The sequence below is a fragment of the Emys orbicularis genome, chromosome 9 (genome assembly GCF_028017835.1).
Source record: "Emys orbicularis isolate rEmyOrb1 chromosome 9, rEmyOrb1.hap1, whole genome shotgun sequence".
Taxonomy (NCBI): Eukaryota; Metazoa; Chordata; order Testudines; family Emydidae; genus Emys; species Emys orbicularis.
Window position 1 is genome coordinate 62,677,054 of NC_088691.1, and position 288,358 is coordinate 62,965,411.

Genomic DNA, 288,358 nt, shown 5'->3' on the forward strand with positions numbered 1-288,358 from the left:
TTCTGAAGTCTGTGGGATCACTCATGAAGCAAAGTTCTAGTCAAGCCGAGTCAAGGTATTGGAATATGTCCCGAGTAATGAAGTCATAGGGCCCTGATCCTGCGAGGTATCACGCATCTTGACTCCCAGTAGGAGCTGGGCCACTAATTGAAAGGCTGAAACATTGACAGAAACCTCACAAAAGGAGAACAAGAGGAAGAGGCCAATCATGAAAACCAAATATGTCTGAACACATTTTGCAAGTGACATGGATAGGCTGCAGCCAGAACTCCAGCACACGGTTGGGACTAGTGGCTTCTGTTTGCACTGCAACCCCATGACCTGACCACAGATGCCATGGGCTCAAGGGGCACAAATGGTGGCCTTACTCCCTCTGATTTCCCTGTGCAGGCATGTAACCTGAATCATGACACAGGGCTTATATATCAGGGTTGGGGCTCACCTTTGATTGATGTCAACATGTTGCATAAAGATAAGGGCCTTTAAATTTACCCAAATGGCAAGGTTCCTCTCCGTGATGCTGCTCGGGCTTTCAAAATCACAGCATTGCCTTCCAAAAGGTTCTGGCCTTCTCCTTCCTATATTCCCATCATGAGCCTTCAGCAGATGGTCTCCAGTGGTATAATATGTAAGAGTCTCTCTTAACTACTACTTTGATTAGCTGTTCATTCAGAAGCACACCAGTAGTCACTGAAAGCCTAATCCAGTAAGTGGCCTGCTGCATAATTAACACCAGGAAGGACAATATTTAGTCCATTCATTAATTTCTTTTTAAAACACAGTAAAAGGGGCTATTGCTAATGGGCTAAATTGAGAAAGTCACGCAAGGTGAAACTAAGCAGAAATGACATCAAGACGCAGATGGTCCCTCTATTACTGGAAAGCTATTTCAGTAATACCATGAGTTGCTGATTGTGTTTTAATTCTGGAGATGCAAGATGAGGTTTTTTTTTTACATGAATGACTTGCTCTTGCATAATGTGAATAACTTACAAAAATCAAGTAATTTTCACAGCTGCAGACAACGAACTGTTTGCCACTCCAGTGAGCTTTGCTGAGCCATCTGGTGAAAGCTTTACTTAAGGGTGGGATCCATGAAGGGAGTAAAGAGTAATAGTAAATTACGTAATGGTACATTTTCAGAATGGAGAGCGGTAACTAGTGGTGTTTCCCAAGGGTCAGTCCTAGGACCAATCCTATTCAACTTATTCATAAATGAGCTGGAGAAAGGGGTAAACAGTGAGGTGGAAAAGTTTGCAGATGATACTAAACTGCTCAAGATAGTTAAGACCAAAGCAGACTGTGAAGAACTTCAAAAAGATCTCACAAAACTAAGTGATTGGGCAACAAAATGGCAAATTAAATTTAATGTGGATAAATGTAAAGTAATGCACATTGGAAAAAATAACCCCAACTATACATACAATATGATGGTGGCTAATTTAGCTACAACTAATCAGGAAAGAGATCTTGGAGTCATCGTGGATAGTTCTCTGAAGATGTCCACGCAGTGTGCAGCGGCAGTCAAAAAAGCAAACAGGATGTTAGGAATCATTTAAAAAGGGATAGAGAATAAGACGGAGAATATCTTATTGTCCTTATATAAATCTATGGTACGCCCACATCTTGAATACTGCATACAGATGTGGTCTCTTCATCTCAAAATAGATATACTGGCATTAGAAAAGGTTCAGAGAAGGGCAACTAAAATGATTAGGGGTTTGGAACGGGTCCCATATGAGGAGAGATTAAAGAGGCTAGGACTGTTCAGCTTGGAAAAGAGGAGAACAAAGGAGGATATGATAGAGGTATATAAAATCATGAGTGGTGTGGAGAAAGTGAATAAGGAAAAGTTATTTACTTGTTCCCATAATATAAGAACTAGGGGCCACCAAATGAAATTAATGGGCAGCAGGTTTAAAACAAATAAAAGGAAGTTCTTCTTCACACAGCGCACAGTCAACTTGTGGAACTCCTTGCCTGAGGAGGTTGTGAAGGCTAGCACTATAACAGGGTTTAAAAGAGAACTAGATACCTTCATGGAGGTTAAGCCCATTAATGGCTATTAGCCAGGATGGGTAAGGAATGGTGTCCCTAGCCTCTATTTGTCAGAGGGTGGAGATGGATGGCAGGAGAGAGATCACTTGATCATTACCTGTTAGGTTCACTCCCTCTGGGACACCTGGCATTGGTCACTGTCGGTAGACAGGATACTGGGCTGGATGGACCTTTGATCTGACTCAGTATGGCCATTCTTATGTTCCTATGTTCTTATGTTGCAACACTGAGCATCATGGCTCCATACTATTATGCACCTGGAAAATCACAGGAACACACTGTGATCCACCAAACCAAGTTAGGTGCCTAAGGCAGAGAGAGGAACCTAGGATTGTGATCCATAAAATCCAGCATGCTAGGCAGGGAGCTGCCTAAACTAGCCAATGAGAGATGCTGATTAGAGGGGCATGTGCCAATCTCCGCTCTGCTCTTGGAGATAGGCACCTAAATCCAGGCTGCAGGGAGGTACCAATGCCAGCTTAGAGATTCATGAAGAGAGAGAGAATAGAATGACTCTGTAGTCCAGGGTTAGGACACCCTCTGGGAGGTGGGAGACCTTGGGTGCAGGGATGGTAAAATGGATGGTGTTTAGGAACTAGAGCTAGAGTAACAGAAAACATATGACACTTCAACTATTTTTCTAGATAGGTAAACTGGAGAAATGTGAGGTTGGTGGAACTACCATTAATTGGATGGTATATAATCCATGATACGTAATTGGTTAAAGAACTTCAAACAAAGAGTAACTATTAACGGAATGATGTCAGATGGCAGGGAGGTCTCAAGTGGGGTTCCACAGGGATCCGTTCGGGGCCCAGCGCTGTTTAACATCTTTATTAATGACGTGGATGTAGGTATAGAGACAAGATTGATAAAATTTGCAGATGACACAAAGCTGGGGGGATTGCCAGCCCTTTGGAAGATAAAGCTAAAATTCAGAGGGATCTTGATAAATTGGAGAACTGGGCTATAATCAACAAAATGAAATGTAACGAAGACAAATGTAAGGTGCTACACTTAAGGAGGAGAAACCAAATGCACAAATACAGAATGGGGGATAACTGGCTTGGCAGCGACATTGCTAAGAAGGATCTGGGAGTTGTGGATCACAATCTCAACATGAGCAGCTATGTGGTGCTGTTGCAAAAAAACAAACAAACAAATGCTGTTTTAGTTTGCAGTAACAAAGGGATAGCATACAAGTCATGGGAGGTGATAGTACCACTCTACTTGGCGTTGGTTAGGCCTCAGCTGGAGTACTGTGTCCAATTTTGGTCACTAATGTATAGAAAGGATGTGGAGAAACTGGAAAGGATCCAGAAGCGAGCGACAAAGATGACCAAAGGGATGGAATGGAAGCCATATAAAGGCACTGGATATGTTTAGTTTAGAAAAGAGGAGATTAAGAGGGGACATGATAGCAGTCTTCAAATACTTGAAAGGCTGCAATAAAAAAGATGGAGAAATGTTTTCTCTTGCCACAGAGGGCAGGACACGAGGCAATGGGTTCAAACTACAGCACAGCAGATTTAGATTAAATCTCAGGAAAAACTTCCTAACAGTAAGAACAGTAGGACAATGGAACAAACTTCCGAGGGAGGTTATGGAAGCTCCTTTGCTGGAGGTTTTCAAAAGGAGGCTGGATAGCCATTTGTCTTGGATGATTTAGCCACAACAAATCCTGCATCTTGGCAGGGGGTTAGATTGACCCTTGCAGTCCCTTCTAACCCTATGGTTCGAGATTAATAGATATTATATGCCCAATTCTCATCCACACTAAAGCCCCCTGACACCACTCTGGCAATATAAAGGGCTTTAAATGGCCACAGTTAGTTTAGTTACATCCACTATAAGTGTCCTTTAAATTGTCAGAGTGGTGTAGAGAGGTCTTAGGGCTAGATTCACAAGGGGGACTTAGGCGTTTCAGTGTCTAACCTGTAGGTGCTCTGTTGCCTATTGGAATTCATAACCCCAAATTAGGCCAGGGCCACCCAGAGGATTCAGGGGGCCTGGGGCAAAGCAATTTTGGGGGCCCCTTCCATTAAAAAAAAGTTGCAATACTATAGAATATTATATTCTCGGGGGGCCCCTGCTGGGCCCGGGGCCTGGGGCAAATTGCCCCACTTGCCCCCCCCCTCTGGGCGGCCCTGAGTTAGGCACCCGGACTCCCCATTTAATGCATTGGGAGAATTCAGTGCCCCCCCCCAAAAAAAAGGATTCACAGAAACCAGCGCACTGAGAGAAAGTTATCTAAAATAGCCAGTAGGAAATGCTGAGAAGGGTGTGATGTTAAGTCCCACCTCTCAACAGTGGGCTGCAGGGAGTCTCCTCCCTCCCCTTGGGGTTCTGGAGTTAGGCACCCAGGACCGGTCAGTCCTTTACCATGAAAAATAGCGGTGGTGGTGCTCTCCCAGTAGCCAGACTATTAATATGGCATGTGGAAGGGCCAGGTTCAAATCCCCACTGTGCCTGGTTTGGAGCAGGGACTTGAACCCAGGGCCCCCATGTGAGTGTCTCACCCCCTGGGCTACAGAGTCATTCTCCCTTTTTCTCCAGCCCAGTGACTAAGTGTAACAGCTTCACCAGGAGCGAGCAGGACCCACCTCAGATGCCAGTAGCCCAGCGCTTAGGGCATTCACCTGGGAGAGGAGACACAAGTTGAAATCCCTGCCCCAAGTCAGACAGAGTGGGGATTTAAACCTGGCTCTCCCACACTCCAGATGAGTGCTCTAATCACTGGGCTCCTGGATGTAAAGGGGGAGGGCATCACCACCACCTCTTGCTCAGCAGCTGTCTTTTGTGCGGGTGAGGCATGCTCAGAGCACAGCTACCGGATCAGGCCCCGCAGCTGGGATAGGCAGGGGAACACCTCGCTTGTCAATCCTGCTGGGGCTTAGGCAGGAGTTAGGCACTCAGTAGCTCAGCAGTGTCAGGATTTAGGTGGCTTTGCTCACCGTCAGAAATGTGGGCCCCAGTGGACGTTAGGCGCCCTCAGAGCTAGGCAGCAGCTGAGCAGTGGTTTTGTGAGTGCCCAGTGGTGTTTAAATGTTGGACTTGTCCCTGTAGGCACTTTAGTCCCCTTTGTGAATCTAGCCTTTGGTGTAAATGAGAATTGGGCACATAATATCCAGTCATTTGAAAAACAGTCAAGGTGTCATAACCCTCAAGTCCTACCTTTATATAAATATTTGCTTGCTAATCATTTTAGCAATACACAGAACCAATTTCCCTTACCCGTATGAATCTTTTGTATTTTCATAAAACAGGGCTATATGCAGTCTATTCTAATCCTATTTTACCTCCCTGGTTACAGCTAGTAAATATTTTTCTTCATTGTCCATTTCACCTTACAGAGCTGTAGCTGGAAAACTTCACATGATTGTCTGAAGTCAGATCCTGCTATATTCATTTTACACCCTCCCTTACACACATTTCTTTTGAGATTATTATTTGCCCATTAGCATCAGGGTAAATATTGCAAGATCTTCCTGTGTTTGTATTTCATTCTCTCACACATCAGTTAGATAGTAAATAAGATGTGTGAATACATACTAATTTGCAGATCTTTTATCAATTTCTTTGGCAGCTTTCTTACATCTTCCAAAGCATTATGGGCCTTTTATTCTGCATTTGGGAGTCCTTTCGGAAGGATTTGTTTGTGATTAGCTAACTTTGGTTTATTTAGTGAAAATACAGCAAGAATGTGTCTAACGCCAGCAGCTATTTGACAGAAAGCACTTGTGACGTTGTCTTCTCAGCAGCACCAAGTGTGGGATGTCACATGGTCTGCCATTATGACCCATCAACAGACAGCTTCCAAGATTCTTTAGTTTTTGCCTGTGCTTTTATTTTGTCTAGTTATTACTGTAGTTTAAGGTATATTGGAATACCGTCTGAGTCAAGCTATCTGTTGTAGAGACTGTCAGCAAATTTGCAGTGGGAGTTCATTAGGAAGGAAGTTATCCAGAATTAGAGAGCGGCATTGCAGCATGGATGAGGCACACTCTCATATAGAAAATTCCTTCTTCACACCTTGTTTAGACTACGGGGTGCAAATAGTAGTGCGCCTGCCAAGAGCTGTGCTGTAACTCCCTCTAGTGGATGCTGCAGGCACAAACTAAAAGGTTCCTAGTTCACATTAATGTAGTCCTGTTTGAAGAAGACTATGTTAATGTGAACTAGGAAGCTTTCAGTTCATGCCCGCAGCACACTGCTATTCGCTCATCCGTGGTGCTAACCGTGGGGCAGTTAATATTGCCCTAAGTGTTAATATTGTCACATTAGAAAGAGAAGTAGCAGTACTGTAGGCTGTCAATAAAAATTAGCAGAACTGGGTGAACTTATTCACTGTGAATAAATTACCCAGTGAACATAGCGCTTTCCTGTTCTCTAAGTCACCCTGATTTCTAGGAATGTATTGTTGTTAACTTCAATGTGGGGGTTCATGGAAAACCATGAGTTGTTTTCTTCATGAACTGCTCAATCTGGCTGTGCTTTATTTGTGATGTGTGATTGGTTGCCTAACTTGCATGATCTTGTTGCCGCTCCATGATTGGATGATGCCAATTTTATAAATATTTCTTTATTGAAATGACCATGGGCTTGATCTAAAACCAGCCCTTGGCCCCTGATTCAGTGAAGTACTTGAGTGTTGAGTTATGCATGTGCTTAAGTACCTTGCTGAATTGGGGCCTATTCAGGGGTGGTGCATAGCAGAAAATAAGCTAAACTCACTGAGTAAGATACTGTCTGAAAATTATTCACTCAGCTCTAATTAAAGTGGAGCATCTGTTCTAGCTATTTGCTCTTAATAACCTCTGCTCCAAGTATGAGTTCAAAACAAGAAATGAAGTAGCCAAGGGATGTCTAAGTAAGGTTATGTGGTAGAGTGTCTCTCCTTGAGGAGAACAGAGAATGTGATTCAGAATTTTAAAACAAGCCTGCAGATGGTGCTACTGTCCTAGACGTTTAACTCCTCTATCCTATCAAACAAGTTCTACAAGTTGCCTTACAACTTGCACTAACCATGAGAGTCAGGCTCTTTGTATTATTCTTAGACCTCTTTTTCCATAGCAAACTATATTCCACCTGCCGTTTCCCACTGTGGGAATAATGTAGACAATGACCAAAGTTTGTAATAAGCTACACATGCCATCTTGATAAATGCTCATCTAGTAATCATGGCAATTAAATGTTACACGAACAGGAATGCAATATTGAGAAGCCAGCACATATTTTTTCTTTCATTAATGAGAAAATAAAAAGCCACATAAGAATAATAGCAAAACGTTCCAGCATATGCATTAGAATGGAAATGTTATACTGCAGAGGTATCCTTCTTCCCTTCTGTTTCACTAAGGTAAATAATAAGGCATCTATAACAAAGGCATTTTTGTTACTTCAACAGAATCAGGAAGTGATGCATTTTGATTTCTGAGTTGAGTTTGCTTCTTAGTGTCACAATTGTATTAGGGCTCTATTCCAACTGACAGATCTCAAACTTCATCTGTCGCTTATTATGTAATGTGGGGGGGAAAAAGAAGTGATGCAAAAATAGTGTTTCTAAAGTCCAAAAGGAAAAGTTATAGATCTGACAAGGCTATCTGGATCTTTACAAATGTGTATTTCAACTTGCTTTGTTATATTGATACATACGTTTTACAATAATACATTGACAAGTTGAAGCTAGTATTAATAAAGGGAAAATTTCTACTACTAAGTGAACTTAGTATTGAAACAGAATAGAATTGCCATATGTTTCCCTTTGTTTGTGTCTTCAGAGCATCTGTTTCTTTCACTGAATCTGTGCCATCTAAAGTTTGATAGCTGGATGAATAACATTCTCCCCATGCTGACTCCTGTCCCTGTTTTAACAATGTTGCCCACTGCCTGTATCTTCAGAGATTCATGCAGATTATCAAGGAGCTTTCACTTAAAATGAGTGATCTCCTAAAATAAATGATTAAGGCACTGGAGATCAGAGTTCAGTTTCCTGCTCTACCATAGACTTCCTCCGGGATCTTGGGCAAGCCACTCTAGGGCTTAATTTAAAGCATAATGAAATCAGTGTAAAGGCAACTGTTGACTTCAGTGGACTCTCAATCAAATTTCTAGCCTTGGTCCACACTACAGAATTAGGTCGATGCCAGGCAGCTTACGTAGACCTAACTCTGTAAGTGTCTGCACTAATATGCAGCTCCCACTGATGTAACTCGCCCGCTACACCGACTTAACTCCACCTCAGCGAGAGGCGTAGCACTTAAGTGGATGTAGTTAGGTCGATGCAGTGTCAGTGTAGACACTGTATTGCTCACATTGACTGTTAGGGTTGGTCTACACTACCGGCCAGATCGACGGGCAGCGATCGATCCAGCGGGGGTCGATTTATCGTGTCTAGTATAGATGTGATAAATCAACCTCCGATCGCTCTAGCATTGACTTCAGTACTCCACCTCAATGAGAAGTGCAAGGGGAATCAATGGGAGAGCGTCTCTCGTTGACACACAGCAGTGAAGACCCCGTGATAAGTAGATCTAAGTACATTGACTTCAGCAACGTTATTCACGTAGCTGAAGTTGCGTAACTTAGATCGATCCCCCCCCAGTGTAGACCAGCCCTTACTGCCTCTCAGAACAGAAGCTGTCCCACAATGCCCCACACTGACAGTTAAATCGGTGCAAGTGCTCCTGGTGAGGACCCACACTGCCGACACAAGGAGCATAGTATGGACATGCCAAAGCAGTTTAATTACTGCGGTGGTTGTAAGTTGATGTAACTTAGGTCAACTTAATTTTGTAGTGTAGACTTGCCCCTTGTCTCTGTCTTAGTTCCCCACATCATGTGAAAATGGGATAATAGTACTTGGGACTTTTCTTAAAATAGTATGTATCAGTATAGTGACTAGCACAATGGGGGAACCTGATCTCAGTTGGAGCCTCTGGGCACTACTACTAAGTTAACAGATAAGTTATTTTTAGCTCCGAATAACATACTGTATTAGATATATCTGTGTTTACTGATGTACACTTATAGAGGCAAACACACTGTACATATCAGTGTCTCTCAATACATAAAATAGAGATAGGGAGCTCACAATAGTGTGACATAAAGGTTTATTCCAATTTACACCAGCTGAGGGTTTGGCCCACATTTGGCTCACAAACTCAAGGCCAATCAGACCCCACAGGAGGCAGAAAAGGTTGTATGGGGAAAAAAGAGAAATGCCCTTGTTATAGAGGACTCTTCGCCCAGTCACTATGGGCTGAGGTGATTACCCAATCTGGGGCTTTTCTGTAAATCCCCCTGAGCAATGGAAACCTTCAAGGGGAGAACTTTGGCAGCCTGAAAGTGTCTGCTTTTGGCTGTTACCCAGTCTGACTCATTTTGCCTGTTTACAGTAGTCGTTGCCTTGCATAGAGAATAGAGTGAAAGGCTGTGCTTTGATTCCTCTTTGAGCAGAGAAAGTGAAATATCAGACAATTAGACTCATAGACTCATAGACTCATAGACTTTAAGGTCAGAAGGGACCAATATGGTCATCTAGTCTGACCTCCCGCATGATGCAGGCCACAAAAGCTGACTCACCCACAACAGAATCTTCCAGCCTGCGACCCCTGCCCTATGCTGCGGAGGAAGGCGAAAAACCTCCAGGGCCTCTGCCAATCTACCCTGGAGGAAAATTCCTTCCCGACCCCAAATATGGCGATCAGCAGAACCCCGAGCATACAGGCAAGATTCTACAGCCGGACCCTCATTTTACCCGCGATGGCCCGTTAATGCCTAATTGACTAAAATCACATTATCCCATCAAACCATTCCCTCCATAAACTTATCAAGCCTAATCTTGAAGCCAGAGAGGTCCTTCGCCCCCACCGTTTCCCTCGGAAGGCTGTTCCAAAATTTTACCCCTCTGACGGTTAGAAACCTTCGTCTAATTTCAAGCCTAAACTTCCCCACGGCCAGTTTATATCCATTTGTTCTCGTATCCACATTACTACTAAGCTGAAATAATTCCTCTCCCTCCTTGGTATTAATCCCTCTGATATATTTAAAGAGAGCAATCATATCCCCCCTCAGCCTTCTTTTGGTTAGGCTAAACAAACCGAGCTCCTCGAGTCTCCTTTCATAGGAAAGGTTTTCCATTCCTCGGATCATCCTAGTGGCCCTTCTCTGTACCCGTTCCAGTTTGAGTTCATCCTTTTTAAACATAGGAGACCAGAACTGCACACAGTACTCCAAATGAGGTCTCACCAGCGCCTTGTATAACGGAAGCAGCACCTCCCTGTCCCTACTAGAAATACCTCGCCTAACGCATCCCAAGATCGCATTAGCTTTTTTCACAGCCACGTCACATTGCCGACTCATAGTCATCCTGCGATCAACCAGGACTCCGAGGTCCTTCTCCTCCTCCGTCACTTCCAACCTATGCGTCCCTAACTTATAACTAAAATTCTTGTTAGTCATCCCTAAATGCATCACCTTACACTTCCCACTATTAAATCTCATCCTATTATTGTTACTCCAATTTACAAGGTCATCCAAGTCTCCCTGCAAAATATCCCGATCCTTCTCCGAATTGGCAATACCTCCCAACTTTGTGTCATCCGCAAACTTTATCAGCCCACTCCTACATTCGGTTCCGAGGTCAGTAACGAATAGATTAAATAAAATCGGACCCAAAACCGAACCTTGAGGAACCCCACTGGTGACCTCCCTCCAACCCGACAGTTCCCCTTTCAGTACTACCCGCTGCAGTCTCCCCTTTAACCAGTTCTTTATCCACCTCTGGATTTTCATATCGATCCCCATCTTTTCTAATTTAACCAGTAATTCCTCGTGCGGCACAGTATCAAACGCTTTACTAAAATCTAGGTAAATTAGATCCACCGCATTTCCTTTATCTAGAAGGTCTGTTACTTTCTCAAAAAAGGAGATCAAGTTGGTTTGGCACGATCTTCCTTTCGTAAACCCATGTTGTAATTTGTCCCAATTGCCATTCACCTCAAGGTCCTTAACTACTTTTTCCTTCAAAATTTTTTCCAAGACCTTGCATACTACAGAAGTTAAACTAACAGGCCTGTAGTTACCCGGGTCACTTTTTATCCCCTTCTTGAAAATAGGAACCACATTAGCTATTTTCCAGTCCATCGGTACCTCCCCCGAGTTTACAGATTTATTAAAAATTATCGCCAAGGGGCTTGCAATTTCTCGCGCCAGCTCCTTCAATATTCTAGGATGAAGATCATCCGGTCCACCCGATTTAGTCCCATTTAGCTGGTCAAGTTTGGCTTCCACCTCTGATACTTTAATGTCAATTGCCCCTCCTTTATTCCCCTCTGTCCCGCTCCCTCTATTCCTAAGCCCTTCATTAGCCTTATTAAACACCGATGCAAAATATTCATTTAGATATTGTGCCATGCTTAGATTGTCCTTAATCTCCACTCCATCTGCAAGCTTCAGTGGCCCCACTTCCTCTTTCTTTGTTTTCTTCCTATTTATATGGCTATAAAACCTCTTACTATTGGATTTAATTCCCCTCGTGAGGTCCAACTCTACACGGCTTTTGGCCTTTCTCACCGCATCCCTACATGCTCTGACCTCAATAAGGTAGGTTTCTTTGCCGATCTCTCCTCTCTTCCATTCTTTGTACGCTTTCTGTTTTTTCTTAATCGCCCCTTTGAGACGCCCGCTCATCCAGCTGGGTCTAATTCCCCTGCCTACTGACCGTTTCCCCTTTCTCGGGATACAGGCCTCGGACAGCTCGTGCAACTTCAGCTTGAAATAATCCCAGGCCTCATCTGCCTTTAGCTCTCTAAGTATGTTAGCCCAATCCACTTCCCTAAGTAGTTGCCTTAATTTATTAAAGTTGGCCTTTTTGAAATCGTAAACCTTAGTCACAGTCATAGTTTTATTTCTGTTAACCCTTCCATTTAGTTTAAACCAAATTAGCTCATGGTCACTCGAGCCAAGGTTGTCCCCTACAACCATTTCCTCAACGAGGTCCTCACTACTCACCAGCACCAAATCTAAAATGGCATCCCCCCTCGTCGGTTCAGCTACTACTTGATGAAGGAATTCATCTGCTAGCACGTCTAGAAACATCTGAGCCCTATTATTGTTACTAGCATTTGTTCCCCAATCTATGTCTGGGAAGTTAAAGTCCCCCATGATCACACAGCTCTTATTAGTTTTTACTTCCTTAAAAACATTAAATAGTTCTCTGTCCGCATCCAGGCTAGATCCCGGCGGTCTATAGCACACCCCAAGCAGTATCTCAGGGGAGGCTCTAGTAGTTCTTTTACCCAGTGTAATTGTTGCCCAGACAGACTCCGTCTTATCCATTCCATCACTTATTATTTCTTTACATTTTAGCTCATTATTGACATACAATGCCACACCCCCACCTTTACCTTTTTTCCGGTCATTCCTAAACAGCACATACCCTTCCATACCTGTACTCCAGTCATGACTACCATTCCACCACGTTTCGGTTATTCCTACGATATCAGGTTTCATTTCTTGGACCAGGAGCTCCAATTCCTCCATTTTGTTACCTAGGCTTCTCGCATTGGTGTATAAACATCTTACCGTATGCTGTCTATCCTTTCTCCCATTAGTTAGCTAGAGCTGTGCTGCAAAACTGTCACCTATATTTACACTGCCTTAAAGTATTAAACTGGAATTATGCTAAACATCTGCTGTTCACTGGTAACATGGCTTCTGGCTGGAAGCACAACCAAGTAATGGCGAAGGATGACTGTCCTAAAGGGCTGGGGAAAGGGGGGAATTAGGACTGAATTCTCCTCTCATCAGAGTAACTCAGTCCTTAGAGCTGTACTGGGAAAAGGCTGTGAGAGGAGAACTAGGCTCCTACAAGGAGTATAATTACAGTTGCCTGGAGATTAGTGTCTCCCCTAGTTGTTGAATTCCATGAAAAAGAAACAGAATATTAAGGCTCATAGTAAGGCACTGAGGTCAAGAATTGGTAAAGTTGTCTTTTTTACACACAAAGACTCCCCTCACTGGGGCTTCAGTATGCCCACGGGTTCTCCTAGGCTCCTTGGGCTTGCCTCCTTCTTGATTTGGGCTGGGGGACGGGGAGGAGTGAGCAGTGAGATCTCCCAAATGCCACCCACTTGTGGCACCAAAACGGGACACCTCTCACAGTACATTGGGGAGGTCTGTGACCCTCACTCTCCTTGGTTAGATGAGGAAGGAAATAGCTGATTTAAATGTCAATGCTGATATCACTGGGGCACCTGAGTCAACACTTCTTACTGAAATGGATGGGGCCGGTCACACCTCTCACAGCTATTGGTCTAGGCTGCCGACAGACTCCTGTAGACACTGCAATATTGGTTAACTTCAGAGGTGAGCTGAGTATTTCACATAACAGCTAGAGACTTTTTGTAATGAAACCTGAGATTCTGGAGAACAAGAGAATTACTTGAGAGAGGTGCCAGTATGGCAGTTGGGTGTGTACTGGTTGTTTCCAAGCTATGGTAATTTCTCAAACAATATAATCTCACAAAACTCTTCCCTCCACAACCTTAAGTATTATGGCACTTCATAGTACTTCCTAGTCTGTGTATGCTAGACAGTGTCCATTACAAACTTCTGTGGGTTGTACACAAAGCACTCCCCATTAGCCAGTATATTTGTGTTGGGTGCAGTATACACCACATCAATAGGTATTATGCACATGATATTAATATATATGTCGAGAAAGGTGTTGGAAAAATATGTTAACTGGATATATTATGCTCTTCCCACAATTCTATTTACCCATATCACAACACTTTGCAAATCTGAAGTCAACTTTGGCATTAGAAAATAGGAAGCCTATCTAAAACAAGATACATGAATGGTGGAGCCTAGCACAGGTTTGGATGTGCCTCTATGCCCAAATGGTTTGGTATCCAAACACAGATAAGAAAAGGTATACCATGGTACCAGAAAAACAAGGTAGAAAGCCGACTGGTGAATTTTAACTGTGTGTGACATATACAGTGCTTTCTAGCTTATAAACGACCCTCCTCTAGATAGAGGAAATTTTGAGGCTGTATTTTTGAAGGACACCTACTGTATATGGTGAATGTGCTGTGAGATAAGAATTGCTTCTCAAAAGGAGGGGCATGTCTTCTTTTCATATCGCGCTGTTTTGACCTGGGCAATAAATTGGCTAAGCTTGGTTATTTGGTCTCTTGACCATTTTAAATATTGAATTGCAAGTGTAGTCAGTTAATCAGCTATACATTGTAATCAATAACCCGAAAGCAAAGTAGACATCTAGTGCAAAAACACAGAAAACCCTCGGCTCAGTGTGATAGAGCATGCCCAATGCTTAACCTTCCTTGTGCCAATGCAGAGCCTCCTTGTTGTGCTACAGTGCAGTCTTGCTCTTCCTGCTATGCACTTTGCAAGGACTTGGATTATGAAAGCCATGCTTGAGATCTCTGTTGGAGAAGCAGTTCCCCCATGCAATCACAGACTGCTCTGAAAAAAGTCAGAATATAAATTGTTTGTGAGCAGATCAATTGGCTTCTACAGAGCCTTGCAAAAAGGACTCAACCCAACATCTTTTGGGCCTCTAGAATGGCACAGGATTTAAGAATTGGCAATGTTGATATTCTTTTAGAAATGACACTTGGATTTTTGGGCTAAACTTCTGTTTGTGTAAGAAGTGCAGGTTTCATCACCCGTTCAGCAGAATTACTTTCAGCCCATTACCTATTTTATTTTTAGTCCTTTAGGGAACTGGGTTTGTGACAGGAATCGCAAAGTGGATTGGGAAGAAGGAACTAGATCTAAGTTGAGAAACATACTTCAGGAATAAGCAGAAGTGACAACTTCTCACTTCGTTTGAGTTGGAATTTATATTCGAGCTCCTATTGTAAGCAAAGCAGAAGAATATAGGTCTCAAAGCCTCAATGCAAATCAGATATAACAGGCAGCCTGAGCTGGTAGAACTTGAGAATCAAAGGCCAAATCCGCCCTCTTATATACATGTGCAGCTTCCACTGAAATAAGGGTTAAAATAGGTCAAAAGAGGAGTGTAAGTTCATAAAGGGCTGGCCTGGTCAACTCTTAATCATAATCGTGAGCACTTGCTTTCATGAGTTCCACTGGTGTCATCATTGCTCACCAATGTGAGCAAGGGTTGCCCAAACTTGAAAGCCAGTGTTAACTCGCATTGAGATGTTACATGGTGATGCAATGTGCCATGTCTCATGCCAAGGATGGGGCATGGAGAACAGGCAAGGGACAGTTAATATAACTATCAAAGCCTGTAACCAGACCTGGCTGAATTATTAGTTATAAATTTGTCCAACAAATTTTGGCTTTTTTCTCAAACTGAGTAAACATCTTCTTTATCGCCCCAATTGTGCCTGTAACTATTCAAGCAAAATCTTCCCTCAGTGTCCCTTTTCCTTATGGCTATCTATACAAATGCCAACATAAACTTGAACACTGGGATGACTTAGAAAAACATGTAAGGAGGTGTGGAGGTCAAGGTTCCTGCCATGGAGGTATTTGAAATACCAAGTGTAGCGTCATGCACTTGAGAAGACTAAGATATGCCTTCATGTTATAATACTAAATAATCCTCTATTTTAGGCTGGCCCCTATCATAGTATGTGAGCACCTCACAATCTGTAACATATTTATCCTCACAACTCCCCTGAGAGGTAGGGAAGTGCTGTTATCCCCATTTTACAGATGGGGACACTGAGTATGTATACACAGCAAAGAAAAACCTACTGGGACCCTTCCACTTCACAGGGTGCTAGAGCTTGGGTTTCAGCCCGAGCCCAGGAATCTCCACAGCAATGAAACAGCCACACAGCCCAAGCCCCGCGAGCCCAGGTCAGCTGTCATAGGTGTCTAGTTGCTGTGTAGACATACGCTAAGTGACTTGCCCAAGGACACATGTGGAGTCATGTCTCCAGATATATAAAATCAAACATTCATCTGCACTACATCATAACATTTTATCATCAGTTTTTCTTAAACCATTTTTGTCTTGCCACATCTTGGTTTTTGGTTTTCTTTTACCTCACTCCTAATTTTTTGTGACTGCTTGTTTCTCTTCCTTATTTTTAGCTTTCTCTTCTAATTGTTCTCTTACCTTCAACATTTCTCTCTTCTTCCATTCAATCACCATTTGGTTAGTGATAGTCAAAGTGGTAGCTACGTTTCATAACAATATTTCTTTTTGGACTGGAAAAGATCTATTTGTTTGTTTCCTTGATGCCAATAGACTTTTCAGAATTGTGTGCATGCAAATGGCCATTTAGATTTGTAACTGGTCACTTGTGCATAAAAACATACAAGAGAACACACTTCAAGGTGTTGTAAAGCTGTTTTCCCCTCTATCCAGCTTAAAGTTCATTGGAACTGTTCAGATGAACTGGTGATAGGATCTAAATAATTTTTACCAAATGTGCCAACAAATCTAATTTTCCTTCCCAGCAAGGAGTAATAAATGCATAGTTCACTTCCCCATGATACACAACTCATTTCTTGAAAATAGGTTTGTATTTACATCTGCACACAGTTAGGCTTCAATAACAGTGCCAATAGATTTTAATGTCTCAGTAACTTCTTTTTTTCATATATATACAATATAATCTTTGGTTTAATCACTTTCCCCCCCATAGCCAATGTAATGTGTGTGTTGGGTCCTCATGATCATGTTAAGGTCTCTTGCCATATATTGATTTTGCATATCTCTGAGCTGTGTAGAACTATGGTCTTGTGAGGGCATGTAACATCTGGGTGACAAGATCTGCATTAGTGCATATGCTTTAGGGGCAGCATAAACCTATCCCAGCAACTTTTGTTTAACTGAATTGCTGGGTAAGAACATAACATGATTCCTCTTCACTGTCCTTTTCAAATACTATTTTTTCACTTAGGCTTAGTTAGATTTACCAGTTTCTATATTTGACTTCTCTTCACAAGCAGATGAGGCACGTTAGAATTCCCACTTTGCTCTACAAATTTGCCTTAAGGAAAGAGAACCCAAAAATGTGGGAAATCATTAGAACATGGCCTCCTTGACGGAACAGCAAAGGGACCACAAAGATCCCAAGGTTTCCTTCTTCAGCTCTGTTGGACCCCATTCCACACTCAAAGCCCACCAAAGTCAGTGCAAAGAGTTCCATTGAGCTCAATAGGCTTTGGGTCAGGCCAATATTCAGGAAGCTTTCATCTTCCATCGACAAGGACTTGTGAAATCAGCCAGCCTGAATAGGCTTTGACCCACCTCCCCACTGTTTCATTCTATCTAGACTGTATTTCCTTTCCCTCCATTATATAATCTTCTCTTCCTCCCTGCAAATCATTATCAGGGAACACTCAGCACACAGCTGGAATTGAGGAGAACAGGCAGCTTCCTATATGATTGCAGCTCTGCTCTCTGACCAGCTGTGTGACTTCTGCCTTTGAAATGAAATAGGTTCCTTGATGTGTTCTTATATGCTTCCCCAGTCTTTCGAAACTGGAGACAGCTTTATCCATCTGGGTCTTGGCTCCTGCTGTATTTCCCTGGGGTAGAATGGAACTTACTCTACAGAAGCACATCCCTGAACAATATTATATTGCAGGTGGAACATTTCAATAAACTGTGTGGGGTTGCTTGGTGGACCCCTGAAACAATAGAAATAACATTTTTATATGTTTCTCTTCTACAACAGACCAGTTACAGGAAATTGCATGACTCTCCTTTTTGTCGCTTATAAATCTAATACTGAAAACTTCAGACCCTCATTTGGGGAGTGGATTTTTGATGTCATGATTCCCTCACTTTTTCTGACTCTTATAGTCCCTTCTTCCAGGCCTGGGGCAGGACTGAGTGCAAGGTCTGCTTGAATCAAGTGGCACTGCTGGTGCTGAGGGAGGTCTGGCTGATAAAAACCATGGGGAGGCAACCTTTGAAGCTGCCTGCTGATGTCTCTCTAAGGACAATATCATGGCTTCTCTTAAAGGAGCCATCATCACACTCAAAAGGCCATCACTTCTTATGTAGAACCCCTCTTCAAATCCCCATTTTGGATAAGATTAATAAAGTTAATACAATAATTATGTTAACAAAACAACTCTAGCAATTAGCTGAACTCTTCAGATCTCTCTTGCTCCTCAGTTTGCACTATTGGTTTTTGTGCTTATCATCTCATCCCAGCAATGGAAAATACAGGGGTGAACTTCTGGCCCTACTGATGTTTAATATGATTCTTCTAGCTTTAACCATTGATTTCACCAACAACAACACATCTGTTGACTTTAGCAGTGGTTAATAGGTCTATTCTTGACCGGGTCTGTTTCTTTTGCTGTGAACTGCTGGCTCACTACATCTCAGTTCCTACACTAAGTTGGAAGTGTGTGCACCAACTATCTTCCTTTTTAATCAGAGGTACATAGGGGCCATGCAATGCCTAGTCTAATGCACGTTTTCAAAGCAAGGAGCGGATACAATGAATATCCTTTCTTTTCACTGCATACCTTATGCTGGGGCAGGGCCCAGATGCAGTCCTTTCGATCTTATTTTCCCTCTGTCACCAATACCACCTTAGATTAAACTGGTCTACAATTTTTGAGAAGTCGTTTGCTTCAGAGATAAAATGTGCTATTTATTATGTATTTTGATGTGCTGAATTCAAATATGACAATTAAAACAACTGATTGGCTACTGTTTCTAAGATATTTAAGTTTTTACATTTTATGTCTATGTATATTGTGTAGATAATAGAGTTTTAATCATAAATTGTAAACCTAGGTCTTTTCATGTGTTTATGTTGCTTTACATGATAATATTTCACCTGTCCTGTTTATGTAACACTTTAAAAATCAGCAAAAGGGTTATATAAATAAAATTTATTATGAAACAAAAGGCAAAAAACTATTATGTACATAGTTTAGTCCTATTCAGTGTCTACTCGGCGCTTCTTGGCTTGTCTCTTGTATTCATTAAATGGAGCATCTCTTGTCACTGTCCAGCAATAGTCTGCAAGCATTGATGGGCTCCATTTGCCCTGATAGCGTTTCTCCATTGTTGCAATGTCCTGGTGAAATCGCTTGCCGTGCTCGTCGCTCACTGCTCCGCAGTTCGGTGGAAAAAAATCTAGATGAGAGTGCAAAAAATGTATCTTTAGTGACACGTTGCAACCAAGGCTTTTGTATGCCTTGAGGAGGTTTTCTACCAACAACCTGTAGTTGTCTGCCTTGTTGTTTCCGAGAAAATTTATTGCCACTAACTGGAAGGCTTTCCATGCCGTCTTTTCCTTGCCACGCAGTGCATGGTCAAATGCATCATCTTGAAGAAGTTCACGAATCTGAGGACCAACAAAGACACCTTCCTTTATTTTAGCTTCACTTAACCTTGGACATTTTCCACGGAGGTACTTGAAAGCTGCTTGTGTTTTGTCAATGGCCTTGACAAAGTTCTTCATCAGACCCAGCTTGATGTGTAAGGGTGGTAACAAAATCTTCCTTGATTAAACAAGTGGTGGATGCTGAACACTTTTCCTCCCAGGCTCCAATGACTGTCGGAGTGGCCAATCTTTCTTGATGTAGTGGGAATCTCTTGCACGACTATCCCATTCGCAGAGAAAACAGCAGTACTTTGTGTATCCAGTCTGCAGACCAAGCAAGAGAGCAACAACCTTCAAATCGCCACAAAGCTGCCACTGATGTTGGTCATAGTTTATGCACCTCAAAAGTTGTTTCATGTTGTCATAGGTTTCCTTCATATGGACTGCATGACCAACTGGAATTGATGGCAAAACATTGCCATTATGCAGTAAAACAGCTTTAAGACTTGTCTTCGATGAATCAATGAACAGTCTCCACTCATCTGGATCGTGAATGATGTTGAGGGCTGCCATCACACCATCGATGTTGTTGCAGGCTACAAGATCACCTGTCATGAAGAAGAATGGGACAAGATCCTTTTGACGGTCACGGAACATGGAAACCCTAATATCACCTGCCAGGAGATTCCACTGCTGTAGTCTGGAGCCCAACAGCTCTGCCTTACTCTTGGGTAGTTCCAAATCCCTGACAAGTTCATTCAGTTCACCTTGTGTTATGAGGTGTGGTTCAGAGGAGGAGGATGGGAGAAAATGTGGGTCCTGTGACATTGATGGTTCAGGACCAGAAGTTTCATCCTCTTCCTGTTCCTCGTCTGACTCAAGTGAGAATGATTCTGGTGCATCAGGAACCAGCAGTCCTTCTCCGTGGGATACTGGGCGTATAGCTGATGGAATGTTTGGATAATGCACAGTCCACTTTTTCTTCTTTGACACACCTTTCCCAACTGGAGGCACCATGCAGAAGTAACAATTGCTGGTATGATCTGTTGGCTCTCTCCAAATCATTGGCACTGCAAAAGGCATAGATTTCCTTTTCCTGTTCAACCACTGGCGAAGATTTGTTGCACAAGTGTTGCAGCATATGTGTGGGGCCCACTTCTTGTCCTGATCTCCAATTTTGCAGCCAAAATAAAGGTGATAGGCTTTCTTAACCATAGTGGTTATACTGCGCTTTTGTGATGCAAAAGTCACTTCACCACAAACATAGCAGAAGTTATCTGCACTGTTCACACAAGTACGAGGCATCTCTGCTCACTTTGGCTAAACAGAAATGTGTCCCTTTGCAAAATCAAACACTGACAAATAAGAGAGCACGACACTGTATGATTTCTAGAGCTGATATAGGGCAATTTGTTCAGCAGAGTGATGTAAGCTTCGTTATGATTGCATCATCCATGACTTCTAGGAATAACATGATGCAATTCAGATCATGTATGACGCAATACCAGCTTCAGATTGCATCATTCATTGTTTTGTCTAAAAAGCAAGTACTGTCCAAACCCAGTCATAGATTTATTCATAGATCCAGTCAAAGATGTATTTTAGTCATTTCTGGTTTAAATTGAGATCCCTTCCCTTTATAACTCACTTATCCTCCGCCATTCCCAAGTCAAGGGTCGTATATACTGACCCAATAGCATATTTTGAAAACTAGAGCCAATCAACAATTTTAAGCATCATTTTCGTTCTCAGTGACCCAGAATTAGTAAAGTTTGACTACATTTATTTCAGAAGCATTTTGGCTGTAGAGCAGTGTTATTAGAATAACAAATATTGCATAGTGCACTTCATCCACAGATCTCAGTGCTTCACTGGGCTGGGTAGATGATTATTATTCCCATGTTATAGATGGAGTGGGGGAACTGAGGCATAACAGATAAATGACTTGTCCATGCCGTTTCACGACCGGGCTGGGAAAAGAAGTCTGGTCTTCTGAGTCCCTGTCCTGTTCACTTGGCCACGCTCAAGCAAAGTAACTTAAAATCCAGCTCGTCACTATTTCTGATCTCTCCTTGCCTTTTTCCCTTCCCTGTTACAGTTAAGGTTGTTCAAATACACGTATTAATTAGGGCTGGGATACATATGTAGATTTACAGCAAGCTAAACAAACACAGTCTCTAAATATAAACTTTGTTTAAAAAGAACTTTAAGAAAAATATACTATAACACTAATAAACAGTTACTTTTAAACAAAGTAATTTTCTTGCTTCTTCAAACCCCAAAGTGAATCTCACTTTCAGCAAAAATTAAACTGACATCACTGGATTTTTACCATTTCTTTCCATCAGCTTGCCAAATAATCCCAGACTCTATTCCGAACTGTTCCATGAACTGGTTGTGTGACCTTGGGGAATTCACTTGCCTTCTGTGCCACTATTTCCCCATCAGTAAAGTGGTAACAATACTCTACCTGTCTCTGTAAAGTAAGTGCTTTGAGATCTATGCTTATCCAGTGGGATTTTCAAAAGCATTTTACTTTGAAACTTGCTCCTAAGTCAATAGGTGTCTTTGAAAATTCCACTCAGTAAGCCCTCTTCATGTAAAGTACTTTGAGATTTAGTCAAAGACAGGTTGAAAATACCACCCATTATTATTACTATTTTATTTTAATAACTAATGTATCATTAACAACCTAGGTTAAAAAATGTTGAGACTACACTTTGCTTTAAAAGTTCTCCTACACTAGTTACACTTTAGTGTAAGCGAATGTGATCCATATTCTGATCTCGATGACACTGGTATAAATCCACAGACTTCACTGAAGTTACTCTAGATTTACCCTGGCATAAATGAAATCTGAATCTAGCCCCATTTCTCTTCTTGCTCTGATGACTCATCTAAGCTGCTGCCCTCCAGTCAATTGTGCTGAATTTATACCAACTTGAAGACTTATGCATTTTATATGTATCTCTTTCCTCAGGGAATTGTGGATTGTATGATGTGTTATGACTTTTGAAATGCTACAGGGATGGGTTTCCTTTAGAAGTAGCTTTATAACACATGAAACTGTACTCATACTCTTAAAGTGAATTCAAGGTAGGATGTGCTGTTCCTAAAGAATTGTAGTTTAAAAACATGCATATAGCCACTTGAGCAGCTTTGTAAACTGAGGAGTGTGCTTCTCAGTGACCTATTCAATGTATTGGTAGAATGAGCTATGGAGCTCACTATCCAAAAGAATTCAAACACTCTGGCATGTGTTCTAGTTCTTGTAAAACGTATTTGGATTAAAAGCCTCAAGGGAAGTTCCTGACCTAGACTCAGAACAGTCCATACAGGGAAAATCAGTAAACGTAAGCTTCCCCCACTGCCCTGTCCTACAGAGGTCCTCCAAGCTAATTTAGGGGTAGATACCCATCTGGGAGTAAAAGAATCTTCCCTTATGCCCTTATCTGGCCTCTATGGAGCACTGGGCTGGAAACATAGAATAAATGGGTGTGGTGTACCCAGTTGGTCCCTCCCTCGAGCAGGTGGGTGGGGAATGGGCAGGGAATTGGCAGAAGCTTGGTTCTACCTCTCCTGCTTGTCAAACAGCACAGCTAAGCTAACATGGGAATTGTAAATTGCAACAGGTACACGGGATATGAGCGGCGAACAGCGGAGGCTAACAGAGGGAGTTTGCCTGGGATCTGTCCGAGAGGAGGTACACTAAGTGCTGCATTGGGGGGCTGTGTTGGTGAGTATCTGAGTGTCTGTTGCGGGGACAGTTTGTCAGTTTGACCGTGTGCTTGATTGTTTGTTTGAAAAGTGTGAATTGGGAGTGCTTTGTTCCAGGTGGGCCTTGAGTGGGCCTGACTGTTATAAAAAGGCAGTGAGCAGCGAACCAGCTGAGCGGCGAACAGCAGAGGCTAACAGAGGGAGTTCGCCTAGGGAGAGCCCACTGAGGCTTTTATCTTGTGGGCTTCTGTGAGTTGCTGCAACAGCTGAAGAAGCTCTTAGAAGGAAGAAATTATGGAAGATGAGCATACAGTTGTTGTAACCTGCACAGGTTGTGCCATGTTTGTCTTTCTTCCACAGGACAGAAGTGACTTTGTCTATACAAAGTGCAAGCTGGTCTCCATATTGGAAGAGAAGGTTCGAGGTCTGGAGAAACAAGTATCGACCCTGCGTTGCATATGAGAAAATGAAGAGTTCCTGGACAGACGTCAGGATATGCTTCTACGGGCACAACGTTCTGAAGAATCGGAGCAGGCTGTGCAGAGGGGACAGAGGGATGGTGAAGAAATTTTTCAGCATGTGACCTCCAGAAGAAGAAAGAGGAGCGTCCATGTACCAGCAATGGAGATACAGGTGAGCAACCGTTTTCATGTTCTCTCCACAGGTACTAATGCAGAGAGTGGAGTAGATGATACATCTGAGGGAAGGGAGCAGAAGGAGACTCCTCCGATGCACTGTCCTCGGGATGGGGGTTCCACGGCCACCGCTCCCAAGAGAAGGAGGCGGGTGGTGGTGGTCGCGGACTCCCTCCTCAGGGGGACTGAGTCATCTATCTGCCGCCCCGACCGAGAAAACCGAGAGGTCTGCTGCTTGCCAGGAGCTAGGATTCATGATGTGATGGAGAGACTGCCGAGACTCATCAAGCCCTCGGATCACTACCCCTTCCTGCTTCTCCACGTGGGCACCAATGATACTGCCAAGAATGACCTTGAGCGGATCACTGCAGACTATGTGGCTCTGGGAAGAAGGATAAAGGACTTTGAGGTGCAAGTGGTGTTTTCGTCCATCCTCCCTGTGCAGGGAAAAGGCCTGGGTAGAGACCGTCGAATTGTGGAAGTTAACGAATGGCTACGCAGGTGGTGTCGGAGAGAAGGCTTTGGATTCTTCGACCATGGGATGGTGTTCCAAGAAGGAGGAGTGCTAGGCAGAGACGGGCTCCACCTAACGAAGAGAGGGAAGAGCATCTTCGCAAGCAGGCTGGCTAACCTAGTGAGAAGGGCTTTAAACCAGGTTCACCGGGGGAAGGAGACCAAAGCCCTGAGGTAAGTGGGGAAATGGGATACTGGGAAGAAGCACGAGCAGGAGAGTGCAAGAGGGGAGGACTCCTGTCTCAGACTGAGAAAGCGGGACAATCAGCGAGTTATCTTAAGTGCCTATACACAAATGCAAGAAGCCTGGGAAACAAGCAGGGAGAACTGTAAATCCTGGCACAGTCAAGGAACTATGATGTGATTGGAATAACAGAGACTTGGTGGGATAACTCACATGACTGGAGTACTGTCATGGATGGATATAAACTGTTCAGGAAGGACAGACAGGGCAGAAAAGGTGGGGGAGTTGCATTGTAGGTAAGAGAGGAGTATGACTGCTCAGAGCTCCGGTATGAAACTGCAGAAAAACCTGAGAGTCTCTGGATTAAGTTTAGAAGTGTGAGCAACAAGGGTGATGTCGTGGTGGGAGTCTGCTATAGACCACCAGACCAGGGGGATGAGGTGGACGAGGCTTTTATCCGGCAACTAGCAGAAGTTACTATATCGCAGGCCCTGGTTCTCATGGGAGACTTTAATCACCCTGATATCTGCTGGGAGAGTAATACAGCGGTGCATAGACAATCCAGGAAGTTTTTGGAAAGTGCAGGGGACAATTTCCTGGTGCAAGTGCTGGAGGAACCAACTAGGGGCAGAGCTCTTCTAGACCTGCTGCTCACAAACCAGGAAGAATTAGTAGGGGAAGCAAAAGTGGATGGGAACCTGGGAGGCAGTGACCATGAGATGGTTGAGTTCAGGATCCTGACACAAGGAAGAAAGGAGAGCAGCAGATACGGACCCTGGACTTCAGAAAAGCAGACTTTGACTCCCTCAGGGAACTGATGGGCAGGATCCCCTGGGAGAATAACATGAGGGGGAAAGGAGTCCAAGAGAGCTGGCTGTATTTTAAAGAATCCTTATTGAGGTTGCATGAACAAACCATCCCGATGTGTAGAAAGAACAGTAAATATGGCAGGCGACCAGCTTGGCTAAACAGTGAAATCCTTGCTGATCTTAAACGCGAAAAAGAAGCTTACAAGAAGTGGAAGATTGGACAAATGACCAGGGAGGAGTATAAAAATATTGCTCAGGCATGCAGGAGTGAAATCAGGAAGGCCAAAACACACTTGGAGTTGCAGCTAGCAAGAGATGTTAAGAGTAACAAGAAGGGTTTCTTGAGGTATGTTAACAACAAGAAGAAAGTCAAGGAAAGTGTGGGCCTTACTGAATTAGGGAGGCAACCTAGTTACAGAGGATGTGGAAAAAGCTAATGTACTCAATGCTTTTTTTGCCTCTGTCTTCACAAACAAGGTCAGCTCCCAGACTGCTGCACTGAGCAGTACAGTATGGGGAGGAGGTGACCAGACCTCTGTGGAGAAAGAAGTGGTTCGGGACTATTTAGAAAAGCTGGACGAGCACAAGTCCAGGGGCTGGATGCGCTGCATCCGAGGGTGCTAAAGGAGTTGGCGGATGTGATTGCAGAGCCATTGGCCATTATCTTTGAAAACTCATGGCGATGGGGTCCTGGATGACTGGAAAAAGGCTAATGTAGTGCCCATCTTTAAAAAGGGAAGAAGAAGGATCCGGGGAACTACAGGCCAGTCAGCTTCACCTCAATTCCTGGAAAAATCATGGAGCAGGTCCTCAAGGAAGCAATTCTGAAGCACTTCGAGGAGAGGCCAGTGATCAGGAACAGTCAGCATGGATTCACCAAGGGCAAATCATGCCTGACTAACCTAATTGCCTTCTATGAGGAGATAACTGGCTCTGTGGATGAGGGGAAAGCAGTGGATGTGTTATTCCTTGACTTTAGCAAAGCTTTTGATACGGTCTCCCACAGTATTCTTACCAGCAAGTTAAAGAAGTATGGGCTGGATGAATGGACTATAAGGTGGATAGAAAGCTGGCTAGATCGTTGGGCTCAATGGGTAGTGATCGATGGCTCCATGTCTAGTTGGCAGCCGGTTTCAAGCGGCGGGCCCCAAGGGTCGGTCCTGGGGCCGGTTTTGTTCAATATCTTCATTAATGATCTGGAGGATGGCGTGGACTGCACGCTCAGCAAGTTTGCAGATGACACTAAACTGGGAGGAGTGATAGATACGCTGGAGGGTAGGGATAGGATACAGAGGGACCTAAACAAATTAGAGGATTGGGCCAAAAGAAACCTGATGAGGTTCAACAAGGGCAAGTGCAGAGTCCTGCACTTAGGATGGAACAATCCCATGCACTGTTACAGACTAGGGACCGAATGGCTAGGCAGCAGTTCTGCAGAAAAGGACCTGGGGGTTACAGTGGATGAGAAGCTGGATATGAGTCAACAGTGTGCCCTTGTTGCCAAGAAGGCTAATGGCATTTTGGGCTATATAAGTAGGGGCATTGCCAGCAGATCGAGGGACATGATCATTCCCCTCTATTCGACATTGGTGAGGCCTCATCAGGAGTACTGTGTCCAGTTTTGGGCCCCACACTACAAGAAGGATGTGGAAAAATTGCTAAGAGTCCAGCAAAAGGAGGGCAATGAAAATGATTAGGGGGCTGGAGCACATGACTTATGAGGAGAGGCTGAGGGAACTGGGATTGTTTAGTCTGCAGAAGAGAAGAATGAGGGGGGATTTGATAGCTGCTTTCAACTACCTGAAAGGGGGCTCCAAAGAGGATGGATCTAGACTGTCCTCAGTGGTACCAGATGGCAGAACAAGGATTAATGGTCTCAAGTTGCAGTGGGGGAGGTTTAGGTTGGATATTAGGAAAAACTTTTTCAGTAGGAGGGTGGTGAAGCACTGGAATGGGATACCTAGGGAGGTGGTGGAATCTCCTTCCTTAGAGGTTTTTAAGGTCAGGCTTGACAAAGCCCTGGCTGGGATGATTTTGTTGGGGATTGGTCCTGCTTTGAGCAGGGGGTTGGACTAGATGACCTCCTGAGGTCCCTTCCAACCCTGAGAGTCTATGATTCTATGATATTGCCAACCCCAAACACTGAAAAGTCACAAATCTGGTCTCATTAACATCATGTGACTGGCTTAAATGTAATACAAGACATCCACCTCCCAAGCATCCCCTCCTGGGCAGAGGTGATTCTACAGTACTTGCCTCTGTTTACCCCCCTCTTCAGGGCCCTTTAAGAACTCACTCAGTTTAAACAATCCCCTCCTGGGGACCAATTTGAGTCCTCAGGTGCATTCTGACTCTCTAGGCCCCAACCCCAGTTCAGTCTCTCTCTCTCTCTCTTGTCCAAAATAATAGTCTTTGAAACTAGAACGCAAACTGTCACAGTCTTTATCCCTTTCGGATGGATGGTGGGTGCCTCTGACTGTCTGCATCCCAGCCCCTCCTGCCTGGAGATGTTTCTTCTCTACAGGTTTTCTTAGTTGGTGCCTTCCCCCTTCTTACTACTATCTACACATATAGCTTCCTAAGGGCTTTCTCCCTTCATTGCAAGGTCCTGATCCTTTTATATTGAAATCACCTGATTCCTTTCAGGTGGGGCTCCTCCTGTAATCAGTTTGGCTTAGGCCCAGGGTCTCCAGCCCATGAGGTAAGCCTTCCTGTTACAATAAGTTTTTTAAAAATCCAGTAATATTGGGTTCTTTTTCTCTGCCCTCCAGTTTGAGCATTTATTGTGCACTTGGGTCAGATTTTCAAGTGTTTCTCCAACCACAGAGGCTAAAACATTCTTCTTTTGTTTTTGTTTTTAGTTGAGATTCTTATACAATAACTTGATTCCAGAATCTGGGGCTTTAAGGAAAAACCCAAATATCACAGGAGCTGACAACATTATATAGGCCAGCAGCTAATTACTACCAACAAGGAGGAAACAGTGGAGTAACTCTGATTTGTAAGGGATTACAATTCCTCCCAGAACTACTTCTGGAGTGGTGTCATTCATACATCACCCTGTTCTCAGGGCTGTGCCTAAAATCTCTCTGATGGACACCGCGCTCAGATGCTATAGAGGGGTGGTGTGGCTGTGGCTCCTTGAGTCAGGGTCATCAGGTCCCAGCACAAGTTTAAGACATTCACAATTTATAGGACCTTATTGCTAGTGGATGATGAGGTGTAGCAGAGCTCCGCCTTCCTGTGCTGTACCCCCCGCCTCTCCCTATGCTGCTCATGCCGTCCACTAGAATGCCTCCTTTCTCTTACATGCCACGGATGGTACCTGGTATAGATGATGGCAGAGCCACCTTCACCAGCAAAAAATTCTCTGGTGCAGGGGGAACTCTGTACTGGCCTTTTCTGGCTGCTTTCAGGCCATGGATAATCCTGCCCTCTTCTGGCAAAAAATCAGTGCCTGGGATGGAACTAAGGAATGTGAGACTGGGTATCTCCAGTTGCAAATGGCATGAAGTTGTATTGTAGTGGAAACATCCTGATGCCTTGTCTCTCCCATGTGATAAAAGGCTCATGTCAAATAGCCCAGTAATCCATTGCTTTTTTGGGGACTGCTTCTGCTCCCACCGAAGTAGAGCTGCTCAAAATCTATTGAATGGGAAGCTTGTGGCCAAAAAAAAATCACTCTTCTAAAATTGGTTATTTTTTTCCTCAATAGTGTCTCTCTTCTACTTAAAAAAAAAATCTTGATATCTCTTTCCAATGTTTGTAACAGAATATTATCCGAAATGGGTATCAACACTTGCTTACTGAAAACCTGATGATGTGTTTAGATTTGGGGGGGGGGACTTCTAAAATTTCAACCCAAAAGAGAAATGAATTCTGAAGCTTCCATTTCAAATTTCTTGAAATGTTTGGTGACAATAAGCTTTCATCTGTTTGACCAGCTGTGCTTTGACATCAGTGGCAAAATTATCTTGGACTCAAATGGAAGTGGGATTGGGATCTTCTTAGTGCTTGTCTGCCCTGTCCCTTTGGCCGTGATTTGAGATGGCTGGGTGAGTGCCTCTCTCAGTTAAGCTGCTCTGTAATCAGTTTCATTCTATCACACAATAGACCCATGCACACACATTTTCATTCAACTATAAAAGCATTGTGGCTGAAGTGAAAGTGTGTATTATAAACATTGCATGCTTAATAAGAATATTCCACGTAACCTCATTTCTTTTTCAGAGTATTATGTTGAGAAAAGCTTGGGATCTTCTGTCCAAAAGGATTTTGCAAGGGGCATGTGTATTATTCACTTTTCCCTTGTTTTTTATTAGCAAGTTTCTTCACCAGTGAGTTACTGTTCTTACTTTTGGATTAAGAATACTAGCCTTAACTCTGAATTTCTTTCTCACTTTAAGAGAGATCCTTCAAGAGTGACTGCTCTGCATTGCAAGCTGGCAAAATAGGTTTGATTCCAGCTTCTGTTTTTCCTCTGCAGTTTTCCTCGACTATTCTGCTAAATATCAGAGTGGTATGTGCAAGGAAAAATGCAGTGTCCCTTCCAGCAAGTTGTCTTCCCTCATGTTTACCGACAGTGAAATCACACTGAACGTGTGACATCTCAGTCATTCCCATGGTAACAGACAGCCATGCCACCAGCACAAGATTAGGACTTCCCACTTCACTGCAAGAACTAGCTGCAGATGAAGCTGGATAGTCAATTGGGACTGAATACTTCAGACACCTTTCCTACTTTTCTGCTCTTTTGCTGTCTTTGAACTGGAAGAGGTTGTTGATGCATCAACAAAGCTAGAATGTTTTCCTTCTGTGGGAGATACCCTCTGGGATCATCTTGCCATTCTCTGCCCCCTCCAATATCAGGCCTCATAGCACAGTGACACTCTTAGGAAGAGAAGAGCTGGACAACCACAGTTCATCAAAGCCACTCTGAAAGGCTGGCAAAGGAGGCTGCTTGTAAAGAAAAGTAAAGGGCTTCTCTTTTGGGGGGGACTAAGTGTTACTTGCAGAATGATTCCAGGTTGGGGAGTGAGGGACAAAGTTGGGTCCCAAACTCTGACCATCTCAGCAGGCACCAGTTTGAGCTTAAATGGTTGGATATCCTAATAGCTGCAATTACATCTGTTCACTATGGATGAGTGCTGTGCATGAGGCTAATAGGATTCGGCACCTCCGAGTGTATAGAGCTTGTAAAGTCCTTTGTGATTTTTCTGGATGAAAAGCACTATGCATAGAAGAGGATCTTAATAAAAAGAATACAAAAGGTACCATAAATTTATTCTAAAAGTAACGCACAGTGGAGAGTATAAGGAATAATTTTAGCAGCCTTGCTCGCAAGATATAATGATACAGCTGCATTCAGAGTTCGCCCTGTTCTAATGCTTCCTTGCCACCCTTATTTTTTTCCTTTTCCTGTAAAATATGCCATTGAACTTCCATCGGAGCTTTGTACTCATCAAGCAATTCCTGCATTCAACTGCTGGTAGAGCCCATGAATCTCAACGTACACTGTAACTTTCCATGCAACGTCAGAGGCTTTCCTTTAAATCTGTGACAGCGCCAGACATATCCTTTGCCAAGCTATTGCTAACGCAACCAAAATAATTTGGTGAGGGTCCAAGTCCTAGACTTTGCAAACACTAAAATCATTACAAAAGGAGCACATTTATCTAAGAGCTGTCTGTTCCCCTCTCTCTTTGCCACTTCCTTCTATCTACATACCTCTCTTTTTTCCTTTTCTTTTTAACTTCCCTACCCTCATCAAAGCTCCTGTTGAATTTTAGATCTCTCTAAAAAAGAGTATAGATCTGAAGGTTGCCTGGTTAATAGTTAGAATGTGAACCATATTTCTGGGGCTAATAATTATGAACTAGAATACAAGGATCTTACGATGGACTCTTCCTATCTACTGCTAGCCTAAAAGAATATGGCTGGGGAAGGAGTCAATGGCCTGACTTCACTATATGCTGTTCAACTGTTGATACTATGCAATAAAATATAAAGCAACACAGTAGTAGTATGGCACTTGCATGTTGATTTGCTCCCTCCATTTTAACGGTTTTGGAAACCCAGTCTGGAGCAAGAAGCTTTTTGCATCACTTGACCTTAGCTTGAAGAAGCAGGTGGTAAGACCAGTGGCAAAGCATGCTGATAAGCAGTTGTGGAAGGATGATAAAATGAATGCAACCTTTCAGCAAGATCACTTCATTATTCCAGGTTTCATAGCATTTCCATCTTTAGAGTTTCAGAGTAGCAGCCGCGTTAGTCTGTATCCGCAAAAAGAACAGGAGTACTTGTGGCACCTTAGAGACTACAACCCGAAGAAGTGGGTTGTAGCCCACGAAAGCTTATGCTCTAATAAATTTGTTAGTCTCTAAGGTGCCACAAGTACTCCTGCATCTTTAGAGTGTGTGTGTGTGTGTGTGTGTGTGTGAGTGAGAGAGAGAGAGAGAGAGAGAGAGAGAGAGAAAGAGAAACATACACACACACACACACACAAATCTGTATTAGGGATATTTTGAGAATTCAATTCTGTTCTCTGTACCAAGGAATACTCTTTTCATACACCAACTACAGACTGTATTTCAATTTCATATTGGAGCTGAGTGGATACTGGAGGAAATTATTCATCAATATGTTCAGATTTACTCTCTAGTTTCATTAACCTTTCATAAAAGCCATTGTTTCATTGACAAGAACGTATACAGAATACAATAATCTCACAAGTAGTCCCATGATATGTATCTGAAGATTAAAATTAGAAGTCACCTCCCTGTCTTATAAAAGTTCCGCTTATCTACTATTGGGACAGACAACACTGCGCTAAGGCAAACAATCCCAAAAGGCGACTAACAAATAGAGCTGATTTTAGAAAAATAAACACTTTTTTGAAAATTTGGGGCGAGGGGTTGCTTTTTTTTTTTTTTTTTGGTTAAAATTTGAAACTGCAACAAACTTTTTTCAAGAAGTATGATTTCACAAAAGTCTGACCAGCTCTACTAAACAATGCATGCTTGAGTACTAGTAGCATATGCAAAAAGCTAAAATACATTCACGTGAAATATTTGACAAATAATTTTGAATTACCAACAAATGTAAAAATGATGGTCTACTCAAAACTAATAAAAAATGGTTGCATTTATCAAATCAGTTACTAGCTAAAAATTGCCTTGTTCCCTCTCTGAGATAAAGAGAAGGTGAAAAACCTGTTCTATGTCACAATCACACTGGCCAAAATAAATTTATGTTTAAGCACTTGACAAAGTGGCCTGACTGTCAAGAGTATGTTTTACAATAAGGTATTTTTTCCAAAAGAGACTAGCTCCAGTGATCTAAATAGTCTATGGAGATTCCACCTGGGCAAAATTTATGCCCATCAGCTGAAAATCCTATGGAAGTTCCCTAGGGATATTTCTCTGTATCCCTGTCATATCTGTGTCATCACACTTCACTGTCAATCTTACCGTCTACTTATGTATTCACTTATGCTGTTCAATCAGGGGCGGCTCTATGTATTTTGCCGCCCCAAGCATGGCAGTCAGGAGGCTTTCAGTGGTGCGCCTGCGGGAGGTCCGCCGGTCCCGCGGCTTCGGCGTACCCGCCGCCAAATTGCCGCCGAAGGCTGCCTGACTGCTGCCCTCACAGCGACCGGCAGCCCGCCCTCTGTGGCTTGCTGCCCCAGGCATGCGCTTGGTGCGCTGGTGCCTGGAGCCGCCCCTGTGTTCAATTAACATTTGTATCCATATGGGAAGTTTAGGTAGATTCTTAATGAGAGAGTTTCTATCTTACTGGAACTGATACAATTAGCATCTGTTAATTGATGCAAGGGAAAGACTCTTAATAGTCAACAGTAATACAAAGAAAGCAATGCTTCCTTGCTACATGTGAAGGGTACCCTACACTCATGTCTTCTACTTCAATGCTGGCTTGTTTCTCCTAGGTGAACTCAATCCTTCTGTAGAGGGCTTGCCAAAGGCCAAAGTATTATAACTATGTTTGTTGTTGTTGTTTAATGGAGATATCCCATCTCCTAGAACTGGAAGGGACCTTGAAAGGTCATCAAGTCCAGCCCCCTGCCTTCACTAGGCAGGACCAAGTACTGATTTTGCCCCAGATCCCTAAGTGGCCCCCTCAAGGATTGAACTCACAACCCTGGGTTTAGCAGGCCAAATGCTCAAACCACTGAGCTATCCCTCCCCCCTAAACTATTGGGAATGTGTAACTCAGCCAGGATTATTCATTTCCTTCCTACCAGCTCATTACTATCTAGGTGTGACGAGTTCAGTCACAGAGACCCCCTTGGAACTGTCACCTGATGTGCTGAAACTACCTCTGAGCCCATTTTCTTTACCAGCTTGGGATTTCAGAACCCTGCCTTGTTGAGCCAGACATGCTAGCCTGCTGCAACACAGACCCAGGTCTGAACCATGACCCCCAAAGCTGCAGACTTAACTGAAAACAGCTCAGCAAGTATTCCTGTCTCCAGCACCCAGACACCCAGCTCCCATTGGGATCCAAACCCCAAATAAATTCATTTTACTCTGTATAAAGCTTATACAGGGTAAACTCATAAATTGTCCGCCTTCTATAACACTGATAGAGAGATATGCACAGCTGTTTGCTCCCCCAGGTATTAATCACTTACTCTGGGTTAATTAATAAACAAAAGTGATTTTATTAAGTGTAAAAAGTAGGATTTAAGTGGTTTCAAGTAATAACAGACAGAACAAAGTAAGTTACCAAGCAAAACTGAATACAGGTAAATCTCACCCTTAGAGATGTTCCAATAAGTTTCTTTCACAGACTAGACTTCTTCCTAGTCTGGGCCCAATCCTTTCCCCTGGTACAGTCCTTGTTAGTTCCAGATCAGGTGGTAACTAGGGGATTTCTCATGACTGGCAGCCTCCTTTGTTCTGTTCCACCCCCTTTTATATCTTTGGCACAAGGCAGGAATCCTTTGTCTCTCTCTGGGTTCACACTCCTCCTTCTAAATGGAAAAGTACCAGGTTTAAGATGGATTCTTGGTGTTGGTCCTGCTTTGAGCAGGGGATTGGACTAGATGACTTCCTGAGGTCTCTTCCAACCCTAATATTCTATGATTCCAGTATCATGTGACATGTGCACATGTCCTGGGAGACTTCATTACCTAATGGCTGGCACACACATATACAGGAAGGCTTACAAGTAAACAGAATCATTTACAACTAAGTGTCCTAGGCAATGGGATTCATCAAGATTCTAAACCACCATAAATGGCCCACACTATGCATAATTACAATAGGACTTCAGAGTTATACTTCATATTTCTAGTTTTAGATACAAGAATGATACATACAAACAAATAGGATGAACACACTCAGTAGATTATAAGCTTTGTAATGATACCTTACAAGAGTCCTTTTGCATGAAGCATATTCCAGTTACATTATATTCACACTTATTAGCATATTTCCATAAAACATATGGAGTGCAATGTCACACTAGGATTACCCAAAGTTTTGACACACTTTGCTCAAGAATAAAAAATTAGTGCCTAAAACTAGGCACTGGCTATACCTAAGCACCTTGGGTAGGACTCTCGCAAGTAAGGCCACCACTGAGAACAACTCCTGCCAGTGGTGGTAAAACTCCCTTCACCTTCATTAGGAGTGGATGGAATTGGAATATGATGTGATTGGAATAACAGAGACTTGGTGGGATAACTCACATGACTGGAGTACTGTCATGGATGGATATAAACTGTTCAGGAAGGACAGGCAGGGCAGAAAAGGTGGGGGAGTTGTATTGTAGGTAAGAGAGGAGTATGACTGCTCAGAGCTTTGGTATGAAACTGCAGAAAAACCGGAGAGTCTCTGGATTAAGTTTAGAAGTGTGAGCAACAAGGGTGATGTTGTGGTGGGAGTCTGCTATAGACCACCAGACCAGGGGGATGAGGTGGACAAGGCTTTCTTCCAGCAACTAATAGAAGTTACTAGATCACAGACCCTGGTTCTCATGGGAGACTTTAATCACCCTGATATCTGCTGGGAGAGCAATACAGCGGTGCACAGACAATCCAGGAAGTTTTTGGAAAGTGTTGGGGACAATTTCCTGGTGCAAGTGCTGGAGGAACCAACTAGGGGCAGAGCTCTTCTTGACCTGCTGCTTATAAACTGGGAAGAATTAGTAAGGCAAGCAAAAGTGGATGGGAACCTGGGAGGCAGTGACCATGAGATGGTTGAGTTCAGGATCCTGACACAAAGAAGAAAAGAGCAGCAGAATACGGACCCCGGACTTCAGAAAAGCAGACTTTGGCTCCCTCAGGGAACTGATGGGCAGGATCCCCTGGGAGAATAACATGAGGGGGAAAGGAGTCCAAGAGAGCTGGCTGTATTTTAAAGAATCCTTATTGAGGTTGCATGAACAAACCATCCCGATGTGTAGAAAGAATAGTAAATATGGCAGGTGACCAGCTTGGCTTAACAGTGAAATCCTTGCTGATCTTAAACACAAAAAGGAAGCTTACAAGAAGTGGAAGATTGGACAAATGACCAGGGAGGAGAATAAAAATATTGCTCAGGCATGCAGGAGTGAAATCAGGAAGGCCAAATCACACTTGTAGTTGCAGCTAGCAAGGGATGTTAAGAGTAACAAGAAGGGTTTCTTGAGGTATGTTAACAACAAGAAGAAAGTCAAGGAAAGTGTGGGCCCCTTACTGAATTAGGGAGGCAACCTAGTGACAGAGGATGTGGAAAAAGCTAATGTACTCAATGCTTTTTTGCCTCTGTCTTCACGAACAAGGTCAGCTCCCAGACTACTGCACTGGACAGCAAAGCATGGGGAGGAGCTGACCAGCCCTCTGTGGAGAAAGAAGTGGTTCGGAACCATTTAGAAAAGCTGGACGAGCACAAGTCATGGGGCCAGATGCACTGCATCCGAGGGTGCTAAAGGAGTTGGCGGATGTGATTGCAGAGCCATTGGCCATTTATCTTTGAAAACTCATGGTGATCGGGGGAGGTCCCAGATGACTGGAAAAGGGCAAATGTAGTGTCCATCTTTTTAAAAAGGGAAGAAGGAGGAACTGCGGAACTACAGGTCTATCAGCCTCACCTCAGTCCCTGGAAAAATCATGGAGCAGGTCCTCAAGGAAGCAATTCTGAAGCACTTATAGGAGAGGAAAGTGATCAGGAACAGTCAGCATGGATTCACCAAGGGCAAGTCATGCCTGACTAACCTAATTGCCTTCTATGATGAGATAACTGGCTCTGTGGATGAGGGGAAAGCAGTGGACATGTTATTCCTTGACTTTAGCAAAGCTTTTGATACGGTCTTCCACAGTATTCTTGCCAGCAAGTTAAAGAAGTATGGGCTGGATGAATGGACTATAAGGTGGATAGAAAGCTGGCTAGATCGTTAGGCTCAACGGGTAGTGATCAATGGCTCCATGTCTAGTTGGCAGCTGGTATCAAGCGGAGTGCCCCAAGGCTCAGTCCTGGGGCCGGTTTTCTTCAATATCTTCATTAATGATCTGGAGGATGGCGTGGATTGCACCCTCAGCAAGTTTGCAGATGAAACTAAACTGGGAGGAGTGGTAGATATGCTGGAGGGTAGGGATAGGATACAGAGGGACCTAGACAAATTAGAGGATTGGGCCAAAAGAAACCTGATGAGGTTCAACAAGGACAAGTGCAGAGTCCTGCACTTAGGATGGAAGAATCCCATGCACTGCTACAGACTAGGGACCAAATGGCTAGGCAGCAGTTCTGCAGAAAAGGACCTGGGGGTTACAGTGGATGAGAAGCTGGATATGAGTCAACAGTGTGCCCTTGTTGCCAAGAAGGCTAATGGCATTTTGGGCTATATAAGTAGGGGCATTGCCAGCAGATCGAGGGACATGATCATTCCCCTCTATTCGACATTGGTGAGGCCTCATCAGGAGTACTGTGTCCAGTTTTGGGCCCCACACTACAAGAAGGATGTGGAAAAATTGCTAAGAGTCCAGCAAAAGGAGGGCAATGAAAATGATTAGGGGGCTGGAGCACATGACTTATGAGGAGAGGCTGAGGGAACTGGGATTGTTTAGTCTGCAGAAGAGAAGAATGAGGGGGGATTTGATAGCTGCTTTCAACTACCTGAAAGGGGGCTCCAAAGAGGATGGATCTAGACTGTCCTCAGTGGTACCAGATGGCAGAACAAGGATTAATGGTCTCAAGTTGCAGTGGGGGAGGTTTAGGTTGGATATTAGGAAAAACTTTTTCAGTAGGAGGGTGGTGAAGCACTGGAATGGGTTCAGGGCCGGCTCCAGGCACCAGCTTAACCAGCAGGTGCTTGGGGCGGCCAAGGGAGAGGGGCGGCACCTGCGGCAATTCGGGGGCGGCAGGTCCCTCACTCCCTCTAGGAGCGAAGGACCTGCCGCTGAACTGCCGCCGCCGATCAGTTCATAGAGCAGAGCGGCTTTTTTTTTTTTTTTTTTGCGCTTGGGGCGGCAGAAATGCTGGATGCGGCCCTGAATGGGTTACCTAGGGATGTGGTGGAATCTCCTTCCTTAGAGGTTTTTAAGGGCAGGCTTGACAAAGCCCTGGCTGGGATGATTTAGTTGGGGATTGGTCCTGCTTTGAGCAGGGGGTTGGACTAGATGACTTCCTGAGGTTCCTTCCAACCCTGAGAGTCTATGATTCTATGACCTCAGCCACCACTGAGCACTCCTGAAAAAATTAGCAGTGGGGTTTTTCAAAAGTGCAGGACACCCAGCAACAGCCGCTGACTTCAGGGCAGAGTGGATCACACTGAAGTCAATGAATGCTGCATGCTCAGCACGCTTAACACTCAGACAGCTTGTTTAGGTGTGTAGACATAGATTTAGGGTCCTAACTGTGGGCACTGTTTTTATATATCTTGGCCTTTTATTTTGCTAAACTGTACAGCTTTCAAAACATAGGTAGGCTGGTTAGCTCTACTGGATGGAGGAGAGGGGAGAGATTTGTGGAACTCTTTTCTTAACAAACAGACTAAAACGCTCGGATTACTGACTCTGCCAAAGCAACATGGAATACATTAACCAGTTGATTGCTGCTGACATTTCAAATGCACCCAGGTAGAGTCTCCTGCTGTGCTGCACAATATGCTAGCTCCATCCTCACATGCCACTGATTTTGATGGGATGTTGGTGGATTATAGCAATGCAGCCCATGGCTAGCTGAGGAGGAATGAGCAGGGTAGCAAATAGATTTCATCACAGGTATTTCAAATTGCAGAGCAGGGATGGAGCCAGTCGAGCAGAAGATCATGCACAGCCTGCAAGTTAAAGGGTAAAAGATGGGAGGATGTTTCCCACAAATCAACCTTCTATGGGATGCTGTCATCTTATATTTGGCAGATCCCACCAAATCAGTGTTAGCAGAAATAAGGAGGAAGTAATCCACTTTAAATCCAGGATTCCTGATTATGATAAGTCAGTGATGCTAGCAGTGACATTGCCCACAGCAAATTATATTTATATTCTCTCTCTCTCTCTCTCTCTCTCTCTCTCTATTTTTATAAAAGTATGTAAAGGAAACCTGCTAGAAATGAACAAAGGGTTCCCAGTATTTGGCATGTAGCTCACTGCCAATATGGAAAGACTGTGCAGTATTAATTGTGCCTAACTGCTTCAAAAAGCTAATGGTACTATTATATTTGTGGTTGCAATTCTCTCTGCTCATCTCTCTTTATTCCAGACAAGGCCTATAAAATTCTGGGGGGGAAAAAAACATTAGCTGGCATACAAAACTTTATGTCCCATCTTATGTTGGAAGAGAGGTCAATGCCCCAGAGTGATTCACAAACCAGGGGATGATAGGCCTTCGCTTAAGTCACAGGTGGGGCCCGATCCTGTAGATGTGCTCAAAGGTCCCCTGCTGGAGCAGGCCTCTCAGGTGAGTTCACACAAAACAGCCAGAAGAAGTCTTCCCTCAGAACTTTAATCTAGAGCACTCACCTGGGATGGGGAGACCCCTAGTTCAAAGTCCCCTCCACCCATAGGGAATGAGGGCTTTGAACTAGGATCTTCTAGCTTTCAGGTGCATGCACTAACCATTGGGCTAGAGGCTATCCTGATGTGGGGCTCCCTCAGTCTCTCCAGTTGAAGCTGTCCCATTGTGGCCAAATAATTGACCACCATTGGAGCAGGGGGATTGGCTCCTGGGTCATCCACATGCTGTGTGTGTGTGCAAACGAGGGGCATAGCCTGGGTGGGCTGCGGCCTAGGTGGGTCTGGGTGAGCTGTGGCCCACCCACTTAGCATCCAGGACACCCCCAGCCCTGGCTCTACTCTGGCCCCAGTGCTAGCCCTGCCCAGACCTGGAGGACACCGCAGGCCGGGTGCAACCCTCCCCCCCAGCCCAACTGTAGGGGGAGGGACAGCAGTGGCACAGCAGCAGAGTGCATGACGAGTGCACCTCGCATGCACGCATGCCATAGCAGGAGGAGGATGGGCAGGCAGGCAAGCAGGCGGCAGAGAAGATTCTCAAAAAGATAGGCCTGCCACCTTGGGGAGCTGGGTGCAGCCAGGGGCGGTGGGATGGGGATGGGTGCCAGAAGCCGTGTGTGCTGGAGAGCAGCATCTCCTCCCAGAGTAAGGTGTGCACGCAGGGCTCCCAGGGGACCCCTGGCCAGTGTCCATCGCCCCCTGCAAGGCCAGCTGGAGGAGATGGAGGGAAGCAGGCCCCTGAACCTTCCTGCCCCTGCCCTCATCATTGCCCGCCCACCTGAAGTCAGGGCCCACCCAAATGTCCCATGCTGCCTACACCACTGGTGCAAACCACCAGTTTATAAAGCAATTCTCATGTATGTGCACTCACGCTCTGTCATTCTCTCTCTCTGGTCCAAGTGATTCTGTAATTAGTGAACCAGAGTGGAACCACTTCAACAGGGGAGATCGAGGGAGCCCTACATCAGAATATCCTATAGCCCAATAGTTGGAGCATTCCCCTGAGTGGTGGGTGGATCCCTATTCAAATCCTGTCTTCCCTCAGGTGGTGGTGGGGGGCCCTAATCACTGACCTGTGTGAATCGCAGTCTGAGGCATTATCTTTCCCCAGTCACTGTACAGAGAGTCTAGGCACCTAACTCAGGCTTTGTGACTTGCAGTGTGTTCCGGTGATTAGGGAGGTGCCTGAAAGGTAAGTGACAGCACCTAACTCCTTTGTGCATCCAGGCCTAAAACTAGAAATCTTAAGAAAGTGTCAGTGACACTAAAAATACAGTTCTGCTCTGGAAAGAGATTATGTAATAAAAGCTTCTTGTGCCTCGGTCCTACTAGCTCTGTGTGTACACAATTTTGTCTGCTTACTGTAGAGACATTGGAGCAGGGTAGTCTGCCCCTTAAAGGGCCGGTAGAGCCAGGGAGCAGCAAGCCCAGGCCTAAGGAGAAGCCCAACAGACAGTTGTTGGGCACCAGCTGATACAGCTGAGCAGCAGCTAATGATTAGTTCTGATTCCCAGCTGGAAGCTATAAGTAAGGACCTAGCTGATAGAGGTAGTGCTGTGTTGGGCAGAGTAGGGATAACTCAACCACTTGCAGTGAGATCGGTAGGTCCTTGATCTTCTAACAGCTAGGGGAGGGCTATGAACCTTGAGCTAATGGCCTTGGGGGGTAGAGGGCCTATAGTGCCCCTCAGCTCAGGGCTATGGTTTGTTACTTTTCAATATTTCTTGTGGTTTTGTGTGGTGGAGAACTAAAAGAGCCTGTGCTGAAAGCTAAAACAGTTGGGTGTGGCTGACTGTTTGTCCCTAAGCCTGTGAAGAGGCTCACCAGACTACAGGCATAAATTGTAGTGCTTTCTTCTCTTATTAGCCCTGACGAGCCAACACAACTATGGAAAAGTGAGCTGGATTCTGGTCCTTCTTGAGCATCTGCAACAAAATTAATAATTTTCCAATCAGTTATACTTGTGTAAGCACACTGAGAACACTGGCTTGCACAGGTATAAATAAGGTCATAATTTGGCCTGCATCACCAGCCGTAATGGTTCTGCATAAGAAGGAAAGAATTCAGCTAGACTTTAAAAATAGCCATATTGGGTCACACCAAGGTTCCATGTAGCCCAGTATTCTGTCTCTGACAGTGGCCAGTGCCAGATAATTCAGAGGGAATGAACAGAGCAGGCTTTGAGGCTCTTCTTGCGGGCAGCTTGTTCCTGTTTCTTCTTCTTGTGCTCTAGAGATGGGTTCTGCATGCCTTGGAAGACTTGCTCTCAAGACCTATATAGCTTCATACTGGCCACATGCCCTGCAGATATGGTGTTGGACGGTCCCGGCATGGTGTTTGAAAGCACTCTGCTACTGAAGGTGCCATTTTTCAGATGAGAGATAAAGCTGAGGTCCTGATTGCTTGTGGTTGTTACAAATCCTGAGGTGATAGGATCGATAGCCTTTATGTCCTTGCCAGATTATTTGGGTAATTAAATCTGCCTACATGTTACCCCTCCTGCATGTTCAGATAAGGTATTAATTACATTCTATTCTGTAATGTTGCCATGTGCTGTTAAACTTGTCCAAGTTTCACCCAGGCGGTGGTAATGTGATAATCATGTATAATTTGTAAAGCATTCTTTGACATTCTTCCAGATCACTATAAATATAGACCCTTTCTTTAAACAGCAACTGGCAAAACACATACTGTGTACAATATATTTTACTCAACATACAGTCTGTATGAGAAGTATGTTATTCCATTACAATCAGAGTCCAATATTTTAAATAGCTCATATATACAGGAGGACATATTTTCTACTTTCTGGTCCAGTAACTCCCCTTTAGGCTATATACTACCTTCGTTTCGGTGAGCAGAACGTCAGCTGTTTATCACTAGCATGTGTCTACATGAATCTAACGGTGATGTGGCCCTTTTTTTCTGCACTAATGGTAGCTATTAAATGAGAAGAGGGAGTTAAAACCAGATAAGTAGTGACAAAGAAAACATATTTTGGACATCTTGCATATTGGGCAAAATTCTGTTCCCACTGACAAAAAATGGGAGCTGTTCTATTGCTTGTGCTTTCAAAGGGAGTAGGATCTAGTCCAGGGGTGGGCAAACTTTTTGGCCCAAGGGCCACATCTAGGTGGGAAAATTGCATGCAGGGCCATGAATGTAGGGCTGGGGCAGGGGGTTGGTGTGGGAGGGAGTGTGGGGTTTGGGAGGGGGCTCAGGGCAGGGGTTTGAGGCGCAGGAGGGGTGCGGAGTGTGGAGGGGGCTCAGGGCAGGGGTGCAGGAGAGGTGCAGGAGGGTGAGGGCTGCGGCAGGGGGCTCAGGGCAGGCAGTTGAGGTGCAGGAGGGGTGGGGCAGGGGTTTGGGATGTGGCAGGGGGCTCAGGGCAGTGGGTTGGGGTGCAGGAGGGGTGCGGCAGGCAGTTGCGGTGCGGGGTGCAGGAGGAGCTTGGGCTTTGGCTTGGCGCTGCTTACCTGGAGCGGCTCTGGGGTGGAAGCAGTGCCTGCCCTGGCCCCGCACCACTCCCGGAAGTGGCCGGCACCACGTCCCTATGGCCCCTGGGGGAGGGGAAGCAGAGGGCTCCACGCATTGCCCTTGCCTGTGGGTACCATGCCTGAAGCTCCCATTGCCTGCGGTTCCCCGTTCCCGGCCAATGGGAGCTGCAGGGGGTGGTGCCTGCAGGTGAGGGCAGCACGCAGAGCCCTCTTCCTCCCCTCCCCCCATGGGCTGCAGTGACGTGGTGCCAGCCCCTTCTGGGAGCGGCATGGGGCCAGGGCAGGCAGGGAGCCTGCCTTAGCCCCGCTGCACCACAGGCCTGGCAATCTCGCGGGCTGGATCCAAAGCCCTCATGGGCCAGATCTGGCCCGCGAGCCATAGTTTGCCCACCCCTGATCTAGACCACCACTTTAGTTGAATACATGACATTCAATGCATTGCTTATCTTGTAAGAAACACAAGTTATAAAACTTTATGAAAGGCTACTGGGCTATCTTTCTAACATCCATAAGCAGGAACAGAGCAACACAGATGAGCAAATTCAGCATTCCAGCCCCTGTGGTGCCAGGAGTCTGACATCCACATAGATGAAGCAGGCAGAATGCAGAAGTATTTAGGGATAACACAGTTGTAGGCTGGGGAAGAGAACAGGGTAGACTGGTGGGTTTTCCACTGGACACATTGACATAGGAACAGGGATACAGAAGCCCAGGGTCCACTGTGGCTATCAGCAGCTGCCTTGGAGTCCACGTGTGTGGCAGAAGGGCTATCTGAAAAGATCCCCAGGCCATATACCTTGAGTAATTGGGCTATCCTGGGGTGGGATTTGGCCCTAACTGTGTAATTCATGTTTATCAACCACAAAAATGTGCAGACCAGGCATTTCTCTAACTGTCTAGCCACTGGCCAGTTTGCCAAGTAGACCCACACTCTGCTAATCCAATGTATTTTGATTTTTATAGATCAGATGTGGTCAGTTTACACTTTAAAAATTGACTTAAATGGGACTTGAGCATATGCTTAAAATCAAACTCGTGCTTTGCTGAATTGAGAACTTATGTATGGGCACCCGGTGTGGCCTTCCATAGCTACATGCTTAATGAGTGTAATGCAAAAATTCTGTACAAGAGTATTGTTCATATTAAACTGAACTGGTCATGTGCAGTGTGACTTTCAAGGGGTCATATCCCATCAGATCAAAACCAGTCTTTGCTAGAAAACTTGGAGGCATATCTCCTCCATAAAGATGATAGTGGGGACAAATGTCAGCTTCCTATCCTAAACCTACTTGCTGCTAGAGCTGTTCAAAAAAGGTTTTGTTTTGTTTTTGTTTAGAATGGAGAGTGTATTTTTTGGTCATCCTATACTCAATAGTTGCAATTTCCCCTTCCGCCGAAATTCTCACCTATGAGCTGTGTGTAACCTATGGACAAGTTATACTAGAGAGGGAGGTCCATACATAAATGAGGCTAACAGTGCTGATCATAAAAAAATAGGTTTACTTGTAGTTGCAGTGTACTGGATCTCCAAAACACATCACTTCCATCAACCACTTGCTGTAGAATCTTTAGAGATGCAACGGCATTCCCGGTGTACATACAGTAAAGTTTGTATAAATAGAAACATCAGCTGAAATGTTCCAAGGCTTTGGAACATCTTAACTTTAATGGGAACTGAGGGTGTCATTTTTAGAAGTGACTAAGAGAGCTAGCCCAACTTTCAATGGGAGTTGAATCCTTTTAGTTGTTTTATTAAAATCCTATCCTGTATGTCCAAACGCATTACATGGTTCTGACAATCTCAGCTGTCACTTTGAGTCTTAACAATTGCGTGGATTTGACATAGGACGAACAAATTTCCTGCTTAATTAGCAATTTTTGTTAAAAAATAAAAACCAAAACACAAGTTAACATTTTTAACAGCTCGAGAACATACACTGAAGCTGAACTGTCAGAATGCAAGAAGAAATGATGGAGTCACAGGAAGTACAGAGCTCATAGTCATAGGTATGCAAAAGCCATCACAAGTATGGAATAACAAAGTCAATAGCTAAGCAGAAACACACTTGACATTCAATAAAAACCACTTATAGACAAAAGTTCAAACAAAGGAAAGAGGTGCATGGAAAACTTAATGGAGAGTTTTGCAATCTGAAAAAGACAAAATACCCTTTAAAACATGAGCAGAATTGGCAATTAAAGTACAGTATTCATTATCAGCGTGCACATGTATTAACTAACAGTTTGCTTTTGACTTTTTCCCACTTAGACTTCTTCCACTTTAAGCATTCTTATTTTTTTGGCTCCAGTTCTGTTTAAAAATACCAGGCATCATTCAAATACTTACTGATATTCTGATCCAAGAACAATGAATTATAAAAGAAATCTAATTGCAGTTTGTGTAGTTATACAAATAACAAGAAGGCTCTCAATAACAAGGTAACAAGAATACACTTAAATAGTTACAATGGAACTTTAGTTTATGTTCTACCCTCAAGATCAGGAAAAATGTCATCTAACCTGAAAGGGTGACTTTTGTACAGGCCTATATATTTAAACTGGTGAATAAAAAATGGAGAAATACAGATTAAACCATCTGAACTATAAAGTAACATTGTACTGTATTTTGTCCATGTTTAAAGCTCCCCAGATAATCAGCTGTTTGCTAATATTCTCAGAACTGTACTGACATCCTACTCCACACCTCCATGCTGTATCTCCTGTGACAGCATGAGCACTGGAACAAACCTGCTTGTGTGCGATATTCATTTTCTGTTGGAAGCTTGCTTACCTTGCCATCAACATTACATCACCAAGGTTTCGCAATCTTATGCAGTTCAACATGTTTGCCATATTTCTGACTTCCATCAGGAACCTAAAACCTCATTACAAGTGATAGTCTGTTGAATTGTGTATAGCGGGAGACTGAGCAATCAAGTGTGATGCTTCTCCGATAGCTTGAAGAATTAAAAATAAACTGAGAATTATGTCAGCCTAAAGGTTAGCAGGAGAAGGAGAAATTTGAAGCTGATTCTTTAACTCTCATGCATATTAATAATGCACCAAGCATAAGAAGAATGCAGACTTCTATGATTAATTCTGGGCAAAAAACAACTGAACTGAAAAAATGTTATTCCCGCCTGGGAGAATGGCGGGCTCATAGCAAAGATAACAAGGGATGAAGCCACTCCCTGCAGCTGATGCTGATAGGGGCTGTAAGTCGTTACTATCTGATGGCTGTTTGTTGACCTGCTGTATTTGAATTGAGTTGACAGTTTCACTCAATTTCCTAGGAGGCAAGTGAGCACATCACAAAGTTACACTCGCAGTTGGCACTGGTTGACTCACTTGTTGGCAGGCTCAGCAAAGAGGCCAAAGATTAAATGGACTTGGAGAACAAACAACTTTCTCATCCCTGGGGTTGTTCCCTCTGTTTCAAGGCTGGAGGTGGTTTTGGGAAGCTGGCACTGATCTCCATGCTGTGTATTTTAAATGAAATTCATTTTTCAGTGTTGTCAGTCTGTACTTTTTCCAAGTAGTAAGTTTAATTTTTAAAATTATCTGAAAATAATTCTGGTACTCAATGCCTATACAAGGCAGACATGAAGTGCATGTTGGCTTCTTTCTTCTAAGCAATAATTGAAATTTGATGGTAAAGGACCTCTTGAGTTTCTAGCCCCGGATAAAGAAAAATCTAAAATGGCCAACTTGAAATGAACCCATCTTAACCACTTTTAAAGATCAAAAATGTGTGTAATTCTTTCCTAATGTTACTTATTTCTGTGTTTCTTGGTACTTCCTGATTCTGTCTGGGACAATACATGAAATTTCTGAAGTACCGTGAAAGATATTTCTCTTGAAAGTTTCTGCCAAGTTTTGCAGGATCAAGAAGCTTGGGATTGTCTGGATAAAGTTCAGATGAGTATCTAAAGGCCAGTGATGCATCTCCCATTGACTTCAAAGCATGCAACTAATGGGATGATCAGGCCCAAGTCTTTAGTCACCTTTCCAAAATGAGTAGAGCTGGACAGGAATTTTCCACTCATGTTTTTTCAATGGAGAATAGCTTCCACAATCTCAACTTTCCACAAGAAAACTTGATTGGCTGTGAATTTTTCAAATTTTTTATAGGAAAATAGAAACAAAATGTTTGTTTGGGGCTGACCCAAATCTGGACACTTCAGCATTGAACTGCTTGAGCTGTCATGGAGTCTTATGGGAATTGTGGTTTAGGTGTATCATTTCCCTCCATTCTCTATGGGCTGGGCTCCCTGGTCAGACTATTACTTCCATGATGCATTGTCTCCCCTCTGGCTGAATTGTCATTGTGCATCCTGGGAAATGTAGTCTGGGCCACGCACATAGAAACTGGCATTGATGCACTGAAATCGGTCTGGCCACACTGACTTACACCAGCTTCTGAATGGACTACTCTGTAGGCAGATGAAAGTGGCAGAAGTCAATTATGTTACAGAGAATGGATTAGGAGGAAGGTCCACAACATGGTATTTCCTGCTTTCCTATAGGGTATGTTTACACTGCATACTAAGCCCAAACTCTGACACAGGTTTAAGCCCAAACCCTTCTTCTGTCCACACACCAATTAATCTGACTTGGGTCAGCAAGCACTTGGGATCTGGGTCCTAGGACCCTGCTAAGGTGGGTGGGTGGGTGAGAGCCTGAGTCCTGCTGTGACTCTGATCCAAGCCCTGTCACTTTGCAGTGTGGATGCAGCTCCCGAGTCAGAATATTTGCATAGTGCAGCATAGATGTGTTAGTGCAGCTGTAAGACCTGGCTCCAGCAATTGTAAACTCAGGTTTATAATGCAGTGTGGATGCTCAAGCATGGATTTGGAAATACCGAGTCTACAAGCATCATTTTACACCAGCTGATGCTCTAGTCCAGGGATCGGGAAGCGGCACGGGCCGAGGGGTGTGTTGGCCACCGCTTCCCGCAGCCCCCATTGGCCTGGAACGGCGAACCGCAGCCAGTGGGAGCTGCAATCGGCTGAACCTGTGGACACTGCAGGTAAACAAACTGTCCTGGCCCGCCAGCAGATTTCCCTGATGGGCCACGTGCCAAAGGTTGCTGATCCCTGCTCTAGCCTCTTGTGGGTCCTGAAATATTCATACAAATACAGTAACTCCTCGCTTAACATTGTAGTTATGTTCCTGAAAAATGCTACTTTAAGCGAAACGATGTTAAGCAAATCCAATTTCCCCATAAGAATTAATGTAAATGGGGGGGAGGGGTTAGGTTCCAGGGAATTTTTTTTCGCAAGACAAAAGGCTATATATATATACACACACACACAGTATAAGTTTTAAACAAACAATTTAATACTGTACACAGCAATGATGATTGTGAAGCTTGGTTGAGGTGGTAGAGTCAGAGGGTGGAAGAGGGTGAGATATTTCCCAGGGAATGCCTTACTGATAAATGATGAACTATCACTCGGCTGAGCCCTCAAGGGTTAACACATTGTTGTTAATGTAGCCTCAGACTCTACAAGGCAGCACAAATGGAGGGAGGAGACACAGCATGGCAGAGAGAGACAGACACACACACCATGTATGTGAGAGAAGTGCATTGCCCCTTTAAGCATGCTGACCGCACTCTAAGTACATTGCCTTTTTAAGTAGATCAGCAAGTTGAGACTGCAGCTGCTGCCAGCAAGCTCCCTCCATCCTGAGCCCTGTAGTGTCCCCTGCCCCACTCTGTGGAAAAGGAGTACAGGAGTGGGGGGCAGGAGCAGGGGGAGGGGGACACCCTGACATTAGCACCCCTCTTCCCCCTCACCTCCTGCACAGCAAGCAGGAAGCTCCCAGGAGTAGCACACGGCAGTGGGGGGGAGGGACATCTGAACTGCCCGGCAATTGATAGCCAGAGGGGCTGCCAGTTCCAAGCCCCCACCAGCTAGCTCAAATGGGCTTGTCTTTCTGCAAGCAGTGGACAAAGCAGGCGGCTGCCAAACAATTATAAGGGAGCATTGCACAACTTTAAACAAGCATATTCTCTAATTGATCAGCAACGAAACAACATTAACTGGGATGACATTAAGTGAGGAGTTACTGTATATATCTTTTTTAAAGTGTACTGATGACACTACTCCCATTTTCTGACTTAACAGTGACATGTGCACATTCCTCAAAGTTGAGGATTTTTTTCCAGTAGCATAAGTTTCATGAAACTCATTCAAAATGTTAAGTACCATTAATTTTCTCTTTGAGAAAAGAGCAGTTTTTAGTGTCTGCACTCTCAACTTTTCACATTACAGTGAACACTAGACTGTTTGTTCCTGATAAATAATGAGCAAACTCTTCTTTGTATAGCAATATGTTTTGAACACTTTCAAGTTATAAACATCCAAGCGTTTTGAAACCCCCCAAATGGGACACTTAAGTATTCTGAAAGAAGTTCATTGGACACCTTATGAAAAACCAGAAACCTCCAGGTAAAATAGAGACATATGCCCACTTATATATTGATGACTACCAAGGAAACTCTTCAACATATTTGTGACTGTGGACTGGGATGACTAACTTCTTCCACTGCAATATGTCAACACTGTGCCTCTTTGTAGATCAAATTACACTGAATGGTTGAAGACATGGTTGGCGTGCATCCTTCTCCAATCCTCAAAAGGCTAGAATATGCTCTCCAAAAAAGAGCTTAATCTTCACAAGTCCAGGCATCAGTGCAATGATCTGCAGGATCAATTGTCTTCATGCTCTGAATAATGATGCTTCTCTGAACTCATGCTCAGTTACATTATTTTGAATTTATTTATAGATCCATGGCTCTGGAGAGAGGCAAGATAGATCTCTTTGCTGCCTCGTTTACTTAAGCAAATGAATAGATCTCTACCATATATCCCCACAAAAACTATAGCTTCACTTCCCCTCTTCTCCCAAAATCAGAATCCTTCAAGAATCCTAAAAATAAGTATTGTTTTTGAATAGTTTATCTAGCAAGAATTAACCTTTGGCAAACGTCCAATATGTATAGCTTAATTTCTGAGTGGCTCAAGATATTAAAATTTTATTATAACGTATGCAGGCTTGTACTGAAGAGTTAAGTGAGTTTAAGATACGTATAATCCAAAGCACGTACTTACATAATTTGAGCAAAGGACATGCTCTGGGATACTGCTGATGTTGCATGCCAGTGGAGTATAAGTTACTCATTTGCTGGGCTTCTATTCAGTGATGAAATATCCTGACAAATTCCAGGATGGAACACCTGACATTTGCAATGGGTATAATAAGAGGCGTCAGACCTCTTTCTAGCATAAGGAAAATCTTTAGAATGTGTTTGTGTTGTGGGTTTTTTAACTTACCCACACACTTTTTAAGAGGAGACCCTTCTTTTAATTAATTTTAAAAAACCCAAAGGGTCTGAAATTCCATTTACCAGGATCTTCAGGAATGACAGCAACAGCTTGTTGGTGGATTGAACATACATCACTTTAAGTGGTAGGCAAACTCACAAAACCAGTTGACAGTTGTTTCTCCTGTCCACCAACACCCCCCAAATCACATAGTATAAGTCAGTGTTTGCATTGATTAAGCGCTATAGTGAGCTACAAGCAGCACTTCTCGTTTTGCGCTTGGGCCATTGTCCATGGTTGGCTCTGGATTCTGCAAGCTAATGGTGGCCTCCTGCCGTTCCAAGGATGGCGGTCCTGCAGATGCAGCAACAAATGTGAAGTTGTTGTCCTGTACCCTTGGTGTAGTGCGGCACACTCGGGTGGACTTTGAAGAAAACTTGTTGCTGGTGGTAGCAGATGTTTTATCACATTTCAGAAGTGCACAAAAGCACCTGTAAAACTAAGACACAAAACATAAACAATGAGTGAGAATCTTATTTACTCACACCATCCTATTCTGTGTGAAACATTTCACCCAATGGTACTCCCAGGTCCTCCTTTGGGTACAGCACTTAATTTCCTAGAACAATAATGCAAAACACCATGGGTGGTTAATTGTATCATGTTGCCATTCAACTTGTTGTTGTTGTTGTTGTTGTTGTTTTTACAGTAGCCATCAGAGGCCCCAGCTGAGATCAGGACTCTATTATGCTAGGGATTGTATAAAACCATTTATTGCCTTGAACAGTTTACAAGCTAGGGCACCAATCCCAGCATGTAGGTGGACTGCTGTGCCCATACAGAACCCCCAGACGTGATGGGTTCTGCACAAGTGAACCATTGGTTGTGTGCAAGATGTTGTTGGGTCAACTAAGCCATGATGCAGTAGTGAGTATAACAAGCAATATGAAGGATCAGAAGAGGGTGGATAAGGGAAGCAAGTAAAGAACACGCTTAACATAGGCCATCTATGTGCACAGCTAGATTGTTCAGATTATCCTCTCTTCCAGAGCTCTGTAGTGTTCTAGGCTCTTAGTTATTTATAGAAAGATAGAGTCCCTACTCAAAGAGCTTCCAATTTAGTTTCAGAAGTAATGCAACAAGAGGGTGAGAAACATGGTAGGAGGCAAGGGAGGAACAAAGATAAGACCAAGATCATGCCATGACTTTGATATGGAGTTTGCACACAATGGGTTTTTATTAAATATAACTGATATTTTGCATAGTTCACTATTTTCTTTGTTGACAAACAGCAGAAGTGATTTACAAGGAGGAGTTTAAATAAGAAGAGGGAAGTGGCTTGGCCAGCACAGAATCATAGAAACGAAGGCTGAAAGGGACCTCAAGAGGTCATCATGTCATACATGCTTCACACACATGCATGGGAAAAGGTGCAGGGAGTACGTGGAAAGGGGTGTCAAGGCTGGAGTTGCTGCAGTTGAGGGGTTGAAGTACCGAAAGAGATTACTACAACTCAGTACTATGCTGACTATACAGAAGATTTTATTGTTTTACGTCACAAAGACCTTTAAATTACAATGTCCTATTGTCCCATTAAGGTTTTGTTAGCTGTAAAAGCCTTCATTTTTTTCAGAAATGTTCCCCATCTATTTAATTACAAGTCTGAGGAAGCGTGATCATGTTGAGTGAGATAGTTAACTCCAGTAGGCTTGTGCAGTGTAATAATCTAAAGGCATGTAGGAATTTCTGTACTGCATATCTGCCTATTACAACCTAATTCATTTCATCCACTCCTGACTAAAGAGCTGTATTTCTCAGATGGGAGAACTCATGGCTAATAGCTTAGTAGGCTTTATTATAATGACTATGTAATCATAGGCAAAATGCATTAATTCAACCATGATCTAAAAGGCTGCCAGAACCTGCTAATGATATTGGCAAATCAATCGTACTAGCCTGTGGCTGGTTTATTGAAAATATGGTGGAGCTTCAATTAACTGAACATCAGAGCAAGATTGTCTACCTAATTGAATCTTATTGGGGGAATAAAAAGGAAATTTGGTAGTTTACTGGAGTTAAGCCTTCCAGACAGACTTTTTGTGAGTCAAGCATCTGTTATGCAGTGTTTTTTTTAGATGTTCAGCAATAAATGGAATGCACTGGAGATTAGAATTTGTCTATGAAGTGAGAGTTAAGGCCATTAGTACCTATTAATTAAACAAATGATTACTCAAAACATATCACCAGATTGTTGAAAAACGATCATTTGAATGGGATTTTTTAAAGTCAGTTTCAACCAACAGAAAAATTTTGTTGGAGAATTTTCAGTTGGTCAAAAGAGCCATTTTTCATCAAAATGGTTTTGTGCTGCATTACAGAGGTCAGCTCCCAATGCTGGACTTCTCCATAGTTTTTAAAGCAATCTCTACTAATAGTGCTTTAAAGTCTGCTCCCTATAAACTAGAGATGGTGAGTTCTGAAATATTAAATTACTCTTACCTGCACTGAAAAACTCTCAATTGCTTCACTGCATACAAGGAATATTTCCTATTGTTGTCTTCTTCTCCTTCCCCCATTCCCACCCCACCCCTACAGTGGGGAACAGGATTGAATGGTGCATTACAACTGTCACAGGGTGGTTGGCCCATTTGAGAGTTGGTCCAGTTCACCTGTGACTAATTAGCTGCCTGATAGAAGGCACCTGGTGTCTGAAAACCTAGGCTGTGTTAGGTAAGGGTTTTCTGGAGCAAGCTGTATGAGCTTTTCTTGATTTCCCCTGAGAGAGCACAAGTTCGGAGCCTCTTGGCAGGGAAGAAGATCTGGCCCAGAGGAAGAACTGGATAGAGTTGGTGGGTCAGGACTGACTGGAGCTGGGGAACTCCACCAACTGGAAGTCTTATGAGTCAGCTCTTCGGTAAAGGGGAACATCTGTTTCAGCTAGGGGCAGAGGATGATTCTGGAGGAGCTCAGTAGGGGTAAGGAGGCCTGGGGAATGGAACACTGCAGGAGCCCTGAGGTGACAGTTGCAGTGGAAGAGTTGTAAAAAATTTGGAGACTGGTCAATGGGGTGGAGGCCCTGAAGAACGGTTGCAGGAGTCATGTAGTAGGGATTGTTGCCTTAGGTAACTAGATGACCTGGAGAGGTGTGTGTGTGTCAGGATAGGCACAGGGACAACAAACTTGGTGAACTGCTGCCTCTTTAACTTTAGGGTTTGTGAACTGTTTCAGTTTGAGGGACCTGGGAGTTGAGGCACACATTAATAACGATGCCAGAAAACAGAGGTCCTGTTAGACTGTGAGAAGAACTGCTTTCCTTTCCTGGGTGGGTGAGATGGCTGCTGGTCTTGTGGGTGAGAAAAGGAGGGGCAACTCAGTTGGCTCTGGGGACTGAAGAAGGGGAAACTGAGTTTGGATGCACATGTTGCACCTGGTCAGCCATTTGAGAGTGTCTTGGTGGGGATGGACTCTGTGACAGAAACTTTAACTGTCATCTCTAGATTTTCACAATTAACCTCTCCACTCTGGTTCTTAAGACTTCTTGTAACTTATTCAAATTAAATCATGTATTTTCAGCTGTTATGACTACAAGTCCTCCACCTTGAAGCTAGTGCAAGAATCTGTGGTGAATAAAGGGAATAACTGAGGAGTTTAAGGATGTTAGAGAAGCTAAATGACTTCTTTGTATTAGTCTCCACTGCAGAGGATAATGGGGAGATGCTTACAATTTTCAGCTAGTAGATGAAGCACTGTCAGAGATTAAGGTGTCAAAAGAGGAGGTGGTGAAACAAATTGATGAATTAAAGAGCAACAAGTCACCAGGATCAATATATAGTGGCGCCAATTCCTTCTGTTTTAGAGGTATTACTGGCTTCTGCAGCATTCTCCATCAAGTATAGGGAGTATGGTTTTTGTCTTCTACTTGTACTGTAAGATCTATAGGATAGGGACCACATTTTGCTCTGTTTGTACAGTGTCTAGCACTAGGGAGTCCTCATCCATGACTCCTAGGTGCTATGGGGATACAAATAAAAAGCCCTTTAAAATGGAGTGAATCTCTTAGTATTTCCACTGTACATCCAAGAGTTTCAAAGGAATTTTAAGAATGAAGTGGCTGAGCATCTAAGAGAATGTGCAATCCATCATTAAAAATCAACTACTGTACCAGAGCACTGGACAGGAGAAAATACCATAGTTATGCGTTTTAAAAGGTCTTAGAAGTCATTCTAGGAATTACAGAGCAGTAAGTCTACTTCAGTTTTGGATACATTGATTGAAATGATCACATGGAGATAACCATGGTGTGATTTTTTTCCTTAAGTAAAAGAAAAGCATGCCTTCTAACCTACTACACTTCTTTAAACATGACAGCAAAATCATAGACAAAGGAGAACCAACTAATATAATTAACGAGGGAGATTTTTCCAAGCGACTTAGGCACCGAACTCCCTTTGAAAGTCAATAGAAATTGGGTGCTTAGCTGCCTTCAGTGTCTTTTGAAAATCTCCTGCTATAAGTCCCCGATGAGACTTTTCAAGAAACGAACTAGACATGAGGTGAGAGGCAAAATACTGTAATGGATTAGAAATTAGCTCAGAGAAAACAGAGTAGAAATAAATGTGCAACTTTCAGCAGGACTAAAGGTTAATAGTGGGGTGCCACATAGGTTCTGCACTTGTCCCAGTATACCTCTACCTTGATATAAGCCAAAAAATCTTACCGCGTTATAGGTGAAACCGCATTATATTGAACTTGCTTTGATCCACCAGAGTGTGCAGCCCTCCCCCCACCCTGAGCACTGCTTTACTGCGTTATATCCGAATTCGTGTTATATCGGGTTGTGTTATATCGAGGTAGCAGTGTATTATTTAATCTGAAAAGGGGGATGAACAATGAGGTAGCAAAACTTGCAGAAGTCGCAATCACTTCTTACTGCAACTAGAGCTGGGTTTGAGAAACTTCACGGGGAGTTGTCAAAGCTGGGTGATCGGGTATTATGCTAGTGTTGAAAAAGTCATCTCTGACAAATGCACATAGAATGGAATTCTTTGAACTACTCATGCACACTGCTGGATTCTAAATAACTATGACCACTGGGGAGGGGGAGGGCGGGCGGGCGTGGTGGAGGCACAGATGTCACTGTGGATAGGTCAGTGACAGCCTGTTCAATGCAGACGATAAATAGAGTTGTGGGTGCATAAGTCTAGGGGCAGAACTTGGTACTGAAAATATTTAATGCCATTCTTGGAACTGATGGCATACCCTCATTGGGAATAATGTATACAGTTCAGGACACTGTCTTAAAGTTACAGCAGAACTAGAAAGGGTTCAGAGACATTCAATGGCCTTGAAAAGCAACACAATTTTAAAAAGGTACATTTGTATTATTCTAGGCACTGACCTGTGGAGCTCAGTGCCTCAAACTGCTATTGAGGCCAAGAGTTTAGCAGGGTTCAGAAAAGGATTAGAGATTTATGTGGATTATAAAACATCCCCAGTTAGATTAGATGGATAATGGGGTTTAAGAGAGGAAACCCTCATGCTTCAGAGCATGAGCTAATCACTAACTGACTGGGCGTAGGAAGAAACTTTCCTTATGGGCAGGTTATTCCATAGTTGTCCATTTTGCGGGTTTCTTGGATCTTCCCCTGAAGCAGCTGGTTCTGGCCACAGTCGGAGACAGGACATGGGACTAGATGGACATGTGTTCTGGCATTGCAATTCCTACCATGTGTTCCTATGTAACTATCACACTTCATGAATCTGAGAGTCCCTGAAAAGCTGCCCCCAATGGATTTCTCTTGAATAAGGATGGTATTTTCAATCTAAGATTTTGTCAATACCAGAAACACTCCAATTCCTTTTCTGCTGAAAAGACCAGTTACATCAGAGTGACACCTTTGCAGCCTTTTATCTTTGAATTTCTCAAATAATAATGAAAAGTAGATGACAATGGGGCAGGAACTAGGAAAACAGGACAACGGGGCAAGATGACCGCTTGGTGAATAGTGAAATAATATCTTTGTACATTCTACTGAATTTCTACTGAGTGGATTTGAATAAGCTTGCACCCCCTCTGTCTTTCTGGAAAGAGGCATATAAGCTACGCTTATATTTGTACAAATGTTTAGGGGAAGCTTCTCTTTAACAGGTGTTTATAAGGGACAGTTTAAGGCATGTCAGCACACCCTTCAGAAACAGGCCATGCACACACAGGTGTGCAAAATTAAGATCAGTAACTAGGGGAAAGAAATTGGACTAATAAATACGACTTCATGAAAATGTCCAAGGCCATTCTTATTCCCGTAGAGGGGCAGACATGCAGTGTTTCCCCCAAACCCTGGCTAGAAATGAGTCCCAGGATCTGAGCCAAGCTCAAACCAAGGCCCTGCTTAGGGTGCCAGCTGCTTGAGTCACAGGAGAGCAGTGTCTCTGCTTTCTTTAATAACTAACAAATCCATGCCTGTAAGGATGCAAAAATAGGCTCAAAAATGTGACCCAAATCTAAGGCTTTGTAAGCAAAAGCATCAACCCCCTAGTACAGGCAGTTTAGCTTATTCCAGTTCAGCAAAATAAGCTATAGTGTCATGAAGTGCCTTATACAGGTACAACTGCATCTTCACTATGGCTTTGACTGGCATAGCTCTGTTGTCAAAAAATAACACCCCTTACTGACATAGTTATGCTAGTGACACTTAAATATAAACTTAAGGTTCTTCCCTACGATCTTGGCTAGAGCTCTGGGAAGGAAGCAAATTTCACAAGACAGGCAATATGTGGCTACATCTTTCATAATTAGGACTAGCTGGAGCCCTGACAAATAGTCGATTCAGTGACCCAGACGAGGATCTACTTCCCCTTTGACAGTTGCCCATTTACTGTATGGTGAGGTGAGAAAACGAATTCTAAATCTTTGCCGTGATAGTTATGGCAAAGGGAACTGAATCCTCTATTGTAGTGTGTTGGCCTTGCTGCAGGAATTGTGACAGAGTGTAATAACGGAAACCACTTCTTAGAAAATGTTTGCTTTATAGTGTCCTAAGTTGTCTCCAGTTCTTTATTACCTAATTATTGCAAATACATCAAATGTAGATCACTGTAATCTACAAAGGCAAAAGGAGGCTCGCTAATGTTGTTGAATAATATGCGGTCGTTAAATGCTCCTTTGAAGAGTTTTCACAATGCAGGCACTCCAAGGTCATTATCAAAATGGATTTTTGAATACAGGGTGGCTGCTTGGATTCAACCCACTTGAGGTGGAGGACTATGTCAGTCTCTTCTCACTCTCAGGAAAAAGTACAATTAATCCTCAAACAGGGAACAAAGTACATTGTATACAATTAAACCTAACACTAAACAGCTCCTTTCTGTGCCATGCTTCCCCATCCCCCAGAGAATGGCACACAATCAGCGGAAAGAGACTTATGTTTGAAGTTGAGCCCAATCCTGCTCCCTTTTACGACTGGGTGTTTGGCCATTGATTTAGATAGAAGCAGGAGCAGAAAGAGACTTTCAAAGGACATCTTAACTGCTGATGTACTGTTTATAAGTGTAACTGTTTCCATAGGAAAAAGCCCTAATTTAATTTGCAAATGAGCATTCTAGAGTGCAACTCAGGTGCACCTTTTGCACTTAAGAACCAGAAGCCTTTACATCTATTGTGGTTGTACTTGTGGATCTCTTACAATCTGGGACACACTTGATATTAAGGGTATATTTATAAATACTTTATAAGAGGTTAATAAATGATCAGTAGAAGCTGTAATGAATGGTTAACCCTCAGCTGGTGTAAACTGGAATAGCTTCATTGGTAACAATGGAACTACTCACTGATGGAAATGTTTGGAGCTTTTGTTCCAACTTTTGCATTCAGCTCTTAATTCAGATATGCACAGCCAGATCACACATTTTTCAGATGCACATAAAAGGGCATAATGAATGCATCTGAATGATACATTATTCACAAATACAAGTTTTTATTTGACTGAAAGAGTCATTGTCTGAGTTAATTGACAACCCTTATTTGTACATGCAGTCAATCCTTTCCCATGTAAATAAGGGCTTGCAGGATTGGGCACTAAATAGTGCTCCATAATACAGTTTGGTGCTACACAAGCCAATGTACAATGCCAAATGAGATGCTAAGGGAACAACAAATGAGCACTTTTATGGAGATGCTGGACTCACTTAAAGTTGGTATTAAGAATGTATTGTGACAGACCCAGACCAGTGGGGTACAGGAGTCTGGTAGAGGGCAAATATATTGGTCACTGGATGAGTAGTTTTCTGTTCCCTGAGTGACCAGAGCAGGGGCTGCACTAGAGTAATCAGGAACCTCCAGGAACCTGCTAGAACCAGTTAAGGCAGGCAGGCTAATTAGGACACCTGGAGCCAATTAAGAAGAAGCTGCTAGAATCAATTAAGGCAGGCTAATCAGGGCACCTGGGTTTTAAAAGGAGCTCACTTCAGTTTGTGGTGAGAGTGTGAGGAGCTGGGAGCAAGAGGCGCAAGGAGCTGAGAGTGAGAGGGTGTGCTGCTGGAGGACTGAGGAGCACAAGCGTTATCAGACACCAGGAGGAAGGTCCTGTGGTGAGAATAAGGAAGGTGTTTGGAGGAGGCCATGGGGAAGTAGCCCAGGGAGTTGTAGCTGTCATGCAGCTGTTACAGGAGGCACTATAGACAGCTGCAGTCCACAGGGCCCTGGGCTGGAACCCGGAGTAGAGTGTGGGCCCGGGTTCCCCCCAAACCTCCCAATTGACCTGGACTGTGGGTTCTCCCAGAGGGGAAGGTCTCTGGGCTGTTCCACAACCCACATGGTGAATCTCTGAGGCAAGAAAATCCGCCAATAAGCGCAGGACCCACCAAGATAGAGGAAGAACTTTGTCACACTGGTGTTAGCAGTGGGATCTTGGGGTGCACAGCGCGGCGGAAGAAGGAGGGTGATTTAAACAAAAACAAAAAACAAAACAAAAAAGGGAGAGGGTTTATTTTTTTTCACCACAATGGAAGACGTAGTGCGGGCACTGATACAAGCTACGGTGGCCCAGCAGGAGGCTACCCATGTCCAGGCAGCCGCCCAACAGGAGGCAGTGCGGCTGCAGCAAGAGACTAATCACCTGCAGATGGACCAGGCTGCTCAAGACCGAGCTATGTTGCGGAAACTGGTAAACTAGGTAAAGTCCCTTACAGAGCTGAATCGCGGCCATGATGGGACATGGCTCATACGGGCCAGCCATTGGCTGCAGAAAATGACACGGGAGGATGATGTAGAGGCATACCTTCTGGCCTTTGAGAGGATAGCCCTACGGGAGGCCTGGCCTCGAGATCAGTGGTCTGGCATCCTTGCCCCATTCCTGTGTGGGGAGGCCCAGAAGGCCTACCATGATCTGCCTGAAGAGGCTGCAGCAGACTACCCGCAGCTGAAAGCAGAGATCCTGGCCAGATCTGGGGTAACGACAGCAGTGCGGGCCCAGCAGTATCACGGTTGGAGGTACCAGGAAGACAAAACCCCGCAGTCCCAATTGTATGACCTCGTCCATCTCGCACGAAAGTGGTTGCAAACAGAGTCCCGGAGTCCGGAAGAGATACTAGCGGTTCTGGTCATCGACCGATACATGAGGGGACTACCACCAGACCTTCGTGCCTTGGTAAGCCAGAACTAACCCTCCACCTATGATGAGGTTGTCGCCCTGGTAGAGAGGCGAAGGACAGCAAGGGAGCTGACCCGACCAGTTAAGGAAGAGGCATCCCGGGTTAAACTAGCAGCACCAAGCCCGAAAGCTCGGGTGACTGGGCCACCAGGAGGGCCCAGGTGGAAAAAGAGAGAGGCTGAAGGCCCATTAAAGGCCACAAAGAGTCGGAGCACTGAGGGAGAAGAGGATTGTGATGTTAGACTGCCCAAACCAAGAGACCGGGGAACGCCTAGGGCTCCATACAGATGTTACGCCTGTGGGGAGTGGGGACACATAGCTGCACAGTGTCCCAATGCTGAGGAGCCTATGCAGTGTAACCTGGGGAACTGGGCAGATCCATGCTCCCTAATCCACCTTGTGGGGGTCTCACTAACCCCACATATGTATACCAGACCAGTGAAACTAAATGGGGTAGGGACCACGGCACTGGTTGATTCGGGGAGTGCTATCAGGCTTATCTCAGGGAAGCTCGTGAAGCGTAGTCAGCTGCTGCAGGCTAAACATATGGGGATAACATGTGTCCATGGGACAGTTAGTTACTACTCCACCATCCCAGTAAAAATCGAGATCCAAGGGAACACTACTGAGGTAGCAGCAGGTGTAGTCCCTAAACTCCCATACCCGGTGCTCATAGGGAGGGACTTCCCAGGGTTTGGAAACTTACTCCCAGTAGGGGGATTGGAGAAAGATGGGGACCCTAAAATTGGTGAGGCATCCACAGCAGACTGTAAACACCCAATCTTCTCTGAAATATCCCCAGATTTGTTCTCCACTCCCAGACAGGGTAGAAAGACAAAAAGGGAAAGAAGGGCAGCTAAGGCCTTGGGAACCCGAATACTGACCCAAAGCCAGAGGGTCGCTCTTGTAGGTAGGCGGACCCGCGCAGCTGAAAAGGAGGCCACGCAGGAGGGAGAAGCACCTGAGTCTGACCCCCACCCTAATGCTTCTGAACCAGTAGAGGCAACAGAGACTGGGCCCCTAGATCTTGGGCAGATTAGCCCCGGGAGAGGAAATTTTGGACGGGACCAGGCAGAAGACCCAAGGTATGACAACATTAGGAAGGAGGTGACTGAAATAGATGGGGTCCCTGTGGAAGGGAAAACCCAGGGACCAGGACCCTATTTCATAATGAAGAAGGATCTCTTATACCGGGTTGCAGCAGTACAGGGGCAGAAGGTACAGCAGATCCTAGTACCTCAAAAACACCAGAACGCTGTATTAAGTCTTGCTCATAGTCATCTTTTTGGGGGGCATTTGGGGGTAGAGAAGACCCTGGCACGAGTCCTACGACGGTTCTTCTGGCCCGGAGTACATGAAGAAGTGCGGAGGTACTGTGCCTCCTGCCCGGAGTGTCAGCTGCACAGTCCCTGTCCCCACTTGAGGGCACCTTTAGTACCCCTTCCCATCATAGAGGTCCCCTTCGAGTGAATAGCCATGGACCTAGTGGGACCCCTGGAGAAGACGGCTCGGGGCCACCAATATATACTTGTTGTTTTGGACTATGCTACTCGCTACCCAGAAGCCGTCCCCCTGCGGAACACGGACTCTAAAACTATAGCCAAAGAGCTGGTGGGGATCTTTGCCCAAATGGGGCTACCGAAGGAGATATTAACCGACCAAGGAACCCCATTTATGTCGAAGCTAATGAAGGACCTCTGTACGCAGCTCCATATACATACCCTGAGAACTTCGGTCTACCATCCACAGACTGATGGGTTGGTAGAAAGGTTTAACCGAACCCTCAAGGCTATGATAAGGAAGGTGGTAAGTCGGGATGGGAAGGATTGGGACACCCTACTACCCTACCTTATGTTCGCTATCTGGGAGGTACCACAGGCCTCAACTGGGTTTTCCCCCTTCGAGTTATTATACGGGCGTCACCCCCATGGCATACTAGATATCGCCAAAGAGATCTGGGAAGAGGAACCCAATGAGGGGAGAAATATAATAGAGCATGTAATGTAGATGCGAGACCGGATAGCCCGGGTTACCCCTATTGTACGGGAACATTTGGAGAAGGCACAGGAGGCCCAGCGAACGCATTACAATCGCCAGGCAAAAGTGCGACAGTTCCAACCAGGGGATCGGGTTATGGTGTTGGTACACACGGCAGAAAGCAAGCTTCTGGCCCAATGGCAGGGGCCCTATGAGGTGGTTGAACCCGTGGGGGAAGTAACCTACAAGGTGCGGCAGCCAGGATGCAGAAAACAAGAACAGATTTATCACGTTAACCTTCTGAAACCCTGGCATGCACAAGAGGCATGCACAATGGTCCAAAAAGACCTAACCCAGGAAAACAAGCCTTCCAAACAGGTGAGAGTGTCTCCCGATTTAACACCAGACCAGAAGAATGAGGTGTCTGAGATGATCTTCCGGAACCAAGATGTGTTCTCCACAAAACCGGGTCGAACAACCGAGACATATCACCACATCGTCACGAACCCTGGGGCCAGAGTAACAATGAGGCCCTATCGGGTGCCAGCGGCAAAAAGGGAGGAAATAAAAGCAGAAGTAAAAAAAATGCTGGAGTTGGGGATCATCGAAGAATCCCACATTCAGTGGTCCAGCCCAATCGTGCTGGTGCCCAAACCTGATGGCACCACAAGATTTTTGCAACGACTTCCGGCGACTAAACGAAGTATCCCAGTTCGACACGTACCCCATACCTCGCATAGATGAGCTAGTGGACCGTCTGGGTAATGCCCGGTACTTGACTACCATAGATTTGACAAAGGGGTACTGGCAGATTCCCCTTGCAGAAGACGCAAAGGAAAAGACTGCGTTCTCTACACCAGAGGGTCTTTTTCAATATACTGTCCTCCCTTTTGGACTACATGGAGCCCCAGCTACCTTCCAGCGCATCATGGACAAGCTATTACGCCCGCATAACAGTTATGCTGCTGCCTACTTGGACGATGTGGTCATTCATACCCCAGACTGGGAAACCCACCTGGAGAAGGTGGAGGCAGTCCTCGATACCTTCAGGTGAGCTGGCCTTACAGCAAACCCTGCCAAGTGCGCTGTAGGGTTTACAGAGGCCAAATATTTTGGCTACATTGTGGGAAAAGATCTGGTAAAACCCCAAGTGAACAAGTTAGAGGCCATCCAAAATTGGCCCCGACCAAGTCACAAGAAACAAGTCCGGGCATTCCTAGGTGTGGTGGGGTATTACCGACGATTTATCCCCCACTTTGCCACAAGGGCAAGCCCCCTGACAGCCCTAGTGAAAGCCCGTGGACCTGATCTGGTGAGATGGTCTGACGCAGCAGAGCAAGCATTCACAGACCTACGGACTGCCCTCTGCAATAACCCCATACTGATAGCCCCTGATTTCACCAAGGAGTTTATCCTGCAGACGGATGCATCGGAAGTAGGGTTGGGGGCCGTTCTATCACAGATGGTCGGGGAGGAGGAACACCCAATTCTATACCAAGGGAACAAAAATATGCAGTGGTGGAGAGAGAATGCCTCGCTGTAAAATGGGCCATGGAAACATTGCGCTACTACCTGCTCGGGCGCAGATTTGTCCTCGTGACCGACCGTGCCCCACTTCAATGGATGCAGCAGAACAAGGAGAAGAACACAAGGGTGACCAGATGGTTCTTATCCCTCCAACCTTTCCAGTTCCCTGTGCAACACAGAGCAGGGAGCTGTCATGGCAACGCCGATGGCTTGTCACGTGTGCACTGTCTGGCGTCCCAAGCTGCCCAACCCCTTGGCGTTGAGCAGGGGGGAGGGATATGTGACAGACCCAGACCAGTGGGTACAGGAGTCTGGTAGAGGGCAAATATACTGGTCACTGGATGAGTAGTTTTCTGTTCCCGGAGTGACCAAAGCAGGGGCTGCACTAGAGAAATCAGGAACCTCCAGGAACCTTCTAGAACCAGTTAAGGCAGGCAGGCTAATTAGGACACCTGGAGCCAATTAAGAAGAAGCTGCTAGAATCAATTAAGGCAGGCTAATCAGGGCACCTGGGTTTTAAAAGGAGCTCACTTCAGTTTGTGGTGAGAGTGTGAGGAGCTGGGAGCAAGAGGCGCAAGGAGCTGAGAGTGAGAGGGTGTGCTGCTGGAGGACTGAGGAGCACAAGCGTTATCAGACACCAGGAGGAAGGTCCTTTGGTGAGAATAAGGAAGGTTCCCCCCAAACCTCCCAATTGACCTGGACTGTGGGTTCTCCCAGAGGGGAAGGTCTCTGGGCTGTTCCCCACCCCACATGGTGAATCTCTGAGGCAAGAAAATCCGCCAATAAGCTCAGGACCCACCAAGATAGAGGAGGAACTTTGTCACAGTATGTACATTGATAGATTCCAATATTATCACCATGTTTATGTAGGTAGGAGTAATTGTATGTCCCATATAAACTGTCACTTAGTAAACACAGCCTTGAGAAACTAAAAGCTTGTTTATCGATTATTGCACCCACAAGCCAGTGCCTTTTCTTTGTGCAATATTTCATAAATGGAAACAGATCACCAAAGTGTTACTCCAGCAATTGCTTGAGATTATTCAATTATGAAGCAAACTAATTAGTTTTCTTTTTTCAGTCGCCTGGCCCAGTTTCACAAGTGAACAGTCTCCAGTGATAACATTTCAACAGACTGTCCTCTTTACAATGACAGAGCTTCAACTTATGAACTTTTTCCTGAAATAAGCCAAGAATTCAGCACTGAGTTTCTAGCAGCAGTCTTGACTGGGGCTCAGCAAACTGAGATTTGCCTATGTTGTTTTGAATCTGACACAGTATGAACAGTTTTTCAATTTATGATTGAAATTTCTGAGTATACCTGTGATGTTGCACCCCATAATGCTTTATAGAAATATGCTTAAAGTGTAAATATGACATAACTGGAATATGTTTTATGCATGTAACAGATCTCTGCAAAGGTTATGATCTACTGGATATATTCATCCTATTTGCATGCATGTATCATTTTTGTATTCAAAGTTATGAATATTGGCTGTGTACTTGTTTGATTTTAAGTAGACTCAGTGAAGCAGTTGGTCAGCTTCTTGAGAAAAGACTATTCTCAGTAAGTGCCCAATCAAGAATCACTTAAGTGAACAATGAACTTTGAGAGACGGCAATCCACATCTGAGCTTTCCTGGGAATGTGGCGCCGGCCTGTAAGGAACTGAGTCATTCATGGACATGTGACTCCAAAACTCCATCTTGGTGCTGGATCCTGCATAGGAGAGGGGAAGGGGTTTCCACCCACAAAAGAGAGACTACATAAGCCCCTGGGGAAACCCCTCCATTTTGTCTTCAGCTGGCACAAAAGCTAGCCTCTCCACCCCAAGGAGATGCCCGAGAGAAACTAGACCAAAGGACAGTAACTACAGGGGTGTGAGTGATTGCTGGACCCAGACTAGGAGGAAGTCTCTAGTCTATAAAAGAGGCTTATTGGAACATCTCTGAGGGTGAGATTTCATCTGTAATCACTTTCTTACTGTATTAGGCTTAGACTTGCGTGTTTTTATTTTATTTTGTTTGGTAATTTACTTTGTTCTGTCTTATTACTTGGAACCACTTAAATCCTATATTTTATATTTAATAAAGTCACTTTTTACTTATTAATTAACCCAGAGTCAGTATTAATACCGGGGGGGGGGGGGAACAGCTGTGCATATCTCTTCTTAAGCTGTTTTCAGTTAAGCCTGCAGCTTGTGGGGGACGTGGTTCAGACTCGGATCTATGTTTGCAAGAGGCAAGCGTGACTGGCTCAAACAAGGCAGGGTACTGAACCCCCAAGCTGGCAGGGAAAACGGGCTCAGAGGTAGTCTAGGCACATCAGGTGGCAGTTACAAAGGGGTTTCTGTGACCCAACCCCTCACAATACCCCTATGTGCTGGCTTAGTCTGCCTCAGAAGATGCTCAGATACTAAGGTAATGAGTGCAGTACAAGCATCTGGATAGCATACGTTGCTAGGCCTCTCATCTGTGAGTTAACACGCACCTGATATATATCTTAATATAATTTCTTAGCCACCTCACATGCTCCCAGAGTATTCTGTGCTACAGAAACATACCATCTTCAGGACCAGATTGTCTCACCCTTGTGCAGGTGCACTGAGTGGTTGGGAGACACAAGGGGCTACAGCCATATATGATCCACAAGTGTCAGGCACAGTTATAGTCTCTATGTACACTCAGCCTTCCTTGCGGTACAAGCCACCTGCAGTGAGGCAGGGATGATGCCCCATCTCTGACTGAAGCAGTGATGGAAGAACTGGCCAGATGTGCTAGCTGGAACATGCCACTCCAATGTACAGGATGATGCTGGGGGCATGCTTCCCCTGTGCTCCTAGATCTCCATATGAGACTGTCTCCTGGTAGCACAATTCTTCTGATAGCTCCTCCAGGTCAAGCCAGAGTCTTCAAAGCACAATCTGCTCCTTAACCTCTCTTGTGCCATGCCACCAGTCCTTATTCAGGGATGGAAGTGAAACCAAGGGGGCAGTATCAAGGGGCATATTTTGAAAGTGACATTGTTCCCTATGGAAAGGGTTTGGAAGCAATCATAAGAACATAAGATTGGCCATACCAGGTCAGACCAAAGGTCCATCTAGCCCAGTATCCTGTCTACCGACAGTGGCCAATGCCAGGTGCCCCAGAGGGCGTGAACCTAACAGGCAATGATCAAGTGATCTCTCTCCTGCCATCCATCTCCATCCTCTGACAAACAGAGGCGAGGGATACCATTCCTTACCCATCCTGGGTAATAGCCATTAATGGACTTAACCACCATGAATTTATCCAGTTCTCTTTTAAACGCTGTTATAGTCCTAGCCTTCACTACCTCCTCAGGTAAGGAGTTCCACAAGTTGACTGTGCGCTGCGTGAAGAAGAACTTCCTTTTATTTGTTTTAAACCTGCTGCCTATTAATTTCATTTGGTGACCCCTAGTTCTTGTATTATGGGAATAAATAAATAACTTTTCCTTACATGGTCATTTACATGGACATTACCTTGCATTATATACTAGTATCTTGAGATGCTGGCTTCAGCATGTGCTGCCATGGGTGGAGGATTTTACTTTTTGGCAATATGAGCATATGGGACTACATTCTTTCGTCATGATTGTAATGGACCTGAGCCTGCAAATGATGTCATTAGGAGTTTATCCACTGACTTCAGTGGAAGTAGAACTGGTTCCTTTAGATCATCATTTTTCTATCATTTGTGACACTCTAATATTCACTGTCTGTCTATTTGATGGTATTCCCCTTGATATCTCATGATGGGGCATGGGCAGTCTTACCTAGTGGTCAGATCAGGAGTTGGTAGTCAGGCCGGGTCAGATACCAGGCAAGCCAGAAGGCCAGAGTCCAAGGCAACTCAGAGGGCAAAACTGAGAGGCAGGAGGCAGGTAGGATTGGGTTACCAGGAGAGCAGTAGCAAGGAGCAGGTATTGCAGAGGAAGTAGTCTTAAGCAGGGAAATCCCAGTTGCATGGACAACTTCCTGGTCCTGTGCTGGGTTTGTATAGAGGCGGTAAACCAATCAGGACCCCCACTGTTCTGCCAATTGGATTCCAGGACTGGAGTGCTCTGTCGGAGCTCAGCTTCTATTTTGGCAACTGTTAGCAGGACCCGGGGTAGCAGGTTGGAACTTGCTAGCTCCTAAGAGCCCTGTGGATCCCCAGTTCCTGATGCATCTCCATTATTTCTCATTTTACTTGCTGCTGTATAGTGGCTGTCACCTTCTTCCAGTGTGAGAGAACATGCTTTGTCTTATTTTTCTCTGTACTCTTGCTGAGAGCTCTTGAAGCTATGGCTATCTAGGTGTAGAATCCTTTGGAAGCTGTGGTGTATTAACTCCAATGGTGGAGAAAAATCTTTCTGCCAGACCACTAATAGTTTCTAACTGTGATTTGAGCTGCAAGGGTAGGTGTGGGTATCTGACTTTTAATTTTTTATTAAACTTCATTGAAACTTTATGTAACTTCAATATGAATAGCTCCTTTGGGAAATTCTGAGGTTGAACTAGTCACAATTGTGGATTTGCCTAGCTAAATGTCTATCCAAGTATTGGAAGTCATTAGGGGAAACTGAGGCCTATCTCAAATGTGCTTTGGAGTTTAAGACTAATGACTAGTCATGCAAGACTGGAAGGAGGTATTCAGTGAGGAAACTGTTTGTTGTCTCTTACCTGATGGAAGCTGGGATGAAGGATGCAGCCCACTATGCACAAAGACAAATTAATTTCTACTATACAAAGTAAGTGGTGTTCATATTAGATTAGATCAAATCATCTAAGTTCTGGGGCTGGCTTAGTGGCACTTTTTTGTAGTGAAGTGCTACATAAGTATCAATTTGATTAACCAACCTTTATGACTTTCTCTTTGGTTTCTACCCCTTGCCAAATAAACTTTGCTTTTAAGTAATGTAACTGGAATGGGAGATACAGAGTGGGGTACTTGTTGTTATTGGAAAGCCCCAGGAAAGGGAAACCAGATTTCTAGCCATTAAGAGGCTGAGTCAGAAGACTGCTATTGTCACATGGTGACTGGGCCCTTTAAGAGGGGTCAGGGCCAATGCACCTTTGACTGGTCAGCTGACCCAAATTAGGTTTAAAGAGGGCACCTGGACCCATAGGGAAGGGAGATCTAGTGAGTCAGAGTGCTGTGAGGTGGTGGTGGTAAACTAGGCATGTTTAGTCTTAAGAAAAGAAGTCTTGGAGGATGGGGAGAACTTGATAATGGTCTTCAAGTACGTTAAGGGCTGTTATAAAGGAGACAGATGATCAATATTTCTCCATGTCCACTGACCTATGACCTCAACTAAGAAGGAAAGAACAGACTGAGTAAAGACTAGTAGGTGTGTGGGGTGGACTTTGGTGAATATACACTTGAAATGTGAAATGAATTTGCTTTATCCATTCTTGCACCTTTTTCCCCCCAGTCATTGCCAAATATTGTGGACGCTGTCCCTTGCAAAACACGTTAATATTTCCCCAGCAGCTCAGACTTAAGTGAGTAAAGGTGGGTGAAGTGAAAAAATAATTCTGTAGTGAAGTGAAAGACTCGGTCAATGTACCATCTTTAAAAATGCAGTGAAGAGCTCCAGGAGATGGAAAGCCATGCTGCTGTGCCAAAGAAAGTAGCCTACATTCTTCCAACTAATTAATCATTAACAAACCGTGGTGGAAAATTCTTACTCAATGGGAATTTCTTATGCCCCAATAAACATAACCAGGGCAATTCTCAGAGTAAAATCAATCCCCATTCTCAGCAGTTAGACTGAATGCATTAATGTCTGTTTCTACATGACAGTAAAAGAAACTTACAATCCATGTTCATTTTACACAGTGGAAACCAAAAATCCTAGTCAGAGAGCCTCTCAGTGGTTTGGATATGCTAGAGGCGGGAGAACAAGTTATTCTCCCACTTATCCCCATCCAAATCCAGAGTAATTTTGCTGAAACTAATGAAGCCATTCGGGATTTATGACAGTGCGCAATTTGGTCAAGGGACTGGGAAAAGGCTGAAGACACAAACTTGCTTCCTCTAGATCCATGCTTTCTATGCTACATGGTCCTTCTGCAACTTTCTATATGTTTGAGGGCTCATATGCACACACTCTCTTGTATAATTCTGAAGCTGCATGTATTCCCCTGGGTGTCTTTCTTTCTCTGTCCCGAGGACCATGGTGTAAGTCTGTCCAACTTCAGCTGTACAAGTATATACCAATTTCTACCTATTGATTTCAAATCCATTCTTAGCATTTACAAGCCACATCTATACCAACAAAATGTCTCCGTTTGCAGTAGTTGCATGAGAATCCCTAACGAAGAATATCTAAGTGCTGACTATAGAGTAGGAAAGAACTTGTCGAAAGTAATTTCTGGTTTTCAGGAAATGTCAGAATTATGAAACACATTTTCACTTTGAAATATGTTTTCAACCAGGAGTATTCTGTTAGTTGACATTGACACTTTTCATAATGTTTCAGTGTTGATGAAAATGACATTTTTGTCTAAAAAAAATTGACAAAAGTTTTCACTACCTCTAGAAACAACAGTTTCTAAACATGTTTGCAACTAAGTAGTCTAACTAAACTATGTTCATAATCTGTAGAAAAATAAACCTTTAGTTTAAGCTACATACACTGAACAGTATCAAAGGGATTCAGAAGCAAAGAAAATCAAATACAAACACTATCAGAAGAGGAACTAAGCATAATAACAAATGTAGTGAAACTATATTTCTATTCTAACTGGCTAATGATGCAGAAATAAGACTCATCTCCACAAAAGAGCCAGTAGAAAACATTTTTTCTAAAACGATGGCACCCAATGTCTCCTGTCTTGTGGATGAAATGAGTGATATACACAAAACAGTATTTCAGCAACACAGAACAGAAATTATCAGCAATACAATAACACTTTACAGGAGGGCCAGAAATGCTAAAAGATACATTCATCCTCCTGTAGGGTTGGACTGTTACCTTACAATCTTCCCTGAGTAAGAGTAGCATGTAACTTACAAAACCCTGGAGTGGATAGAACTGAAAGCTGGCTACAAAGAGATTCTTGAAGAACCTAGGAAGTGGTATCATTTGGCTTGGATGAGAGTTGAATGGAGCCCCGTGCTTCAAGACTGTGGCAGAGTAAAGGAAGAGGCCATGTGTAAAGGGAGCATAGTGAGGCTGGGAGGTGAACTGGGTGCCAGCTTCTTGTTCTGGAGCTCAAGACTAGCGCTCATGAGATGATGGGCAGAAGTTCCTATTCACAGCCCTGCACTAAGGGAGGAGTGGGGATTGCTCTCAGGCTTGAGGGAGAGAAACTGGACCAACGATGGTTTGTTGGAACTGTTTGTGTTTTGGTCTCTTCTTCTGGAAGGGAGGGAGTTTTGGTTTAGCTGGAGATCTCTGCTTAACTACCATTGAGGGAAACTGAGGCAAAGACCGCATCTATAGGGGGAGCAGTAATAAGCCTTGTCTCACTTAATTTGATTTCTTCTCAAATGCAATGAATGGCTGGGATGGTTTGTGAAAGGTACTAGCTCCATCCAAGTAGTAAATGGCAGCCCTTTATATGCAGAACAGACCTTACCCTCCTGCAGTGCATCTCTGGCTGTCACGCCCAGAATCTAGCATGAAGAATAACACACCACATCCATGAAATCAGGAAATGCACTGGACTGGCATGTGACTTCCCTAAAAGGGAAACTTTAAATAAATGCAAAAGCACATTTTCTAGTATGCATGCTATTTTCAGAGTTGGACTGGTATAAAACTTAGTTGGTTGAAAGATAGTAAATAACACATGTTTATCAAAGAATTGAACAGTTTCGTAATAAAATCTGTTCATAGCATTTATCCCAAACCCAGAAGATGAATTATGACACTAGTGTTGACAATGACAGAAATAGGACTATGCATAGAATTGTAGGGCTGAAAGAGACCTCACGTGGTCATGTAATCTATCCCCCTGTGCTGAGGCAGGTTTAAGCATATCTAGACCATCCCTGACTTTCTGTCTAACCTGTTCTTAAAAGTCTCCAATGATGGGGATTCCACAATCTCCCTAGGTAACATGGAAACAGGTACTGTTAAGCAAGTAAGGCCTGCTCTATTCACAGATTTGTACTGATGTAACTATTACAGGTACATGCATTCAGCAAAATAGCTATCATGGTACAACCTGTAGTGTGGGTGCAGTTATACTGATATGAAGGTGCCTGACCAGAATAAGCTAGAGTGGTATAAGTGCTTTTTATACCCGTGTAACTGTATTCAAACTAGCAGGTTGTACCGCTTTTAACTATACCACTATAGTACCACAAGCCATAAGAATGGCAGAATTGGGTTAATTGAAAGCTAAGTGGTTCTAATTTGCATAGCTCCCCTATGATTGCATCTCCTACTGCAATTTACTCCCCGTTTAGCCTGCCTGTTGTCTATGGGGAAAAATTTGCAAATTAATATGAAATGTAACACATTTCAGTCTGACAAGCATGTTAATGCCATTGTGTTTCTGTAGATTCTTCCATTGGTTCATTTGTTAGGAATTGTTTTGCTCTAGTTCATGTTTAGCTATAACTATAGCATATGCCATGGTAGGATTACAAATAATCCTATTGGTTATAAAAGGAAGATGCATCCTGTTATGTATTATGCTGAGGCACTTAACTTATTTGTTATGAGTCAGGGGAAATGATGAGATTATGTAACTTTTTATCTTCAGCAAAAACCTTTTAAACAATTCTTAGCCATTCAGTGAAGAGCTGTTTCTCATAGTTGGTAACAAAATAAAAATTACCTAGAACTCCAGAGTCCTACACTGTAAAGCCAGAAGGGATTTCGCAATCACGTAGTCTGACCTTCTGTGTAACACAAGCTATAGAACTTCATCCAGTGGTTCTTGTATATAACACAACTTGTGGTTGAACTAGAGCAGGGGTTCTCAACCTTTTTCTTTCTGAGGCCCCGCAACATGCTATAAAAACTGCACAGCCCACCTGTGCCACAACTGTTTTTCTGCATATAAATGCCAGGGCTGGTGTTAAGGGGTAGAAAGCAGGGCAGTTGCCTGGGGCCCCATGCCACAGGGGCCCCTATGAAGCTAAGTTGCTCAGGCATCTGCTTCAGCCCCGGGTGGCAGGGCTCATGGCCCCGGGGTTCAGCCCTGCGCAGCAGGACTTAGCTTTTCTGTCCTGGGTCCCAGTGAGTCTAACATTGGTCCTGCTTAGCGAACCCCCTGAAACCTACTCACGGCCCCCTAGGGGGCCCTAGACCCCTGGTTGAGAACCACTGAACTAGAGCATCTCTTTTAGGCTATGTGTACACTGCGAACCTTACAATGGCACGGCACCATTGTAAGGTGCGCTGTGTAGCCGCGCTTCATTGCCGGGAGAGAGCTCATTCCTGGCGAAAAAATAAAACCACCCCCAATGAGGGGCGGTAGCTTCGTCGCTGGGAGCGCAGCTCCCACCAATGAAGCACTGTCCATGCTGGCGCTTTTCGTCATTAAAACTTTTGTTTGTTTGTTTTTCACAACTGGCACATCTGTCTTTTTGTCTCCCTTCCTTCCCTCCTCTCTCCTTTTTCTCAGTCTTTGGCCATGTCTAACTAGCACTTATGTCGGCAAAACTTTTGTTGCTCAGGGGTGTGAAAAAACACTCCCCTGAGCAACATACGTTTTGCTGGCATAAGCGCTCATGTGCACAGCGTTACGTCAGTGGAAGATGCTCTCCTGACACCATAGATTCTGCCGCTCGTTGAGCTGGTTTTATTATGTCAACAGGAGAGCTCTCTCCTATTAACATAACGTGGCTACACGAGTGCTCTTACAGTGGCACAGTTGTATCGGTACAGCTGTGCTGCTGTAAGCTTGTAAGTGTAGATATTGAGTCTTTTCTGTCCTTCCCTGAAGCAACTCACAGTTTCCTCCCCCTTAAGGCCCCTCCCTTTTCTGTTCCATGTGGCACCAAAAAAAATCCACAATTGGATAGTTAATGTTGAAACTGAAGTGTCCTCACTGGGCTTCAGAGGTCTGGCTCGAATGAAATTAGGAGGGGACATGGACTCTGCACCCCAGACAGGGCCGACTCCAGGCACCAGCGAAGGAAGCAGGTGCCTGGGGTGGCCAATAGAAAAGGGCGGCAGTACATCCGTTGTCAGGGCGGCACGTCCAGATCGGCAGCGGCGGCGGCACTTCGGCGGCAGCTCAATCAGCCAGCTCCGGATCAGCGGCAATTCAGTGGCGAGTCCTTCACTTGCTGTCTTGCTCCTCAGCGGCACTTCAGCAGCTGCTCGATCATTTTGTTTGTTTGGTTTTTTTTCTCCCCGCCGCTTGGGGCGGCAAAAATAGTTGGAGCCAGCACTGACCCCAGAGTCACTGTTTCAGGCTGTGTGCAGACTCGGGCAAACATTATGACATCTGTTTACACTCAGTTCACTGTTGGAAGGTTATCTCTGCAGCTATGAAGCCTAGAAACTTTTTTTTAAATGAAAGTTAAGATTCTGCAGAACACAAGTGTATAATGCAAATCACATAATTATGCCCACAGGCTGTGTGTTTCACACCCCTGATTTAAAGACTCCAGGAGATGGACAATTTATCACATCCCTTAGCAATCCATTCCGACGGTTGATTACCATTGCTGTTAGCGATTTGCACATTATCTCAAGTTTGATCATTGCTGACTTCAACTTTCAGCTATTGGATGCTATGCCTTTGTCTAAAGGGTGGTTTTACTTCAGGTTTTTCAGAGATTGCATCTGCCATGTGAGTACAAATGGCTGATCGGTACTGTTCTGTCAGGAATAAACTGAAGAAAAGCTGTTGGAGGAATGTTCCAGGTAACTGAAATTGTTTAATTAAGTAGGAGCTGCTGGTGTTGAGCCACTCTAAAATTAGGCCAATTCTTTAGGTTCCTAATTTAAGGCAATAAAGTTTGAATATCTTGGACTAAAACTCTGGGCTTGAATTTCAAACTTGGCCACCTAAATTAATTTACCCAAATCCTACATTTGGACATCTAAAGGCACAATTGAGTGTTCACACACAGAATTTGGGTGCCTTGCTTAGGAGCTCCAGAGTGAAAATTGTGTAAAGAGAAGAAAGGAGGCTTACTGACTATATCCAGGTCTGCTAGTGAAGGGCTACCTGGAAACCTGGAGCTAGCTACACTTTCAAAGTCCCCTGCTCTACAATAGATCCAGCAAACCTTGGAACACCAAACTGTTTCATTACAACACAAACAGGAGACCATTGATCTAGAAAAGATAGTATGTTTCAATCACACTCATTAGCAGCTGCCCTTAATGATTTTTTAAAAGAAAATAAATATAATGGAATACTCCAGCTATTATATTGTGCAATAATAGGACATGTTATAATACTTCATGTTATGCACTACTACCGCCATGTCAGGAAACGATCTAACAATTAGATCCAAAACACAACTCTGAAATTTTCCAAAACAAAAATAGCCTGAAACTGAAAACTTTTCCATTCCAAAATATATGTGTTTTCTGTGGGAATATTGGACATAATAGATACAATTTTTCAAAATATGTTTTGATTGAGATGAAAATGATATTTTCTGTCAGTTTTGATGAAAAACTTCCAGCCAGCTGTATCCTATAATACAAAGGATCTTAAAGTACTGAACTTTTGCAGTAGTTTCTTTCTTCTATTACAAAGTCAAAGGGAGGGACACGTGGAATTGTTCCAGGATTTATATCCCTTGTTTGGATCCAAAAACAGTGATTGTATATATTTACTTTCCCAGTTATCTTTGCAATAACAGTTTTGTGCAGTTTTGATACTGAATCAGTTTTCTGTTTCATCTACACACAATGCCCCAAACAGTGAATGTCATAGGTTTAGTGCCATTCACTACTTCATTCTGAGTCCAAATGTGCCCTTTATAACATTTTCAGGACTTTGGAACATGTTCCCATGCATCTATTTGGCCCTCAAAAGTACCTCCTTAGGGCATTTATCTGTATTTTTGTTAGTGACACTGATGCACTGTGTGCTAACATTTCCCTTCCTTTCCTGTTTTCTCTGGCAGAATGGATTGGCTTAGGCCAGAAACATCAGCCTAGATTTGCCACTGCACTGGGGTTGCATTATGCTCTACCACTTGTGCAAAATAGCTTTGAAGCAGGTGCAATCAGGATCACTCTAGTATTCGGAATCTTCCAATGGTTTAGAATCAGTGCAGCCATACCACTTCCTGCTGGCATAGGGGTGTGGCCAGAACAAAGGGAACGTGGCTTGGTCCTGTATAACCAGTTGATCTCTCGGCTGCCATACTGATGCTTAGTGGTCACTGGTATCTGCTGCAGGGTAAAACAGCCTTCAGTTTGTTCTGTCTTATACCTGGGTCCTGTCTGTTACATGCCACCCGAGAATTGGGGGAGCACAAGGTGAGCAATATGGCACCTCTTGCCCCTCACTCCCCAGGGCTGCATTCTCCTTACTGGCAGCCAAATATCTTACCTTGAGTTTGGTAGAAAAAGGATTGGGCAGTGAATATGTTGGAAAGTAATTGCTTAAGTAGTGATATTTGTTGTTGTTTTGTATTGCTGTAATGCCCTCCTGTCCCCAGTATCGCTGTAGTGTTGCAGGGAGAGACTGGGTAGGTTAAATATGTGTGAAGTAAAATACTATTGCTTCAGCAATATTGCTATTTGAAGAAAAGGAAATATGACCACTCAATAGTTCAAACTTCTACACAGTGTTAGTTGTACAGGCCGTTCTGGCTGGGTATTGCCAAGTAACAGTGGCTTTTTCCTCCCCAAGAGGTGAGGTGGCTTTTGTTGTTGTTGTTGTTTTGGGTTTTTTTTATTGTTATTATTATTTATTTTATTTAAAAAATCAGAACTCTTTCAAATACACAGCAGCAAGTACAGCATTACAAATGGACTTGCATGTAGTGGCATGCAAACAGGTGGGCATCTATGCTTGTGCCCTGCAGCAGAGACTGATATAGATGGCATTTGATTAACTTGGATCCTAGCAGGAACCCTTTAAAACAGTCTCTGACCCTGGCCAATGTCAGGGCGAGACTCCTCAGGGCCAGAGATGACACTCCAAAGTGACATGGACATAAAGTCCAGCTGCAATGGGGAGAAGTCCTTTAAAATCTCCTCTTCTGTCTTTGCAGGTTACTGTTCTACAGGTGACTTGTGACTGAGGAGGCAAGGTGGAATATAGCTGAAGTAAGGGGGGGTGCATTTTGGTCTGAGACCGAATGATTGCAGCATAAGGAATTTATGAACTCTTAAGCCATGGTTGTGCAGGAGACAAGATTTTCTTCACCTCCATCAATCACCCTTGCTGTTCCAAGAGGTGGACAGCTTGGTCCACCCAGTATACCTCTGCTAAGAATAGTCTAGTTGCCAGCCGTGAAGACTTTTCAGTCTTCTTTGTGGCTAGGATTGTTTGGCTTTGAATGGATTTGTCTGCTTCCTGTGGTGGCAAACCATATCTGGGTGGGATGAAGTCTTTCCTTTCTGAGTTTCAGCTACCGTCAATCTGCTGAGGTTCTGGGAGTACTAGGAGAGCTTTGGTACTTGGTTGAACATAAATAGGCTATTTTACTAACTGTCCCAAGGACAACATCTGCATCTCATGCAACCTTGCTGCAGTGTGTGAAAGTTAGTAGGGTTGCATATGGTGTCCAGTCTAGAAACAGCAGTACTTATTTCTTTTAAGAAATGAAGTGTGGTGTTCACTATTGCTTGATTGTGTTAGCTTTAAACCGATCAGATATTCAGTTCATTATTAAAGCTCCCTAAATGTTTAGTAAGTGTTTGATACCTCTTAGGAAGTAGCTCAAGTGAAATCATCTCTGCTAAACTGGTATGTACAGTCCTTAGTTCTGGTACCTTGGTAAAGCCAGGTGAAATCAGACTTGATATATCTGCACCTGAGCAACATTCTCAACTTCCTGCTCCATCCATATGGTACAAGATAGTAAAGCTTCCTACTTGAGCTATGATTCAATGGACTGGAGCCCTGCCTTATCTTTACGTGTGCAGTCTGTCGTCTTATCTTATTTGGCTGTATCAGTCTGTCTTCCTTGGGTATAGATTGCGATGATTCAGAAATTAGAGGAAGGGGGATGGAAAGGAATAGGGGATAAGGCAGAGGGGAATGAAACTGCAAGGAATAGAGCTGTAAAAATAATTGAGGTGTTGGGGGTTTTTTTGTTTGTTTGTTTTATCCTGGGCAAATTTGGGGGGAAATAGTTTGGGATGAACCCAAAACAAAATGGTTTATTTTGAGTTTTAAAACCCTTTTTTAAAAAAAGAAGCAAATTTTAAAATAAAATCATTGAGAATCAAAACATTTCATTTTGAAAATGTCAAAATGAAACACTAATTTTTTTCAGAATCTTTTTTCTGGTTTAAAAAAAATGGTGCATTTGACACACATTTTCAAAATATTATGGTTGACTGGAATCTGCTTTTTTTGGGGTGGGAGAGGGTAACGAGGGAAACTTTGGCTGAAAAATTCCTTCCAGCTCTGATAAGGAATAGTCTTTTTTTAATACTGTAGCATCCCTTCTCCCATTGTATGTACTCTTTGTCACTTCCTCAACACGTTCCACACCATGGGATACTATGTGTACACCATCCTCCACCTCCAGTGTTTAATTCTCTGCTTCTATGGCCTCAATTTTTGCCATCAGTTTTACACAACTGATTCATTATTATAAGGATAGCTCTTATGAACATTTGCACCTCTGTCATTAATTAGCAGCATCGTGGACTCCAAAAATGGTCAAATCCTCTCTGCCAATGCATTTCATCATCCACAGACAATAGTGATAAACAAGTGTGCAAAAATCTAATTGTACACTCATCGAAAGGAAATGTTAACTTTGATGTCTGGTCATTAATTCTTTTCCATCCTTGCATGTCTTGTCCAGTTACTGAATTCTTAAGTGAATTAAAGAAGTTCTGACTTGCAAATCAACTATGCTGTACTATTCATGAGAATGAAGTTTGACTTTGCTCTTTATATGACATTCTTGAGTCCTGTGAAAGGATGGCTTATAACTTGCTTAAAAATACACGAACAGAAGTGTTTATAAGTCTTAATGTGGTGTGAAGGTAATTCTCCTGAAATGTTTTTCCAGGGGCTGGCTGTCCTTTAGATGGTGGTGGTGGGGGGGGAAATCCTAAATATATGCCCAGATGGCTATACGCTATGTAAAACATGCAACATGGCATACAAACATTGTACCTGTTAAGTATTCAGATGAATTCTTTATATCTGAAATGATTTGGCTTCTTAAAACCTACCCGGTTTCCAGATCTTTGCCTTTCTATGAAAAAAAACTGCCAACGTAACCAGTCCTCCCTCTTAGAGAACAGATTATGGTCACTAGGCAGTCTTGATGTATATGAATATGTATTTCCTTTCAGAGCCTTGTTCATCCTCTCCTCCTGGAACTTTGAGACAAGACCTATGCTGCTTGCTGCTTTTTAAAAATTCTTCCTGTCCTGTAGGGGAACATCCTGCCTTGCAGGGTGAATTTATTGAGTAGCTCTGAGTTCCTGTTAAAAAAAACAGGAGGAATTTTAAAAGGCAACAACCTTTTATATAGCAACAACCAATCAACTTAAAACAGTTCTCAATATAGACATGAGAATGTTTGTTTGTTTAATGCTAGATATCTTGTAGTGTTGCTGCTTCATGAATATAGAGTTCCTGGCTCTCTCAAATCCCTCCTTTTTTGTAGGGGATTTCCTATGTGGGTGAATTCCACGGAATAACATTGGGTTCCTATAAAAGATACTGTCTCCATATAGAACTAGAGGAATTATAAGAGTTCAGGGCTGAACATTTTCTGGCACATTGTTACTATGTTGTTGGAAACACTTAGCACTACAGCAAATGTTTTAACATGCCAAGTGATCCAAGGCAGTCTTAAGGACAATAGAAAAGTGAGAATTAACTTTTAAAATAAAGATCTTGTTTATAACCTTAGCATATTTGTGAACTCTCTCTAATCTGGAATCAATTTTGTATAAAAGCTCGATTGATCTTTAATCTGAATGTTGTTCTCTCCTTATGTGCATATGATGGTTGAGACTTAGATTTGCACTCCTGGGGGTTTAGGTGCATCATTCATCAATTTTAATGGAAGATGTTTCTAAAGCACTTTGGTTGCTTTGAAAAGCTCAATCTGTAATCTTAGCATGCGGTCTATTACTTATGAGGGACTAGACAGATACATGTATAATCTACTTGGGTTGAGATTTTCAAAACCTCCTAAAGGATTTGGAGGCTTGATTGGGCCTCCAACTCCCTTAGAGGGCTCTGAAAAACTTCAGCACAGCCATCAACTAGGTATAGAAAGTTGTAACAGCCTTTCTGTGAATGATTCAATGCTGCTGCTCCAGTAGAACTAGATTGGGGGGTGGAGAGGGGGTCAGAGAAAATGTCTGTAGAACTTTTAAGTTTTTGGGCTGAAATACTCAAACTGAAAGAGACTGGACAAATTTTCCATGGAAAGCGGACAGTTTTTGTGAAAAAAATGTATTGGGTTTAAAATCCGACTTTTTGTCAAAACAGTTTGGACAGAATTTTCATCCAACCCTTCTCTTCAGTAAATACCTTGTTTCCATGTATGCCAGAGAAGAACAATATATGGAATGCATTGTGCCATCTTATATTGTGTCATCTGAAACTACACATTTCCTTTGTAGTAGGGGTGTGGGAACTTTGCACAGGAAGCATTTCCCACAATTATGCTATTTTATCTCCTTTCCATTCCTCAGTGGTTCTCTGTGCAATAAAGTGCACATCAAGGTTCTTCTAGCCCTATGGAATATCTGACGGAAGTGTATGTCCTGAGACACCTAGACAATTCAATTAATTCAATGGGAGCTATGAATACTCATAACTCTGAAAACCAGATCACTTTTTTAGGAGTCTTTGACTAGGTTAAGGTGCCTAAAATCTGACACTTGTATTTGAACATTATGGGGCAAAATCAGTACAAGTATTTAAACATCAGGGACTGAAATCTATTCCCCCCCCCCAAGAATTGGAGTGGTGAGGTGAACATCAGCATTTGGGACTAAATAATAGCACCAAATAATTCAACAAGGTTTTCCAATCTGTGTACTGAGAAGTGTGGATTAACAGCTACCAATCTGACCCTTGCCAGGACTTCAGATGTTAACGAAAGATTCAGTAAGTTGTCCTCAAATAGTATTTGTTAAAAGAATTGGACAAACAAGAAACCCTATATACGACTGTGTGGTGGGGGCAGGACCTAGAATAGATGCTAGGTATGGTCACCAGGAAGGAATTAATTTCTGCCCAAACTAGCCTACTGTAGGCTTAATCCTGCATGACAATGACTGCCTCCTGAAGTGCTAAACATCCTTGAGTCCTAGTGAAGTCGATAGGATTCAGATGTGGAGTGCTTTCCTCAGGATCAGGCCCTAATGCCAGGAGCCCACAACTGCTATATAAAAAGGCCCCAGGATGTTTAAAACAGTTTCATGCTCCCTGCAAGAAGCCCAACATTTGTAAATCTCTCTCACTTAGGTACTCAGTTCACAGCAGGCTTTCCACACTGCTGCACACAACTTTAGTGATGTCAGCTTGGCCCATAATGAACTGTGAGCTGGTTCTGTATGAGTGAGAAGTTTCTGTTTGATGTGATCTGGACATCGGCAATACCAGGAGGGATGAGCTGGAGTGCCAATGAGAAGCACAGTCAGGAAAGTAACAAATACTTTCCTCATGGATTGTATTTTCTAAATAGACAACCAACCTAATTCTCAATTACTGAGGGACAATCTCTACTCATTGATATATTTTGCTTTCCACAACCAAATCCCTGTACAACTTTTCATGAGTATTGTACCCGAGTATTTGGATTCTAATATCTAAACCGCATTGTTAAATCTATTCACCTCAATTTGGGTTATTGCGGATTATGTACTCTATGTATCATATGACTTTTAAAAACTAACTTTATATTTGTGGATAATCTAAGTACTATACCCAGATGTACAGACTCTCGTTTCCCACCCTATGTATTATATAATTTTCTTAACATTAGCTTTAATAAAATTTTTAAATCTTTTCTTTAAATCTATAGCAAGAAGCCAGACAGGATAGGGCTAGAAATTTTTGGGAAAAGCTCTACAATGAAGTGCAGAGTGAGTAAATGTCGGGAGAATTCCTTATTGTAAGATAGTTCTTAGTTCACTGTTAGAAGAAAGTGACTCTTACCATTGTCATATAGTAGAAAAACTCAATATTCACTTGCTTATAGCTTTGTATTAAATAAATGGAATTCCTATATAGCATTATCTAATTTTGCAATGTAATGAACAGTTCTAGAAATAATTGCCAAAAAAAATTTCCTTCAAGAACCAACATACAGGAAGATAATGTCACTTTGATGGGAACAATGTTTCTCTAAGTAGCACTTGCTATCAAGTCAAACTATTCATTGCATTTCAAAAATTGGTAATTTAACAACTAGAAATGCCACTTATTCAATACAATTTGAAAGATGAAGTGTTCTCGGATCTTGTTCTTACATCTCACAAATGAATTTGCCCTAATAGAGAGAAGAAAAAAAGTTAATAAAACTATTACTCAGACGCCACTACTAGCCCATACAGAACCAGAAAATAAGCACTATCCATTTCCTCTGTAAGTGATAACTCTGCAAGAAGCAAATGAACGTGTCAGCCATCCAATAGTTAATAAAGTGAGCACCAAGGAACATATTGAAACAAAAGCAGTAATCAAAGTGTTCTGCAAACCCTCTTACAGCAAATGCATTCAGATTAACACAGTACTGCCAGCCCCCAAAGTTAAAATATCTCAAGTCAGACTCCAAAAAATTCTGAGATTGGCCCAAAAGTTCTGAAGTTGTTTTAAAGGTTATATTGGTTTTGGTCTGTCTTTTGATTTTTTTTTAACTCCCCCTGAGCATCCCCAATGCATGTATCAATTAGTATTGTCAACTCTCCCAAATTTTAGAGTAATGACTTAATTCTGTATCTTCCCACTCAGTCCCACATCTGCCCATCCTGTATCCCAGCAATTAATTATGCTCCCCCAGGCTCCACATGGGCCCAGTGACTTCCCTGCACACACCTGCTCCTTCTGTAGCTCCAGGACTTCTTTACCCCCTTCTCCCAGTTCTGGAGCACAGAGATGGGGAGAGAAGCAGAGAGCAGACTGACCCCTCTTGTGGGGGGAGGGGGAGAAGGAACAGAGGGGTGAGGGCTGGCGCTTCTCACATTATCCCCAAACTGGCTCCAGCAGCGGTCAAAATCTTATTATGCAGCATGAAAAATGTGCAATAATTGGCAACATTGTAAAATAATAGCAGAAAGATCTTTGCAAGTAGAAAGCTGGCTTATACTGTGGCTCAAAAGAGACCAGCTAGAAAAGTGCGATGAAAGTTCAAGTTCCCCTGGAACTGAAGGCCCCATTTATTGTACACTTAGACTAGGAATGATCCACATTGGGTGACATGCACCCCTTTGCACTGTGGAAGCCCCACATTACCCCAGCAGAGGTGAAGAGGATGTGGTTGGAGCAATCATACAAATGCCTCTGTGCACTCTGGAAAGACAGATAAATTCTACTTTGGCTCTGAGGCCTGGTCTACACTACAGAGTTAGGGTGACGTAAGGCAGCTTACATCAACCTAACTCTCTAAGTGTTTATGCTAAAATGTAACTCATCGACTACACTGAGTTAATAATGTCACCTCCACGAGAGGTGTAGTGCTTAGGTCAATGCGGTGTCATTGTAGATGCCACATTTCTTACATCAACTGTTGCTGCCTTTCAGTTAAATCAGTGCAAGCACTCCCAGTGGTGATGCACACCTCCAACACAAGGAGCATAGTGGGGGCATGCAAAACTGCTATAATTACTGTGGTGGCTGGATGTCAACATAACTTAGGTCGTGTAGTGTAGTGTAGACTTGCCCTGAGTAAGTTGGTGGACATGGAAGAGTGGGGTGATAGAGACAGATGAAGCCCCTGGATCCACTTTTAGGCAGAGCTCCACCTTAGTTACAGTGTTGCTAAAACTAAGAAAAGGTTAGCTTAGGGAAACAAAAGGATCCCAGATGGTGAGCCAGGTAGTCACCCTCATTCATGTCTAGGGAGAAGAGGCTAGTCTGGTAGAGTTTATCACCCCTATCACCAGGAGCCTAGGATGGGCCACACTGAGAATGCTACACTCAGGGCAGACTGCAAGAATCAGGGCAGAAAATCCCCAAAGCTGGTGGTTTATTCTATAATTAGATTCACCAAACCAGTAACAATAGAGTTTCTGCAGTACCACACTGGTTAACCAGATGCCAAATCCAGTATCCTTTAGGCATTCCAGGCAACCCAATCTAATATAGTGAGATGTTATTAAAAACCCATTTCACCATATGTGAGGTTCTTTCTAATCCCAAAGGATCAGACACACATCCCCAGGTCAATATGAATCTCTGACCTTACCCAAATATCACACAGTCAGCCAATGCTTAATAAGCTAGCTAAAGATTTAATAATAAAAGAGGAGAGTGGTTAATAGATCATATACATACAAATGATTACAAAGTCCTTATATCAGGTTTGTAGCTATGTTGGAATAGATGGCTGGCTTGTAAAGTGTATCTGGTAACTTCCAAAAGCTTGGAAGGTCCTCAGTCCATAGTTCAAGATGCTCCTTTTAGTTGCAAATCTATAGTCCAGAGAATTAGAGCAGGAAAGAGGCAAAATGGAAATGTCTCAGAGGTCTTTTATATCTTCTGCCATATGCATGGAAATGTATTGTCCCAAACAAAGCCCACAGCCACTGTCTGTGGAAAGCTACTGCCCCAAGATGGAGTCCAGGGTCACATGAGCATATCACATGCCCCTACATGTTTTGCTGAATCACTGGAGGTGACCATTGACTCCTTGCTGTCTGAGGAATCCTCAGGAAGAGCTATCTGCACAGGATGCGTTTCCCCCCCCAATGATCTATTGTGAGAGTGGAGTGTCCTTCATAGGCCATCAACACATTGCTCTCTAGCCCTGATGTAAATTCTGTCTGACCGGTGTCACCCAGGAATACAACACATATTTAAGATACAAGTATGTAGCAAATATTTTTAATGTCAGATACAAAGATGAAACAAGCATATAAACAGGCTAATCATATTTAGCAAATCATAGCTTTTCCATTGACACCTTACATGACATACTTTGTATAAGATTTGTTGCAATTGTATGACAGTGGTAGCAACAATGATACAAATGGTCATCTTTCTTATATACAGCATCACACCCACAGCACCTGCTGCAGCACTGTCCTCTTTACTCCTGCCTGGTTTCATGAGCCATCCAGTCAGGGACTATTACAGTATCAACCTGTGTTTCACTCACACAGCTGTCAATAACATGGTGGAGCGCTGCTCTGGTATTCCTAGAAGTTAGTTGTTTCCTGCTAGGCACTTCTGTTTTCAAAGCACTACTCTCAGCAGTCCCCAGCTCTGACAGCGAGAGGAGAGTACTGAAGCGGATGTAGGTCAGTCTGTCACAGCATTGTTTAAGCATGAGGCAGCTGGGGGTGGAGGAAGTATCAAGCAGTTGTCAAAGAAGTGGCTATTTTTTTTAAAGAACAAACAGTTTTTCATATTGTTACCAAGTCTCTGAATTACGATTTATGAAAAAATAAAAGTAGCCAATCTTCTGAAAATGCCACCATCAACCTGAGCCATTGCACCACTTGAAAGGCAGAGCTGACTGTTTCAAAGACTCTGCTCTCAAAATCAGAGCTAATGTAATATTAACCAGAGAAGCAGCTTGCTAGAACAAATTGAACTGATCAGAGAACAGAAAATACATTACCAGGCCTTACTTTACAGTTGAAGACTTTAAAATATATTTTCCCCTCTACTGCCTCCCAAATGAGGGACGCTAGAAGAATTTAGTTCTGCTTGTTTGTTTCTCCTTTCAATAGATTTTCTTTTTAAATAAAAATTTTGTTGAAATATTTCAATAAGCACCAAATTATAAGGGCACAATATATCTCATAAACGTTATGGGGAGGATGGTTTATTTTGTAGGTAAAGGTTTCCAGGGCTAACTGCAGGCTGGTGAAGAGCCACATCCCATAGAGGGAGCACAGGGGAAATGGACATGATACACTATTACTCGTTATGATGGGGCAACCTCATGCTGTGCTTTCCTCTCCATAGATGGTGACTGAAGGCAGGGGGTAGGTCTATAGCCCTGCTTTTTCCTCACAATGCCCTGGTTATTTACCAAGAGTCCAACTGTGCAGGGCTCAGAAGACAAATTAAAACTAATGACCTAAAATAGCTATTTTGTACTTTGAAGTGTCTCAGCTTTCAAGATCCTCTCTGGCCTTTCAACAGCTAGAAATAAGTGTTGTGTCCCCTGGTGGGGAACTGGAATCAAGTTCCAATTCCTAGTCCTGTAGTGCTGTGAGGTGTCCAATTAAAGTTGTGACATTTTGTTGTCTAGAAGAGCTGTTATGAGACCCAGGACCTAATCTTCCATGTTCCAGGCCTCAGACTGGGATAATTTTAGAGGGGAATATACCACATTTGGGGGAGAAAGAGCAGAAACACTTTTTTTCCAGTCAGCTCTTTAAAGTGGATAAGTATTTTGGAATGTTAGAATTAGATCTGGGCTGAAATTTCAGTTGAAATTCTGAAACAAGTATCTAGTAGGTCCCCCTCCCATTCCCAAGAGACCGCAGACTTTGTAAAAAGGTTTCAGTTTTTTCAAAATTTCCCATTTTTTGTCAATCATATTTTAGCAATTTCAAATATTTATATATTATCCCTTTCTCTCTTTTTTCTTTTTATCCTCACTGATTTCAATGAAATGAATGATGTACAGAGTTTTTCTTCATTTTCATTCCTCTCTTCCCCCCCTCCATTTCTTTTCCTGAACTTGGAAAAGTCAGAGTGGCAGAGTTAGTGTAATTTTTTTTGTTCTCTTGCCAAAGTAACTTTTCCAAAGTTTGAGAAAGTTTAGAAAAGTTGTAGCAAAAGGAAAAATGGGTGGTGAGGAGGGGAAGAGGGAAATTAAGCCCTATATATAATTCATTTTATTGTACTCCGTGCTAAAATGGAAAAGAGAAAAGGGGGGGACCCCAAATCTGAAAAATGTCATGAAAATATTTTTCCATTTTTCAAACAGCACTAGTTTAGAGTAAGTCAAGTGGCAATGAATCATACAGTAATGGGACTGTGATAATTAGCATAGTAATTTATTGCACCCTGTGACATTGCACTCCATATGTTTTATGGAAATATGCTTATGACTGTGAATATAATGTAACTGGAATATGCTTTATGCAAAAGGTCTCTTGTAAGGTATAACCCAGGTTATAACCTACTGAATATATTCCTCCTATTTGTATGTATGTATCATTCTTGTATCTGAAGCTAGAAATATGAAGTATAACTCTGAGGTCCTATTGTAATTATGCAAAGTGTGGTTTAGAATCTTGATGGCTCCCATTCACTAGGACAATTGGTTGTAAATGGTTTATTTACCTGCATGCCTTCCTGTGTATGTGTGCACCAACCCAGGAAGAATGGAGACTAGGGGTCTTACAGTGACATGTGACCATGTCACATGATACTGGAATCCATCTTAATCCTTTCACTTTTCCAGTGATGAGGCAGGGGTGGGGACAAGTTCAGACAAGATTCCTGCCTTGTCCCAAAGCTATAAAAGGGAGTGGAGCAGGATAAAGGGGGCTGCCAGTCATGAGAGAACCCCTGCTTACCACCTGACATGTCTGCTGGAACTAACAAGGACTGTACCAGGGGAAAGGATTGGGCCTAGACTAGGAAGGAGTCTAGTCTGTGAAAGAAGCTTATTGGAACATCTCTGAGGGTGAGATATTACCTGTAATCAGTTTCTTAATGTATTAGGCTTAGACTTGCGTGTTTTTGCTTTATTTTGCTTGGTGACTTACTTTGTTCTGTCATTACTTGAAACCACTTAAATCCTACTTTTTATACTTAACAAAATCACTTTTGCTTATTAAGAAACCCAGACTAAGTGATTAATACCTGGGGGAGGGGAGGGGGCAAACAGCTGTGCATATCTCTCTATTAATGTTATAGAGGGCAGACAATTTATGAGTTTACCCTGTATAACCTTCAGACAGAGTAAAACGGATTTATTTGGGGTTTGGATCCCATTGGGAGCTGGGAGTCTGGGTGCTGGAGACAGGTAACCTGCTGAGCTGTTTTCAGTTAAGTCTGCAGCTTTGGGTGGTGTGGACCAGACCCTGGTTCTATGTTGCAGCAGGCTAGCATATCTGGCTCAACAAGACAGGGTTTGGAAGTCCCAAGCTGACAGGAAAAAACAGGCTCAGAGGTAATTTCAGCACATCAGATGACAGTCCCAAGGGGGTCTCTGTGACCGAACCCATCACATACCGCTCTTCAACTTGCCATAGATGGATGTGATAGGCTTCTGATGTGTATGGATATATCATAAGCATACATGGTGTACATATTTACATTCACACTGTATATAAATATAATACTCTTTCTAAACAATCAGATTGAGTACCATGCTCTAATAGCTTTATGCTATTGCTCCCAACTAATGTATAAACTGGTTAATCCTGAAACATACCCCCCATAGGATGTGTCTTCACAGCACAGTTAGTTTGAGTTATAACTTGAGCATTACCCCCAATTCGACTCCTCTCCACACACAGATCTCTGGCTTGGGTTAAGTGGTGCTAACCAGCCTGTTGGGAGAATGGGGCTGAAGCTCAAGGGGTGCTGATGCCGGAGCTAGTAATGCTGTGAGGATGCAGCAGCTCCAGCTACAAGTCATCATCAGCCAGCCCAATCACTCTGTGCTGCTAATCAAATCACGCCATGTAACTCCAGTTACATGTAACCAGCACTGTGGTTGCTCTCACTTGAGCTAGCCTAGCCTGAGCGAAGTAACTTGTGTGCTAATTGAGCTAACTGTTGCAGTGAAGGCAGGTCCATAGTCACTTCCTTTTTCATTCATTGGGCAATACTTTTAAACCTTCAACCTCAACTCCAGACAATATATATTATCACATATGTGGTATTTTAAATTATCAACAGAATTTTGTCATTTTGAGATTTTTTTTATCAAACTATCCAGTCAGCAAAATATACACCTTGTATATTGTCTATGATGCTTATTCTTCTACATAAAAAAAATTCAATAAAATCTAATGAGTTATGGATCTGCCATTTTAAAGTGTACCATAAGATTTAGGTGTCAGCCGTATCAATTAGAAGGTTACACATCAATCAACCAGATAATGAGGTTTAAAAGAGAAATGGTAGCTCATTACATTGGATGCTGTTTGTTGAATCTAAGTCATCTCCAAAAAGAGGAAAGTTGTTCATGATCCATAAATGAAGATTGTAGTTTAAAATTGGTGTGAGAGGAAAATTCCTGAAAGATTTGACTCTCCTCAGTTGTTAACAGCAAGATGTTAAAGAAATAGCTCTGATTTGCAAATGAATTTTAGGTTTGCAAGATCAAAACTTTTTAGCCCTTTAAGGAGGAATAGAAGTTGAACAGTCAGGGTATTGGTGGTTCTTTTCTGAACCACGTACTGTCTCAGCATGTTGACTTTTCAGACTTGGCATTATATTAACTGTCTGTCAACCCCAAGAACTGTCAACTTGATGGGATTCAAGTGTACATCTAAATCCAGAGGGAAACAGGATCTGGTTTCGGTCATAGGAGAAATCAAAAACGTTCAGGATCTGATAAGCATTTGATGTTAGCATCTGCCAAGAACAGATGGTTTTTAAGCAGACATCTGGCAAATTATTTAGCAGGGAGTGCTTGGAAAGTGCTGTGTCAAAGGATGGTCAGTTAGCGGAAGATGGCAGGAATTGTAGAATGGCTACCAAAAAATTCTTTGCTCTGGTAAAAACAAGACAGTAAGAAAGAAAAACTTGTCTGGGGGGAAAGAAAATATAAGAAATGGAGAAAGGAAGACTGGCTGTAGATTTGGGTCACAGATGAGTCCAAGTCGGAAATATTTGGGTTCAATAGATGCTGAGTCATTAGAGTCCATAAGTGATATGTAAACCTATGGAACCATAAAACTGCAAAGTAGCTAATTTTTTGTGCTGAATTGCTTGGAATAACTAAATTGCTGAGATACTTGGGGCTTTATCCATCTGTCACTGAAACAATGAAAAGACTTCTGACTCCCACTGAACTCCATTCTAGTGTCTGTTAGCCAATGACCGTGTTTTTGCTGATGTTGGGTATTTAGAGACAGATTTTCTAAGGATCATCCTGTGACACACTGTATCAGAAAGTAGCACCCTGTAACCCCAATATTCACCACTCCTATACAGTTGTGATATTTCATACAAAGCACGCCATGTAAAATATCTCATATGAAAGGTCATGATCTGCTGAAACCCATTGTTCTGTCAAAATATGTATATTACACTGCTCTACAGCCAAAATGTTTCTGAAATAAATGTAGTCAAACTTTACTAATTCTGGGTCACTGAGAACGAAAATGATGCTTAAAATTGTTGCTTGGCTCCAGTTTTCAAGATATGCTATTGGGTCAGTATATACGACCCTTGACTTGGGAATGGCGGAGGATAAGTGAGTTATAAAGGGAAGGGATCTCAATTTAAACCAGAAATGACTAAAATACATCTTTGACTGGATCTATGAATAAATCTATTACTGGGTTTGGACAGTACTTGCTTTTTAGGCAAAACAATGAATGATGCAATCTGAAGCTGGTATTGCATCATACATGATATGAATTGCATCATGTTATTCCTAGAAGTCATGGATGATGCAATCATAACGAAGCTTACATCACTCTGCTGAACAAATTGCCCTATATCATCTCTAAAAATCATACAGTGTCGTGCTCTCTTATCTGTCAGTGTTTGATTTTGCAAAGGGACACATTTCTGTTTAGCCAAAGTGAGCAGAGATGCCTCGTACTTGTGTGAAGAGTACAGATAACTTCTGCTATGTTTGTGGTGAAGTGACTTTTGCATTACAAAAGCGCAGTATAACCACTATGGTTAAGAAAGCCTATCACCTTTATTTTGGCTGCAAAATTGGAGATTAGGACAAGAGGTGGGCCCCACACATATGCTGCAACACTTGTGCAACAAATCTTGGCCAGTGGTTGAACAGGAAAAGGAAATCTATTCCTTTTGCAGTGCCAATGATTTGGAGAGAGCCAACAGATCATACCAGCAATTGTTACTTCTGCATGGTGCCTCCAGTTGGGAAAGGTGTGTCAAAGAAGAAAAAGTGGACTGTGCAGTATCCAAACATTCCATCAGCTATACGCCCAGTACCACACGGAGAAGGACTGCCAGTTCCTGATGCACCAGAATCATTCTCACTTGAGTCAGACGAGGAAGAGGAAGAGGATGAAACTTCTGGTCCTGAACCATCAATGTCACAGGACCCACATTTTCTCCCATCCTCCTCCTCTGAACCACACCTCATAACACAAGGTGAACTGAATGACCTTGTCAGGGATTTGGAACTACCCAAGAGTAAGGCAGAGCTGTTGGGCTCCAGACTACAGCAGTGGAATCTCCTGGCAGGTGATGTTAGGGTTTCCATGTTCCGTGACCGTCAAAAGGATCTTGTCCCATTCTTCTTCATGGAAGGTGATCATGTAGCCTGCAACAACATCAATGGTGTGATGGCAGCCCTCAACATCGTTCACGATCCAGATGAGTGGAGACTGTTCATTGATTCATCGAAGACGAGTCTTAAAGCTGTTTTACTGCATAATGCCAATGTTTTGCCATCAATTCCAGTTGGTCATGCAGTCCATATGAAGGAAACCTATGACAACATGAAACAACTTTTGAGGTGCATAAACTATGACCAACATCAGTGTCAGCTTTGTGGTGATTTGAAGGTTGTTGCTCTCTTGCTTGGTCTGCAGACTGGATACACAAAGTACTGCTGTTTTCTCTGCGAATGGGATAGTCGTGCAAGAGATTCCCACTACATCAAGAAAGATTGGCCACTCCGACAGTCATTGGAGCCTGGGAGGAAAAGTGTTCAGCATCCACCACTTGTTGAATCAAGGAAGATTTTGTTACCACCCTTACACATCAAGCTGGGTCTGATGAAGAACTTTGTCAAGGCCATTGACAAAACACAAGCAGCTTTCAAGTACCTCCGTGGAAAATTTCCAAGGTTAAGTGAAGCTAAGATAAAGGAAGGTGTCTTTGTTGGTCCTCAGATTCGTGAACTTCTTCGAGATGATGCATTTGACCATGCACTGCGTGGCAAGGAAAAGACGGCATGGAAAGCCTTCCAGTTAGTGGCAATAAATTTTCTCGGAAACAACAAGGCAGACAACTACAGGTTGTTGGTGGAAAACCTCCTCAAGGCATACAAAAGCCTTGGTTGCAACATGTCACTAAAGATACATTTTTTGCACTCTCATCTAGATTTTTTTCCACCGAACTGCGGAGCAGTGAGCGACGAGCATGGCGAGCGATTTCACCAGGACATTGCAACAATGGAGAAACGCTATCAGGGCAAATGGAGCCCATCAATGCTTGCAGACTATTGCTGGACAGTGACAAGAGATGCTCCATGTAATGAATACAAGAGACAAGCCAAGAAGCGCCGAGTAGACACTGAATAGGACTAAACTATGTACAGAATAGTTTTTTGCCTTTTGTTTCATAATAAATTTTATTTATATAACCCTTTTGCTGATTTTTAAAGTGTTACATAAACAGGACAGGTGAAATATTATCATGTAAAGCAACCATAAACACATGAAAAGACCTAGGTTTACAATTTATGATTAAAACTCTAATATCTACACAATATACATAAACATAAAATGTAAAAACTTAAATATCTTAGAAACATAGCCAATCAGTTGTTTTAATTGTCATATTTGAATTCAGCACATCAAAATACATAATAAATAGCACATTTTATCTCTGAAGCAGACGACTTCTCAAAAATTGTAGACCAGTGTTATTAGTGTGTATGAAGTTGAGATTTCATTGTATGGTTATTGAAATACATTGTGAGTTTGGGAGTTGGCCACTGCTAGTTCTCCAGAGACAACAATGGAGGTGACCCACACCCGTGTGGGCATTAAACAATTATTAATCAGCAGATGAGTTGTAAACAAGGGATTTACAATTCTGTAAGAGTTGCACAAGCATCACACAGTGGGGATTGCTCAACTCTGAGACTCGTCAAGCTCCACCAGGACATGCCTGGAGAATACTAGCCCAGACATAGACTGAGGGTATAAAATAAGAGACAGTGGCATCATGCGATTACCTCTCTCCTCCCCCACCTCCGTTGAAGGCAACAAGAATGCTGATAAGATAAAGACTTTGGACTGAGGTGATTGGTCCCAGGCTGAGAAGGAAAATCAGCCTGTTTATTAAGAACTGTAACCTACCTGCAACATCCAGTGGGGTGAGAGAAACTGCTTGATCCAAATACTGCTTAGTCTAATAAGGTTTAGGATTTAGACTGTGTGCTTACATTTTATTTTCTTTGGTAGCTATCTCTGACCTTTATGCCTACCACTTATAATCACTTAAAATCTGTCTTTCTGTAGTCAAACTTATTTTAATGTTTCATCCTTACTAGTGAGTTTGTCTGAAGTGCTTGGGAAATCTGCTCAGGTTACAAATGCTGGTGCATGTCCCTTTCCTTTGATCAGGGCCGGCTCTAGGCACCAGCAAAACAAGCTGGTGCTTGGGGCGGCACATTTTTAGGGGCGGCATGGCCGGCGCCAGAATGCCGCCCCTAAAAATGTGCCCCGGCCGCCCTAGCTCACCTCCGCTGCTGCCGCTCGCGCGCCACGGCGCGCAAAACAGCTGATTCGTGCACCGCTGCTTGCCCTCCCTCCCAGGCTCTCAAACCTGGGAGGGAGGGGGAGATCCCGAGCGGCCGCGGCGCGCGAAACAGCTGATTCGCGCACCGCTGCTCACCCTCCCTCCCAGGTTTGAGAGCCTGGGAGGGAGGGGGAGACTCTGAGTGGCCGCGGCGCGCGCGCCGCTTCTCCCCCTCCCTCCTAGGCTTGAGAGCCTTGGGGGAGGAGGCAGGGCTGGGGATTTGGGGAAGGGGTGGAGCTGAGGCGGGGCCGGGGGTGGGGTAAGAAAAAAACAGGGGGGGGGGGCGGACAAAATTGTTTCTGCTTGGGGCGGCAAAAATCCTAGAGCCGGCCCTGCCTTTGATGAAGTGGCAGACTAAGTTTGGACTGTTCAAAAGAAGGTCTTGCGCAGTGCAAGATGGTATATATCTGGGTTGCAAGACTGGGGGCTTGGGAGACACACTGGGAAACACCAGCAAATCATTCATGAATGGCTTGGAGAGCATTCATGCAACTTAGCTGGGTGTGTCTCTGTATGCTGGTGGCTGAATGATAAGCAGCAAACCCCTCCAGGCACCGTTGTCACTGGCAAATCATTGTGAGAGCCAGCCCAGGCTGGAGGTTTAAGAGGGCACAGGAGTCCCACAGTTCCTGGTTGTACCCTTGGGATCCCGTCACACATCTTCAATTGTGCACTAATCTTGTGTACCTGTTTTTGATCATGCTGCTGTGTACAAATAGCAATTTCCAAATATAAAATTGGTAACTGACTGCATGCATGTTCACTTGTATTGATAACTGAAGGCTGCTTGGTTTCTAGTCCTGTGTGGTGTCCTCAGCGCCTATTGACTTTAGTGAGCATTGTGAAAATTGGGCCTTGAGTGTCTACAGGTGCTTTAGAGCTTAAAGCTTCCACTGTCTTCAAGTGCTCAGCACCTTTCAGGCTCAAATTGAATGTACAAGAAGTTGGTACACAGATTGAGGCACCTCTGAGTCAGATTTTCAGAGCTCATTAAGTCAATGGAGTCTTTCCTTTGACCTCAGTGGTCTTAGGATCAGGTCCCTTATGCTTAGATTTACTTGTGCTTCTTAATATGTCATGTTATACCCTCAGGTAGATATTTAACTGCTCAGTATAATAATGACTTCATCCCACCAATACTTCCCTGAATAAGAAGAGAGATGAGTGGATCCTTCAAAACATGGGCAGGTAACTCAGGGCCTGAATCTTAACATAAAAAGAGCATGACTAGAATTATAAGGCCTGAAAGCATTCCCAGAAGGTTGGTGCTACAGGAAGTCCTGCAAGTGATCTAGGATAATTCATAGCCAGCTTCTCTGTAGCATAGATGACCATGGGATTGCTTTTGCCAAAAAAAAGTCATTGCCAAACATTAAATATACTACAGAAATGTCCAATGTTGAAGGCTATATCCAAACTATGCCTGGGGTGAATCCTGGCCCCAATGACCTCAATGGCAAAACTCCCATAAACTTCAATGGAACCTGGTCTTGTAGTATTTAACATCTATTTCACAGATTAACCATACCTAGTTTTACTAATAACACTGATATCCTGTATTTAACTTCACCCTCACCTGGCGAGCTGGAGTTACACTGAAGCAATGGCCATAAGAAGGTTGAAAACACACATGCAAATATGTTGAGGATTCTTTGGAAACTAGGAAACATTATACAGCTTGTATTAGAACAAAATATAATGATGTTTAATATATTCAGGAGTAAAGACACAGGGACTAAAACACAGTATCAGAGAAAGGAGGAAACTTGTGATGTCTCTCCTGGAGACTGTACAGTACTTCCTAGAGCAATGAGGAAAACACCGTGGATAGTTGATACTAAGGTTATTTCTGCATCTTTCCAGCTTGGCTCTGACAACCTGTACAAATGTAAACTCTCTCCTCCTTTCAAGCCATAAAAACCCTCAAAGAAAACAAGGCTTACTAGGCCTCTCTCTCCTCCTTTCATCAGATTTATTTATATTGTCAGAAGTGCCACAATATTTTACTGTTTCACGTGGATTCTGAACTCTTACCAGAACAATTGCAAAGGACAAAACTGAACATATTCTTACCTACCTTGCCTTCTATTCATGAGTGTTCTATGGGCTTCCTCCAGAGCAGACGTTCTTCAGCAGAGGAAACATTACCTTGATTCTGCACAGCATTTTTAGTCTTCAACTCGCCTCAACTCACAGTTTCCATTTAACGGGCTGGGAGGAACTGAAGACTGAAAATGACATACAGGGCAATCAAATTCCACTTTTCCGAGATGACAGGAATCCTGCCACTGGTGTCTGCTGTGTATGCCTCTACCTGGAATTTTTATGGGAAGAAAATAATGATGAAGACCGCAGGGGAGAGATTTGTTTATACTGAAGAAAATATTTTAGGGTGCTATAAATAACTTGGTTTGTGTTGACAGTAATTAGAAATTGCAGCATGTTTGCATGATTTAAGTCTTCAAAAAATTGCATCAGAAGGTGAATGTAGACGATAAGTTTTCAGGAAGTAACAAATTAAAGATTTTCCAGGTGAATGGTAATATTTACATGATGTTTTCTGAAGTCAAAATCTTCTACTCCCAACTGACTTCTATACACACACACACACACACACACACACACACACACACACAACATACTGTGTGAGCTGTAGTTGTGTGGCACAAGAGAGGCAGCCTGGGAATGGCTATGGTACTAATCCATCTATTGCCAATTAACATTCATTTTCTCAAAGGTGTCATTTTGCATAACAAAGTTATATACTGTGAACAACACCTAAATTCTGTGACCATGAATCTGTATTTGTTTATTTTAGAGATTTGAACAATGTCTTGTTACACAATTCACCAAGGCCATTGTCCTGTGCCTGTGTCATGCAGAGCAGTAGTGCCACAAGACCACATTTGAGTTATACAGGCAGCATGAAATACACCACTATGTGGAGAGCCAGCATAAATCCCAGGCACCACTCATGTCCCACTTACGCCCTCAACTTAGGGCTAAAGCGTTGCCCATAGCTTGTTCTGGCTATATGCTAGGAGTGAATTTCATCTGCAGTGAACGTCTAATATGAATTCTAGCAACTCGCATTACTGACCGAGAAAGCAGATGCTGTATATTTTATCTACTTAGTTTGGAATATGCTACAGCTGCAACACAATTTTAAGATAGTTTCAAAGTGTGGTAAGCAATCCCCAGAAAGCTTTCTCGGAAAAGCTTGAAAAGCCAGTGATCTCCCCTCATAAGACTCAGGATTGAATACCTGATGTGAGCTAAAATGGATAGATTTCCATTCAAAGATTCATTGCATTAGGCCAGGGCGAGACCAGTTGGAGAGAAAAAAGAACAGAGTCTAGAATTAATAATCTGTCATTTGTGTTTTTAATTGGAGAGCGTCATCTATTGTTTTTTAATTAATAGGTGTTTATCATCATACCATCCAGGCACTAAGCAAAGTTTTCTAAACAAAGGTTTAGAAATAGCAATAAATTCTTCAAGAAAGTGGGGGCAAACTTGTCACTGGGGGCACTGATGCATTTACAGAGCATCTTTCCATTCACTTCGTTGGGTTTTGGATCAGGCCTGTACTCACTCAGTAGAATGCTATTGTGTTTTAGCTTGAATGCACACCTGTTTCTTTCCCCCTTAAGTGCCCTGTCTATGCACTGGGTGTCCTTGTAGAAAACTAACTGTCTCTGAAGGATGAACTCCCTTTTATTACTTATGTAGCAAAGGACCTGAGCATGCAGCCCCACCCACTGAGTAGACTTCAGCAGGAGAACTCCCATTGAAGTTTTGCCTGAATAACAACAGCAGGATAGAGGTTCCAGATGAATAAACAGTGGGAAAATGCACATATTTAATCCAGAAACCGAAGGTGTGGGTGTTTGTTACCATAGTACTCCCTCCAGTTTGTCAAACCCTTGTTACATTTGTATTAGGCCTGGTCTACACTACCCGCCTGAATCGGCGGGTAGAAATCGACCTCTCGGGGATCGATTTATCGCGTCCCGTCAGGACGTGACAATCGATCCCCGAATCGACGCTCTTACTCCACCAGCGAAGGTGGGAGTAAGAGCCGTCGACGGGAAGCCGCGGAGGTCGATTTTGCCGCCGTCCTCACAGCGGGGTAAGTCGGCTGCGATACGTCGAATTCAGCTACGCTATTCGCGTAGCTGAATTTGCGTATCTTAAATCGACCCCCCCTGTAGTGTAGATGTAGCCTTAGAACTAGGACAGGGGTTCTCAAACTTCATTGCACCGTGACCCCCTTCTGACAACAAAAATTATTACACGACTCCAGGAGGGGGGACTGAAGCATGAGCCTGCCCAAGCCCACCCACCCCAGATGGGGGCGGGGGGAACAAAGCCTAAGGGCTTCAGCCCCAGTTGTGGGGCTTGTAACCTGAGCCCCGCCACCAGGGTTGAAGCCCTTGAGCTTTGACTTTGGTCCCAGGTGGTGGGGCTCTGGCTTTGGCTTTGGCCTGGATCCCAGGAAGCCTAACGCCAGCCCTGGCGACCCCATTAAAACCGGTTTGTGTCCCACTGTGGGGTTCCGACCCACAGTTTGAGAACCGCTGAACTAGATAATAGTCTTTCGAACAAGGATTGTCTCTTACTATATCTTTGTACATTGCCTAGCACAATCTAATTGATGCTGTTGTAATACAAATATAACTAGCTAACAATAACTGTAGTTAGTAACAGAATTTAACACTACTTATAAAACTGAAAAAACAACCTGATGCGGTTTCTCCCTCATTCTGTAGAACTGTTGTGCATTCTAAATTCAGGCTTTAACTGTTTAACTTTTAGAAAATGAAATTTAAGATGTTCCTGCCTTGATTTTTTCACAGCTGTTATCTCTCTCTCTCTCTCTCTCTCTCTCTCTCTCTCTCGTGTAATATACACACACACAGATTTTGAAACCCATGTTACAATTAAATACCACTTCAACACAAAATATTTCCAGATCATAGAGACCTTACTGTTTATATGCCTTGATTGTCAGTTGCATTTGCTCTGTTGGATTTGAAGAGTTAACTGTGGTGATAACTGCACATTACCTTGCTTTAGTATATTACAGTGCAGTCATCCTTGGGGTTTTTGTTTGTTTGTTTGTTGTTGTTTTTTTGGTTCACCTCATTTTCAACTTGCACAGGCCCTTTTGAGGAAACCATTTCTCAGCTGAAAAGACTTCTTTAAAATCACCTATAAGAGTAGTGAGTGTGATTGAAAAATTCAAAAAGAAGTGGCTCATGAATCAATAAACAAGACCTTAAGCCTTGTAATTTATTGATTTATACGACAGTTGTCTCTGTGTATGCTCCATACTGAGCTATTGCATGGATCTATTATATGAAATAATCCCACATCTCCCAAAATAGTGCAGTTTCAGCAGTGTATGGACTGAATTAGATGTTCTGAACATCTCATTTTCCTCCAGATTACAATCATTTTTTTAAAAAGACCAGAAGGTCTTGAGAATGCAAGCATTACCAGGTCAAGTATACAATTAAACAGCCCACTGAAAATATCCAGGAAAACTTTAGTGTCCATGAAGTAGATGGTTATTTGTTGTTGTACATTGAAAACAGATGATGTATTCATATCCCTGGTATCTCAGGAGGATGTTAGAGCAGCTACTAAGCTTAGACATCTTCAAATCAGCAGGTCTGGATAACTTGCCCCCCAAAAAAGTTTTTAAAAGCTGGCTAAAGAGCTCACTGGACCATTAATGTTGATTTTTTTAAATAAGCTTTGGAACACTGTGGACATTCCAAATTAATGTTGTGCCAATATTTTAAAAAGATAAGCAGGACCACTTAGGTAATCATAGGCCTGTCCATCTGACATTGACCCTAGGCAAGATAGTGCCCAGAGACAGGAAACACTAAAACAAATTACCACTTTCCCTGACACTTGACATTTTATATGCATTTCTATTGCGAGTTTAAGGGTTCAATACACAGATGTGTTTAGAAGTTGTTATCCCATTCCTAAGAACAGTTACAGCTGCTTCTGATGCACTCAGTTAATTCACTGCCTGCTGTGTTGATCTCCTTGGGGTGCCATCAGGGCACGCATTTTCAAAAAGGGTCCACTGATTTTTGTGTGCCTCAGTGTTGAATTTGGCCTTGGTGGGAGCTGTGTTCTCAGTGTTGGGTGATGGATGGGAGAAATCAACCCCCCAGGAAAGCACCAAAAATATATACCACCTAACATGAATGGACATGTTCAAAAATGCATGATAGATTAGCTGGGTAGCAGCCTATCCAATAATTCAGTGGCTGCTGGTTGTGCTTACTAGACTTAAGGTTCCAAAACAGTACTTGTCATAATGCTCTGTGCATGCATGTTCATCACTTTCAGAAACATCTGAACTTTTGGGGCTGAAATGTCCCATGCTTTGTCTCCCTATAATAATGGGGGGGAGGGGCAGGGAAAGGAGATGATGGAATTTGGGCAAAATCCAACCAGTCAGATTTGAGTTATTTGAAAATGAAGAACCCACTTTTCTCACAATAAAAAAAAAAAAACCAGACAGACATTCTAGTAACTTGTTTTTAAAACAAGATTCCAGCAAAAAATGGCTGAAGCCTGACACGTTGAATTTAATGGGTACTGACAAGGCCCTATAGTCCTTCTCAATGTGAGAGAAGGGAGTATGCAAAGACTCTTCCCCCACTTTGGGCTGGGCGCAGAGGTCAGCCACAATATGGGTGGGAGTTCTATACCTGTCCATGGATAATGCTGACAGTAACACTCTCCTCCCCGAGAGAGAGAGAGAAAGAGCATGAGGGGCAAGCCAGCAGACTAAAGAAGGGGTTGCTTTTTGGGCCCTATTTGAGACAGAGTGAGCATGTTCAATTCTGGATGAGTCAGCAATTATTCCTCTTTGGGCATCCAACAGCAGCATGGCTCCTGTTTGCCTCCATCCAGAGCAGGCTGGAAATGCTGCTGTTGCTGCAGTCTCCTGTCATGGTTGACGTATCAGGGTAAGTTTCTATTTCAATGTGTCGTCTTGTCTGAATGTAAACCAATGAGGTATCTGCAGATGCGTCTGTGTGTCGGGCGGACGTGGCCATGTGTTTTGGCCATGTGTTTTTGCTACAGCCTGCTTTCCTCAGTCACACTTTTTGGCTTATTCTGTTTGGCTGGTCTCAATGGCTTCAGACGCAGACCAACAAGATCACTACCATCCTGTTTTGGTGGCAGCAGCAGCAGCTTCCCATGCACATGTGTTGACATAGCCAGCCTTTAGGTGAGCCTTGAGAGTGTCCTTGTGTCATCTTTGTTGGCCTCCCAATGTAAATAAATGGAGATATACCTATCTCATAGAACTGGAAGGGACCTTCAAAGGTCATTGAGTCCAGTCCCCTGCCTTTGCTAGCAGGACCAAGTACCAATTTTGCCCCAGATCCCTAAATGGCCCCCTCAAGGATTGAACTCACAACCCTGGGTTTAGCAGGCCAATGCTCAAACCACTGAGCTATCCCTCCCCCCATTATGTGCTCCCATTTTCAGCTGTCTATAAGATATGGGAAGTTGTGTATCATCCATATGTGCAAGGTGACTGTGACGGGTTCGGTCACAGAGACCCCCTTGGGATTGCCACCTGATGTGCTGAGACTACCTCAGAGCCCATTTCCCCTGCCAGCTTGGGACTTCAGAACCCTGCCTTGTTGAGTCAGACACGCTAGCCTGCTGCAAACACAGACCCAGGGTCTGAACCACGCGTCCCAAAGCTGCAGACTTAACTGAAAACAGCTTAAGAAGTGTTCCTGTCTCCAGCACCCAGATACCCAGTTCCCAATGGGATCGAAACCCCAAATAAATCCATTTTACTCTGTATAGAGCTTACACAGGGTAAACTCATAAATTGTTCGCCCTCTATAACACTGAGAGATATGCACAACTGTTTGCTTCCTCAGGTATTAATTACTTACTCTGGGTTACTTAATAAGCAAAAGTGATTTTATTAAGTATAAAAAGTAGGATTTAAGTGGTTCCAAGTAATAACAGACAGAACAAAGTAAATTACCAAGCAAAATAAAACAAAACACACAAGTCTAATCCTAATACATTAAGAAACTGATTACAGATTAGATCTCACCCTCAGAGATGTTTCAATAAGCTTCTTTCACAGACTGGACTCCTTCCTAGTCTGGGCCCAATCCTTTCTCCTGGTACAGTCCTTGTTCCAGCTCAGGTGGTAGCTAGAGGATTTCTCATGACTGGAACCTCCTTTGGTCTGTTCCACCCCCTTATATAGCTTTGGCACAAGGTGGGAATCTTTTGTCTCTCTGGGTCCCCACCCCTCCTTCTAAATGGAAAAGCCCCAGGTTTTAGATGGATTCCAGTACCAGGTGATATGGTCACATGTCCTGTGAGACCCCAAGCCTTCATTCTTCCTGGCCTGACTCACAGGAAGGCTTGCAAGTAAAAAAAACATTTACAACCAATTGTCCTAGTTGATGGGAGCCATCGAGATTCCAAACCTCCATTAATGGCCCACACTTTGCATAGTTACAATAGGACCTCAGAGTTATATTTCATATTTCTAGTTTCAGATACAAGAATGATACATTTATACAAATAGGATGACCACACTCAGTAGATTATAAGCTTTGTAATGATACCGTACAAGAGACCTTTTGCATGAAGCATATTCCAGTTACATTATATTCACACTCATTTTATAAAATCATATGGAGTGCAACGTCACAGTGACCAGCCCAGCGAAGTTGGTTCTGTATGATTAGAGATTCAACCCTAGTCATACAGCACTGTGCCAAGACTACAATGTTTGCTAGGCTGTCCAACCACTTGATGTTACAGATAAGATTCAGACAGCACATGTGAAAATGCCTTAGTTGCTTCAGTTGCCCACTGTAGAGTGTCCATGTTTCACATCCGCAGAGAGGATTGCTTAACTCCATTGTACAATAGACATTAATCTTGGTGTGAAGTTGAATGCCTCTCACCTTCCACAGGCAGCGACAAAGTCGACCATAGGCAGACCTGGCTTTAGAAATGTGCTGTGTCATTTCATCATTGATCCCGGCATTAGTAAATAAGCTGTGGCCAAGATAACAATTTTTCTACCGCATTAAGCACTATGTCATCAGCTGCGATTTCAGAGCAGGCTGGTAAAGCACTTCAGTTTTCTTGAGGCTGACAGTCAAAACAGCTCTGCTGATTTAGAAAAACTGTCGATTAGATACTGCATGTCTTCAATGGCATGTGCTAAGAGTGCACAGTCATCAGGAAAAAGGAACTCCCTGATGAACAAGTTGATCGTGTTAGTGCAAGCATGAAGACGCTGGAGATTGAAGGTATTAACATATGTGCAGAATTGCATGTAAATACCCTGCTGAGAGTCTTTGAAGGAATCAAGCAGCATAGCACTAAAAAGAATGCGAACTAGCATAGGTGTGAGCACACACCCAGCTTAATGCCATTTGTGACAGGGGGGCTCTGATGAAGCACCATTTTCCAGCACTCTAGCAAGCATGTCATCCTGGACAGTGCTCACAATGGTGACGAATTTGTGCAGGTGCTAGGGTGACCAGATGTCCCGATTTTATAGGGACAGTCCCGATATTCAGGGCTTTTTGTTATATAGGCACCTATTACCCCCACCCCCTGTTCCGATTTTTCACATTTGTTATCTGGTCACCCTAGCAGGTGCCCAACTTAGTGCTAGATCCTTAGCTTGAGAGATCCTTGCAACTAACTGTGTCAAAGTCCTTTGTCAGGTCTACAAACACCATATAGAGGTCACAGTTTTGGTCACAGCACTTTTCCTGTATTTGCCGAGCAGCAAAATAGCACATCCGCTAATCCACGTTATGTGCAAAAGCTACACTGTGTCTGAGATGATATCAGTGATGGTGGAGAGTCTGTTGAGAAGATCTTGACATGTGTCCTGCTCAGCAATGGAAAGAAGCAAGATATAATGATGGTTGTCACAGACTGCTTGATCACTTTTGTATTTGTATACATGGACAACTGAGACATTTTTGAAGTCTTGAGGCATAGTGTCCTGATCCCAGATGATGGTGAATAACCACGTGAGGATTCGAGACTTGTAATAGTCACCATGCATGTAGACTCCTGGCAGGGAATGCAAGCCACGGTCTAGCCCTTAGTGTTGTATTAATGTCATTTTGTTCATTACAACTTACCTTGCCCTGAAGCACTGTATGGGACTGACTGTGAGAAAGGAAGACTCTCTCTCCCAAGGGCAGGCAAAGGTGTCAAAATAGCTGCCTTACACATTACTAGAAAGTGTTAATAAGCTTTGTTTAGTTTAAAAGTGTCCATAGTGTCTACCTAAGCGCCAAGTGTTGGCAATTCTAATGCTTATCCCAAATATTTCATCTTGATTGTTCTGTGGGTGGAGAGAAGAGTGGGCTGCAAGTAGAAGTAGAGATCTGGGACTTGATCTTTGTAGCATGCAGAACATTTTTAATTGGCTTCTTTTTGTAAATCAGATTTTTTTTAAGAGGGATATGGGGTAAAACCAATTTACAGGTTTCCTTTATTTGTCCCTTCCTGGATTTTTCTCAGTGAGAAAATTATTACATTTGGGGCCAGATTCTCAGCTGCTGTAGGTTGGCATCATTCCACTGAAGTCAATGGGACTGCCAAAGATCTTTTCCATTATAAGTCATAAAGCTGTAGGAACATTGTAATCAAAATATAGTTGAGCTAAAGGCTCTCTTGCAGTCTCTTTTCTGGACATGTTTCATGCCTGGGGAACTTTTGTCTTCCCCTTTCTTTTTCTGGTGAGATGAACCAATTGAGAAGAATGTGGCACAGTCAATTTAACCATGGTCAGAGAAACTTGTGTATTCTGGGCTGGTGAAAAGGGCAAGCAGAAATGCAACTACAGCTTACACACTGAGCTTCAGATCCATTTAGGCACCCAAATCCCACTGAAATCTACCTTTGAGGATGCAGGCCCAAGTAATCCGAAGAGCCCATCATGCAGAGTAACTGGATTTGTTTGTTTTGTGATGTATTGGGAAATACAAAGACAAGCAAGGAGATTGAAACATGATTTGCAATGATTCTGGTGGCTTTTTCTTAAACATGGCCTTTCTCCACTTCACTAAAATCTGCATACTAAGAAAGAAAACTCATCTAAGTGCTGTAGTCTATCTGAACTTTTCTGTGGCCTCCATCAGTTTAGTATCTGAGTGCTGTAATGTATTAAAAATAATTACCATCCTGCCTGCTATTAGTGCAGTCTATAGAGCTCTCTGTTCTCTGGGATCTGCATCCCATCAGAACAATCAGCCAAGTCAAAATAGTAAATCCTCCAGGGTTCTTTCTGAACATAGATATTTGGCATTCATTTTCAAACCATGCCTTTTGCTTTTTTTGTCTGTGCTGATAGCTGACAGAGCCTGTGTTTGCAGGTCAGGGCCTTGGATTGCATGCCTGTGTTCTCCTATATAGGTAAAGAGCCTCACACAATTTAGGGTGCTGTAGTACATGGTAACTGCATATTGTGTTTAGGAACTCTAATAGCTGAGCAAGTTAACTTCCAAGTTATTCCATATGCCCCAGATTCTAGAAACGCATCCTGTTCCACTTCCAGCCAATGATACCACCTATTCCTTCCTCCCAGCCACCTAAACCCAACAGCCAAAGATAACCATCTCCTAGCTGTGGACATCTAGCTCTTTGTGATGAATGTACACAGATACCTGTGGAAACTCTGACTTCCCACCTCAGCCAAGAACCCCCTGCCCAACTGAACAACACATGATTGATTTATACTCTGAGATCGCCTTATGAGATAAGTACATGTACTTAGATCATTACCTTCTACTAAACAACACATGTTATGCTATGAGACAAATTATGTCCCCTCCTTACACTCTAAGATCTGAAAATAAGACTGATGCTTTACAACTTCAGGAAGTTTTGCTGTTTCCCACAATAAAATCTCTAAGCTAGTGACTTGCTCTAATGTGAAGACTTGTTTCTTCCTGATTGTTGCTATTATTTTACCCAAGCATCAATTTTCACTCAATTTGTTAAATGCTTTTATTAAAGTCTGTAAGTACTGAATGCAAAAAAGGGCAGGGGAATTTTCCTCCCACTGAATCACTATGGGGGAAAAATTATGGTATAACAGTAACACATGAATTTTGAAATTCAGCTCCCGTGCTGTAAAAGGAAACTAGAGATGAATATCTGACCTCATTAAACATGGAGTTCAGGTCAGGAATTCAGAGTAGCAGCCGTGTTAGTCTGTATCCACAAAAAGAACAGGAGTACTTGTGGCACCTTAGAGACTAACAAATTTATTAGAGCATAAGCTTTCGTGGGCTACAGCCCACTTCTTCGGATGCATATGCTCTAATAAATTTGTTAGTCTCTAAGGTGCCACAAGTACTCCTGTTCTTTTAGGTCAGGAATTGTGTTTCTAACCTCATTTGATAAGATTTTATGTATGTTTTTCAAATTAAATCCCCATATGCATTAATCCTAAATCCCAAATACTTGTTGCTATAACTGAGAAACAAGCACTTCTGTAGTCTTCCCATGCTCACATGATTGTGAAATGCACTGATACGATATGCCTTCCTGCTGTAGTTAGGTTTAATAACGTGTTCAGGATAAATGGAGCAGTGGCGGAGCAATTACCTCTGAAAGAAGCAAAGAGAAGCAAAACTTGAGGAGTGCATGCAGGTCATGATCAGGAACAGACACACTTTACAGCTGCTCTGTTCTCAATTTCAGTGCATTTGAGATTTTGTTTTATAAATATCCCTTCCCGCAAAGAGAGACAATTAACAGGTGAATTTGAAGGGTCCCTGTCAGACTTGATAAAGGGTCCGTTGTCAGATCCCTAGTAGAAGAAAACAGTCACTCCCTAAGCCTTTCCTGCCAAGTCTGGGGAATGTGAATCAGGCAGGGAAGAGTTAAATATCTGGGGAGCAGATGTAGGGAGAGCTCTTTTCTTTGGCAATCCTATAAAGCAAACAGAAGAAAGGAGTCACCAGTGTGGGAGGGGAGAGATCGGATTCAATTTAGGAAAGCAGAAGGATGATTTTCCTTTGGGTCTTCTTTGTACTCTGAAAAAGGGCGGGGGCAGGGAGGTTAGAGTTCATGGGTCTGACTATCCACTTCCTTCTCCCTTATTTAATCATTTACCACTTGTGCAGAGGGAATTTACAATGCTCCTATCCTGATATGCTAATGCAAACCATTATACAAAGTGCAAGGCTCTGCTCTAGCTGTGTGCTGCTTGTATGCCAGGGGAGAGGAAGTCCACTCTGACACTACTTACAACCATATCTCTATCTTAAGAAAGATTCATGCCTGGGTATTAGGCTCATTTAAATCTTCAGATTTATTCTAAATATTGGCAGTAATTAAACAATTTGGAAAATCATAAATTCTTCCTCCTGTAAGACTAACACAAACTAAAATATTGGGCTGAATGTGCTTGTTATAGTTATAATAATACAGGGTGATTTTCTTAAAGCAAGAAGGGAATATATGATTGAAAGGACCAGAATGGAAAAAAAGCCCAGGGCTCAGATCCTCAGCTGGTGTAAACTGGCATTGTTCTATTAACTTCAGTGGAGGTATGCTGATTTACATCAGTTGAGCATCTGGCCCCAGGGATTTTTACTCATAATGGAAAACTTGCTGAAATGCTCTCCCTGGGGAAGTATGTACAGTATCCCTATGACTGGCTATATATATTTGGCTGGTTATTTTCATATGTTAGATACGTTGTACACAGCATCTTTCATTTCACAGTAACTTCACAAAGTGCACTGACAACGTATGTATAACCTCCCCAGTGAAATGCTAAGAAGCAGAGAAGAAATACAGAGATTTGGTAGTAGTTTCTGTAGGATTGGTCCTGGCACAGTGGACACCAGTTTAACTTTGTTACCATATCACACACACAACCCACTGTCAAGTCACATCCTCCTAATACAAAAGAAGAATGAGCAAAAGAGATAAAACATGACTCCGGAGCACCATGCAGAGTGGCAGTGCTGTGTGACTGCTGTGCAACAGTATCTTCTCTTAAGTGCTGCTTAACCACTGACATGGATTATTTGGCCTAAACACAGTACCGCTCACCAGTCCCGGAGCCGCAAGAATAACAAGATGGCTTTACTCCATTTCTAATCTTTAGTTTTGAGCCCTTCTCAACAGAATGTCTTTAGGCAATTTGAGGCCCCCTTGCTCAGAACTCCTACCTCCATTTCAAGCATCTGCCAGGATCGATGAAGACTGAATGGGAGCATTCTTTTCCCCAAACTGACACAGCAATTTAATGCTGATCATGTGAATCCCCAGGGGAGGAAGGGAAGAGCATGTGGCACAGGCTGGAGGTGGTGTGTAAGTTTGGCTTAAACTCAAGCAGAGTGGCCTCAACATCTGTCCCCTCAAGATACCACTCTGTCTCTACAGTCATAGATTGCTCCAATCCAAACTAAATAATCTTCGACAAGGAAAGGCTTCATAGGGAGAAAAGTTTGACTTTTTTACTGAATGGCAGCAGCCCAGATTAGCTAAACTATCAGCTGACCATTATAGTTCTGCTGACCAAGATGCTGCAGATGTTACGGAGTGCCCAGATATATATACTCAAGCAACTATGAAAGTGTGCGTGGAGACCTCACAGCATTCTGGCCATAGTTGAGGACTGTAAATACAATGAGTACAGCTGACCAGAGGATGACAATTCTGTTTCGTGACAACTTTTGAGCTTTCAAAATTAGTTTTTGTTCTGCATTGGCATGAAAATAAAATCTTTTGAATATTTTTGCAGGAGTGGGTTGGTGCTGGCCTGGGATAAAGAGTGCCCAGTTCAAGTCTCCATTCTGCCAGATTTGGACCAGAGTTTTTCATCCTCCATTACTCTAAATCAGGCAGTACTGGGACTTGATCTAGTCTAGGAGCCTAACCACCCACCTATAGACAAAGTCTCTTTATGACCCAAAAATCTTCCTGATAAAAATTTTATGGAAACAGATTTGTCTCTGTGAAATGTTTTGTTTGTGGTGAAAAAGTTCCTATCAGCTCTTCCAAGGAGAGTGAAGAACTATTTAAGATGGCCTATTGGAGAGTGACATGATATAATGGATGACACTAAGGGAAAAATTAAAATTATCAATAACAGTCTCCTGACAATCAGACCTAGCTGGCTGTGGAATAGTTTGCTAAGGTAAGTGGTGGAAGTCCCATCACTTGGGAAATGTAAAACCTAGACTGGTCAAGACACCAGAAAATGTACTGTAAGAAACAATCTTTTACTGCCCTAGAGATAGGAGAGATTACCAACAGGTGCTTTGCTTCTCTAACACCTACATGATTTGTTTCTAGGAAGAGAATACACAAAGCGGAGCCCGGCCCTTTTGTGGAACTCAAGGGCAAAGGAAAATGTTAGCTCCTCAGGGGTAACAACCACATCTCTACACACACAGGGTAGCTGGAAAATACTCTAGATATGGAGGGATTGCTCTAATAGGCTGCATCCTAGGACTTGCATCTTTACATTATTTAACATGTTAATACATTTCACTTGAATGCTCATCAGCACACAGCTGGCTGCTCTCTGAAGAGAACGGATCTCTTTTTATGGTTTCAACAAACTTTTTTAAAAATTGCAATTGAAAGAGGCAGACTACATGTGACCCGTAGAGCTCCAGACACAATTCTGCACACAAGCTGTATCACCCTCCCAAAGCAAGATATCAGATTATTCAAAAACAAGCCCATATTCTGCAGGAAATGACTTGTAGATTTTACTACAGGGGGCTATGAGTCATAATTAAAACATCTGACCCAACTGGCTGATCCCTGATGTTCCCCCTCCTACCCCAAGCATGTGATGCTGAAGACATAACACCACTGCAGTCACAAAAGTTCACCATGAAATTGAAGAGCTTGATTGTCATTTATACTAAGACCCTTTTACATCCCTCCAGCATCCGAAGCGACCTCAAAGTAAATGTAAGTTACACTCAGTTGAAGGCCTTTTTACACTGCCCAAGTGTTGTAAGTGTAAGGGGACTGTTGCCCCCTTACTAACATTCAGTGGGGGTGTTTTGGCTGGCTAGCTCCCAGCACTAAAAGGGGAAGGGTCGACAGCAAATCAGGAGTCTGAGACTGACAGTCCCCAGGAACAATGGGGAGAGGCCAATGCTCCAGATCAGCCTGACTGACAGGGCGGGCAGGCTAATCAGCGAGTCAGGAGGCCAGGGGGGTCCTGTCCTCCGTGTGAACTGGAATGGCCTGAGTCAGACAGAGTGGGGCCGAGCTAAGGAGAGAGCAGGGGCCTGAGCTAAGTTGCTGGAAGCAGAGCTGCAGCCCCAAAGCCAGAGCACACCCCAGAGAGAGCAGACCTGCCCTGGGAGGAGAGCTGCAGCAACCAGAGCCAGAGGGGCCAGACAAGCAGCCAGGAAGCAGGTCAGAGCTGGGAGCAGAGTCACAGAAGCAGCCTGCAGAGCAGACCTGTCCTGGGGGCAGAGCTGTAGCAACCAGAGCCAGAGAAGCAGCCCAGGGAGCTGAAGGCAGAGCAACAGCAGCAGCCGTGCTGAGGCAGAGTGGAGCTGGGGCTGGAGCAGTCCAGAGCCGGGTGCGGTGAGCAGCTGGGGAGAGTGAGGGGGACCCTGGGCAGTGGGCCCAGCACAGGGAGACGCCTCAGCCAAGAGGCCTTGCAGGCCAGACTTGGAGGGGGATCGTAACCCCGACAGGGCAGGGGCGACGCTGGGAAGAAGGGTCCTGCCACCTAGAGCCTGAGAGCGTGTGGCCACCGCCAGAACAAGTGTCCAACCCACAGCGTCTCTGCAGCACAGCCAGGGCCTGAGAAGGAGGCCTGGGACCTACAAGGAACAGACAGTGAACTGCCCTGACGTTCCAGAGACACTGTTTGTAATGTTCCCTGCCTCGGAGCAGGGTGATGGGTTTTCCTTTAACCTTTCCCATTTTTCCTTATTCTTTTTTAAAAGTAATTGTTAATTAAACAACTTGTATTTGCTTTAAATTGTATGTAATGATCAGTGGGTCAGGGAGGTGCCCAGTGCAGAGAGAGTACCCCGGAGTGGGGACACCCTAGCCCCTGTCCTAGGTGACCACAGCAGGGTTGGGGGTCAAGCCCCCCAGGAATCCTGGGCCCAGCCTTGTCGGGGTTTACGAGGACTCTGCCAGACAGGAGAGTGGAAGGGGAGTCCTCAGGGGCAGGGAGGCCTCTGGGTAAAGGAAGTGGGAGCGAGGACTCGGATCCTTTCGCTAGCCCACTTCACCGGGGTAGTGCAGAAGCCAGGAAAGTTCCCCACAATAGCGGGACCATTCCCCCGCTTACATAAGTGAGAATCAGGCTCCAGAATGAAGGTGCTATTTTGGTTCTGAAGCCACAGTGTCTCCCAAGCAGAATTGTTTTCCTTTAAGCACTTATTGGACAGGACAGTAATTCTGACACTTCCCGGAACTCTAACAGATAAAGGCAACAGTTAAACATGTCTTCTGTTGTTGTAGCCATCTTGGTCCCAGGATATTAATGAGACAGGGTGGGTGAGGTAATATCTTTTATGGACCAAATTTTTATTTGTGAAAGAGACATGCTTTTGAGCTTCCACAGAGCTCTTCTTCTTGTCTGGGAAAGGTGAATTACCTACCTTCTCTCTCTAATGTGAGAGTGAGTCAAGTGGACAAAATACCCTACAGGCTTGGACTTCAAAATACCTGAATATTGCCTTCTATGATTTGCATATGAAGTGAATCTCAGGGAGCAATTAAGTAGTGTGATGGGGTGTGAGGTGAGCATAAACTTGGAAAGTGTGCATATGACTCTTTGCTAGGGAAAAGTTTATAGGCAAAGCACATCTTTCCTCTTTTATTCTCCCTAATGCAATCCAAATCTCAGTGCTTTGTCGCTATCTCTTAACACCCAGGCCAATGCCCTTTTTTGTTGTCTAGTTGCCTCAGTCTGATCTGTGAGCTTTTCTTACATTTCATTTTGCCACTTTTATTTGAAAAAATTATGACAGCCATATAGATAGAATATATTTGTGGTAAAATTCACATTGAGTTGGAACTAGGATACTTATAACTATTTGTACCCAAACAATTTAACAGTATAATTTCCCCCCCTCTGATAAAAGGGGTAATTCCAGCTTATTGGCTGGCCAGTGTCTTGTACTGCATCAGAAGAACAGAATTATATGAAATCAATTGTTACCATCGTATAACACTGGAGTAATGAAGCTGTAAATCAGACCCATAGCATCTAGCCTTTGATGCTCTTGTCAAGTTGTTCCATGCACTTGCTAATCCAGGGCAGTAGCAATTCCTCAGTGTCCTGTTTGCTCTTCACTAAATAATGGTAGGTTGTACCCACAACCATTCATCTATGCAGAACATTTTCTCTCTCAAAATCAATGAATGTATTCCTAATTTTAAATACATTTTAAGTCACCATTATGTCTCTTCTTCCCCAGTGGGAAAAGCTGACAGCTGCTCTAGACTTTCCTCTTTACAGATATTATTAAAATGCAAAATCATTCAGCTCTGTGCTGCATCCCCTTCACAGCAGGAATATTGTTCCTATAAAAATCTGAATACAGCATTCTAGATCAGGCATTTATGCTTTTAACTGTTAATAGTCACACATTGTGTTCTTTCTTCTCTTCCATGCTGATAAATTCCTGTACCCATATCATAGAGGATTGTATGTCACTAGTAATTTTGGACATTAGTTAATGAGTGAAATTTGTTAAACACTATTTACCTACATGCTGAATGGCCTATATTTTACCACAAAACATGCACAGACTCAGTCCTGTTAATATTCTAAATGACTGCACAGACTATAACATTTGTATATAAAGCTACTTCCATCCATCTGTTAAAATGCTCATTCCCTTCCCCTTCATTCCAGCCAGAAGTTTACTTCTATAAATAAAAATAAATCGGGTTTCTAGTGTTGAAACATTAGTTAAGAAATGTGATGATCATGATGGTTTAAAAAAAATCAACCTGTTTTCACATCCATTTAACAGTGCTTGAAATTCAGACTATGTAAAGAAAGACATTGCCAACTTGGCTATGTTGTGTGTATTTCTCCTCAAAGTGTTTGAGCATATTTTGTGATGAAGTTGCACAACTGAGGTTCTCATTGGCTTGCAGGGCCAGGAGTTTTGGAGATTGTGAAGTAGCCAAAAGACAAATAAATACATAATGAGAGCAGCGTTGAAAGAAAAATGCGTTGGAAACAACTCGGTTTGGGTGAGAGACTAGTAAATGGATTATGAGGAGGGAGTGGACAGAGGTAAGTGTGTGGGAGAGGAAGCATGACTTCAAGACAGAGAAGAAGGAGGGGAAAGGCAGTGCGGACTGTGTATGGGAGTAGTGGATGTGCGAGGTAGAGGGAGGATAGGAATATTCATAGATTTTTAAGGCAGAAGCAACCATTATGATCATTGAGTCTGACCTCCTATCTCCCCCATTATTTATCATTCCATCAATTTGTGTCCTCTGTAAACATTACCAGCAATGATTTTATATTAACTTTCACTATTGTGAAAGAAATCGAATAGCATTGGGCCAAGAGCAGAACTCTGCAGGGCCCCCTTACAAATGCCCCCATTGGATGATGATTTCCTGTTTACAATTGCTTTTGACGAGGAGACGATGACAGAAGTATGACTGAAGGATTTGAGAGGATGACAAGAAAAGTGAAACAGGAAGGAAAAGGCTGTGGGAGAAGAGAGTAACCATATTCATGTGCTGGTCATAATGTGGTGGAGAGTAGGTAGAATGGAAAAGTGTAGGTTCGCTGAGATTGCCTATACCTGAGAAAAACTTCAGACTGAAGTACATTTCTGAGGAACCTGGTGCCAAGCTTGCTGACACAATGATTTCCTCTGTTCAGTGTCTAACTCTTAACTCTTTGTTTGGATGGCAAATTATAATTGACTAAGGCCTTGGCTACACTGGCACTGTACAGCGCTGCAACTTGCTGCACTCAGAGGTGTGAAAACACCCCCCCGCGGCAGCACTGTGAAGCATGAGTGTAGTCGCGCCGCCAGCGGTGCGAGAGCTCTCTCGCAGTGCTGTAAGTACTCCACCTCTCCGAGGGGAGTAGCTTGCAGCGCAGCGAGTGCAGCGCTGTAAAGCGCCAGTGTAATCAGCGCCTGCAGCGCGCTGCACGCTCGCTCGCAGCGCTGCAAGCTACTCCCCTCGGAGAGGTGGAGTACTTACAGCACTGCGAGAGAGCTCTCGCACCGCTGGCGGCGCGACTACACTCATGCTTCACAGTGCTGCCGCGACAGCGCTGCCACGGCAGCGCTGTGAATTGCCAAGTGTAGCCAAGGCCTAAGAGAAAGGAAACTTTAGTTAGTTGTTCAGGGTTTGTTTTATTTTTAATACTCCAGACTTGCCAACTTCTTTATTTAGGAAGCTGGTCTCCATGCTCACTACCTTCTGTCACACACATTTTTAATCTACGTCCTTGGCATCCTCCTTATTCCCTGGTGAGTTTCACCATTTGCTTTTGGAGGATTAGAGCTCCATTACTTTCTTTTACATTTGGCATATTTTGCATTGTTGAACCAGATCCTTAGCGGGTGTAAAATAATGTCGCTATGCAGACTTCAGTGGAGCTACACCCACTGAGGATCTGCTCCATAGTCATTTTCATTACATGGTTATTCTAAAAATGTCCCTGTTAAAAAGAAAGATTTGTTTCTACAATGTCATGACACGTATTGCATCAGAACAGACCTTAGGGATATAACTTTACTTACTTGTTTGTTCAAAAATATGTAGATGACTGGATTGTAGACTGTACTACTTTTTGCAAGGACTGATGGAATGATGCTGGCGGATGGCGTAATTAGACCAGGTTTTCCAAAAGTAGCTATCAGGGCCATGATCCCATATGGCAGCCAGCAAAGAAGAAAACAAATTACCATCACAACCACCATGATCAGTACACGTTGCTCTCTTGTCCGGCCCATTCCTTTAGTAACACCACTCACCTAAAATAAAGAAAACAGGATTGTGAAAGAAATATTAACAGTGTGTATAATTATTAATGCTGAAAATGGGGGGAAATATGTCTGAGTTACTTGCATTAGCAGTTGTGGCAAGTGGCCGACGCTACTGTAGTGGGTCCTGCGCTTTTCCTTGGTGTGGTGGGTCAGGGTGCCACCTCTTGCCCCTATTCATGGGCATCGAGGGCTGTGCTAGTGCCCCGGTAGAGGAGAGGTGGGGAGCAGGGAAGGGACCCAGGTCTGCCCCCTTACTCCAGGTCCCAGCTCCTTCAGCTTCATGGGCTTCTTACCCTTTTTCCCCTTGGGTAGGGTTTCCCTCAGTCCACTGTGCTGGGGAGTCCCTCTGCACTGCTTGGGCAGGGCTTCCCTTCCCCTGGTCCTCTGGTTAACAGTGGTACTCCTCCAAACTCTAGTCAGCTCTCCTTCCCTCCCGCTGTCTGACTTGGGCTCATTAGAATTAATGATGGCCCCTTTCATCCAGAGGAAACCAAAAGCCATCTGCAAGCTACATTTGTGTGTAAAATGTTGTGCTAAGGGGCCTACCCTAGGCTTATTGCACCTGAATAGCAGTTGTTGGACAGAAATCCAGCCCAGTGTACCCTTGGGCGCTAGGCTGTGTGAGTGTCTAACAGGTCTGGTCTCCTGGGGCCATGGTCAGTCAGTTTGGTGGTAAGGTCTGGCTCCAGCATCCCCTGCTCCTTGAATGTGTGGTGCTGTTTGTTAGTAACATGTTTCAGGGGAATAGGGAAAGATGCCAACTGCTCATCTGTAAGTGCATGGAGATGGGGAACACAACTAACTACTGAAATGCAGCCTTCTCAGGGCAGAACTGGGCAAATGTTGGCAGCACAGAGCAACACTAAACTGCTAGGACCTGGAAAATACTTTAATCTGGAGTGGATGGATGTACAGGGGTAATTTTAGAGAGGCACAATGCAATTTTCCTACTTGGAATTTGGCTGGGGTACCCTGGCTAGCCCTCCAATGGGCTCAGTCATCAGTTGGTGTAAGTCTGCAAAGCTCCATTGACTTCACTAGTTCAACAGAACCACTCTGGCTTACATTTTTAGGGGCTTGAGGCCACTCCCATCTGTGGAGAGTAGAGGTCCATTGGATTTGTAAAGCATCACAAGTGGTCAGTTCTAAAGCTTTGCAATTCCACCAGCATAGAATCAATCTTATACCATTAGTGTAGTACTGATCGAAAAGGGATACCTACTACTTCCCCATCATTGCTTCCTGGTCAGGGGAAGTTGTATGATGTTGCTGGAAGATGCACAAACTTGAATGAACTATGTCTCATTTCTTACTGGATATGCTGTACTCAAGATCCATTTTTCTCTGCCACTGGACTGCATATCTTGATAGTGCAGTTTTTGAACTGAAGGCTGTGACTGCTCTAAAGTGTATTTGATCACAGGCAACTGATTTAAAAGAGTATATAAAAATTATAGACTGCAATGAGTTCTGGATGAGGCCTGACGAGATTTGAATGATGCAGTTAACCACAACATTGGTGCTTATGTACTTTTTCATGAGAAATCTAAAGTGACTGAGCCATAGTTTTCCTGCTTACAGTAAAATGAGATTAAAATTCCCCCAAAGTATTTTTATTTATTTACTTATTTACTTAGCTTTATATTTTAAGCCTATAGCTCTGGCAAAGTAGATCAGATGCTTCTACTCAGTCTTTCTCGGGAGACAAGAACAAGAAGACTGCCAAAATTGAAAGATGATTAACTTAAAACAGATAAATAGGAACTCCAGGGGTGTCTCACCTTAACATGATAGAAATTCTCTTCTGCCACCTGGGACCAGATGATAAACCTCTCAGCTTCTTGTACGTCTAATAACCCTTCCCATAGACTCCCAACACCCATTCAAAAAGCCACCAGTTCCCTGTACTGCTTAGCCCCCTATTGATAACTGTCCTGTTATACACCAAAAAAATAAAATCATTACAAATTCCTCTTCAATATTTTCTTCTAATCCTTGGTACCTCTCACCTCCACATCAGACAGCCCTGCCCCTCTGAGCCCTGCGACTGGCGACAAATTCCATCCCTTATTAGTCTCTCATCCCTATGTGAATGAGCAGACACTGTTCAACCTTCACAGAGCTGCTGCCTTGATCAGATTAGGTAAGGTTAATGAGACATAGGCTACATCTACACTAGGAGTGGGGGGGGGCGTGTTTCCCAGCTCTCATACACATACTTGCTCTAGCTGTCACTCAGCTAGCGCTGGTATAAATAATAGCCTAGTCATGGTAGTGCAGGTAGTAGCAGCAGAGGTGCTGCTTAGCCGTGTCAAGTACAAACATGCCTGAAACTGCCCTAGCTCATAGCCATAGACTAAAATCAAGCCCATCCCATGGACCTCTCAAACTTTTATACAATCCATCAGTTTCTTCCTCTATGTCAACAATAAACCTTCACCACCTCAAGAGAAACATTTTATTTTGTTACTTATTGGTGTATATTTTCCAGATGAGGCACAGAAATTTAGCCATGCAACTTCCACTGATAATGGGAGCCACAACGATGAGTGCTGCATCTCTCCATGAAATGTACCCTGTAACTCCAGTAGACCCTTCATTTTTATTTATTGATTTATTCTGGAACACCAACTTTATGAACAACTAGTTATATGGACCATTTTTCATGACAGGAAGGGGTATGGGTGTATGTGAAATCATATAATGAAAGGGATGTCAATAAAGAACAAGTTGACATCCCTTCACATGTCGATGCCTCCAGTGCATTAGAAATTGCTTTGTAGTGGTGTGAAGGACAAGAAGAAAGTGATGCAGAGCGCCACACTGCAGCTTGTGCATCATACCTATGGAAATTTTAAGAGGGCCTTAAATTAGAAAAGTTCCTAAAATGGAACTCCTCAGTCCTCAATCAGTTTGTTACAATAGGGGTTCTACTGTAATTAAATCAAATGAAGGCACTTGGCCAGATCCTCAGCTGTGCCATGAAATCTATGGAATGAGACCAATTTACACTAGCTAAAGGTCTGATCCCAATTTGGGATTTTGTGCATTTCTTTTTTGAAACCTAATCTGTTGCCTGGTGACATTGTTTCTAAAAAAGGAATCACTCTAAGACATACTTAAATACTATAATTGTACTGTGCAACTATGATTAGTCTATGCTAACAAACATTATAAGAGATGCAAGAAATGGATGGTTCTAGTCGTTTTTTCTTAAAAATGTAATGTAGTTTCAGGACACACATTCCATCAGAATTTACCTCAGAATGCAGTAGGTTTTTTAACTGACAATTTGATATCAATCTAAAACTTCATTTCCACTATAAAGGCAAGGATCAGTCATTGCAGTGGCTTGAAGGCTATTTAGTACTCTAACTCAAGTTAGAGTGGCTCACACTGGTTACAAGGTCAGGCTGTAATTTGTAGATGCCAATATTCACAATGTATAGTACTTTAGTGCCAGGCTTACTTAGAACATGGTAAGGGACCTGCTAAGCTTGACAGAAGCAAAGGCTGATAGACATACAGCCGTTCTCAAGGGCTTACATTAATGTGAAGGAACAAGCCAAGCCTTACAACTTCGTTTACTGTATTCAAGACTGAAAACACATTCATTTTACCCTGACTTACTCCTTACCTTTTCCTGTGCAAAAACGATCAAATAAAAAAAATGCTAGTGTATATCAGGTATTTTGATCCTACAAAATCATTCAGAACTTTGCTACCTCAGGACAGAAGACAAGGAAATGCTTGAATAGGTTTGCCAAGTATATTGACTGAACCCCATTCTGCTTGCCAAGACTAATCGGAACTGCTTCATGAGCTAGCTATTATAAATCAAGTGTGAAGCAGGTCAGCTCGGTCTCTGGAAGGCTGAGAGAAGCAACCACAATGTTTTGTAAGAGAGTGAAAGGTAAAAATCAGATCTGGAAGTTGGAGAGGAAAGAAGAGACCCCTCAGAGTAATGTAGGGTCCTGCACATCAACATGTTCACCAGCGTAATAATTTTTTGCTAAAACCATGAAGCTTTGGGGCCAGATCCGAGTCCCATTGTAGTCAATTAATTTTGCATTCAGTGTCACTGGCGCAGGAGCCCCCTCTTAGTTTAGCTAGGCCCCTTCCCTCAATGAGATCCACTTGAATGGACCCCACAGAGCCCCTTTGTCTTCAGTAGGATTCCACCCAGGTGAATGTGAGCATCCCATTGCAGGATTAGGGCCTCAAGCACAAAGGGAGCTGCTTCTGAAGATCCTTATATGCACACACAGCTCCACAGGTGGATCTCTTTTCAGGGTGCATTAGAGGCCTTGTACTTCTCAGCTGAGAAAAGCCCAGGGACTTGGCAGGTCCAGGGTTACTGCCGGCATCCTTTGCATGGAGATCTGTCTCACTGAAATGTTCCCTCAGCAAACTGTCTTAACAGCAGGGACAGGAGTAAATTCCAGATACAAACACCATGTTACAATCTCATGAATTCAATGGCTAATCAGCATTTTTGGTGGCATCCTGCAAACTGGAAGCTTTCATTAATGAGGAAGTTACCACACTGTCTTCATATTGTGATATGCTGCTGACCTGTTAACCCAGCCTTGCAGGAAACGATCTCTGGAGGCAACCTTTAAGAGTAGCACAGATGAGAGATCATCCCTCCACTTCTCCATTCCTGCCAAGGAGCTGTGAAATTTAATGCTTAAATGGGACCACTTAAAAGCTATTAAGCACAGGAAAGTTCTCTCTCCCCTCCCCATCACACCTAACTATCAAAACATGGAGGAAATGAAATGTAAACAGCTCTGTTAATGCCATGTGATGGTTGCACAATTAAAATTGCAAGTAGTAAGATCATGCAAAAGGTTTGAGAAGCATAATTTGATTGTGTTCCACATACTTTCCATTGTTTAATCATGTTTCTGGATAAGGGGGTACTTGTGGCCTGTACTGTGCACTGATGAAAAGGAGCAGAAGAGGGTGGAAGGTTCCCTGTTATTTCTTTGCACTAGTATGGCACACCATGCTTTTTCTGCCCTGGGAGGGGGCAGGCTCTGCAGAACCACTCTATTCTCCCCTCCCCCACTTTGGACAGGTGGATGAGAAGAGGCAGGGAGGGCAGTGGGAGGAGTCTTGATTCAGTCCTTGCAATATTGCCAGTGGCTTAGTCATACTGGTGCACTGGGGAGTATATGCTGTGATGCTAGATGTGGTGAAGTTGATTCTTTCTCTGGAGCTGTGGGAGGGAGGTACTGACTCCTTGAACTACAGTCTTCCTCCTGGGCTGTTCCAAGGGCAGCCCTTTGTTTTGGGCGGGTTTACAAACTTATGATTTAGCCCAATGTGGTATTTCTGTAAAACGTGACATGGCCAGAATCCTGCCCTGTGTAGAAGGAATCCCTGGGCGGTGGAGAACCGGCTGAATGGCTCCTACTTTAGCTCCTGTCTGGGCCCAGAACAATAATCTTCATCTCCCAGAACAATCTGTTATTCGGGCCACAGGCAGCCAGACATGGATTAGAGCAGCCCTTGGGGCTCAGGAGCCAAACCAGCCCCAGTAGTGAGGGGGAGAAGCAAAGGTGCCAGGAACCTGAGGTGTATTGAAAACTGTTTAAAATTACAAGCTTTCACTTTAAAATTGTAAGGGGTTTCCTGGTTCTGCATTTCAAATGTGCTAAAAGGCCTAACTCTGCTCCCATTTACCACAATGGTGGCAAAGTTAGATCAATGCTGAGCTCTTTTGAAACTCTGAATGCTCGGAGCAGGACCAACCGTGAAATAGACAGCTGGGTCTCCAAGCTGCCTTGGTAAATGAGGCAGTACACAAAGACTGTACATAATTCCAGCTCCTATCAAAATGGCTGCCTATCTTGTTTGGATTCAGGGAAATTGTCATCTGTGGTCATGCAAATACCACAAGTCATGACATGTTGACAGCCCAGATTTTTAAACTTCATCTCTTTTGTCAAGGTACTTTATCTCCCTAATGTTTTGTGTGTCTGCTAAGAGAACAACTAGGCAGGTTGTCCCTTAAAGGTTGATTCCCATAATTATGAGTGCTAATATACCACTCCATCAGTTAAGCCCTTTGTTCACAGCTAATATATGCAACAGGAAAATGCTGATAATACCGTAAAAGCCCGTTGGGTCTCACTCCTGGTAGGAGGAAGGAGAAAAAAGAAGAAGAAATGATGGAAAGGTAAATTTAAAAGCAAAAGAGAAGTAAGGCAGAATTAAAAATACAGCTTTTTATTGTGTGCTCAAGAAAATAGCATAATGGTCATGCATGCTTTAAAACCAGGTGTAAATTCTTGAAACCGGGGGGAGGAAAGGAACAGAAAACAACCAGGAACCCCATCTTGCCTATATTACGCTTTATGTCTTCTAGGACTATGTGAACAAACTGTGTTAGTGCACAGATTTTATTGTATTGTAAAAGAAGAATATTTGCCCCTAATTACTAGAGACAGTGGAAGAATGGGAAGGAGGAGTCACTAAAATATTGATAAATTTCTAAATAACTTGCAATCTGCAGGTTTTGAAATTTGGATAAAAACTTGGTTTTGGTCATCCCTCCTCCCACACTACCATTCCCTCCTTCTGTTTTGCCAATGAAAAATGGAGAGACAATATGAGGGGAACAGGGAAAAAACAAATACTGATTTGTTGTTGGGTTTAGCTGAGAAAAAAATATGCTTTTTTGGTAAATATTTCCATTTTTGAAAAAAAGCTATTTCATGATGACAAATTTCAACCAGCTCTCCCAACTACCTACTACGTTTAGCTCCCTGCAAACAGCGACATTGTTGACTATTTTGGCTTAGTTTGTCTACATGTAAATAATCCCAGAGCTTCTTCTCTCAGAACAAAAGGCATAACTTGAAACAGTGCCCCTTCAAGACCTGAAGTACCAGTATGCTACGATGTGTGTGAATCTAGGGTATGTCAGGTAGGTATGTGGACTGCTAAGCCAGCCTCTCACAAGGCTTGTTTGTGTCTTGTAACCACAGCCCAGAGTGAGGGGAGCAGGAAGATCACCCTGCACACAAGGGAGCATTTGGAGTTACTCTGCTTGGTACCTTGCAGGTCAGAGCCTTAAGGGTAGAAAAATCAGGTCTTTAATGTTTCATGTCGAGCTGGTAAGGAATTTCCTATCTGAATGATTTTCTGACAGAAAATGCAGTTTCTGCAAACTCAAAATTTCCCGTGAAAAATTTTGATTTGCCAAACACTTTCAATTTTGTGTCAGGAAAATCTAACTGAAATATTTCATTTGGGGTTGGTTTGACCCAAATCAGAATATTTCATTTGACCTAAAATGTTTAATTTGGAATTGGTTAAAAAAAATCTTTAATCCTTCATTTACTTTTGTTATATTGGTTTATGGGAGTTGTAGTTCCAGCGCCCATTTTCTCTTGTGGACCAGGCTCTCTGGAGGACTACTTCTCCCATAATGCATTTTGTCCAGATGGTGGATCATGCAGAGTCACATGACTCTATTTATTATGGAAGATGTAGTTGGGTCAGGGAGCCCGGGCCAAAGGAGTGAATGAGGACTGGAACTACAACTCTCATAAGGCAATCGGGAAATACAGTTCTAAAAGTGAATTGAAACATTCCTATTTTGGGAAGGTCAGAATGTTTTGTTTGTTGAAATGAAACATTTTGATGTTTCCAAATAAAAAAAAAATTTAGAATTTCCTTTCCACAGAAGATGTTGGCATTTCAACTTTTAGTCCCACTTCAGGACACAAACAAATGTTGACATATCTGAATTGTCTGAATGACAGACACTCTGAATTTTGCTCCACTTCAGTTTGATGGGACAGGTAGAGTGTGATTACTGCACATATTGCAGGAGCAGTGGTTCTCAAAACCACCACCTGAGCTGAAGGGAAAGAAGAGGCTAAAGAATAACTTTTCTCAATGATGAGGAATTGATCCTGATCCTGCACCTTTAAAGTCAGTGGGCATTTTGCCACTGACTTCAATTGGAGCAGAATCAAGGCCTTCATGTGGAAGCCCTGCTTCTCTGCAATAAGCAATCAAAGCTTTCTTAAATGACAAATTATTAGTTGAGCTCCTGCTTGACCTAACACAAGGGCATTTCACATTAAACATACATCAGCTCTGATCATCAGCAACTGTAATCTGATTTAAAGAGCTGTCATATCTACACATGAAAATTAAAGTGTATTAGGAGCCAGCATGTGGCAATAGCCCTGCTGTTCAATCAGGATGAAAGGCACCTGTCATAGAGTTATTTCTGGTTTAAGAACTATATTTATCCTTCACGTGTGTCATATTTACCCTTCATAGGCGAAATGGAAATGGAAATGCAAAAAAAAAAAAGAAGAAGAAGAAGTTGGAGGAAGAAGCAATAACTAAGATGCTATAAACTGTGACATGGATTTCACTGAGTTCAGTACCTGGGCTGATAGCAGGATTGCCAATGTTGCATTCAATCTGTCATCATAGTGTTCATTCACCTATCATGGTTAAGTCCCTCTGAAGTTGCTCATGCTCTTCTCCTAAATAACCTAAATAAGTGTGTTGTATACAGATTTTGCCATCTCACTGCTCATGACACTTTTCCAGGTCTCTAATAAATATATATTCAACACTCGTCATAGTATAGACTCCTATAGTGCCTCACTGTTAATTGCAATGATGAGAGTTTGAAACTCACCAACGTGCAAATGCTGTGTGGGTTATATTGGCACAGGGGTCGGCAACGTTTGGCACGCGGCTCGCCAGGGTAAGCACCCTGGTGGGCCGGGCCAGTTTATTTACCTGCTGACGCGGCAGGTTCGGCTGATTGCGGCCCCCACTGGCCGCGGTTCGCCGTCCCGGGCCAATGGAGGCGGCGAGAAGCCGCGGACAGCACATCGCTCGCCCGCGCCGCTTCCTGCCGCCCCCATTGGCCCGGGACGGCGAACCGCGGCCAGTGGGGACCGCGATCGGCCGAACCTGCCGCGTCAGCAGGTAAATAAAACTGGCCCGGCCCGCCAGGGTGCTTACCCTGGCGAGCCGCGTGCCGAACGTTGCCGACCCGTGTATTGATATTTACGTTTTATTCCATCTTTGCACGCTGGATGTCACCTTGAGGTTACTTTATAAAACCCTGCTTCAGAAAAGTGATGCATACCTGTATTTAAAGGAGGAAGCATGTCTAAAATAAAGTATCTTATAAAATCTTGATTCCTAAATGGAATTTAGGAATGTTTTTCTTTTTTTGATGATCGTCCAGGATTAAAAAATGATTGCAGTAGATCAAAACTGTGATGCAAAAAAAAAATATGAATCAATATATTTCCATTCACAGTAGGCAAATGTTCCTAAAGTACACCCAACTGTATCAGTAATGTATGTTTACATATAGCAGTATTTTAAATGTTTAAACCCAGGGTTGTGAGTTCAATCCTTGAGGGGGCCACTTGGGGATCTGGGGCAAAATCAGTACTTGGTCCTGCTAGTGAAGGCAGGGGGCTGGATTCGATGACCTTTCAAGGTCCCTTCCAGTTCTAGGAGATGGGATATCTCCATTAATTATTATTATTATTTATTATTATTATTATTTATCTATGGGGGGAATTCCTTTCAAAATTATGTCTCATGTATCTTGTTTAATGTTTACACATCTCATCAAAGTTCTCTTGAGTTCCTGCTCTGTAAAATGTCTCTGCCAGTCTGGCAACCTTTAAAAATGATCAGTCTGTATAAGGGAGAGGAATGGAGATAAACTGGGCCAGGAAATATTTTTTGGGAAAAACAAAACAAAAACACTTTATATAAGGTTATCCACTGTGGCTGGAATTTTCAAAGGCTCCTAAGAGAGTTAGCACTCATATTATCTTGAAAGTCAATGAGAGTTGGGTACCTAACTTCATCAGTCACCTTTGAAAATATCAGTCTGTATGATGATCCCTAATACAGTCGTGCGATCATCATGTCATCTTCAGTATAGATTCAAAGAAACAAACACATGAATGCTCAGAAACACGATTTAGGGTGTTTTTGTACTAGTAAACAAATGCTGCATGCTAAGCACTCTTGAAAATCTGGCCTATATTTCAGGTCCTACATGTGAGCGGCTCTCCTGAAATCTGCCTCTGATTGTGGGTGCTGGGCCCTTGAAAAGCTCCTACACCTTTTTTTTCAAACTTTATTTCAAACCCAAATTTCTTCAGATGAGGCAAAAACTCTAGCCCCATTCTGAACAGTTCACATCTGAAGTTTAAAAACCAAAGCTTTTTTTAAGTGACCCAACCATAGGAAAAATTTCCAAATACATTTAAATAAAGGAAACATGCATTTTTCCCCCCTTCATTCCACTAGCTCGAGAAATGACAAATGTATTCTTGGTTACTTTCCAAACCAAATTCAATCTGTGTTGAGACTAAACGTAAGAAATCGGTTGAGAAACCTATGAGCATCTGAAGATTTTGTATGGGTTTGTTACCAGGTAACATTTAGGTCACGTGGCAGTCTGCCTCCACATCTCTCCCCCAACTACACTGATGCACTGTGACACACAGCTAAAAGGAAAAATAGCTGCTTTTTCACAGTGGAATAAACACTGACATAAAATGAGTCCTGTGTTTCTGATGGTCCGTATATTGTAAGCTCAAAACTACTACCAAAAGCAAATCTAATACTATAGAACACAGTCCTCTTTTCAAGTCAACATGAAATGTTTTTCTTTTTAATATCTGTTCCCTCAATTCTGTTTCCTCTGGACAATTTTCAGTTTTAGAAATTATTCTGATACAGAATGACTATGAGAGCAAGTAAGCATGGATTTTAATTCTATCTGATAGGTTAATCATTGCAGGGAGATGCTTACTATTTACTCCACGAGGCCAGAAAGAGTTATCCTCCTCTAATTTTTCTAATTCCCCTTGATGTTTTCTTATTTCTTAGCTACTAGGTTTTCTGTTTTGTTTAAGGAAACCTGAAAAGTCGTGGGGTATGTTCCATTCAAGTCAGAAATAGAAATCTTTTGCACAACTGATCAGGCTCGGCAATCCTGAAATATTGGGACCAGATCCTCAGCTGGCCAGAAAAGCTCCTGGGCCGACATCCTCAAAAGGATTTAGTTTCCTAACTCCCACTGATTTCAATAGGAATTAGATGCCTAACTACCGTTGAGGATCAAGTCAAAGGTGTTAGGCTGATTGACATCAGTTGAGGCTTTGGCGCATTTGGTGTGAACTAAAATTGATCATAACATCCCTGAGCTCTACGAGGGTATTTTATTTGTGTCAATCAACATAAATGAAGAGTAGTTCTATGCTGTAAACATGATATTGTGGGGTTCTATGTGAATTGTTTCTCAGTGACTTCCAGACCAAATGCGCTCTGTTTACAAATAAAGTTGCTTGATTCTAATTGCCAACCCTGCAAAGTCAACATAGGTTTTGAAAGTCAAGCTAGATTCTTTCTGGCTTATGTGTCACCAATACAGATTCTGGAGCTGGAACTTAGCTAAAGGTTCTGTTCACAATGCATAACTGGTACAGAACCCAGCTCACTCTCCTGTAGTTATGTCGTCTCTTCAGGGCTAAAGGCAAATCAAAAAAGGATTTTTGTCAGCAGACAGAGGTTTTGCATGTAAATAAACCCCAGTGGATATTAGATTTTAGCATTTTTTGTTTTTTGTTTTGGAAGTTGGGGAGCTGTTTCTCCTGAATATCCTTGCCAACCTGTTGCATTCTACAGTGCATCATTGCTTTGTTTTGCTTTTTTGGCCTAAGTGCAATTTTCCCCTATGTATATTGCCCAAGTGAGCATATATTTTTTTAGACATGGGCTATGGTCACAGGCAAGGTACCAGGCGGATGAACTACTAGTCCAGTCCAATATGGCAGATCCCACTTTGCTGTAGTGGTGCTATGAATTATAGGATCCTGTTGGATCAGCTGCCTAAAACTGGATTTTTGTCTGCAGTGTGGCTAAAGGTTATGATTGTACCTACTCTATTGGTAGGGCCCTACCAAATTCACAGTCCATTTTGGTCAATTTCACAGTCATAGTATTTTTAAAATAGTCAATTTCATGATTTCAGCTATTTAAAGCTGAAATTTCACTGTGTTGTAGTTGTAGGGGTCCTGGCCCCCAAAAAAGGAGATGTGGGGGGATTGTAAGATTATTGTGGGGGGGAGAGGTTGTGGTACTGCTGCCCTTACTTCTGCACTTCTGCTGGCGGTGGCGCTGCCTTCAGAGCTGGGCAGCCGGAGAGTGGCAGCTGCTGGCCGGGATCCCAGCTCTGAAGGCAGAGCCACCACCAGTAGCAGCGCAGAAGTAAGGATGTCATGATATGATATTACCACCCTTACTTCTGCGCTGCTGTCTGCAGAGCTGGGCCCTCAGTCAGCAGCTGCCACTCTCCAGCTGCCCAGCTCTGAAGGCAGCACAGAAATAAGAGTGGAATGGTATGGTATTGCCATTCTTACTTCTGCACTTCTGCTGGTGGGGCACCACCTTCAGAGCTGGGCACCCAGCCAACAGCTGCTGCTCTTCGGACACCTAGCTCTGAAGGCAGTGCAGATGTAAGGGTGGCAATACCCTGACCCCCTAAAATAACCTTGTGACCCCTCTGCACCTCCCTTTCGGGTCAGGTCCCCCAATTTAAGAAATGCTGGTCTCCAGCATTAAATCTGTATCGTATAGGGCAAAAGCACACAAAAGACCAGATTTCATGGCGGGAAACCAGATTTCCCAGTCCATGACGTGTTTTTCATGTCTGTGAATTTGGTAGGACCCTATCTATCGGACAGTGATGTAAACTTACAGTGATGTTTGGATGTGTCTCAGAGAAGTTAGTTTTTAGATGAAACAAAAAAAGTTCAAGGATTGTTCAGGAATCTCTGCAAACCCTCAGAATGAAAACCGTCAGTTGTATCCTGCTGGGGTCTTGACTAGATTCCTTTGCGACTTTATTTTTAATTCTGAACCCATGCCATGTATGATTCTTAAAGAGAGAGAGAGAGGGAGAGAGATCGTCATGGGAACCACTGCTCACTAATGAGAAGATACTTCAATAAAGGACTGAAGTCACATCTCAAGGCAATTTAGACTTCCTTCTGCTCACATAATATGTTAGAAGTTTACTCTACAACTTGGTTATGTGATGCCTGATTTCTGAGCACTTACAGTGCAGTCTGCATATCATTGTTTGCATATCAAGGTACATTTGGGGTTTGATTCTGCAAGCTGCTGACCATTCTGACCAAGACCAGTAAAACACTCAAGTACGTGCTTCAGTTTAAGCAGAGGAGTTGTCCTGTTGAAGTCAATGGAATGGTCACTTGCTTAAAGTTACCCATGTGTTTAAGTGCTTGCTGACTCAGGCCACTGTGCTCACAGGGTTAAACTCTCCTGTGAGCTGCTGAGTCCTCCTGACAATAACCGGAGTTCTGTGGGAAGAGCAGGACAGTATAATGCCCCTATTTTTTTAGATGAAAGCAAAGATATTGCCTCATCTTTCATATTAACCGTATTTTTTTAAATTAGACTTCAAAGGAAATAGCTAAATTATCTATGAAAACTAGCCATGAGACTGGATGCAGTCACAGAATACGTATCTGCCCACACACACATGGATCAGCCGTATCATGGGTTACAATCTTTGTCCGTTAATTACAAAATTATACTAGGAGATGACAAGAGGTAAACAAGACATTACAGACAAGCAGGGATGAGAGAATGAGGTGGGAAGGGAGAGCAGCAGGAGGCAGCACGTGTGGCCTAGATGGTTTAAAGATGTCTCCCATATTTCATGAGTTCGCTTGAGTTCTAAAGATGGGTCCCGCAGAGGAAGCTGCGCTCATTCTGTTACTGAGCAATCTTTCATTTTCTAATGACAGTGAGCTACTGATGCTCATCTTCACCCATCCACAGTCCATGTCGCTCCTCTGTTGTGTGAGAATGGTTCATGTGTCTAAAAGAATTCCTGTGATCTATGACATAAGTGTTAGACAGCCCTGGTGAGTGAGTTAAAAAAGCTTCTTCAAACTTTGAAACAAGGAACAGTTTGATTAAAGAAATTTTGCAAGTAGAGACAAGAGAACAAATAGCTTACCAGTACATGTCATAGAAACTCAGCTTAAATATGCCAGACTAATCAATATTTACTCACTGTTTAGCCTACACAACATCAAACCATTGTCTGCTTTAGATACATAATACAAGGCCTATCTCAGGACTGATTAGATATGGGGTGAAAGATCGACAATGGGTCTGATCCAAAACCCATTAAGGTAAATGGAAAGATTCTCTTTGACTTTACTGGGCTTTGGATCAGGCCCAGTGGCATGTTGTTGCTAATTAGGGTCTGGTCATGCATGGGTGGAAATCCCATTGAGTCCAGTAGGAGTTCCGCACAGAGAGCTTGCAGGATCATGGCTTTGCCTATAGCCATTCAGTGTAGGTGATGTTGATTCAGCCAGAGGACTTTATCTGTTTTGATTCTGATGGCTGTGCTGCCTTTTAAACAGTACTAAAAAATGTCTATTGTCCCATATGTGCTTTTTCCTATCAAGGAGAAATTGAGCTAGATATGTAGGCAGTGTGGTCGGGTGGATAGGGCATGGACTGGGACTCAGGAGTTGTGAGTTCAATTTTTGGTTCTGCTGTTGGCCTGCTGGGTGACCTTGGGCAAGTCATGTCCCTGCTCTGTGCCTCAGTTTCCCCATCTATAAAATGGGGGTAATAATACTGACCTCCTTTGCATAAAGTTCTTTGAGTCTTTCTTACCAACACTTTTTCTAAGTGTTCACTTTATAGGTTAATGGAAATCAAATCAAAACAAAAATACAACACCTAAAAATGTTTAATCTTGTATGTGGTCTCAAAACATGTTCAACATTCTTTAAAAAAAATAGCTTCTAGAATAATATTTTGAAAATATGACAAAATATCACAATATCCACTGTGAAAACAATCCACTATTTTACTTCCCTCTTTTCAGCCCCAATCCAGCAAAGAACTTATGCATGTGCCCAGCTTTGATGATGTGGGCAATCTCATTGAAGTCAAAGGGACTACTCCCTTGCTTAAAGTTAGGCATATGCTTAAGTACCTTGCTGAATCAGCACTTTAGGCCCTCACCTACTCAAGGGAGAAAGATCCTTGTGTCTGTGTGGAACCCTGTTTATGTCAATGGGGCTCTGTGATGGGGTGTACAAGCACTGCACTGGATAACAAGGGGTTAAGGAGCTGCTCTGGGCTCAGCCAGCTCTGACCCACCACACCTGCAAGACATGGACAGGCTGGAGGAGGTGTTAAAAGGGAAGCAGAACTGCTCACTTGCAGGCAGACCAGGGAAGGGAACACACCTTCAGCCCCCGAGGAAAGGGCTGGTTGAAGGCAGGAGCTTCCCAGACAACACTGCTTGAAAGCCCTTCCCTGAAGGAAAGCAGGGCCAGACCCTGATACACCCTGAGATGGTCTTCCCTCTATCTCTCACTAACTCAGTTTATCTCTGTTAATTGCCCTGGCTTGCTGTTTATGGATTACCCTGGAAGGGGAGAGACTTTGGAGTGACCTGGCTTGAGGGCCAAGTCACAGGAAGAGGCAGGCTACCACTGGCAAGAGACCCCCAATGGAGAAAGGGCTACTATGCCATGCAGAGGCACCAGTGGTGCTGGTAAGGGATATGCCTGCATTCAGCAGCTTGTAGGATCAGGCCTTAGGCTATATGATCCTTATTGCATGTTCTCACAACAAGTTTGCCACCCCCCCCCCACATCCTTGGCATACCCTCGCTCTCTCCCCCACATCTCCCTCATAAAGTAAAGATACTTAAAACTTAAATCAGTCATTTGGAGGCTTAAAATATCTTAAATATACAGTCTCTGGCTACGGGCAACTGCTACTTTATCAACCAAATCCATCTTATGGAGGCAAGTATCTAGAGACAGCTAGAGCAGACAACATGTGCTTTCAAGCAATGTTCTAAATCCACCTTGTCCTTAAATATTGCATTTGGAGAATAAACAACTTCCTCCAAGTAAGACAATGTCCAGCTCGTCTCCCTCTATACTTTTTAATACAGTAGTGCTAGGCATTCCTGGGAGCACAAGTGAGGTACAGAGGGCCAAGGGTTTAAAAGCAATATCAGGTGGTTCTTCTGTAGGCTATATTTTCTTTCTTGTTTGAGGATTGCCTGAAAACTAGTTGACTTGCTTTGCTGGCATGAAAAGACAGCACCAAAATCCTCTGCATCACAGGAATGACAGCATTGAAAAAGGTTTGGAATCCAATGAATAATGTAGTGGAGTAGCTCCTTTGTCAGCTGCAAAGAGAAATATTAGGCAGCGGCTAACTGATTGATGTGCTCTAATCCCACTTGGTACTAATTCCTGCACTCTTACAATGAGTTAGCTCTCTTAAATGGGAATTTTTAACAAAAAGAGGAAATAAATCCAGAGAATGGCTTTGTCTAGATATGGGGAAAGATACTAGTGATTCAGGCTGCTGTAATTTTTTGGGTACCCAACTTGAGGCATCTTAAAGGGGCCTGATTTTTCAGAGGAAAAGTAGACTGTACTCTCTGAAAATTGGGTCCCCTTAAAGGGTCTCATATTGAATCCCCCCCCCAACCATTTGAAAATATAGGTCATATTTCCCACATTTCTCAGAATACTGTATGTAGATATGCTCTACAGTATGTGATGGGACAAAAATGTGGCATTAAGATAAATATAATTAGTCACAACTTAATCTAATCGTCAGAAAAGCAGGTGCTGCACATTCTAGTGCAAGCACAGTCCCTGGTTTGATAAAATCCAACCATGGCTGCACTTGGGGAAATTGCTACAATGATGTGTTGATTATTATTTGTGCTACAGTTGGGTCACTAGGCACTATGTAGGATCTGGGTTGGGGGCTGTGGTGCTTGGTACTGTACAAACACCGAGTAGAAGGACAGTCTTAGCTCTGAAGAGCTTACAGTCACATTCAATATGAGATGTAACAGTTGGTATAACAATCAGTAGGAAGGTTGGGGGAAGAGGACAAGGCAACAGGCAATAAAAATGGGTGTTAATGGAGGCCAGTTGTATATGCAACTAGATAAACAATATCAAAATAGGACCTATCTCCTGTATGTCTGTGTATATAATATATATATAAGAAGTCCCTAATTACCACATTGCTACTATACAATACCAAAGTATGTATTTCATGGTAATTATGGAGTAATCCACTGGACGCAATGGTTGAGATTGTCATAGTTGCCTAGGGTTTTAGCCATGCAGGCTAGATTGACAAAGGGGATTTAGATTGAGCATTGCCACACCTGTAGCCCTAAGGATTAATCTGCTTGCTTGCATAAATATATCTTTTCTTATAAATTTGAGTATTTGATGTAATATGTTTATAGATTTATATTAAAAATAAGTTTGGCTGTAATGCAAGAGACCTACAGGCCAAAACCCTGTATGTTAAGCTAAGGCAAAGTTAGCACATTTTGGGACCCTTGCCCAGAAAAGTAAAAATAGATAAAACATCCACACAGATGTCTAGAGACCTTTTGCCTAAACCAATAAACAATGGAGAATGGCATAGGGGATTTTTCAAAGTTGTACCCACAGACTTAACAAGTACATCACAAGTGCGTACATACCTGTCATCCATACACACATACATACTTGCCTATGGGGTAAGTGTACCCTAACATTTCTGTGGGGGAAGGATGAAATTTGGGCATAAGAGGAAGGATTTCCGACCAATACCCTATAAAAGGGCGATTCATCTCGCCATTTTAGAGGCAATCTACCCACCTATCTACTCTTCATTGTCTCCATCTTCAACAATGTATCGATGCTACCCTTAGATGGGGCTACTATAAAGTGGGTGCATAACTGGCTGGATAACCGTACTCAGAGAGTTGTTATTAATGGTTCCCAATCCTGCTGGAAAGGCATAACGAGTGGGGTTCCGCAGGGGTCTGTTTTGGGACCGGCTCTGTTCAATATCTTCATTAACGACTTAGATATTGGCATAGAAAGTACGCTTATTAAGTTTGCGGATGATACCAAACTGGGAGGGATTGCAACTGCTTTGGAGGACAGGGTCATAATTCAAAATGATCAGGACAAATTGGAGAAATGGTCTGAGTTAAACAGGATGAAGTTTAACAAAGACAAATGCAAAGTGCTCCACTTAGGAAGAAAAAATCAGTTTCACACATACAGAATGGGAAGAGACTGTCTAGGAAGGAGTACGGCAGAAAGGGATCTAGGGGTTATAGTGGACCACAAGCTAAATATGAGTCAACAGTGTGATGCTGTTGCAAAAAAAAGCAAACATGATTCTGGGATGTATTAACAGGTGTGTTGTGAGCAAGACACGAGAAGTCATTCTTCCGCTCTACTCTGCTCTGGTTAGGCCTCAGCTGGAGTATTGTGTCCAGTTCTGGGCACCGCATTTCAAGAAAGATGTGGAGAAATTGGAAAGGATCCAGAGAAGAGCAACAAAAAGAATGATTAAAGGTCTTGAGAACATGACCTATGAAGGAAGGCTGAAAGAATTGGGTTTGTTTAGTTTGGAAAAGAGAAGACTCAGAGGGGACATGATAGCAGTTTTCAGGTATCTAAAAGGGTGTCATAAGGAGGAGGGAGAAAACTTGTTCACCTTAGCCTCTAAGGATAGAACAAGAAGCAATGGGCTTAAACTACAGCAAGGGAGGTCTAGGTTGGACATTAGGAAAAAGTTCCTAACTGTCAGGGTGGTTAAACACTGGAATAAATTGCCTAGGGAGGTTGTGGAATCTCCATCTCTGGAGATATTTAAGAGTAGGTTAGATAAATGTCTATCAGGGATGGTCTAGACAGTATTTGGTCCTGCCATGCGGGCAGGGGACTGGACTCGATGACCTCTCGAGGTCCCTTCCAGTCCTAGAATCTATGAATCTATGAATCTACGACAGCTATTAATTATTAATAGGCCGTACTTTGTTTCTTTTCAAACTTTAAGTTTTAAGGAGACTAGGCTAAGCTTGGTTTCCCTACGCTTTATTTCAGTTTAAGATTTATTGAGTTAAGTTAGAGAGTAAACAGCTTTAACAGCTCTGCATTAGCTTCCTCTGCCAGAGGTGTGAAACCAGAACCGCCAGAGGCGTGGTCCCTTATCTTCCAACACCAGGTTATTAAAACAGTGTGAGTATTAACCAAAGTTTGCAGCACATAATATTGTATTATCATATGTATCTCCTGAATAACAGTAATACGATTGTAACTCTGTAATTCTAACTGTTTTACCATTTGCTTGCTATTTCACTGATTGTAATAAAAGGTCTTTATGACTATATCTGTGTCAGTGTAAGCTTCCTGTCATACCCCCGAAGGTCCTTTTATAAACTCTGTGAAGCCTGATTGAGGACGAACTTTATCTTCTGATCAAACAAATTGGCGAGCCTAAACCATACTAATTAATATCCATAATAATAATTATTAATATTATTAGTATTATTAATTAATTAAAATAATGAAATACAATTAAATTAAGTGGATAAATTAAATCAACATTACTAACACACCCCAAATCAGGCTACACATCTAAAGTTTAAGCACCCTGCTACCTAGTGGAGGTGTCCCGCCTCCCTATACAATGCATGGGGGGAGAGAGATACCTAATGGGATCCACAAAAGCCAGGATGCTGAGAGGGAAGCCATCTGAGAGAGCCAGCTGGAAATATTGAGGAGAAGAGTGTGGCCTAATCCCTGCCTCTGGTGACACTTCCCAAGGGTACCCAGGGTCATGAGGCACCTCGCTGCCACCTGCCCTCAGCATGACAGAGTCTTGTATGTACCTGCTGTAGATCAGCTCCCTGAATCCACCAGCCCTAAAGGCCTCTGCAGGCCCTGCTTTCAGTACGGGTTAGTGATAGATGGAACTCCATAATCCTTGACGCATCCCTCTGTTAGGTGGCCTCAGAGCACATCCAGCAGATCAAGCCCCACAGGCAAGCTGGGCAGGGAATGCCTAGTTTGGGAATGCTGATGGGGCCTAGGCATGAGCGTCTGGATGTAGGTGGTTGTGCACATGCCCACTTGCAGATTTTTTGGCATCTAGGGGACTTTATGAAATGTAGGTACCTAGGGAAAGTGGGCACCTACAGGGCTAGGCAGCAGTTCAGCAGGGGTTTTGAAGATCTAAATTTTGGACTTAGGTATTTATATTCATTTGTGGTGCTAGCCCCCAAATCTCATTAAAATTTAACTAATGAATCCCCCTATTCGTTTTGAAAATCTCCTTCAAAGGGATGTATGACTGGCTATATTTTTCTTGCTTGCTTTGAATCTGCTCCAAGCACTGTGAGTTTGAACATTTGACTTGAACTCTAATGTCACTGGGATTGTGTTCCACTGAGGAAAGACTGAAAAATGAAGTGTAGAGAAATTCAGCAAATTATATATACACTGACATACACATCCCAGATACAGGCTGCCTTGTTGTATCAGTCTCACTTTTGGGGTCAGCAGATTTTTCTCCATAACACATAGCACAAGCATCCCTTCACCTATATTAAAAAAACAACAACAACCTTTTGAACCAGACAGATGCTTGAATCATTTGGGGGAAAGTCTACACATTCACACTAGTTTTGTCATCTGGAAATAGTGTGTGAAACTCCAGACTCCACAGGATTCACTTAGCCATTGTAAAGTAATAGCTCACTTGCTTAAATGTGAGAGTGCCAGGCTGTACTCCAATAATTCTGCAATTAAGTTGTGTTGTCACTATAGTAAGGGTCAATCCAATGTTCGCTCAAGGCAGTTAGAGTTTTTCCCCTGGTGTCAGTAGTCATTGGATCAGGCCCTAGGTGAGTTTCAATTCTTCACATAGGTAAGCACAAATATATTTACTAAGGCTGATTAACAACTAGAGAGAATATTTGTAATGAGAGCTGTACAAATAACAGATTTTTTTTTCATTTACTGTCAACTTCAAAAATATTGGAATAGTCACTTCAGGTTGAACCAAAAATAACTGGTCTTTGAAATTTTTGGTGAATTAAAAAGTTGAATGTAGAGTGAAATGTTTTGTCCAACCCAAAACAAAATCTTTTGTTCTATTTCAAATGTCTTTTAATATTTTAACTTTTTAAAAAAATTCAAGGGAAATTTCAAAACAAAAAGCTGTTTCATTTTGAAAGAGTCAGAATGAAATATTTCAACTCTTCTGGAATTTTATTTTGTGTTTTTTATTCTGACATGAACAATTTGGCAAAACTGACACAAACTCACAAAATGTTGCTGAATCTGCATTTTTCACCAAAAAAGTTTCACCCCCAAAATTCCACCAGTTCTACTTACAACGGATGTTACTGTGTATATTGCTGATCCTTTATATTGTTAATTGTAATCCTAATGTCTCATGCTCAGAATCCAGGACAGAAGAGCAGCAACCATGCCTCTAAGCAAATGTCCAGATTGAAAGGACCTGTGGTATCCTTAAAATGTATTCAGGTGTATACACACTGCTGTAGAATCATAGAATATCAGGGTTGGAAGGGACCTCAGGAGGTCATCTAGTCCAAGCCCCTGCTCAAAGTAGGACCAATTCCCAACTAAATCATCCCAGGGCTTTGTCAAGCCTGACCTTAAAAACCTCTAAGGAAGGAGATTCCACCACCTCCCTAGGTAACCCATTCCAGTGCTTCACCACCCTCCTGTAAAGTAATGCAAACTTCCTAGGAAACCTGTTGTGGGTCTGCAGTCTCTTGAATGATAAATAATGTGGCACACACACAATCTATTGCTGGAAGCACAGGCTCACTAAGAAGAGTGAGCAAAAAGAGAAAAAGAAAGCCAAGGAGGAACCTTCAAGCAGTATGTGAAAAGGGTAATACAGGAAAAAAGTGTAGCAGAAGTGAAATATCGGGATGTGGGCTGACACTCCCTCTCTGGTTGTGAAAGAAAGGGAGAAGAGCAGAAGACTCTATGAAGTCTACTAGGGAGCTTCCTTTGCTGTTCTAGGAGGCACCCCAGTACAATGGTGAGAGAGATCAGTAGTCCCAACACAGATAGAGGAGATCTCCTCTCTGTTGTATTCCTTTTTAATGGGAACTGGACTAGATACCCTGTGGACTTTGTTTTAAAAATATCCCCATGTTTCTATTATGTGGCAATCAGTCACTTTTCTTGATGGAACAGTCGCTTCCAGCAGGCCTCTATGCTGCCTCATATACTATCCCACACTTTCTCTACAGCTACAAGCCAAAAGATTTGAGAAGGCTGCTTCTGAGACATCCTTTATAAATCATTTTAAGGAATGATCTCTGATATCCGCTTTCAAACTGATGGAGGGGAAGAGGGGCATGTCTGCCTAAAGCTCAATGGCACACACCAGCAACACAGAGATGTGTGAACCTTGCTGGCTTTGATTTGCATGGATTCCAATTGGCTTTTTTTCATACCCCCTGAGTTTCACTTGAAGTTTTGGGTTTGAAATGAACCTGGAGAAGCTGAAACTCAGCACAGAACTGGTAAAATCTGGTTAAGAGTACTTTGCTGGATGTTAAGCTTTGTTACTTGCTAACTTTTGTTCAGTGTTGGCTAGGTATTTCTTAGTTCTAAGTTTTGGAATAAAAATGCATGGTAGACTATCTGCTGTATTTGAATGGTTCCTAGAGGGTTTGTTCTGTAGTTAAGAGGGGAAAAATATCAACTGCAAGTAGAGGAAGAGGACACAAAAAATGATCTGCTGGATTACATGGAGGCTTGGGAGTTCAGGAAGCTGGGTTCCACTGCTGGGTCTGCGAAAAACTTCTTGTGTGATGCTAGGAAAGTTACTTAACTCTCTGTGCTTTGAATACCCCATCTGTAAAATAGAGATGATGATGATCAATGCTGTGAAGCTAAATTCACTTATGTTTGCAAAGCACTTTGAAATTTTCAAATGCCAGGTATTATCGACATGAAACGTAATTATGAAAGATCCATTCATAAAAGATCTAGCTACTCTCATTCTGTGGCCCATGGTAACATATTTTCATTAACACTAAGGCCTACTGACACCACTCTGGCAGTGTCTAGGGGCCTTAAAGTTGTTGAGGATGTAATTTATTCCTACATCAAGGCCCTTTTACTCTGCTAGAGTGGTGCCAAGGGGCCTTAGTGTAAATAAGAATCTGGCCCTTAATGTTTTTTCTGGTATGAACAGGAAGATCCTAGCATTCGCCTGGTTCAGCCCACACAGAGAGAGCAACACAAGCCAAGCTAGAGTTTGTGTATCTGTTCTTTTAGGGATCAGTGTGTTACTTTTTCATATTCATTATGTCTGACTGTGACAGCAGTAGCAGCAGAGTTGATAGCTCAGCCCTATGCTAAACAGGATACCAGACCCACAGTTGTTCGAGTATAGCAAATTATGGTGACAAACCGTAACACAGCATCAATAATGTGAGATAACAGAAAGGAATGGGGCTGCTCCCACGCATCCATCCACAGATGAGTGATGTGTTTAAAAACTTGCTGATATGTCTGCAACATAAAATCAAAAAGAAATCTAATAGAGGGAGAAAGTTTGAGGGGCTAAGTGGCTCTGCTCCTCTCTGGCCTTGACACCAGAGACGCCCCACCGCAGGTCCATTAAAATCACTGTTGTGCTCACCTTCCCAGCTTGTCATTCCAACCACATGTCCCTTCTGTATAGCCCTCCACTCATTCCCCTTGCTCCACCACATCAAACAAACACACCCACACACACATACACACTCCTGTGTTTACACTGAAGGTTCTTCAGCATGTATCTCCCCTGTCTATCAGGGCTATTAGGTTATCAAGCTGTCAATCCTGCTTGGCCAATGACTGATTAACTCCCTGTCCACTTTCCCCTCCACTACCTCCAGGCTTTCTGCCATGCCAGCCTTCATGCACAGGAGAAACTTCCTGTCAGTATTTGTACAGCTGCTACCTTATTCTCTTTTAAATCTCTCCTTAAAACCAGCCTCTGCCATGTTGCCTACAAATCATGCCCATCTGGGAGGCCAATGCTGAGCTGTTTCTCTGTTCATTTTGGTACCTCCTACCCTCACCCTGTCAGGTTGTGCACTGTCTGAGGCAGGGGCTTCCTTTTTTGCATTAAGTGTGGTACAGAAAAGTAACTGAAGTACTTGTGGCACCTTAGAGACTAACAAATTTATTAGAGCATAAGCTTTCGTGGGCTACAACCTGCTACTCTGAAAAGTAACTGAGGCTCTGGTCCTTGACTGGGGTCCCTAGACTCTATCATAAGACATATGACAGGTCGTAACGATGAATAGGAGCACCCATCAGCTTGGCAGAGTGTTATTTATATGGAGTCCTACATTGTGGTGTGGTGTGGCTCTGCACTGGCCAATGGAAAGCACTAAAAGGGATTGTGTCTCAGGAGTGTCATTCCCTTTCAGAACTGCCCACCATGCAGGATATTGCGAATGCTGCTTCAGTCCCCTGAATGGAACAGCTTGCCCAGAGCTCAGTGTTGTGCTAATTTGGAAATGAGGATGTAGAAGAGACTCTTCTTCCTCGTGCTACCTGTGTTGGTGCTGCTTGTACCTGAAGCCAAAGAGAAGTCTTCTTTAGTGGGCAGATGAAAGGGATCACTTGGCTAATGGCATCACAGTTACCACTGAGCGGCTTTCTCCAATGGGGCTCAGGCCATGACCTGAGAGTCTTCACTAGGGCCCACTCTGCAGGAAACACGTGCAGGTTGGTGTCCAGCTTGGAGAAAAGGTAGAATTCTTGAATGTCCTGCTTCTGTAAGGGTATATCTTCACTACTGGCCAGATCGGCAGGCAGCGATCGATCCAGCGGGGATCGATTTATCGTGTCTAGTCTAGACGTGATAAATCGATCCCCAAGCACTCTCCCGTTGACTCCTGTACTCCAGCTCGGCGAGAGGCGCAGGCAGAGTTGACGGGGGAGTGGCAGCAGTTGACTCACTGTAGTGAAGACACCGCGGTAAATAGATCTAAGTATGTCGACTTCAGCTACGTTATTCATGTAGCTGAAGTTGCGTAACTTAGATCGATCCCCTCCCCCCCCAGTGTAGACCAGACCTAAGTCTTTGTCCCAGTATATGGAGCATGGAATTGTACCATAGCACCCTGTTTCAGGTTGAGAAAACCATCCTGCACCTCAGCTCCCACAAGATGGAATGTAATAAACATGTGTAGCTTAAATGGCTACTGGTTTTTACAAGCTGTTGTAAACATCTTCTCCAATTTCCTGGCCTTCTTCAAGAACACCAGCAAAAGCATAGTCACATTGTACAAACCAAGAGACAGGGATAAACCCAGTGCCATGACATTGACGGATGTCCTAAACTCAGGATATAGAGGGGACCTGGATGCATCACTTCCAAATTGTGCAAGAGATTCAGGTGAACAGAAGGTGATTTCTCAAAGCTATACATCCGCAGTGTGGCATGCTGCTGATGGCAAGTGCAATGCATTTTTCTTCTGCCTAGACAGCTTGCCTGCCCAAAGCATCTCTTGTGGGTGCTTACGTTCATATATGCATGTCACCTCAGGTCCACAGAAGAATTTGTCTCCCACAGTTGGGCTGAATAGCCTTCAGTTTTCCCAGGACCTGTGGAACTCTTTGCCAGAGGATGTTGTGAAGGCCAAGACTATAACAGGGTTCCAAAAAGAACTAGATAAGTTTATGGAGGACAGGTCAATCGATGGCTCTTAGCCAAGATGGGCAGTTATGGTGTCCGCATCCTCTGTTTGCCAGAAGCTGGGAATGGGCGACGGGATGGATCACTTGACGATTACCTGTTCTGTTCATTCCCTCTGGGGCTCTTGGCATTGGCCACTGTCAGAAGACGGGATACTGGGCTAGATGGAACTTTGGTCTGACCCAATATGGCCATTCTTATGACATCTTGCACTTGCTGCCTGCAGCATTTGGAACAGCTATCAGAATGCTCCTGTTGAGAAGCTTTGGCATTTACAGAGAGCCCTGGGGTAACCATCACATTATAGGATTTTGCCATTGGATGGCTGGGTCATATGCTTGATCCCAGACCCTTCCTGACCTTTCCTAGGGACAGGAGACTTGCTGCTGCTTTGCTCTGCTTTCTTAACAGTCTTCCCCTGATAGACAGCCACAAATCACGTGGGTTACAGACAGAGACCAGAAGTGGCTTATCCTGCTCCCAAAACTTGTATAACAAGAGAGGGCAATGCGGCTGCTTTTCCCTGTCAACACTATGGTCCCCAGAGCCCTGATTTCTCTGATGTGTTGTCTGCCTCCAGCCCTGTGTTTGCTCTCCACATGTGCAGCTAGATCAGAATGCCAACATGTTTGTGAGACAAGGTGGGTGAGGTAATACCTTTTATTGGACCCACTTCTGTTAGTGAGAGAGACAAGCATACGAGCTTACACAGAGCTCTTCTGGTTTGTGAGTGAGACTCTAGATAATCCTCTGCCATCTTAAGCAACAGTCTATATTGTTGGATGACTTGAGTCCTCATTTGAGTCCACACACTGATGTCTTTTGGACTTTAACAGCTGAGGGGCTTCTTAATGGACACTGTCAGAAAATACCTTGAGAAAACATGAAAGGGAACAGGATCTGTATTGTCCCTATTCTCCTTTCTCATCCTACGTGCTCTTTATTCCCAATACCTACGTAATTCCCTGCTATTTCAAGTAACTTGACTAGGTCTAATTAGTGATACTTCCTTTGAAACAGTACATGGCAGGAGAAGTCCAGCTACCGCAGGGCCAAGGTATAGATTGTTATTCCTGGGAAATAATGTTTTACAGCTCCCTCCATAGACTCTAATTTGTCCTCATTAGCATTGCCCTCATTCACCTCCTCTGTGCTTGTGCCGTCATCAGCTTCAGTGACTGAAACCCAGCTAATTTTGATTCAGGACAAAAATCTACAACCATCTGGCTTTTGTGAGGTTTTGGGTTTCATAATCAAAAGTGCAAATAACTCTGCTAACAGAGCCTTGATTCTCACTGTGTCCTTTCTTTCTACATCATAAAAAGATACAAAGGCAATGTTTTCTCAAGGCTGTATATATGTAATAGGGGATATCATACCTGATGTGATATACCTACCTGGATGCATGCAGTTAGATCAAAATACAGAGTAGGCAATGAAGGCATTCATTTAGAACTGTAAAGAGAAATATGAATGTGCAAGTTCATAAAGCTAGATAAGGTCCTAAAGCTTTATTCTACAGGGTGCTGGCAAGACTTTTGAGTGATGCATTTAGATGCTAAAAGGTAAAGCTGATGAGCCTGATTTTGGTCTTACTTAGACAGGTCTAAATCAGGATTAACTCCATTGAAGTCAATGCAGTTAGAACAGTGTAAATGAGAAGATAATGAGGCCCAATATCTCTTAAGTAAAGCACAGATGGCAGAGCAACAGACTATGGAAATAAAATTTAGAACCATAATCCTGTAGTTCCATTCCTCGCAGCGCTTGATAAATACAATAGACCTGATACTCAGCTGGAATAAATTACCATAGTTGTTTTTTTTAAGTAAATAGAGCTATGCCAGTTTGCACAAATTGAGATTCTGCATAACTTCACAGTCTTATGTCCAAGTTGCTGAGGCCAAATCTTTTGAAAACAATGATGCATATCATGGGAGATCTGAAAAAGGTAATATGTCTTGTTGGGTTTGTGATGTTTCACTCCATATTCTTTATGAAAATATGCTTATGATATGAATGACATAACAGATATACTTTATGCAAGATGGCTCAAGTGAGATATCCTTGGAAAGGTTATGATTTACTGAATGTGATTATCCAATTTGTATGCCTGTATCATTTCTGTATCTGAAGTTAGGAATATTAACTATGTATCTGTATTTCAAATGTGTTATTTTGGGTGTCACACCCAACCAGCGCTTCAGGTACAACAATGGAAAAGCCAGACAGGGCTAATGGGCCATTAGCAGAGACAATGGACTGGGAAAGAGCTTAGTCTTCCTGTGGACACTGGAGACAGTCTACGAGCAATGGCTGCCACAGCCATGCAGAGACCAGGGTCCGAGTCACCTGGTACTGGATACCCCCCTGCCCCTTTTGGAATGCCAGTGGCTTTCCACTAGAAGATAAAGGGTTCCCGCCTTACACAAGATCTATAAGGCAGGGGAGTGATGACATTGTGGTTCTCCTCTGCCTCCCCACCCAGAGAGACACTGGAAAAACACCTGGAAGCAAAAACTGAACTGAGGGGAGAAGGGTTGAACCGAAGCTGGAAGGGCATCTAGCTTGTGAGTAATAATACCTGAGGTCTCAAGAGGGAGACCAGTGCAGCTGCCTTTCAAAACTTTCTGTAATCTGCCTGCAACAATATCTAGGGTGATAAATACTATTTGTAACCAATTTCTTTAGTGAAACTAGTTTCGTAATCTACTTTGTTCTGTCTGTTATCTCTTATATTCACTTAAAATCCACCTTTGGTAGTTGTTAAATGTATTTCTTATTTATAATAGACCCAGTTCAAGCAACTTCTAACTGGGGGGGGGCAAGAAGTTGTACCCATTTCTCTTCACATTGAGGAAGAGGGTGGATTTTTATGAGCGTGGGCTGTACAGATTTTTCTATACAGCACAAGACAGTATTATTTGGGGTTTATGAGTGAGTGCTGGGGGAGTCCTTTCACACAGAGCTGACTTCAGACTGTAGCTGCAGCGGGGTGTGGCCGTGTGTGTGTGTGCGCGTGCTGCAAGAGGCCAGAGAGCCTAATTCAGCAAAACAGGGTGAGGGAACCCAGGCTGATTGAGCAGGGGAGGCTCAGTGAAATCCCAGTACATCAGGTGGCATCCCAGAAGGGGGGTCCAGCCGGTCACGGGGTTAATTTAGCGCTGTGCAAAAAGTCTGTGCATGCTTTGGGATTTCATGACTATCTGCCTATTTTATTGGTGTTACAAACTGTAACCTTAACTCTGATTCATGGAGAGATTTTCTAATATTGCCAGCAATCCTGGGCCAAGTTTTGAGTCAACCTGGGCCAATTTATTGTTTTGACACCAGTTGAAATTCAGCACTTCAGTGATTTTTTTTCCTTTGAATTTTTGGATTCATTGCAACCCAAAGGGAAAAGCAGCAATCAAGGAATGCGAAATGAAAGCCAAACAGTTTGTACTTACTCTGCAATTCAAATCAGTGGGGTTTTGCATAACTCTTAAAACAACATTGTGTCTGCAAGGTCCATTTTCAGGTTGTTCCAGAATCTCATTTCTTTGTATTTTAAATAATCAAGAGGAAATGTTACTTGTCGGAGGAAGCCTGAAGTCTCTGCTTTATTACTACAAAAGTTTTTTTTATCCTGCTGATAATAGCCCGCCATAATTGATTAGTCTCGTTATAGTTGGTATGGCAACACCCATTTTTTCATGTTTTCTGTGTATATATATCTTCCTACTGTATTTGCCACTGCATGCATCCGATGAAGTGGGTTTTAGCTCACAAAAGCTTATCCCCAAATAAATTTGTTAGTCTCTAAGTTGCCACAAGTACTCCTTGTTCTTATTGTAGACAGTGGGGTTGATTCTGCAAACATGCATATATAATCATTGGCTCCAATGTCCACTAAAGTCAATGGAAAGACTCCATTGACTTAGTCAATGTTGATTCAGACCCTGTATTGATTCCCTTGTGGAAACCCACAGGAACCCATGGAACTCAGTGCAGGAGTAACTGGCTATACACACATGAGTAACAGTTTGCAGGATTGGGCCCTAAGGGGGCTTAATTGATTTTGTCTAGATATCTCAACTGATATTAACAAAAAATATTCAACTATAAGTTCCCAGAAAAGAATTCAGGGTTAGGACTATATTTTGAAAAAGCTTTTTTCCAAAAGCTTAAAGCACTTTGATTTGTAATGTTACCTGTTTCACTTATATACTTAGAATTAAATGGCAAAAAAAAATATTCAGGTATGCATACATGCAATAGAACTTGATGGAGAATCCATTTAAGGGCCATATTGCAACATAACTTTAAACAGAACTCTTCATTGAAAACAGCCATTATACTGGAGTGGTTTCTTCCCCATAGAGATACCCCAAGGTGCTGGAGTTGTGTGCTGTGTGAAGGAGGTGTGACTGACTGTAGTTGTTCCCAGCTCACAGGCACTGGCCATTGTCCCCTCACTTTTTAAATAGGTGAGCATACACCCTCACTTTTGAGAACTTGAACTTGGTAGGAGCATAACGGGGGGATCGAGGGGCCTGGGATGCCCCTTGACCCCTGACCAGACCTGGGCAGTGTAGTAGGCAATCTCCTTCCCTGCTGGCATGATGGAGGGGTGCCTGAGCCAAATCTGAGTGAGTGGTAACATGATCTGATGCTCAGGGTCATAATGCTACTCAAATTTGGCTTGCTGTGGTTGCTTGCCATCATCCCCCCCACCCCGGCTCTCCCCACACTTTGCTTTGCAGTCCTTCCAGCACCCCAGTCCCGAACAATTCAAATCCTTGATTCCAGCACCATGGTCAGCTCTCTCCGCCTTTCTTGGACTATTACTGAGCTGTGGATACACAACTTCAAGAGCAATAGTGTTCAGTTATTGAAATGAGAACTTTAGAAGCAGTAATAAATTTTAAAGAACACCCTCTTTATTGTAAAAGGACAAAGCTAATGCTCAAGTACCAAGGTGATGAGCATGATCTAAAAACATAGACAGATAATCGTAAACTCTATGTTTAGGAAAGACTATGTTTTATAGGCGCGAGGAAGGCAAAACTGCCCAGGCATAGTTCCAGTGGAACAAGGAACAGGAAGATTATTTTCTTGCTCTATCAGTATTGTCTCTGTTTCTTGCTCTTTGAGTTCTGATTTCACAGTGAGCCAGGGAAGGGTCTGGGGATAAGCATAGTGCTATCATTTACATTGGTGTCAGTGTGGAGGAACCCCATTACTTTAGTGGAATTACTCTAGATTGATACCTGAGTAAGTGATAACAAAACTTTGGTAGAACCAGTTCCATATGGTATTACCATATACTGTCACTAAACCCTCCTCCCATCAATATAAATAAAGTTTGTTGATGATGCTACGTTAAAAATCCATACAATGAATGTTTAATGTTCGTTTGCAATTTCAGGTCCCTCTGGTTTTTGCCTGCTTGAGTTTTGTTCAGCAATATCCCTCCTCATTTCACACTTGTCTGCAAATTTCATGTTAACCAAATTATGTAGTATATATACATTCCACAAGAAACCAACAGCAAAATTAAACACGTGTTCACAGCTTCTGGAGATTTACCTCATATGCTGGAGGCAGAACCACCCCGTGTTCTGCTGCAGAATTGGATGAGTGTGCTGCAGGGATGGCTGACATAAATCTGGAGTCCCAGTGAAATCATTTACTGAGGCTTCACATCTAAAAATCCCTGATTCAGTGTGTGACCCTCAAATTCCTAAGCCATAGAAGTTGCTTGAGTCCTCTGATGGATGAGAAATGGGAGGATAACTGATATGTCTAGATCTGCTGTGTGGTTTTTCTTCTGGAGGGAACTAGGATCTAGAGCTGGATGAATAATTTCTTGTTTGTTTGTTCAGCCAACAATCCAAAAAATCAGGGAAGATATTTGTTTGGCTTTTGCTGGCAAATTGGGAAAAGTACATTTTGGGCCAGCAAAGAGAGTGCACTTTCCCCTTTATAACCTCTAGTCCAATGGTTAGGGCATTTCCCTGGGATGTGGGAGACCCATTCTGGAGCAGGGATTTGAACTCTAATCTTTCCTCTTCCACATGAGCACCCTAAGCAATAGTTTATAGGCTATTTTTGGGTGGGTTGCTCTCCATCTCTCCTGTTGAAGCTGTTCCACTTTATATCAATACTTAAATATTCATTGTGCCAAAGAAAGAACAGCTCTATAGCCTGACCTTTAAAGTACTTACCTGAGAGGTTAGAGATGTGGACTAAAATCTTTTCTTTGCCTAATCCAGAGGAGGGATTTGAATCCACAACTTCTACCTCCCATGTGAGAGCCTTAATCACCAATCTGTAGTATCATTCTCATGCTCATTCTTCATCAGAATATTTAAGTATTTTTCGATGTGGAACAGCTTCAACAAAGGAGAGTAGCCCAGCTCAGAATAACCTGGTGGTTTGGGTGCTTACCTGGGAGGGGGGCAGATCAGAGTTCAATTTCTTTCTCCAGAGTGGGGATTCAAACCTGACTCTCCTACACCCTAGGCAAGTGCCCTAACCACAGAGATTAAAGATTATAAAGGAGGGGGACACACATATGCTCAGAGTTTGCTGGCCCTGAAAATCTCTTCCCCAGCCAAAATTATTGAGTCAGATTCATGAATAGTTTTTGGTTGACCAAAACTGCATTTTTGGTGTATGAACTATATGTCCAAAATATTTCACCCAGTTCTATTAGGGTATAATGCCTGGAGATTTCCTCTTAAACAGGAAGATGGGAAGAATCTGATGTGTCCCAGAGTGGAAGTATGATAAGGGGAGTAGAAATCCCATGCACATGGAGAGTAGAGAAGGGTTAATTCAGGCCATGAGGAGACAGGAATTGCATCAGCTGTGGCCAATTATGACCCATTATATAGAGGCTGAGTGTTTTTTTTGATTGAGGAGGGAAGCAAGTTCTTCTAAGGGCTTATTGAGAGGGTTCAAGGTGATTATGATGCAGGATCTGACTAGTAGTAGCCCCTGGATCAGAAGGAGCTCAGAAGATTAGTCTCATTTACAGGCAATTTATTTTTGTGGGGCTGGTTAGAATGCCCCCCCCCCCCTTTGGCCTGGGCTACAGAAATGCCTAAGGTACTTCTTACTTTGCAGAACTCTTATGTACCCTGGAAGAGGAGGACTTTTTCCAGTTTGGCTGGGGGGCCAACTATCCGCTTGCTAGAGAAAATCAGTACTAAGCCAGAGGGGAAACTGAGGCAGAAGCTCCACCTGATGGAAAGAAGGAAGTCACTTGTCCACATGCAGATTTCCTGCTTTCCTAAATAAACTGTTGATTGGAAGCTCACTAGCAACGTGAAGCAGCTTGCACTTAACACCAGGTGGCGCCACAGTCTGAGCAGTAAATATCATACCTGCTTTGGTGAGGACCTGATGATGCAAGGGTCCCTGCATCCTCTGAACTGGCCTTGGTATGCTAGAGGAGAAGGGGTGCCATGTGAAAATTGCAGTTCCAGTTATAGTTATGCTTGCAGTAAACTACTGTGTAGAGAGTACTTCACTATGAGCATAAACCTGTGGGTGTCAGAGTGTTTACTTAGTCCTTACTTAGGCTTGTTCCCATTAGGGGCATGCCCTCTAATTGCATTAAGATCCGGAACATCTGATGTGGTCTTGGAACACTTACTGAGAGAACCTGTCCTGCTTTCTACCCCTCCCCCATGGTCCTTAGCTACCTGGCAGTATGGCTTACTCCGGAGAGTAGCTTCTGGTCAAATGGCAACTACAGCTGTGCATTACCAAGCCCTGGAAGTGGAATGACAGTTAATAGAAGTGGTTAGCTTGCTGAATGGGAGTGAACTCTGCTTTGTGACCATGAATGTTGCAGGATTTGAAGCAGGCTTGAATGTTTATGTGGTGAACAAGAACATCCAGAGTCCTATAGTAGTATACTACTTACAGCTAATTCTGAAAAGAGAGTTGGAAAGAATATAAAGCCTTATGCTTCAAGGCTGATGCTGGTCTAACTTTTAGGAATGAGGATCCAGTCTTCAGGGGTGCAGACTATTCCACATCTGCCTACTGTGGGGTATCGCTCATATTCTCTTGATGCATCTGGCACTGTCTGCTGGACTAGAGGAGTCTGATACAGTCTGGCAAAATCAATGCTCCTATAACTCCTGCTGTACTCTTTCATTAGCAAATCTACTAGGTAGCCAGAGAACAGCACCACATCAAACAGTTCTGCATCACTGTGCTTGGCCACTTCCCCCAGCAAATTCAAAACCCATGCGGCCTCTGCAGCGCGATGGATATTCACATAAAGGGTCTTCGCTCTCATGGATATAGAGAATACAATTTGTGCTTTAGTGCCCAAGCTTACCAGCACACGATTACTGGTTGAGTTAGTTTTCAATTCTCCATGCCACTCGGGAGGGGATAATATATATGACTTTCTCTTTTGCAGACAGCTGTCCTATTCCAAACTTCATAATACAGTAAGAGTTTTCTACTTAATTTTATTGTCTGTTCTCACTAAGCATTTAAGATAACTTCGTTCCACTTGGATGATTATTGCTAAAGGGAAACTCATTTGAATTATAGGCATTTTTGTTCAAGAAATGCATTACTGAACGTGGGTTCCAAATCCCACAATAGCAGTGTGTTCTTTCGTTTTTGGAGAACATGCATTGCATTAGGGAACATATACTCTTCACTGGAGTATGTTTAAGTTTAATTTTTGATACACAACAAACACTTGAAAATGTTAAACATGTTCAGAGGCAGACAACTGAGAGCAAGTTAACAGAACTGCTGGGAGTTATAACTGCGTACCTCAGGTGGAGAGATGCAGGTATATCTTCTGCATTAGTCTTTATTATTTTTCCCCCTGTTTCCTTCCCCTCCTACTGCTGTTCCTTTCACTCTGTAAAATTAGCTTTACTTGCTCTACTTTTTTGCATCCATCTGAGTGTTTTGTATTTATGTGATTAAGCACTGGAAAAAATAACCAGGGTGATTAAGCACTGGAATAAATTGCCTAGAGATGTTGTCGAATCTCCATCATTGGGGATTTTTAAGAGCAGGTTGGACAAACACCTGTCAGAGATGGTCTAGATAAATCTTAGTCCTGCCATGAGTGCAGGGGACTGAACTAGATGACCTCTCAAGGTCCCTTCCAGTTCTATGATTCTATGTGAAATGCACCTACATGTTTGTACAAAGGAGTAAGAATTCCCCTTGTGCTAGTCTGTGCACCTGGTCCCAAAGTCTGGGTACCAAGTAGCTCTACTTACTCCTTCCCTGGAGCATACATGTGGGGAATGGAAGTGTATGGCTCCAACTCTGCAATCACTGGCCAGAGATGGGGACAGGATTGATAACTTACTGCTGGTACCAGATAGTAGTAAATTATTGCCCTCAAAGAGGCAGGAGAGGAGGGACTGGGACTGAAGTGTATCTGAGTAACTATTCCTTATGGGGCAGTTCATGCACCACCCCTTGCTCAGAACCCTGACTATACTCCGACACTAGCTCTTACTTGATTGATTCATTGAATCAAAGGGGCCAAAACCCTGCAATCCCAACCTGGTCAATACTCCCAATGAAGATAAGAGAAGCTTTAAGTAATGAATGGGTAAGAACTGTAGGATAGTGGTCCAAGGCACTTTTTTTTCCTCATGAATTTACAATGACTATTCACTCTAAAGGGTTATACCTTTATTTAGTGTGGAACCATTATTGCATACATTGACACTGACCTCACGCCCTTTATAAAGCATATATACACACTTCTCAGTCAAATAAACCACAAGCAGCTCCCATGTTGCTCAGTGCCACATTGGAGTTAAACACTAGTTTAGATAATGGGACAAATGCTCAAAGAGAGATTGACATTAGTCGCAGCTATTTGGAAGGCAGCAAAGTTACCATGTTCATATCAAGTGAAGACCAGCAAGATCCTGAAAAAAGGAAAAGCTGCACACCATTTCAGAGCAACTGGCATGTCACTTCTAGGATATCCTAGGGATTTATGGCCCATGCTAATCGTCACCTGCTTCCCCTGGTCACGCTTGTCAAATAAATATTGAGGGATTTTGGATACACTCTGAAGTTGACAAAAGGCCCAAAGTGCTGAAGACCAAAAGATCTGGTCATTTACACCTGTGCCAAACAGGTTTAGAAAGCTACCGTCCACCAATGTGAGTGAACAGAGAGTTCTGTCTTAGTAGCATTTTGCATCCACTTCAGGCTGGTATGAATGACTAAATAAAGTGCAAATCAGTGGTGAATCAGACCTTTTGATCACAGTAATAATTCTCCATGAATTAAAAAATGTTTGAAGTGTGCAATAACTTACTTAAATCTATTTTTGATGAGTTGCTTAGGGAAAGTGAATACTTAATTGCATCTTTATATTAAACGTACTCTTTTGGGGCAAATTTATTTGTTTGATTAATCTATCGTCTGACTTATGCTGGCTTGAACTGGCAGGAGGAAGAGAGGCTTGTACTTAAGATTCCTTCGAGGATAATTAAACGTAGAACCATGCTAATTTCTGGCTATAAAACTGTTATCAGATTGGAGGGGATAACATTTAGAATCCTGGGAGAAACTTGTGTTTAGGTTGAGGAGCCCAATCCTCATTCTTCATTCATCCAAAACTCCCATTGATTTTTTGGTGCTGTGTGAATGAATGCAAGATCATCTGCGAAGCGTGGCAGATCAGAGGAAAAGAAGATTTCTTCCATAAACCGATCTGCATTTGATATCCTTAATTTTCGTACTTGCTTCAGGCTAAAAATGTAATTGTCTGATAGGACACTGGAGTGATTGGATATTTTCTGTTGCATAACCATCTGTCTGATACTAGAATAGTTGGGGAAAATTGGGCTATGTAAGCTTCTCATTGGGTGAGGCTTTCTTTCTTTCTTTTTTTTGTTTTTTTGTTTTTGTTTGTTTTTTGGTCGCAGGAGAAAGTGGTCCTGATAGAGGTATCTGATGAAGCCAAATCTTTAATCTTTGGTGATTAAGGCTGAATTTAAATAATCTGCAGCCTAGACTCAACCTGGCAAAGTTCTACTTGCCCACTTTGCATAGAGCAATGTTCTTTCTTTCTCTTTCTCGTTTTTTTTATTTTTATTTTTTTCATGGTTAACACTTACCATAGTAAAGGGGGAGTGAGCAGATTTTTATCTTATTTTTTTTTAGCTGTAGCAGGTAAATTTTCATAATTCTGCAAAACTGGTTAAAAGGATAGTGCAGAACTCTTAGTCTATTAGACTGTTCATATAGTGTCTTACAGATATCCAGCAATAGGAAGCAACAGAGAAACTGATGTATAGGGGGTTAGAATGAGTGGTCCATTGAAAGCAGTATATCATAGATAACACACAGTTGACCTGTACTAAACTGCCCATATAGGAAAGGCATTTCTGGGACTCTTGCTTTTCTGAATGGGAATCTACAATGCAAGAATCCTATTTGCTGCTGCTCTGGTTCTGCAATGTGCTCAGCACCCTGAATTCCCATTGTAGTTAATGGAAGTTCAAGGTACTCAGCACCTTGCAGGATCAGACTCTCTATAGAGCTTCAGCTACTATAAAGTCCTTCATACACTATTACAATGTAGCTCTGATCTGAGCTACAGGTAAATAAATCATTAGCTCTCCTTAAAGGGCTTGTATTGGCTAATTTCTTTCTTATTCCCTGTAGGTACAAAAAGCAGATTTTTTTTAAGCCAGTGTTATCTTTTATTTCATTATCAACAGGCACAGGAGGATTCTGGGAGAAGGAGGGGAGAATCGACCAAAAACAACTCCAGTAGTGGTGAGACATGGACAGATTCTCATTGCAGGAAGCTGTTATGTGGGATAGATAATTACCAAAACTGATATTTTAGTTATGATACAATCTCTGGTTTTGTAGTATGCAATTTAAAGGGATGTTAACAAAAGATAAAACTTGCTGCACTATTACTGTACGTGATTAGAGATGGGCAAATCAGCCTTGAACGTCATCCTGTGCTTTCTATGCTAATACATGTTCTGTGGATAAAGTGGAGGGCTTCATTTTCCAGGGCAGTTCATGTTTGCTTTGCAAACCACTCATTTTCTAGCAGAGCTTTCTTTATCCTTCTGTTGTTTTCTCTGATATTTTTCAACCTCTGCAGTGATCTCAATGACCCATATATTGTATGTGATATGATTAACACTGTGCTGTCCTGTGTCAGGAGTAAGGAGTAGACATTTCAGATTACAGTAAATCCCCTGAAATACAGCATGAAAGGGGAACAGACCAGATTGACTGTGGCAACTGTACACTTGACATCACAGCTGATTAAAGGGCTGTATATGAAGTTATTTTCTAGATTATCATTATACCATATTTCTGAGCTCATGATGCAGCATTTACCTTCCCCACCTGTTTTATGGCCCTCTTGTTTTGATAAGAAAAACATACTGTTTCTCTGAAAGAGGTTTATTATAATTCAATGTTATGTGATTTGATTTTCTAAAACTACATTAATATACAACAACCTGTCTCTTCCATTACCAGGCTGTTCAGACTCTCATATGGTTGATTGGACAGAATCGCCTATGCTGTTTTTGCTTCAGTTTCTCAGAAATTGGCCTTATTCTAAATTATGGTATTAGAATCACAGTTACATACGTAGGTGGGAAAGAAGTCTGAATGTCTTAGTTCTGTATTTAGTTCTTTGACATTTAATGTTGTAACTCTTGCGGGGGGGGACGGACCCTCCTATCTCAGTCTTCAATTACTTATTTATTATTTGCATTATTGTAGCACCTGACACCTGAGAGATCAAAACCCCACTGCATGAGGCCCTGTGAAAACTCAGTCTCCACCCTGAAGAGCTTAGACTAAAACGATGAGACAAAGGATATGTCTACACAGCAGAAGCTTTGCACGGGCTAGCCTACCTGCGCTTGCATGAATCCAGCTAGCATGGGTAATAGCAACAATAGCAATGAAAACAGCAAGCTGAGAATGGTCGGTGCCGGCTCGTGTTATCCACACTGAAGCCTGCACTGCACTGTCTTCATTGCTATTGTTATCCATGCTAGTTCGATTCAAGTTAGCCCATACATGGCAGAAGCTGTGTGAGTTGCCCAAAGAGTGATCAGAAGAAAGCTGAGAACAGCAGTGACTTGTCCAAGGTCACCCAGCTGGCCAGAGGCACAGCCAGAATAGGTTTCATGACATATCATCCAGTTCTCTGTCTACTAGGCCATACTGTCTCAAAGAAACTCCCTCTTCAGACACTGCCAACAGTGTCTGATGTGAACCCTGTAGTGTAAATACAACTGTAGTGTAGTGAACATTTAGTGTGCAGCAGGCTAGTGCTATATATACACCCAGCTTGCCAATTCGACCCTGCTCCAGTGCATTCGACCCTGTTTTCCTAGTGCAATTTGATCTACTCCTGTTTCCAAGTGGGGTATGGGCAGGGCAGGGCAGATTTATACCCCAGGTTGCCACAAACTGTTTATATAGACGACCCCTTACAATGCTAAAAACTAAAATACCAATGGTACAAGACTTCTTTAGCACTCATTAAACTCAAGGGAAGATATCCTGCAGCTCCAATTCATAGGCCAGTATCCCCAGTTTTCCCTTGATTGGAACAAAGTCTGGGAGTAAAATATGGCATAAGCTGGAGGAATTTAGAATTGGACAGGTTGGTCACAAAGTGCTATGGAGTCATGGATACAAAACTGACACTAGTACTCCAGAAACCACATGGAAACTTTGGAACAAGCATTCATGCAGGTTATAATTAAGCGTAAGCTGCAGAAAGATGGAAAAACAGCTCCACGGAATATACTGGTTTGAGCAACAATTTAAAGAAAACAGTCCTCACCTGTGAGACTGACGCTTCAGAAAATACAGCATGCAAAAATGTGCAACTGCTGGAGGTTCCACCAGACCTGGAGGGTGAGCACTTAACTTTATTTCTTCTTTACCTACTACCTCAGACTGTCCTAAACACTGAGGAAGACTCGTTTTACACAGAACATACAGACTTCCTAGGAAGTCTTCAGTTGGCAGTGAAGGACAAAAGGAAATGATCATTTTCAGTGGCATGCTGGATCTTTTGCTGCAGACAAAAAACTAAAAGAAATCCCAACATAAAGGGCAAATCTGTTTCTTTCCAGCCTTGAGGCCAATTAGCCAAGCAAAAGAAGGACCACCTTCTTGCTCACTTTAAGAGGTGAAGCAAACCTCCTCACACCCAGCTAAATTAAGATGAACATACAGGGATAAAAGTAACCTCTTCTGGAATGTGAGGCACTGGCTCTGCTGGAAAAAGGTGCAGAGGGATATCCTGTGGAGATGGTTTCAGTTCTGACATAAGGAGTAACCATGCTAAGTTGGTGTGGACCTTCACTCATGCTGTTTGTAGCTGGCGTTCGTACAAGTAGTTTAATGGAGAGCCATGTGGGAACTAGCATTTCCCTTCAGTGTAAAATTCTGCATTTTCAAAAAAAATTGGTCCAATCCAGAGTTTAAAAAAGAAAAGAAAAAACAATTAAACTATGTACTTTCTGCATAGACTCTAGAGGAACACTCTAAAAAACTCTATTTAAATTTCTCTAAACTAGGTGTATGTGTGTGGGGAGGGGGGGGGAGATTTCCAGTCCTGGCAGCCCACTGACAAGCTGCTGAGGAACTTGGGAGCTGGTGGAGGTGGGACTGGGAATTTCAGAAAATACCATTTAATTCCTCAGGTAACTTGGGAACCCCAGCAGTAAGGCATCCTGCCAGGCAGGGAACCAAGCAAGCTTCTGTTAAAAGTTTTCTCTAAATTGACACATTCCTGCGGCAAGTGTCCATTTGGAATCTGCATTTTCTGACTGGGAGATGGTTCGGTCAGAAAACTTCCAACAAGTTCTAGTTTACTGGCCACTGTCATAGAGGTTTAAATTCTGCACCTATCAAGTTAAGAGAAAAATAAAGGTTTAAATTAAAGATGTGGAGCTGGATGAGGTGAGTGCAGTAGATTGCAATAATTAATACCATTGGGTTGTAGGATCACTCTGAATTTTACTTTATCTGCTCAAATTCAGTAGAGTTATAGGCCCTAATTCTGAAAATGCTGACACATATGAATAGCTTTCCATATGAGAGTACCCACTGACTTCAATGGGACTACTCTCATGCTTAGCTGTTGGTAAGAATAGGGCCACAGCTACTACTACAACTGAATAATTTCCCCCATCTGAGCAAGAGTGTGGACAATCTTTACGCATCTGTGGGCCTGACATTGATCCTGGGCAAACTGTGGAAGGGTTGATATAGGACTCTGTTAATAAAGAATTAAAGGAGGGAAATAAAACTGCTGTCAATCAACACGAGTTTATGGAAAACAGATCCAGTCAAAGTAGCATGATATCATCTTTTTGATTAGATCACAAGTGTGGCTGATAATTAGTGTCAATGTAATAGTTAGATTTCTGTAAGGCATTTGACTTGGGACCACACAACATTTTGATGTAATAAAAAACTAAAATGATACCAAATTAATAGGGCCCTACCAAATTCATGGTCCCTTTTGGTCAATTTCATGGTCATAGCTGAAATCATGAAATTTATTTTTTAAAAATTATATTTAAATCTGAAATTTCACGGTAGGGATCCTGTGGGGAGCGGAGGTTATTGGGGCGGGGGTTGCAGTACTGCCATCCTTACTTCTGTGCTGCTGCGGGCAGCGGTACTGCCTTCAGAGTGGAGAGTGGTGGCTGCTGTCCGGGAGCCCAGCTTTGAAGGTAGAGTTACCGCCAGCAGCAGTGCAGAAGTAAGAATGGCACGGTATGGTATTGCCACCCTTACTTCTGCATTGCTGTCTGCAGAGCTGGGCCCCCAGTCAGCAGCTGCCAAGCTCCTGCTACCCAGCTCTGAAGGCAGTAGCGCAGAAGTTAGGTAGGCATGGTATGGTATTGCCACCTTTTATTTCTGTACTGCTGCTGGCAGGGTGCTGCCTTCTGAGCTGGGCACCTGGACAACAGTCGCTGCTCTCCGGCCACCCAGCTTTGAAGGCACTGATCTTAAACAGAAAAAAGAAGCTTACAAGAAGTGGAAGATTGGACAAATGACCAGGGAGGAGTATAAAAATATTGCTCAGGCATGCAGGAGTGAAATCAGGAAGGACAAATCACACTTGGAGTTGCAGCTAGCAAGGGATGTTAAGAGTAACAAGAAGGATTTCTTCAGGTAGGTTAGCAACAAGAAGAAGGTCAAGGAAAGTGTGGACCCCTTACTGAATGAGGGAGGCAACCTAGTGACAGAGGATGTGGAAAAAGCTGACGTATTCAATGCTTTTTGCCTCTGTCTTCATGAACAAGGTCAGCTTCCAGACTACTGCATTGAGCAGCACAGTATGGGGAGGAGGTGACCAGCCCTCTGTGGAGAAAGAAGTGGTTTAGGACTATTTAGAAAAGCTGGATGAGCACAAGTCCATGGGGCCAGATGCACTACATCCGAGGGCGCTAAAGGAAGCGGATGTGCTTGCAGAGCCATTGGCCACTATCTTTGAAAACTCATGGCGATCGGAGGAGGTCTCGGATGACTGGGAAAATAAATAAATGGAGATATCCTATCTCCTAGAATTGGAAGGGACCTTGAAAGGTCATTGAGTCCAGCCCCCTGCCTTCACTAGCAGGACCAAGTACTGATTTTGCCCCAGATCCCTAAGTGGCCCCCTTAAGGATTTAACTTAAAACCCTGGGTTTAGCAGACCAATGCTCAAACCACTGAGCTATCCCTCCCTCCTAATGTAGGCTAATGTAGTGTCCATCTTTTTAAAAAGGGAAGAAGGAGGATTTGGGGAACTACAGGCCAGTCAGCCTCACCTCAGTCCCTGGAAAAATCATGGAGCAGGTCCTCAAGGAATCAATTCTGAAGCACTTAGAGGAGAGGAAAGTGATCAGGAACAGTCAGCATGGATTCACTAAGGGCAAGTCATACCTGGCTAACCTAATTGCCTTCTATGATGAGATAACTGGCTCTGTGGATGAGGGGAAAGCAATTATGTTATTCCTTGACTTTAGCAAAGCTTTTGATATGGTCTCCCACAGTATTCTTGCCAGCAAGTTAAAGAAGTATGGGTTGGATGAATGGACTATAAGGTGGATAGAAAGCTGGTTAGATCATCGGGCTCAATGGGTAGTGATCAATGGCTCCATGTCTAGTTGGCAGCCGGTATCAAGCTGAGTGCCCAAAGGGTCGGTCCTGGGACCGGTTTTGTTCAATATCTTCATTAATGATCTGGAGGTTGGGCTGAATTGCACCCTCAGCAGTTTGCAGATGACACTAAGCTGGGAGAAGTGGTAGATACACTGGAGGGAAGGGATAGGATACAGAGGGACCTAGACAAATTAGAGGATTGGGCCAAAAGAAATCTGATGAGGTTCAACAAGGACAAGTGCAGAGTCCTGCACTTAGGACGGAAGCATCCCATGCACTGCTACAGACCAGGGACCGAGTGGCTAGGCAGCAGTTCTGCAGAAAAGGACATGGGGGTTACAGTGGACGAGAAGCTGGATATGAGTCAACAGTGTGCCCTTGTTGCCAAGAAGGCTAATGGCATTTTGGGCTGTATAAGTAGGGGCATTGCCAGCAGATCGAGGGACGTGATTGTTCCCCTCTATTAGGCATTGGTGAGGCCTCATCTGGAATACTGTGTCCAGTTTTGGGCTTCACACTACAAGAAGGATGTGGAAAAATTGGAAAGAGTCCAGCAGAGGGCAACAAAAATGATTAGGGGCTGGAGTACATGACTTATGAGGAGAGGCTGAGGGAACTGGGATTGTTTAGTCTGCAGAAGAGAAGAATATGGGGGGATTTGATAGCTGCTTTCAACTACCTGAAAGGGGGTTCCAAAGAAGATGGATCTAGACTGTTCTCAGTGGTGGCAGATGACAGAACAAGGAGTAATGGTCTCAAGTTGCAGTGGGGGAGGTTTAGGTTGGATATTAGGAAAAACTTTTTCAGTAGGAGGGTGGTGAAGCACTGGAATGGTTTACCTAGGGAGGTGGTGGAATCTCCTTCCTTAGAGGTTTTTAAGGTCAGGCTTGACAAAGCCTTGGCTGGGATGATTTAGATGGGGATTGGTCCTGCTTTGAACAGGGGGTTGGACTAGATGACCTCCTGAGGTCCCTTGCAACGCTGATATTCTATGATTCTACCGTGACTCCCCTAAAATAACCTTGCGACCCCACCCCCCCACAACTCCCTTTTGGGTCAGGACCCTCAATTTGAGAAATGCTGGTCTCACCTGTTGAATCTGTATAGTCTAAGGTAAAAGCACACACAAGACCAGATTTCACAGGGGGAGACCAGATTTCACAGTCTGTGATGCGTTTTTCATGGCTGTGAATTTGGTAGGGCCCTACAAATAAACATAGCACCTATTGAATGGATTAAAAACTGGCTAACTGACAGGTCTCAAAATGTAACTGTAAACAGGGAATCCTCATCAAGCAGGTGTGTTTTTTAGTGGGGTCCCTTAGGAATTGGTAGTTGGGCCTATGCTATTTAATGCTTTTCTTTTAATCAGTGATCTGGAAGAAAACATAATATCATCACTATTTAAGCTTGCAGATGAGCCAAAGATTGGGGGAGTGATAAATAATGTAGGACAGTTCACTGACTGATGTAGAGTAATCTAGATGATTTGGTAAACCGGTGCAAGTGAACCATATTCACTCGAATACAGCCAAATGTAAAGCTAGACATGTAGGAACAAATATAACCTAGGGGACTCTACCCTGGGAAGCAGTGACTCTGGGAAAAGGCTTGGGGAGGAGGGTTAGGAGGGGGGTGGTCATGGTGGATAATCAACTGAATATAAGCTCCCATTGCGATGCTATGGGTAAAAGGGCTAGTGCAGTCCCTGAATGCATAAGCAGGGGACGCTCAAGTAGGAATTTAGGAGGTTATATTACCTCGTTATTGGGCACGGGTGTGACCACTACAGGACGACGGTATATAGTTTGTGTGTGCACAATTCAAAAAGGATACTGATAAATTGGAGAGGGCTGAGAGAAGAGCTATGAGAATGATTAACCGATTAAAAAACATGCCTCATAATGACAGCCTCCAGGAGCAAAATCTATTTAGCCGAACAAAGAAAATTAAGTGGTGATCTGATCAGTCAGTAAGTACCTCCATGGCGAACAAAAACTAGAAAATAAAGGGCTCCTCAACTTAGCAAATAAAAGGTATAACAAGATCCAATGGGTGGAACTGAAGCTAGACAAACTCAGATTGGAAATAGATTTCTAACAGTGAGTGTAACTAACCATGGGAACAATTTACCAAGCGTCCTAATGGATTCTTCATCAAAGACCATTTTAAATTCAAGAATGGCTGGCTGTTTTTTCCACAAACTGGGATTAATTCAGGAAAGTTCTAGGGCCTGTGTTATGTACGTGGTCAGACTAGATGATCAGTGTTCTCTTCTGCCCTTTTCTATAACTTAAGAAAATTAAAATCTTCAAGAGGAGAAAGACCCACAGATTTAACTCTCCCTGGAGTCAGATTCCTGATACAGAAAAGCATTGCTATCCAGGGTTTCTTCTGTTCTAGATAAGCTTTTACATAAATTTTATATTGAAATTTTGAAAAGTAAAACTAGCTGACGTGGCATTTGCTCCTGGTATCTGTGCCTGTCATTTTGTGAATGACACTTTTATGCTATCACTTCCCCTCACAATAACCACACTTTAAATCCAAACTCTAACAAAAGTATTTTTAATCTCCTATGGCTTGTGTGCATGATACCAGGCATAAGAAGGTTCACAGTAGGGAGCTGTTCAGTTTATTACATTTGGCTTAGTTTATTCTCTTGTATGCCAGCTCTTTCCACTGCAGAGGTTTGACAGCCAAGGGTTTGAAACTGAATTAGTGCCATATCTCTCAGCACTGTGTCTAAAGGCTGATGGAGAGGCTGGGCAGCTCAGGCAATGTTGAAGGAAGTTGTTTGTTTTTGAAAGGAAGCCGCTTTTTCTTCCATATCAAAAAAGTTTTGAAATGTAAAAGATAAAACCCTCAAACAAATGTGAAAAAAGGCAAAAATAATTTTCTTTCATGTTACCTTCCTCAGGCTCTGGTTCTACAATGAGCTCTATGCAGGATGACCCTGCATTTGCACAGCACTCTGCAGTCAGCAGGACTCCATGTGAGCTCAGGGGTTAACCTGCATGGAGTGTATGGCATGATCAGAGCCTCCGTGAGTACCCGCCAGTTACACTGACACACTGTACAGTCTTGTCACTTAAAGCTGGGGTATGGTTTGGTTGGAAAATAAACCGACTTTCTGGAGTTGAAGAATAACCCTTTCTAGGTGGGCCCACTGTCAAGAACGTCTTTTCTATATACATATGAGCTTAACTACTTTGACTGACTGATCTTTTCAAGCTGTGACAGTAACCACCCGAGAAAATAAAATTCAAAATGAAGGCTGACTACTCTGAATGTGTCTCTCACACTGCTGTGAATATGATGTGCACCACTTGTTGGTCTGGGACCCTGTAAATATAAAATGACAAGAGGATAACTAAAAAATGGCATATCAAATTTCACATGCCTCTTGTTCGCTTGTCATGATACTGATGTTATTTTAATGGGTTTTGTGTGTGTGTGTGTCTTGTGCTATTTAAAGAAAAGGGAAAATCTCTTCACCAAAGATCAGAGCAGATGGTATGATAGCTCCTAACTAACGTATACCCTAAGTAGTTCTGTAATATAATCACTATTCAGTGAAATAATAAAAGTAATATACTTCAGCTGTGTTTATGCCCCTGCCATGGTTGCTTTCCTCAAATCTTCTAGTGGGTCAACTAATTGGCAGGAAAGTTCTTGTAAAGAATAAATGTTAAGACTAGGTTTAATACAAATCCAAAAATATTAAGTGTACCTATTTATATGTTCTGCTTAATTAGCAAAGAGTGAAGGTGAATGCAGGTTAAGTTGAACAAATGGAATTCTAGTAAATGCTGTGCACTGTTCTGTCCATGTGGCTGATTTGCTTCCAGCCCAACTCCACCCACTTCCTGTTTTCCTGGTAACTGTCAATAACAGTCCCTCCAGAGTGGGCACTGTGACTCCAGTTCCACTTCTGATACACTATGTACCCTTAATATAACTTGGAGAAGAAGAAGAGACGGCAAAGTACTAGCGAAGACAAAGCACAGGGTCTGGTCTCTTGGTCAGAGCTGCTGGGGACGTCTGACATTACATATGACTTGAAAAGGAAAACACAAGTGGGCTTTTGCTGCGTACAACTCAAATATATGACTTCAACTTTTTATAAACGAGTGTGCAGATGAAACAGAAATGCAGTTGCTGCTGAAGGGTTTATTTTTCATGTTACTCTGTACAACGGGTGGGCAAACTTTTTGACCCGAGGGCCACAATGGGGTATGGAAATTGTATGGCGGGCCATGAATGCTCATGAAATTGGGGTTGGGGTGCGGAAGGGGGAGGGGGGGAGGGCTCTGGGGTGGGGAGTGAGGGCTCCGGCTGGAGGGTTTGGGGTGTAGAAGGGTGCTCTGGGCTGGGATCGAGGGGTTCAGAGGGCAGGAGGGGGATTGGGGCAGGGCAGGGGGTTCAGGGGCATGGGGCAGTGGCTCCGGGGTTCAGGCTCCAGGTGGCGCTTACCTCAAGCGGCTCCCGGAAGCAGGGGCATGTCCCCCCTCCAGCTCCTGCACGGAGGTGAAGCCAGGCGGCTCTGCTGTGTGATGCCCCATCCACAGGCGCTGCCCCTGCAGCTCCAATTGGCCGCAGTTCCTGGCCAATGGGAGCTGCGGGGGCAGCACTTGGGGTGGGGGCAGCGTGCGGAGCAGAGCCCCCTGGCTGCCCCTACACATAGGAGCCGGGGGGGGGAGGGGGAGGCATGCTGCTGCTTCTGGGAGCTGTGCGGAGCGGTCCCTGACCCTGCTCCCCGGCTGGAGCATCGGAGCGGGGCAAGCCCCAGATCCCCCTTCCCAGCAGGAGCTCGAAGGCTGGATTAAAATGGCTGGTGGGCCAGATGTGGCCTGCGGGCTGTAGTTTGCCCACCCCTGCTGTACAACATAATCAGAACTCTTGGTCCATGGGTTTTAAGCCTTGGTGTTTTTATGTTCATTTTGATTTAAACCTCGTAAAAGGAGTCAATTCCGCGTTTTAGGAGCCCTGATGTCTAGTAAAAATACAATCCCTAACAATAAAAGCAATCACAAAACAGCAGCAAATGGTGACTAACAGAAATGATCCGGGCACCAAAAAATATAACACAACAAGATCTCCCTACCCGTGAGATTCCCAAAAGAAACCTCACACTTCAGCCTTCCCCAAATGCCTACCCAAAAAGAGGAGCTTTGCAGTGTGCCCTGGTGATCAGCAGATTCAGGCTATTTCAGACCAACAGGGAGAGTGAATTCCTAATTAAAGAGGTCCTAAAAGAGAACCCCTGCTGCCACAGTTACTTCTCAGAAATGTATGGGTGTTCCAACCCATGTGCCTCCAGAGATTAAACTGTGGTGGTGTCGTAGAAGGGGAGAAAGGTGCCGACATAGGATCAAGAATTTAACATCCCAGCTCTTGTATTGCCTCCACTGATATTGGCACAGGTCCATGCCTCAGTATGGTAAAGGCTTCAATTGCTTCTCAATCTGCAAACAGTAGAGGAAGCACAAGCGTCATCTCTACCAGCTAGTGGATCCAATATTCATAAAAGCCTGATTCTGCCCCCCCGCCCCCCGATGAGGAGCACTTCACTCATGTGAACAGTCTCATGGATTTGCTAATCCCAAATCCAAATGGTGTTGGGTTAGTCTATGGGATTTTTACATATCCATAGATTAACTTCATTCCACAGAAGTATTCTGCTTCCCAGCATGCAAAGGGGGTAGATCTTCTGCAATGCCTTTTATTGAAAGCAGCAGACTGCCCTGGTGTGCTGGCCCTGCTCCATGGGCTGGTGTTGAGGAAGGGATGTACTGGCATGTACCCATATGGGAGGTACAGAGGACGAACTATGTGCTTCAAGAGCAGGAGTAGACATTGCATAGGAGCTGCAGATCTGCCTGGCCCTCAGACCCTATGTACTATAGTAAGGGCCAGGCAGAATCTGTCACTTGGGTTATTAGTTAGGGAGGGAGATGCTGCCTGAACACTGTGACAAGCCTGCAATTTGCATACAGACTGCTTAGTGCTGTCAGACTGTCACCCTTTCAGTTGTTCCATTGTAACTGTTCTTGCAATGATTTTTAAATTAGCTCTCTTCTGTCAGAGAACTGGCTTGGTTAGTGAAGAGTAGAACAGGCAAATCTAGGAAATTAGTAGTGTAAAGTTTAGGAACTCGCTCTTCTCTGAAAGGACTTCTCTGTATTAAGAGGGTATAATAGAGCCATTCTTCTGGGAGCAGGTGTGGTATCAGTGCACACAATTACTTCCTGAAACAGCTAAAAAAATACAACCCCAGCACAAACCCAGTCTACTCACAGGCTGCTAAAAAGGAGGAAAGCAAGAAATGAAGAACCAAATTCATTAAAAGGGGCCAGATCTGGCATAGGATGCATGAGGTGGGCAGCACAGGTAGCTTTATGTCATCTTCGTGCCCTCCTGATTCTGAGACTACTGTTAGCTGGGCCAGTCTTATTGATCCCAGGTTGCTCAAGGCCCCAAGGGGCTGTGCCAGTGACCTGCTCGATGCAGCTGCACCCTGGCCATTTTCCCCTTCACAGGAGGCTGGAAGGGTCTGGCACAGGAGCTGCTATAACTGACCTCTAGCACTGGAGTTGTGAGTCTGACCCAAGGCATACTGGCCTACAAACCACATCCTCCACTACTAATTTCCCAATTACAGAATAATTGTTACAATGTCTGCTTGTATAAATTAGAGTATTAGCTCTGATATAAAACAACCATACCACTCACCCCATGGAAAAAGGGTACAAAATAAAAACCTTTAATTGTAGAAACAGTGTCCTGAAGAGGGAGACAGAGCTTTTCTGCTACTCCGAACTGACACAGAAAAGGATCTGAATTTTGCCAGAGACCTTAGTCACCATAACTGAAGGAGCAATTTCTTCAGAGGTCCATGAGTGAAGCCGTGACGTTACTCCATGCAATCTACTATTGGTGGCAGTTGTCCATTAATATCCCTAACCCCTGGAGTGGGAAAACAAATTCTTCCGTTATGGGAATACGTTGGAGTATGGACAAAAAATTGAATTAATAGGGCAGTAACCAGCTTTCTGGTGACACAATCTGGTGGAGCAATGGCATTCTACTTTCCAGGCAGGTGACACTGTTTCTTAGAGGCTGATGTACTTGTGTGCCCAACTGCTGTAAACTTTGCATTGACTTGGCATCAAGTTATACTAGTAGCGTTGACATTTTGGGCATGTTACTTCCTGGCCCTCCTGTTTGGGGAGGCATAATGAGTGCAAATGTCTGGAAGAAAGAGATGAAAAATACCATTCAATCCAATGGTACTCCACACAATAAAGGGGTGATGAAAGCTTAAAGCAGAATATCAACTTGTCTCTTGTACCCTGTCCTAAAATTAACTCTGTCAGTAGCTTCAAAGGGGCTCTATACAGGTACTAGGAGCTGTCTGTATGGAGTTCCCTGGAGTTTGGTGTGGGCAAAGCTCGGTGAAAGATGCCTTCCCTATGATTAACTGGAAGTGTATGGGGTAGGGGAAGAGTACTACTAAGAATATAAAAATATATAGGGTGTACTTCCACTGCATTGCAAACAATTGCAAGAAACTTGTTCTTAAAGTATGGCACATCCAGCACTTGGACTGAATGCCTTGATTACAGTTTAGCTATTTATATTGTAACTTATTTTGGTGAGTTCTTACTGAAACTGGCACGCAACTCCATAATGGCAGAAAATTCTGAACACTGAAGGTTCTGACAGTGTCGGACAAACACAACTCCCCATACTGCTGACACTCTCATCTGAGGGAAATATTTGCATTTTAAAAATCAAGTGGTTTCTACCTGAGGCTGAAAGTGACATGCTAAGGTCCATTGACTTCGTAAGAAGCTGCACTGACAGATCAATCGCTTTATGAAAATGTATGTCAAATGCCTTCTCTAGATGAGAGGTTCTGGAAAGGATTTGGGTTCACGTTTGCAGCGACTTATGCACCTGTTAAAGAATGATTTTGGGAAAGATTGGCATGTGAACTAAGGCTGGAGGTGGTATGCCATAAAACCTATGAAAATAGTTGGGTCTAGATACATTGAAACAATACTGAATGTTAATGCAGGATCGTTTGACTGATTCAGGCAGCATAAAGACTTGAGGACCAATACTTGTCTGAATTCACAATAAGCTCAACTAGGCGAAGTCTATTGTGTAAACTCTCCCATGCTTTAAAATGAGAAACTTTATCTTAAAAACAGAGTTGATTGCATTACAAGCAAAAGAAATAAGCATGGTTTCCCTGACTGATCGCCTAGCTTTTTTACCCCGACAGTGGAATTTCATTAGTTGAGGTGAGAACAAAAACAAAGCTCCCAAATACTGTGAAAAGCTACTCTGATCCTGAGGTGGCTCTAGAGAACCACCATGTGCCAGACACTTAATAGAAAAAATCTGTTACGAGATTTCTAACCCACTCTTTAGCCAAAAGATATCTGAATTTTTGTGTGTTAGCACCCTTGTAACATTTTGAGCTTTGGTGTATCTCCGGAATGAAGCCCTGCCTCACTGAAGTCAATGGAAGTCTTGCCATTGACTTGGTTGGACCAGAATTTCTCACAAAGACTTTAAGGGTCATATTTTAAAAAGAAATACTCAGCAAGCACAATTAGGGCTAGATTTATTTTTTTTCCAGAAGAGCTCATCTGCCAGATTTTTCAAGTGTGCATAGCAGCCAGCAGCCCTCATTGTTCTCTGGTAAAACTGTTGAATGCTGAGTGCTTTTGAAAATCTGGCCCTAACCCATCATGCAATGCCAAACTTCTGCATGAGAGACAGTCTTGAATTTAGGATCACCTGGAATTTGGAGACCATCATATCACTTGTATTTTTGTTGCTATAAGTCCACAACTTTCAAATAAAATACAAAGGGGGAGGGGAAGAATGGGGAATTCAGCGTTAACTATTCAGTACTAGAAATAAAAATACTAATTATGTTAATCAGATAACAAATAATACAATAAAGCAGGCACACATGAGAATCAGGCTGCCATCATCAACCTTCAATTGTATTGTCCTTGGTCTGTCAGTTTTAAGATTAACAAATTATTAATAGTAAATGACCTAAAACTGACAAACTCTTAACAAAAGAGGGATTTATTGTTACGTTAGCTAGACTATACAGGTGTGCCTGGCTTTGCAAGGGAATTGGGAAGTGCATGTTCTCCCAGATCACATAGCTAGACTGGGTGGGGCAGATGTGAATTCTGATCTCTTTTTTTTTTTTTTTTTTGAGATGCAGATATGAATTCTCAGTGCTTATGAATGGGATACTGGTTAGAGCTCCACAGTACACAGACAGAGATAATTAATCTCATTCCTGACCTGCAGTATTCTTGTTTTCCATTTCTTCATCTACCAAACAGACAATAGCAGTTATGCCAACCCATGCTTTGTTTGGTGGGGTGACAGAATGCCCTCTGTGGATTTACAGTGTAAAGAGGATTTTAACCAATATCTCTAGAAGGGACAGTTTAGTTAGCACTAACTTCTTTGTCATCTCGCTCCAGTGATGCTTTGATATGGGGTTTTCTCATCCATATAATATTATTTGATTAATCTAGAGAGGGAAGGTGCTCAGGTAGGTAGGATACAGGACTGGAAGTAGAGAGCTTTCTGTTCCCAGCTCTGTTGCTGACTCTTATAGGACCTTGGCCAGGTCACTTTGTATTTTTGTCTCTCTGGGCCTTAGTTTCTCCATCAGTAAAATGAGGTAATGATACTTATCTTCCTTTGTAAAGAACTTTCAGATTTAGGACTGACAAGTGCTGTAAGTATTATTGGTCTATATACTCCTAATACTGTGAGGGGTACAGTAGAAGAACCTAGGTAGACACACAGGAATTTACCTGCCCTAGGGAGGAAGGACAGCCTTGTTGCTAAGGAACTATGACTAAAGAGACCTGGGTTCAAATCCTGGCTCTGCCACAGACTTCTTGTGAAACCACAAACAAGTCACTTCATCTTTTACCAAACAACTGCCCATCACCTGATTAATACATTAGGTTTTTTCAGAAATCTGTATCAGTGTCTTTGCAGTGGCTAAACAAATTCACTACAGCTGTTTTTCAATTGATCATTTTTAGCCAGAGGTATAACTTCCCCTCCTCCCTGAGGCCAGTACATAGCGTGCTGCTCTGCTTTCATATGTCAGTTTTCCTGGTGTTCCACACTGAAATCTAATCTTTTCAACATACATGCTTATAGTTGCTAATAGAATATTTTCCCCAGTACTTACAGGGACCAAATGGATAATCCACAAACAGAGATAATTATAGTAAATAAGGAAGGAATGTGGTTAATTCCAGTGACAAAAGTGCTCCACAACTGGTCAGTAGAAGCAGCTCAAAATATTGCCAGCTGCTTTTGCTTTTATTTTCATTGTGTCTGTGTTCAGCTTAAAAACAAACAAACAAACAGACAAACAAAAAACCTTTTGTCTGGGCACTGATTATGTGATGCATTAAAGGCTCTTTTGAGTTCAATATTCTTCATGCTGATGTCTGTCATCTGATTTATTTCAGTACTTAAGCTATACTGCTTCCTGCCTTAGGTGATGTGTTTGTCACATCTCTAATCTCAATGGGTTCCAGAGAAGTATGAAAGAAGCATAAAGCATGTTCCAAACAATTGTAAGGGGGAAGATTAATTAACATGAGGGAATTTATGAAAGATGTCATCCTGCTCCCACATGTCTTATGCAAAAAACATAGTAACTATACTGACCTTCACTCCACCAGCATTAGAACCTTGCTGAATGTTCACTTATCAGCATGATGAAATTAAGATGTCCAATATCAAACAAATTTGTCTTTTTCAAGAGGGGGCAGTGCTCTGAGCCACTCTCCGACATCATGGGACAGACTTTGAGCCCTTTCTTCATGGGGAGAAGCACCTTCTTCCACAAGTGGTCCCACTGACTTCCATGGGGCTATTCACTGAATAAGGTACTACTCAGTATAAGGAACAAAGATCAGAATCTGGACCGACAAGGAGGTGTTCAACAATGGTGGTTAGCGCTTGGGATGGATGCTTTTAATAAATCCAAACTAGAGAATTCCATATTCTGTATAGAGTGCATTTCTGTCACAATTCTGGTACATGTAGCAGGCATATTAGTGAAGTGCAAAAAAAGGAATGCCTCATTTGTGGCTGTCCTATGCAAGCCAACTCTTACCTTCACCGTGTCATAGCCTGGCTGTAAGATGGGTTGCATTCTTGTCATTTCACTGACATGCATACAACTGGCTTCAATGCTGCAGTCATTACTGCTTTCTTTGGGTTCCTATCCTCTTGGTGATGGTAAACATGGTGGGTAGATAGGAGGCCTAACTGTGAGTGTGGCTGCTATTATTACTGAGCTATAGCAGATGCATTTTAAGAAGCCTGTTTTGTTTGTTTGTTTTATAGGGTGAGTGCTCGGCATTTACTGCAAATCAGAGCCCTTTATGATGTTTCAAGTAGGGCAACTTGAAATTGAGGCATCCAAAATCACTAGTCATTTTTGAAAACTTAGGTTCTGTTGTCCCCATTCTTTGTCCTCTTTCATACTCTTAGATAAGAACATGGAGTCTGATGCCTTTTCTCTCGCACCGATTTAGCTTAACTGCCTTCTGTGAAGTTTCTTCTGATTCCTACCCTGGGAAGAGATCAGAATCAGGCCCATGGTAATGAATCCTAATTCAACATAACTTTAGTTTGGTATATCTTATACCTAGGTCTTTTAGTAGTTTACTTTGAGCCTGGTTCAACTAAACTTTGCTTTAACCCCTATAAATAAATCCACTTTTGTTTTCTATCTACCTGGCAAAAATGTCCTTATATTTCAATGGAAATCTTGTGAATAAGAACTCCACAGTCAAGTCCATATTCTCTCTCCACTGAAAATGGCAAGGTATTCCTCAGAGACTTTCAAAGCTCTGACCGGTGTGGGAGGGTTTTGTTTTGTTTTGTTTGCTTTGTGCTCCTGTAATGTTGTGCTTATTTGTTTAAGCGGATTGTGCATTTGTTCCTCAAAGATGTGAGGTTACCCAAATGCTGCCAGTGCCTGTCATAAATAAAAACCTAGCCCAGCTCTAAGTCATAGAAGTTTGAATTAATGTAACTTGGCACCATGTCAATATGTCACAAACATTTTTTCTTCCATACGTTCACTAGTAGCAGTTCAGGCATTAGAAATGCTCACCCTACGTTTATGTGGCTAATTTGCAAGTCAAACAACAATCCACAGAACGCAAGTATTTCGAAGATGCACTCAAGAGGCTCCTATTCAAGTAGATCATAGCTGCAGTATTACAAATGGAAACAGTTGTGAGCCATGCAACATACTCAAAATTCTTGAGTCAATAGACACTTCAGTATTCAATGTAACCCAAATTAATCGGCTCAACCTCTAATGCATATGTACTTTCATTAAAATGGCAGATTGAGCCTGCTGCCTGTTTGCCTTATTCCCATCCATTCTGAGGTCTATCACATGTAATTCTGGCACAGCTTTATTTAATAAAGAAATCATGTGCACTTTTGGAGTATGTGACAGAAAAGATAATGCACGTAGGAAAGGATATGCCTACTAAATATTAACCCTCCTAAGGGAGAACATTCACTTGTGTGCAGCAATGCATCTAGGCCCAAAACTTGAGCCCAGTGTGAGGGAATTGGATATGACTGTCACACTGAAGTCTGGTTTGTACCTGTGTTGAAATGTTGGCACTGTGGCTGTATTTAGTTCAGACTTGCCTGTTACGCTGCATTCCAGACTACCGCCCTGCCTGGGAAAAGTGTTTGAAACCTCGTTGAAGGGCCATCACGGCAGCCTTGATTGCTCTCAGTCTGGGCTATTTACTCTGACTCTCAACTACTTGCCCATCCCCTTGGAACAATGGTCTTTCTACACAGAGTCCTGCAAGACGGGGGGTACGGGGAGATAAACACCAGTGGTGGATATGGAACCTCACAGTCCAAGCATGTGGCATAGAGATGAAGGCCCTGTTTAAGAGCGGGATTCAACTCTGTGGTGTGGGGGCCAACCTTTGCCATCAGGAAGGACTTGCAGGAGGGATTCTGTGCCACCTGTACCACTGAACCATGGACTCTCAGAAGTGGTGAGCTCAGACTAGTGGAGGGGACATCTGAGAACTGCTGTTTGCAAAGACTTGTAACTCTCAAGTACTCGAATAGTAAAGGCAACGTGGTTAAGAAATTCCTTTGCTAGGCCTGTGTTCTTGGCTCACCTGCTATGATGTCTCCAAAGGGGTTAAGTGAGCAAACCCAGAGTGCCCACAGCCTAGGACTATCTGTGAGCAACTGCAGGGCTCAAGAGGTCTTGGAACCTTGATTTCAGAGTCTAATGCAGCATCAGACAAAAGGTCTTGCTAGTCCCAGAGCTAGAAATGGGACTAGACTCTATCCAGACCCAGTTGGCTTAGAAGCACTTGGGACCCAATGGCTAAATCCACTTGCAAGAGACTGGTGACTGCACAGTGGGTTGCTGGGCTAGTTTGCAACACCGTGTGTCTCTCCTGAGTTGCCAGGATGTACCAGTGCAGGGGTTGCAGTTTAAAAGAAATCTCCCCTTGTCTCAGAATACAGAGCAATTGTGATCTGCTCTACAGCAGCTATTCCCGCCCGGTGCTGGATCCTCCTATCTTGTCCTGACTCCCCTCTATCCTACTCCCATTGAGTGATGTTCTTCACCATGCAGAGGTGCACTTCTCTTGCATAACCTCTCACCCAGATCCAGTCCCCTCCTAATGCAATGGCACATCAGAAGTCCTGCTCCCTGAGGAAGCATCGGCTGGGGGAGCTGAAATTGCCCCTTAGAGCAAAGCTCTATGGCATACAGTTACAACAGTGATGTCAAACCTCAGGTCCTTGCTCCACATGTGACTTCTGATAGCCCTTTGTAGGCTCTTCTCTGGTTTGAACAGGCCTTGTTTAATGTCCTGGCACTCCTCTGATAGTGTCTGTGGTTACAAAATAACAATTTAAAACAGACTGTCACAGAGGATCTGGGTGGCTGTGACATGGAGCTAGACTTACCTAAATAGGTGATACAATTTGAATGCCAGATCGCTCATAGAACCTTAAACATTAGGGCTCAGATAGTAATCTGTAATTAGCTGGTATAATGAGGAGACTAGCTGTGGCTTTGTAATAAACACATAAAATATGCCTTGTTGTTCTGAGTCTGTTTATTTCATGGTTGACAGTCTGCCTTCAAATCACTTGATTACCTGTTCTGTTCATTCCTTCTGAAGCAACTGGCATTGGCCACTGTCGGAAGACAGGATATTGGGCTAGGTGGACCTTTGGTCTGACCCAGTATGGCAGTTCTTATGTTCTTAAGTGACAGAGTGGCTCCTCAGTGATTTGAAGGATGAATGCCACTGCTGTATACACACTACATAGGGGCTGTGTGGGATAGGGGCTAGATTGTGTTCTGGCTCTACAGGGCCAGTCAGAGAAGTCAGGATCCACTCTGTACGATTGTGTAGGACATCTCCAGAGGTTGGAAATTGCAAAGTGAGTGCTGTACATCAGGTATCCCCCTAACAAGCCAGCGAAGGGGGAGTCATGGCTCACCCCAGCTCCGTCAGTAGAAGTGGGTCAGCACAAGGGAGGGTTGCAAGATATACCTTTTGCAGGACTGAAGTAAGTTACCAACTCCCTCTCCCCACCCTCCAAGGAGAGGGTGGTGGGGAGAGCAAGGAGTGAATTGTGACCCAGTCCATCCCTTCCTGGGATTCCTCTGTTGCACATATCCCTTATGGATCAGCCTAACCCTAGATATATATAGATACGTATATGTGTGAATGTATGCACACACCTTATACATGATGTACTGTGGGGCAAAGTTTATTAGCATGAGTTCTGCATTACTCACGAGCTCTCGTGCTACAAATGAGTTAACCAGGCTATACGAAATAAATGCCAATACAGCTTATAAGTGGGACTTTCAAAAGCACTTAGCATTGGCCCAAATCTGTTCCAAATCACTTAACTGGGAGCAGAGTTAGTCCAATATAGCATGTTGGAAAACCCTCCCCGCACCCATGCTCTGAGCAGGCTCTCTTAGTGACATAAATCTAACAAGATGGAGAAGAAAGATAATGTTCCAAGACTTTTGACTCTGTCAGTGAATTCTCCTTAGCCATGCTCATGCCCGTTTAGTGCTGGCTTTCTGGGAACATTCATGACAGCAAGTTTTATCAGCATGAAGGTCCAAGAGACAGTTTCAGTCATAAAGCGGATTATTTGTGGAAGCCAAACTTTAATTGAACAGGGCTGAGTATTTGTGGTAGATGGGCTTGCTCGTTCATCCAAACAGAAGGCGGAATCATATGATGTTTGCGTCTTACCAGCCCAGTGATGACAATAGCAAATACTCAAAGTATTACAAAGATTATACAAGGATGCTCTTTGGTTACTGCTGTCATGGGAGACCTGGGATCCACAACTTTCAGATATTTTGTACATTGACACTTTGGGGATATTTGCATGTAAGCAGCGTGGGAGAATGCAATGGTAGAGGAAAGTTTATTGACGCTGTGCAAGGGCCATGCCCAAATGTTGTCCCTAGATTAATCTTCCTGCAGACACTGCCCGTGCTCTTAGTTTTCCAAATCATCCAAAGGGGGCAGGGAGGGGCACTAAGCAATGAGGCAATGTGCATCCCGAGCCAGAAGAGACAGCTTGCCATAAGCTGGAGTGCCTGCGTTGGGAAGGGGGAAAGCTACATCTGCACGCTTAGGAGCTCTCCCGAGCTACTCCCCCTGCACGGAGGTGCACAGACACCCCAAACCCACCTACACCCAGGTCAGTGTGTGACAGACCCCATCTAGTCTTAAAATGAGGGTTTCCACCATAACAAGACTAGCATAAAAATGCTAAAGAAGCATTTCTTTAAATATAACATGTGAGTAATGTCAAGACATTTGGGAAGCATGGTGACTCCAAAACCCTTTGAACTGCTAACTAGTAGAACAATTAACACAAATGCACCTTTACGCAATGTGATGCTATCTGAGAAATGTGGATTGCAATTTACACAGAACTATATGTTGTCCTGCCTGTGGAATGTCTGATATCAACATGAGTTCTAGGCATCTGAGGGATGGGAACCTTCAGCTGTGCATAGGGAGGAAATGGCCACAGAGGCCTTGGTTGCCCCCACTCCCCTCTAGTAGATTGGTGTAATTAGTGGAGTCCCCCTGAAAATGCACAGTATCAGTCACAGACGAGCATTCCTAGGAACTTGTGCTGGCTAACTCCTGAGATGCTCATTAAACCATCCAGGAGCAATGCTGTTTGGTCCATAGCTTCTGCTCCTTTCTCCAGCTCCTCCCCAATTCCTTGTTGGGCCTGCTGTCTAACATGCACTCATGGGGAGGCTTCCTTGTGGTGGCAGGGTTTGGAGGGGACTGCTGCACTCCAGGAGAGTTCAATTTGAGTTGAGTGCCTGCTAGTTATGCAAGTTGAAGGGATAACATGGCCCATCCTGTAGCATACATCAAAAGGAACGAATTGAACTGTGTTGAACATGGTCACTTGCAGTTGTCAGTTTTGTGTGGCAAGTATGTGTTTTAAGTATACGGAGAGAAGAGAAGGGTTCCTGTTCTGATGTAATCTGACCCTGTTTTTCCTTGGGGAGAGTTTACCGATTGCAGAAGTTGTGATGGAAACATAAAATCTCTGTTCTTTACTGGGGGAATGAGGGAGGGTTAAGAGACGGGAAAAAATATAAAAGCAGATTGTCCTGGATTAAGGTCACCATGGGACTGCATGCAACATATACTTGAAGCCAACAATACACTTCTGCAGGTTGAAAGAATCTATTGCAGTGTGAATACAATTGTATACTACAGAGTTCAAAACTGATTCAGTCTCTTTTTGCAATAAGCCATATAAAGAAATGTGTAGCTTTGGTTCTGTTAGACAAAATGAATGTTTTGCTAGTGAATTTCTTTTGCTCTGGACTGGAAAATTTCTGACACACAGATTTCTCCAATGTAGCTATCTCTGTCTACTGGCATTTATAGAGAGCTAATTGTAGTGGCTAAGCACCAATTTTACAACATGAACCACAATAAAATAGTAGTTTGAGTGCAGGACCCCACGGTCTTTCTGCCTAATTTATAGAGGAGAAGATTATTTAAAAGCAGCAATGAACAAAGTAAACATGAAGTTAAAATCACAGTAATGTAGTTTCCATCAAAACTAAACTAAATAAAGGTCTAGTCTATTGATCTTCCATATGAAAAACCTGCAAAACTATTCAACAGTAGTAAATAAGCATCTTTGCCAGTGTTTGCACTCAGCAAACCATTTGTCATTTTCAGTAAAGTAGTTTATGGTGTGTTGAGCTGACTAAAACCAGCTCTGGATTCTGGAAATATCATGTCTGACCCTTGCGAGGGCAATTGTTCATAATATGATGGGGAAGGAATTAGCTGCACATCAGCTCCCAAGGGGAGAAAGAAGTGTGATCAATTCCCTATGCACTGGTGGCTGGGCATTTACCCTGCAATACTTTGCTGGTTAAGAAAAAAAAAGCACTTTGTGAAAACAACTTATTTCTGCTTCAGCACTCCTCTCTGATTTTAATGGGATAATTACTCGTGCTCCTTATTCACCTTTGCTGCTTTCAGTAATCCACCGTCAGTCAAGTTTATCCAAACCTGATCACTTGACTAGGTTGTCATTTGATGGCTCCCAACAAAGTATTCTACAGTAAATAGTCAATGTAAGCGCAGAAGTGATGGTTCAAACACCTCACCTGAAAAATGAAGTTAGAGAGAGGTCTTCTGGATGTTGGTATTTTTCTCCAAGACCTTTTCCACTCGATTCTCAAGAATTTAGCTCAAATCCAGATTAATCACTGAGGGTTGTTTTTTTTTATTTGTGGCATACAACAACACCACGTTGAGGTGATCCAGCTCAGACACAGTGGGGTGGACATAGGGGTCTACCACAACTCCAAAAAGCATATCATAAATCAGATAGACTTACACATATGCATTGCATAAACAAATCCTGAACTGTCCACAAGCTATAAAATATGCAGTAAACAAAGCTGCAGCTGCATACTTATCACACATCACTCTTCTTACTATTTCTTTATCTACTAACTACATGTTATTTACAAGGCCACTTGTGAATTCATGCTTTGTCCATTGTTCCTTACTTCTGTTTTCTTTCTTTGTTCATGCAAGGCCAAGGCTTGAATGTTGCCAAGTACACGAATAGCATCACAGAGGTAAATGTAGTAATTTCCTTTGTCTATCACCATCATCTCGAGGCACACCTCTCTCTTTTTCCCTACCAATACATCTCAGTGTTGCTGCTGAGCCATGACTAGTTGTACAATAATATTTCAGCACCCGCCAGCCTTAATAGTGGTTTTCTATATATGGGGAAACTTGTATTCTGTTTGCCCAATATAGCAACTTTATTTCACGATTGTGTTCGAATGTAAACAGGGAAAGTGTTGCCATGGAACATGTAACCTCCAGCTTTCTTCCTGATGATGATGAATGTTTGTTTAATAATCAATGGTCCTTGCATATTACACACATAGGTCCTGATCCAAAGCCTACTGAAGGAAAGGAGAGTCCTTCCAGCCCATTTGCCACAATGATAGCAGCCTCTGCTTGGTGATATAAGGTTATATGATGCACAGTATCATGTGATTTGTATTTCATGGAGCAGATGAGATCTCTATTATTTGAACACTTCCCTGGGGGGATGGGAGGTAACTGGAGGTGCAGCTGAGACTGGACTTTGTGTATTGGAACCAGAAGAGAGCCATGGGAGGTATAAATTAAACTCACAGGGCCTGTTCTCCCATTGAGGTGTGATAAAGTTATGCAACTAATTACTGTTAAAAGTAATGAGCTAAATGCACACAGATTCCCCACTGGTATCTAGTGGAGATCAGAACTGAAAATTGCAAAGGAGCAAGGAAAGGTGGAGAGGGATGTAGCTTGGATGGTGGTCTATAATGATACTCCTCCTGGCCTACCACCAACCTGCCCTCCCCCTCCCCTACAAAAATAACAGCATGGGTAAGTAAATCCAGCCTATTTATTCTTTAAGCCAAGAGAAGAATCCTAAAGACTATTGAACATTGATTTTAATTTTGTTCTCAAAATCCCATGAAAGTGAGTGCACTTTCTTCCATCTGCAATTTACTTTCATCTCCTGTAAGGCAGCCAGGGAAGAAAAAAGAGACTTTTAACTGATTGTGGCCTAAAGATCAGTTACCAGGTGAGAGAGACTGATGCAAATAGAGTACTAAAAATAGGAAAACCATACAAAAGAGAGGTGATCAGCAATAACAGTGGGTCTACCTCTTCTCCCTCCCACAGTCTCTGTGAGTTCTGTAATATCAAGCTGTCTGAAGCTAGAGCAGTAAATTAATGCTATTTTTCCTTACCACCACAATGGGGCAGTACTTCAGAACATTACTGTTATCCCTGGACAGATCAAGGCTTTAAAAATTGCATATCGGTAAATGGAGGTCTGATATTTTACAGTTCTACACTATCTTCATTCTTCTATTGAACTTCAGATTCTGAGGCTACAAGGAAACTCTTTGCCCTCTCACTTGAGCACAACATTATACCAATGTTTGTCTTGGGGAGAAGGGCTGCTTGGAGTTTCTGATCTTTGGGGTGCTGCAGTATACCAATCCCATACATACCCCTATAATATAAACAGATCAAAATATTGGCTTAGGGCATTCAAAACTTTGGAACAGGAAAAGTTATTTATATTAGCTATCGCTCAGTATTATACTGTTTTCCCCAGAGATAGGCATGTATCTATATGTACTATGATATAAAGGGCTTGATCAGCATTCAGGTATGGATACAAAACACAACTATATTGCAAAGCAATACATTTTTGTGCAATGTGGTTGGTGGTCAATTGTGCCATATTTAATCAAAGACTTTTGTCAACAAAGAACATTTTTTCTATTAAATGATTCTGCTTAATTGTATCAAAAGAGAGAAAGTGGGCGAGGTGATATCTTTTTATTGGACCAACTTTTGTTGGTGAAAGAGACAAGCTTTCAAGCTTACTCACATTCTTCAAGACCTGAAGAGTTCTGTGTAGCTCAAAAGCTCATCTCATTCATAAACAGAAGCTGGTCCAATAAAAAGAGATCACCTCATCCACCTTCTCTCCTACAACAAAACTATGTCAAAAGACTCATTCTAACGTCAATTTTACAATAGTCACCATTCAAGTCAATTTATTCACAGATTACCAAGAATAAACTAGCATAAGAGCTATTTAGCATTGAAAGGTGTCTTTAGATACCACTGTCTGGCAGCTGCTGAAAAACGGTGATCACTGTATTTAGGTTCAGCCAGTTCTTAATGGATTCCCAGGTGTCTGGCTGCTGGCTCTTGTCCATATGCTCAGGGTCTAACTGATTGCCATATTTGGGGTCAGTAAGGTGTTTTCCCCCTCATCAGAAACCCTGGCAGTGGGGGGGGGGGGATCACCTTCCTCTGCAGCATGGGGCACAGGTCACTTGCATGTTTAAACTAGTATAAAGGTGGATTCTCTGTAACTTGAAGTCTTTTAAACCATGATTTCAGGACTTCAGTAACTCACCCAGAGATTATAGGTCTGTTACAGGAGTGGGTGGGTGAGGTTCTGTGGCCTGCAATGTGCAGGAGGTCCGACTAGATGATCATGATGAACCCTTCTGGCCTTAAAGTCTATGAGTCTGAGTTTATGACGCATGCTCCATGTAGTAATATGTATCTAGGGCCTGATTCTGTGGTTCAAAAATAACTGAGGGTGACAGTTGTGGGAAATTATGAGGGGGTCAGACAATTTATTTAATGACAGTAGACAATGAGATTCAAAAAGTTAAAATTTTATAACCCGTGAAACACAAATTGTCAACATTGCATATCAAAATATATAAAGTAAATACTCTTAAATCAAACTCCAAGTTCTCAAGCAGCATTTTTCTTATTTTGCCTCTCTGTAAATTTCAATTATCATCCATGGAAGTATTTTTTTAATCTGTTTGTCTGTGCACTGTGGAATCAATATTTATCATCTAATAAACATATCCTTCCAAGTCTATTTATCTAGCTTCTGTTAGTATTGGATGCTCTGTGCTGAATGTCTAAGTAGGATGCCATTACTTTCTTTTTAGATTCTGCTTAACTGTGTCAAAAAACTGTCTACTGTCAAAATAACAAAAGGTGTTTTTACAATGGACACTATTATAAAGTCAATACTTATCAACAGTTACCATGCAATAACTTAGAATAGGAAACACTTAACTTAGGAAGGTACCTTCGCTACAACTGTGTGGCAGCTGTTGTCGAATGGCGACCACTGCATTTAGATGGTGGCAGTTCTTTATGGGCACATTACTTCACCAGAGAAAAATAAACAGGCTCCAGATAACAAAAATGAGAACTTGTCATCTACTGTCTTCCAATCCCTACGGTCTCTGGGAAAGGGTTTCTCTCTATTAATATACGGGTGCAGTGCCTGGCATATGGATGCCCTGTTCCCCAGATTAGGGCCTGTAGGCGTCATCACAGTACAAATAGGGGGGAGGGATAGCTCAGTGGTTTGAGCATTGGCCTGCTAAACCCAGGGTTGTGAGCTCAATCCTTGAGGGGGCCATTTAGGGAGCTGGGGCAAAAATCTGTCTGGGGATTGGTCCTGCTTTGAGCAGGGGGGTGGACTAGATGACCTCCTGAGGTCCTTTCCAACCCTGACATTCTATGAAATAGCTAATACAACTTATCAAGGCATGATCCAAATCTCATTGAAGTCAATGGATAGTCCCCATTCAGTGGGTTTTTGGATCCAAATGCCTGACTGTGCTTCCACTGTACTTGTGTGGGGAGTGGCATAAACAGAGCACATCCTACTCTTGGCTACTTCCCAACCAATTGCAGAAAAGGGGTTCAGCTTTACTGGAACTATGTGAAAAGTTCTACACATGAAATGAAACTTTTGGCTTTTAATTGTTTTCAGCAAGAAGTCCTGTTTTTTGACAGTGTAATTTTAACTGAGTTTTCATCTGAGAAAATGAATCCTGTGTCACAGCCAAAGCACAAGGCTGAGGTGAAAGGGTCAATTTCATCAACACATTTTTGTAAGTTGAATTTTATTCTTAGCAGCACTCAGGCTCATACTGGAAAGGTTTGCAGGGAGAGCAATTTTATTACGATTTCTCTGGGTCAGGGGAGGACATGTAGAAGTGAAATAAAGTACGGTGTGAAATATGCATTAAGTGGGCAAAAGTTTCTACCCCTTGTCTCATTTAGTGCACTGTGTGTCTTGCAAAAAGAACAGGAGTACTTGTGGCACCTTAGAGACTAACAAATTTATTTGAGCATAAGCTTTCATGGGCTACAGCCCACTTCATCGGATGCATAGAATGGAACATATAGTAAGGAGATATATATACACATACAGAGACCATGAAAAGGTGGGAGTTGCCCTACCAACTCTAAAAGGCTAATTAATTAAGATGAGCAATTATCAGCAGTAGGAAAAAAAAACTTTTGTAGTGGTAATCAAGATGGCCCATTTCAGACAGTTGGACAAGAAGGTGTGAGGATACTTAACATGGGGAAATAGATTCAATCTGTGTAATGACTCAGCCATTCCCAGTCTCTATTCAAACCTAAATTGATGATATCTAGTTTGCGTATTAATTCAATTTCAGCAGTTTCTCGTTGGAGTCTGTTTTTGAAGCTTTTCTGTTGCAAGATTGCCACCTTTAAGTCTGTTACTGAGTGACCAGAGAGGTTGAAGTGTTCACCTACTGTTTTTGAATGTTATGATTCCTGATGTCAGATTTGTGTCCATTTATTCTTTTGCGTAGAGACTGTCCGGTTTGGCCAATGTACATGGCAGAGGGTATTGCTGGCACATGATGGTCTGGTGGCTGAACTTTGTGACTTTGTCCTCACCCACAACTATTTCACATTTGGGGACAATATGTACTCCTGTTCTTTTTGCGGATACAGACTAACACGGCTGCTACTCTGAAACCTGTGTGTCTTGCCTTTTTTATTTCTTTATCAAAGTTTAAAAAATACTTGTAGATTCTGTTTCAAACTATTCATTGCGAAGAACATTAAGCTTTTGTCTTGGTTAGTCAGTTGTTTTCAACTGAATTCTGAATCTGTGAATTTATTTGTAAGTATTTGCCAAAGAACTTTTCTCATGGACTGTTTGTGTAGTTGAGTTGTTATTCACTAGTTGTGTTGTGTGGATGGCTGCCTAAATCACATGGTATTGTTTCAGCTCCCTTATTGGATGATTGAAATACTTACAACAGTGATACAGAATAATGAATAAGGTTGAGATTTTTACAGCAGGCCAGGGATTTTAGACACATCCTCTATTAAAATTTAATATCTCAACCCCAAATAGTTTTGCTAAAGTTGATGATTAGGTCCATAAGATCTCTCCCTCGGTTATGATTGATCTGGGTTTTCACTTCTGTATCTTGCAGGTATGGTTTCAAAATGAAACTCAGCTGACAGTAATTGATTTTTAAATAGCTTCATATGAAAGCCATGCATTTTCCTAGATTTGCACAAATCTGCGCTTGGGCTTATTCAGAAGCTTCACAAACCTTTCAAGGAACCCGGTCAGGTTTTTTTGGTTTTTGTTTTAATTTATACCCAGACATGAGTTAGTCTTGCCTTGGGTTTTGTCGTGAACTTTTTACACAGCTATAATCATATAAAGTTGTATATAGTAAAGTATTAGCTCAAGTATGCACTGCGGCGTTTTACCGCATGAAATATTAGACCAGATCAAGTAAATGTGACTGTTACCTTTTGGTCACTGGCCTACATACAAATAGAATATAGGGCCAGATGCTTAGCAGATCTAAATAATGCATCTTCGTTGACGTGAAGGAGCTATGTTTACACCAGCCGATTATCTGGCCTCTATATCTTAATACTGTTTTAGTTCCATGATCAATGTCTTAAGGCTTGGTTAAGTAAACTAAGGCAACCATTAAGTATTTTGAACTTTGTACCAAATCCTGGTCATCCATTGCCACAAATAGTTCCACTGAAAAGAATGTGACTACTCATGTGTCTAAGAGTGAGTTCTGTTCATAAATACAAGAACTGGAGAGGAGGAGTTAATTACTGATTACAAAATGTTTAATTGTCCTGATCAAAGACTCACATCCACTCAACTTAATTTTGTTTGCTATGTCATACAGTGAAATTCCTGTTAGACAAAGTGAATGTCTTGCTTTTTTTCTAGAATGCTATATAACCAGGTGAAAAAGGAAATGAGTGTTTATTAATTATGTCCTCTCTTGAGCACTTTTCAAGAGGAAAGAACAGTGTGTTCAGATATTCACAAAAATCTGAACATTCATGATGTTTAATATTTTTCAATATTCATTAGCTATCTAAGAGACATTGTTAATTATTTTGAAATAGTTGCAACTAGTGCTTTTAATCTCCTTTGTATCCTTTTCTAAAGGGCTCAGAATTAACGTTTCTTCTCTTACTGATATTGCCTCACTTCCATTGGGCAAATATTAGGACTACAACTGGCCCTCTAGTAACAAGGACTATTTTAAAAACATTCTCAGTGTATGAGATCAGTTTAAAGATTACTGTACTATTGTTAGCATCCAGATGACATTTCCTACCAAGTTATGTCAGTCTTTAAAGTGTCTGAAACACTGGGCTTTAACTACACTATTTTAAGCATCCCTGCAAATCAACTGTAACAATTAAAAATGTCATGAATCAGAGGAAGAAAATACTAATGTTAAGCAAAATTATACAGTTTCCCCTGGCTGGCTCAACATTAAGGTCCTGATCTTTCAAACACTTAAGCATAAGCATAATTTTATTCCTATGAGTAGTGCCATTGAATTCTATGGGGCTATTTATTTCAGGATGTTAAGAAATTTAATTAAAGTCAATATCTATTGTTAAATCCTTTTGAGTTTCAGTGATTCACCACCCCTCCCCCCCGCCCCCTTCCTGCCAAGAATTATTTCCTATGACTTCATTCTGGAGTTTTCTCTCTGTAGCTTTCACTGTATCACTTGTGCCAATGGGAGTCTGGAACAAGTAATTTACTGGTCTTAGGCCAAAGTTTTCAGACTGGAGCAAAGTAGATGTCCAATGATAAGCACATCACTCTCTCAAAAACCCATTCTGCTACACAAATGTAAATTCACACACACCAACCTCTACAGATGGATATAACATAAGTTAGATTTTATCATTGGGCAATTGTTGCCCAGCTACTCACTTGCATCCATGGTTACACATGTCATGAGTAAATGAAAGGCTTTGTGGGCATAACAAGGGCACACAAAGCTATGTGCAACCATTTATGAAAGCATGGACAGTATCAATTAAATACTTATAATGCTTTGTTATTGAGCTCTCCTCCATCTGAGGATCTCAAATGGCCATATGGACTTGCCAGCAGTGGGAAGTACCCTCCAATTAGCTCCTCCTTCTCCTCAGAGTCTGATTTGTGAATTTTCTTTGGTTATAACTGTCCTACCTGTGATTAAAAATGAGATTCCTAAAATTGCTCTTACCCTGAGGCCTGCTGCAAAACAACATGCTGTGCTACAATCACAGTTCAAACTCCTAAAACTTGGGACAGTAAAGGTACAACTGAATTTACAGAACAGGTCACCGTAGATTGTTTGATTTGCTATAAACATTAATCCAATCTTTTGCAGATAGGAAGAAATGTCTTTGGTGATAACTGCAGTACACATGGATTTTCACAGTAGCTGTCTGGTAACATCTGGAAAGGACCATGAAGTTTATACTGAACACAAAGATGTACTAGTCTATAGCAAGATAATCCACCCAAAACACACCATATTTTTCCCCATCCACCACAAGCAATGTGAGAAAACACGAGTGGATGGTAACTGCTCTAGAGTTCCATGGATGGAACTCCCATCTGTAGAAAGGCTACGGTGATATTGAGTTGGCAGCTGCGGGGACAATAAGTCTGTAGGATTTCGAGGGGAAGCGGGCTAGGTTTATATTACAGCAATATTTCAAACTGGAATGAGCCCATGCCACTCACAGGCTGAAGGTCCATCCTGGCCCACCAAGCGATTCTCACTACTATCAGCTGATTCTTCATTAGCTGGACAAACTCCCCCCACAAGAGCCTCAGCAAGCAGAAATCATCATGTGACCATTACTGCCCTCTCTCTCAGGGTGTGCAAGCTTATTTGCTCTTTGCAACAACAATACATATTTCATGCACGGAAAGTGCATCCTCAGTGGCCTGTGTGAAAGCAGCGGGTGGCCTCTGTCTAGTTCCCAGTGGACACATGTCCATGTTGCAAATGGCCACGTTCAAGTTGAGGCACTGTGGAGTTTTGGAGGAAGGAAAAGTGTCAGATTAGCGGGGATTGCCCTGTACTACCCTGGTACCTAGCAAATCAGCAGACATCTGCCTCGTTATTAATGCTCTGCAGCCTGCCTGTCTTTCCTCAATTCAGCTTCCTTGTTTGTCTAAGCAGTATCTCCGTTTATAATTGAAATCATGACGCATAATGGGCTCACAGTAAGCCTTGTGTTGTAATCTAGTTCATTTTAAGAAAATAAGAAAGGCCATGCTGGGTCAGACCAATGTTCCATCTAACCCATCTGGTCTTCCAACAGTGGCCAGTGCCAGGTGCTTCAGAGGGAATGAACAGAACAGGTAATCATCAAGTGACCCATCCCATGTCGCCCATTCCCAGCTTCTGGCAATTATAAATTACTAAGCAGAGGATGGGTTTTGCAAGAATAAACATTGGAAGATTTTCTAGTCCAACACCCTGTGCCAGATTCAATAGTGCGGCTTCTGGGGATACAATTTACTCCCTTTAGCTTCCTTGGGAGCAGCTGCAGTGGACAGATTATTTGCCAGGTGAGGTCAGCAATCATCTCTAGCCAGTGCTCCTAGAGGCCTTGCCAGCAGAGGCTGCTGGGGACTGGCTTTGAATCATCCTCTCTTACAGCTGGCCTACTGTGGAAACCTCTCCCTCCCAGGAGTGGGCAGGGCAGTCCAGCTTCAGGCCTACTAGTGGTGTCAGATTGTAGACTGTTTATACCTTTGCTCCCCCATTCCCAGGGGTCCTTACCATTCCCGATGTCACACAAGCCCATTAGTTGAAGTTGAACTAGTAAGAGAATTTACGGGGTCAGATAAATACCAGAAACAAACGATATAGGAACTATAGGTACCCACTCTACTACACCACCACCTTTACCAATGAGACCCAATAGATCAAATCCTACCCCCACTTACATCCTACACAACCCTACTGACTTGAATGGGATTGGACAGAGTGTAAATCAGACAGAATTTGGTCCATACTGGAATAAAAGGAGCTGTATCTCTTGGCTCTCACAGAATGTGAGTCATATAAGAATATGCATTTAAAAAGTGACTGTCCTCTCAAGTATAAAAGATTCTATCAGACACACAGCATGGTGGATGCACTGTTTTGAAAGTCACTTAGCAATATTGCAATGGCAAGTTAAAAAAGGAAATTGTATTTTAAATTACTTTAAAGCAACATACTGGAACAAATGAATATGGAATCACCGGCCAGTTATAATCTGTTAGGCCCACAATACATTTATAGTAATTTAATAGTGGCTTTGGATGCAATTCTGAAAGATCATAATGTATGTAGAATTATTTGTTTTGGACAGTGCAATTTGCTGGAAAGGAAATGTGTCCTTCTAAAGATAATAGGAACTGCCATTACAGAATGAAAGGGTCTTCCCAATCTGGTATCCTGCCTCCAGTAATGGCTAATGCTGGATGTCTCAGGGGAAAGTATAAAACTAACAATTCACCTGACTATACAGCTGTAGAGAAGAAAAATTTCTTACTGGCTGCAGATGGTGTTACGCTTATGTAGTAAGGTATATTTAGGACTGATAACCTCACAAGTGCATCCTAGCTAATGTCTTCTGAATAATGTATGGCTAGTCTTATTAAGCTGTTTAACATCCTTATACTGTATCCATGTAACAGTGAGTTCTGCACAATTAGGCTCTTTTCTGTACAATTGAAATGTGCTGGGTAGCTGGGTGTAAATCGGTGTGGTTCCATTGACTTCAGTGGAGCTAAGGTGACTTACCCCTGCTGCGGATCTGACCGAATGACTTTCATGGGGTAAGTTTTCAGACAAGTCTTTTTTTAATCTACGACAGGACTTTATTACTCGACTCTTAGTTACTAAGATTTCTGATTCCCTCTATGAGGGACTTGTGAACAGCTAATTAAAACATATTCACTGATTTTCTTTTGCTGGTTTTTTATTAAATCTTTCAAAGAATACTAATACGCTGGATTTATCTTTGCAAAAAGCTTCTGAAAACATGTTTCTCCCTTTCCATGTTCACCTCTCCTTTCTCTTTCACCTCTGCATTACCCTTCCCTCCCACTCCACAGTTCCCTTCTCTTTTCTCATACTGTCCCATAGGTGCAGGGGATGCTGCAGCACCCCCAGGTTTTATGTGGGGCTGCTGGCCCCGCGCCCAGGACTCCACTCCCCGGCTCGGGAACCTCCGCCCACACTCCACTCCCCAACCTCTCACCTGGGGCTCGGGTCCCGGCTGCCAGCCTCGCTCCCCGGCTGCTGTCCCTGTGCCTGGCCCCACCCCCTGCTCTCAGGCCTCCACTCCCAGGGTCCCATGCCCAGCCTCCTGCTCCCAGGGGTCCACTCCCCGGGCCCCACGCCCAGCCCCATGGCCTGGGCTCTGCTCTTGGTCCTGCACGTGGGGCCCTGGCTGCTGATCCCTGCCCACGTCTCCGGTCCTGCGCCCATGTGTGCCCCCAGCTGTAGCCTCTGTCCCCTTACCCCTGTCCAGGTCCCCGCCCCTCCTGGAGACACAGCCCTGCTCCCAGCCTCAGCTTGGGGCAGGGGCATGGACAGGGGTAAGGGAGCTGGCTTTCAGCACCACCACTACTAAAAATGTTCCAGCGCCACTGTACTGTCCCTGTCCCACCATCTCCGGCTCCAGGGGTAAGGCTCCCCATTCTAATTCCTAGTATCTCCTTTTGAAAAGATAGATATACTGTTGGCTGCCATCCAGTCGTCTGGAATAGTAGCTGATTTTTAAAGATTTTCCTTATGTAGATCTTTGCAGATCTTATGAAGCTGAACTATTCTAAATTTTATTTTCTTCTGGACTTCTGGGGAATGCCATCCAGTCTTGGTGATTTAGCAACATTTGATTTCTCAGGTTGTTCTACTGCATCTTGCTTTGATCTCTCTATTGCTGACAAATTGATGCAGAAGAGGTCTTCTCAAATGCATATTTTAGAGAGAAGCTGACTGACCCTTCTGAATGTAAGTACCTTCAATATATTCTCCATACAGGAGCATGACTTTGTTATTGCATTGTCTTACTCTGCACAACATCAGGTTTAAAATCTGATTTTCCTGTAAGGGATGCTCTTCTGCATGGCGCTAGACAGGTAGCATAGCCAGAAAGGTAGGATTCCAACCTCTGCTTCTTAAAAACAAAAACAAGACTCTTTTGAAGTCTAGTCACATGGTCACACAGCCTTAAATAATGGGGACTAGATCCTTAGCTGGTGAGAGCCAGAATTGTACCATAGATAGAGCATTGTGCTGGGATTCATGTTAGATTGCTTGTTTTCAGGGCAAGGACTGTCTCTCGCTGTTTGTACAGCTGGATGTCTCGGGGCCCAGATGTCAGCTGGGACCTCTAAACACTGCTGTAATAAAAATGATTCATAATGGTGGAAATTGGCACAGCTGCATTGACTATACCACCTGAAGATCTGGCCTTAAATCTATAGTGTATTTTATTAGTATGGAAAAATCACAAATAAAGTAGATTCTTAGGGTAGGATTTTCAAAAGCACACTGCAAATATAATGTGGTGGTGTTTGCTTAGCATTAGTGAATGTCACAAAGCTTATTTTGAAACATGATAAATTCCCTGAATCCCATTATTGCAAGTCGGTTTTGTAAAAAACCCAGTAGAAGGCTTATTTCCTGCCCGACTGAGCTTATATCTTGCATTAGACAACCGGTTCAGACCTGTAATATACCAGAGACAAAGTGGATACTGACTGAGCTCTCACTTATTTAGTGTTTTTCTTTCTTTGGTGCTGCATGAGTAGGAAGCAATACCATCTATTAGCATAATACCACTAGAGTGCATTACAGAAATGCAGCCACTGGAAGAGAAACGGGAGAGATTGTGATTGGTGTAACTAGCAACAATATACAAGTGTTTCCATTGTGTGAAACAAGCTTCAAAGTCAAGAGAAAGGAACTCACCTACCCCCCCCACGCAAAGGACAGCCGTCTCCCTTCATATGCCCTGGGTGTGCACATCACTCCAAAAAGGGCAAAGTGTCCCTAGAGCCAGCCTAAATCATAGTGGAACTGTGCATCATGCCCAACACAGACTATTGGGTACAAGACAGTGAGAATATGTAATTGTGGAGCATGTTCTGTGTGAGTTTGTGTATACCAGATCAGATTAGAAAGGCCGAGCAGAGGACCAGGCTCAAGAAAGATCGGGGTGAATTTTTTTCACCAAATAGATATTTCATTGAAAAATACATATTTTAGTACTTTGAAACGATTTGTGAATTGAGATCAAATTTGACTAATAGTTTCAGTGGAGAAACTGAAGTAAAAAATGAAAAAATTGTAAATGTTTTTTACTGACCATTTTGACTTTTAATTTCATATTCAGATTTGGCCAATTTACAAAAAATAAAGCCATACACACACACACAGGGAGAAAATTGCTAGAAAATGGCTGAATCTAAATGAAAAATTAAAATTAAAATATTTGGTTTTGAATCGACCTAAATGTTTTGAACATCTTGAAATTAATTGAAAAAAAATTTAATCAATGCAAAATGTTTAGGTCTATTTAAAACAAATTTTCTCTCTCTCTCTTTTTTTTAATTAAGGTTTCTGTTTGAACTGAAATGGATTTTTTTTTTCAGATTTGCAGGTTCAGAAACCAAACTGAGAAATGTATTATTCATTCAGCTCTGATGATAATAACACACGCATGTTCACCTACTATGAGGGTGGAAATAGGAGTGTGAGGGAATATTGGTGGGATTGAATGGGAAATCGGCAGGGTAAATCTCCATGAGCACGCAGCTTTGGCAGTTATTGAACTGTTTCACTAATGTGCATTGTGCAAGATTCTCTGGAGTGCCTGGGAGCAAATACATCATTCTTTTTAACTAGAGCACGGGTTTACTCTTGACTGACTTTGTTTTAAGGATTTCTTTTAAAATCAGAATTGAATGTGTGTGAATGGGGAGGACTAACAGCACGGCTTGAGCCCAGGTACAGGGTGGGGTTGGGATGCACACCGTATGGGCACAACAGAGTTCAGAGAGTGAGTGTGAGAGTGAGGGTGTGAGATGCCTCAGTACTTGTTGGGACCTAACTCCTTTTTATATAATGGAGCACCAGAAGTAGATAAGTCTAGCAGTGCTATTGGGCCTAGATTTTCCAAAATGGACAGAGAGGGTCAAGCAGGGACCATGCCCCTCAATCCACCAGAGGAAAGTGGATGCTGCAATTCTACACTGAGTTTATCATGATGCCAGATCTCAATTTTGTCAAATATGAATTCATATCATAGACATGCCTTCTTCTGTGCCTAATCCCAGTGCATCAACTCCTTTTTTTCTTAGCCAGATCCTTTCTCAAGACTCACTTCAACATCTATCTAGCTGCCTTGTAGGAGATCTAGCTAGACAGAAGGTCCACAGTCCCTAAACCATGTCAATTAAATGCCTCCTCCATCCCAACATTACATTTAGGATGATGACTGATGATAAAGAAGTAATCTTTTAAGTTGCACTGAGCACATGGGGACTGTTCAGCTTGTCCTTTCTGTGTCTGTCATTTAAGGATTGATGCTGAGCAGTAGGGGTCAAGAGCACTAAACACTTCCCAGAAGATGTTTTGTGCATCTGTTGTAAACTCCTTGTGGTGGTGGGGAACTGTCTTTATTTGCAGATGATCTACACTTCATAATTAATCATAAGCATTAAGAGAATTGCTCTGATGTGTTGTGAATGAATGTTTATTATATGTTGTGCAGTCTGCTTGTCATGTGAGCAGGAGAGAGAATGGAGAATACACATGTGCACAGGAAAAATCTCAGTGGAAAACCCTCATATGCAGCTTTTCTAGCTTACCAGGTCACACTCAAATTTCTGCTGGCATAGGGGGAAGCAACCCACCCACCTTCATACAGGAAGTTACTCTAGCCTCACGGAGGGAGTATTCTTGCACCACAATTAACAGATGATTTAAGGATTTGTGCAGTGGTAGATTCATGAGCTCATCCCCCATTCTGCCCCCATGCAGGTGGGGTAAGGAGTGTATCTTCCAAAAGCCTCATGCTCCTGCATAACTGTCGAGGTTCAGCTGCTGGTCAGGTCCCCCTGCAACCAAGGAGGCAGGCACCAGGATTTGAGGCATAAGAGAACTGGCCTACATGGGGGAGAAGAACATAATTTTGTTTGCCCACTCGGCATGATGTTGTGAATTTCATTACTTGTCTGAGAGCTGTGAATCAGTGTGCAGACAGGGAATCTAAAAGTCCAAAATCAAATCCAGCATCTGCTCCTCTGTGACTGAAATCTACACAGAGCTGATTGTCACAACAGGGAAGAGTTGAGGGGGGGACATGCTGCTGGAGACAAAAATAATAAAAATGAAAATATAAGGTCAGATTTCCCACCATTGACTCCAACAGAGCAAGGCTACTACCTCACCATTTCCCTTCTACACCCATCATAAAGTTAAAGTTAACTTTTTTCATGTTTTTTTGGTAATTTGAAGATAGCAAAAGTGTGATGGGCCAGGAGGGATAAGGAGAAAAAATATAATCTCAGAAAATGAAAAGCAGCACAGTATGGGGTGAAGTTAAAAAGAAAACTGGACAAATTAAACCTAAGGTAATAACCAGGCCACCCCCAGCAACATGTTCCCCAGAGCTGCATCTCTTCCACTTGCCAACTCATTAGGCAGGAATAATCCTTGGTGGTGGCGGGAGGTATGAAAGTGGAAAATATATGGACCATGACAGAGATGCCAGGTTTATGGCCTGTAAACTCCTCCTCGCTGCCAAGGAGGGTAAGTGTGTATTAGGCAGGAATAATCCTTGGTGGTGGCGGGAGGTATGAAAGTGGAAAATATATGGACCATGACAGAGATGCCAGGTTTATGGCCTGTAAACTCCTCCTCGCTGCCAAGGAGGGTAAGTGTGTATGTTTGGGAAGGGGGGTGACAATGTTTCTCAATAAATCCAAGAGTAGTATGATTTGCCTGCAAAAACTGTTGGCACTAACTGAGACCGCAGACTTGGTCCTCACGAGTGGAGCTGTATTTTGTGAAAATTAAGATTTTTATCACAGTTGGGTCTGAGGCTCAGCAGAAAGACCTGCTTTTCACCTCTGGATTTGCTTGTTCCTGGTTCTAGCTGCTCTGACTAGCGAATAAAGCTGCATTCAAGCTGAGCTCCCCGATCTGTAGCTCCCCTCCTTTTTCCCATCACACATTTCCCATACCAACCTGGTGCTTTCACTCCTGACACCCAACCCATATAAAAGCCTTTTCCGCCCTTCACCTCATCTAAGTTGCTTGTGAATTTAGGACTTAAGTGTAATGTTTATTAATTCTTTAATGATTTTTATAATAAATATGCCAACAATAACCAAAGCCAGAGGGCCAGCTTCACCCAGGTCTAACATCAATGTGTGCCAGCATAAACCCTGGCAGAGATCTATTGGCAGACAGTCTGCTGGCAGATGACGTTTCAGCACAAAGAGCCTGCGGATTCTGTTGTTCTGGGCTGGCAGAACAAATAGAGAGATGAGTGAGTATGGCCAGAGCAGCCAGTTAAGGGGAGTCAGTGCTTCCCCTCAACTGCTTCCATTGGTGGTGTGCCTGTGACAGGAATCCAAGGTACCCCTTGGAAGGACTGCAGCAGTAATAACACTGCCTGCTTTCCACTGGGGTAAATCTCTCCACCTGATGCAGGAGGCTTAGCTGGTGTAACTTCCTGCACCAACTTTTCCAAATTTGGCCTCAAATGCATATTCACAGGTTTATTACCTCTATTATCCTGTAATGCTCTATGTACCATGGATCTAAGCTACACTTTTTTGTATCCCTCCCATACTGAGGTGTGACCACGAATATTCCTTAAATGCTCGATCCAAATACCAATAGACACTATGGAGTGAAGGAACTGGAAAGAGGATGGGCAGGTGTTGGTACTATAGAAGGAAGTAGCAGAGAGCTGGGCTATAGAATGGAGAAGGTGGGGGTGGTCTTCAGAAGCAGGGATGATAAGGCAAAAGTACCTGATATATATATATATATATATATATATATATATATATATATATATATATATATATATATATATATATATATATATATAAAAGGACTATCTGCAGGTGTTAACCACTATTTTATGTGTTTATATTTGGGCATTTATATTTGTTTTCTCAGTGTTGGATTTGCATGAATATGAATAACAGCAAAAGGCAAATTGGTAAACTCCATAGATGGAGAAAAAACAAATTTCAGATTTCATACCCCTCCCCTCTGTGCGAAGAATGGCAATTAAAAACATACCTATGAAATCATCTGTAAAACACATCTCTCATTCTTAAAGTTTCTGTGTTACACTGCCACTGTATAATGATTCTTGCTTTCAGTAAGGTCCTAGTGAGTCTATGTCCGAAAAACTGGCATCTGGGTGATGGTATAAACGTTTTTGGTCCATTTTGTGAATTTTGCACAAAAAATAAACCTTTCAGTGCTGTTACAAAAACATCTCTTCTGTAGAAGTTGCTTCTACTCCAAAATTAGAGGCTCATTGGTATTTACTGTCACTGAGGTTACAGTAATCTGTGGTAACAAACAAGTTATTAAATTTAAGCAGTTTATGCCTCCAAATAAATCTGAGATGAACCCCAGTTATAAAATCCAACATCTACATCATCAATAAAATATATCTCACTCTCTTGTCCCTGGATCCCACCAGTGGTACCCTTCCTTCATCCCTTAAAAAATAATAATAATAAAAAAGTAAGTGTCACATTTGGATAATGTCCTTTTAGTTGCCACATTGCCTAAAAGCAATCTTAACAATACAGTTGGTCTCAGATAAGGGACACAATACTGAGATGCCTGAGGGAAGTGGCTTCGTGCTTTCAATATGTTTAATTTATTGTTCCAATGCAGACTTGTATTACTTTGCAAGAGATCAGACGTTAGTAACAAATTGTTAATAGTGCATGTGACATGCTTGGAGGTGGCTTGGAAGCTAGTGCAAATACAGTCTGCTAGAGAATTCTCTTTGTAGGGTCCTCTGGGATCATTTTCTGTTCTGTTCTTCTTTTCCCACTCCAGTCACAGACCCTGTACAACAAGAAGTTTCCCGCTGGCTAAGAATATTGCTACCTCTGGAAACTCTCAATGCTGCTAGAAACATAGGCCAGAAGGGTCAGTCACGAGTGAGAAAGCACTTCCTAGAGGCTCCGTACCCAACTGCCACAACATTTACAGCTTCTGCAGACTGAAGTGTCAGGGAAGAAGACCTTTTTCCATCTGACTTCCCCAGCCACACTCCACAGAGACTACATACTTAATAAAGCCTTTAATTTTGTATGTTGCACACAGAGTGAGGGCTTCCCTTTCAATGAGCGTGGCAGTGGGATACACGTATTGCTGTATCTCATTTCTGAAGAAGATTCACAAGCTTTCACACTAGTTCACAACTGGCAAAATTCAACTCAACAACAATTAACGTTCTAGCAACCATATAGGATAGTATATGCTCAGGAGGTAATGTACAAATGCCACTAATGTCTAGCTTCACTGTATTGCTATTTGTGTGCTTCATCCTGGTTTTCCCTCTGAAGTAATTCAAATTTTTGTCACTGATAAAAAATACTCAGCATTGGGCCTCCTTTCCTTGGGATCTGGGTTATATAGTAATAATTAATTGATTAATAGGTTGCAGGTCTTTTTAAATACTGAAGTCAATGGAGCAATGCTGATTTACACCAGCTGTGGATCTAGCCCCTTGTGTACAGCCAGTGACTAATGCAGACATCTGGTAGAGTGAGGTGTCTAGCACTCTGGGCCATAAACTTAGGTGGGATAAATGATCTGGCCTCTCATTATTTGTATTGCAGTAGCAGTTGGGGTGGACCAGGAATCCCATTGTGCTAGCCACTATACAAACACAGACCAATGAGTGTTGAAAATCATTTTGTCCCATCTCCATGAGCAGTCAAAAAAAAAAAAAAAAAAAAAAAAAGGGGGCAGCAGCTCAGATCCCCATTTCCTGTACTGAGAAACTTAACAATGTTCACATAGAAGATTTGAAGTTGTCCTCAGGTGGCTTTCACAGTTAACTTCCCATTGAGATGAGTGGTGGTGGTGAAGGCTTCACAAGTTGCTGCCAGGATATGGGTGCTGTGAATACTTGATAATATCTAAATAAACCACTTGCAATAACTAATTCAGGAAATTAATGGAACCAGCTGAGCATCTGGCCTCAGGTGTTTAAACTAGCAGCCAAACACTGTCAATCCTGATTGAGCAGGGAGCTTGTGGGGTGTGTGAGAGAGGGGCTGTTTCTGATACATTTTGTTAGGGAGTTGTGTTCTGAGAGCATACAGAACTCTTCTCCTGTATTTGGCCAAATGCCTACCAATAGTAAGCATGCAGAAGTGAATCTGCTGGTGTGAGAATGGCTTAAGGAGTTCTTAGCACTGGATGAGGCTCAGAATGGTGCCTCTCCATGAAAGTAACTGGTCTCCTCTTCCAACCTAACTACACACTTATGGAGGGAAAACAAAACACTGCAGTGCCCATTACTAGCATCTGCTAGTGCACTTCAGGCTCTGAGTATATGGCTGTGAGGCTTCAGTAAAGAACACTGCAGAGTGTGCTGGGCAGTGAGAAATCTCAGGTTTGCTTTGTGAATGTTTGAACTGCTTGAAGGTTAATCAAACGACAGCTGCCACTCGCTCAAGAGCATCAGTAAGTTGATTTCCTGTTTTGGGGAGGTCAGTGGAGTATGAAATGAAAAACCTACCGATGTACATTTGAAAAGAAGGGTCTTGACTGGGGGAAAACTGTTTAATTAAAATAGTAATGGCCAGCTATATGTCAGGAACCGACAAGCTAGCCAGGATTGCGTTAAGGGCTCTATTCCATAAACTGTGTGTGCAGCTGCTTGCCTGTGACATTTTTGATCTGTTAGACCTTTTGCTTTTCTTTCCCAACCCAACTTCTCTCTTTTACCCCATAGTTATGGTTGGCTCCCACAGCAAGGATCTTCCAGGATCCAGCACCCAAAGAGTAGGATATTGATTGATTGAACTTTACAGTAGAACCTCAGAGTTACGAACACCTCAGGAATGGAGGTTGTTTATAATTCAGAAATGTTTGTAATTCTGAACAAAACATTATGGTTGTTCTTTCAAAAGTTTACAACTGAACAGTGACTTAATACAACTTTGAAACTTTACTATGCAGAAGAAAAATGCTGCTTTCCCTTAATTTTTTTAGTAGTTTACATTTAACACAGTTCTGTACTGTATTTGCTTTTGCTTTTTTTGTCACTGCTGCTGCCTGTTTGCGTACTTCTGCTTCCAAATGAGGTGTGTGGTTGACTTGTCATTTTGTAACTCTGATGTTCATAACTCTGAGGTTCTACTGTACCTCTTCATCACAAGCAACCTTTTCTCCCTTCAAATCTCTATCTTCACATACCACTAAGTATTTTTCTCAATGGAAGGCATATAGCACCTTCCACCCTCTCCTGACCCCCGGGATAGCATCTTGTCTCGCTCTGTGTCAGACAAAGGCTGTTTCATGGTTCTCTGAGTAGCATCCATCCACCTTTTTAATCATCACCTGAATTAGCCAGTACATGAAAACACGGCGGCAGCATATGTCACTGCCTGTTCTAACCTCAGGGCCGGCTCCAGGCACCAGGCAACCAAGCTGGTGCTTGGGGCGGCACCTGGAGGGGGGCGGCGCGGCGCTCGGGGCGCCGGGGAGAGCGGGGCCACAGCCGGGCTCGCCGCCCTCCCCCCGGCGCTCTGGCCGCCCTCCCCCCCGCGCCCTCCCCCCGGCTGCCGGGGGGAGAGTGGCGAGCCCCTACTGGGGCTCGCCGCCCTGCGCTCTGGCCGCCGGGGGGAGAGCCGAGCCCCAGCCGGGGCTCGCCGCCCTGCCCCCGGCGCTTTGGCCACCGGGGGGAGAGCCGAGCCCCCGCCGGGGCTCGCCGCCCTCCTCCCAGGGCTCCGGCCGCCCTCCCCCCGGCCGCCGGGGGGAGAGCGGAGCCCCCGCCGGGGCTCGCCACCCTCGCCCCGGGGCTCCGGCCGCCCTCCCCCCCCCCCCCCTTCCTCTCCATCCTGCTCCTCACTGCACCAAAGCTTTAAACCACAAATTAAATGAGATAATCTAACCACACATACCATATTAACTACCTGGTGGGGGCAGGCTTGTCCAAAATATAACTGCCAGGTGAAGTGAAACTGTTTCAAGTCAATAGAGAACTTTAAAGTAGTTGTTGGGAAAACAATAACACTCACAAAATGAGCATTCTTCACTCTCTTCCACCACCCCTCCACAAAACACCAACCCCTTCCTTCCTGCCCCACATATAGGCAGACCCACAGATATATTTCCATCAGCAAGATGTACCTGAGAGCTTATAGAAAGAACGTGGGGTCATTCCTTCTCCACTTTGCATTGCAGTAGATCTTTTCATAATAAGCCACTGATCCAGTTCTAGTGCAGTGGAAACTGCATGATCTGCCTTTTTCCACTAAGCAACCCCTTGTCTTAAACCATCACTTTACTTTAAAGTATTCCCAATGTGTCTTGTACTATTTTGTTTGACCTTTCGCTAAAGATCCCATCTGCTCGACAAATGTTTTTGCTGCCCCCTTAGGGAGGTTACTTGAGAGCAACCCCTGTTTCATGTTACTTTTTTAAATACAGTAGTCTTATTGCGGTTTATATCACTCTTATTACAGTAACATTTTGTTTATTTAAGGACAACAGGAATCAGGATCCTGTTTGAAATTAAATTAAAGCAGGGGTTTCTCATTTCTATGATTTAAAACTGACTTGCTAACATCTCGAGTTGACTTGAAGTTGGATCCTGTTGTATAATGCAAACCCTCTTGAAAACTAGGGGTTTTCCAGAAATCACATCTAAACGCCCAAAAGCTAAACTAACACAAAGTCTGAAAGGTGCCCTAGTCATACAGAATAAAAGGCCAATGTAATAACCAATTAAGATTCTTAAATAACTTTAGTTAAGCAACGTGGAAATACCAAATGGTGCCCACAACTGAAATAAAAAATAATTTTGCTCTTTATAGCCATAGTAATGTACAACAGAATAATAGCAACTGTATATACACAGGTTTTTCCAGTACTTTGCTGAGTACAGTCCTTCAGACTCAACTATATAATTTTACAAAGAAGTGAAAAATACAAAGGGCAAGAACAATCTAGTAAATGGGATTTTCACAGGTTCACAGGGTGTTATTTTAATGCCTCCAACCTACTTAGGTTTTATATATATTGCAACAAAAGGTAGAAGCTGCCTTAGTGAAGGTCTCAAAGAAACTTTAGTTATGGAACTGGTCAGGAAAAAGTGTCATTGTGAATACTTTTACCTAGCCTGGCAGTATTTCATATAGGCATCAAGGCGCTACACAATGATTTAGCTAAACACGCCTGAACTAAAACCCTGAGAAAGTTCCAAGCCCAAAGGATTTTGGGGGGCAATTCAGTTCTGGATCTGAATTTTGAGTTCATGCCTATCTGTAATTTGAATTCCCAGGACTGTCGTTAATCTGTATGTCATTATGGAGGCTGGATATTTTCCTAGACTGTCAGTGTAGGGGGATGAAGGAGAGTTTATAGCAGCCAGGAGGAAGGTACCTCAGTACTCACCTGAACTCCTTGAGCTTCTAGCATGTATTCGGATACCTCTGGTAACATTCACTGGAGCTTAGAAAAGGCTGAGGATGTTGATGGAGCCCTTACATGGAGAAAGGGAAGTGGGGGAGCAGGAGTCCTGCTGGGAGAAGAGGAAGTAGCATGCAAGAATACATTTACTAGAGCTGTTGCATAGCTTTGTGTTGGAAAATGCCAAATTGCTGAAACAACTTTTTGCAGGAAAGGGACACTTTTTGTCAGGAAAGTTTCTACAATGGAACTTCTAGAGAGAGAGAGACCCTAGTAATTAGGGCACTCAACAGGGATGTGGTAGATCTCGGCTCAAGACTGTGCTCTACCTGATTGGGAGAAGGGATTTGAGGCTGGGTCTTCTGCATCCCAGGTGAGTGCCCTGACCACTGACCTACAGTCAATTGTGTGTCTCTGACCAAATGAATATTTAATTACAAGTGGAACATCCCCAGCAGGAGCCCATGACCCACCACAGAATAGCCAATATCCTTATGGCTAGGGCACTCTGCAGAGATTGGATGGGGCATAGAGAATGAAGGCTACGTTGTGTGAGACAGAAAGGGCACAAAGGCAGCAGCTGGACAGATGTCCTAATCTGTCCCTTCCCCCAGGTTTGTTCACCCCCAAGAATTCTCCATCCTTCTCAGGCTTCCCAGTCCCATTCACTCCCCTCCTCTAGCTCTCCCAACCCCTCCCCTTGTATCCCAGCTGGCCTGGATGCCCCAACCTCCCTGCCTACCTACTTTTAGGGATTGTGTATTGGGGGGGGGGGGTTACTAAGGAGAGGATAAGCTTCTGCCTCCTCCCACACCGGCTCCCACTGCATGGGATGAAGGAGATAGACCCTGAAGGGGAAATAGTGATTTATTCTTATCAAGAAATGGCATGCAGTGAACTGAACTTGGCTGCTTAGGGAATTGACCGATCTCCTGAAATTTCAGTCTGTAAAATACTTGGCAATGGATCTGCCTTAAGTCAGGAAAATAAATAACTCATATACTCTGAAACATAATTATTACCACTGGGAAATGTGTGCTTTTAATGTTCCACAGGGTGTATGTTCTTTTTCTAGCAATGTAAACAGCGAAGCTATTGCTGCCTCAACAACACTCTGGCCTTCCACCGTTTTCTCACGTTTTTGTATATGCCATGTAAAATCCATCTAATTTTAATCTCCTCTTTTCTACTAACAGGGAATTCTCTTTTCTTTGAGCCAGAGTCTGAGCATAAGACAAATCTCTCAGGAGATTTCTTTTGTTCCTAACCTCTCAGATTATGTAGGCCTTTCTGGTTTATCAACCAAACCTTTGTTGAGGTGAGTTATTGCCCTATTTGTCCACTATCTCCACAATGTCCCTCAAAAGAACACTGCTCTGAAAACAACATCAAGTCCAGGTAGTTTGCTACATTTATAGAGAGCAGAAAAAGAAAAGAACCATGTTAATAATTTACCAAGAGGACTGTGCACTGAGAGTGGTAAAGAGAGGAATATTTCACACCACCTGTCCAAGGCAGCATAAAGAAAAGGAATTGCTGACAAGAAGCTAGATGTATTCCCTGGTTTAAAATCTAATTTCCATCCTAAAACAAAAAAGATTAGTTTGAAAAAGTGAAAGGTCTTTTAATAAGTAAGTCTGTGTTGTTGTTATTTTTAAATCACTTTCCCATTTTTCAAACTAATTTGATATTGTACTTGGTAGAGAACAATGAATGGAACAGGAAATGTTTTCAATCTCTTTGGCCTGAGGAGCAAAGACACCACATTGTGTGTGCTCTCACATAGTTATCAGTCAAAAAAAAAAAAAGCAGATTTAGAGAGACTGATGTTCTTTAGAAGATCAATAAACACCCAACATTCGCTGATGATCCTAAGCTAGTCTCCAGAGATACATTGGAGGAGGTGCAACTCAGTGAATTGTAGGTTGACTTGAAGACTCACCTTCTAAGAAAGACAAAATCGTGTGAAAGGCAATGGTGGTGGCTATGCGTAGAGGTTAGAGGGAGATGGGGAAGAGGAAATGTTCAGCAAGGTGCCATTTTTGGACAGGCCTAGTATTCAAAGAATACTACTAAGCAGCAGTCTTCCATGCATATCCAAGTGCAGATTTTATCCCTTGGTGGAGATTTGCTGTCTTGGGTAAATTGTGATGCAGCAGCATCCACAGTGTCCATATTTTCCATGTATGCAAAATATATATACATACTACTTATTTATTATTGTAAATATATATGTAAACACAAACTTTAAATTGAAAAACCCTATAGATCTGCAGTGTGTTTACTGGATGTGTTCAGCCCAGACATAATTACAGAGGAAAAACATTAAGCATCAGCACAGAGCACATTTTGTTTAAAAACATCTGACTCTACCTCTTATCTCAGTGTGTTGTACATACATTTCTATTTCTAAAACGTACTTGCTTCTGAGGGAGCTAATTTTGCTGCCTCCCTGATCCTCCTCAGCTACAAAGAGACTACTTCCTTGGGACTAGTCAAGCACTGACATTTAACCATGTGCTTAGGCCCGGATGCAGCAAAGCACTTATGCCACTGTCAAAAAGAAACTGAATTAAATTGGACCTGGTGTCCAATTCAGTGTCCTTCATAAGTTTGTGATGTCCACCACTGTAATACCAACCAATGTACATTAGCTATGAAATTTAGACAACGTATGTTGGTTTCTGCTCATGTTTACAGTAAAATAAAAGAATATTTAAAAATGTACTTACCTGCTTTATAGCACATAGCAGCTTCCCATAAGAGTAAACAATAATGAAAAAAGGAATTACAAGGCAAAAGATGAAGAGACATATGATATACGATATATTGTTAGCATCCCTTGAATGCCAGTTTACTGAACATGTTGTCCCTGGTCCTTCCGGTCCATAGCTACTCCATCCAAAAAGGGGTGGTAAGGTCCAGAATAAAGAGTACATCCATGATAAGAAGATTCCCATCCATATTTTCCTATAGTTTGTGGCATCTGCTTCTGTAGTTCCCATCATTGTACAGTAGCGTTCATAAGAGAGCACAGCCAAAGATATAAGTGAAACTGTACCTGTAATAAAATATATATATTTTATTACCAAAAACAGCTGAATGAAGATTTAATTTTTGCTGGTATATATAGTCACAAAAGGTATTAAATCAGAAATCATGGACTAAATTGAAGATGAGATTGAACCCCAACTTTTTCTGGAACAACATTCTCCAAGAACTGGGAGTATTCTGATTTAATTTGGCCAATTGTAATTAGGAGCCAGCTGTGGAGTTTGGATCCAGATCCGCATAGTCTGAGATGTTCAAATAAGTACCTGACTAATATAAATGTGTACTTTTTTTTAGTAACAGGGATTCTAAAATTTTCAGTCTGTGTAAGAATCAAGACTATAAAACTTCTATGTTTCAATTTTTATATAGTCACTAGGGTTTAAATCCTGGCCCCATGTAAGACAATAAGAACTCAGAAGCCATTATGATGGGTAACATAAAAACGTAGACAGACAGATTTTTTCATTAACTGCAGTGGAAGCAAGATCAGATCCCTAAAGTCTGAAATTTCAGCTCTTGGCCACATTTTTTGCATGCACATAATAAAGCCTTCACTTTCAAGTGTAGTTTTTTACCTACAGAGTAAAACCTAAAATATTACTCAAGACACAGCATGATGTGTACTAGGGTTTGCACTCATGGACCTCAAAGGGGCCAAAACCAATTGCATTCACATCATTGCAGGCTGTCTATATAAATGTTTATAGTCCCAAGGTATTAATAATATCAGTCTCTTCAAAAAACCCAGAAGCACATAATGATCCCCAAAAGTGTATGAACAAAGCCTTGAAGAGAGACAGATTTTAATCCTTGAATTGTCTGCCTTTGTTTTTGATGGTATTTCAGAGGTAACAGAAGTGAAAAAAGGATGCATCCTACATCTATCCATCATGCGTGAAGTTCTGAACTAGCTAATAAATCACTCTTAAGAGGGCGGAAAGCCTCTAAAATGTCATACCACTGACAGCTGAAGAACAGACAGATTGGTCATGTTAGTGAGTGCCAAAGGTTCAGTATATACACACCCCATGAGGCTGTCTCTCTCCTTCTCAAAGAGAGCTTAGTGGTTGTGGAGAGTGTCATATTGATGATGCTTGAAAATTAAGTCCTCTATTTATCTGGCATTGTTGGAGACAAGGAATTTGCTCAAAGTGAGCAAAAGAAAATAGATTAATGATGGGGTGTTGTCTGGGCACCCACATTTGAAATGCTAACCCCACTCCCCTACTATGTGTCTGATCTTCAGGACATTTGCACAGCAGCCAATGGGGGTTGGAGCATGGAAAATTCCCAGCAGAAGAAGAGAAACAGAAAAGGTGGCAGAGATTGCTTTTAAATGTGATGTTCTCCTGGCAAGAGCACTCTTCCCTCACAAGAGGAAGCCCTACTGGAGGAGTAAAGCCGGAGGGGCTCCCACAAGGACATTGACCAAATTCAAAATATTCTCAGGAGTGCTGAGGGCTCTGAGGGGGGAGTTGGTCATTCTGCATAGATGACTCTACTGTGCGGTCTAAACATCAAAGTGTGTGTGTTTAAGAAGTTCCTGTAAAAAGCCTGTTTTTCTTTCTTTAAATGATATGTGGTCCCTGAGGGGTTCAACTCTAAACCAGAGTGACCACAGTGGGTCTCTGGAAGAGTGTAAGTAAGAGGCTTGAGAGGTCTCAGTACTAGCTTTGGGGCTTAAGACAGTTGAACTGTGGAGTCCCTCTTCCCACAAAGGGTTCCAGATCAAGAGGTCTGACCCTGGGAAAGTGCCTTAGGAGCCTCACAGACAGAAGCAGTGACTGGACTCTGCCCAGATGCAGATGGCTTGGAAGCCCTTGGGATCCAAAGTTTGGGTCCAGTGATAAGAGACTAACGACCTGCCACTAGGGGGACTTCGCCAGGTCTGTGACCCATTCTATTAGGGCCTGATCTAACACCCATTGAGGTGAATAGATCTTTTTCTATTGACTTCAATGGACTTTGGATAAGGCCTTTAAAAACAATGTTTAAGATCCCAAATCATTAACATTTTTTATTTTATCTCTTAGATTCTATTTTACAGGAAAGGCCCATATAAGTAACTCAACCTTTTTCTACTTTGCATGTGAAATGCCTTTTGATTTCAGTGGGTGCTCTGCATGTAGAACAGCTGCACAATCAGAGCCTAGACTGTCAACAAAAGACAACGTGAAAGAGATGGGTGCTTGAAGGTTCTGTCCAGCTAATGCACATAAAAGCTCTGCTCTGATTGAAATAAGCACTAGGACATTTTTATATATCCATGCCTTGATATCAGATTAAGCAAGCAGATGGAGCAATGTGACTTTGATTTAAATATATCTTTTAGTGGAAATAAAACAAACTGCATGACTGTGATCACACCCCACACACAACAATAGAAAACTATCCTCCCATTTTGTAAAATACCAGTCTGAAAACTTTGTCTTCTATCCTCTGCTTTATATAAAAGATCAACTGGTTTTTATTCAGCTGTTTTATGCCATGCTGCAGTTTACACTTTTGTAGGTATTTTTAAGCAGCCATGAAGTGCAGAGACTAACTCTGTTGATCCATAAACCTCTTAAAGAGATGCATAACATGTGTCATACTGAGTCTCTCACTCTCAGCTTGAAAGTGTCTTTCATCAACTCCACCAACTTCTGAGATGCAAAAGGAAAACACAGAAATGTGTGTGTTTTGTAATTCTCTCCAGGCCTGAGGCTCCCCTGCCTTGCACCTTGTATAGTTATTTACACCTGGGCAAAGTAAGCATCAGATGCTACCACCTACTTAACAGAGTGGAGAATTTTGAGTTGGTAGCGTTTCCCCCCCCACTTTGCACGAGGTGTCAAACAGTGGTGATTTAGGTCCACTATCTACAATACCACAGATATGCATGAGCACAATTCTACCTGCAACCTCAGTCTTTTTCTAGCTGGGGTATCATTCCCCTGATAACCTCTCAAGAAGTCTATACTTTCTGGGACCTACCACAGAGAACCAGCTAATCAATGTTATAACCCTCCCCGCCTCCAATAGGTGGCATCCTCGTGCCTTATTGTAAAAAATATAGCATTCCAGATTTGTTGCTCCCAATGCTGAATTAACACTATTAAAAGCTGTGGTATCTGGGGTCATTACTGCCAAACATGCAAGCTAAGTATTCTCTTACGCCATAGAAGCACAGTTGTCACTTAGCCTGCACGTTAACAAAATATTCCAGTGTTCAAAGATGTCCAAATGTTTGGAAAGTAACTGCAGCATGGTTAATGCATAGGTCCAAAACTTCAATATGTAGTAATACTCAGCACAGTTCCCCCTGTGGTGGGGGTAATCTTTGCAGCTTCTCAGTCCAAATTTACCTTAAAGCTCTTGATCTATAAAGAGTTTATAAATACATATAGAACTTTAATATCCTCAACGTGGATAAAGGAGATCTTACAAAAACATGGTGTGACCCTTAAATAGCAAGAAAATAAACATGGACTTTGAAGAAAAGAGATACAAGTAGATAAAATATATTCCAGTATATATATGAATTTCCCAAAGCCTTGGTATACTCCTGAGAGCGGTAACACTTACTCCACCCAGAGTGTCTCTGAAAGCTGTTTATCAAAGCAGAGCTTTGCTTGCTTGAACTCTTTGATAGTTCTCTCGTTATATAGCTATCTCTGTCTGAGTACTCTCAAAATGTGCCATTGGACTTTCCTCATAGCCCTACCCCGCTCAGAGTGGACACTTGGGCTTCCTAGGTATATGCTACAAGAGAAGCAGCAAACAGCCCCTCTGGAATCAATCTCAGCTATACAGAATGGAGAAATAGTACCTCATCAGTTAATACATCTTTTGCAGCACAGACAGGTGAGTGAACAGGCTGAGAATACATTATGATTCTGGCAATCATCAGTGAAGTCATTTTAATTCAAAGGAGCCTAGAGAGGTTAGAAAAATGCAGAAAACAGCAGAATGAGATTGAATTTGGAAAAATGCAAGGTTCTACATGTGGAAGGACACAAACACAGACGGAGGGAGGGAGATACCTGGAAAGCAGCAATGCTGAAAGAAACACAAGATAATAATGGACATCTTGTTGAAAACTATGTGTAATGTGGTTTGGGAGCACAGAAAAGACAATATAGTTTATGGTTGCATGATATCTTCAATGGGAGTAGAGTTAGGCCAACACTGAGTGCTTTTGAGACCCTGGATTAAAAAATACCTTAATATCACCATTTAGGATACCAAATTCCAGTCTTACAGAAATAGATTTTTTGTTTTTCTTTTGCCAAAAAGCTTGAGGTTTCTTTATTTCAAATTAAGTTTTGGCCCTTCTAATACACTTAGGGATTAAAACATTAACATTATTCCTATAAACTCTGGATATATATAGAAACTTTGAGACCTACCCAAGCTTCCAAACTTTAGGAGTGTCACTGGTATTTACTGAACAGTCTAAATTGTCCTGATTTATGTTTTTCTACTACATTGTTTTTGCTGGGCAGGAAATTAATTCCTTGTCTCTTTCCCCTTCTGGTCACTTCTTTTTTCTCTCTGGACAACTCTTTTCCATGGTCATATTTTCAGTATGCAAACAGGTAAATGATGGAATACAAATAATGACTGATGAAAATAGAAAATCTCTGCAGAATTTTCACATGCTGTATGCTCTCCAGACATCTTTCAAACTTTTCCCAAAGATATTTTACACCTAATCATGTCTTGCTGGTTGTAATAACTACTTTTATGGTTCTGGGTGATTGTCTGCTACGACTCATCAGCTCAGCCATTACTTGCAGGTCACCTCAAAGCTTTTTCAGATCATTAACCAAGGTGAAGCACATAATTATCTTCATCCTCACACAGCTCTTACAGGATGGGGAAGAAAAAGCTGTGCTTCAGGAATAGTAAGGAAGGTCTTACTCAGTATTTACAATACTTGTGATATTGAGTATTTGGGTTTGCATGGGCTTTCCCCCCTTTGAGGAGCTCTCCAATTCCCCCAATGCAGCATTTTCAGGGGGGCGGAAGGGTCTTTTGGACCTCTGCAGGATAGGTTAAGCTGTCCCTAAACCCAGGGACATAGCCACAGGCCCGAGTGGACAGAAGCTGGGTTCCTCAAGTATTGTAGTATTTACAGTATTGCCAACCAGAATCAAGCTCCCCCCCCCCCCCAAAATCATGGAATTTCCTTAAAAATCATGTTGTTTTTTTAAAAAACAATACATTTTAGGTTCTTTTTATTTGCTTTCTGGTTTCTGAGTCTTTAGGGTGCACTCAAACCATATTTTCAAGCTTTTCTCCAGAACTATTAGGGCCAGGTGCTCTACGTGATAATCTCAGTATTATTTTATTTGAAGTAATCATCAGGATTCCAGGAGCTGGTCCTTTAAGGAAAACACCAAACATCGTAAGACTTGTGATAAAGCAATGAGAATTGGCAACACTCTGAACAGAAATTGCTGTTGAAAGGTACTAACACTGAACACCAATGCTAAACATAATCTACCTTCCAGTTCTGCAACAGCTGACCTTGAGTCTTTAAGCTGACATGGAAGCTAATGATGGATAAGCAAGAGACCGACTCCTGGCAAATGCAAAAAACATTGTGCAAGACCGTTTTAGAGGAAGTTGTTACCAAAACAAAACAAACAAACCCAGACTAAAATTTTAAAAAAACTGTCTTGGAAACACTGATTTGATCAGTTTACAGGCCAAATCTGGATGGAAAAGTGAACAAATACATACTAGAGCACCAGATCAGGACTGTTCTGAAGGCAACAGAATACAAAAAAATGTTATGCAACTCTCTCCCTTTTCTGACCGACTCACTGATGAATGGAAATACATTTATTGCATGACAAGATCAAACTCCTAGAAAATCAGGGACTGTTAATAATTTTACAAATCTTGGGTTACTAGAGAGAGAAGATGATCTCATGAAGTTTTGAAGTGAGATTCATAGGAAGACCCACTGCTCACAGATGGAGTCTGCTCATGAGAGAGGAGAGTGAACATTAACAATTCCTGGTACAGTGACTGTTTGAATCTCAGATTTAAGAGACACAATAAATATCCTAGCAATGACCCTACAAACAAAAGAAAGATGGACTGTATAGAACACAACATCCTTATTTCCCAATTTTGGGACTTAGCGTCACATCTAGCAATGAAAATTGCAGCTAATAATGCAATATTTTACCATTTGAAACATTAAGACATCTTTATTTTCCTGTCTAATCTGAATTTTATCTTTGCTAGGTATAATAATCTCTCTTCTGAGATATAGGTAATACAGAGGTCCTATTTGGTAAGTGCAGTGCAGTGTTATATAGATGTAATTGGAATTCGAAAATAACAGATAGGTAAATGAAGCATATGATTGTTGTTTGGATTTTGCCATGTGTATTGCTCCTGTGAGGAGAAAACAAACTATAATGTTAACATTCAATTTGTGCTAAGGTATTTTAACAGTGTGCTGGCACAACTGTAACTAAGAGCATAATTTGACTAAACACAGATAACTGGTACTGGCATGCATAAAATTGAACCTTTTTCTGTGTTTAAAATGCAACCACATGCATTTGGGATACAGCTCATATCACTGCATACTTTTATTAGAGAGAGGCTACAACAAATACCCTGAATCCAAACTGCACATGTGAACTTTTTATCTTTAGAACCAGCACAACCAAAAACTCAGTTCAGAACATTCCTGACCTTAGGGATTCGCAGTCTGGATCTGATGAAGGGCTGGTTTCAGTGTTATCCCAGCTCATTATTAGTGAGCCTCAGTAGTGAGTCCATGGTTAAGGTTGTGTCCAAGCTTCCATTGTAAGTCTTATTTTTTTCTACCCATCTCTAAACTTATGATTGGAAATAGTGAATTGTCTGAAAATGTGTGTGGTTAAAATATTTTCAGAGAAAATTGTTCCAGAGAATTTTGAAACTAGAAGATTTTAAACAAAAATCCTTAGGATACTTAGTTTTTGTTTTGAACTTTACCAGTATCTCATGATTCTTCAGGCACCTTTTTCTTACCACAGAAAGCACTTAAGAATTCCAGATTTCACTTGTGTAGATCGGTCTCGCCACACTCAAGCACAGAGTAGTTTTCTCAGAGAAGGCAATTTAAAATAAGTTACTCATGGATCATCTTTATTAAGGACTGGATCTCCACTAGTTGCCTGGTGATAAAAAAGTTGGGAACTTTAATTACCTCTTAACAGGTGCACAGCACCTGTTACAACATGATCCAGAATTGGGAGCTTTGGCTGCCAGTGGCTAAGAGAACTTCAGGCAAGAAAACTCCTTGGGAGTGGAGGGGGAAATGAGAAGAAAATTGGAATTCCCTCCCCCTATTTTTCAAACCAGCACAGCTCCATTGACTTGACTAGAGCTATGCCAATTTACACTAGCTGAGGATCTGGCCCCACAGTTATAAAATGAAACATTTAAGTCTCCAGCAGAGCTTTGGTGACAGAGCTTTTTGTGGCCTGACACTGTTCACACATCCAAAAATCCATAGCAATTAACTTGGATTATAAAGTTAATAAAGTTCTGACCTTAATAGAAATATCTCTAAGCACTAGATCTCATCAAGGGTTCTTGTGTTTGATGCAAATAAAGCAAATCTGAAGTTTCTAGGCCAAGCTGCTTTTGAGCTTAAGACCTGACAAAAAAAAGCATTAGAAGAATTTTCAAAGAGTAAATTACTTCTATTTTTTATTCTATCCGTATTTTAGCAGTAGCATGTCTTATTCACCTTAGACTCTTCCAAAACATTCTCCTGTGGCCAAAATCTGCAAAATTTTAAGCATATCAATTTTGACAGGGCTGGGTGTGCATGTTTATGGCGCCAGCCAGGTATGTGATGGTTTGTAGGCAGGACACAGATGGTTGTACTTTAGGCCACCCTCTGCTTGTTGACCAGAGAGTTGAGGTAGATCTCATGATCACATTTTGCCACGGCTTGGAAAATGTCTTCAGACATTTACATTCTCCTTGCGTACTTCTGCCTTTTTTACTCATATATCAAAGTACTTTTCAAAAAGACAAGATTCCTTGTCCAGCGGTCTGAAGCCAATTGTTTTAGCAGCAGTATGTGACATAGCATGACGTATACAACTCCAGGCAACATCCATGTTATCTGATGGGTATCTGAGTTACATATGGCATCATTGTCTACAGCAATCAGGTTTCGCAGTTGGGTGATCAACAATGGACACTGTCCGTCTCTTTCAGCTTCTGACTGAGCAGCACTTAAAATTTAACCATCAGCTTCACGTGGCCTATATTGACATCAAAGTGGATTTTGATTTGGTTGACAGGTAAGCACTTTGGCTTGCACTGAGTTGGCAGTGCAGATGTTCTGCTAAATCTAGTGCACAATCTTTACGCCATTATTGGTGTGAGTGTGTGCATTGGTTCATGGTTTTCACCATGTTTCTACACAACCTCAGGTGCGTGGCAGGGATGCACTCTCACCCCAGAGCTATTCTGTTGAGCTATGGACTGGATATTAGGACTTGCTGCATCAAAAACAAGGTTGGTCAAGAGGTGTCCCTCAACCAAAACTACACTGGAGATGCTGTCTTGCTTGTGGAGAAGTCAGAGAATTTCAGCCTTGCCCTCTATGGTCTCCAAGACACCACTCACACTATGGGGTTGAATGTCTCATGACAGAAGACCAAGGTCCAGAACCTTGGAGCTGGACCACCAAAACTCTCAGTGCAGGTGAGGTCAAACACCGTGAAAGGTGTTGATGAGTTCATCTCTCTAGGCTGCATGCAGAGTTCAAATGATCCCAGAAAACCAGATGTTCTTCAATGAATAGGTCTCGCTGCCTCCAGCATGAAGTTCATGTCTTGCTTAATGGCACAAAAATTTCTTTACGTTGAAACAAAGATCAGGATCTATCAGACCTGTGTATTACCTGAATTGTTATACAGGGCAAGAACTTGGACCCTCCTACAGGCAGACTTGGAGCCACTAGAGGGATTCCATATGTGCTGTCTGTGCCAAATCCTGAGCATAAAGTGGTTCAACTTTTTGTGCAAAATGCCATAATTTCACAGAGATCTGGCTTTCCTGCAGTTGCACACTCCATTCAAAAGTGGCATTGCATGTTCTTCAGCCAACTGAGATCAGAGCCCCATTGTCACACACAGTAAGAAACTATGCCTATCGCAGAGTTTACAATCTAAATTGTCTAGACAGACAAAGGAAGTATTATTCCCATTGTACAGAGGAGAAACTGAGCCAGAGAGAGAATTAATGACTTGTTGAAGGTTTCACAGGAAATCTGTGGAGAAGCAAGGAATTCAACCAAGATCTTTTGATTCACAAGCCAATGTTTTAATCATAAAACCATCCTTCCAGCTGCAACCTTATCTGTGGTAGCACTCTAGTCTCTCCATAAAGAGCACTGCTAAGCTTTCAGATAATGGGTCAAATCCGGCTTGCCTCACTTGTGCCATGGGTCAGTTCAACTTGTCATGAGAAAAAAGTAAGCAACACCTGGCTCACCGTTTACAACAACCAAGCTTAGGAGGATAGCTTAGTCATCTAAGCTTCAAGGGTCAGCTTTCGCTCCCCAAATGGAAATTTTGCCATTAGCGTCAATGAGAACGTGATTGGGCCCATATTTCAGGCACTGAAACCCACTAGAAGAGCAAATTCATACTCCATCAGAGACAATTCCTCTTTCCTAGGTAAATAAATTGAGCTTACTTTATGAGAATCTTTCAGGTAAAACCTTAAAAACTGAAGCCCTGTCTATTCTGAGTAGGTACTAAAGATCCTCTGGCTCTCTTGTAATGTTATAGATTTTCACTAGTTATCCTGGGTCAAAATTCCCTCTCCCTAACACTTTTGTGCAGTATATTGAACATCATTTGTTTTCTACCCTCCACACCAGTGCTGGCAGTATTTCAATGATGCTATAATTATCTGGCTTGTAAAGCACTTTGAGATCCTACCTTCTTCACTGCAGAGGCTCAAGAGCCGGCAAATAATTTTGTCTTTTCTTTGAGTACCCTTTTCCTAATCTGCCTGCCTGCCTGAAAGCAGTCCTGATTGTTCTCGATATTTTCAATCAATAACAATCAAATATCTTAGCTCTGTCAGAATGGGAAAATGTTCAGATAGTAAATTACTCATTCTTTAATATTGTCTAGGATTGCTGCTAACATATTGTCTGGAAATTTAAATTGATTCCTGTTTCAACGCATCTTGGCATTTGTGCAGATTGTGCACTGCTCCTGCCTCATGCTCCAAGAATATGAAGCAACATCAGTACACAACTAATTCCAATGCTCCACATCATTCTTTCTGCAGTAGGATGTGAGATCTAGTAAATTCTGTGTGAAAAGCACGGAGGATGGAGCTATGGCTGTGAAGTATTGTGCCCCCTTCCCCCCATGCCTTGTAGGAACTATTCTGTTGGCACTCTGTGGAACATTGTCTCCATTGGGTTTTAGGGTGCTGACTGGGCTGGAAGGCAGTGGAAGACAGGATCAGATGCCTGTAAGGCATCATATAGTGCTGAGCCAATGTACTTCTGTTCAGAAATCCCCTCAGGAGTCAGTACTGCTTGAAGCAATACTAACTCTTGGCAGCTGCTCCTGAACAGCCATGTGAGATTTAGTCAAAGGAAGATGATGCCGGAATAAGTCATGCTAGCAGAGAGGAGCCACACACTTCCCTGTCTCCCTGGTTCTCAGCATTCCCTTCTATGCTGAGTCCCAGAATCCTCTGGGATTGAAAGCCACATCCCCCGGCCCACTTTGCACCCCAATAGTCCCTCCCACCTCAAGGGATGATGTCCTGAAAATTCCATTCTCTTGGATCTGTCTGCCCCAATTGCTCTGCTTTGTGGGAGGGGACAATCTAGTCCAACGTCACTCATAGAGACATGCAAAGATCTGTGGGTTAGTTTGCAGACCCCCTAGAATAGCATAATGGCACCATTAGATAGTGTCACTTTCATCTTTTAAATATAACCTCTCTTTTGCTATTGGATTGCAAAATTCCCCCCTCCTGGAACATAAAAACCTCACCAAGTATATATTTTTTTATTTAAATATTATGAATATTTAATTTGAGCTAGGACTTAATATAGCAGGTTTCTGTCTAGCAGGAATTTTTGTACAGTAATTACAATCCATGAAAATAAATATTTGTTTGAATGTTACCTTTATTATGTGTTACCAAACATCATTCTAATAATAACATGGTTGGTTTGTGCACCTGATTAACAGTTGTCTGCAGATAAATTATTACTGATTGCAAAGGAATTCTCTAATCTGACTCTAAGCATATGCCTACACTGCAGTCATGGGGTGTGATTGCAGCATGTGTAGACATACCTAAGCCAGCTTGCTTGGGTACCAGAGTAGTGAAGCTGCAGGGTGTGCTAGTAACTAGCCAGGGTCCAAACCCACTTCTCTGGCACCCAACCTAGCTAGAGTAAAGCTAGATTAGGTATGTCCACATGAGCTGCAATCCCATCCTGCGATTGCAGTGTAGACATACCTGTAGCGATCCAGCACAGAACTCACATCCCACGGGCAGGCTAAGGTGGCTTGAAGCTTTCTTTCCGCCCTCCCAATCTTGGACTGCCCCGAGCAGCCCGTGGCATACCACAGACAGCCCTAAGTGCCCGTCTAAGTTACAGATACCTTGGAATGACTTTGAGTATACCTACACTGCACTTGGGAGGAAGCCTCAGAGCCTGGGTAGACAGACATGCGCTAGCTCTGCTTGAGCTAGCATGCTAAAAATAGCAGTGTGGATGTTGCAGCGCAGGTGGCAGCTCTGGCTAGCCACCTAAGTACAGAGCCAGGGTTAGATGGGCTTGTATGTGGACACCCAGCACAAGTCTGTCTCAGTTTAGGGCAACCGCACCTGCATTCCCCTGCAGTGGGGGGCACACCCACTCTTAGGCTGCTGGCTCCCAGCTGTCACCTGTCTTGGGTGGAGACATGTGTCTCTCTTCCTCCTGGCCAGGGTAATTCCAGACTGCACAGTTCCCTGCCTACACTGTGAATTCCCCAGCAAGGCATTCTGCTTTATCAGGCCTGCTTACCCTCCTTTCTCGAAAGCTATAAAAAATGTAATTGCTCACAGTAAAGTTCCCACACAGCTCTTTCTAAGTAAGCATGGTTATTCGTAAGGTGAAAGCATTGCAGAGAACACAGATTAAAAACAATGAAAGAACCTCCATGCATGCTAATAAGCTTACCAGAGATCACCCCAATTTTGACCAGGGCTCTGACAGATGAACTGTCCTTCATACCCTAACATGGGGTTGTTTGTGGTCATAAGTTCATAACCACCTTGTCTCCAAAGCTGTGAGTCCCTCCTTGATACACTTTGGGTCTTTGATTGGGGAATAGGTAATTCATAGACAATGGGCCTCCTCCTCAGGGCAAAGGTTCACAGGGCTGACGTCCTGCATAACTGGAGGGGTTATAGTCACATACCCCTCCCTCAAGAGATTTCCCAGGAAACCCATTTAACTTTAAGCACATTGTTTCAATTAGTCTTTTTGAAGCTCATTACACTTTCCAGGGTTTACATTAGTCAGGTCCCCTCCCTAGGGACATTACATACAATCCCACAATAATACATAAACATTTGCATTTTAATACAGTGAACTGAAAGGATCCTGAAACTTAATTCTGTAAGGATTGTCCTGGATATTGCAGGAAATTGCCATTTTTATCAGACCGTCCACCTCCCTTTTGGGGAACCTCTCTCCTGGGGTCTCTTTCTCTCCCCTCATCCCTCTAATTTTTGCAGATCTGCACCCTTCTCTCTTCCTCTCCTCTTCTCTCCCTACAATCGCCCTGACTTATCCCTAGTTTGATGAACTGAGATTTCTCTGAGTGTTTCCCCTCAGTATGTGAGGAGATGATGCAGCTCTCTTGAGTCCCCTTTCCTACTTTGTAGGTCTTACACTTCCACCGCTCCTATTTCTCAGTCCTCTAACCCCTTCAGATCTCATAGCCTTTAGCTCCCTCCCCACAATCACATCTAGAGTCTTTACTTCCACCTCACAGCACCCCCAGCACTTCAGTAAACCCCTTTACATTGACAGCCCAGCCTTCCAACCCCCCAAAGCACTCTTCAGTCCACTCTTCACCAACATCCCCCAGACTCTCCTCACACAGCATTTTGGCACCCTCAGGTACACAGCTCTTTAGTGTCCCTCTAACACAGAGAGCCCCACACTCCTTCCGCCTTTCCTCAGACACACACACAGCCCATCGTGCTCTCCTCAGGTTTCTGCACTCACAGCTCTTCACTTTCCACACATGTACCTTCACTCTCCTCCCTTTCTCTCTCTCCCCCTCACACAACCCCTGCTTCCTTCTTGCCTTCTCTCTCTTACACCCTCCCATTCCTCTTCCCCTCTCACTTTCTCTCTCACACACACACACAGCTTCTTCCTTCCCCATCCCAGTATTGTCAACCCCAAAAGTTAAAGAAAATCATGTTTCTGGTCCCCAAAATTATGAGGTTTAAACAATATAATACATTTTAAGTTTATTTGCCTTCTGCTTTTTGGTCCTCTAATGATCATGTTTTCAAGTTTTCTCCACAACCATGAGGAGAGATATACACTTCCTCTTTAAAAACAAAAAAAAAGGTGAAAGTTGGGTTTTTTACTTACTCCAGGAGCTGCAAATTTAAGGAAAATGCCAAGCATGACAAAATTGTAAGTGGGGAAGACTGCCTCCCCTCTCACACACATACAGTGCCACAGCCTTTCACTGCTCCACACAAATATAGTGTCACAACCTTTTATCACCCCCCGGCATGTATAAAATCCCTATAGCTCTTTATCCTTTCACACACTTACTCAGTCCCACAATTTTTCACGTCTCCTCCAAAGACACATGCAGTCACACCGTTGTTCTGCCCCACGCAAATGTCCCCCAGCCCTTCAGTTCCCTCACCACACACATATAGTCCCATAGCTCTTCACCCCACATACACCCATTCCCACAGCAGTTCACCCCTTCCCTCATACAGACACAGTCCCACAGCCTTTCACATATCCTTTACAGAGACATATACAGACCCACAACCCTTCAGCTCCCCCCCCCCCCCCCCCCGACACACAGAATATCTCTTCACTGCATTGAAAGGCCTGGGTCTGTGGGACCTGGTCCTGAAGACTCAGTGTTTCCAAGCCAGGCTTGAGAATCCACACTGCATAGTAAACCTGGGTTTACAATTGCTTGCCCTGGGTCTCTCAGCTGTGCTACCATGCCCATACTGTACTCAGATCTGTGGCTTGAAGTGTGTTCAAACTGCAACATGACAGGGCTTGGACCTGAGTTGCAGCAGGACTTAGCTCCCTAGCAAGGTTCTGGGACCTGGGTGCTGAGTGCTTGCTGATCCAAGTCAGACTGATTTGTGTGTGGATGGAAGCAGGGCTTGGGCTCAAACCTAAGTCAGAGCCCAGGCTTAGTGTGCGGGGTAGACATATACTACCCCACTCTCCCCCACACACACATACAGCCCCACAGCCCTTCACCTCCCTCCACACACACCTTCCCCACACACCACCCTAATGTGAGCCTGTCATGTCTGGGGCGGGGGGCTGGTGCTCTCTGTTGCTTGCTTTTCCACTGCAGTGAGGGGCACAAAGTCTGACAGGAAAGCAGTGAGCCAGGGCACAGGTAGTGAATGGGCTCACTGCTGCCTGGTGTGTGGAGTTATATGGGGGCAGCAGCTCAGCACCTCTATTTGTAGCGGGGCAAGGAGTGCAGGGCTTTCTATGCAAATCCTGTTCAGTGCTGGGAGCTCTGGCTGGGGAGGCTGTGGGGGGTGAATTGTGTGGTGAGGTGCCCTAGCGCCTCCCTGTGTGCACGGGCCTGGAAGAGGCTCTAAACCATGCAGGAGGGGAGGTGGCATGCTGGGTGCACACCAGAGCAGGAGGGTGCCACTTACCAAAGAGGGTATTGACGAAGCCGTACCAGATGCAGCCACCTGGCCCGATGAGCCAGCGTCCCTGAGTGCTGGCGGCAAAGCTGAAGGGGGTGCCCATGATGCACACCATCATGTCGCTCACAGAGATGTTCATCAGCAGCAGGTTAATCGGAGACCATAGCACTTTATTCCGGCAGAAAAGTATCAGGACCAAGAGATTATTGAGGAAGCCCAGGCTCCCGATGATGCCAAGGCAGATGGCTGTGATCAGGTGGCCAGTGGGACTCAAATTCTGCTCTTGTCCATGTCTCTGGTTGCTGCTGCTACTGCACCAAACACTGTTAACACCACTGCAACTGTGGCTGATGTTAGGCACGGTCATCTCAGTAGGTCTCTTTCCAGATCTGCTCCAGCTGCTTGGCTAAGCATTGCAATATCAGCAGAGTAAAATCTCTTATGCACACACCAACACACCCACAACCCAATAAAAAGCCCTCACTCTCTTGTGTGTGTGTGTGTATATATATATACACACACACACCTTTCTACTTAGGTAAACACATATACCTTTCTACTTAGGTAAACTGCAACATCAATGAGTTAAATGTAGCAAGCATTTGTTTCTTTCTTTAATGCTCCACCATGTGGCCGTTAGGAGCTGGCTCTTTCTGCCTTCCTCATTTGTGCCTGGTGTAGAGTATGAAATAAAAAAATGTAACGGCAGCTACCTGATAATAAAATGTAGGTCAGGAAAACGTATACAGAAAGGGGCTGATCCTAACACAGGAGAACAACAGACTACGAACCATGCAGAAATGAGGGAGTGAATGAGGTGCCTATTTTATTCTTCTTCCGTTGTGTGTGTGTGTGTGTGTGTGTGTGTACGTGCCTGCTGTCTTTTATTTTTTTAAATCTTAATGGGGATGTGACAGTACTCTGGATCGTTACAGTATCAAACCAGTTTTCAATGAGTTCTATAAATTGCAACATCTGGAGCATAAAAAAGAAGCTAGAATGAAAAGTCCCAGGAAAGTCTGTAGCATTTAAGTGCCAGCTGAAATGTACAACTGTCACAGAGTTGTATAATACAAAATGCAGGCAGCTGTAACGTGGACTACTGTAAAGCATTTTTTTCCTTTGGAAAAATGTTTATAAGATGTAAACCAAAGTCCTAAAGAAAACTGATTGATCAGTGATCTAGTCCTTATTAGTAATCAGAGGGGGTTAAAGTAGGAACTGTTTGAAACAAATACAACAAATGTTTTCACAGTGAGTTTTGCTCTCTGAAAGTACAGAGAGGAGCTTGCTAAGGAGTATCCAGGTTGTTATCATCTCCAGATCCATCCAAAAGGGGAGTATGTGGCTCATGCTTATGGCTTAGCATGCAGTCCTAAATGATTTATATCTAGTTCGAGGAAACTGGTTTTATTTGAAACAGGAGTGGGTATTCTCCAACCATTTAAAAGGGATGAAAATTGGGCAAACTTAATGCAACTTCCTGCCTACAAGCAATTGGTGTTGAAAGGACACTGTCAAAGGTAATTTTTTTTAAGTTTCTAACATTGAATTTTGTTTTTAATTGAGAGGAAACAATTCTGTTGCTCTTTAGGTTTAATTTTTTTAAAGCTTTTTTTTTTCTTTACAAAACTTTAAGTTTTGGACTTAAATTGACTTGAGAACAGATGTTAACCTGCTCCCAGTTAAGTCAATAAGGGTGTGGATTTAAATAGATTTAACAATGTGCTGGAGCTTTTGTACAATTGCTTTTTGAGTGGTACTTTGAAGTATATGAATGCTGCAAAATGTCTAGTTAACTGGATTACCTAGTAATATGAATTCAAAGGAAAAGTAAGGTAAAAGAAGGACTATTTTACATTCTCACCACAGAGAAAAACAACCTCTAAATGCTTTTGCTGCAAACACACGTGCACAGGAGTAGCACAACCCCTTTGGACTGCTCTCCATTATCACTTCAGTGGGAAGAGGTAGGTACTAGAGATAGACAGAGTTAAGCCATGACAATTATAGAATAATATTTTGTCAGTATTATTTCTTCTCTTACCCAAGGGCCCAATCCTTTCAAAGGCTTACACCCATGAATAACTGAAATGATGTGAGTAGTTCAACAGAATTATGCTAATTTACATCCACTGATCAATTATTATTGGTTTCGCTGTGGTTAATAAATCCATTTTATAGCTGCTGGGAAGTGGTTGTCTGGTTATTTCTGATAATACTGTGTTACATTCCCAAAGGGAATTATCAAACATTATTTGTATTACTGTAGCACTTAGGAACCCTAGTCATGGATCAGGACCCCAGTGTGCTTGATACTGTACAAATGCAGAACATAAAAACCATTCCTGCCCCCAAGAGCTTTCAATCTAAGTGTTAGCCAAGAGAAAAGAGGTGGATACAGAGAGAACAATGGAGCAGGCAAAGGAAACAGTGAGACAGTATTGGTTAACATGATCAGCAGTGGTGTTAGGACATCAGAGGCCCAACTGTTGTCAAAGGTTTTTTTGTAGGCATCATGGCAACAGAGAATTTTAAGCACGGATTTGAAGGAGGAGGAGGAGGTACCTTTGCAGATGTTTACAGGTAGCTCTTCCCAAACATTAGGGCCAGCATAGGAGTGTGATGGTGTGCATACCCCACAGAGGCAAGGAATGAGTTAATGTGAGCCGAGAGGCCAGTTAACATACTGGGCAGTACTTAGAGGGTGGGCCAGGCTTAACTGAACAGCTGTGGAGGGACTCAGAAAGGACTACATACAGAAGAAGTTTAGAGCAGAAGGGGGCTGCAGGGAGAGAGTGAAGAACTCTGCAGTCCATTCTGTGGGATAAGAGAATGGGGAGACCAGGGATGGGGGTGAAGCCTACGGGTAGAGTTGGCCCTGGGATCCTGTCATAAGTAGAGAAGACTGGCAAGGGGCCAGGAGAGACTAGGAGTAGCCACTAGGGTGGAGCAGGCTCCAATGGTGAGCCCTGATATAAGGGCAGGACCCAGACTTCCTGGGAGAAAGCCCTGGTAGGCATTCAGTTGAGGAACAAAAGGTCATGTCTGAGGAGGGCAGAAGTTGGTTTTAAGATTGTGTTTTTGCGCTGGGATTTATTGGGGGACTGCGGGGTGATTGACCCTGAGATTCCTGGCACTGAGTAAACCTAAAGAGGTTGTGGGGAGAAGGCCTGGAAAAAGGCCACAGTAGGATGAAGCCCAGTAAGGTAGAAGGGGCAGGTCAGATAGACAGAGCTTGCCTGCTCACCACAGGGTTCCTAGTCTGGGACCTAGAGGACTGGGACCTCCCAGTCACTGGAGAAAGTGTTATGAAGCCCCCTGCCCCTGATAAAAGGGGATAAAGACATTCAAAGCACTGAACCAAGAGGCTGCATGGATCATGGGGCCCAGAGTTTGGTCCAAAGACCTGTTGTAAGGGCACTGGCCTGCTTGTGTGATTTTTGTTATGCCAGAAGGGTGCTCTTATGGCTTAGCTGCAGGGTCAAGTTATGGGAAGAGAGACCACTACAAGGCCAGACTTGCTGTTGGCACAGCGCACCAGACAACAAAGATCCTCCTATGCTCTTCCTAGCCACAAGGGGGCAAACCAGTGGTGAGTGCAATCTTTCACAGAGAAAGTAAGAAACTGCTTCTTTGAAAAGTTTACATGTGGGTGATGGACATTTAACATCATGGCAAAAGTTAACGCCATGATAATAAATTATAGATAATAGGTGGGGGAGGGGAATGACATGAAGGGTTTGAAAGTGAAGACAAATAGTTTTGTTTGATGCCATAGAGCAGAGGTCCCCAAACTGGGGCATCCCTCCTAGGGGTGTGCAGAGTAATGTTCGGGGTGGTTCAGTTGGGGCCTGGGCCAGCCCCCACCTGGAGTGGGGAGGGAGCGCCATCCAACTCCACTCCTGGCCCCGGCCCTGGCTGCTGGCCCCAGCTGCCAGCCCCATGCCCAGGGCCCCTGCTGCCAGCCTTGGGCCCCGGCTGAGACACTGCTCCCGCCCCCAGCTTCGGCCCCCTCACCTCCAGGGTTTTTGCCGCCCTAATCTACGAAGGAAAAAAAAAATGCGATCGCGATCGGCGGCAGCTTGATTGCGATCGGCAGCAGCTCCACCGCGCCGCTTTCTTCTTTCGCGGCAATTCGGCGGCAGGTCCTTCCCTCCGAGAGGGACAGGGACCCTCCGCCGAATTGCTGCCGAAGAGCCGGATGTGCCGCCCCTTCCCCTTGGCCACCCCAAGCACCTACTTGCTCAGCTAGTGCCTGGAGCCGGCCCTGCCCCTGTCCATGTCCCCCCTTCCCAGAGCCGCAGCCCCAGCCCTGGATCTGGGGGGGGGGCGGGACAGGGGTAAAGGAGGGCACAATGTAAAAAGTTTGGAGACCACTGCCACAGAGGAGGAGGAGCCAGTGGAGGAATGTAGAGAGAGGGGCAACATGGTCAAAGTAAGGGGCAAGGGAAATGATCTTTGCAGCAGCAGTCTGAATGGAAATGAGCAGGGCAAGATTGCATTGTCAAGGGCCAAGAAAAAGAAGTTGTAATAGTTGAGTGGTCTGTGTCCCTCTGTTGCACCTTTGTTTTATATTTAGATTATAAGGGGACAGCTTGTGGGGGAGGGATTCACAGCTCTGTTTTAGCAAAGTTGAGCTAGAGCTGGCAGCCAGTTATCCACAAGGAGATGTCAGAGAGAGAGAGAGACTGAGATTTTTGTTTGGACAGAAGAAGGCAGGTCTGGAGTACAGAGGTTGATCTGTGAGTTGTCAGCATAGAAATGGTAGCTGAATTTGCAGGTGAGATTTGTTAGGGATAAGGAATAGAGGGGAAAGAGAAGGGAACCCAAGGATGGAGCGCAGTGGAACATTGGAGGTGGAATGAGGAGAATCCTGGGAGGAGTGATTAGAGAGAACCCGGAGAAAGAGAACCAGGAGGTGGCACTATTACAGCATCCACGGGAGGACAAGATTTCAAGGAGAAGAGTGGGGCTGTTGGTGTCAAAGGCAGCTGGCAGGTAAAGTAGAGGAAGATGGAGTAGTGGTTCTGAGCTTTGGCTAAGAAGATGTCATTAGAGACTTTGGCGAGAGCAGGGGAGTAGAATGCCAGGGGCAGAAGCTGGATTGGAAAGGGTCTAGGATGGAATTGGAGGAAGGAAGTCATCAACGCTGATTACTGGAGGTCATGGGAAGGCTGAATGATAGGGCATGAAGGAGGAGGCTTACGATTACCCTCATAGGTAAGGCAAAATGCCCAGAGTGGCAGATTCTATGGAGGCAGAGCTTTGAAGGCAAGATAACATGCTTGTCTGGTGGTTGCTCATGGGTATTGTCTGATCTTCTGGAACTGCTTAAAAATATAAAATAAAGTTCAGCACTGAGGTATTTGTTTTAAAAAATGATATGGACTTTGTAAAGAGAAACATACCTATGTTGACAGCGCCAGTAAACTCAATAGGAATCTTCCCATTTACTTCAACAGGCTTTAGATCAGGCTCTACGTGGAAACATATACTAATTTTTTTTAGTACACTGGAGTAACATTCTTGTGATCTGTCATTTCACTGAAATTACCATTAAATGTCTTTCCAAGTCTATGACAAAAAGTTTTGTATATCAGTATTATACACTCTAATCCCTGTTAAATGAAACCCAGTGCTTTCCTCCTTACCATGTATTAAAGTGCTGTTCTACTCTGAAAAGTAAGTCTGTAAAGATGGCATCCTGGGGTTCCATGTTTGGTTCTCAGTAATTTCCACCTATTCAGATTACAACAACAAAAAAAAGTGTTTCTAGGTTTAGTCAAGGGAATAAGACTAGTAAAGAGATAGAGTCAGTGAGATGGAGAGACCAGAAGGCTGGAGAAGACAGGAGATGTAGAGGAGGGAGTGCAAACTTGTGGTTTAAACCACAATGTACATTAGGAATGCAGAGCAGCCAGTTGTCCCACCCAGAATGGTTGGGCTAGATTCTATGCTGCCCTGCTCCTTGTGTAGTCATTCACATCTGGGCAGGGTGGATTTAAAATGCTACCCGGTCATAACAGCAGCACTTTACAATCCGTTTGCATGGGTGGAGAATCAGGTCCATTGTGCTTGAGGCAGACACAATGGTTCCTGGACCACATGCCTGAGTAGCACCTGCTACACCATTTTACAGAGTTTAATCTGCACCCTATATTATGCCAGCCAGATCTCCTGTCAGGCACATGGCCTGCCCCCCCCCCCCGTGCCATTCCTCCTCATAGCATATCCCACAGGGGGGCTAGTACCACTACCCTTATTCGAATAGCCCAGCTCTTGCCCTCCAGGAGCTCAAATCTCAGATTATGCCTGGCTTTTGTGCAGTGGCTCAGGAAGAGGGGAAGGATTCCTTCTATTTTTGTCTTTTCTGTGCTGGGGGTGGTTGCCAGCATGTGGTTAAATTCCTTGTAGTGAAGGTGCTTTCTGAGTGCTGTGAATCACAATGATGTAGGATCGCAGAGTGCAGCTACATTCAGTTTCATCAGGTCTCCTGGACTAAGCTTTTGTGTGCTTTGGATTGTATCCTGCAAATTGAAGGAAAAAGCCTAAAACCTCTTAAATTTAGCATCTTTTAGCTTCACTCCATTCAAGCAGGGATATCATTTAGGACACACTTTCACACTTCAGATAATTCAAAAAGACACTCAACTGATTTCACTACAATTTTCTTGTTGATGGGACTACAGAGGGAGTCCTAACCCCCTTCAAGCTAAAGAAAACTATTCAAATAGGATGCTAATAAATTACAGGGGGTAAAAATCTTCACAAAGTGTGCCTTAGACCCCCATCCTTTTCATGCAAGCCCCTTCTCCAGCTGCATAAGTTATAGATTTCAAGTCCTCAATGGGTTACTGCCACATTGAGTGTTTGGGCACCGTGAGCAAGGATTTTGTTTCACAGTATCACTAACTGCCAATAATTAGATGGAAGGGGAAATAAAGAAGGCAGAAGCCTGGCAAGGTTCTCTCTCTTTTTCCATTAATCCAGAAAACATATGCTGAGCTATTTGCATGATTTCTTTCATGAATGCAAGTCAAGGGATGGAAGCAGACTTCAGCAATCAGTGATAAAAGGCCATTGGGAAGGAAGCATCACCAGCTGGCATAAGAAAAGGTCAAGAAAATGAAAAGCTTCTGGGTCATGGCACTGTAGCTACCAATGGGAAAGAGGAGGAGCAGGCTAACTATTTCTTTTGATGCCTTCATCATCTGAATTTTCTTTATAGCTGATGATCTGACTATGTTCCTGAAAGAGAACTCCAGCTCCTTCTCGTGCGTTACAGCACCACAGAGAGTGGGAAAGCTGTGAAATAGAAAAGCACAGCTATTGTATAGATAGTCTCCTGGAGCAACACCCATACATGTTGCAAAGCTACATGTTTCCTTGTCTAGTAAATACCCTCCAAATTGGCCAGTGGCAGTCTTGAAATAAACACATTTCACAAGTGTGGAGGGCTCAGTGTGATTTCCAGAGAACTTTAAATCAAATCAGTGGCTGAAACTGACTTGTATTTCTTCTGCATTCTTCTCATAAAGCCGAGAGAGCTTATATTGTCATCGCTGAAGATGGTTGATTTCTTGCCCATCCCACTGAAACAGGCAATCTACATTTGTAATCCCTTTGCCCTGCTATGCTCCAAAACAGACATTCAGGAAACATACTAGTTTGTATGAACTCTAAAAACAAAATACACTACCAGTGGGGTCCCATGTTTAAATCTCTCAGTGATTTCTTTATCAAATATACTGCATTTACAAAACTAACCCCTGCCCCCGATTCCTAGCTCAAAAAACTCAGCCTGGCATCTGAGGGTCAGGATGGGTCCTTTACATCTAGTGCATCATCCCCAATAATAAAGGTTCAGCAATAAAAAGTAACACCTCTGCACTTGTGCTGTTGTCTTCATTCCTATTAAGCCCTCAGTGACACCTTTGCAACCCCATTACCAGCATATTCTGTCATGTTGATTTTTTTTTCATATAAAATATCAAGTTTGAATTTGTGCCTGGTCTGATTATGGACTTGCTATGGGCTACTGCTTCTGTTCCTCTTTGCTACAACAGCTCTGTTAGAGACGTGCAAATCGGCAGCTAGTGTAACTTAGCATAGCTTTGCTGAAGTCAGTGGAGCAGTGCCCAATTTATACCAGCTCTTACTCTTTACAGGAGATCTCACACATAACTTCCTTCACCAGCTCATCCTTTTTTATTTAATGCCTTTATACTGGATGCTTAAAAACCCAACCTTACTCTCACATCTCTTCAGGCAGGTCATCTAGCACTCTGTCAAAAGTACCCCTGCTGGTGGATAGACGATAAGTGTGAGAATGACGTCAACTACTTTTGTATATCCATTTCTATGTAACCTTCCAAAAATCTCCATATTTAATATTTTTTTCTAAGTAGCTTTAATGGGCAAAACTGCACACACTCATTGCAGGTTTGTTCTTGAAGGTACCACTAAATAACCAATCATGAAATAAGTATTATATTGAGATTCTTTATTAATGTACAGAGTGGCTCTGTTCCTATTGAAAAGCAATATCCGGAGCAAAACAGCTAGTTCAGGCATTAGTTCAGTGACCTCACTTTCCATTTAAGCTCTAATACAAAATATAATGCATCTTTTGGGACAACTGTGGTTATAGACAATCTAACACGGAGTGTAGTGAGGAACAGCAGTCTTGTAAACAATTAACAGATAAGCAGCTTTAATGAAACAGTTCAATAGAGAGAGACTGGGGGGGCGGTCTTTGTTACATCAATTCATTCACATAGCTCCTTTTAATACTAATAGATAATAAATGCACAATAAAGGGAGTCTAGACCCATTGAAATAATGAGATATCTGGGTTAGTGTTAATTAACCTTTTAAAAGCACAGTATCGGCTTTCATCTACATCTAGCTTTGTCAACAATGAGAATTTCAGCTGTCCGTGGCCAGCCACCTACATAGCTATACTACCGCAAACCCATAATGGAAACAGGCAAAGCCCCTATAAGCTGCATTTTGCAGCCATGTAGCTTACATGTGCTGCTACACTAGTAGTTGGCCACCAATGGCAATAGCCAGGGCAAATCCTTAGTGCAGGCAAAGCCTTGTTTGTATAACAAATGTAGAAATCTTTTGATCAAAAGACATTTTCTTTCATTAATACTCAGTTCAGTACAACAGTTCCCAGCACCGTTGCTCATTATGTCTGTGTAAATGCCACATGTCATTTCCCAATGCTGTACGCATAACAAATGACAATATTTGAAATCTACTAGCAATTGCAGAGAACAGATTTTTCACAGTTGGACTGAAGAAATGATTCAAATCTTAGTGGAAGCAATGAAGTGTGTTAGAAATAGAACACAAGAGACCCAGATAAAGCTTCTGCAGTTTAGGTGGGGCTAGTGTTATCAAATGTTGTGTGTACAAACTCAACCAACTTCAGTTTCCAGCTAGATCCTACAACTTCCGGTGGGGGTGGGGTGGGGTGAGGTGAGGTGGTATGTGCCTGAAGAGCTGAATCCTGAAAGACTGCCTGGCCCCAGGCCACCTTTTGCCTTTCTTTGCTTTCACTTGGATCCCCCCCTCTCATAAGGGAAAGAGAGGGGAGAGGACCTTTCTTCTGTCAGTTTGTTGTATTTAGGGAACCCCCCCTTCCCGTGCTATGAACTGAGGGGAAGAACACTGCAAACAGCTCAAAGAGAGTCTGAAGTAGACTCAAGGGAGCTGCTGCCCCACCCCAAGGCTTCTGTCCCTATTGTAGCATTGCCCATTTCTGTTGCTGTTTCTATATCATTTTGGCAACTCTTAGATGTTTACAAGAGCCATTTTGGCAGCCAGAGTACCCTTCAGCAAACATTTCCCCACACAGGTATCTTTACCCATGTGAGTAGCCCCATTGAAGACAGTGATTCTAGTCACTTGCATAAAGTTACTCATGTGCACAAGATTATGAATAATAGAATATTAGGGTTGGAAGAGACCTCGGGAGGTTATCTAGTCCAATCCCCTGCTCAAAGCAGGACCAACACCAACTAAATCATCCCAGCCAAGGCTTTGTCAAGCTGGGCCTTAAAAACCTCTAAGGATGGTGATTCCAATCCCTCCCTAGGTAACCCATTCCAGTGCTTCACCACTCTCCTAGTGAAATAGTGTTTCCTAGTATCCAACCTAGACCTCCCCCACTGCAACTTGAATCCATTGCTTCTTGTTCTGTCATCTGTCACCACTGAGAATAGCCTAGCACCATCCCCTTTGGAACCCCCCTTCAGGTAGTTGAAGGCTGCTATCAAATCCCCCCTCACTCTTCTCTTCTGCAGACTAAATAACCCCAGTTCCTTCAGACTCTCCTATTAAGTCATCTGCCCCAGCCCCCTAATCATTTTTGTTGCCCTCTGCTGGACTCTCTCCAATTTGTCCACATCCCTTCTGTAGTGGGGGGACCAAAACTGGATGCAATACTCCAGGTGTGGCCTCACCAATGCCAAATAGAAGGGAATAATCACTTCCCTCGATCTGCTGGCAATGCTCCTACTAATACAGTCCAATATGCCGTTGGCCTTCTTGGCAACGAGGGCACACTGCAGACTTATATCCAGCTTCTTGTCCACTGTAATCCCCAGGTCCTTTTCTGCAGAACTGCTGCTTAGCCAGTCGGTCCCCAGCCTGTAGTGGTACATGGGATTCTTCCTTCCTAAGTGCAGGACTCTGCACTTGTCCTTGATGAACCTCATCAGATTTCTTTTGGCCCAATCCTCCAATTAGTCTAGGTCACTGCGGACCCTATCCCTACCCTCCAGCCTATCTACCTCTCCCCACAGCTTAGTGTCATCTGTGAACTTGCTGAGGGTGCAATTCATCCCATCATCCAGATTATTAATAAAGATGTTGAACAAAACTGGCCCCAGGACTGACCCCTGGGGCACGCCGCTTGATACCGGCTGCCAACTAGACATCGAGCCATTGATCACTACCGTTGATCACTGCAGGATAAAGGTCTCGGGGAGCTTCCTAAAACAAATGAAAACAGTGGGCGATAATATCAAAGTTTGCTGTGGATTAGAGCTGGTCACATTCTTCACTGTAAAGCATGTTCTTTGTGAATTTTTTTCTCTTTGCAAATCATTCATGATCTTATCTGGATTTTTCAGAATATATTATTAGAGCTGAGTGAAAAAATGATTTTTCTGATTCGTTGGTTGAAGCAAAAAATCAGGGGTAGGGGAGGAAAGAAGTGTTCAAACTGAATTTTCTTGGGTTTTTTTTCTTATCAAAATGAAAAATTCCAAAAATTTCATTCAGTACTTTAAAATGTTCTGACACTTCCTCCAAAAATACTTGTCAGTTTTTTTCAGCTAAACCTATTCACCAAATTTGACCCAAATTTGCAAATTGTTTCGATGCCCCCCAAAATGCTTTTTTGGGGCAAACTTATTATTTGCTAAAAAAAATCACACAGCTCAATATATTATTCATAAGTATTTGCTGAAGAGTATGGACCAACACTTTCCCATCTGTGAGTTATGGTGTGGTACTGGTCGCTGCAGTCACATGGCATTGTTATGTGCTCTCATGGTCTATTAATGTGCGGGCTGAGACAACATTTCCAGAATGACAGCTGTGAGCACAAATTAAACCAACTAAAATTACAAAGGCAGACCCCTCCGTCCACTGTAGGTGCTGCTGTTGTGCAGTTTCCCTGAGGCAGAAAAAGCAGACACACCCAGAAAATTACTCCATCCATGGGAGAGGGCTCAGCTCTTAAGCAGCTCCCCACTACACCACTACCACAGCACTGCAATATCCGTAGGACATCTTTTACTGTTACAGGTGTTCCTTGTACCAGTGAGTGTTTTGCAGAGGGGAGTGACTTTTTGTTATTCAGCAAAAAGAACGAGGAGTACTTGTGGCACCTTAGAGACTAACAAATTTATTTGAGCATAAGCTTTCGTGGGCTAAAACCCACTTCATCAGATGCATGCAGTGGAAAATACAGTAGGAAGATATATATATACACAGAGGACATGAAAAAATGGGTGTTGCCGTACTAACTATAACGAGAGTAATCAGTTAAGGTGGGCTATTATCAGCAGGAGGAAAAAAAACTTTTGTAGTGATACTCAGGATGGGCCATTTCCAACAGTTGACAAGAAGGTGTGAGTAACAGTAGGGGAAAAAATTAGCATGGGGAAATAGGTTTTACTTTGTATAATGACCCATCCACTCCCAGTCTTTATTCAAGCCTAATTTAATGGTGTCAAGTTTGCAAATTAATTCCAATTCTGCAGTTTCTCATTGGAGTCTGTTTTTGAAGTTTTTTTGTTGGAGTATTGCAACTTTGAGGTCTGTAATGGAGTGACCAGGGAGGTTGAAGTGTTCTCCAACTGGTTTTTGAATGTTATAAATCTTTAAGTCTGATTTGTGTCCATATATTCTTTTGCATAGAGACTGTCCGGTTTGGCTAATGTACATGGCAGAGGGGCATTGCTGGCACATGATGGCATGTATCACATTGGTAGATGTGCAGATGAACGAGCCTCTGATAGTGTGGCTGATGTGATTAGGTCCTATGATGGTGTCCTCTGAATAGATATGTGGACAGAGTTGGCAACAGGCTTTGTTGCAAGGGTAGGTTCCTGGGTTAGTGTTTTTTGTTGTGTGGTGTGTGGTTGCTGGTGAGTATTTGCTTCAGGTTGAGGGGCTGTCTGTAAGCGAGGAAGTTTTTAAAATACTATTGAATGATATTACTAGATTAGAGGACCTATTATTAGAGTATTGGAGTTACTAATCCCAACCTGGTCTGGCTGTCCAAATGAGGCAGCAGATGTGCTCAGCAATTCTATATAGAGTCCTATCACAGACAAGTTATATTGTGTGGGAGAGAGGAGTGTTTGGGGGTTTTTTGAGGTGAAGAAATGTTATGACTTTTCTGCCATTTCTGTCCCATCTTTTTCTTCAGTCTCTTTGCTTCTCTCATCCTCTTTCACGTTCTGCCCTTCCTTTGCCCCACAAAGGATTCCATCCAAGCCTCACCTTCTCGACATCCTCTCCCTCTCTTCATTTCAACTTACCCAGGACCTTTTGGCTCATAGGGAAAGGGGATCTGCTGGTAATAGGATGCCTCTCCCACATGTGATCCAATGGTTGCAGATTGCCAAAGAGAAGTATATGGGCAGGTGGCGGCAGATTGGCACTCTCACCTGCATCTCTTTGCAGTTACAGTAAGGGATGGAAGAGCAGAGCAAGTACACCTCTACCCCGATATAATGCGACCCGATATAACACGAATTCGGATATAACGCGGTAAAGCAATGCTCCGGGGGGACAGAGCTACGCACTCCGGTGGATCAAAGCAAGTTCGATATAACGCGGTTTCACCTATAACGCGGTAAGATTTTTTGGCTCCCGAGGACAGCATTATATCGAGGTAGAGGTGTATATTGATTATTGGACAGTAGTTTTAAAAGGAAACACACCGCCAAACCCCCTTTTCTCCCAGCCCACTGCAAATACATTTCCCAGACTTTTGCACCAGTGGTATCAGCTCTGGTGTGGTGGCCATCTCCCAGGTTAATACTGTGCATTACCACAGTGGATTGTATCGGAGGGGTAGCCGTGTTAGTCTGGATCTGTAAAAAGCAACAGAGAGTCCTGTGGCACCTTTAAGACTAACAGATGTATTGGAGCATAAGCTTTCGTGGGTGAATGCCCACTTCATCGGATGCATTCACCCACGAAAGCTTATGCTCCAATACATCTGTTAGTCTTAAAGGTGCCACAGGACTCTCTGTTGCTTTTCACAGTGGATTGTGTCAAATGAGACTATGGTTGCTCTGCCAAATCCAGTATTAAGGACCACTTGATAAAATGTTCAGAGATTTAATACCACTTTTTTCCACTTCATGGAGGCAACAGCTTGTTGCCACGCTGGTTCATTTGGAACCCCTGAAAACCACAGAGGATATAACAAAGGAGCTTGGTGTAGAGGCGATAAAGCAAATGGTGAGCAGATGGACTGCCCTGCAGTCATGTGTCTTCCGTAATTGAATCTTGGACAGCAAAGGTAAGATTACTCCCTTAATGCCTATGTTCTGATGTACAATGAGGAAAGTGGGATTTTCGCCTAACTAGTATAGAGTTCTAAATCATAACCTGCACCCACTTCTCCCTTCGGTCTGCCACAGAGTTAGATGTTCACCATTTGCATAGGTAACTAAACTAAAAAGTCAACATAAATGCAAAAAATGATGATGACTTGAGTAGAAATAACAGGCAATTAAACCATTTCCCTTTGTGTATTATTCCCTTTTGTAAGCAATATATTTAAATATTTAACACCTAAGAGACCTTATATGTTTGTTATGAAAGCTCTGGTTTCTCTGTTGTATTATTGACAACTGTCTGTATATTTGTAGTCCTGAATGTTGAGCACTCAGATATTGTGTGTGCTATCTCACCCTCTAGTGGCTGACCAACTGAAAGAATAAGAGATGAATCAAGACTGTTAGAATCAAGACTGTTAGTTGAGGAAGCTCACCTTTAGCTCAAGTGCTGGCGGCTTGTGGTTTTGGAGCTAAAGTGTCAAGTTTCTATTCCTGACTCTGCTGAGGCATGTGTGATTTATCCTGTCATTGTCTCTGTTGTCTATTGCACATTTGTTGCAAAGTACAATGGTGAGATCCTTCCATTGTAACATATTTCTGTACCAGCTAGATGCAAAGTGAGTGATGGCATTTAATCTTCCACACATTTGTTTACAAAGAGGACTACAATGATGATTTATTGAGGATCTACCAATATTCCTGCAGTCTCTGATGTTTAGCTAGGAAGATTGAATGGTGTAGGTTAGATATTCATCCGACATACTGATAACTTAACATTGTCTGAAACTTGACTGTCTTCCTTGATTTCATAATCCAATATTAATATTCCTAGAAATACTTTATTTAGACTGCACACTAATAGAAATGGCAGAATGGTAGCACAGACTGTAGGGCTATGTTTAGCTAATATGTGGAATAGAACCTCTAGATTTACGGGAGGCAGAAGTGGGTACAGGTTGTGATTTTTGACTGCCATCCTGCCATGCATGTAATTCCCACAGAAGTCACTGTGAATGTAGCATGAGTAAAGTGCTGCAGCTGGAGTGGAGGAAGTTAATCTTTTCATACTGGCTTATTTGGCGCGCCTTGTCACATGAAACATAGAGATTTGGAGGCAGTCTACTGAGCACAAGTACCTGCCAGTGCTTGCTAGAATAACTTTTGCTTAAGAGTCTGCCTTCCAGTACAGGTCTGAGACCAGCTCCAAAGTCTTCCCCAAAAACATCAGAAGAGCCTTTATAGCACAGAAGTAGTAAACCCCCCTCTTCTTGGGGAAGTGACCTGGTAAATTATTCTTGAGCCAACATAAAAATCTCTTCATAAAGACCCTCAGCTCCTCAGGCTGCTTATTCAAACCAAGGTCATAGAGCAAAATAAGCAAACAGTAAAGACCTGGAGATAATCCCTTAAAAAGTGGAGGAGCAGTTTTCTCCTAGCAACAGTCCTCCTGCCTTCTTTGCTGCCCTGTCTCCTTGAGTTCTTGAATGAACTCTTCTGAGTCCCAGCTTTCCTCTTAGTTGGTAGATGTTTCCTTTCTTCACCAGAGAAACTGGAATGAGATGTGATATCATGACAACAATGGCCTTCCGTTGGACCCTGGAGCATGTGTAGTGCTCATCACATGGCAGATAATCTGTCGGGGACTCACCTCTGGCTGCAAGGTTGTTAGAAATAAATTTTATAACTAGCTCTTGGGGACATCATGTGAAACTGTGACCCTTTAAAGGGTTGTGTCTTTAAACCAATACATAGACTACCATGAGCCAGGTATGTATTTTTTTTTCATCTGTGACAGATGGGAGAACACACCATAGTGGAAATTGCTTTGCCAAAATACGTTGCTATCTATATTCATCAGGTGTATTTTTCTGCATTGCTTTTAAATTTTCTGATTCTAGCAGTCCCAGTTACCACACCGGGGACAATTACAGTACAGAACATTTCCATATCTCATATATAGAGATTGGCTAAGCTCTTTGGACCCTGCAGTGTCAGCCAAAGATTTGTTATTTTGCAAGTTAGTTCCGTTATACATGTTGTACATACAGAAAATCCAGAACCAAGGGCGAGATTTCCCTCCTTGGGCAGCGGACTCCTTTTTGTCTCTTTGAAAATCTCCCCTTAAAGCCCAAATTTTAAGGGCAACATCAGTGAGTAGGCTCTGTCCCCAGGAGAGGACAAGGACTGCAATTGTCCCTGCCCCAGTATAAGTGTAAAAGGGGAGGAAGGCTCTTGGTACTCTCACTATTGCCAGCCCCAAGCATTCAAAAATCCCCACTCAAGCTGCTAAAAAAAGCTTTAAAAAACCCCACAACATTGGCTTAAAAATAACAAGACTTTAAAAGAACCCATCATTCATTATTTTTAATTTCCCTTCTGGTTTTTGAGCTCTTAGATCAGGAATTAAAATAAGGGCTCTCCCGCCTTTTTTTTTCTCCTTCCCTCTCACCCTCTGTCCTAAGTGACTACTGTTGCTCTAGAGCTGCCCCCTGCTGATAGCCGCCTTGGTGTGTGACCTCACTACTAAAATTCACCGGGTAGAGGCAAGAAACAAGAACAATTGGAGTCAAGGTGTAGAACTGGTTGGAAACACTTTTCCCCCATGGGATTTGGGGTGAGAGGCAGAAAACCAAAAGTTTTGACTGAAAACTGAAAATTTCAATTTGAAAATGCAACCACAGTGCCTCACACCCCCTTTTTTCTCTAGGGGCAGGGCTCCCTGGCTGGTACAGATCACATGATGCACATGGTCTCCCCTCTTGCTGAGCTGCTGCAGTGCATCAAAGTCCTTGGCCATAGTGCATTGTGGGAGATATAGAGCACATTTCTTGTGGAAGAACAGATCCCTTACGTGGGTATTATGAAAGTGGCAACGGTGATGAACTTCAATATTATGCTGAACAGTATTGTCTTAGATGTTTAGTAGATCTCCTAACTCAGCAGGTAACATAACTGAGATAATGCATCACACCCACATTAGCAGACACAATAGTGAGGTGAGACAAGGGAGGGGGAAAAGGTTTTCTTGTCTACTTTGCAAGTTACAATTCTGAAACTTTCCTCACTTTTAGCATCCATAACCTTTTGGTTGGTTGGTATGAAAGAACAGCATATGTAAGAGTAATTCCACAAATCTACTGATTCATTCAGTGCCTCTTAATTAAGATGGGCATGTAAAGCATTTAACCCTTTTGCTAAATGCCTTTTGGGAGTCAAATCACAGCTATTCATACAGATTCAGAAATGTCCATGGCATGTGTACAGATAGAGTCTCCGTTCACAGGAGATGGAAAATATGAGTGGGGTATTAAAATGAGAGATGGACAGAAGTTGGGATACATAGTCTATTTAGGGGTTCCCAAAACACACCTCTTTTCTACAGCAAAAAGGGTTGCTGTCATTTCTAATCATGTCACAAGTGCAACCTTGAGAAGTTTATTTAGGGGAGGTTCTGCACTTGTGGCAGAGAAGCCACCATTGATTCCAATATAGGTTGGCTTAGTATTTGTGGCTATTTGAACACTTCAGTGTTTAGCTGGATCCTGTGCCTGCAGAATCACAACAATTCTTGCATTCAAAGCATCATAGTTGCTCGGCTGAGCCTCCTAGCACAGAAGCAGTGTAATAACAGTCCTGTCCTGTGGGAGATTGGAATTTAGAAGCAAATTCAGAGAGGTCACATTTTAGAAAGGAAGGGTGGTCCAGCAGTTAGGGTGCTAGCTTGGGACTCAAGTTCACTTCTCTACTTGGTCACAAACTTTGTGTGTGACCTCAGGCAAGTAACTTAGCCTCTCTGTACCTCATTCTCCATCTGTAAATGGGGATAAAGAGCTCTGCCCTATATCACAGGGGTAATGTGAAGATAAATGAGTCACTCAGACACAATGGTAATGTGGGCCATATAAATATCTAAAATAGAAAGAATTGCCCTGATGGAGACATGATTGGCAGTTCCTCTTCTTGCAAGCTATTTATAATTAATACCCTTAGGAACCATACTGGGTATGGTGCAGTGCCTGGGAAAGGTATGTCTGCAAAGCTTAAAGAAATTGAATATGTTGGAAGAAGAGAGTTGGCTCCTGCATTACTGCCTTTTCTGCCCCACTTTGATTTAATAGTTTGAAATTGCATAGAAATATTTATATCATGAAATTGAGAGAAATTTTCTTGTATTTATTTTTTGCAAACTGGGTTGCATAGATGCCTTGATCAGCATTTGCTTGGATATTGGACAACAGATGCCAGTTCCAAGACACATGATCGCCTTGCAGCAACTTTCATATGTAATCTTGACAGGTCAAGGTAATACAGTACATTTAATCTCCAGGGAGAAGTGGCAGAGGGATGGAGGAGTCCTGAGGGGCAGAGGAGAAGGCAAGCTGCATGATTTCTTAATGATCAGATGGATGACATGCCAGAGGCATTGGCTTCACAGAAAGCTGAACTGGGAGCAGCCAGCAAAGATTAAGGCCAAAAGGCAGTGTGGTCCAGTGATGAGAGGCCCTGGCCTGGGATTTCAGGAGACCTGGGTTCTATTCCTGGCTCTTCCAGTGACATATGTGTGATGCTCTGCAAGTCACTTCTGCTTCTCCTCCCACCTTTTCTCTGTTTAGATTATAAATTCTTCAGGGCACATAGCACAATAGGACCCTATGTAGGGCTACTGCAATGCTAGCTATAATAGTGAACGTGTGTGCCACTGAAGTCTAGCTAATATCCAAAAATATTACATCTGCCATATAAAAAATTCAACAACTCTTTAAAAATCGCTCAGTTAGAATGTCTGGAAATGAACAATGAAGGGGTTCAGGCAGTTCCCTGTTGTCATTATCCTTCACTTCTCTCAATTTTTACTGACCACCCAAGCTCAATTACGTCCCTTTGTTCTGAAATGGAAATGTACTCTTAGATGTGTTCTGTTGATTTCATGTGTTGTTTATGAAATATATAGTGAAGCCTCTGAAAGGAATGAAGTCCCCGGGTGCACTAAGTTGTGACTGAGTTCCATGGGTAGTGTGCTGGTGGAGTAGAAGAATGATTGATTGATTGTAGGAAAGATTGAACTATCTGGTGTTATGTGGTTTGTGGAAATGTTGGTGTTGTGAGTTTGTGTAAATCTATGTCAAGTTTACAAATTTGTATTTTAACTCTGTTGTGTAGCAGCACACATACATGGGATTTTTGAAGGGAATAATGTTGTAGTGCTGGATGCTAGACTATATTGGAAATGGGTCCTTGGAATAGAAAAAGAGAATTTATTATTCCCTAGTAATTGGTGTGTCTGGTTCCCCTCCTGCATACTCTGGCAAGTCCCGGGGGGGGGGGGGGGGGGAATGAAGAGAGAGAGAGAGTGTGCGTAAAACAACCAAGATGGCTGACACAGGGGATTCAAGCTTGGATCTGTGGCGCTGAAAGTATGAGTCTCCATAGGTTGAGCTAAAGAGCCAGGATCTCAAGTTCAGATCTGTAATAGACTTGTATCTTCTCTAGATTGGGCACAGAGAGGGACACAAAACACATACTGACAAGTGGATTAAATATGGTCTAAATTACAGAATTGATCATTCTGGCTGGCCCCAGATTTGAGGGAATGCAAAGATGTTTTGGACCCATCTTTTGCTGCCAACCTCAACTGTGCCAAGGGCATGTTGGCATCAGCTAAGGATCTAGCTCCTACTCTAAAAGTCACTGTGTCCAATTACCAATCTCCTCAGACACACATTCCCCACACTGCTGAGCACTCTTTCTCTGTCTCCAGTTTTACCCAGGAGTAACTCCACTGACTTTCATAGAATAGTTACTCCAACTTGTGACTGTGAGAGAAGAAAGAAGCCCCATGTGTTGGTTTGACAAATTTTGTTATGATTCTTGATGCTGTTGACCTAAATTTGATGAATTAGTTGTTATGGCTCGCCACTGATCACATCCGACCAGAAGATTTATAGGTTCTTGTCCAATTCAGACTACAGAGTTCAAGAACTCAGAGAGTTCTATATCGGTGCTTGGCAAGAACATGTACGTTGAGGACAATACCAAATTGATAAAACCTTTATTGAAATTAACATAAAAATAAGAAATGCAATGAAACTTATAACTGCAAAACAGTAAAAGAATTCCAAAACTCCTGGTGGTAACATTTCTATTATAAGTACCTTAACCTAACATACTCACACCCTTCCTTGAGGACCCGGTAATAGAAGGTGAAGGACCAGCCTCACTCCTGGCATGCCCGATTACTCGATGGTGCTGGCTACCCCAATGGTTAGGAATGTTGAGTAGTTATACATTCTACACAAGCTGAGCTGATAGCATGATAGAAGATAGATGAAAAGTGGCCGCAGTTCACTGCTCCAGGCCAATGGGCCGAGGGACGTACTGGCCGCCGCTTCCAGCAGCTCCCATTGGCCTGGAGCGGCGAACAGCGGCCAGTGTGAGCCACGATTGGCCGAACCTGCAGACGCGGCAGGTAAACAAACCAGCCCGGCCCACCGGGGGCTTTCCCTGCACAAGCAGCGGAACAAGTTTGGGAACCACTGTTCTAGAGTATAGGAGAACTGGAAAAAGCACTCCAAGAAACCAAAGCTTCAGGAGTTAGAAGAGCCTAGAAGAGCTTAAGAAGCTCTCTTACAAGGTATTTTATAGTATCCTGACCTATGTAATTCAGGCCCAACCAATTATACCCAAATCTTATTTCTGTACCCTAAGAAATTTATGGGTACCCTTCTCCTATAGGTTAGTGGATTATGACGATTACTTTCTAAATATATTAATAAAGATTATCTCACTCCAAAACTGCCAACCTAGGCTCTCTTGATGACCTCCGAGTTGTGGTGTACCCTGCGGTTACCAACCGGTTGTAGATGCCGGATAAACCTGTGATGTGATATGGATAGTTCCTCCCTTTGGTTCCCCTAAGTTCAGGGACCATTCTTATCTGTGCCAAAGGTTGCCAGCTTTTATGCTGACATATTCATAACTGATTATACTCTTTGCTATATAGCAGATCTTACTGGATCTTACAGGCCGGTAGTCTTCTTGCATTTCAGCAAAACTTATTATTAGGAAACACATGCCTCAACACATCCTAAATTCCAAGGAATTAATACTAATAAAATATAAGAATAAAATGGATTAATTTCAGAAAAAGAAACCTATTAATTGATACTGATGGCTGTATTAGTAGGATATAATAGCTAGCAAAATAATCCTATGGGCTACAATGCTACTTGGGTTTTACCGTGCTTCCTACCATTGGTCACAGCATTCATAAGCCAGGGTAGTAAGTGAAATAACAGCAATTTTTATAAACTTTAAAATGCCAATGAGCAGCAGAAAATGAAAGTCAATGATAGTGGTAATTGTCCTTTCTCATTAATTGGTAATAACCCCCCTACTGGACTAATTAAATCCTATAAAAATATGGTCTTAAAAATCTATCAGTGTCAGTATTAAAGAATTAACATTTAATAAGAGAAGGTGTATCTATGAATAATGGTTTTTACATAGTTTTCTCTCATTCAATTTCTTTTGATCATGGTAACTCTGAGAGTAACTAATCAGAGACAAATAAATGCCCTCGTAAATGGAATAGGGGATCTTTGCCATCATACAGCTCTGGTTTATTTGACGACCCAGATATTCAAGGGTATTTTGGTGCCTAACTCCCAGTGAAATCAGTGGGAATTATGCTTCTAAATATTTTTTAAGGATCTTGCAATGAATGGCACTCTGTCGTGTTGGACCATCAGTGACAGAGTGCTAATATTCCCCATTCTCCAATTGACTTCTAGCAGTTAAACTATTCTGTGCATTTCTCATTAGAATGAATCCGATCAGGGAGTGAGGTAACAGGTCATACTTCCTCTCTTTGACTATCAGAGGGGTTTGTATAAAGTCAGTCCTGAGCCAGATAACTCCTATGCACAAGCTTAACATTGCATTGCTTTTTCTTACTGCTGAATGTATGCATTGTATTGCAAATTCATATAATGCAATATAAAATAATTGCCCCAAGTCCTTTTCAGCACAACTTCTTTTTAGGTTTTCCCTGCCATTGCATACTTGTTTTGTTTTGCTTTTTATCTGGGCTAAATTAACCAATTCTACAGGAAAAGTATTGGAGTATAAGGCAAGAAACAACAGTTCTGCTACTTTTTTTCCCTCAGCTGGGAAATGCTACGGAGCTTCGACCAACCATTGGTAAGATGTGTCTGTGTTTCCACGGCTAGTTATGGCCAGGAAGAGAGGTAGGGGGCTATTAATGGTGAGAATGTTAATGCCTCCTCTGCCAAGAGTGGCAAATTTCTGGCCATATCTTTTAACATGCTATTTTTAATTATTGTTACAACTAATTTACTAGTACAGATGGAATTACAGACCAGTGAGCCTTACAAGCATCACACAAGCACAAGCATTTGCTGTCCTCCAGCACTCTGGTATGGCCACTGGTTTTAAGGATTATATATTTTAGTTAGCAGTCCTGGTGACTTGTTCCAACACCTTCTCTTGACACTTCTCTGACAGTGTCTCATCTTCATTAGTTGAAAGAATAGGTCAAGGGTATGCACCCCTGGTGATAGGGTGGACAGGCCCTATCCCTGTGCTGGCAGAGAAAAAGTGAACCCCATTTCCCTAGGAATGGCCACACCTGTTTGCAAAGGCACTCAGGAAGGGGTAGAGACAGCTGTGAAGAAGTCCTTCTATTACTCTATTTAAGAAGGTGCTCGTTGGAGGTCTGTAAAGTTGGGGGGCATGCCTCTGTAAAGTGCCCCAAAAGGGTCCATTTGAATTCCCAGAGGACTATGACTGAGAGACAGTCTAAAAGACTAAACTAATTTGCCCCCCCCCCACTCTTCACATACCATTTTAACCCTCCCCTAATTTCCATCCAACCCTTCACCCCATGATTCTTGCTGCTTGGTATTCACTTCTCTTATGCTGAATTTCCATTCTCCAAAGCGTGTGTGTGGCTCAAATAAACTCTCAAGCCCTAATATTTAACCATACTCTTTCTTTCCTTTCAGCTCCCCCACTGAGGGATATGCATGCCTGTTGTGACTCATTTGTTCCATGTTTAAGTAGACTCCATGCTGAGTGTAAGGACCTTAATTTTTACTTTAGAATCTCTTTGACTAGCTGATTCACCTTTTTTCCCAAGACCCTCTTGTTGAAGTTTATAGTGACAATAGTGCTAGCTTCTAGGTAAAATTACTCCCCTGAAGGTGTTGAACTTAGTTATATGCCCACCATTATTTAGTGACTTGATTACCATTACTACTTGAACCAAATCTTTTGTGTTAATTCAGGGACTTAGTTAAGAATAGTCCCTTATGTGCTTTGCAAGTAGGTGTGGTAATTCTGGGGCATCTTAAACTGCATTTCTAATCCTTACAGAAACAAGGAGGGGGATGTAATATCTTTTACTGGACTAGGGATGTGCAGTTGGAGGGTCTCCCCCCCGCCATATTGAAGCAGATTTTCTCAGGGTGTTTGGATGGCCTGTTCTAGGATAGAACTTGTTTCAATGTGGGGGGGGGGAATCCCTCTACAACTGCATACCCCTAGTTGTCACCTACGACCCCATGCTGGAACCCATATGGGGTATCATTAAACAATTACAATCCATGCTCCCTGGGGACCAGATCCTGGAAGAAATCTTCCTCAAACCCCTTCTTCTGGCCTTCAAGCAACCCCTCAACCTTGCCAAGCATGTCATCAGAAGTAAGCTCCCCATAGACCAAGACACACCAACTTAAAGTGGCACCAGACCTTGCCAGAACAACTAATGCAAAACCTGCAGACATAACTCCACTGCTATGATGATCAATAACCCTCACAATGTGCTTTTCAAGATCCATCGGTCCTACATATGCCTATCACAATATGTGGTGTACATCATCCAGTGCACTAAATGTCCCAGTAACAACTATGTGAGTGAAACAAGGCAATCACTATGCGCTCAAATAAATGCACACAGAAAAATGATAAAAGACAAAAACACCATATCACCTGTGGGTGAACACTTTTTCACAAAACGATCACTTTATATCTGACCTCTCAGTCCTTGTCCTCAAAGGAAACTTGCACAACACCTTCAAAAGATGAGCCAAGGAGCTTAAATTTGTAACTTTTTTAGACACTAAAAATCATGGTCTTAATAAGGACACTGGATTTATGGCTCATTACAGTAATCTATAACCCACTAATCCTCCTTTGTCCTATGACTTCAGAGATGTTGACTGCCCACTTCACCTTGAATCATCTCTTACAACATATTAACTCCTTATGCCAAACAATTTGTACCACCTTGTATTTAGCTGTGACATGCTGAGTATCTTTCCTAAACCTGAGGAAGAGCTCTGTGTAGCTCAAAAGCTTGTCTCTTTCACCAATGGAAGTTGGTCCAATAAAAGATATCACCTCACCCACCCAGGGGCGGCTCTATGTTTTTTGCCGCCCCAAGCACGGCAGTCAGGCGGCCTTCGGCAGCATGCCTGCGGATGGTCCGCGGTCACGCGGATTCGACAGCATTTCTGCAGGTGATTTGCCGGTCCCGCGGCTTCGGCGTACCCACCACCGAATTGCCGCCAAAACCGTGGGACTGGCAGACCTCCCGCAGGCATGCCGCCGAAGGCCTCCTGACTGCCGCCCTCACAGCAACTGGCAGGCTGCCCCCCACTTGCTGCGCTGGTGCCTGGAGCCACCCCTGCACCCACCTTATCTCTCTAATATCCTAGGACCAACTTGATACAACAATGCTACAGATCTCTAGTCCCTGTCCTATTGTGACACTTGACTAGTTTATATGTGGGAAGTTGAAGTCATGCATTCTTAGTCTTGAATGCAAAGTTAGACTTGATTGCCTCGTTGAGCTCCCTGAACATGGTGTACTCTGTACCTGATCAGCTCCTATTGGAATTGATGTGACTCTTTCCATTGACCCTAACAGGATCTGGACTGGGCCTCCTTTTCCTGATCAGGATCCCTCCTGGTATATTTGTAGTGTCATAATACAAGACTTGCAGCCACACTGAATATTTTGTCAGTTTAAAAAAAATACCAACCAGACTTTTCCCCTCTATAGATCTCTTTTGTTGACTCTTCAAAAACATGCCTGCATCTTCTGTTTGTTTCAATTTCACTGGTCTACAATTTTTGAGAAGTCGTCTGCTTCAGAGATAAAATGTGCTATTTATTATGTATTTTGATGTGCTGAATTCAAATATGACAATTAAAACAACTGATTGGGTACTGTTTCTAAGATATTTAAGTTTTTACATTTTATGTCTATGTATATTGTGTAGATAGTAGAGTTTTAATCATAAATTGTAAACCTAGGTCTTTTCATGTGTTTATGGTTGCTTTACATGATAATATTTCACCTGTCCTGTTTATGTAAATCAGCAAAAGGGTTATATAAATAAAATTTATTATGAAACAAAAGGCAAAAAACTATTATGTACATAGTTTAGTCCTATTCAGTGTCTACTCGGCGCTTCTTGGCTTGTCTCTTGTATTCATTAAATGGAGCATCTCTTGTCACTGTCCAGCAATAGTCTGCAAGCATTGATGGGCTCCATTTGCCCTGATAGCGTTTCTCCATTGTTGCAATGTCCTGGTGAAATCGCTCGCCGTGCTCGTCGCTCACTGCTCCGCAGTTCGGTGGAAAAAAATCTAGATGAGAGTGCAAAAAATGTATCTTTAGTGACATGTTGCAACCAAAGCTTTTGTATGCCTTGAGGAGGTTTTCCACCAACAACCTGTAGTTGTCTGCCTTGTTGTTTCCGAGAAAATGTATTGCCACTAACTGGAAGGCTTTCCATGCCGTCTTTTCCTTGCCATGCAGTGCATGGTCAAATGCATCATCTCGAAGAAGTTCACGAATCTGAGGACCAACAAAGACACCTTCCTTTATCTTAGCTTCACTTAACCTTGGAAATTTTCCACGGAGGTACTTGAAAGCTGCTTGTGTTTTGTCAATGGCCTTGACAAAGTTCTTCATCAGACCCAGCTTGATGTGTAAGGGTGGTAACAAAATCTTCCTTGATTCAACAAGTGGTGGATGCTGAACACCTTTCCTCCCAGGCTCCAATGACTGTCGGAGTGGCCAATCTTTCTTGATGTAGTGGGAATCTCTTGCACGACTATCCCATTCGCAGAGAAAACAGCAGTACTTTGTGTATCCAGTCTGCAGACCAAGCAAGAGAGCAACAACCTTCAAATCGCCACAAAGCTGCCACTGATGTTGGTCATAGTTTATGCACCTCAAAAGTTGTTTCATGTTGTCATAGGTTTCCTTCATATGGACTGCATGACCAACTGGAATTGATGGCAAAACATTGCCATTATGCAGTAAAACAGCTTTAAGACTCGTCTTCGATGAATCAATGAACAGTCTCCACTCATCTGGATCGTGAACGACGTTGAGGGCTGCCATCACACCATCGATGTTGTTGCAGGCTACAAGATCACTTTCCATGAAGAAGAATGGGACAAGATCCTTTTGACGGTCATGGAACATGGAAACCCTAACATCACCTGCCAGGAGATTCCACTGCTGTAGTCTGGAGCCCAACAGCTCTGCCTTACTCTTGGGTAGTTCCAAATCCCTGACAAGGTCATTCAGTTCACTTTGTGTTATGAGGTGTGGTTCAGAGGAGGAGGATGTGAGAAAATGTGGGTCCTGTGACATTGATGGTTCAGGACCAGAAGTTTCATCCTCTTCCTCTTCCTCGTCTGACTCAAGTGAGAATGATTCTGGTGCATCAGGAACCGGCAGTCCTTCTCCGTGGGGTACTGGGCGTATAGCTGATGGAATGTTTGGATAATGCACAGTCCACTTTTGCTTCTTTGACACACCTATCCCAACTGGAGGCACCATGCAGAAGTAACAATTGCTGGTATGATCTGTTGGCTCTCTCCAAATCATTGGCACTGCAAAAGGCATAGATTTCCTTTTCCTGTTCAACCACTGGCGAAGATTTGTTGCATAAGTGTTGCAGCATATGTGTGGGGCCCACCTCTTGTCCTGATCTCCAATTATGCAGCCAAAATAAAGGTGATAGGCTTTCTTAACCATAGTGGTTATACTGCGCTTTTGTGATGCAAAAGTCACTTTACCACAAGCATAGCAGAAGTTATCTGCACTGTTCACACAAGTACGAGGCATCTCTGCTCACTTTGGCTAAACAGAAATGTGTCCCTTTGCAAAATCAAACACTGACAAATAAGAGAGCACAACACTGTATGATTTCTAGAGCTGATATAGGGCAATTTGTTCAGCAGAGTGATGTAAGCTTTGTTAGGATTGCATCATCCATGACTTCTAGGAATAACATGATGCAATTCAGATCATGTATGACGCAATACCAGCTTCAGATTGCATCATTCATTGTTTTGCCTAAAAAGCAAGTACTGTCCAAACCCAGTCATAGATCTATTCATAGATCCAGTCAAAGATGTATTTTAGTCATTTCTGGTTTAAATTGAGATCCCTTCCCTTTATAACTCACTTATCCTCCGCCATTCCCAAGTCAAGGGTCGCATATACTGACCCAATAGCATATCTTGAAAACTAGAGCCAATCAACAATTTTAAGCATCATTTTTGTTCTCAGTGACCCAGAAGTAGTAAAGTTTGACTACATTTATTTCAGAAGCATTTTGGCTGTAGAGCAGTGTTTTCTTTCCAATTTTTTCCTGACTTTTTGTGCTTCTTTCTTTAGAGGATATATCACACTGTCTCCCCACTGGAAATGCAGATCATTTATGTAAAAGGTGCTTTCTAGTTCCCTCAGTGTTTAAGAGATTTTGCCCACTGTTATTTTATATATTTATATTTATATATAATATAAAATGTAACTGCCGGGTACTACTGATTGAAAAATGAGAATACTTTTCCATGTAACAAATTTGAACAAAACAATGTTTTATTTTCTAAATATACTTTCTTGAAATCTTCCAGTTTTTTTGATGGAATAGCTCAAAACAAATCTGTTTTAATCAAAGTAAAACTACGTTATAACTTTCTTGGGGAAAAAATGTTCTTAATTCAAAAAGCCATTTTTGTTGTACTTTTTGATTTTACTGCTGGGTCCTCTCCACTTTTTATTCATGTATTAAAACTGTACTTATGCTTTCTCTTTTAAAAGAGAGAGCATATCTGTCTCTTTTATACGTTTAAGGTCAGAAGCCCAAATTTATCCTCCTGTGACTGTTTGTTTCAACACTGGTACATCAGCAATGAGTTTGGGCCATTCTCTATTGATTATGTATGAGATTTTCAAAGGGGCTCAACATTGAGCTAAATCTGTTCCCATTCCCACCGGAGTCAGTGGACCCATCCACTCCCAGTCTTTATTCAGGCCTAATACCATCATAGGACCTAACTTTACTACATCAGCCACACCATCATCCTATATCTACCAATGTGATATATGCCATCATGTACTAGCCCCTCTGCCATGTACATTGGCCAAACCAGACAGTCTCTATGCAAAAGAATAAATGGACACTCAAACATCAAGAATAAATGAACAAATCAGACATCAAGAATTGTAGCATTCAAAAACCAGTAGGAGTGCACTTCAATCTTCCTGGACACTCAATAACAGAGTTAAAAGTGGCAATTTTTCAACAAAAAAACTTCAAAACCAGACTTCTATGAGAAACTGCAGAACTGGAATTAATTTGCAAACTGGACACCATCAAATTAGGCCTGAATAATGACTGGGAGTGGTTGGGTCACTACAAAAAGAAATTGTCCCTCTGTTGGAGACATACCCTAAATGGAGAAATGGACTGGACTCTGCACTTTCCAATACTATGCCTATCATGTTATAAAATGAGGTTGTACAAAGGTTTAATGTAGTAGCAGAAACCCAATTCTTTTTATATTTTGCTTTCCTTGAAGGAATAATTAATCAAATCACTGACGTGAGGTCAGTAATTTTATCCCATTTTACATATGGGGGTAAGGAGACAGAAAGTGAAGTGATTTGTTCAAGTGAGACTGTGGGTCCATTTTACAATTTATATATCAAGAGAATGTACTTTACATTTTCCCCAAGGCATTTATATAAGGTGATAGAAGAACTGAACCAAGAACATGTGAACTTCTGACCCTTTGATTTTTGCAGTCTGGTTTATATACTTGTCTCATGATACTGTATTGTGTATATATAAAATAAATAGTAGATTACAACAAAAGTAGGGTCTTAATTCCTGTGATGGCACCAGTGGTAGATCTATGAATTGATTTTTCAGTCTTCTGAGTGAATGGAGATCCTGTTGAGCACACAGGGTAGCTGTCTTGCTTGATAGGAACAATCTGTCCCAAGAAGCTGATTTGAGGGTCAGGAATTTCTTGAACTTCAATTAATTCCCCTGCAAAAGTGTTGCAAAATATGAATTAGCTGTTACTTTACCAACCTTGGAATGAAAAATGTTAAAAAGTTAGCTGAATAACTAAGGTGTATCTAGTCCTCAAAGACATGGTTGGATAACTTGCTCTAGTGATGTTTAAGTTCATGCAGTGGAAGGTAGGGAGCTGATTGTCTGATAGGAAACCTTAGAAACCCTGCAGCTCAGCATATTACAATGGAAATTCAGTGTTCTCTTAGGCCCTCTAGGTTAACAAGCCACAACTGCCAGAATCAGGTCAGCAGAACATAGTGAAGCTCTCAAAAATTCTAGCTCCTGCTAATAGGGTGAGTTGGCAGAAGAACCCTGTGTGGGGGGTTGTGGATTTTGCCTCCAATTATACCAAGAATAAATTTCATCAGTAGGAAGGAAAAATAAAACCAATGTACTACAGTGAGGGAGGAATTGGTAATCAAAGAGTTACCTGCTGTAACGCTCTCAAATTAGGCTCATAAGATGCAAAGCTACCTAACATGGCCCAAATTCAGCACTCTACATGGATGCAGAGGCTCCCCAGGGAGTGGCACTGTTGTGGCTCCAATGGGTGGAGATAGCTGGAAGTGTGGGAGCTTAAAATCCTGAGGGAACCCTGTCTCAGTAGCTTGCAGGAGATGGGATAGGCAACTGGGCAGGAATGCGTTGGCTGAAACTGAATGGATCCCTCTACAGATGGGGTATGCAAAAAGGGCCCACCAAGACTAATCCAGGCACGGAGGGGGCATGTTTGAATAGGGGAAAAAAATCTCATTTTGTATTATAAGTTCATTGCTATTAGAGCTGGGCAGGTGTGGTTTTGTTTTGTGAATAGTAAATTTGCCCCAAAAAATCAGTTTTGAGGCAATGAAAATTATTTGCAAATTTGGGTCTAATTCAGCAAATAGTTTTGGCCAAATAAAAAAAAAGAGGAAAAATTTCAAAAAAGTCAAAAGGGTTTGTTCTGACATTTCATTTTGAATTGACATTTCAAATTGATCCAAATGAAACATCAGTTTTTCATTTTGGTGAGGATAAATCATTCGGTTTCATTTGAAATGAACCAAATATTTTTATAGGGTGGGGTTTTTTGTTTGTTTTTTTTGGTTTGGTTTGGCCATTGAACCAAAAAATGAATTATTCTCTCACATTAATTGTGCTGAACTGTCTCTTCAGTTCCAGTCAAGATAGAAGATAAAGGGTAGGACTAGAACTTCAGCAGACATCAAGCTATTGTAGAATGTGAATAGTGCTTCAGAGGTGATCATACAAGGTAAGTTAACAAACCTCGGAATTCTTGGGGCAAAAGTGGCTTTGTGAAATAGGAACTGAGGATAGTGGTGGTAGAATTAGTTTTAAAAAAAAAAACCACGATAGATGTACAATGATTAGGCAACTAGTGTGCTCTGACTGCTGCTTATCATGCTTGGGCTCTCACCATCTGTTATGTCAACCTAACTCCGTATTGTAGTCCAACCCTAAATCTTCAGCACCCTAGCCCAGTAATTAAAAGTGATGCCTTGGTCAACAGAATCAAATGCGTCACTGAGGTCCAATAAAACAAACGGAAAGATCAGGGAAGATACCATGATAGCTACATTCTGTTGCTAACTGAGACTCTTAATTACTGTTCTCCGTTCTGGGAATCCTGCTTATTTTCTCTACATGCTATGACTGTGAGGTGCATGATGTACAGATGAGTTGTTGCTCTTATTGATCTTGAGACTTGCCAGAAGTTTCTCTGCTACTGAAGGTTTGATCAGACCAGCTATAGAGTAAACAGCAGTGAAATAAACATACTTTGAGAGCCTCCAAAAGCAAAAAATTATGTTGTAAGTAAACTGTGGGGTATTTGGTTGTGCTTAATTTCAGACTTTTTTATAGTTGAGCATAGATAGTAAATGGGAAATGTGAGAATATTGCCTTCTGGTTCTCTCTGGACCCACTGCAAAGCTGATGGGATTGGGAACACTGGCTATGTACGTGAATGCCAGATCATAAACTGGATCAAGTGCTTCATAGCGTATTTCCACTCTTCACTAGTTGATGTACATTCTCTTTCAAGACAAATGCAAATGTTTTAACAGTTAGGGTCAAGTAATTTACAGGCAGTTTGATTGAAAAGAACTTCAAACTCACTTAACAGAATTATTTCCTCCAGTCCTTCCCAGCTTTCATGTGTAGGCAAGGTGGAAGGCATTTGAGAGTGAGTGTGGGTTGTTTTAAGGCTTGAAATTTCCTCTTGGTCTGAAAATATTAGGAATCATTTAAAAATGTTACAGGAGATTAGAGCTAAATTCATGGCTTCACCTGCAGCCCTCTGTCCAAAACATAGGGCTTGTCTGGATGGGGATGCTGAATTAACTAATGGTGTGAATTTAAAGCAGAGTAGTTAAACAACATGAAATCTCTGTGTGTACGTTCTTATTCTGAATGTGTGTGTCAGTTTAGGGGTTTTATGCAGTTTAACTAATCTGATTTACCTTCACACCTTTAATTAATTTGGGTTCATGTTCCTGAGTGTCCCCATGTAGATGAGACCTTAGAAGAGGTTTGAAAGAGCTCTTGTTGCAATTGTACAGGCTGAAATCAAAAGAACAGATAAGGGGGAGAAGCAGCTGATGTTCATTTATGAGCTAGGTTTCTTTAGACAGCACGTATGAACTGACAGCTTGTCACACACTGCTCAGAATAAGTGGCTGTTGATTCCCAGAACCCACATTGCCAATGGACACATTTTGTGACAAAAGGGTTATTAATAATGCACGTTCCCATCCAAGCTGAGTCACAGTGGCACTACAGCAGGTGAAGCTGTTATGTAAGAAAACTCTGCAATAATGAAAACAATTTTCTCTGGTTTAAAAAAAATCTGAGTTTCGGACACCATATTGGGGAAACCTTATTTGATGACCCTTTGACCTGAGCTAACTCCACTTTTCTCTCAAGAATGTATAGGTTTAAATGACTTCTTAAAGGAAGCTTTGCCATGACTTGTATGAAAGAATTAATACATCAGATTTTGACTTTCAACAAAAAAAAAAAATTCAGCCCTGCTTTACTTGTGCACTGAAATGGCACGGAGAGCCCTGTGCACTAAAGTGAACTTTACCCACCGTGCGTGAAAATACAGATCACTGTGCCCAAATCTTGCAATCACCTGGGCATGTACTTTATCTTTACGCAATAAATGGGGCTGCATTAAGGCAAACCAATGCCCTAGGCAAACCCCACAAGGGCCTCCCACGGCCCCCCTCATGCTATTGCCTTACCTTTCTCAATAGTGGCAGTAGGTTCCTGATTTAAGATAAGTGGGCCAGCTTATACGTCTTGGAGCTATTGTTTCAAACAGTTTGCAGGCTCTGGCAGGCATCCATTACACTTCGGTCATAGTTTTCCTTGCTTCCCAGAGTGCTAAAAACACAATCTGTAGATCTGTTAAAAAATGGGACTTTAGTGATAACGCTATTTCTCACAGAAACATGCATCCGAAGAAGTGGGCTGTAGCCCACGAAAGCTTATGCTGTAATAAATTTGTTAGTCTCTAAGGTGCCACAAGTACTCCTGTTCTTTTTGCGGATACAGACTAACACGGCTGCTACTCTGAAACCTTCCATAAAAATGTGGATTTGACAAAATGTAAAATACAAAAAACAATTTTGAAAATCTCTAGCAATTTTCATTTTGGAATGGTAGGAAAATAGTGCTTTTCCTGCTCCTTATATCCAAATTGGGGGGACTTTTTTTGGCCTCCATTCTATTGGAAATGTATGTATCTGAGAAAAAGTAACACTTGTTTTTGTAACTTTTTTCAGTGGCAAGAAGTAAATGAGTGTGTGGGATGGAAATCCACTTTCTCTCCCTTCTTTCCAGTGGGGAATGTGCAAAATAAAAAAGGAAGGGGGAACCCAAAAAATAGTTTAAAAATTTGATTCCCCCCCCCTTACTGGGTTGGATTTCCTGACACTCTGAACAGAATGAGAAGTTTTTTTCAAATATTTCACTAAAGAACTGATAATCTTATTTTTATGAAAACTCAGATTCTGATGTAATCTCATGACTCTGAGAGCTGGCAACCTATGCACAGGCCTATACTGCTTATGCCTTAATCTGGCCCTGCATGAGTAAGGTTAGACAAGTGTATAAATGTTTTTAGGCTTGGGGGTTTTAGACTATACATTCTCTCTGGAAGGGAATATATTTTACTGTATGCCCAACACCAGGCATAGTGGGGCCCTGACCTGGTAGAGCATTCTAGGTGCTCTTGTAATATAAATATCAGAAATACAACAGTAACATTGCAGGACATTAATATTTTTCAGCTGTAATTTTAATATGCTCAGAGGTCAGTGAACAGAACAATACTAATGGAAAAAATTAATGGGACTTAAGAACATATTTGAGAGCCTGATCCAAAGCCTGGTTGATGTCAATATGTGTCCTTCAACTGAGTTTAATGGGCTTTGAATTGGATCTTAAGCCCTTTGCCAGACAGAGAAGAACTTAACAATTAAGCACATTCTTTTCTTGAAGTGGGGCTTTAGTGCACGAGAACCAGTAAGTGTTCAAATGTCAAGGTTTTATCTCCTCTCAACCTAAACCTGTCTTTAAAACTGATGTAAAATCAGCTCATTTTGCAAGCTGTTAGCCCTTTTGTGAGCATTTAAGGTGGTGCTAGTACAAAATACTAAGTTTTAAAAATTAATTTTAAAGATCTGATTCTGAGCTGGATGATGTTCCTCTAAAAAATAGAGCTTCCTATTGAACTTTCGGGTGGTCCAAAGGAATAATTAACAAGAGAGCCCACTCAAAGCCAATGCAAACAGACTGTCTTGGGGAAAATCAGGGTGCTAAAGTGCAGTCACAGTTTATTGGAGAACAAACCATTGTGTTCAATTCCTGGGAATCAGTCCAACCAAATCAACTATGCTTTCTGGGGCGGGGGAAGGGAGGGGAAGGAGAAAAAACAGACAGACTGGGAACAAACAAAGGGTCATTGGGTTGATTTTTAGTAAATCATGAAATAAACGTGTTAATAGGTTTGAATTGGGAAGTATAAAAAGTCCCAATTTCACTTGCTAGCACAATATTATTTACAAGCTAAAAAAATAAACTCTTTTTTAAAAGTGGTCCATATTTCGATCTGTGTTACTGCAGTGTAAATCCAGCTACATTCAAAAGCATTACTCTGGATTTATAATGCTGTATATGAGATGTGAATATGGCCCAAATTCTGGCTCAGCTCTACGGAGCTCACTGTAAAATTTCACCAAAAGTCACAAAAAAACCCAGTCCTCAAGTAAACCAGAATGAACTGACTTCACTAGAGCTTTAAGTATTTTCATAAATACAAATGCAGGATCCACCACCTGGGCTCATTTGTTGTACTTGAATATTGGACAATTGCTACATATTCATATATCTCATGAATTGTGACATGAATTATTATTCGTTAAATAATTAACACCAGGAGAGTGAGTGTGTGTGTCTGTGTTTCTGTGTGTTACTTTCTACAGTGCCGGCTCTAGGTTTTTTGCTGCCCCAAGCTCTGAGAGTGCAACTGCCCAAGCAACAACAACAACAAAAAACAGTAGGAATGCTGCCCCTGGAATTGTGCCACTCCAATCACATGTTTGCTTTGTAGTGCCTAGAGCCGGTCCTGACTTTCTACTTACCATTTGTTAGTCTCCTCTTATTTTTACAATGTCATCCACTCAGAACTGGAAACACCACAAATAGCAAATAGCCTAGAAACTATTCATTCAAGCTATTTTTATATGCATTTATGAATAACCAACTCCTTGAAATCAGGATTGGTTCATGAAAATAACAACAAAAAAGGGACTAAGTTTGTAATCAATGATGTCTGTAATGAATTCAGCTGGCTCTAGTTCTAGAGTCTGATCCTCAGCTGGGTAAATTAGCATAGCTCACTTGACTTTAATGGAGTGGCCAGATTTACATCTGTTGAAGATTTGGCCCTTAGTGTTGATTCTTAGCCAAGGTGCAATTCAACTTTCAATATAAACAACAATTGCAGGGCTAAAGGGAGTAGTTTGACCTGAATTAAGAACACATCTTTTTTCACAGTGTAGACATTCCCTAAGTGTGAATTTCCTGTATGATCATGGGAGATTCCCTGTCCTGACTCTGCAAGGGGTGAATGTATAGGCAATTTACACTGTACGCTGTCACACAGGGGCAGATCCTACCCATGTTGTGCACTGGAGCTGTTTGGATTATTGGGCAGCATGCTCATGTAGATGCCTCTGTCGCTGTCCCTTCAGATTACTGCTGCCGTTAGGTCCTCTGCTTTTGTGACAGTGCATGGTCCTTGGTGATGGGATTGCTCATAACTCTGCATCGTTGCATGACTAATGTTAAAGGAAAGCCTGTTTGTGCTTACTACTCAGAAGAAAAGTGTTCATTATCGGATCATCCATGTGAAAATATGACCCTTGCAGGCCTGTCAAGATCACTGAGGCCTATGGTAATATGCTGACTCAGTGCTCCCTGTGCAGCTTAAGGTGGCTGCAGTGCTGGGTTGTTTAGTCTTAAATCCCTTTCTTTGTCATCAATACATGTTTTTCATTTCAAACTTCATCGAAGCCATACAGCTGTGTTATGAAGCGTGTCTATCATCAGGGTTGGCTTTGCCTTTCTCTCTTGTAGAAATAGTTAATCAAGTTCTAAGGATTGCAACCTTGAATGAAAGGTCTTCGGGTGAACTCCATGGTGCCGACAGCTATTCCATTCTGGTCTGTTGCGGTTCTTATACCATGCCCATCACTGTGTATCCAAGCACTTTCCAGTAGCAGCTTGTGGCTCTGATTCAGCAAACCATTCTGATTCAGCAATGCACTTATGCACAAGCTCAAGTGCTGTGCTGAACCTGGGGGTCTACATGATGTGCCTGGCATCTGTCACTTGTGGTTCATTCTATCTCTCTTCCTCTCCCCAGAAGGAAAAATTATGTATGGACTTATTTTTTTAAATAAGTTCTTATTTTAAAGTTTTATGTATGCTTTAGCGAAGGCAAAGTCAAAGAAGTGTCTTGCACTTGGAACAGAAATTTGCAAGATCTGTGGTGATTCTTGGATCCTGAAGGAGTGCGGTCTGCACTCCTGGACTGTTCCCATCTCCTGCCAAACAAGCTTTACCTGTATGGTAGACCGTTGCGTAGTGCCACTCCATGGTGGAGAATCACTCACAAGATGTGCATAATTTCTTAACTCTAGTGACATTAATTTTAACTATTATCCAGGTTTAGCCATTTTAATACCCTGAAGTCTCAGTAACACTGATTATTTCTTGATAATGCTGTTTATTTCACATTTAGTGAGATGAAATACTGTTGCTGTTTTTCTTAAAAATAATAGACTCCAACGAGTTAGAATGTTTTGCTTTATACTGGTTAGGATGTAAAATAATTATCACATCTGTACTGTCTGCAACATGCTTCCCTGGCAACATTAGAACAGATTTACTATTATCTGATCTCCTAGTTCAGAGATTAGAAGACCTATTAGATCATAGATACTATCCCTGTGTAAGAGCAGAATTGTATTGTGTTCTCATGGACAAATCAGATATTATACTGATATGATTTTTTTTATTAAAGCTTATGTTAAAATTATCTAAGAAATGGATTAATGAAAAAGTATCTATTCATCTGGGTATAATGCTTAAATTATCCAAAAGTAGCAAGTTTGGTTTAAAAAAATCATAAAATGCATATAGTACATAATCCTAATTTGGGATATTGCAGATTAATAAATTTAACAGAGGTCAGAACTGGTGGGAGTCTCCTTCCTGCAAGTCGGTGAAGACCAGCACTGGTAAAGATGTTCTCTGCTATCCCATAGAGGAGGGTAGGGAGACAGGGACTCAAACAATGCTGGTAACGGGTTTGGGCTGTAAGGCTGCTGGAGCAGGTGGAGTGTTGCACAGTGCCTCTAACTTGGCACTGCTGACAGCAGCAAATGGATGTTGTCAGCCAGAAACTAAGGTGCATGAATAAAATAACACCAGGCAGCTAAATATTGCCCCACTGATCTCTGGAAATATTTCCCTGGCTGAATATGGCCAATATAGGTGTTACACAGCAAATTTGTGACTTGATTTGCTAGTGCTGGTTACAGTCACTGGGACCGAGCCTCAGATGGTTTCAGTTAGCACAACTCCATTTTAAGTAAATGGATTTATTCCAGAAGAGAATCTGGCTCACTGCTCTTAAGTGAAAAGATTTTTCTGTGCCAGGAATTGTGCTGTTCTGTGGTCACAGCTCAGAATGTTTATTACTCAGTCACGTCACTTTATTTCTACCTCTACAGCTACTAACAAATGTCTCACTCCTTAATTATTTATGTCTCCTGAGCCTCTAGAGACCTAGCTCTTGCAAGGACCACATTTGGCTGTTCTCTGGTTCCCTGCTTCCTTCATTTGTCAGCTCTTGGGCACTGCAGCTCCCGCTGGCCCCTGAGTCACTGCTGTTACTCCCTAGCCTCCTTACTGGTGTTCTTATAGCTCCTGTGCCAAGTGAGGGTATTTATAGCCCAGATTCACCCTTCACTGGACATTCCATCATCTGTCTCGGGGGCTCAGTTTCCCTGACATTCTGTTTATGCAAATTACCTCCCCTTGTCATGAAAAACCAAGTGGGGAGTTTGGGGCATTCAGAAAGGACAAGTGAGACCCCCTGTCAAAGGCTTTCTGACAGTCCAAGAACATTATATCCACTGGATTACCCTTGTCCACACATTTGTTGACCCCCCTCAAATAAATTAGTAAGGCATGATTTCCCTTTACAAAAGCCTTGTTGACTCTTCTCCCTTCCCCCCAACAAATCATGTTCATCTATGTGTCTGATAATTCTGTTCTTTACTAGAGGTTCAACCAGTTTGCCTGGTGCCAAAGTTAGACTTAGTGGCCTGTGATTGCCAGGATTGCCTCTAGAGCCATCTTTAAAAATTGACATCTCATTCGCATGACATCTCATTCGCTATTTTCCAGTCATCTGGTGCAGAAGCTGATTTAAGTGATAGGTTAAGTAATGGGCTAGGAGTTCTGCAATTTCATTTTTGAGTTCCTTCATAATTCTTGGGTGAATACCATCTGGTCCTGGTGACATATTATAGTTTAATTTATTAGTTTGTTCCAAAACCACCTTTACTGACACCTCAGTCTGGGACATTTCCTCAGATTTGTCACCTAAAAAGAATGATTTAGGTGTGGGAATCTCCCTCACATCCTCTCAATGCAAATAATTCATTTAGCTTCTCTGCAATGGCCTTATCCTTGAGTTTTCCTTTCACACCTTGATCATCCACTGGCCTAACTGATTTTTGGCAGGCTTTCTGCTTCTCATGTATTGCTGTTTTTGAATCTTTTGCTAGCTTCTCTTCAAATTCTTTTTTGTCCTGCCTAAGTATACTTTTACACTTGATTTGCAAGAGATTATGCTCCTTTCTATTTTCCTCAGTACGATTTGACTTTCAATTTTTAAATGATGCCTGTTTGCCTCTGCTTCTTTTACTTTGTTGTTTATCCAGGGTGGCACTCTTTTGGCCTTCTTACTATGTTTTTTAATTTGGGGTATTAATTTTATTTAAATCTCTATGATGGTGTTTTTAAAAAAGTTTCCATACAGCTTGCAGGCATTTCACTCTTGTGATTGTACCTTTTAATTTCCATTTAACTAGCTTCCTCATTTTTGTGTAGTTCCCCTTTCTGAAGTTAAATGTTACTGTGGCAGGCTGCTTTGGTGTTCTCTCCTGCCCCCCAATTGTGTTAAATTTAATTATTATTATGATCACTATTACCGAGTGGTTCATCTGTATTCACCTCCTGGCCCAGATCCTGTGCTCCACTTAGGACTAAGTCAAGAATTGCCTCTCCCCTTGTGGGTTCAAGGACTGGCTTCTCCAAGAAACAGTCATTTATGGTGTCTAAAAACTTTATATCTGCATCTCAACCTGATGTGACAGGTACCCAGACAATATGGGGATAGTTCAAATCCCCCATTATTATTGAGTTGTCTATTTTTATAGTGTCTCTAATCTCAGGAGCATTTCACCTTCCCCATCCTGGTCAGATGTCAGTAGTATATTCCTACTGCTATATTCTTATTATTCAAGCATGGAATTTCTATGCATAGAGATTCTATGGTACAGTTTGATTAATTTAAGATTTTTACAATATGACTCTGTTTTCTTTCACATATAGTGTCATTCCCCCACCAGCATGACCTACCCTGTCTTTCCTATATATTTTATACCCTGTTATTACTGTGTCCTATTGATTTTCATCGTTCCACCAAGTTTCTGTGATGTCTGTTATATCAATATCACCATTTAATATGCACTCAAGTTTACGCTTCTTAGTATTTAGACTTCCAGCATTTGTATACAAGTATTTATAAAATTTGACACTTTTTAGCTCTCTGCCATTATGTGATGTAATTGAACGGCTCTTTTTCATTTGACTGTTTCTGTTCAATTCCTACCTGTATTTTATCAACTTCAATCATCTCCTCTTTACTAGAATATAGAGCAGAGGGACCGTCCTGCCTGGCCCTTGAGCTCCCGGCCAGGGAGGCTAGCCCCTGGCCCCTCCCCCACAGCCTCAGCTCGCTGTGCCACCAGCATTCTGGGCGGTGGGCTGCGAGTTCCTGCTGGGCAGCGTGGCTGTGTGAGCCACCAGGTGTAGTGTATTAAATTGCTCCACATATGAATGTGCTACTTATGGTGTACTACTTACAGCTGCTAGTCCTGGTGCGTCATAAGTAGCACATTCCTACGGGAGCGATTTAATACACCACACCACAGGTAGGGAAGGCTGTGCCTCCCCAAACAGCCTGGCCCCCACCCCTATCCACCCCCTCACACATCCCGCCCCCTGACTGCCCCCCTCAGAACCTCCAACCCATCCAACCCCCCTTGCTCCTTGTCCCCTGACCGCCCCCTCCCGGGATCCCTGGCCCCTAACTGCCACCCCGGTACCCCACCCCCTATCCACCCCCCCCTGCTCCCTGTCCCCTGACTGCCCCCCCAGAACTTCTGCCCCATCCAACTGCACCCTGCTCCCTGTCCCCTGACTGCCCCCCGGGATTCTCTGCCCCTTATCCAACCCCCCGGCCCCCTTACTATGCCGCTCAGAGCACCAGGACTGGCAGCTGTAAGTAGTACACCATAAGTACACATTCCTATGGGGAGCAATTTAATACACTACACCCTCCCTCCATACAGTTTCGGATCCCCGGATCCTCAGGCCAAAAACTTTGCCCACCCTGATATAGAGAATCTCAGTTAATATATCCTTCCATATGGGATGTCTGTGTCCAAACCCTGTGCTCCTCCATACCTGTCGACTTTCCCCGAGCCCTTAGTTTAAAAACTCCTCTATAATCTTTTTAATTTTACATGCCAACAATCTGGTTCTGTTTTGGTTTAGGTGAAGCCCATCCTTCCTGTGTAGGTTCCTCCTTTCCCAAAAGGTTCCCCAGTTCCTAATAAACCTAAACCCCTACTCCATCTCATCCACTCTGGTCTCCAGAGCCCATCCTCAGTCTCTGAGGGCCATGAGCTTCTTGCACTAAATGCACACATACGTAGGGTGAGCAGATGACCCGAGTTTATAGAGACGGTCCCAATATTTGGGGCTTTGTCTTATATAGGTGCTTATTACCCCCAACCCCCCATGCCGATTTTTCACCATTGCTACATGATCACCCTACATATACACCACCTAGGTATCTGTACATGTGTCTGTTTTAAATGCTTAAGAACAAAAAAGCTGTATATTTTCCATATGAAAATAGGTTCCTGTTTTTTCAACCAGCTCTAGATAAAACATACTAAGAGTTAAAAGCACTTGCTGGCTTGGCAGAACCAGCCACCAGTTTCAAAATGGTCACTCTATAGCCTCCTGTAAAGGATCTGCCTCCCAGAAAGGCATGCTGGGAAAAAGTTGCTATACAAGAACAACCCTTCAGTGGGAAGAACTGAGGTACAAGTCTGCCAGTTGCACAGGAAGGAGTTACAGATACACAGAATGGCAATGCCCCGTGACACATACGCTCCATTTCCATCAGTAATGGGGGAAGAAATCCTCAAGCTTCATCCTTTAAACCCCATCTCTTTCTTTTAATGACTATAATTACACCACTGTTTCCTTTGATGGGGTAGAGTGGTTCTTTTGTTTAGCAGATGCTGATGCCATTATATGGACGGACCCAAACACCTGGAGTATTCTGTATGTTGATACTGTTGGTCATATCTTCTTAGAACTGTGGTGTGTGTGACTGAGGTGCATCTGAGCTCTCCCAGTAGGGAAATGAAAGCTCTGTGTGGTTGCCTCTGCTGATGCAGTATGAAAACTTGTGTCACGCTTCTCTAGTAAAAATAGTTTCCTCAACACTTGCCAGAATGGCAGTTACTAAAATGAGAAGCAGTTTTCACCTGTTAAAATGAACGTCTGCCTTTATGTACAAAAGAGTACACCAATGATCTGAGGTAAATACATTGAATACCTCACTTTTTATGAATCCACCAGAACAGGTTTTTTTCTTTTCTTTCTGATTTCACCAAAGAAAAACATGTTATTCGCCTAGCTGTACCTGTAGGGGGTGCTTGTAAAGGGTAGAGATAAGAAACAGGAGAAAAGTGGCAGTCTATTATTAGAAGTGAGCTGATCTCGTCTGTTGTGCTAGGCGCTGTGTTGTGAGCTGTTTTGTTCCATATCTTTATTAAAAGTTTATATATGTAATTGGTCTTAGTTTGAGCGATATGACCTAATCGTTCTCTTGGCATAGGCTATTACGTGCCTAAGCAAAAGTTAGCTTATATACTTCAGTTATGACCATAATAAAAATGTTTTTAGAAAAAATATCCTTCCAGATTCGACACAAACACAAATGTTAAATCCCATGGATACAGTTCAACCTATTTGGTAACTGAGCAGTCAGTTGCTATTGGTAAATAGCTATAGTGTTGCACCTGTGCATGTGAATTAAATATCAAAAGAATCTAATGTCTTTCCCCTGCCTCTCTTCTTTTTCTTTTAGTCTTGGCCTGCTAATTTACTTTCTAATATGAGACATAAACTGGTGTCATTATGTCACCTTTTATCTCTGCCTGTAGCCAAAGTTTCAGCCTGTGAAGCTGCTGGAATCTACAGCATATTTCTGCTTATTCCATTAAGATTTTGGAGGGAAAAGCCACACTGAATTTTCATAAATGATGAGAGCGTATTCTGACCAATTTAGGGTGGTTTTCTTTTTTGGGGGGTGGGGGGGGAAGGGGAGAAGTGGAGGGGAGCTAATGTAAGCAAAGAGTCCACATATCCTGGCTTTATAGGAACTTCCCAGTTTATCATATGTTGTCCCAAAAACTTCATTTGGGATGCTTGGAATGTCCTGTTTTAGTTCACTAATTACAATTCCCAGGTTTCTAGAAAACTACAAAACACTTGTTCATACTCTTCTATAACTAATATATAGAGTTTCATAAACACTTTTTCCACCCCCATCACATAGCAACTCTATTGTGCCAACCGTTGGTCAAGGTCAAAGCTTGTCTTAATGTGGTGCCTGATGTTACAATAAGATTCCAATGAGTCAAATGGCCCAGTGCAAAGCCCTGCTCTGGTTCTTTGGTATCTGATGCTCCCTCTGCTCCTCAGTTCCTTCGTCTTCTCCATGGTTCTCATGATAACAAGGGGCAGGTGCAGGAGGTGTGCACAAGGGAAAGGCAAAGCTCCACTCTTCTCTGACCAGCTCCAGGCAGAGCAAATCGGAGAAAGGAGCCACACGGTGGAGAAGTTGTTTATTTGGCAGCCCTTCTTAGGGTTGCAGTGTCCTGGTCTCTTGAAGATATAATTATCTTGGATAGATGGCAAATGCAGCAAATATGCTACTTCAGCCAAAGCTGATCTGTGGTAACAATGCAGCTAGATATTTAGAAATAACAGCAAAATAAGTATCTTCTTAGGAATAATCCACTTTTGTCCATGTGCCTACAAAATAACTCGTCGTTGCCATGGTTGGAGTTACAGGAGTGAAAGCCAGCACTTGCTTCTGGGCTGAGACTTTGAATTTAAGTTTCAGGCACAGTGTGTATTTTGGTTGAGTTAGAGCACAAACCTTCTGAGGTTCCCAATTAAAATACTGGCAGATTGCTAGCAGCATATAACAGGTGTCATAGATTTCAGGCCAGAAGGAACCATTAGATCAACTAGTCTGACCTCCTGTGTAACACAGACCACCCAGTTAATCCTGTATTGAGTCCAATAACTTGTTTGACTAAAGCATGTCTTCCAGAAAGCCATCTGGTCTTGACTTGAAGACACCAAGAGATGGAAAAGCCATGTTACTATGGTACATAAGATATTATCTAATCTCCTTATGAGTGAGGAAGAAACAAATTTCATAAGGGCCATACCCCCTCTTCTCACTTCCCTTATGCTAGTATGGGTGACCATACTGACTGGTTTTGAAAACAAGTCACTGAGAAGGCAACACAAGACAGAATTCAGAATTACTGAATTCCTCTAAACCAGGGATCTCAAACTCAAATGACCACAAGGGCCACATGAGGACTACTACATTGGCCTGAGGGCCGCATCACTGACACACACACGCTCGCTGCCCCCGGCCCCGCCCCCACCCCTTCCATGAGGCCACGCCCCTGCCCTGCCTCTTCCCACCCCTTCCCCACCCTCATTCCAACCCCTTCCCCAAATCCCCGCCCCTGCCCCGCCTCTTCTCTGCCTCCTCCCCTCAGTGCGTAGCTCCCTGCTCCTGCCCCTCCCTCCTGGAAAGCGCTAAGTGCTGCCAAATAGCTGTTTGGTGTCGGGAAGCACCCGGAGGTAGGCAGAGGAGCGGGGACGCGGCGCACTGGGGGGGAAGGGGGGCAGCAGGTGAGGGGAGCTTGGCAACCACAGGAAATAACTCAGGGGGAGGGCGAGGGGAGCTTGGTGGGCTGCAGCAAATAATTCCACGGGCCGTGTGTTTGAGACCCCTGCCCTAAACTTTGTAAGGTCATCAGTTGTCCCACTGAGTATGTATCCTTACCCGTCCTGATCTAACTTATTACGCATGAGACGAAGGGTTTTTAGGCATACTGCTACAATCCATATAACAAAACACTTGATTCACTGGCTGAGGCTGAAATCCAAAATTTCAGCTAATTTAAGCAAAAACCCTATTACCATGACCCCTGCTCAAGAAACTAGTGAACTCTTTCACCTATGCAAAAATTTGTGACTGCAGTGAAAAGGTTTTTAGTTTTTAGTGATATAGGCTCTAAACCTGCAAATACTTAAACATTCACTTAACTTTATTCAGATGCTGTTTGCAGGTTCGGGGGCATAGTTTTCCTTTTTTACATAGAGTTAGTCAGGTGAGCATCATGATACGGGGTGTATGGTCACAAAATACATACATGTAGCTTAGATGCAATGGAAATGATGAGGCAAGCAAAATATATTGAGTCCTATTATAATATTAAGGTGCCTAACTTCCTCTCATGAATATGTAACTTCCATTAGTGTCATTAGGAGTTAGGAATGCAGAGTAGCCTCTCCCAGGGGAATGCTGTAGCTGAACAGATAATTTTCTTTTTCGTTTAAATTTGAACTAGTCACTCATTTTAAAATGATACACTGCTCTTAAATTACATCTCATCCGAGGATTTCAAAACAACTTACTGGCATTAATTATATCTCACAATAGAGCTAGCAAAAAAAAAAAAAAAAAGATGAAAAATGTTGAAGTTTTGTTTCAGCAAAGTGTACAATAGACCTAAGGTTTTTGTTTCACAGTTTTTATCATTTAAATTATTCAAATACCAAAACATGATTTTTTGGCAAAGGAAAATGTTCTGAGATTTTTTAAAAAATGTTTCAAAAGGCTTTTTTTTTTTAAACAAACTTTGTTTTCCAAAAAATTGACCAGATCTACCTCATAGTATGCCTAAGGTACAAGTAGATTGTTATGCCCATTATGTAAATGAGTAAACTGAAGCAGAGAGATCTTAAGTAACTTGCCCAAGATCAAACAAGAAGTCAGTGGCAGAGCCAGGAATAAAACCCTCTGTCCTGCATTCTACTTACTAGACACAATTCCTCCCATCAACAGCTATTGCCAAAAACATTTGCTTTACAGCATTATTCTCACAATTTGCCCTTCTATTTCATTTTCTCAGATGACTGGACTGTCAATGTTTTATTAGAAAAGTAAAGACTGGTATTTACAATGTAGGCATGTTGATACACTTTCTAAATCTGAAAAGTTAGGTATATACAAACATCCTAATCGTCAAACATACATAGGGGCTTGGAAGCTCTACTAGTCTAGTTGCTGTGTCATTTTAAAATATACATATTTGCAGAAAATAATCAGCTGACAGCAGTGCCTGATACTGTATACTGGGAATAATACGATTTACACTTCCCTGACAACAAATAAATGCTTGAAGGTGCACAAAGTTTTGAGAAAAAACATTTATCATCATTTGTGTGCTCACTGTCAGCCACTTTATTTCAAAGATTTGTAATGATAGCAGCACATTTTCCCTATCTTGTTTCTGATGTTCCTCTCGTATAAATGGCACTCCCAATAATTAAGTTCTAGATAAGGTGTTGATCTTCATTTAGTGAGGGTTGGCTGATCACAGCCCACTTATGGTTGTGCCACTTGTGTGTTAGAACATTTCTCCTCATTAATTGATGAAGATAAATTACATGTCTGAACTTACAAGCCATTATATTTTTATGGTCAGCTGACAAGTGCCTTGGTTTGACAACCATTTCACCAGTAATTAATATTGTACAAATTACTCCTTTTGAAGCCAGGAATCTGTTTGACCACTTTGAACCTGAATGCACCATCTGAATTTTATAGTGACACTGCTGAATAGATCTTGTACAGTTCAGAACCACCATCATTTATAGAGATTTAGAATAAAAATTTCAATCTGCTGTAGTGACTTCTGTTTTCCTAATGGAGTCACACAGGCTGCTCAATGGCACTGAATGAAAAACTGGTACATTACATTTAGAAAAACAAAAATCCATTGCAAAAGTTCTTTGGCCTGTGTTATGCAGTGGGTCAGACTAGATGGTCACAATGATGCCCTCTGTCCTCAAAATCTATTGATCTTAGATATGAGTGATTTGCTAAGATCTGTGAGTAGATCAACCCATACTGGGGAAAAACCTGTATGGGGAGGAAATCTCTGTAAGGATCCCCCCTATGGGAGGTTATCTTTGCCCCCTCCCCCGCCCATCTCATCACCACCTGTGTGAATTAGATCTTGGAGGCTACGACAAATGCAACAGATCCCCAGGGATCGATGGGATGCCAGGCCTAGCTTTGCAGAGGCAATATGCCTCCATAGTGGTTCCAACTCCTGGCAATCCCTGCCTCTTGGCTTCCTATTAACCTGGTTCCAATAGTACCCCTCTAACAGGGTCTCCCCCGGTAATGGCTGCACATGGTTGGGTTCATGAGGGAAGGGGTAAAAAACAGCATGGAACAATTTCATACATCTCTCACCAGGGAATCTACATGGAAGGGATGATGTGTGTATCCCTGACCTGACTACTCTCTCTCTCTCAATCCCTTCCCCTACTGTGGACAATAGACAGGCCTCAAAAGGCTCCATGGATGGTGTGATGGAGGCCAAAAGAAAACTTTGTGAAGAGGATCCTTGCTGCAAGATGATCCACTTGTGACGGGTTTGGTCACAGAGACTCCCTTGGGACTGTCACCTGATGTGCTGAAATTCCTCTGAGCCCGTTTTCCCTGATGGCTTGGGACTCCAGAACCCTGCCTTGTTGAGCCAGACATGCTAGTCTGCTGCAACACAGACCCAGGTCTGAACCACGCCCCCAAAGCTGCAGGCTTTAACTGAAAACCACTCAGCAGGTTACCTATTTCCAGCTCCCAGACACCCAGTTCCCAATGGGATCTAAACTCCAAATAAATCTGTTTTACTCTGTATAAAGCTTATACAGGGTAAACTCATGAATTGTCCGTCCTCTATAACACTGATAGAGAGATATGCACAGCTGTTTGCTCCCCCAGGTGTCAATCACTTACTCTGGGTTTGTTAATAAACAAAAGTGATTTTATTAAGTATAAAAAGTAGGATATAAGTGGTTTCAAGTAATAACAGAGCAAAGTAAGTTACCAAGCAAAATAAAACAAAACACGCAAGTCTAAGTCTAATACACTGAAGAAACTGAATACAGGTAAATCTCACCCTCAGAGATGTTCCAATAAGCTTCTTTCACAGACTAGACTCCTTCTTAATCTGGGCCCAATCCTTTCCCTGGTACAGTTTTTGTTAGTTCCAGCTCAGGTGGTAACTAGGGAATTTCTCATGACTGCAGCCCACTTTGTTCTGTTCCACCCCCTTTTATATCTTTGGCACAAGGTGGGAATCCTTTGTCTCTCTCTGGGTCCCACCCCTCCTTCTAAATGGAAAAGCACCAGGTTTAAGATGGATTTCAGTACGAGGTGATATAGTCACATGTCCTGTGAGACCCCAAGCCTTCATTCTTTCCGGCCTGACTCACAGGAACACAGGAAGGCTTACAAGTAAACAGAGCCATTTACAACCAAATGTTCTAGTTAATGGAAGCCATCAAGATCCTAAACCACCATTAATGGCCTACACTTTGCATAGTTACAATAGGACTTCAGAGTAATATTTCATATTTCTAGCTTTAGATACAATAATGATACATACATTACATACAAATAGGATGAAAACACTCAGTAGATTATAAGCTTTGTAATGATACCTTACAAGAGACCTTTTGCATGAAGCATATTCCAGTTACATTATATTCACACTCATTAGCATATTTCCATAAAACATATGGAGTGCAATGTGACACCACTTCTTAAATTCTCCTTGCTAATTCAGTGCAAAGGGAATTGTGCAGTAGCTTGCAAGAGAGGCTGACATGGTAATAGCTACCTTAGCAGTATTGTAATGGCAGAATATGTACAGTCTGGTGAATGGAGTCAGTCCTACCAACCAGGGCTTTGCATGCTGCTCCCAAAGCAGAGAAGAAATAATAATCACAATAAATGTATCCTGCTCAAATAATATCACATGCTCTTCCAGCACCTGGCTACATGCATAGGTTTCTGGCAGGTGATCTATTGGTAGCATGGTAAGGGAGAAAGCTGCTAGAAGCTGGGAAGGAGGTTGGAGGCATGGAAGATGGGTGGATGTAACTGGAGTTATAGTCAGTGTTGAACTGTGGATCCAAGAACCTAAGCATGGTTTAGACTGATGCTTTTTCCATCAAGCCATCTCTCATGCATCTAATAGGTATAGTGTCATAACTATGCAGAATGTTATGGACCAATTGTGCAGTTAATAGAGTCTTCATACTTTCGATCTCTCATCATTCCTAGAGATTTTGTGAGATAATAGTCACTTACTGTCCATATATAACACATACTATGTAACATATATAACTCATGTATGTAAACTTGGCTCTTGTTATGGTAATTAGCTAATTCATAGAATCATAGAACTGGAAGGGACCTCAAGAGGTCATCTAGTCCAGTTCCCTGCACTCAAGGCAGGACACAATTATATCATTGTGTTTCACTTTAGCAGGCGCGGCTCTAGGCACCAGCAAAGCAAGCATGTGCTTCGGGTAGCCCATTTGCAGGGGCGGCAGGGATCCAGCATGGGAGCTGAGAACCAACAGGGGGCCCTGGGAGCTGTAGTTCCTTGGTTAGCTCCCTGCCTATAGAGCCAGCCCTGGAGCAGGGAAAGAACTACATTTCCCAGCATTCCCTTGGCCACTACCAACAGGAAAGAGGGGGAGGGAGTGAGGTAGCTGAGACCTCATGCTGCAGCCTGCTGTGAATGGAGAGCTGCACTGTGAGTAGGGATACCATATTTTAACATTCAAAAAATAGGACACTCCACAGGGAGGGAGGGTAGCCCCACCCTGCCACCATCCACTCCCTCCGACTGCCCCCCACAGAAACCCCAACCCATCCAACCCCCCCCTGTCCCCTGATCACCCCTTCCTGGGACCCCGCCCCTAACTGCCCCTTGGGACCCCATCTAAGCCTCCCTTCTCCTTGTCCCCAACTGCCCCCTCCTGAGACCCCCCCCCCAACTTTCGCCCTAGGACCCCACCCCCTACCTGTCCCCTGACAAACCCCTGGGACTCCCATGCCTATCCTGTCCCCTGACTGCCCCCCAAACCTCTGACCCATCTAACCCCCCCTTCTCCCTGCCCCTGACTGCCCCCCCGAACCTCCGCCCCATCCAGCCCCCTTACCGTGCCACTCAGACCAGCGTGTCTGGCTCCGCGCAGCGCCAGACACACTGCTGCATACATGCTGCCGTGCTCCCCCGCAGAACCACAGCCCCCTTCTCCCCCCCACCCCCCAGCACCTGCCTTCCAGATTTGAACACCTCAAAATTCAGGAGTGCTCAAGCTCAGTTTGGGCAGCTGTTACTTCATTTCTCCCAAATCAAATATACTGATGCACTGTAACTTGCTGTAGAAAAAGTAGGATAAAATTGAGCAAGAAATGCTTCCCAGTGGTTATTAGGACTGGAATTGCTATTTTCAACAGCCATTGCCTTTTTTGTTTGTTTGTTTAAAAGGAAGACAGGGATATTGCATTGGCAAATTCCCCATAGAAAGAAAGAGTGGAACAAAAGAATAATAAAGGCACCTCAACTTTTCTTCATTTATGTAGGACAGTCTTATAATATGCATCCAGATATCCTCCAATATCACAAGCTGAAAATTGTTCCACTTTACTGCAGTTCTGTAACCATATGGGAACCAATCCTGTCTGTGTTCTGTGCACATCTAAAATTCCTGCTGAATGACCTGCCGTGGGAGCGAGTTACCAGTGACCCAGGGCTGCGGCGGAAGGAGGGTGCAGGTGGGGGGAGGGGGGAGAGAGCCCAGGGCTGGGGCGGCAGGAGGTGTGTGTGGGGGGCAATGGTGGGGAGGAATGAGGGAGCCCAGAGCTGGGGCGGCAGGGGGTGTGGGTGGGGGGGGAGAGCCCAGGGCTGGGGCAGCAGGGGGGTGCGGCGAGGAGCCCAGGGCTGGGACGGAGGGGGCAGCCAAAATTTTTTTTGCTTGGGGCGGCAAAAAACCTAGAGCCGGCCCTGCACTTTAGTTATGGTGCATTATGCTATACTCTTTTTTTTATCTTTGATTTATCCTTACATTTCATCTGTGTTGCCAGCAGATTTAGTCAAATATCAGAAAAAATATTTGAAATATAAATTATTTGATTAATTCTGTCAAACTAAAACAGGAGATTAAGGGGCGGAGGCATGATAGCACTCTTCAAATACTTGAAAGGCTGCCATAAAGAAGATGGAGAACAGTTGTTTTCTCTTGCTACAGAGGGCAGGACAAGTGGCAATGGGTTCAAACTACAGCACAGCAGATTTACATTAAACCTCAGGAAAAACTTCCTAACTGTATGAACAGTAGGACAATGGACCAGACTGCCTAGGGAGGTTGTGGCAGCTCCTTCACTGGAGATTTTCAAAAAGAGGCTCAATAGCCATCTGTATTGGATGGTTCAGACACAACAAATCCTGCATCTTGGCAAGATGTTAAACTAGATGACTCTTGCGGTCCCTTGTAACCCTGTATTTGCTTAACAGTAATCTACTGACTGGTCAAATATAGCACACTGATCGTCTAAGAAATTATTCATCGGTAAATGGGAAACTTAAACAAACTATTTGGATATTATTTCATTAGCTCTGATCACTCCCAAGTTTACCAATGAGGGACTCATCCAACTCCCACTGAACTCAAAGGAAAGACTCCCACTGATTTCAGTGGGAACTGGATTGAACTCTTTTAAAGTTGTCACTGGGTACAATTCCCACAGCTTGATTTCTCTTCAGTGCAGCCAGCCATCAAGGTCACTTCCGAAGGCCAAAAAACACCTTTTTGTATAATCTTAGTATGTGGCTAGGAAACAAATATGTGTAAGGCTCTACACTTCACTGCACTTTCTAGAGATCTTTATTTGAACAGAAAGCTTACAACTTATCAAGAACTCTCTGTGCTGGTTCTGTTTACATAAGTTGCTGTCAAATGATAATATGCATTTATGTAACAATTTTAAAGCATTTTCATTCCTGAAGAGTTTCCTGCATACATGAAAGTTTATAAATGGCTTTGCCATTCTCGGGGGTTACAATATATATATATACATGACATTTGAAGAATATAGTTGGTATGAAATTTTCCTTTCTCTAAACTACCATAATACTGAAAATTCAAAAGTTAATGCATAGAAAATCTACTAATCTCCAATCCTTCCCTCATATGAGGCTTGATCCAAAAGCCCATTGAAGCCAGTGGAAAGGTTTCCTTTGACTTGAATGGGTTTTGGATCAGTCCCTTAGTCCTCATTTAGATAATGAAAGGGTCAGTATTTTTCAGATATTGGAAATCTATCCTTTTAATGAGTGATAATATGAATTTGGTTCAAATAGCCCAGAACTTAGAGCTCATTGGATTCAAAGACCATTAAAGTCATTGAAGGTGTTTCCACTGATTTAAAAGGGCTGTGGAATAGGTCCTAATATTCAGCCCTTGCACTGGCATTCATGTATCAAATTACATTAAATGTATACTACTTTTGCCATCCCAGTTTGGATCCAATTCAAATTTCCAATCTCAACCTCGGTTCTCCTCCCATATTATCCTAGTAAGGATATTTTCAATCTTGTTCTGAACCCCTTGGTGGTTTTATCATATGAAGAAATAGCAGCCAAGGTGCAAGCACAAATATCATATTTAGGTCATCATAGAGTGGGATTCATATTGAAATTTCCTTGCACAAAACTACGTGCACATGAGCTACTTCTCCAGCAGAAATTGGTATGGGAAGATCTGTGCTTACAACAGCTGTACACAATTTTTTGGATTCTTATGTTCAAAGACCTCTAGATGCTGGAGAGCTGTGTGAGAAATGAATGGTGTTTTTTTTTTAATTTCCTGAGGAAAAATGACTAAATTATGTTTGGAGGAATTTTGTTACTTTAGGACACTGGTTCTTCAGGAAATTCGAGGACAATTTTGTGTGTATTTCCCCACGTTTTGCATCAAATAATATAAAACTCAAACTACTGAGCTCCAAATGTCATGCCTGTAACATGTCTAGCCAAACTGGGATATTCTGTTATGACATTAAAACCAGTCAGTGTTGTCTTCTGGCTATTCTGAACATATGGGGCAAGCTCCATCTGTTAGGGGACCTAAAAAATAAAAGTGACCATGGTCATATGACAGCCTTCACAACCTAGCTGTAGATTCATAAAAACACTAAACTGATCACTGACATCCAGACGGTACATAGATTTTCACAGCCAACTTCTATTTAACTTGCATCGAAATCTATGAGAAAGGGGTGTACATAAAGGGATGTACATGTATAATTTCTACCTACAGATAAAATGCATGTTCATGTGATATGCAAGCTTTATCAGCACAAGTTTGAGAAGGCTGTATTAAGAGTGGTGAATGTCATTCCACAGTGTTCCATGTGGCTCTGCAGTTTATCACCTAGATATTACCTCCACATGTATGGTGCATCTGTATAATGAAAACTTCTGTGTGTGTGTATATACACACAATGCTGATGAAGAGACTAAATTAACACATCTTTGGATAGTAATGAGTGATCTCAGTTCTGTTAACCTCTCTTTTGGTAGCTTCAATTACCTCACTGGGTCTTCAGAAAATGTTGAGGGTCAAATGATTTATTCCTATAATCTTCATCATCTTTTTCATTTAGGATAATTTCAGTTGTCAGATGAAATATCTGCTCACAAATCTCCTCCTACAGAATAATTAACTTTTATTTTGTATGTATGATCTTCTTGGATAATGTAAAATTACTTTGAATCTAATTTATCAGCTTTTTTCAGATTGCTACTAGCTATTAAATGATGGGATATTTTTTCTTCTCCTTCAAACAGACCAGTGTTTATGAAAAATGGAATTCATAAAGTGATCATATTAGTATCAATGTCAAGTTTTTTGTTGCCAAATTTCACACCAAGAGAATAAGATCAAGTGAATATATAACTGATTTCCCCACACCACTTATGTCAGAGCTGTTATTCATTGGTATCCTAATTTTTGATTGTTTGTTTAGCAAAAGTGACAGCATGAGCAGATACCATGAAAGTTCCCACTGCCAAAGCTGTGTGGGTAGCTTGACATGACCTGCAAACTCTTCCCTTTTGCTTGAATACTGTTGCCCCTTCTTCTGCCAAGCAATAGCAGAATTCTGGGGCCATGCACGTCAGCTTCCTACTGGAAGAGAAATCAAGGATGTGGAGTCTGGATATGTGCTAAGTGTAACATGAATACACCAGTCCTGGAACAGAGGCTGTCACAAACAGCATGTAGCAAATCCTCTCTTTCCCAAATCTCAGCCCCCACACCTATACACAGTTCCCAGGAAGCTACCCAACCCTAAGAATTGCCTTGACATATTGAGACTAAAGCAGAAGGCAAGCACTCCTGTCTGTCACTGCTTCTCAAAGGACTCTGCATGGAAGTTCTACTTGCAAATCTAGGGTAGTATGTGGCTCTTGATGATATTCCTGTGACAGCCAAAAGGGCAGTTTAATTAAGTGACCATCATTAATTCAATCAATACTTTTATCCTTGCCTAATAGCAGCATTTAGCCAGTGCCCTGTGTTGTATTGCCCAGGGGGAGCTTAGGGAGGTAGTGAGGCACAGTCTTTTCCCTGAGTTCCTTTATGCAAGCGCCATCATCTGGGATGCAGGTAGACTGGGAGCTGGGGGTGGGCAGGTTGGCTATGGCTCTGCCTCCTTGTCACCCTCTGTGGGATGGACAATCTCCTTACACCTGCCCAGTCTCTCTGTGTACAACAGAAGGGGCAGGGAAAATCTTACCACCTGGCATCTGAGAAGGGAGTACACTTGATTGGTCATATGTCAGTTATCGCAGTTTTCCAACCTAACTGAGGCTTAAACAAACAGTGTACAACTAATGTCCAGAAAGGCTCCTGTCATAAACAGATAGTTACAGGTTAATACCTCTTTTACCTGTAAAGGGTTAAGAAGTTCACCTAGCCTAGCTGACACCTGACCAGAGGAACCAATGGGGGGACAAAATGTTTCAAAAGGAAGGAGGGAAGTTCCCTTTGTCTGGGTCAGTTTCAGTTTTGGCCAGAGTGGAAAAGATCAAGGAATCAGCTCTTATCAGAGTAGTGAGTATTAGAAGGGGAATAAATAGGTTTTGTTTATTTTCTTTTTGTAACTTGTCTTGTGCAATTAGGGGAATTATCAAATTGGGTATTCTTTTGTGTAACTAAGTTTTGCCCAGGGGAACATCCTCTGTGTTTTGAATCTGTTGTCTGTGAGAGTAGCTGGTATGCTAATCTCTCCCAGAGGTTTGTCTTTCACCTTTCTTTTCTTTAATTAAAAGCCTTCTTTTTAAGAACCTGATTGATTTTTCCCTGTTTTTAAGATCCAAGGGGATTGGGTCTGGACTCACCAGGAATTGGTGGAGGGAAAGAAGGGGGATGGTTAAATTCTCCTTGTATTAAGATCAAAGGGTTTGGATCCATGTTCACCAGGGAATTGGTGAAGAAGTCTCTCAAGGCTACCCAGGGAGGAAAAGTTTTTTTTGGGGGGGGAGACAGAGTTTCCCAAATGACTCAAACTATTTGGGTGGTGGCAGCCAGACCAGATCTAAGCTGTTAATTGAGCTTAGGGGTTCACATGCAGGTCCCCATATCTGTACTCTAAAGTTCAGAGTGGGGGTGAAACCTATGACAGCTCCTGCCTAAGTAAATGCTGGGTCCTGTAGCACAGAACATATTCGTTCAAAATAGTTGTTCAGAATGCAAATTTAGCATATAGACAGAACAAGCATATGCTGACAGTGCTGGAAGTATCCTCTGATAACCTCTCTATCCCTACATACTCCTCAGACTTTCATCTTCACAGATAAAAAATATCTACGTGAAGCTGTTTGCAGCTGTCCATTTCAGCGGGTATGTTTTGCCAAGATACCATGTTCTATCCCTGGATATTGGAGTTCCGGAACTTTGTTGTAGAGGATCATAAATAGGGTGAACAGAGGGGAAATTTTTCTGAGAACATCTTTATGAAGCACAGTTCAGTCTATGCCCATTCTCTTCCTAATATGTTTTTCTGAAAATATGTATGCTGTAATGGATTTGAGATCATCAGATCATCCTGCTTTATGTAGTCTTACACATTTTACTTAGAGGGATAATGTCTGGTTGGCGCTACACAAGGGAAGTGATTTCACAAACTTGACTGCAGAAACTCAAATATTGAATTTTAAAAATTGTTGAATCTGGATGTCCTTTTGCCCTGTAAAGTGTTCTTGAAAACTTTTTAGTTCCCTTCGTCATCATTCTTGTTAAGTCTAAACCAGAAGCTCTGCCCCTCTCTGGCTAATAATAACTTAAATGTTTCAAACTATATTTTAGTCTTTCATTTGTGACTTGAAGTCATGTCAGAGATAGAGATTATGCTGCCAATCAGCTGAATGTAAAAATTGGTACTTAAAAATCTATAAAGTAAGAGAAATAAGTTGAAATGGGATCTCCAAAATGCACGTTTAAAAATGTTCTCTGTTTAGTTTTGTTCATATTTTGCGTAGTCTTCTTTAAATGCACTCAGACTTCAGAAATGCAACTCTCAGGTTTGAATTAATTTTTCATTGTGTTTATTAAGGTTGTTTTTTTAACCAGGGAGAATGCTATTGCACTGTGTGCTTGCCTGCCCCTTCACTTTTATAATAGCAAAAACACAATATGCTTGAGGCCGTTTAAAGGGCAATTGAAATCCTTTAAAGGGCAGTAAAGAATTCTGTCCAGCAGCCTGATAACTGTCAGGTTAGATGTGGAAAGATGCTTAAAAAACAGAGCGCATGCAGGTCAGTTGGGTAAAGGACATTTAGAAAGAGCCCAGTATGATAACAAGAGGAGGGTGTGAGCAGAGTAATGGAAGCAGCTGATAAAGGTGTGCTGATACTACAGTTGATGGATGCCAATATATGAATCTGGATACTCGCAAGGAGCAGTCTAGGAGGAAATAGGAAAGAGGCCTGGATTTAGTATAACTGGGGCAGGAAGGGGACCCTAGAGTGATACTGAAGAGCATAGAGGGGAACAACAGAAGAACATGTACAAGGAAGGGTCACTGACATTAATCACTGTCAGAGCACCAGAATGGCATAGCAACCTGGGCTCAATTATGCCTCTGGCTCCGGTGTGCAAGGGGAGCACACGTGGTGCAAGGGGAGCACACGTGGTGCTCCCCCCAGCTGGCCAGGAGACCCAACAAATTGTTGCAGGCCGGTTGTGTCACCTTTAACATGACTGCTTTCCTTTCTGTGGTTTGGAGCTCTTTCTTTGAGGGGAGTGTGGCATGGGCCCACTGGCCTGTAAAGACACACTGGAAGCAGACAGCCATGCTCCTATATGAACCTGCTAACTTGGAGCTGGGAGCCAGTACAGATCTGAGCATAGTTCAGTGGAGAGATAATGTTTCCCCATACCATCCAGAACAGGAGTATTCCAAGGGAACTTCAGGACTTGAAGCTTCTGGGATTTCCCTGCACCTACAGGGGAGTAACCTACCAAGTATAACATTTGGCTCTAAATGCCCATCATGTTGTCACTTAGCAGGTCAGTTAAATGTCCATGCAATGGACTGCCAATGGCAGATTAAAAAAAAAAAAAAAAGCTTCCTGCCTGTAAGAACTGCCTTCACCTGGACATAAAAAGGACAGTGTAGCAAACTATTTTTGCATATTAGTTATTACCAGAGAGACATGATTTTTCAACAGGTTTAGATAGCAATGCTTTTTAAAAAACAAAAACCAGCACTGGTAACTATTTCAGAGCAATTGAAATCTCCAGGAAGGAGTTGAGTACATCAAAAAAGTACTTTGCTTCAAAATAACTTCCCCTTTCCTCTCTAATGGGACTGATGCCTTTCAGTTTGTTTTAGAGTCACCCACAGAACTGATAGCATGTGTTTTCTTTCAGCTGTGAAATAGCTTTTCCAGAAAAGAATACATTACAGACCATAGTAATAGCAAATCCTTCTGCAACACCATCTGTGCATGTTCTATCTTGGTAATGCTTGTTTTAAAACTAAGCAACTGGGTGACTATGGAGAACGTTGGTGGAATGGTCCCATTTCAAGGAATAGTAGTTGTATTTTCACAAAGTCACGGTGCTTCATCAAACAGGCTGTGTCGGTTTTCACAGACAGTTTCATGCTACATTGCTTGCTTTGCCTCTGATAACAGGGTATTTCAGCAGACCTGTTTCTCTTCCCGGTTCTGCTCCAGGGATTGTTCAGACTGAGAGGATGTCTTTAATACTCAATATTAGAACAACCGCAAGGCATTGCCTTCCTTCTCCTCACTCTCAGCCCTTAAACCCCATTTATCCTTCATTTTCCTTGGCAGTTGGAAACTGCTTTGAAACACATCTTTTAAAATCCATTCTAGTTCATGTGTCTTTGCCCGGGGTGGTAGACGGGCCATGCCTCATCAAACAATCTTTGTCACAAAGTGTTTGAGAATAGGCTGTTACCTGGTCTCCAGTGTGGTCTAATGGTTTAAACAGAATTAATAGCATTATGGTGATGCCTAGAACCCCAGTCGAGGATCAGAGCCCCATGGTGCTAGGTGTTGTACAGAAAAGTTACAAAGAAGACAGTCCCTTCCCAGAGAGCTCACACCCTACATGTCAGACAGGAAGCAATAGGTGGGGGTAGCTGGGAGGCTGCAATAACAATAAAACAAAGAGTTGAGCAGAAGAGCAGAAGTCACATGCCTCTAATCTTTAACTCTGTCTTTTTATGGGGAAAAAATTGCTATCTATGGTTTGGTGTCAGATTTTTAATGTTGGATTTTAAACAGAAAATTCTGGGACAACCAGCCTAGCTCTGTAGACTGGTGTGGAGGGAGGGACAAAGCCATAACTCAACCTCCTCCGATGCTGTTTAAAGTCTTGGCCCTAGACATGGAGACACATCAGTCCAGGGATTGAGCCTGATCAGAACGAGTCAAATAGTGTGTGTTTAAAAAAAACAAGACTCATGAATAAAAGCACTGAGTTCAGTTCTGGATGATTCATGGGGTCATATTATTCATTGTGTGCAAGTGTTTGCACAACAGACTGTGCTATTAGTGAAAACATTCACAAATCTGGAAAGTTTCACAAATTTGGGCATGAATTATTACTTGCCCAAAGCAGTGAAACTGAACATTTTGATCATTTTAAATTATTAGTTTAGACTATCATCTGAATTTTCTTTTCTAAAGTGCTAAGATAAATTGAATGATACATAAAACAAATACCTTTTGAGGCTAATCAAGATCCGTTTCTAAATGATTTGCTAGGAGAGCTGTTTGAAATATGGAAAACTATTTCCACAAAAACTGAGTGCAGTTGTTTCTATTTGTTGTCAAATTGTCCAACCAGCTTTAATCATTCTTCTCAGAACGAAGCTAAATTAATAATTAATATTAATATTAAAGAAAGTAGTTTGACTGCTCTAAACACAAAGAGAAAGATAATTGATCTGGATCCTATGTCTATTATAGTATCCAGGCTGTTGTTAATCAGTTTTTAAACATGTTCTTTAAATAATGGTTTCTGCTAGTTCGCCCACCACCGCCTGGCAAAAGGAGTTACCATTTTAGCTGTGCCTAACACAGAAAAGGTAGGAAAGAATAAATACTCTGCATTATAGAGAAGAAATCAACAAATTTGACTATGCAAAGGCTGCATTAGCATAGTTTGTTGGGAGGTCTAATCTTTGGCTTTCATAGACATAAATATGCTGTAAAGGGAGTAGGTAGCAGTGCAGTTTGGGGGACCTATTGTACCCTTCTTCAGAACCCTGGGCAGAAGAGGCACAGAGGGTCCAGGAAACTTGCTCATATATCCCCCTCCAAGAGAAGGGTTCTGTGGGTGGTGGAAGGAGGAAAGAGTGACTTTCCAGCACTATGACAGTTTTCAGAGTAGCAGCCGTGTTAGTCTTTATCCGCAAAAAGAACAGGAGTACTTGTGGCACCTTAGAGACTAACAAATTTATTTGAGCATAAGCTTTCGTGGGCTACAGCCCACTTCTTCGGATGCATAGAATGGAACATATATTGCAGATATATATATATACACACACACATACAGAGAGCATGAAAAGGTGGGAGTTGTCTTACCAACTCTGAGAGGCCAATTAAACAAGAGGAAAAAAAAACTTTTGAAGTGATAATCAAGATAGCCCAGTACAGACAGTTTGATAAGAAGTGTGAGAATACTTACATGGGGAGATAGATTCCATGTTTGTAATGGCTCAGCCATTCCCAGTCTCTATTCAAGCCTAAGTTGATTGTATCTAGTTTGCATATCAATTCCAGCTCAGCAGTTTCTCGTTGGAGTCTGTTTTTGAAGCTTTTCTGTTGCAAAATTGCCACCCGCAGGTCTGTCATTGAGTGACCAGACAGGTTAAAGTGTTCTCCTACTGGTTTTTGAATGTTATGATTCCTGATGTCAGATTTGTGTCCATTAATTCTTTTGCGTAGAGACTGTCCGGTTTGGCCAATGTACATGGCAGAGGGGCATTGCTGGCACATGATGGCATATATCACATTGGTAGATGTGCAGGTGAACGAGCCCCTGATGGCATGGCTGATGTGATTAGGTCCTATGATGATGTCACTTGAATAGATATGTGGACAGAGTTGGCATCCCCGACCAGGGATATTCTATTTGCTACCCAAGATCCATAAACCTGGAAATCCTGGACGCCCCATCATCATGTAAGTATTCTCACACTTCTTATCAAACTGTCTGTACTGGGCTATCTTGATTATCACTTCAAGTTTTTTTTTCTCTTGCTTAATTGGCCTCTCAGAGTTGGTAAGACAACTCCCACCTTTTCATGCTCTCTGTATGTGTATATATATCTCCTCAATATATGTTCCATTCTATGCATCCAAAGAAGTGGGCTGTAGCCCACGAAAGCTTATGCTCAAATAAATGTGTTAGTCTCTAAGGTGCCACAAGTACTCCTGTTCTTTTTCCGAGCACTGTAGATCCTGTTCCAGAGAGGTCCAGCTCCTCTGCACTGTTCTTATAGACCTCTACCACTCCTGCAACATCTCAGGGCTATCTGGAGCCCAAATTGGCCCTTAAATTGATGCTTCTAGAAGCATCAATGTCCACTCCAGCTATCTGGTGCCTTAGGAGAGAGATCAGCTGCTCCTTGCCTCCATCCCACTCTCACATCCATCTTTGTGGTACCCGAGAGCTTCAACACTTTAGGCTCCACACACCATGGTGTCCCAGAGAGGATGCTGCTGCAGAGATAGCACCTGCTTTGGTCCTCAGTCTGTGCCCCCTCTGCTGATGGTAAAGGTGATCGGACTCCTAGCATCAGTATTCATCATTTAATTGTGAGAATTTTTTTTCATCATGGGAATATTCATCCATTCTGATTCTCGTGGAGTGCTTTTGTTTTCATGCCTTGACAATTACATTTTAGGCTGCTGGATAATATGTCCACAGACTTATTTGTCGTAATTCAGCATCAGAAAGTTTAGAAAGAAGCCCAGAAGAAATGGGAAGTAAATTGAAAGGAATTGCCCATAATTCTCATGATGATATCATGCATCCAGCACTAAAACAGAGTGATTCAGGGGCATGACCACCAAAGACAAAGAAAGGAGTTTTGTTTTGACTGCTGTTTGCAGAGCTAGGGCTAGACCCTCAGCGGGTGTAAATCACCCATTTAATTTAAGTCAATATGCAATTTACACAAGCTGAGGATTTGGCCCATAGTATTTAGCTTATTGTATTGACTTAACACAGTAAGACAGCAGCTTATCAACTGTTACCACAGACATCTCCTATTCTAATTATGGGGTGGGAATAGATTCCAGTGTGTTACAGCCAGAAAGTAGGAGCTAATGGGCAGATTTTCAAAGATATTTAAGGGCCTAAAGATTCAGACAGGCTCATTGTGGGATTTATACAAGTGGCTAAAGAGGGCTAGGTACCTAATTCCCATGGGAATTCTGAGGTGGGTTTGTAAATCCCACCAGGTGCTCATCTGTCTCTTTGAGTGCTTGAAAAATCTGGCCTTTGCTTCCTATGTCCTCCTCTGTGCTGTTATGGCTCCATGGCCAGTCACAATTCTCACAGAGTAGGGCTTAAAGTGCTGCTACAGCGGGAGACTGTCCCTAGTTGCTAATGAAGTTTGCCCCTTTTTGGTGAGTTCTGCTTCCTGGTGCACTGACCAAGCTACCAACTAAGAGCCTCCTTTTGGTACTTCATGGATGTATCTTACAACCTCCTGTGCACATGAATAATTACTCATGAGCGTAGTTTTCGCTCGTTTCAATGGTGCAAGTAAATATCCTCATGTGTATGAGCATATGCAAGAGAGGGTCCAAAGTCAGTGAAGAGGGCACATGTAAATGAGTTATCAACTAAAAAGTAAAAGACCACATGTATCTATCTATCGCAGCATTTGTAACTAACTTAAACAGATCTATCCAGCAGACCAATTTCTTTTCTGCATACCTGAAGTTTCTTTTTTCTACATTTGCAAAAAATAACTAGTGCATGAAGCTTGTAAGGACTACTTTCTACCAATAAGGTTCTGAATAAAAGCTATGCTTGGGTGTTCTATTATCAGCTCTATAATAGGTTGTGTACACACACACACACACACACACACACACACACACACACACACACACACACACACACACACACATATCAGATGTGAAAAATCGGGACAGGGGGCGCGGGGTAGTAGTAGCCTATATAAGAAAAAGACCCAAAAATCGGGACTGTCCCTATAAAATCGGGACAACTAGTCACCCTACCCCTGGAGCATTGTTAGATATACATTTAATTGCCTTCTCTATCTTCATCTTCAAAACCACAACAGTCAGTATTAATATTGAATTAATTATAATATCTATAGAAATAAAATCAATGCACATTCAAATCCTTAATGTTAATAGGTCAGATCCTCAATGGAGCTCTGCTGATTCACACCAGTTGATCATCTATCCCAATATTTGTTCCCCATTTATAATTCTTCCCCTTTGTCAAACTTGCTTTTCTTATCTCACTTGTAACCTATTACCCTTTTTCCTCTTTATTATGCTTTCAGGTAGAAGCCGTGCTATCTCCCAGTTCTGGGAATAGCCAGTTTCTCTTGCTCCTGGGGTCCCAGACAAACTATCCAGGTCTCAGCACTACATGTTAAATAACACGAATCAGGAGTTCTCCATGATTGGCTCCCAAGAAAATGTTTAGGGTTGTGATAATATAACTTACATTTAAAATCTCTAAATACAAGAAAATTGAGGCCTGGTTGAATTATTAATTTGACATGGCTAATCCAATGAGTTTAAGCCTTTTTTATTTTCTGTTCACAAATCAGCCTTGGTTTCTGCAAATGTTCTTTATACATCAGTGTTTGCTAACTAGTTTCAGACATGTAATGATAACCCTGTGTGTTGTTCATGAAGTGTTCAGTTTGAAAATTCACTTTTTGTTTCACATGATGGGTTATTGGTCACTCTAGCCACATGGTGTTCCTTCTGCTTCCTGAGTAGATGGCTGAAACTCTTAATAAATAATGATTACCTAATGGTGATTATTATGTAACAAGTAGTGAATTCTCTTTATTGCCTCTTTATAAATCCATGGTACGCCCACATCTTGAATACTGCATGCAGATGTGGTCACCCCATCTTAAAAATATATACTGGAATTGGAAAAGGTTCAGAAAAGGGCAACAAAAATTATTAGGGGTATGGAACGGCTTCCGTATGAGGAGAGATTAAAACTGGGACTTTTCAGCTTGGAAAAGAGACGACTGGAGGGGATATGATAGAGGTCTATAAAATCATGACTGGTATGAAGAAAGTAAATAAGGAAGTGTTATTTACTCCTTCTCATAACACATGAACTAGGGGTCACCAAATGAAATTAATAGGCAGCAGGTTTAAATTAACAAAAAGAAGTATTTCTTCACACAATGCACAGTCAACCTGTGGAACTCTTTACCAGAGGATGTTGTGAAGGCCAAGACTATAACAGGGTTCAAAAAGGAACTAGATAAATTCTTGGAGTATAAGGTCCATCAGTGGCTATTAGCCAGGATTGGCAGGGATGGTGTCCCTAGCATTTGTTTGCCAGAAGCTGGGAATGGTCGACAGGGAAAGGATCACTTGATGATTACCTGTTCTGTCCATTCCCTCTGGGGCACTTGGCATTGGCCACTTTCGGAAGATAGGATACTGGGAAATATGGACCTTTGGTCTGACCCAGTATGGCCGTTCTTATGTTCTTTTTTTTAACCATGAATACCCTTGTTGATATCTGATTACGGGTTTGTGTATGAAGCACATCTGTTTCCCAAGCATTTATATGAACAACACCCATTTGCATGTGTGCTCATCTACAACAAATAGGTCAAACCAAACAGTCATTCAAAAGGCAAATACTTGTGAACACATTTTTTCCAGTGTTCAAGCTACCATAATAATAGCCCTGACCAACTTTACCTGTTCTCCAGATTCCTTCAGGATAATAAAAATAAGTTCCCTTCTTTAAGAGGCACACTCTTGTGTATGCACAAGTGACACACGGGTCCTGATTCAGCAAAGCACTTAGGTGAGAAGTGAATGGGACTATTTACATGCTTAAAATTAAGCACTTGCTTTAATGTTTTGCTGGATCAGTGCTTACATCAGTCTTTACCAAGCCACTGTTGTTCTCTCTATCATAGTTTTAAGGTACTTATCTTGGTATCTAAGATTCATTTGTTCCCTAGTTACTTTCTCAGTGATTTCTTATTTGATTAAAACAAATCTCGTGGGAAATTCCAGTACAGTCAACTAATTAAATTCATTGATTTTTGAAATGTTGTTCTAGTTTAGTTACTGGCTTGTTTCTATTTTATTTCATTTTGACTTTTATTCTAGTAAATTTTTTCAGAAAAATAACTAAAAGTAGTCATTTATACAAAATAAATCAATAAATAGAAGCTGTCATTTATACTTTTTTAAAGCTCACACTATTTCACTAAAATATTTCCCTATCTCTAAACATAAAATGCTTTGTTATAATATAAAAAGTCCCTTGTGTATCCAAAGGATACATGTCTCAACAATCTCTGAAATCATGGAGGCATAGCAACTCTTGATAGGGAAAGCTATTTTTCTGCATTCTTTGTATTTTCCTCTTTAGGTATTTTTTCATTTTCTGGTAATGTGTTATTGATTGATTCTTAGCTTTGTGCTTGAGTTATAGCATGTTTCAGAGGATGGGATCACAACTGCTGAAGCATTGTTAATTGTGGCTGGAGCCTACCTTATATATCAGGGAAACACATCACCTCCCAGAGCTCTCCAGGGAACAAAGGGTTGCATGGCCATTGCACCACCGCTTCAAGGGATACAGCTTGCACTTTCCTCTGCCACCAACTGACTACTGGCCAGTGCAGAGAAAACGGCCTGGCCTCCTCCCTACTGGTTTTGGGTTGACTAGCAGCATTAGCACAGGTAACCTTGCACAGCTCATGTGCTCAAATGGGGATGCAAGGTGGAGGCTTCTTATACCTTCCCCACCCTTACACACCCACCTCCACAAAATGTAACAGCTCTTCCCCCGCCAGCACCCTAGTCTCCTTCCCTGCCATTTTGTTTGTAAACCAGAGTGGTCTGTGAGAATGATGCTCTGGATCCCTAAGCCCCTTCCTGTCCTCATATTGATGGCTGCAGAGAGAAGATGGCTCTAATATTCCGCCAGGCTGTAGTGGTCCAAAAGCTGAACAGAAAGTTTTAGGACCCAGCTGAGTGCAATAATGTCCCATGATGAATCATAAAACAGGTGCTTATATACCTGTCTTGTTTGAGATGGAAGAACTAATAGCCCTTAATATCTTTAAGGCCTGGAGAAAATGATGAAAAAGTAACATTCACTGTACTCTGATGTAACATCTGGCAGGTTTTGATGTTTGATCTTCCTCCCTATTAATTAAAAAGGACTTTCAAACATCTCATTTTTTACAAATACAGAAACTCAGGGTAAAAACTCCCATTGACTTCAACAGGACCAGGATTTCATTTTCACTATCTATTGTATTTTGTCAATGCAATAATCAATCTCCTTGATTACACTTATAAATCTAAGTGGTCAGTATTATATTTGGTGTGATTATGTGCAGGCCTCTCTTCATTTTTAATTGAAGTTTTATTTTTATTGGGTTATTTTTTATGAAATGTAATAGGGGTTTTTTTGCTTATTTTTATATTAAAAATAAAAATAGATCTAGTAATCTGACAGGATCATGTATGCTCCTGGGGAGGTGACAATGTGATGATTAGAACAGTGTGATTGCTACATCTTCTGGACCAGGTCTTCAGCCCCTTCTCGCTCAGTTCTGCAGCACAAAAAGACATGTGTGACCCAGGGATCTCTTGGTTCAAACTGACAGAGAGCACAGGGAGTGCATAGCGCTGTACAGGGATACCCTGGGCCAGCTATCTGCATAATGGTTCACCAAAGGGTGGCATCTAAGGTTTCTACCAAGACCCAGTCGCCCACTGGTCATTATGCAAAATGTCTCTACAGATCATATTTAAGGAATTATGTATCTATACTGAAAATTGTGGTCTTGTAAGGTTTTAGAGTTAAGGCAAGTTTAATTGCTATGTAGACATTTGTTTCCAATGTTTCTATCTGCTACTACTCTGAATCTTTCTCCTTTGTTAAAAGGGCTTGAAGTCACTAACCTGTAGGAGGACACTGGGGCCTGCAAGGCCTAGAGGGGAATGCTTGTGTTGTCATCGGAGGTGGAGTTGGGGAGCTGACCCCCGGCAGGCACAGACAAGGTTTCCTCATGCTAAGGGCAGGTGGTAGCGAGGTGCCCACAGCTCTGGGTACACCTGTGAAGCATCACAGTATCCTAACCAGAGAGCTGGGGGATTCCCCTTGAATACCCCTGAAGCATAAGGAACAAGATGGGAGCCCAAAGGGCATGGCCAGAACACCTTGCACTCTGACCATCCTGGACCAGCAGAACAGCCTGGGGTTGTAGTATTAGTGTAAGTTAAAGTAGATCACAACTGACAAGAATTCCTGCCCAGTTTCGCATCCAATGCAGTTATGATATATTCAAGTAACCCTCAGCAAAGTATCTACATTTTTAGGTGCATATCCAAACCAAATCCTGAACAGCTCATTTCCACTGTCCCTTTTAGAAACTCTGCTTTGGGGGCATACAAGTTACACCTTGCAGTTAGTCAAATGAGCCGGAAATAAAGGGTTAAAAGACTGTTAGACAATGGACTGTGACTGATGGAAAATCTTGCTACACTAAATAAAAGTAGTAGATTTCTTAATATAGCAAACAAGCTATTAAAAATTGCATATCCCCTTCTTTCAGCATTCATAAAATATCAGATCTAGTTTATCTGCATAGACTGTGTGTGGAATGAATAAGGACAGAAGAAAGTCAATTTTAAGTAGGCTTTTCTTTCATTACATTAGGGCTTTTTCCCAAATAATGTTTCGTCTTAAACGGTATAGGCGCAAAAAACAAAACAAAACTGTTTTCTTGGTATACTCAAAGTAGATAATCATCATTCTTCCATTTTTTTCAACCTCCCTCTTTGAAGATAGTGTTGTGCTGTGGATAGCTACTCTATAGTGTATAGATTTGGAGGGGAGAGCTGAGCAGAAATCTTTTGCTCTTTCAGGCAATAGCAGAACTCATGGAATGTGCATTTAGACTAACTTCATGAAAAGATATCTGGTTTATACCAGGGAAATCTTGCAAATTGTTCTTTAGCCCAAAACTGGTGTTGCAGCCAGAATCTATGCTTTGCTTTAGGAAGGTCCCCTACCTATACCATGTCTTCTTATTCATGTTATCCCACATCTCATAATCCGCCATTCCATCCCACATTTTTGTTGGTGGTGTATCTACTGTTGGTGTTGGATCAACAGCATGCAATATCTTTGGGGACCATATTGTATTAAGATTATGAATGGTGTATGTATTACTGTGGACCTGGGATTGTATGTAACTCCAGTGGGGAGATATCACAGGGCATCCATGAATCAAAAACAGTGTGTGTGGAGTGGGGGAGGATGGTGATGAAAGTGAATCAGTTAGGTTGTAAAAATCTCCACAGAAGGGTGCTTGCATATACTAGTTCAAACTGGGATTTCCAGAGACCAACAGACAAAGAAAGGGCTTTTGTTATTAAAAAAAAATAAATTGCTGAGTTTAAACTGACTCAGAGCATTCTTTCTGATCCAATAGAATAGATGGACAGGACCTTCTGTTCAAATGATTGGAGGGGGGCAACCCTTGTGCAGGGGTTGGAAGACTTTGGCCTTTTACAGCCCCATAAGACTGATGGGTGACCTCTGATAATCTTTAGCATGTCTATAGGAACTTCTGTTTGTTTGTTTTTTAAAAGTTTCCTCTGTGATTCTATTACCTTAAGAATAAATGTGTTTAGAAAGAGCTGAGTGGTAACTTGTAACTGCTGGCAATATATTCATAGCCCCAGCGAGAAAGCAATGCACAGGCACTGGCCTTTAGGTAGACTGACTTGCTGGGGATAACTCAGGCTACATCTACACTACAGGGGGGGGTCGATTTAAGATACGCAAATTCAGCTACGCAAATAGCGTAGCTGAATTCGACGTATCGCAGCCGACTTACCCCGCTGTGAGGACGGCGGCAAAATCGACCTCTGCGGCTTCCCGTCGACAGCTCTTACTCCCACCTTCGCTGGTGGAGTAAGAGCGTCGATTCGGGGATCGATTGTCGCGTCCTGACGGGACGCGATAAATCGATCCCAGAGAGGTCGATTTCTACCCGCCGATTCAGGCGGGTAGTGTAGACCAGGCCACAGTGTATGACGGGGAGCTGTGCAGCCTTAAAACCCCTTAGTGAGAAGGGAGTGGAACAAGGGTTGCTGCCCAGAGACAGGTAATGGCTGGAGATCTGAGATCTGATGGGACACTCCTGAAGTGGACCATAGAGGAAAGGGATACAGGAGTGATTATCCTGAAACGGACACACCCATTTTCTAACATTTTTTGAACGACTGGGTGTTTGTCACATTGTATGGCATTTGTAGGGCAGTTCATAGTAAAGACCAATTGAGTCTGTCCCCTTGATGCTCATATCACAGGACAGAGAGATATCTAGAGGGATAGTCAAGCCCAAAGGTAGAGTCCCAATTGAAGCTGACTAAATATTTGGCCATGATTTCTATAAAAGAGAAAAACTGATACTATTCATATTATTCAAGATAAAACCAGATACATAAAAAGGCAGAAGGCAGTTTTATTGTCAACTAATAGTTGACAGCTGGAGAACGCCTTTCTGAACGCTCTGTTCTCCAAGGGATCACACTTGGTAATTTTCATTTGATGTGAAAAAAGGCATTTGACCTGTCGAGCATGGAAAACGAAATGAAATAAGATTAAATCAGTTTTCCCTGGACAGTTGAATGTAAATTGAAAACAAATCAAGTTTTGACCCTGGAATTCAAATAAAATAATATTGAATTGTTTATTTCCCAAAGTGATTATACAATGAAAGTGACCTTTAATAACAAATGAACTGTTCCCAATGGACGGTTGAGCAGGAAATGTCTCTTGATTAAGACTGTTGCATTTAAGTCCTGATCCAAACCCCATTAAAGTCAAGGAACTCTTTCTACTGAGTTCAATGAGGTTTTGATCAAGCCCTTAGACTATCAGACTAGTCAGACATGTTTTATACAAGCTTTTATTTCTCTCAGTTTAGTCAGCCATATAGTAAATAATATATCAGAACACATTTTTGAGGCATACTCAGCATAATGCAGCTATCCACGATAAAGAACCAAATATATTATCTAAAGACTCGTCGCTCATACATCATTGCTGGTCACCTCCAATTAGCAGAGTTCCAGAAAAATTAGAAAATATTTTTCTTAATTAGCTCTTCATTTTTGATTTACATATATGAAGCCACAGTTCTACTATAGGACATTATTTCATCCATGTTTCTTTGATGTTAATAATCCAGGATTGCTGACTTTCTTAAGAGATTCTGATCTCTGTTTTGTTGTCCTATTTCTTATTTTTCATGATTATACACACATGTATGACAAAGCTACATTGACAGCAGCAATGTTTTCTAAGATTTCTATGTAGAGAAATTCAGACTGGAAATAAGGTGTAAATTTTTAACAGTGAGAGTAATTAACCATTGGAATAATTTACCAAGATTTGTGGTGGATTTTCCATCACTGGCAATTTTTAAATCAAGGTTGGAAGTTTTTTTCTAAAAGACCTGATCTAGAAATTATTTCGAGGAAGTTCTATGGCTGCTGTTATACAGGAGATCAGATTGGATGATCACAATGGTCCCTTCTGGCCTTGGTATCTTTGAATATATTCACTGCTGTACAGTCGATTTCTGCATTGGGTTGGAGAATTCCATTGCTTCTGGGATTAACAATTAATTGCTCATAGAAGACTTCTCTAAGGTATTGCACAGGACATTTCAATAGGTTACTAATCACATTGAAACAGTGGCTATTAGGTCCTGATCAAATACAGTCAGTGATGTGGAGTTCAACTATCACTCCATGTTAAAGTAACTCACAAGACATCTTCTTTATTCTGTGTCCAGTTTCCAAACTGTGACTTTCACCCCCACTTCCACCCAGACTTATCCATAAGTTCCCCAGGACCAACAACTGTGAATTTAGCTTCCCACCTACACTATTGCACTGGGAGCTCGGGAAAAATTGCAGTCTGCCAAAGAAACCCCTAAACACCATGTGGATCAAGACTTTCAGGCAGTTTCCAGTCTGGCTGTAGGGGACATGCTATTGCTCTCTGCCCAGAACCTTAAACTGAGTCGTTCATCCACCAAGCTAGACTACCAATACCCTCATAGACTCATAGGCTTTAAGGCCAGAAGGGCCCATCGTGATCTTCTAGTCTGACCTCCTGCACATCACAGGCCACAGAACCTCACCCACACACTCCTGTAATAGACCCCTAACCTCTGGCTAAGTTACTGATGTCCTCAAATCATGATTTAAAGACTTCAAGTTACAGAGAATACACCCTTTAATCTGAACCAGCAAGAGTCCTGTGCCCCAGGCTGCAGAGCAAGGTGAAAGACCCCCAGGCTCTCTGCCAATTTGATTTTGGGGAAAATTCCTTCCCTTCCTCAAATATGGTGGTCAGTTAGACCCTGAGCATGTCAGCAAGACCCACCAGCCAGACACCTGGGAAAGAATTTCCTGTAGTAACTCAGAGCCCTGCCCATCTAGTGCCCCATCTCCAGCCACTGGGGATATTTGCTACTAGCATTTGCAGTGTGCCTACAATGGCATGTGGCCCCTTCAAGATTATAGAACTGGTAAACCCAGTGGCTTTCCAATTACAGCTGCCACCCCCTGAAGGTCCACCCCATCTTTTACATCTCTCCTTTAAAGCACTACACCGAGAACCCATACCCACACCACTCCAACCCACCACCACACCCATAACATTCAGCAGACATGAGGAGTACTTTGTCTACCAAATACTCGACTCTCAGTGAGTTGGGGAAGGGTCCAGTATCTGGTGAACAGGGAAGGCTATGATTTGATGTGGCGACGACACAGGAAAGGAAATAGAACACCAGGTTTCTGGTAGCCAGAGAGCTTCAAAAGCCTCAAGCCAAAAGCCTCCAGGAAAACTTTTCCTGGGGTTTTTATTTCTCTCCTTACTTTGTTTACAACACTTCTTAGTGGTTACATTCCTGTGCATAGAAAAGCCAGGCAGTATACAGGCACACAAGATAACAGACCCATCTCTTGAGCGCGTGAACACCAGCTGCGAGGGTAGGAATCAAATCAGCCAAAAGTTTCCCAAACACAGACACTGAGGCGAAGGTCACTCCTGCCTTGTGGCCATGGAAACAGTGTGCCGTAACCATGGCTAACAACTTGGGAGCTAGCATTCCTACATCCCCCCCTATTTTATTTTATATGCGGTGTTTAGACAAAGCACCTTCGCAGGGTAGCATACACAATATCACTAGATTGGGTCTATACTAAACAAAGCAACAAGTAAAACGCCAAAGATCAAAACTAAGACCCCATACTATAAGAGGGTCTTTATCCACCCTAAGGGTGGCTATAACTAAATGTAATTCCACCAAGGAAGAAAAACGTCCTGGCGGATAGCTTAAACATAACATTTCAGCATATCAATTTGCTATTGCATGCAATTACTATTATCAGTAAGCTTAAAACAGCACATTTCTTTCACTGTCTCACACCCCAGATGTTGCTGGGTGGTTTGCAGACAGGAACAAGGCAAGTACTTAACAGACCTTGCATTTCCGGGGCAACGGCCAGGCAGAAATCAGATTGATTTAATACTTCTGCCAGGTGGACCCAGATGTTAAACTGCAGCCGCTGCTTCATCTGGGATTCGCCTTGGCAGCCAGGGGCCAACAGGAAACTTCCCAATACACACAAAATAAGGAGTGAATTAGCATTAAGGCAAGCTAACAATGTCACAAGGTAATTTTCTGCGGTAGGTTCCAGCTGCTGCTGCACTCGCAGCTGCTCGGCCTGCAATGAGAGGGCTTTAACCTGTCCCCAGGTTATGCGCTGCGGGGGGCCCCGCGGGGGGCGCTGGCGAGGACGCTCGGGATCCTGCAGATGTAGGTTGAACTGAGGAATGGGGTTCGACAGTCCCTGGTGCCAGTAAATGCATGGTACATTGAATGTTATTTAGCTGGCATCCATTTTCTCTGATGGTCTGAAAGACAAAAGAACAGAGGTCTACCCCATCTGGGCAGTCAGTCAAATTTAAATGATTCAGGGTAAAAGGCACTGCAGCCAGCCATTCCTGGCGGGGAGGAAGGCCTACTGGAATCCCCCCTTTCTGTTTTTGGCGAGCCAGGGCCTGTTTAAGCGCACGGTTGACCCGTTCCACAATGGCCTGGCCTGTGGGATTATACGGGATACCAAACGTGTGGATAACATCCCACGTGGTACAAAAGGAGGCAAAGGCTGAACTGCAGTAGGCGGGGCCGTTGTCGGTCTTAAGATGGGACGGGTGACCCATGATTGCCATAGCGCAAATCATGTGATTAATAACATGACGAGAGGCCTCACCCTTCTGGGGGGTGACCCACACATATTGGGAAAAGGTATCTACACACACGTGAAGATACTGCCAGGGGGCAAAAGGCGAAAAGTGTGTAACATCCATTTGCCAAAGCTGATTGGCCGAGGTTCCACGAGGATTAACCCCTACCTCCGGGCTATTGGAGAGAAAAGTGCAAAGGTCACACTGGCGAACGATGGCCTGCGCCTGATGCAATGGGAGAGTGAACTGCTTGGCAAGGGCTTTGGCGGACTGATGAAAAAAGGCGTGGCTTTCAATTGGGGAGGAAAAAATCGAGGCCACCGATTTGACCGCCTGGTCGGCCACCGCGTTACCTTCTGTCAATAGGCCCGGTAGTGTGGTGTGACTACAAATATGTGCCACGAAAAGTGGGCTAGAGCGGGAGGAAAGAAGCTGTTGCAGGGTAAGAAAAAGGGCCAACAAATTGTCATCACAGGAGGGCGACACATAGGAACCTGGAAGAGACTTAAGAACATTAGTAACATAAAGACTGACCGTAATAAGATTAAAAGGGTCATCCTGGAAGCATCGGCAGGC

The 288,358-nt window shown here is 42.7% G+C and overlaps 1 protein-coding gene across 1 annotated transcript; it reads right to left on the bottom strand.

The window, feature by feature from the left end:
• Positions 1-50,239: 50,239 nt before the first annotated feature.
• Positions 50,240-215,392, bottom strand: LOC135884110 (vertebrate ancient opsin-like). Its single transcript, XM_065411403.1, has 4 exons — positions 215,032-215,392; positions 199,764-200,092; positions 113,874-114,107; positions 50,240-50,503 (listed from the first exon to the last, which is right to left on the bottom strand). The coding sequence occupies exons 1-4, from the start codon at positions 215,390-215,392 to the stop codon at positions 50,240-50,242; spliced, it is 1,188 nt and encodes a 395-aa protein (XP_065267475.1).
• Between the last annotated feature and the right edge of the window lie 72,966 nt (positions 215,393-288,358).

Excerpts from the sequence above, each read along its gene's own strand:
- LOC135884110 (XM_065411403.1), bottom strand. The coding sequence starts at position 215,392 with ATGACCGTGCCTAACATCAGCCACAGTTGCAGTGGTGTTAACAGTGTT. Across the intron at positions 200,093-215,031 it reads CTTCGTCAATACCCTCTTTG|GTACAGTTTCACTTATATCT; the intron begins GTAAGTGGCACC and ends ATTTTATTACAG. Across the intron at positions 114,108-199,763 it reads TGCTATGTGCTATAAAGCAG|GTGAGTGGTGTTACTAAAGG; the intron begins GTAAGTACATTT and ends TCTTTATTTTAG.